We start from the raw sequence: 243,793 nt of genomic DNA on the forward strand, positions 1-243,793 counted from the left end.
GGACAGACAGAGCATTTCTGGCACAGGGCAAGCAGGCTGATTTGGAAGGACTTACTAACGGCTTCCCTATTTTTTTTTTTCCCCAGTTGTACTTAACTGATCGTTGAGTAGAAAAATGGTGTGATGCTGGACCACGTCCTTCCCTCGTGCGCCGCTGCCTCCGGATACTTGGGTGTCTCAGACGCGCTAGCCCAATAAAGGGGCTAAGCTTGAGAAGAACGCTGGATTAAGTTATGAATAAAATATCATTTTTCCAATCATAGATAATTTACTCTCACATTAAAACCCAACTTCCCAAACCGGTATAAGTTAGCTTCAGCAGGCACGCGGCTTGCTCCTTCTCTTCCTCCTGTAACTGGGCTGAATAAAGAACATTTAGTGCATTTCTGCCACCAGAAGGAATAAAAGCAGCGTGCCGTACAGAACTGGGGGAGAATCACAACAGCCTACTAACACAAATGTTCTCAACGAGGAATGTAATATGGACAGCTCTTACAGAGACAGTTTTCGTGCAATAACTTAAACAGTACAGATTACTACTTGGGGAAATAAAAGACAACATAACTTTGAAACTTGAAAAGCTCTTTCTTCGTTGTAATCAATTGCAATAATCCATGTCAGTGATTTAGATGAAGATCAACTTTACCTTTCTTTGCTGATGACACAAAACGAAGAGCAATAAAAAAAAAAAAAAAAAAAAAAAGACTTAAGTGCATTTGCGCACAACTAATGGATTGGATGTGGCATGTGCCAATGGAAGTCGGTATGTATAATGCAGCGTACACTGGATGCCAAATTAATGGGATCATTTGGGCGTTCTGGAACACTTGTGGCATCAAGCTTAAGTCATTTAAGGAGCCTGGCAAGGGTTGATGACCTTCCATTTTCAAAAGGCTGAAGAAGCCCAGCAATACTGTAGGCAAAACATGACAATGAATTTTATCCCCTCCATCCAGCTGCTATTTAGTCCAAAGCTGAAAGACGATAAAACCAAAACAATGAGACCGTGCTTGGTGTCCTTAATAAAAATACACATAAAAATACAGAGTCGCCAGGGCAGGGAGCTGGAGGTTCAGGCACAGAGGCCACGATCGGACACCGCCAGTTGCACGCGCGCGGTCCGACCTTCCTGCCAAGCTTGAGGACCTACACCGGGCTGTGGGGCTCACACCGATTTTCCATGGTGTCTGCTTCCTACCTGAATTAGTCCCCGAAGGACGCCAGTCATAGCACGGAGGGAAACGCCTCTCACTGCCAACATAGAACATACGGATTTACCTGAAGAGGTGCAGAAATTCGTTCAAGCAGCTCAGAAGAGTGGCAGAGCTGGAGACACAGCAATTTTCTCCCACAGCTCCGTTCCCCTTCTGTGCCCGCTGCTCCCAACGGGCCCAAACTAGGACGAGGCACAGGCACGAGCACAGGCACGAGCACAGGCAGAGCTTTGCAGGGCTGGCTGGGTGGAAAATGCTGGGTCTCACCCCTGTGGTCCTGCCACGGGGCAGAGCAGCGGCGAAGGAGCCAGCAAACACCACGTGCTGGTGATAACGAGGGTCGTGCTCCCACTGACTCTTACGTGTAAGAGTGTGTGGTGCTCCAGAGTGAAGCAGAAACGCTCGGTTGGACTCCCAGGAGGTAACTACTTGCAGGCTCAGGTTAGAAAGTTCACCAAGGATCGACACGGTACCCCTGATATCTGTATCGATATTCCAGGTGTTCCCGGGAGATCCACTGTGGGAGTCCACAATCCAGAGGCAGATTTCACTTTTATTTTATAGTTTATAATGTATTTGGAAGAATGGCCTAAGGTCTGCATTTGTGGGGGGGTTTAGAGCCTGCTCAGCTCAGCACCCTGGCAAGCTCAGGGTGCCATTCAGTGGAGCACAGCCCCTGGACTCAGACCCGGCGATTCACTGGGCTCAGACCACCCAGCGCAGAGCACAGCAACACAGCGCTCCCGCAGAAGTGCCGAAACATTCCCCTGTGCTGCCTAAAGAGCATGAGACCCATCTCAAAACACCTCTGCTCCACACTCCCCAGCATTTCCAGCTCTGGGCACATCCCAGAAAGGATGTGCGGACATTTCCGAATGCACGATGCGGAGATGCCTTTAGGCAGCTATCTCCCATTTTCCACAATGACCCGGAAAGCATATTTTATCTTTTACCCTTAAACTAAATTCACAGGAGTAAATTATCTAAATGCCATTACTGCTCTAACCTGAACAGCAGATTTTTTTAAGAGAAATGCAGAGATATTCCCCCCCCCCCCCAAAAAAAAAAGGGGGGGGAAAGCACATAGGTGCCAAACTGCCACCAAGAGCCCTGCCCATCCAAGCTAACTGGCTGCCCCCAGAAGGCAAACTCAGATCCTCAGAAATAACTGGATACCAAGTAGAAATATTTATTCCACTGCTGTGAGTCAGGAAAAAAGCGAGGAGCTTAGTGAACTCAAGAGAGCGGGGAAGGGAAACACACAGCACTGAAGGGAAATGCCCCAAACAGCTTAAAGCAAATGGTGTATATACCCCCTCTCCCAAAAATGCCCACCTGCATGGAAGGCAAATACCTTCCTACACCTGGTCCAACTTGCTCAGGCACCACATGAGGAGGGATTTACCAAGCGAGGAGGAGCAGCTATATGAGCAAGCGCTCACCTGGGTGAGTCACGACCCTCAAATTGTTCGTCGCCAGCGGTGGGGATGGTCATGGTGCAGAAATATGTGCTTCAAGGAAAAATCATAGGCGTGAGGTGTAAATCGCAGTATTATTTATGTTAGCTATAACTGAGCTAAATTATGACCTAGCTGAGCAAAACACTTTTGTAAGCCAAGGCTTTGAATATTGTGTAGTTTGCATGTTTAACAGGACCGGGCTTTCATCACAGAGTGGAGAAGCAGAGCTAATAACCCATTGATTTTAAGGCCCATTTAGGAAAAGAATTGCCTATACAGATCTGATCACCATGCATTACTTCGTAACATCTAATACCCTGGGCACAAAATAATGCTGAGAGATGCAAATTATGGAGCCATTTTTATCCTGCGAGGGGTTGTGCCTGCGCATGCGAGAGTGGTACGGGGGCTGCTTTGGGTTTGGCCTTCAAGCAAAGTCAGGAGGGACCCCGAGGAAATGCTCGATGTTCCTCCACGTGGCTCTAGCTACCCCGAGCTCTGCCTCGTGCATCCACCCACTCAGCTGCGCAGCCCTACGCAGGGTATCGCTTACACACATGATTAAGCAAAGTTCAGAAAGTGATCTGCCCAAAGCTAAGTCCTACTGATAATTCAATAATCCTTAACTCTCATTGCCTTTTTCCATCCTTGTTCAGCAAACACGAGTTTTCCTGGGGTTAAAACTTCCAAACAGGAGGGAATGTGAGTACGCAGCGTGGGCGTTCCAGAGCACACACCCATGGAGACGGTTCACTTGTGGATTTAAGACTGCTTCAGAAAGATCATCCAAATGCTGAGAATTATCAATTTCATAGCAGCATTAAGCATCAACATATTAAAACGCAGCTTGATGCGCTGTGCGGCATCTTCGGCACTCTCTGACCACATCTCTAGCGCCAGGCTTACACTGCCCACGCTCAAATGACTCCCCTTGAACTAGCCGTGCTGCAATTCAGTGGCAGGAGCTGCTGCTGCTGCCCTCACCCTGCCTGCACACCACTGGTCTTTATCCTCTGTTAAGTGAAGTGTTTTAAGAAGTCTCCCGTGGATGCAGAGGAGCATTTAGTAACGAGTGTGAGGGTGGGGGATAAACTGTGCTTCCCCGCAACCAGCCAGAGCCCACGCTGCAAGAAGGCCGTTTCAGAAATTGGGAAGTGAAACTGCTGCCCGCACACAACAGCCCGACTCACGTTGTCCACCACGCAGCCCAAGTGCAAAACGTGGACAGGACAATCAACAGGATCAGGACAACAGCCAGCCCACCTCCAACAGGTGCCGTCTTCTCCATGGGGCACCCACGTCCCCCAGGATTACGTTCCTTGGGATGGAGAGGCTCAAGCTGGTCGGGTCTAAAGTCCATGCAAAGCCTCCGTGGGCGGCTTTCTCTGTTGGCGGACCTTCAGAGATACACAGCAGGGACCGTCAGACAACCCTGTCGCACCTGAATCGGGCGAGCAGGGAACAGTGCTCTCATCCACGCAGAGGGAAATATTGTGTATTTGTTCCCACTGGTGTTTCCCTGAGGCTCCTATAAACACTGGGTTTACTGGACAGGGTAATTGGAGGTAACCCCCACTTCTGTCCCCTTCAGCACGACCACTCACATCAGTACCCCCGTACCGCCCACGCAATCTTGTCTTGCATGACGTGGATGCACGAGGCTGCCCGTCTCCCCCGTACTCAGCACATCTCAAAACCTCGAGACCAGCTTCTCCCAAACAAAGACACCGGCGGTAACTCCAGCAAGCCCGAGCGCGCAGCTCCCAGCGCATACGCCCCGCTAGTCAGATGGCCAAAGTGGAAGCGACTGGTTTCCGAAGTCCTTTGGAAAGTTGGCGCATCCCAAGGCTTGATCCTGCGGGCAGCAGCAGCGAGGGGAGCCCGGGTTCGGACCCACTCGTGTTGCTTTTAACAACGGGGCTGTAAACACTCGGTGGCTTCGCACTCGATCCTCGCCTGCCACGCAGCCGATTACTGCGGTATGCAGCAGCGTTATGCGCTCTGCAAATACACGGCTTCTGGCTTCCGGCGGTTTGGGAAAAACTGCGGGGAAATCGGGAATGGAGAAGTTTACGGTCGTGGGACGCTCGAACAGTTCAAGAACGAGGCCGTCTTGAAAACAACGCAGCTTACAGATGTTAGGGGGTACAGATATAACACCCCATACACATGCGAACAGGGGCACCCGTTTATTCCAGCCCCCTGGCATTACCCCGAGCCCGACTCTCCCCCAGCCCCGCTGGCGGGGGGTTTCTCCCGCCCGTTCCGTTCCGTTCCGCAGAGCGCGGCGGGCTCTCCCCGCTCCGCACGCCGTGCCAGGGCGGGCGCAGAGCTCGGGGCCGGGCAGGACCCGCCGCCCGTGTCCCCGCGGCCGGGCTCCCAGAGCCGGCAGCACATCGCCGCGCAGCGAAACGCGGCGGGGAAACGAACGAAACGAACGGGAAAAGGTTCTGGCCGATGCACCGCAGCAGGGCTCTGCGTGGGCACCGTGGCAGGGCCACGCACCGCAGGAGCGCGGCCTTTCCCCAGCCCCTGGAGCCGGGTGTACATTCCCCCGTTTGGGGTTGGGTTTTTTTTGGGGGGTTTTTTTTTTGTTTTGTTTTGTTTTCTCCTTCCCTAGCAGACACCTCCCCTCGATCGGTGTTTTCTAGCGCAGGCTGCATGTTCCCGGCTGGTGAACGATACCAGTCGAGCGGCTGCCCGGTCCCAGCACCATCACCCACGGTGTGACAGGATTTGGCCCTGACTTTGGACCTCCACAGCCTTCCCCCGACAAACCGAATCCCGGCTACAGCCCGAGCCCGCGCCCCGGTACCGCTGCGAAAAACACCGGCTAGGGAAATATTTTCTTAATTCCCTCACCCTGCGTGACCGCCTGCCCCTAAAATGTCCCGTGCCGTAGCCGGGCAGGGGGAACGGCCAGCCCAGGACCGGGAACGCCTCTAAACTTCTGCAGACGCGGGGTGACCGGGGCTGCAGGGCGCTCGCCCGCCGTGGGAGAGGCAGAGCCCACCTCCCCGCGGGACGCGGCCCTCGGCGCCCACGGGGTGCTCCGGGTCCTGTCCGCGGCTGGGGGAAACCCGCCTGCACCGTCGCCTGCTTTCTTAAAACGTCGTTTTTTGCAGTTGTCCTCCTTGCTGGAGGACCGGACACCCGGGCCCGTAGAACTACGGGAGTTCGTTGTTAAACCCCCCCCCCGGCCCGTACCCCGGCCGCTAAACGAGCTCCGCTGCTGGCGAGCACCGGGGGCAGCGGCACCCCGGCGGGGCACGGCCCCGGCCACACGCCGTGCTGCTGCCAAGGCGGGTGGGCGCAGCGAAGGCAGGGAAAACGAAAATCGTTGGGTGCCTGCCGGGAGGCGTTTCGGTACCGCGGCTCTGGGGTGGAAAAATTACCGGGGACCGGCGGGGCCTCGCACCGGCAACGCCGCCGGTCCCGGGAAGCGGCGGGCCCTGCACCCCGTCCCCTCGCTCGCTCCCACGCGGCGTTGCCGAGGTCGCCCCAAACCCGGGGCCGTTCCTGCCCCCCCCCCCCCCACCGGCGGAGCGACCGGCAGCGCCGCGTACAACTGCCCCGGGGTGCGCCGCCGGAGCCCCGCTCCGAGCCCGCCCGCCGCCCCCGGTCCCCTCCTCACCTCCGTCTACCGCCGAACGATCGCGGCGGCCTCCCGGTTGCTGCCCGCCCCGCAGCGACCCGGCCCCGGGCTCGGCTCTTCCGCGGCGCGGCGGCAGGCAGGGAGCGGAGAGGCGTTTTTAAAGAAAACGTTTATTTACACGTCTCGGCAAGTACAAAGTATTATACATGGTCTGTGTCAACCCCAAATCTTCTTTATTATGAAACATAAGGCGCTTTCTCTAGAGTCGGTGGCGAAAGGAGAGGGTGCGGGTGCTGTTTCGGTCGCTAAAGCTCATCGGCTGGAAAGGTGAGGACAAAACCGAGTGTGTGGTGCCTGGAAGGAGCCCTTATTACTACGGTGAATAAATTACAGATGACATTAACTTCACCTGGGACAGATGGAAGCTACCGCTTTTCAGCTTAATAGGGTTTCCTAAGCTAATGAGTCATCACCGGCTCCACTTAGTCCCCTCCGCTAAGTGATAGGTAGGTATTTTTTTCTTTAGACTATCCTCAGAACAGGAAAAAAAAAATAGCCTTTTGTTCCAAAGCCAACACAAAATACCTATGTTCAGATTTCGATATAAATAATCGAGGTTTTATATAATTCCATATTAATAGTGCCCAAAATCTCGATGCATAAATAAATTAAATTATTAACACTTCTTACAAAAAGTGACATATTTCCCTTCCTAGTGGAACATCGACACGAATATACAAGCGGAGCGCGGGGCACCGCGACGGCAGCGCCCGGCGGCTCCGCTCCGCGCCGGCCCCGGGGAAGCGCCGCGGCGGCCCCGGCCCCGGCCCCGGCTCCGGCCCCGGCTCCGGCCCCGGCCCCGGCCCGCCCCGGGCACCGGCCCCGCGGGCGCCGCTCGACGCCTCCGCGCCCGCCCCGTCTGCGGCGAGCCGCGGCCCAGGGAACGGAGGGAGCCGCCGGCCGAGCTCCGCGGGCGAGTCCGCTGCGTGCCCGGGCTACCGGGCTCAGACGAGGGAGGTGACCGGGGGGATCTTGGCGCTCTCCTCCTCCCAGGGCTGCAGGTTCTGCAGCGCGAACAGCGACGAGTTGTGCAGGCACAGCGGGTCGGGCTGGATCGACTCGTTCAGCGACTTCTGGAAGGCGTCGTGCTGCAGCTGCAGCATCAGCCGGCTCGCCTGCTGCCGCTCGGCCTCCCGCTCCTCCGCCGTCTGCCGCCTGCCGGGGGACACGCTCAGCCCGCGCCCCGGGACGCCCCGGGATGCTCCGCCCGGGGCTCCGCGGGAAGCGGCCGCTTCGGTGGCGGGCGGGCGGGGGGGGGGGGAGCGCGACCGCGGGGAATCGGGCTCCCGCCGGCCGCGGGAACAAGGCGCGGTGCGACCGGCGCATCCCCGGCGGGCAGCGGGGGCAACGCGCCGCTTCCTACCGGGGCCGGGCACCGCCGGGCGGGCCGCGGCCTCTCGGCCTGTAACGGCGGGCTTTCGGGCGGCGGGAAACGCCCGGAAACAACCCCCTCGTTTCCCAGTGATCCCCTGTTGCCGAATATTCCCCCGGTTTCCCAACATTCCCCCGGTTGTTTGGGGGGTTTTTTTTTCGAATAATTCCCCGTTTTTTTCGATTAATCCCTCGTTTTTACGAATAATTCCCCGTTTTCCGAATAGGGGACTATAAAAAAAAAAAAAAAAGAAAAAAGATAAAAATACATAACGATAACGATAATAATATTCTAATAGTAAAAATTCACCCCCCGACCGTTTCGCTGCCGGGAACCGGCGAGGGGTGCGCTGCCGGCCGGGGCTTCCCGGGGCGGGGGGGGCGGCGGCGGGACGGGGCGGCCCCGGGGGCGCGGGACTCACCGCCACTTGGTGCGCCGGTTCTGGAACCAGGTCTTCACCTGGGCGTCCGTCATCTTGAGGGACTTGGCGAGGGCAGCGCGCTCGGCCGAGGCCAGGTACTTCTGCCGGTGGAAGCGCTTCTCCAGCTCGCAGATCTGCACCCGGGAGAAGGACGTCCGCGGCTTCTTGCGCTTCGGCGGGGTCCGGTTCTGGTAGGGATGCCCGATCCGCCGCGTCACCGTGAAGGGCGTCAGGGCCGCCGCCGCTGCCCGGGTGGGAAGCACAGGGGTCAGCCCCGCGCCCGCACGGTACCGGCCGCCGCCCCCCCCCCCCCCGGGGCCGCGGCTCTGCCCGACGGCCGCCCGCCGACCCCCGAAGGGACCGCGTCTCCCCGAGGTCCCGCTTCCGCGGTTCGCCGAAGGGATGCGGAGGCGAGCGGGGCCCGGCAGCTCCCCCCCCGCCTTCCTCCTCCTCCGCGGGGCTCCAGGCCGCCAGCCCCGGGGCCGCCGCGCTCTCCACACCGGGAGGAGAGCGATTTTTCGGATCGCTGCGAGCGCGGGGGAGGGAAACATCCAGCGGGCCGCCTCCGCTTTTATTCTTATTCTTATTACTATTGTTATTTCGTTTTCTATTTTCTATTTGCCTTTCCGTTCGTTGCCCGGGGGAGGGGGGGGGGGGGGAGGCGGGGGGGAGCGGTGGGTTGCGGGGGGCTCTGCCGCTCCGCCCCGGCACCTTACCCGTGAACCTGTCCTTGACGAAGCGCCTGCTGCTCTCCATCCAGGGGAAGTTGAGGCTGCCCAGGCTGGGCACGGCGGGCATGGCCGGGATGGCGCTGGAGATGGGCGGCGGCACGGCCCCGGGGATGGGCCTGTGCGCCGGCACCCGGATCACGCCGGCCGGGGCCAGGCTGAGGTTCACACTGTAAGATCCAGAGTCCTCGAAGGGCGCGGCGATGGCCGGGAAGGGGGCCGGCAGGGCCGGGTAGGGCGCGCCGCCGCGGCCGCCGGGGCCGCCCAGGAAGGTCGCGCCGTCGGGGCCCCGGGGGGGCGGCGGGGGAGCGCTCTCCTGCTCGGGGCTGTTGAGGATCTGGTCGATGCCGAAGCTGATGGGCTCGTGCTGGTGCTGGCCCTGCGCGCCCGCCGGCGGATCCATCCTCCTCCTCCTCCTCCTCCACCGCCGCCGCCGCCTCGCGCCCCTCCGCGCCCGCTATAAAGGCGCCGCCGCTCCGCCGCGTTCCGCGGGCCCGGCCGGCCCCGGCGTGCGCCGCGCGGAAACTTTGCCGAGCGCGCGCCGCCCCGGCAGCCGCCCCGTCATCTCCTCGGGGCCGCCGCGCGCCCCGCGCCGCGTGCGCCCCCGCCGCCGCCATTGGCCGCCGCCGCCCAGCCTCTGCGCTCCCATTGGCTCCCGCCGCTCGGCACCGGCCTCGCGCCCGGGCGCGGGGGCCCGCCGCCGCCGCCGCCGCCGCCGCCGCCGCGGTGACATCACTGGGGCGCACGAACAATGGGGCCGCGCGGCGGCGGGCGGGGGCGGGGCGGCGGGGGCGCCGTCGGGGCCGGGGCGGCGGGACGGGCCGAGGGGACGGGCCGCCCGGCACGTCGGGGCCGCCGTCCCGCTCCCTGCCCGCGCCCCGCGGGGCCGGCGCAGCCGCCCGACGCCTCCCGGCCCCCGCCCGTCCGACGGCCCCGCCGCCCCCGACGGCCGCTCCGTGCCGTGCCGTGGCCGCTCCGCCGCCGCCGCCCCGCTCCGCCCGAGCGGGGCTCCGGCCCCGGCACCCCGCGGCTGCCCGGCCCCGGGCGGGGCGGCAAAGCCGCGCTGGAACGGCGAGGCCGGGCGGCCGCCCCGACGGCGGCGCGGAGCGGCGGGCCGAGGCGGTGCCCGGGGCCGGGCCGGGGTGGTGGTGGTGGGGGGTGTCCGGGGCCCCGCGGGGCGAGATTCCGTTCGGGCTGAATTCGCGCCCAGGCAGCGGGAGCCCGGCGCGGCCGCCGAGCGAGTTTGCAGACGGTCCCTAACGTCCCAGTTGGACTAAAGGCGGCAGCAATTAAATAACGCTCAGCCGCATTTACTTAGTTTCCCGCTTATAAAGGGAAATGAAAACAGGGAATAGAATTTCCCTGTTAATAGAATGTAATGGCATTTGATCAGCACCTGGCAGGGCGATCCCGGGATGCCGGAGCGGTGACAGCAGGGACGCGACTCGGTGTTAGCCCTTCGCATTCGGTTACCGGATCGTTCCAACGAACGCGGACCGACCCGCCGAGCTGCCCCGTCCCCCCCCCCCGCCGCTCCCCCGCCGCTCCCCCGCCGCCTCGGCCCCACGGTAAAGGCGGATCCGGGGGCGCCTCTCCCGCTCCCCCCCCCCCCAGCCCCGCCCGGGGCGCCGGGTGCTGCCGGGCCCCGGCCCCGACGGGCCCCGACGGCCGCTGCGGAGCCGCCGGCTGAAGTTTCCCGGCGCGGAGCGGGGAGCGCCGGCCCCGACGGAGGCGCGTCCCTACCGGCGGCCGTCGGGGGAGGCGGGGGGGGGCTTCCCCGGCTTACCGCACGGAGGGACCCCCCCGCCCCGCCCGGCGGGCATCACCACGGCTATTAAACACACCCACCCCCCGCCCCGGTCCCCCGGGGGCACCTCCCGGTGCCACCCCCGGGCCCGGGCAGCTTAATCGGATTGTCCCCGCTCGGTGCGGCGGGTGCGAGCGATGCCGCCATCAACCGCCGGTCCCCCGGAGCGGAGCTAATCGGATTGACACGATCCCGGCAAGATGGTGCGGGGCCGCCCAGCGCCACCGGGAACGACCGCGGGCGCCCAGCCCCCGGGGCCCCGCTCCGGCCGGGCCGGCGGGGAGGGCGGGGGCAACGAGAGGAAAACGGGGGGGGGGGAGAGGGAAGGAAAGGAAAGGAAAGGAAAAAAAGAAAAAAGAAAAAAAAAAAAAAGGCAACCGGGGGAGGATAAATAAATAAATAAAGTGACACCCAGTCCTGAATCAGGGCAGGCTTTGTTAGAGAAAATTGCAGCTTGATCTGCATAATGGGAACTCGGGCTGCCCAAGGCTATCTTTTTATTGCATGTGTGTCTGCTGTTATCAATTTTGTGAACGATTTCACAGGGAGCCTGGCAGACTTGAGCTGGAATAATATGCAAAGATGAGCTTTGAATAATGAATGATGTGCTTTTAAACCAATTCCAAAGTGTCTGTGATAGTACAATATGAAAAGGGGTGGTAAGTAATAGTATATTTAAAAGGCGCTAGTATGTTTTTATTACTATATTTAAAAAGATATCTATATTATTTTTGTGAAATGGATAATATATCACAGAGTCTTTGATAATCAGCTAAACAATACATTTTTCTTTGGGAAAACTCTCCTGGTTTTACACAGTTAAATATAGAGTATCAGCGTACAGCTTTGTAACGCTCGGCTACCTTATTAAATATTAACTCTATTTTAATATTAGCTTTTAAATTTAATATGTTGACGTTCTGCAGTTTTACTTTAATTACGTTTTATAATTAATAACCCGGGACGTATGGTATCCTTAAATGCAGCTCTCCCGCAGCCGCCTCCTCTCGCCCCTCCGCGGGCTGGGGGAGCGCAACCCCGCGCAGCCCCGCGCAACCCCGCGCAACCCCGCGCAGCCCCGCGCAGCCCCGCGCAGCTCCGCGGCAGCGCTGCGGACCCGGAACCCGCCTCCGCTTCGCCAAGTGCCGCGGTTCGTTGGGGCCGGCCCGGGCCGCGCTGCCGAGCTCCGCTCCCGGCCCCCCCCGGCCCCTCCCCGCGGCGCGGAGCAGGAGGAGCTGCGGCCCCGACGGCGCGGCCCGGGCCGGAGCCGGGTCCCCCCGGGACGGCGAACGGTGCTGCGACCCCCAGCAGCGCCCGGGGCCGGGCGGGTACCTGCTGCAGTGACCCGAACCCGGGCTGCTCCGCGCCATCCGGGAGCCGGACCCGGCTCAGGGCTGGCCCCGCCGGGCAGGGGGAGGCAGCGGGACCCCCCGGGCAGGTGTGGGGCACCTGCGGCGTGTCCCCAGCGCCTTGCGCCGAGGCAGCTCCCCCAGCACAGGGGCACAGCTGAGGCAAACAGCCGCGCACCCGGTAGGGCTCTGGCCAGGCCGCGGGCACGGCACGGCACGGTACCGCACGGCGTAGTCTTGGCACGGCACGGCACGGTACCGCATGGCGTAGTCTTGGCACGGCACGGCACGGCGTTTGCGTGGTACAGCACAGCGTGGCGTGAGGACAGGCTGCAAGTGCCCAGCTGCAGGGTCACCTCTAACCCCGGCACAGGGGGGCTGAGCGCGTGCAGCACCAACAGGACCGCATCCAGCTGGGCAGGGGCGCACAGCCGGCACCCCACGGCCAGGCAGCCCCACAGCACCAGCGGGACAACCGCCGGAGCCAGGCGGGCAGGGAGAGGCCGGGAAGGGAGAGCTCCAGGGGGGATGCGTGGGGAGGCCTCTGTGGAGCAAGAGGTGAACCATCGTGGTTCCCTGTAAAACTCCGACAGCACGTTGTGTAAGTATTAACGGAGATGTGGTGCCAAGCGCCTGGTGCCGGCAGAAAGAAGCACGGCGCGGCCCCGCTGCGGCACGGCTCCCTTGGCTCTGGCGGGGAGCGTGGCTGGGCCTGCTCTGCTGGGCTGGAGCAGCAGCGTGGGACCGGAGAGCGCTGCACCCAGCCACGGGCAGAGGCACGGGGACGTAGGTAAGAGGGGGAAAAAAAATAAGGAATGTGGTGTAAGAGGAGTGGCCACCCCCCCAGCAGCACTGAGCAAAAGGGACCCCTGCCCAGTTTGTCACCCGGAGTCGCAGGGGGCAGAAAGCCAGCTGGACACCTCACCCATCCCCCAAACCCCGAGCTGCTCCCAGGCTGCGCTGCCCTGGGGGGGACACGGAGAGGGACGTGCCACAGCCCGCCACGGTCACTGGGTTTGGTTACCGGGTGCATGCGCTCCCTGGCCCCGGGAACATCTTTGGGCTCAAAACACAGAGCCCCAAAGGACCCCCAAGTGCCTGGCAGCGGCTAATGCCACTGTTCGGCTTTTAAAGTGCTTCCTGTAGGCTGAAATAATAAAAACATGTGATGAAATACACACTGACCCAACCCCAAATGCTTCTGCCTTTGAAGAGCGAGGTAGCCCCAGCACCCCTCTTCCACCGTGGCACCAGACATTTCTGTACCTGCGGTGACCCCCGCTGTGCCGCCGGCGCGTGCTCCTGCACGCCGCGGGCACCCACGTGTGCCACGTCCACGTCCGGGCCCCTGGGCTGTGCCACAACGGGAAAGACACAGGGCTGCGGTGCCGGTAGCCACAGCAGAGGAGTGACGCCGATGGTCCCTCGCACATCCCAGCGCCATGGAAGATGAAACGCCCATCCGGATGTGGTCAGCAGTGCCAGGACGTTATTTAGTGCCCAGGAGCGGTGGAGGGGCTGGTGGGTAACAGCGTGCAGAGGGACTTCAGCTCCTTCCCACAAGGGGCCCTGGAGGTTCCCTGGGGATGAGCGCACTACATGGAGCAGGGACAAGCGGTCCCTGTTAGGGCCAGCCCCAGCCCCGAGCACTGGGGAGCGAACAGAGAAGGACCGGTCCCCACAGCGGCCTCTATCCACCCTCCCACCGCCTTGGGGCCAAGGACAGATGGCACCAGGGACCCAGAGCAGCCCACAGATGTAAATCTGGCTGCACCCCGAGAGGGTCCCGTGCCACCCGTGCCAACCCCGGCACAGAACAGAGCACCCCCCAGGATGGGCTCAGCGCCCCGGGCCGGGGAGCACGCGCAGCCCCAGCCAGCAGACGCGGCATCCCTCCACACAGCTCGGCCGCTCTGCTGAAAAGTATCCTCGGTTAAATGTTTACTGTCAAAATTTAGCGTGGGCCAAATGATCCATTACAACCTTTTTTTTTTTTTTTCTCCATGTTTACCATTAATTATCTTTAAAATGAGGCGTTTTGTTCCTAAGGTGAGAGGGACAGGTCTCTGGGCACGAGACCAAGAGAAACCACTGCGGGGCTCCTCCAGCCCTTTCAAACCAGTAGGCAGTGCTTTATAATAACGGGCCGTTAATTGATGGCGCATCACTGCGCAGTTCCTACCCAGCTGCCTGGCGCAGCCGCCCGAGAGCAGAGGGCCGCAGCGTGATTGATGCTCTCGCAGGAAACCCAGGGGCAGGGCAGCCCCTTCGGACGCTTGGTCGGGCTGGCGCAGCCGCTGGGAGGCTGTGCGGAGGCCGGGGGGGCTGCTAATGACCCGCCGGGGAGGAGAAACCACCCCAGAGCTGGGGACCCTGGCGCCCCACAGCCTTTAAACAGCCATGCAGCCTGCAACCGCGGTGTATACGATGTGGCTGTAGGGATAGAGGTGCAAGCGCTGTGGGCGCACCCGATGCGTCGTGGTGGTCCCTGGGAAGTGCCTCCACCGTGCCCCAGGGTGCCCAGCAGCGCCCACATTGCTCATCCCGGGAGACGGCAGCAGCGAATTCGCCTCTGACAAAGCTCTGAAAATACAGGCCCGGGGTGTTCAGCAAGCCCGGGCAGTTAAGGGGTTGGATCACACTCGGAACCGCTGAGCATGTGCTTCAACTGCTGCTTCGCTGCTGCGCTGGGGCTTTGGTCCAGCCAAGCACCGGACCTCGTACTGCCTCGAGGAGCTCCACAGAGCATTAGCCAGCCCCCTGCATCCGTTCAGCCGTATTTCTCACATCGCCCCAGCCCCGATCCTCCGGCTGTGCAGGTCCTGGGTTGCCCCCTGCCACGCTGTCCTGCATATCCAGGTGCCCAGAAGCTCAGATTTCTCCGAAGGCGCCTTCATCTGGGGCCTGGGACGGGCGATGGCCGCAGGGACCCTCGCCCGACGTGCTGCCTGCCAGCTGGAAACCCATGCTTAGAGGAAGAGGAGTTTGACCAGTGTCTGACCTGCAGCTCTGGTCTTCAGTGGCATCTTCACGCTGCCCCACTGGCTGTCACACTGCCACAAATAAATGTTTTTTCTTTAAAGGACACCAAAGAACGTGTCGTCCCTCACGGATCCAACTCCTCTTGTCCTCAGACCCTCCTTTAACACGCAGGAAGCCACAGGCTGGGAGCTGGTCTCTACCCCAGCGGCTGGGAAGCCTCAGGGGCCCGAGAGCGGCTGCTGCTGCCAGGACCCAGCGCGGGGCTGCAGGAGGCACCGGCGGCTGCGGGGACGTGCCATCCCCTAAAGGCAGCGCCCGTTGCTTCAGGTTTTGTCTCTTCCCACGGGGTGACAGGGAAGGGCGGTATCTCGCTGCACGAGAAAGCGGCAGCAGATGCTGAGATGGTTTTGCTGCAGCTCCTGGCTTTGGCAGCGGATCTCGGAGCGGGCAGGGACAGTCCTGTTCTGCACAGCCTTTTCGAGATGGATAGTGCTGCCTGCGCCCACCGCGTTTCTGAGCGGTTAGCACATCACCGATTACGTACCAGTCATGCGGAAGTCAGCACGACAGAGGCCGCACAGAGGCTGTTCTGCAGCTGTAGCCCTGGAAGTAGCATCCTTGCGGGGCCGGCAAGGTGATGCCGGTGTTCAGGCTGGAGAAGGACACGGGTACTCTGCGTCCTGGCCTGGCACGCGCGAGGAGGAGGGGACGCGCGAAGGCAGCTTACCTGCACCATGCAGCTGCCTGAGCCTGCTGCCTGTACCCAGCTGCAGGGGTTGAGGGGCGCACGCAGGAGGGTGATGCGGTCCTGTCCCTCGTACCTTCTCCTGCAGGGCCCTGTGAGACACCGTGGGTCCTCCCCTTCAAGGCTGAGCCCCCCTGGGTGCGGGCCACCGTGGCCAGCAAGGCCCCAGGGCAACGCACCGGCCTCGTGGCCACGTCCCAGCGGTGGAAAGGGACCCCGGGGCGTCAGGCCTGTGGCCGCGCTCTGGCGGGGAGGCAGCTCGCTCCCCCGGGGAGCGACGCCGGGGTCGGGCACTCAGCTCTCGGCACTCAGCAGAGCAGAGCAGTGGTTCTGTCGGCCCGCGAGGGTTAAATCAGCTGCTCTTTGGTGCTGCGGAGTCTGAAGGTCGTTCCCCTCCGCCCCCTCCCCTCGGGAGGGCTGCACCCCTCCATGGCTGGGGAGAGCTTCACCCCGCAGGCAGAAGGGCAGGGTGGAGGGGACTGAGGTCCACGTCCGCCCTCCTCAGCCCTTCCCCATCAGCCAGGGTAAATCCCCTCTGCCCCTCCACCAGGGAGCCCGAGGCACCAGCCCCGCGAGCGGAGGGTGAGCGGCTGAACACGGACACCGACAAACCTCCTTGTCCTCCGCGTCCCGGCACGCGGAAACGGTTATACCCCACTCACGGAGCAAAGGGTTAAAGCTGCCTCGCAGCCTCTGACGGTCCAACGCGCCTTAGCGGTTTCAATTCACATCTCGAGGCACATCTTTACGGGCTTGCTAACCTTAACCGCTCCATTAAAAAAGCCAAAACTTTGCTTTAGTTCAGAATCTATGTGTCGGTCCAGGAACGCCTGAGACCAGGTGGGACAGGGAGGGTACGAAGGAACTGCCGCCGAAAGGGAAGAGAGCACAGAGGATGACGGCAGATGGGGCTCAATTTCTTTCTGCCATCTCTGGTAAAAATCAGGCTGTAGCGAAGCTGATGGGGAACGTCCCGGTGCCGGAGACAAACGCTGAAAGTTGGGAAGACAACGGCTCTCCCCAAGCAGCAGCGCCAGCCCCAGGCGAAGGAGAAGGCTGGAAGGTATCGCGGGTCTGTGCATAAACCCGGGAAAGCAGCCGGTGTTTCAACGTGGCTTCCCTCTCTCTTTTATTCTTATTTTATATTCCAACAAGCAGCCGTTGCCAGATTTTTCTACTAAATATGACTTTTGTTGGGCAAATTACATTAGGATGGATGCCGCAGGTATCCATTAACGTTTATTTATCGTGATAGCGTTTGGATCTCACGCTTATAAATAACTTATGTTATGGCTTTTGTTTGTAGAAATGTAACTTACATATTTTATTATGCTTTCTGTAAACCTCAAAAAGAATGTTGTCAAAGAAGCGCCTCTTAACAGCAACCTAAACTATGGTACATAAAACCTACGCTAACATTATTTTTTAATACAGCAAGGAAGCGCGTTATCCCCTCTACGGTTTGAAAGGTTTGCTGTCATCATAAACTCGTACTACAATAAAACATTAACAGGTCTAAGGAGTTATTTTGTAAGGTGTTGCATATACTGGTGGCTGAGTTTCTCCAAAGCCTCCTTATGCAAGCAGGGCGAGCTCTTAAAACTTGGTGTTTTCCCCGGAAAGCTGCCCTCGCCTGCGCTAGCAAGCGGAGCCGGACTCGTGGAAGGCCGCTCGAGGGATGCTTCGCTCTCCCTCGCAGAGGGGCAGATGCTTACCTCAGATTCAGCAGTCGGTGCTTTTCACTGTGGCGATATAAAACGTATTTGGGGGAGAATCAGACCTATTTTACAGTCCCGAGTTGTTCGCATCGTCGGACGGGCTCGCATCGGTTTCTTGCAATGGAATCGCTCAGGGTCTGAGTGGTGTCTCCTTTCCAATGTTCCCCATTCCGTTGTTTCCACTTCTTTTTAAAGGAGAAAAAAAATTCCAACCCCCTCGAGGCAGTTACGTCTGTTAAAAACCCCGTGTAAGGCGTTACACCTGCTTTGTAAACACGGGAGGAAATTCCGAGCTGTACCAGCTTTGAGGGTGCCCTTTTAAAAAGCTGAGGGTAAAGACTCTCAACAAAGCGTCTGGAGTCATAAACCACGCTATTCGCTATGCTATCCATTTCCTAACCTAAAAGCAAGCGTACTTACTCGACCAGCTACTCTAAATAAGTTCCCGTTGTCAACTGTTAACCAAGGCTGAGACGCTGTTCGAATACGTGTCTCGAGTCCGCCCCGTTTCGAAGACACTCTTTAGAGTCTCGCTCATGAGTTCTAACAAGGGATGCGTTAGAAGGGACATTTCAGAACCGTACTGCTCCGGGGAGCGAGTAGCCGTGTATTAAAGCAAGCCCTAAAGTCTGAGCACCGAGTTACGGCACACACGTCCTCTCCTTTTCGACACGCCACAGCCCAGCTCGCGGCAGAGCGGCTAATTTAACCGGTGAACGGGCTGGTTTGCGAGCACGCCCGATGGTAAGCAGCCACCGGTTACTTCCACCGTACGACAAAGAAAAGGGAGTCGCAGAACCCATGAGCTTTCATCTGAGCCTTCACCGCCAACGCAGGGAGCTGCACGGCTGCGGAAGGGATTACACAGCCGGGAAGGAGGCACCGAGCTCTGCGCCCATCGGCAAGGCGACGCGGAGGAACCAAGCTCTCCCCGAGGCCCAGCCCCACGCAGACCCGCACGCGCATCCGCGAGTTCAGGTTTGCACCTTTTAAAATGCGACTTAGCAGCACAGATTCCGGTTTCCTGCAAGGACCAACGTGGCAAGTTAACGACCGTACTGATTTGCAGGTGTCCGATGGGTCGATAATGAACATAGACTTTCCGCAAAGTTTTCAAACCTCACGTGTGGCAACACCCCAAACCTGCAGCTCTTCAGGAACCACAATCGATGACTTTCTCGGGTGCTCAGCACTCCTGGAAATCAGAGCCTTTGGCTGCACATTAAACACTTCCTCCAGCTGAACTTAAAAGTAAACAGAAAACTGCTTAATAAAATTACTTCCCTTCAGATTTAGTTCCTGCAATTTAAAAATGTGCAGAAGAGTAACAGTTGCAAAGAAAAAAAATCCGGAAAGAAAGCTTTAAGAAATACGGGTATGAACTTTTCCTCCCTGTTGGACACAATTAGAAATTCCCATCCTTATCTCAACAGTGGTGAAATATTACTAAATACGCAGATGTAAGCAAGCCTGAAAAACACACGAAATCAATTATTTACTTAAGGGGAAAAAAAAAAGAAAAACCCAACCCAATTCAAACCCAATACCAATATTTTGTAATTGCACGTAATAGCTTTTCGACATTATAAACTAATTGGCTTATTGCTTAAATAGTTTTAATTTTTGTTAGATCTTGCTTCAATTCATTTGTGTGTTTCCTCCGCCCACGCGGTACGCTATTAATTGTTCCCCACAAAACCAAGCGGGAGCTTCGGACCGGAGGAGGGATTTTGTTCTGGTACACACCGAACTCTTTACCAGCTCCGAGAAGTGAAGACAAATCTGCTGAATTTGCTCTTTCAGACGCACGCGTTCATCTTCATTGTGCCACACGCCGTTTAAATATGGGCCATAAGTCTTTGTAACTATCTGCTTGCTTTTTTGTAGTGGTGGATAGATTGTATTCTTTTTAAGCAGTGTTTTAACAACTTTATTTTTTTCTCTGTTTTTTTTTTTCAATTTCCAAAGACCTGGAAAATGTGTACTTGTGAAATTAAAATATTATCAGTGCTTCATTAAGGCTTGCTCCATCATCTCGTATTTTGTATGTGCAACATTCTCCATTTTCTCGCTATACTTAGGGCCCAAAATGCTCATTTTCAGTCTTCTACTTTGTTGTCCACTTTGTCATTAACCGACAGTGCTGAAAAGAAATATATGACATTTTGTAGAAAAATAGTAATTTTATTATTTCAAAAAGATGTCACATAACAGTTGTACTGGCTTTCATCTCATTTTCAAACAAATAGGACCTCAGAGTGAGCTTGGGGTTTTGAACTGATGAGATATTATTTATTGTTTTGTGTAGGACTGAGAAACATTAGCTGATACGAGTTTAAAAGGAATGCATATTTATTTTGTTCTTTGGTTAAGTACTGTTTCTACACCGTTTTGTAAAGATAAAATAACAGGATAATAAATTTTGATAAGAAAGGCTGAAAACGTTCTTCAAACTAAGGCTGATTTCCCATTGTTCTCGCTATTATAAATCCTTACAATTTAGGCCAGAGATATAAAAAGGCAGAAGATATCTTAAAAAAATAGTTTTCACAAGGGTCAAAAATCTGTCTAACAATATAAGAGGGTCCCAAAACGTTCCGAGTTGGTTTCGTAGTCAGTGCTCTGTTTCCAAAGTCATTGTCAACTCATCATATCTAAACTGCCGGGATCTGAGGCCCCTTCGCTGCGCAGAGCTTCAGCCACGTCTCTCCGAAAGACCGACATATTCTGAGTGAACCTGGGAAAAAGGAAAACCAGATGTTTGGTTGAAGGAGACCTGATACCGAGAGATGCGTTTCAAGAGTCGGTAAAAAGAATAACTATAACGTCAATTTTAAACTGGAAGAAAAAACAGAGGAAAATTCGTAACGACATCGCTAGGTGCCCTCGAAAACCAGGCCTGTCAAATAACAACGAGCGCATAAACATGTACGGGCAGCATTATAAACTCAGGCTACCGACAGCGTGGAACATTTTAAAAGTCAGCCGGGCAATGAACGCAACGAGAAACCTTTCCATCTCGTGTGACTCCAAACACGTCCCCTCTCCCAAAGCTCCGGCAAAGGGCTCTCTGGGACGCGTGCAGATGGCCGCCGCGGCCAGGCTCGCCCAGAGCCACCTTCCTCCCTCAGGGCCGGTGTCAGAGTTCAGCCTGTCTCTCAGCGAAACGCGGTACCGTCGCCCATCTGGCACGGAATGAATCCACACAAATATTCCCCAACAGTTCTCTGCTGGCAGGTGTAGGACGTCAAGTCCGTCCGGTGGCATCACACCTGAGACTGAACGACAACTCTGACTCAGCTTCTGTGACAGCCCAAAGCTGATCTACTCCCCTGGTCTATCCTTACCCGGAACAAAGAGTTTAATTGCCATTTATCACATCTCATGAATGTATTAAAAAAACCCCCAGCCAAACCCCAAAATGATTTTGAATGTCAGAAACATATACTGCACCCTGCATTTTCAAATTTCTTTTGTTTGTTGCCTCAACGCTCTTCGCTTTGATTGCGTCCAACTTCACAGGCTCACTATAGCAAAGCTAATAAAGTTTCCCGAAGAACGGCTCCTTAGGGCTCCTTCCTGCAAAGGACTGTGCGGACAGGTGCGTGCAAAACTGACGGGAGCTCAGCAAAGGTCTCTTTGCAGGACCAGGGGTAATAATCCTTCCTGCCTGCCTCCGCTGTACGGCACTTTACGGGTACGTCTAGCAGCAGTGTGGTAAACTGGGGCTCGCTGCGTGTGGAAATACAGGATGCAGTTAGGAGTTTATTCTTTATTCTATTCATATTTTTAAGTTTGTGCTTATTTCCTTACTAATGGAAATTGATTTCTGCTCAATTTTAAACAATCGCAGTTAAAAGAAGCCTCCTGTTCCACAGAATAAATCTGAGAAGGGTTACAAATCAAGAGCTGAAAACAGAAAAGCCATCGTACTAACTCACGCTGCTTGTTGGGGAAGTGATGGCTTAAAAGTCTTCCCAAGTTAGACAGGCGGATGCTACTGAGACAGACGAGCTGCTCGTTCGACCGAATTATCTCTATCCTCTCACACCTGCACCCATCCCTCCCCGCCTGCACTTCCACAACAGCTCTCCGACAGCTTCCACCACCACTGCCTACCTGAGAGTACTCCACAGCGTTTCCGGATGAAAATCCCATTTAAATCCACGGATATTTAAATCTAGCATTTGCCAAATCTACTGTTTGCTGGCAGCCCAAGCGATGGAAGCCTCCGTCGTGCCCTGAACGGGGTGAGCGCAGCCGGCGGAGAGCTGGATTCCCCACGCTGCCCAGCTACCGTCCCTCCTGCCCGGGCTGGATCACCCAGCCGTCCCCTTTCTGTCCTTCAGGTCTGGATTTCCCAAAATAAGGCAGCTCAGAGAAAACGCGCAGCAGAACATGTTTTTCTCAGAAAACTGTTATCTGAAGGACTTCTTGTCTTTAAGAAATATAAATAGATATGGAACTAAGAAACTATCTAGTTATAAGAACGAGTTTTACTCAGTTTTTCATTTTCTCCTTTTTTTTTAAATCCTGAAGGACTGTTGAGTCAAATGAATCCCCTCGGCATTTACACCTCCACGGTCAGACTACATAACTACATCCTACAGCCCGTCACTGTCAGCTCAGTTTTTCTTTGTTTTAACAGGCATTCTGCTCCTCCTCGGTGGCTCTCAGCCTTTTCCCAAGGTTTTCTGCCGATTCATGATACAAGTTACGCAGAAAGTCTGATTGATTGATTCATCAGTGCCATGGATGTGATCTCCGTGCTCCTCCAGGTTTGCTTCCAATTCCCCTGTCTCTGGCTATCACCCACAGCCAGGCGATAAGGAACTTACACCTTTCGTACCAGAATTTAATAGGAAAATTACACAAAATTGTGGAGACCATATTTAAACACAAAACTATGTGAGAATTAAACAAGTTCAACACAATTTTCATACCAACAAACGGAGAAGTAGTCAGAGAAATAAAATCACCAAATCGTTTTAGCCATCGCTTCTCTCCAAGCCCCTTTCCAGCTTGTTTCAAGCTTTCCAGGAAGTTTCAGAGTCTGGACTTGGACTGTGTCTCTGTATTTTCAAGGTTTGCTTTGGTTGAATAATGCACGTGGAAGAGAAAACGCAGCTAGCTAGTAACAAAACGTTAGTGTGAAGAGTAAATGCAGACAAACTCGCCATTTCTCTTGCGAAGGCTTCTATTCTATTTTTCCACTGAGGGCAAGATTGCATGAATTTGTGATTCACGTTAAAAAAAAAAATACATCCTTGCCTTGTTTATCTACAACGTGTGAGTGGCCCCACTGGATCCCTTCGCATTCTGGCATTTCAGAAGCAGTTGCGTGACCTCCCCATCAGCAAGAACAAGCTCTGTCAGAGCAACGGCACCGCTGGAGGCTGAAGCAAGTGCTTTATCAGAGAGGTTTAAGGGGGGGAAAAAGGAAGCTCCGAGGCTCACCTGCTGAAATGAGGCAGTTCTTCCCAAATGAAAAAGCAGCATCTGCAGCCTGGCAAACTTTGACTTTGGGATTAAATCAGGAAATACGTTTCTGACCAAGAAAACACGTAATTATCAGAGGTTCAGGCTCTAACTGTTAAGTCTAGGGATGAATTCCTGGACAGGACACTATCTTCCTCTCCAAAGGAACTGCAGTTTAAGCCTACCTGCAATACTTCCAATGTTGTATTTTTTTCCAGCTAAAGTTTCCATTTGTCTTTTATTCTTTCAGTTTACTTATGTCTTACGAACTTACCTGTCTCTGTTCTTTACCAAAAGGTTTTGCTCGACTCCTTCCATAAGATTCCTGAAGCACTGGTCAAGGACTTCACGCTTGTTGTCCGGCTGGCTGGTTATCAAGGTTGCCCTTAGTTCACCGAAGTACTAGAACAGCAAAAGCAGAGAATATTAAAAATGAGGTTTGGAAATTTAAACCCAGAGTTACCTACGCCTGGAGCACTCTTGAGCAAGTGATTCGCGCAGTGCCCTCTGGGAGAGGAGTCTGCCAAACGGCACGCGGAGCTCTATCTGAATCGGGGGTCAGCTGCTGCCTTCCCCATCTGCACCAGTTGTGCATCATGACTGAAGTTCAGTGGTACTGGGTGACGTGCCACTTCACCAGTGGGTGTTGGCCACCTAACTAGTTCCAGTACAGAAAGCCACCTAAGAGCGGTGGCAGAAACATCCCTGACTACTTTTCAAGTCTTTTCAGAATGGTGCACATTTGTGCACTTTGCAGTGGGCTCTAACGACTTCAGTGCTGTGACGAGACACTCACCTTCGTTTCTTTAGAAGCTAAGTAACCTACATGATTTATTACTATTCCCATTATATTCTGGCGGATCTACAGACTAGTCAAAAAAGAACTTTTTATCACCTTAGGGAAATTTTGGTTTAGTTCAGTTTAGAACAGGAGGGGACCTCTAGTGTCATCCACTACCCTACTCCTACAGCCAAGCAAGTCATATAATCCTGTTTAGTCTTTATTATATTGGCTGTGTCAGTCAAAGTCTTATGGCCTTGGGCGTATGCACATCCATGGTGTAAGCACTGATACAGACAGTTATTCAGAGGAGAATGAACCGTTCTGATAAACCTGTGCCCAAGTACCTGGCAAAGTTTCTGAGCAGTCTGTTATTGCAGTCAAGAGGAATATTGGCGGCATTCCCCAAATTTGACGTGTACAACAAGATAACTTGTTAAAGCTAAGCTGAAAACCAGTTTTTAGTATGCAAAATCTAGTGGACTTTTGAAGTTAATGTAACTTGTAGGGTGTCATGCAGAGTGTCAGAAGGCAGAAAAGTCCAGGATTTTCTTTGCCAGATGTTTTTTAAAACCTTTAACAGGTTTAAATCTTAAACAAATCTCAAATTCAACACACATCTTTTCCATCAAAATTACAGCTCTCTTGTATATGGGATAACAAAAATAAAATGGAGTAAAACTGTAACACTAACTCTAAGCACTGACAACTTAACAGGATTATAGGAAGCGTTTGCTTTGATGTCTGCTGGGTAAATCACTTGCCCTCAATCCAGCTCCCCTCGAACCTCTGCTGACCACTGCAGCAGTACTGATAGTGGAGGCAGCAGCTGATCAAATAGCTGGGTCCTAAACCACTTAGGAACTCAAAACTGAGAATCACTTGGGAGGTGCTGTAAAGGATGAACTACCCGCCTGCCCCAAACACCTTCCCAGAAGCCCCGTCTCAAAGTGACAAACGTAGAGCTCAATGGAGAGAAGGCCACAACCCCGAGATCTTGTCCAGCATCCACAAGTTGTTTTTAGAAAAGAGGCATGCCAAGAACAACTTCAGTCAACCCTGTAATGGAAAGTATTAACAGCACCCTCAAGTAACAGGAAGGACTAACATCTCTGCCTGTCATTAATGAGTAGGGCATCCCATGGCATCACCGCTTCAACGCTACGGGGCTGTTCCGCGCCCTGACGTTTCTAAGGCTTCTCTGTAATAACTCCACTTTTGCCTGTACACTCGAATGTCTGTGTTCTTCGGCTGAAGGACAACGGCGAGGAGGAGACACAGTCGCTGCATTGTCAGGATGCAGAGGGCTTTTCCTGCCAACCTCTCGCCCTGAAGATTTAAACTTGCTGCTGCACTTCAATATGGAAACAATGTCAGGAGCTGCGCGCATTCATCCCGTTTCATGTTGTCTCCAAAGATTTAGCGGTTTTTTTAGGGTGGACTCTGAGTATGATTCCCATTTTGGCACAATTACCCCTATGGATGCAAGCATGTGTAAATCCCAATTTTTCGGAGTCCCAAAGTAAACCTGATGCCTTCCCTTTGAGATGAGTTATGGGCAAAGAAGATCTCATTAAAACAAAAGAAGAGGAGAAGCAGCAGTAAAACATGGGAAATGTGTGCTTGCTATCTCAGGAACTGTAGAGACAGAGGCCCTACCTGAAATAAAGGAACTCATTTCCTTTATAATATAATAAATAAACCAGCAGTGCACTGAAATGAGCCAAGAAAAGATGACTTTCACAGCCACATATAAGTACCTGTCCCACTTTTTCTGAACACGAAGTAAATAACCTTGATGCAAAAGGGACAATACAAATATTGTAAATTCTATTTCCCATTCTCCACCCTTCCAAAAGAAATATAAGACTTGTTCGTAAGTAAAGGTGCTTGTACATATCCATGTCTGCTAAGCAAAACACATAATCATTAGAACTAGTCTAATTTCGGCAAAAAGAACATTCTGCCAGTCACAAATTTATTCCTTATGATTTACAGCTCCACAGTTTTATCTTCAAGTGAAATATTTAATTTCTTCTTATACTGAAGCATCAAAAGCACATAATTAATATGTAGTCAGGCTAATACTTAAACGCTATAAATCAGAAGCATTATATAAACAAAAGTGTCGTCTTGAACAAGATTGGGAATGCACAAAACTACTTATTTCCCACTTTTATAATGATGCAGTGACTCAGAGCAGATAGAAAATGATTAGTTTTCCTTCCAAAGTAGGAAATATTGCTTCCATCTGTAAAGTATAATATTGTGATGTCATAAAGTTTTCCTAAACACTGAATTTGCCCTTATTCCCTCTCAATCATTTTAAAAGAACTGCTCTCTCTTATAGAGCTTGGATTTAAATCACAATAACACACCAAGAAGATGAATGACAGTGCTATTGGATATGGCTAAAATTGGATCCTTCAGCACAGGTGAATGATGAGACAGCGCTTCTCTTCTTGATATATTTTCTTCTTCTATTAGTTTCCCTCCATAGCTGGGATTTCAGTTTGAATTTTAATGTATGCGGTTGCTGCTAATCTTAGTGTCTTATTTTTTTGCAGCACCCTCTTATTGTATAGACAATTCATTCTCCAAAGCAGTAATACACTGAGGCTTGTGAGTGCCCAAGAGATAAAGCAATTCAGAATAAAGTTAGAGCTAGCTCAGAAGTGTGGCGAATACAACAGGTCACTATCTTCAGAAACAATGCCTCGCCATACAAAAAATGCACCCATTTAGATCAGCTTGCATTCATTTACTCAGATGGTTTCCATTTCAGACAATATTGTCTCTATTAAGTCACCAGGGAAACATGATGGGTATATCCAAATTCATAGTTTCAGATTTTATTGAAAGGGCAAATTGCAGAGTATTTCCTGGTTTACAGAACCTGCCACAGATGCACACAATCCAAATTGCAATCAATGCGAGTGCTTAAGTGTAAGCGCTCAGATAATACTCCCCAAAGCTAGCTGTTCCTGTGAAACCTTTCAGAAAAAGAAATTGGTTAACTATTTTTCTAGGAAGCATTTTTTCTGATGTGATTTCCCCAGCATTCTTGTTTCGTATTTCTATCTAAAAGCCAGATGAACTTGCATAACTTCTATTCCTGCTTAATTCTGGAAAAGCAAAGACATACAATTTATTAAAAAAAGAGCTTAATTCTATACTTGTATTATCTAAGTTTGGGTATAAAAGCTGAGGTAAAGCTTTGAGAGGGCTCTTCATCAAAAGGAAGTCACTCAGCCTCTGTGAACTAATCTGTAAAATATCTTCACAGTACGAGCTGAACCGTTGTCTCTACTCCTACTGTGAGCAGAAGGAACAAGGTCCCAAGGGAAGAGATGGAGATCTGCAAGGGCAACAGGCCGGTTGAAATAATTACTTCAACTCCTTGGGCACATGAAGAGTGGAATGTCTTAAATACTCACTTTCTCATTGAGAAGTATAAGTCCGAGTAGCGGTCTTGACACAGACCATTGGTTTCTGCAGTCTTCAAAAATGATGGTGTTCATTAGGATTGACATCATCTGAAAGAAAAGTCAGGCAGTTTAGATGAGTATGGATATTGTTGTTGTACCATGTGATGTGGTGAGACGGAAAACTGAATGAAACCTTTACTAACCATGCCCAAATCACTGAAATTTCACGTATGAGCATGGTATTACAGAAGTCATTCTTCAAAATAAACGCTTCCATAACCAAAACTACCAGGTGAAGGAAGTTAAAAGAAAATGAATGTCAAAGCTGGACTCCAAAGAAAAAGAAGTCAAAGCAAATATGAATTGAGGTTTAGAGTCGTGTTAATTTAAGGTACAGACTTTGACTTTACTACAGGGATCTGCCCCGTTGTCACACTGCTTCTAGGACACTAATACACGTGTGACGAGTAATCTGTATTAGTTTCAGATTAATCCCTAGCTGCTCTTCAAGAGTCTCATTTTCTCACATCCACCTTTCTTCGTGTGTGACACTGCAAGGTATCTGAAGGGAACACTCCCTACTTCGATGAAGGCAATCCTGATTACAGCAAGAAGTCTACAAATCTATGCCATTTCCATCACAGTCGCAAACCCAGCCTCTGATTTTAGACATTTTACTTTACTTCTGTGACTTTACGGAGCTCTACAGCAGGGACAAAGCCACTTCATCAACTTTATAAAGGACCAAGATCTATCAACTCATGTAATTAAGTTCTATTGGCAGCCAAACAGAAGCCACATAATTTGCTTTGCTCGTTGGCTGCCATGTAACCACAGCCTTCAGCTAATGCCACGTGGAGTATTCTCCCTTGGAGGCCTCTTCTGGTCTTGCTGTGCTTCTACACCTCTGGTGTGTCTTGCTAGGAAGAGTAGGACTTATTTTAGGGATCGGCACAATTTTTGTAAAAAGAAATTACAAAATAACTATAGAATCCGTTTAAAGATAAAATGCTCTAAGATATCCTTGAGATAGGTTACTCTGAAACGCCAAAGGCCACAACACATACGAACCTAAAAACATTACTCAGAGATTAAACAGAGTGAAAATTTGTAAAATGTCACCAGTAAATAGTTTGACTCAGATTTATAAAATATCTACACCCTAAAACCAAACATAGAGGAAGTAGAAAATCATTAAATCCTTTCTTCTAGGCCAATGAGTAGCTGTGCGCAGGGTCTCCAGAGAGCTGCCACACTGCAAACTAGCCTGTAATAACTGACCAAGGCGAAGTCAAACAGCATGTTTCACTAAATGAAAAAGATGAATCCTAGCACTACAAATCACCTGGAACGGAGTTATCCACAAATTATTTGAACTTTCCAGTTAGGAACATGCGGTCTGGCGTGAGAAAGGCCAATTCTTCACCTGACTTCATAGTTTATATATCAGGCAAAGGATTTTTCATGACTCATAGCACAAACCCAGTTCTATACTGCTTTGGAACTAATGCAAGTAATTCAAAACCTCTGCACAAGCACTAATAGGGGCTTGTTTTCCACACACGAACAATGACGACGTCTTATAATTCATTCATCCCCAGGTTTTCATCTCCGTAGCTCGCAACAAAGCCAACTGCTAGGACAGTAGCATTTTTTTAAGTAATTAAACAAACTCGCTCAAGCTGTGATTTAGTCAGAGCCCCACTACTGACATACCCATATTTCTTAGAAAAAGTGCTATGCATGTAGAAGACTTTCAATGTGATGTTTAATCTAAAAAGGGCGTGCTTGGAGACCAGGTCACAACCAACACGGAGGGAGAAGCGCCACCTCTTCAAACTCCAGCTTTCTCAAGCAAGTCCTGAGGATGCCTTGAAGGTCTGTAGCCCAGAATTGCTACGAAATTGCAAAGAAACTGCAAAGCAAAGATTTTCGTAAAGTTTCTGGCCTGAGTATGGAAGAAGACTAAAATGTCCAAAGTTCACCAGGGAAACACTTAGTCGTGTCTGTGCGTAAGTAGTACAGACGTTACTGAACTAAGCAAGGCATATGATGAATGTTACAATCCATAAACCCAAAGTCAACACAAAGCAATCTACATAACAGCAACTATTAATTGTATGTTTAGATATTGGCCAACCAGGACATGAAACCGTGAAAGCCTCCCTCCCGCTTCCAAGCTTTTCCTCTGACAAGATCCTACTGTCAAACATTTTTAATTCCACTTCTGACTCTAAGGATTAATGAGACAGAACCCTTTTAGAAATCATTACCTGCACAGGGAACCACACTGCATTCAGGACTTAGCTAGGGCTCGTACCCAGACACGCGTATGTATGTTTTCTTCATGGGTCAACCCATTCCTTTCAATTAAACTAGACGGTTACACCACCGCCAAGCACTAATGCTTTCACACAAAGTTGTCGGTTTAAAGGAACTGCTGGGACTCTGGTACCGCTGCACTAATATGAACAAGGTTGTAACATCTGCCCCGGGCTCTCGGGAACAGTGATTAATGCCTCTCATGAAGTTATGTAAGTTTATTACCTGCAGAGGTGGACAATTTGGAATCCTATCATATTGTCTGTGCAGATGTCTTAGACATCCCACTCCTTGCAAAGATTAAAAAAAAAAAAAAAAGCATCAAAGTGTACGGCTTGGCATGAAGAGTTGCATGCATAAAATTGGGGCGCACCTATCATATCAAGACCTCTGTCGGAGGTTGTCAGGAGTGCATTACGGCACAGGCAGAAGACAATCAGCAATTATGAGCCTAATTCCACCAAGATGAAGGGCACCAAAATCCATGATAACAACCTTAAACTTCCTTTTCCTGTTTTCCATGTTTCTCTATCACAATTATAGCTGCTGCTTTGTTTTGCTGTGTAGCTTTGGTTCCCTGTGCTACTTCTGCATGAGCCTACAGCAAGCTGTTTACATTCCAGCTCCTTCGTTTTGCAGTGCTGCTGGCACACTCCAAGAGAGACGGCACCCGCAAACAAGTGCCAGGAGACCACCCCTGCCGGAAAGGACCTCTGTCGAAGGAGGGAGCCTGCACACATCCATCTGCAAGGCAACAGAGCTCGGCTTAGACGAGGCTCATGCTACTTTATAATGAAGCTTTGCCTGAGCAAACAGCACATTTACTGGTGACGTACCAGACTTTAACTCTTTGTTGGGCAGAGGTATCAGACTCTCATTTAATTTTGCCAATTCTCCCTCTCCCACCTCTCTATTTTCACATTATGTAGAACAGCTTCTTCCTACATTGACAAGTGACATCCTCAGCCTCCTCCTTCAGACCTCATGTGATCAGTGATTTGACTGCTGTGATCAGGAGAAACAGGTCAACCCATGCAGGAAAAAAATTCTAGATACTTGACACACAGCTCTCTATATATTTATGTCCATTTTTGTTGCTCCCCTGAGTTTTTCAGGTCATGAAGGAACCGAAACTCTTTAAGCTTCTGAAGAAGGCTCTGAAATTATGTGTTGCTTTCTTCATTTTTCATTTACTGACACATTTACATATATTTGTATTTATGATGGCAACATGTACAGGAACGATAAATGCAGTTTTCTAAAGACGAGGTCTTGCCCAATGACATCTACAAACGAGGAGATGAACGCAGTTACGTGGCCAGCATCGCTGCCCCAGAGCGGCCCAGCTCGCTCCCAGGCCGTCAGCTGGACCCAGGCACAGGAGCGGGCGCCCAGCAGACAGCAGCAACAGCACTGTCTGCATTTTTATTTCGCTACTTTGGAGAACTGCAGAGCATTTGCCACATGTTAGTTAGCTTCAAAGCTACATCAGCATTACCATCACATTTTACAGAGGGGCTGATTGAGGAACAAAGGCTGTATGCAAAGCCACAGTGATGCAGACAGAGCCTGGGGCACCCCCTCGACTTCCTCAGCGCCTTCCAGCCATCACCCAATGTTGGTCACGCTGCTGCTAGAGACCTGCAAGTCCCTCTTACCGGGCAGCAGAAGCAGCTGGCGGGGTTCAGGCAGATGTGCATGTATTCAGCGTGCAGGTGTCGGAGGGAAACTCATGCTACGGTACACCCTCCTTGCTCCACCTTTGCCAAAAGTCTCATCATTTAATTGGAGATCATGAAGCAACTCAATGGCAAAATAAAGCACAGAGCACAGAAGCAGAACTGATCAAACATATGGATTTTTGGTTTTCTAGATAGAAAATACCCTGTTGGTAGAAACGGAAACATTTTCTTTCAGGAAAGTGACTTTGCAGATCCTGCCGCAGACCCTCTGCAGCGCAGTGGCTGTCCAGAGCCGGGACAGCTGCCTGCGGCGTTGGGCAGGCTCAAGTCCTCACGCTGACTCAGGCACAAGACAAGGTCTCAAGGTGGGGAGACAGACATCAGAAAGGAAGAGGGTGGGGGAACAGATAATCTATTTTCTACTTCAAAACAGCAACCTTGCCTCTGTTCTCTTACCTTAAACACAGGGCATCACTTTATCTGGTTCAATAAAGTTTCTCCTGATACATTTGTTCTTTACAAAAGGAACTATTGACAGGCAAGAATAAAGAACTGTTCTTCCAATAAATTAATTCTTCAGATCCTCTCTTCCTTAAGAGCCTCTTTCTTTCTTGGGTGGAAGAAGAAAATGTTGGTCAAGATAACCCTCATAATGAAAACTTTTTTAACTGGGGCTGGAAAAGAAGCTGTCTTTCCATTATAAAGGCTTTTATTGCTCCTCCATATTATCAATAGAGAGCACTGGCATCATAGCAGGTCCTGGAACTTATTTCTCTCTCCCATATGTCGAGATGAATATTTTATTTTCATGTTTTAACATAAAGAACATTACGTCAACACCAGAGACAGCAGTTACGTATTCATTGACAAAAGATTTAGAATTGCCTAAGAACATATGCAGCTTTTAACCAACCACTTAGCTGGTAAGAACACTCGTTTTTTCCCATGCAGATCTGAAAAAGATTCAGATTTCCATTGTTTAGCATACAAAACTTAGTAGGTTTTTATAGCTCTAGCTTCAGACAGTTCACTCTTAATTTAGGAGCTGTGATTACTAATTTAAACATCCTTCGGAGTTCTCAGTTCTTTCATCATCAATTCTTCCTATATCAATAAATGGATCATCATTTACTAATAATATTAGGAAGATTTAAATGCTCCAAGATTATGAAATATCTTAAATTTTAATCTGTTGTTTTAAAATATTTATTTTACTAGAAAGCCTAACTTTCAGAGTGATATTTTCCATGTTCAAAGCTAAAACTTCCAGATGAAATAAGAAAACTAAAGGCTTTATTTATTATGAAAGTGAGAACCAGCCCATTCCTCCTGAACTAAAAATATTTAACTGTCAGAAACAGCAAATCAGTTGAGATTTGCAATATATAAGAGTTTAAGAATCACGTGTCCTGTCCCGCTGCATTAGGAAATGACATAAGACCAACGAAGAGCTTTAAAGAAGTTGTTCCGGAGCAGCAGAAGCACGGCAGGCTCGTGCTGCGGCCGACAGGGGCAGCCTCGACCTCCGGCTCCGAATAATGGGCCTGAGTTACGTTACAGCAGCTTTCCTTCTGGACACCCTCTTACCTCGCTCCGTCTTGTTGCTAATTTTCATTGCATATATAGGAAGAGGGGAGGAGATGTGGAAGGAGGGAAGGAGAGAAAGAAGAGGACATCAGGCAAATCACAGGGCCATGAAATCAGGCTAAGGCAACCACAGAGCTCTTTTCAACAGCCCTTCTGCTCCAGCCTTCTCAGCTACCCTCAGACCAAGCTTTTCCTCCAGCCTATATAGGCTAGATTTCTCCAGATTTCCGTTCACAGAATATAGCGGTTCACCCTATTTATACAGACTTCCAATATATATTTGTGCAAAGAAGCTGTGGATGCCCCATGCCTGGAAGTGTTTAAGACCAGGTTGGATGGGGCTTTGGGCAACCTGGGCTAGTGGAGGGTGTCCCTGCTCATGGCAGGGGGTGGGACTAGATGGGCTTTGAGGTCCCTTCCAACCCCAAACCAGTCGGGGATTCTATGATTTTTTTTTTTTTAATATATCTCTCTCTCTGTAAATAAACATTAATAACTAAAATTTCATGATTCAACAGCTGAAGCGTGAAGAAGCTGCAGCAATTACCAAGACTTAATAAAATTGTGAGACTCCCCAATCTTGTATGCCAAGTTGGAATAGTTCAATTGGGTCTGGCCTTTTTGTTTCCTTTTATGAAAAAATTAAGGCATAAATGGCTGAAAAAACCCCAATCCAGATGCTGGGACAAAGCATCTGGGTGACACACTGCATACCATGAACTAGGATATGCCCGCATACGATTTAAGTGTCCGTATCTTTGACAGGATACTCCTATCAGTTATATGCTATGTCCTGCCAGGAAAGTCTCTTCTCCCAGTGTTCAGAAGGGATGGAAAAGCTGGCTGTAGATGTGAAAAAGGAACCGTTACGGGGAGCGTGGAGCTTGGCATTTCCCTGGATAGGTCTTTAGAACTGGCCAAAGGGCCAGGAGCATGGGAGACTTCACTTGAAGTAGGTCCAAATCATGAGCTGGCAGAAATAATAATAAAATAAGATTGTACTAACTTACGTCAAACCTGACTTTGTATCTGAAAGAGAAACACGAGCACAGACTCCAAAGGATACATTTTGGATGATATCTTAACGCTAATGACAAGCACCTGCAACGTGCCCATTGAATTTACTACACCAGATCCATCGCAGTTTCTATTTTTTTACTGTTAAAATAAACTTTCATATGTTAACAGCACAATAACACAGACCAGTAGTGCAAAGCGGACTTTTCAAAGCTAGGCTTTACTTTCATCATCTACCTTGAGCCAGTGAACTGCCTTTCAGGCAGTCGACAGGATGACAAAGCAGATGTTGGTGCTACGCTAGTGAGTCACTGCAACACAGCTGGAACACGGGCAGGAGCCACATCCTGCTCACGAGCTGTTCGGTTCGCAGCGAAAGATTTTGCCCTATACTAGCATGTTTTCAACCAGTAATTTTAGTATCTCCCCTCTAATTTGAGGGCATATTCCAACACAACAGAACACCTTCTTTTCAAATTACAGTTGCATCTGAATTTTCACAGTGAAGGACTGTAATACTCGGGTCCAGCCTTGCCTGTCAGAACTGGGTCCATCTATCCTACGGGAGACCATGCTCCTGGGGGAGCAGGCACCCATCAGGGATGGAGAAGAGACGCCAGCTGGCTGCTATAGACTCACCTACAGCAAAGCAGTAAGTCTCACGAGATGGAGCAGTTTTGCCTAGTCTAAGGGTTGGCTCCATTAAGCTCTGGAAGCGGAACAGTTAACTGCAGCAACACTGGAGATGAATGAAATACCTCCTCCCTCTGCAGGGAGGAGGGGATATGTTTCATTAATTATTACCTTCCAGGGTGTGCTGACTTGCTTCTGTGCTGAATTTCATGTAAACCCTCTGTTGAATGTCACATACTCATACGCTGCCTGAAGTGCTAGATTTTGTATTTGGATATCTGGTGTAGCTGACAGATGTTTACAAACTCGTGTATCTGCACAGCTTCTTTTTGCTTATCCATCTGTGCTCCCTGATAGACAGCAAATTATTCCACCTCAGGCTGGAATAATTTAAGATTGTGACATCAACCCTTAATCTGCATTCTTGAGCTGGTAGCATTCAGAGATTTCCAGTTACAGATACTGGAGTGTCATTTTAAATTAACCTAAGCTGTTTGTTTTAGATTCAGCCATTTCCAAACAACCGGCCATAACTATACAGCGTTACAGCTGTTTTTAAAGATGACAGCACTATGAATAACTGGGACCTTTGGAACGCACAACCTGCCACACTTCGTAACACAAACTTCAGGCTGGTTTGGTGTAGGAGAAAGCTGAGCTCTTTCAAAACCTTATAAAAAATTAATACACATTTTCCTCTGCTTTTAGCAGTCTACGAAGAAGCAGCTAGGTTCAGGTCTTTGGAAACCCTGTTAGTTTTATCTCCAGAGAAGATCCTTAAGCATTTTTTCCGGTCCACATTGTGAGAGCCTCTCCCTTTCTTGCACCTCCAGCACTCTTATCTGAGAGGTGACACAGAATGAAGTCGGTGCCTACTACCAGCATCTCTGACCAAATGACTAGTTACAGATTATTTAATTCTCTTGGGAGAAGGGAACAGCAGCTTCACCTACACCAACGCCTTCCCGCAAAAGTCTATCTTCAGGAATGTTAATGGTCCTATGTCTAAATCTTTCAGTCTTCCCCTTAACTGACACTAGGACTTACAGCGTGCATCATCTTTAAATCCCTCAAATGTGAGCTGTCACCCTTCTCTTCTCCAGCTCCTGAGAAATTCATCGGTGCCTTCCTTTGCATCAAGTGCTGGGAGTTGATGCACAAAAGCATCTTGGGATTTTCATCGTCGCATCAGGATTTCAGCATAGGAATTGGGATCTTTGCCTGCTGGATCGGTAGTTTTCTGAAATCTCTATTACAGGAAGGCCTTCCAAAATGCCAGTCAAGTGGGGAGGGAAGACAAGGTCAGAAAATGCTACTCCTGGAAAAATAAAATCATTTAGTTTAAAATCAATTTGAGGCTAATCTCAAACTTAATCCACAGAAATGTTCCAGAAATGTAAAAAGCTGCATAACGGAGGGAAAGGCTGAGCATATGATCAGCTTTAAATCCTTTGTCCAAGGAACTTCAAGGTATCTCACCCTGAGCGTGTGTTTATCCCTGAATCTGAACTAGACTCACGCCGACACTGAGTGGAAGCGTGCTCAGTGCAACCCTCAGGGACGCAAGCCCCACACGCCAAGGAGCAGTCCTTAAGCTGGGCTTAAACTTGCACTCACCGTCAAGTTCAGCCTAGCATCTATCACATAATCCACCTGGCCTTGCAGCAACACGAAGAGATCTGTAGATCTCTTCCAAGACCCTGATGCAGCTTGCCACGGGGCAGCGGGGCTTTGCAGGCAGCCTGAGCCTAAGGCTCAAACCCCGTGGACGTCTGCCAGCAGCAGACCCAGAGGCACCCCCCCCGCCCCGGCAACAGTAACCAGTACCACAGAGAAAATTAGAACCAGGGTAATTACTTTACTCATATTTACCTTAGTTTAGCACCGATACAGAGATAATCAGCAGGGTCAGGGAGGCAGGCTGGGCTTTTAAACCAGACCTTGAAGGAAATCAAGAGTATAACAAACCCAGAAGCTTGGCTCTAACCGCTGTTCAAGGACCTTGCGTAAAGCAAAGTGACCTACTCTGCTCTGCTGGAGCAGAGCGGTGTACTAGCACAGAACCTAAAAAGCCCAATCCAAGTATTAATTACCAATTGCCTAACAGATTTCAAGCCTCGTCTGTTTTCAAACTGTTCATAAATTGATTCTAATTTCTTCTGTGGAGCAATTAAAAGTATTTTTGTTATCCTGATGAGCTGAACTGTAACCAAAGCTATTGCAAATAAACATAAAAGACAGATGATAAAGATGGCAATAAGCATATTGCTACTGTGTCCTGAATAGTCACCAACACTTCTCAGTGAATATCATCTTTCACAACAACAACAAAGGATAAGAGCACAAGGCTCTTTCATGCAGTCATCAAAACAAAATGCACTGAATATTATATTTCATACTAAATACATTACCCTGGCAGTTTGACACTCAACATTTCAATAGATATTGCGTCTCTCTAACATTCTCCCTGAATTTCTGCAGATGGACTTTTAAGTATCAATGGAAGATTACTTTACTTGTCACGCTAAAAAGATTTTAAAGAATGGTTGCACACACTTCATTTTTAATTTTTTTTTATTTCTTTTTTTTTTTTTTAAAGGGAAACAAATCATGAATTCAGAAACACGGTTATACTGAAAGGTCAAATCCCGTGTTGTGTACTAGTCCTTTGTGTGTAGTGCTCTTTCAAACAGCTAAACTGCCTCTTCTCTGATGTGCCCAGCAAAGCATTGGGAGGATTTGCTCAAGTTAAACGAAGCCAACCTAAACTATGCTAAGCCAAGCTGACATAAAAGAACAGGTTTGCCAAATCTCATCAATCTGTTGCGATGTTGGGATTTTTAAAAAATGAATTTTATTTTTAAACTGTGCAGGTTCCTGGAGGCACGTAAATACACAAGAATCTCAATTTTCAGTAAAAAACCCCACAACAAACACATAAGTAAACATCAGGGAAAAAACCCAACAAACTCAGTTTCTGGATCTCATGATTTCAGAAGACACCCCGAGCACACAAATATCTCTCAGGATCACAAAGACGACAGCAATTTATGAGCTTAGGAAAAGCCTGGATTTTTGGGGCACAACTCCACCAGAGTCCCAAAAATCGAAAATCTGCTGAGCTTAAGTGGGACACGTATTTTGTGTGTGACAGTCACTGGGAAGTTTTCGGCGACGAAAGAGCCCTTTTTACCTGACGCACACCTTTCCATTTGCTCAAAACAAGCACTGACCTGGTCAGAACACTGTGGCAATCGCCTCATCGGGCACCGGATCTCTGCGCAAGCATCATCTCATTTGCTATAAGCTTCGACGGGCCACTTATCATATCTAACGGCAATTAAGCATCTTTGTAAGTCGCTCCTATTCTAGAATTTTCAATTTGATTTTTTTTTTTCTTTTTTAAATGGGGGAAAGGGAGGGTGTTTGTTCACCGAGAGCGAGTTTCATTACTCACATGGCAAATCTGCCAGTAGCAGATCATGGAATGGATTGTTACCTTTCCCTATCCATTTTGTAAAGATATTGCTTTCTTTCCAGACTGCAAGCAGCACTTCTAACCGGATTTTGAATTATAATGTGAACTTTACAAAATTATTGGTGCTATTCATATCACTAGTTAGATTCTACAGAATGGCAATTTTTTTTTTTTTTTTTGCCCTTCCCCAAACCAGCACCTCTTAGTATTTTATATAAAACGACCAGGGCCAGCAGAAATCAAACATTTCCAAGTAATGTAAAGTATTACATTGTGCTGAGTAAACAAGGAATAAAACATTTTTATACTTCCCCTTAAACTTATTTGCTTTTTGAAAATATTTATGCAGCATAGGAGACAGGAGGTTATTGAGAAATACAGCCAGTTCCTCCTCTTTAATTGAAACATTTATGCTTTTTGTTCTGCTAGCAAAAAGCAATGAACAGTAATAATGCAAGATAAATACACAAGAAACTTACAGATATGATTGTAAAACAACATCATCCTAATGTTTTCATTTAATTACCCTGAAATGTATTCTATTTAATATTCATTACTCAAAAGCCAATTTAAAAGAGAAAGAGGTGAAGGGACTTATTCAGAAAGACGGACTGTCATTCAGTGCAATAGTTATCTAATATACAGAAGTTAATAAAGCAGATTAATCTACAAGTCCCTTTAAGCCATCACTGAGTTTAGAACAACTGCCTCTTTGACCTCTAACCCTCCCGCTGTGCACCAGTAGCAGGTGCCAGCTGCACTAAAATTATGGCTGAGGCGTTTTAAGGCAAAGTCTTTTCTTACTTTGCTTCTGACCAGCAGCTGACCCTGTAGGAACGATTGTTTCATGTGCTGGCCTAAAGGCTACATAAACCAGTAACCGATAAACAAAAGCATACATACACCAGCTGCCTAGCCCGAGGGTGCACATCCAACACTGACACCTCTAGCGGTTTGCGCTGCAAGCCGAGTCGCCGCTTTTTTTTTTTTGGTTTTGTTTTGTTTTTGTTTCCATACATGAATTCTGTACAATACTTGTTACTTCGCGGAACTAAACTTCTCTCTGGCCCCCAAAACTGGTTGTGTCAACTCTAGCGCAGCTCGGATGATTAAGAGGAGCTTCCCAATTTGATTTAGCGCCGTTATTAAGAGCGTGAAATCTTCAGATACATCACTAATGATGATGTATTTTAACATTAAAAGTCTTAAAATTAAATTACTCGATTCACATGACAACGAATCACAACAAGGCTTTAAACAAAGCAGAATTAGAAAAGACACTAAGCTCATTAATTTTTTTGATTTCTTAATTGACAGCACTCACGTAGGGAGAGCTATACATTTAGCAATATGCTGGAGACTGAGCCAGCCGCTGCCTTTATACATGTGCAGTAAGAAGTAAGTATAAAAGAGAAGTAACCGTATTTTTCATTAAGATAAGATGGCTTTGACGTAGTTATTTTGCTGATACAAATTACACAACCACAAAAACAATCAGAGTAATGATTAAATGCAGTTATGTACATGGGAGACTACTAGTGCAAATGTTAACATATTTAAATGGGTTCCCTTCATTAAAAAAATTATATATGATATTAAACCATCAATCAAATTGAAACACTAGAGTCTAAACGTATTGTCACTGGTTAAAATAAATGACTTTGAGACTGAATTTTGGCTCACTCAATATGGTGCCTTTTCTGTTGCTTAGCCACCCAAGTCTCTACTGGCTTGGGCTACAGCTGGTATATCTCCATCCCTTTCAATTAATAAAGAAAGTTATGATAGTATTGGGTAACATTTTTAAATTGTGCTAAGAGGCTGAAAACAGATGTCCCAATGAAAATCCCTCTCGCTGCTCTATCAAACCAGTCAAGGCTCAAGCTGGCAAAAGCTGAGCGCTCTGGTGCCGATCCTTTAAACGCATTCATTTTAAGCGCAGGAACAATCGCACCTGTGGGTTTGTTCTGCTCTCGAAATGAAGCATATGCTCACATATGTGGCTCAGGGTGCTCAGGTACTCCACACCTCGCACAACTGCCCCCCGTCAGTACAATTCAGATTTCTTTTTGTGACGTGCTTATATGCAAGTGCTTCTGCACAGGCCGTGAAGCATGCATTATAAACACATCTCCTCTTTGAGTTTTTATTTCAATTACTGTGCATCACTCCACCGAGCTGTATATGGCACTAAGGTTTACCTGAAAAATAAAAACATCGCTGATTTTACAGCATAACATGGAAAAAAGGAAAGTAGCAATTTATAATACGTTTTTATTTTAGCAATGCCACTTGATTTTTCATTCTAACTGGCATCTTTACTTTCTGTTTTACGTTTGCTACGCAGTGCTGCTGTGCGGCTTCATTTAGTGCATCTTTGTCACTCGGTGAAGTTCTAAGTCACAAGCGCTCAGCTCCAATGAGCAGCCTGGTGAGGTTTTCCCCATCGCCGCTAAGCCAGACATCTTCCTGTCACCGCATCCTCGTTCCCTTTTCCAGTGCTACCGCACTCACCCTCACCCCTGCCCTCCAAGTTCTTTGTTCACACACATACCTTCTACCTACTAACACTCCTTCCCTAGAGATGCCTCTCCAGCCCATGTACTCCACCACGTTCCCCTACGGCGATAAACGCCGGATCTTCCCCCATCCATGCTGCTTCTTCCCTACTGCCGCTCGCCACCCGTCGCCCCCAGAAATGCCGACCCCTCAGAAGGGCCACCCAGCCCTAAAACAACTGTCCGCCAGAACCGTCCCCTGCCGTGGGCCCGCCTGGGCTGAGAAGCAGCCAGCCAGCCGGCCTGACCGCCGGCCAGGAGGCATGTTCCTTCTGGTTCCCGACTGGCCATGCCACGGAGGCACGCAGCGCCGTTCCACCTCTGGGAACGCCAAACCGCTCACCGCCACTCCCGCGCCAGCAAGGAAGAGATTGCTTTGGCTGCACGCTGGGTCTTGGAGCAGGCACTGTGCAGATCTAATCCAAACGTTGGTACAACGCTCAAACTCACCAAAAGAATCCTCCTTATTCTTATCCATGCGATCCTCCTGGAAACGATGCGCGGAAGTGTAATCACCGTGCGATACCCTCCCTCGTTCGTTACCCCTATACCTAACGCACCTCTCCAAGAAACGCCCAGGAAAGGAGGTGAACACTGAAATGTCCCTGAAATCCTATTTCTATTCAACCAACCAACCGTTTATCCCCTTCCACATCCCGCGCGGAGTCATTACAATGATGGCTACGCAAACAGAGCTCTTTACCTATCACGCACAGCTCTTAGGAACGTTTGTCAGAACTATGAGTGAAAAACACTACAAAACTGATTGATTTTTGGAAAGAACTAAACATGAACAGTACTTTAACATACCCAAATTGAACTAACTGTCAAATTCAGCAAGATAAGCATTAACAGAGTATAAAGGTAGCATCTTAAAACCAAAAATTACACTTTTATTTATAAAGTGAAGCAAACACCGGCTTCACTCGACAATTCTGGACTAGCAGCATAGAAAAGTTGAAAATTATTTAGTGGAGTGCTTAAAACACAACATAATATAACAGCAATAGCTGAATGTAATAAACTTAATACCGCTTTCCATCCATGTATCTCAAATTACTTTACACATGTTAATTCAGTTTAGTCGTAAGACACCATCACGAAGCAGTTGTTTGCAGATTAAGCTCAGACTAAGTAGCCTGCCCAAGGGAACAAAGCCCCTGGCACAGCAAAAAGTAGGGCCAAAGCCAAGAGCCGCTGCTGGACTTTCAAGGGATGCTGTGACTTGCTCCTAAACACGAAGAAGTTGTTTCACTTCCATGTTTGCTATTGCTCCTGTCTTTGTACAGTCACATCAGTCTATTAAAAAACCCAGAACTGCTATGGGACATACGTAAGCAAATAAAATAAGAATTAACAGGGTTTAATTCTACACGTCTGCTACTCCAGAGGCTAAAGAAGACGAAAGCCCCGGTCATGGACATATACGCCTATTTACTGAACTGCATTCAGATGCGGAATCGCCTCGTTTAACAGCGGAGGAGTGCTCGGCTGTAAGCGTAGGCACAGAAAAGCAATGGAACCGTCCTGTTGCCGTTTCGGGTACCGTTATCACCCACAGCGTGCCTGCCGGGCGGGCCAGCCCCACACACCCTCCGGGAGGCGGCGGTTCCGCCCCGGGCAGCCTCGGCAGGAGGGACCCGGGCCGCTTCTCCCGCGGGTCACCCTGCCCGGCCGCCCCGGACACCGCCCGGCCCCGCCGCCGACCCGCCGGCAGAGGGCAGCGGTCCCGCCCCGCTCCGCTCCCCCCGGGCCGTCCCGCCGCCCGCACCTACCGCCCGCCGCTTTCTCCTCAGGCCCGCTCGGCACCGGCCTCCCCCTGCCGTGGCGCTGCGCGGGCGGAGCCGCTCGGGTGCCGCGGAGGCGGCTGTCCCCGCCTCGGGCCCGGGAGGGCGGGAAGCGGCGGGCGCCGGAGCAGCGGGGCCGGGCGGGGGCTGCTCCCGCGGCACTGGCAGCTCGTCCGGGGCCGCTGCCCGTCGCGGCGGGCTGGGGACCGGCCGGGGGAGAGTCCGCACCCCCCTCCCTCGCCCGGCAGAAGAGCCCCGAGAGATCTCCGTGGCTAGAGGAGAGGGACCACGGCAGGTCGGGCCGTGGGGTAGCTCCCCGGTGAGCGGTCCGACCTGAGGCGGCTGTTCCTCAAGCGCTGGTGGAACTGTTAATTACCCGGCTACTTCCAGAGATCCAACTTGGAAGAAATGTTCTAACTAGTAAATAATTGCAGTTATCGGTGCATCAGTTTAGTTTAAAGAGCTGACAAACCTCTCTAAACTCAAAGCACAATTAGTCATTAGGGTCTAGTTTTTCAGCACTGTCAAGCAATTTGTAACCCATTCCTTTTAATAGGGTTATGCATTACTTAACCGACACAGATGTCTTGAAAACTGAAACCGCTGGTTATGAAGCAGCAACCTTGTTCATTAGCTTCCGTGATAGTCAAATCATCTATAAAACCAGCGTTTAATGGCCAGCCGATGAATAATCAATGTCTCACTTTTCATCCGAGTGTGAAAGTGAGAATAATCTAATACACCGTCCCCCTGGTAAAACGCGAGGCCTTGGGTTCCGTTTCTATTCAGGGCTGATTTATAACCCAATGGAAACCTGATGTAAACATATGATCAATGAGTCCCATCATTGCTGATAATAACCCCCAACCGGCCCACTCCCTCATCTCAAAAGCCATCCCTTTAGGCTATTAGTTTCGTCCAGCTAATCCTCTCTACTATTTCTGCCTGCTGCTTTTACCTTGGCCATCCGTTCAGTCCAGCAGACTCAGAAGTAATTTTATACGCAGCAGAGAGCGGGTGGAATTGATTTTTCACTCAGTGCTCAGTTCCCATCTGAATAATTATCAATTTTACTGCCTCATAAAGGGAAGAGTCAAAATTTCAAATCAATTCAAAAGAGCTTCTGAGACTACAGAAACTGTGCATGAGAATAAAGGTCAAAGTTGTCAGTGACCTCGGGAGATGATGTCAGATATTAGTACACTGAGTAGTTGACATCAGAGGCACTCAATATGATATGACTAGTGCTAATGCAAATCATATTTATGCTGACTACTGGAGACCAGCCATTAATATTTAAAAGAGTATGTGAAAGCCTGCATTCAAAATAAATATAACGCATTCCGCAGAATCTGAAGTTAATAAAGACAGATCACCGCCTAGTCATACGCTATGAAGTGAAAGATTACTGCATATTAACAGCCAAAGTATTACATCAAGATTGCCACAAATGCAGGAAAGTCCAGCGCCCAGGTTGCTGTTCTGTCCTTCACGTTCGAAGCGTTGCACGCACGGTACGATGCTGAGCATCTGACATACCCCACTGCTGACTTCAGTGCTAGCTTCCCCCATTAGGCAAGTAAAACGTAAGAACCTGTAACGCGACAGGGGAATCATCCTATTCTGATAATGATGTCAATAATAAACATCGTTAATATTCTCACAATATGCTTTATACTGCCAGGAATATATCAGCTACCATTAGTTACTTTTCACCTTCAATTAGAACAGTAAACAAATGACAACAATAACTGAGGTGACTGTATGCCAGGCTTTTTCCAAATGACAGCATACCTATCAGGGAAACACAAAGACGACCACACCAGTCATTTGCATTTTGTTAATAACTTCCGTTGGCATTAAAAGCCTCCAGATCCCCGAAACGCCTCTCCTGAAACGGCATCTTTGCAACCGCATTAGGAATCCAGAGATTCTTCTAAATATGCATTTTCAAATAGTTTAATGAGATTTTAAGGGAACGTGGCACAGAGCAAATGCAGAGATAGGTAGCTACGAACATCCTGATGTCTCTGTAATGTACTTGGGCTGTGATAAACCTGGGAAGGGGAAATCTCTCCTAAGGACTGCAGCAGCCACTTCCTTTTCAGAAGCACGAGATTTAATTTCTATTGTATTTACCTTTAACAGGAAAAGAATCCCATTGAGTCACCTACTTCAAAATAAAGTACTCGAACTCAATAGCATACGGCCATTCAATTTACACATTTCATTACCAAAATGTGTGGTTCAATGCCAGAATTTGTTTTTCTTCCTCTTAAAATACTTCAGTGAGCTTTCCTTCCCGTTTGTCTATAGAAACGTACTGATGATCTTACAGACCTCCTTTTAAGGAACAAAAATGAAACACCAAGTTTTAAGATACTGTACAGCCAGAGTACCTACGCTTTCCAGCATGACAAAAAATATCTTCAACCTTTGGTTGTCATGAGAACACGGCTGAAGCTACGCCAGGTTGCATACCAACACAGGGAGGTTTGTTCTGTTAGTAAACAGCCAATGCTACCCCGGCGTTCAGTACCACAAAAAGTCAGGAAAATTCAGAAATGTAGTAATACCCCACAGAAAAGACTGCTAATTCACCTGCTGTAGAACTTCTGGGTTCTGCTGCATGAAATGAAGCAATCTCTGTCCATCCTGTGAAATCTCTCTACATCTTAGAGTCTTCTTGCCTTCTTTAGCGAGGTGCTTGAAGAGGTAGGTGACGATGTAGTCTAAACTAGCGCAACAGCTGGAGGAGACAATTGTATCTGCGTAAAAAATGAAACAGATTTGAAATTGTTTCCATAAAAGAGTAATTAATAATGACATCTTATAGTACTCGGAGAGCTCAACTTTAATAATCTCTTTGACATTAGGCTAATCGATACATCGACAAGTCTATTTTTGATACATGAGTTGACTAGCTTTGAAGACTGCTTTTATTAACACATAGCGGTATTAAACCTTTGCTTTTGAGTAAGTGGATAGCTCCATGCACTAAAAATCATGAACTCCAGTGAACTTCATTGACTCCTGCATGAACGCTGCTGCTCCTCTGTGTACTGGGAAGTGCAGGACGAGGGTGGAAATTTTACTGGTATTTGGTTTCACATTCAGAAGGCTCCAGATTCTTGGACACTAAAATTCTGGTTTGATCTGCTTATTGAGAAGGCAAGGTTGAATCAAGCAGAGCTGTTGTCCAGGTTTTTCTCAAGTAGAATTTCACAGTGTTTCTCTGCCCCAAAGAGCTTACAATCAATGTCAGGTGGCAAACAACAAACAAGGGCCACTAAAGGTAGTAAAAGGCTGATCACAGAACAGCCAGTTAGCCATTTTGCTTAAAACCTAAAAATTCAAGTAGGTTAAAGTACCTTAAATATGGCTGGCAACAACACAACAGCAGTCACTAGCAAATACTTCATAAATGTCCCCAAAACTGAAAGTCACGACAGCAAAGGAGGATACTGTTGAAAAGCAGAAGCAAAAGCCACTTCAGATCTTTACTTACTGTTTCTATAAGTAAGGAAGATTAAAAGCTTAAACCTATTTGCAGAGTAAATATGTCTGTCTGATTTATGTAAGTTATTTTGTTGCTAGGTGTTGCCTGCTGTGCCGCTGCTGCGAGAGAGGATTCTGCTCACTCCTGTGCATCAGCACGATGGCAACAGCGTACTGGTCCTTGGTTCTCAGGCACGCTCCTCTCCTCTTCCTCCTGAAAACAGTGGTGCGCCCAGCTGCCGTCTCCTTCTGGCCGGACATCCGAGATGCTCCTTGGCCCCAAGACCAGTGGCCGTGACTTAAACCATTTCCAACTGTGCCGCCTCGCAGCTCCGGTCCTGACCGGCGACACGTGTTTAAACAACCGCCGGCTCCTCGCCGTACCAACGCCAGCTGAAGCTCCTTGTATCCGTGCGGTGGTTTAACCTGCTGGGTGCAAGGTTCAGCCCTAGCTGATACTCTCTGCAATTTCCAGCATCAGCTCCAACTGAGTGGCGCATTTAGGACTCCATCCTGTTGCCGCTGGCTTCAGCTAGGCCTTGTCTAGGCCTTTTATAGTTCATAGTATTTATTTTAGATGGGCCACTGGAGTAAGGGATGTGTGGGGGTTGCAAAAGGAATTAAACTGTTAAAATGCTCATTCTGAGGGAAAAGGGATTAGAAGGATCCAATTAAATGTACCTTGAATTCTTTAAACTATGCTAATTTGGAGGCCTGCCAACCTTGCAGTGTTCATTTAAACACATCCCTCTGGACACTGAAGTATTTTGATCTGTGTCTGGTTAACTCCTTAAGCTCTGTGCTGACACGATTAACCCTTCGCCATCTAAAAACTAATTGTATTTTGCTAAGAGTGTTTAGAAATAAGCACTGAAGGAACGTTTACAGGCAAAGGAGATACAAATGGTCTCCTAAGACTTGATCTTCCAAAGCAACCAGCTGACTTAGCAGCTGAGAGCGATCTAACAGCTCCCAGAAACGAGCTGGAGCATCTCCACTCTGGCTTCACTGGACCAAGGGGCTTCCTAGGACCGAATTCAACAGGGCAGGGCGTTAAGCCACATTGCCGGAACAAAGCCGAGTTCAAAGTTAGGAGTCTTGCCAAAGTAAAGACCACAGAATCTGGCACTCAACGTGTTCTCAACCAAAACGGTCCTGCATATAAACTAGAAATGCAATTCATGGTGGAATTGAATCACCATCAATAACAACAAGTGAGACATTTGAAAATACATATTTCATAGGAGGGCTCTGCTGTATTTCTAAACCAGTGCTTAACTCTATTTCTTTTTAAATTGAATAATACAAAGTAAATCACTATCATCAGTTTACAAAACAGCAGTAGTTCTAAACATGCTGATACTGTACAAGTAGATATTTTACATTCGACAGTAAGTGATTTTAGCAGGACAGCAGACAGGTCTATGCTATCATTTGCTCATGAGAATCTGATATGAGTGTTAAGAGCTTCTTAAATTTGCCCATAACTATATATCAAATGTGCTTCCCTATGCTCATTTTTTTTTTTTTTTCTTTTGATTGCAAGGATATAACAGACAGGAAGCGTCAAGCAAACTCCCTTGAATGACTCTTCTGGGCACATGGAACCTTCTGTTGGAGCAGAATAGTGTTCTCACTAAATCTTAGCAAGACAAGCCAGCCAACCGAATCCATAGAACAAACAAGGGCAACAAGGAGCTACCAAATCTGGGCTATGGACAGAAGAAATGGATGGAGAGGACAGAATAAAGATAGAATAATAAAAGAAACTGAGATAAAAGCTTGGGATAACCAGGAAAAATGCAGTGAAACTACATTTCTCATTTCGGGTCAACTCAGCTCCATCATCTGTGAACTAATCATTTGGATGACGAAGCCAGCAGGCCATGGTTACAGAGAATGCCAAAACCAGCTCCACGCGTGTCACCACGGATCCAGGAACAGTTCAGTAGTTTGGTCAAATACTTGCTGGCAAAGTAGGGGCTGGTGGTGGGCAAGGGACAAGGATGACACCAGCCACCATGACATTCAACCAGCTCTTCTGGTTGTGTTTCTTCTTTGCCAATACGCATGCACTTCATGTTTGGGAGCTAACTTTACATGCATTTTTTTATTATCTGTGTGGTTTTGCCTATTGTTGGCGATTTCAATCGGCCATTAGCTCAAGTAACTGGAAGTTGAGCATGTATGTTAGAATGGGTTATATTATTTTAAAAAGCCAACAGAAGCCCCAGACAACTTGAAGATGCCTTTTGGTCTCAACAATATGACAGCAGCACGTTGAAGGGGAATTACTTTTCAACAGTTTAACAACATTGCTGAATCTCTGCAAATCAGAAGATTTTGGTTTGTTTTTCACATAAAGGCAAGGAGAGGGAGTTAAGTGGTATTTTCCCTGTCCATCAATTGCTTACAGTTCAATACTGGCGTTATTTGCCTTTGAGACTAAACCTGGAAAGCAAATGGATTTAGCAATTTAACATCTAAATTAGGCAGCAAGACAGAAAAAATGTTTTACTTTTTCCTCAATGAATAGCATACTATACTATTAATCATATAAGAATTAGAAAAGCTTTGCAGAGATTAGTGACATGCCAGGCAGACTACATTAAAAGGCTCTGATCCACTGAGTCAGCTGTGAAAAAGCCAGGTAAACACTTTAGAAGAGAACTACTGGAGTGTTTATCCTTGCAATAAAAGCTTAGATGAGGGCTTCCATTATAGCTGATTTACAGCTAGGTGCTTCTGAAGGAATACATATTCTTTCACCGTGTTTATAAAGCGTGGAATCAAGCAAGGTATTTACTCAGCAACAGAATGAACACTCCTCAGAAATGAGGACTTGGGGAATGTTTATCCTACAGCTGACAACAACGTGAGTCTCACAGGTTTCATGTACGTAAAGGGAGCAAAGTCAGATACTTTTTTTCTGTGAAAGAGAAGTGATCTCCTGGTATTTAATTTTTAAAATAAAAAGACAGCTACTTCATTTTTATAAACATTTCTGAAAATGACTTGTATGTTCTAATCAGTTTAAAGCACAGTTCCCCCTCAGATGGCTTATAGCCCTGAGCCCTACTATTCTGAGATGTTCTTGTGGCACTGATGTAATTCAGTGCAAAAGGCAACGCTTGGATCTACTTACCCATTTTCCAAGGGCAGAAGGATGCATGTGACCAAGTAACGCATAAGAAATAAATTTTGTATTTTACTGTCTGACAATTGGTAATGCCCCAAATACCAAAATATTAAAAGGGATAAAACATTTAGAGGAATGACTCTTAAGAAAATGCAGTGACAGGTAACTAACTCTTGAGATGATTAAAAATAAATTAAGAGTTATAAACTGACCAAAGAGTAGTTCATCTGAGCATGTCGTCATAAGAGTATGGAAAATTATTCAGCTGACTACAAAAATAAACCTTCTTGAACACAAATGAGGAATTTAAATGCTGACATCAATATCAATACATGCAGTATTAAGAAGCACGATATTAAGGAAAAATAATCATTTTATCACTTCAACATGAAAGGTTAAAAACAAACAAACAAAAAAGCACTTTCCAGCTGACTAATCATGGAAAATAAGTATTACTTTTACTGTGCAAGAGAGATGAGGGGCTGCACAGGCATTTGGACAGAATAAAAAATTGGTTTGGAATGCTGGAGAATGCAAGTGGAAAATGTAGGAAAAATATCAGTGGCAGAACCCAAATGGGACCAACCTCCAGCCCAAACCAGGGTCAACATCAGGTCCCTTAGGGCCTCGTCCAGTGGCTGGGAGCATCTCCAGGGATGGAGATTACACGTCCTCTCTGGGCAATACGGAAGCAGCCAGGTCTCACCGACTGACACACAGATTTGGCAAGTTTCAAAGACTGAAAAACTACTTGAGTTTGGAGGAATCGGAGTAAACGAGGAAAAAAATGAATCTGAAAGTGAGCATAATAGCTTTTGGTGGACTGCATCAAGCCTTCAGTGAAGTCAGGTGAAGTTTAAAATTCCTGCACACTTTGTTTGAGTCTTGTACATTTGTATTTATTCTACGCACTTTAAGGACCTTAAGAAGAACTGAAGGAAAGCATTGGCTAAGCAAATCTATGGTTTATGAAATGTGGGGGAAAAAAAAAAGTGAGCTGTTAAAATTTTTGTTGATACTTTTCTCAGCTGAATATCAGCAATTCCACCAAATGAAAGTTTTCTAAGAAAACATCTACGTTCCTAAAAATTAATAATTCTTCACAATTAAACTCCCAGATACTCAATTTACATCCTTTTCTTACTCCTCCTCCCCACCTTGAGTGAGAGCGCAATACTTTTTGAGAGGGGGAAAATAAATGTAACACATGAAAGCTGAAGCTTATATAGCTTCTACATTTTCTTCCTTCTCTTTTACATGAATTCAAATTAGGTAAAGTAGGTGTGCTAGTGACCTATCAAAATGAATATAACCAATATTTCAAAAGGAAGAGACGTAACGTGGAGCGATAATGGAGGTCGGGAACAGGGTTTGCTAAACTGGTAGCTGTCAGTCCAGCTAACGCCGAGTCCAACAGATCCATTTGCAAAGCATCACCAGCAGACTCCCAGAACCAGCCTACAGGCAGAAAGTGCTGCACCATCACTACAGGTGACAACGGACTCCAAATATCGGGGAGAAGATGGATTTCAGCATTATATAATAAAATGACCTGAACACTACTTTACTACTGTTGCTTAGTTATTCACTACTCATTTTCTAAGAGTAGTTTCCCTCTTGCAGCAAAAACTGCTGAATGTGTTTAACATCGCAAATGCTTTGTGAGTCTTGGTGCATTCATACATTCCTGTGGGGCTTGACTGACACTTGGCAGTAATGAGAAACACCAGCTATTATAGAGTAACATCTATACACACTAATGTTGTAAGTTCTTCCCCCCCGCCCCCTTAATAACCACCCTAATCAATAAATACTACTGTAAGGCTTGAACAGGCACTCAGTCAAAATCTATATAAATGCACGGCATTCCTAGGTGATTGTAATGCAACTGCATGATTTATTTTTTCTTCCCCCAAATTTCCAATCTCCTCCTCCATATTCCAAATGACTTCAGGCTACCAGCCCTCCCCTCCTCCTCCATAAATCTCAAATGTTTGGACAGTCATCTGGTTAAAAAGCATAAATTAAACCATGCAAGAGAATAAAATGAACTGCAATCAGACTGCTGTATTTTTATCGTTACTCCAAGTATGCTTCTGTTACACTGATTCTCCTCTAAAGTATATTCAGGAAGTACTGAATAACTAGTTTCTATTTTCCATGGATAAAGCTACCTTTAAATTTCTCAAATCATATCACAGCTGTGCAGAACAAGCATTATTTATACAACAGCTATGTTGATCAAATAAAAACAAAGCCCCACAGATTCCCGTACACATTTTAATACATTTTACTTCTGAATAACAAATGCATGAATTTTCAGTACAATCCTAGTGGAGGCACATTAGAAATTTTAACAATTCTGGCTTGTAAGAAAAGACAATTTAAAAATACTATCTGTAAAAACCTACAGGTTCGATGTTTAAAAAAGAACTTAACTCCATTAACCAAAATAGTCACATTCTTAAAACGTTCATAAGCCAGCATCTTCTATTGTCACTTGGTATTTATTTTTTAAGATACAAATGAATGTGCTACTTTAAAAATCCTAGACACCTAAACACTTGAATTCTTTCTTTAGCCGAGCGTAAGTAATTCTTACCTACTGCAGTAAGTCCTTCAGATATTGAGGTAAGAATATAGATTAGGACGCGAGGTTCTAAGCTGGTAATGAAACTCATATGGTCTTGGGTCAGACATTCCAAAAGCGGGTAGTAAGACTGGCTTAGTTTTCGATATTGCTGAAAAAAAAGAGTACACGTTCATAGTAAATACAGATATTACCATCAACTAATATTAACAACATTAACAGATGACAGAGGAACGATCTTATAGTTTTTATGTGATAAATTCTATTTTAGCCATTAAAATCAAAATATTTATAGAGACAAAATATTTTCTTGTCTTTGGTAGATTGCAACTTTTCAAATTTACCATAGGATATAAACTTGCTATTAGTATAAAATAAGCTCAGGATAATACAGTAACGCTACCGTGCTTCGACATTCTACACAGCTATCAGTCTAGTAAAAGCAGCACAGCGTTCTGCCCAGGCTGTCCGTCTGACAGGATTACGGCCCGTATCTTACCTTCTGCAGGAAATCTTATTGGGATTTATCACAGATTTCCCCAAATCGTCTCAGAGACGGACTTTTTTGGCGCTTAAGGGAGGTGCTGTAACAGGCTCTGTGCAGGTTCTTGCTTGAACTCATTGGCCCCATCAGCATCGTACGCTTAAGGACTTTTATTTCGGGCATTTATTGTGCGATGGCTACGAGTGTGCCAAATGTGCACACTTCACTATACAACCAATACACCAATTTTAATCGAGAGCAACTTTTCAATTCCAAGGACTTTATTTATGCGGCAGGCAGAAATCTGGGTATTAGCCGTCTTTAACTATCCTGAATTTGTCCCTTCCTGCAATAAAATGACGGTTCTGAACTAACGTGTCATGAAGAAAATGTCACAGTTCAAATTTAGGCTGATACTGCGCAAGATCTGTTGTCTTCCCACAGAGAAGTGGGAACATGGTGTACTTTAAAATTAAAGTTTTCAATTTTATGGGGAATACACAGTGACAATTTACAGATTGAAACTAATTGCAGAATGGCTGAATCTGTGAGGATGTTCTACAGTGCACGCAGGCAACTTAAATGGGTTTGCAAGTACAGATAAGAAAAAAATTTTGCATTTCTCTCTCTCACGACGAGCCTAGTGAAAATTCTAGAAAAGCTCCCGTTTCACACGGCAGGTTCGTCATACCTGTATTGTAGATGTTACTATATAAACAAATTCAAGGAACTGAACTGAAAACTGCATTTGAGCTGTTCGAGATCCCTCTGTCTCATTATAACAATACAAAGCCTGTGGTGGTGTTATTTCATATTTCACGTAAAGACTCCCAAGATGAGTAATTGCTTACTAGCAAGTCACTGTGGGATACTGAAAGCAGCATTTTGACAAAGGCCTGAAGTACATTGTCAAAGTGGTTGTCCCCGTACAACTTGAAGACGCCAAAGCTGACATAATTTCCACATAAGGCAGATTTGAGTGCAGAGTAACAGATGGAAATGCCCTTGAGTTTCAACGGATAAACCTGATCTTTTGACAAAGTCCCAAGAGAGAGGATCTGATTACCTGTTTTCATAAAAAGAAAGAAAGAAAGAAAGAAACTTATATAAGCAGCTGCAAATCTAAAATATTTTTGATGGCACTATCTAAACTTTTTTTTTTGCTCTTTATTTACATTACTATTTGGAAGAAAATTTATTTCTGCATTTGATGTCAAAGATCTGTTAAGTAAGCGTGACTAGAACTTAAAAGCCACCAAGGAATTAGTACGCAAAATTTAAGACACAAGCTATGGAATTCCCTTTGTTGATGAACAGCCAGACCACGACTGGGTCTATCAGCATGAACTCCTTAATCCGAACGGAGTTGCAACACATGGTTTTATAGTTTCTCATGCTGTAACAAAGCCTGGTTTTGATCCATTACCATGACGGTCTCTTGGGAGGGCTGCTCATGTATATACACACTAAATATATCCCTCAGAAAACAAATACATCCATTACAAAAGCCTCTATTTTACCAGTCACAGATGGGAATGACTTTTTAATTAAAATCCATGTTAATAATGTAAAAATAACAGCTAACTGTAAATATTTACTATTGCTATTAACAGGCAATAGTGACTTTTGGATCCGCTGTGCAGCAGCGCAGTCGATCCCGTTGCAATCCTCTGTACAAATCTAATTATTCACAAGGCCTCATTACCAAGTTTTCTAAGTATCTTGTCATAATTTAATGCTCGTCTTCACAGCACCCCAAAGTTAGTCTGTCTTCATGACAAATTTTTTTTTAATCTGAAGTAATTAACGAAAGTGAGCTAAACCAGCAGAATGAACACAGCAAAGATGAAGCCCTTCAGTCCCACCATGAAGTAGCCTCACTAGGTTGACCCCATCTGACAATGACCTTGGCAAGCTTGGCCTGCACAAAACTGCCAGGTCTTCGCTCTGTTACTACTCATCATTCTTGGTAATTTTAGCTAGAGGAAAATAAGAGAAAACTGTACGTTTTAAGAGTATTCCTACAGATAAAAGGGCCATAGTCTCAGACGCGTGGCTCTTTGCTTTCAGTGTCTCACCTAGTTGTCATGGCTATGATGACAACTTGGAGCAAGGAGCAAACTCTACATTAACTATTCACCATGCCAGACGCTGCCAGTTGAGAGAGGTAGTTACGACAACTCTGTTTGGCTTTTTATAACAGGCAATTAAAAAATGCCCCACAAAACTTGCCTGAGATGAGACAGATCTCATAAATCGCATAGTATTTAATACATATTGAAGCTTAATATTAAACTGGGTCTGTCCCCATGCAGCTCTCCTTTCTACCCATGCAAATTTCCACCTGAAAATCATATACCTGCCTTACTTTTAATCCTTTCTCTTCATGTTACTGATTACTGACAACAAGGAATTTACATCACGTCATTAGAAAAACGAGGGGGGGAAACTTTGTTTCTAAACACCCAATGCGTCACCCATTTGGTATTGTTCAATGCAAAGAGGGAAAGGCATAAGGTACTGTTTAAAACATTAATGTTGTTCACCAGTTCTAGCAAGTACAAGGCAATTTATCCATCAGGTTGTAAAGGAAAAGTAGCTTTACAAAGACAGACTGTGAGTATGATCAGGGATTGCTTAGTTGTAGTAACTGGGGTCTGTAAAAAAGCAGGAATGGTGTGGTAGGAGAAGAATCAAACATTTGGTGAGGAAAGATGATCACGTATAACTAAAATCAAGTCCTCCTAATTAAAAAAAAAATTAAGAATGAAAATACAGAATGGTTTTGATACTGTAACTGGTCATATGAGCAAAGGCTGTAGTCATGAAGACAGTGTACCTGGGGAAGAGGGTACAATTCCAGTCACTGCTACTGCATAGAAGTTCACTGCAAATGGTGTTAAATTGCTGTTTTACTAAAAATAACCGGTATCCAAAAGATCCCGTTGAAAAGTAAAATAGAGCAGAAAAGGAAGAATGTCTTCTAGTGTACCTGGATATTCATTTATTGTAATACTTAACATTAATTTTATGTAAATGTAATTTCTCAGTAAACTCCTTGAGCTTCCTACAGTGCCTCATTTAAGACATCCCAGCCAGGTCATCTTAATTAGCATTAATCTTTTTGACAAGACCTAGTCTAGTTACTGAGAAGATTGCTGCATTTCGAATTCTGTGGAAAAAAAAGAAAATGAAATATAAAATTCTGTCTGTGAGATAAAGTGGGAAGATGCACGCTATTTTCGAAAGCCACTATGCCAACAAAGTACAATTCTCAGGGCAAAACCAAGACAGAAAGGTAAGTGTGCTGGAAACGAACCTTATCTGGTCTTCTCCACTATTAAATTCTCTGCTAAAAATCTCTATGTTAATAAAACAAATAGATGTTAGCTTCAGAAATAAGCAAAGACAAAGTTCTGGATCCAAGAAAGTAAAACAGCCTTGAGTTTATAGCTGAGCTGTCCAAGCATGACGTTGTGCAACCCCAGGTTCTTGAAGTACTCGGTGTAATACGCAACAACAGATGGAAAGAGCTTAGTAGTTGTCAACAAGGCAATTATGTACTTAATATGGAAATTAATTGGAAGTCGGTGGAAAAAACGGATGATGAGGAAAAAAGCTGAAAAACCCTAGGAAATGAATTCTAGGCGGTGTCCACGACTGCTGCTCTTCTATCATTTTTATTACTTCACAAAAAAAAAATCACCCTCCAAGTAGAACTTTAACTCCATTACCCAGCACAAAGCGTTCACAGCATGGGAAGGCGGAAGCCCCGCTCCCTCGCACTGCCTCACGCTGGGCAGGCACGGCAGAGGAGAATTCGGTGCCCATCCCTTCCAATGAAAAGACAGAAGAATCCGGGTCCAGCGCAAGATTAAAAGCTGCTTTTTGCAAGTGGGCAGAGTCCACAGAGAACTGTTCTGCGTTCATGGACTCATTTTAAAAGGGCCTAAGAGTGGGAAGAGCTGATTTCAAATTAGCAGCAGAGGTGAAAGACCACGCGGTGCCTGTTGCCAATGCCCCGAGCCATCCGCCTATGATTCAAGGGACACAGTGCTAGAACAAAGACTAGTGTTTTAGCATTAGTTATTGCAAAAAATATGAAATACGGTGCTATGCCCGACTAGATAAAAAAAGAATGATCTACTTGTAACATTTAGCAAGAGCTTCAGGGGAATATTTTTACACACCATGGATACTACTGAACATAAACTAATTTACTGAGGTACTTGGAATCAGGTCAAGAACAACTCCTCAGCTACTGAGGATATGCTTACATTTATAATCCCTGTAGTGGAGAACCAAAATACAATTTTATAAACTCCTACTGTTAAAAGAAACAATTTAAAGAAATTAAATCAACATAAAAGTGACCTTTGACATGCTGAATTTAAAAATTGTGTTTGAAATTCATAGCTCCTGTCAAAATCAAAACTATGTAGAGACGAATCAGTGAAGTTTCAGTGTTACTACTGAGTTAAAAATCAAATGAAAAAAAAAATCCAACTTGCCCCCACTTCTTCTTAACATGGGAGAAATTGTATCACATGATCTTAAAATATACTGACTTTCAAAATTCTCAATAATTTCCTTTAACACGACTTTTTGCCCTGCATTTGACAGCAACGTCACTCACAAAAATTCTAAACTCTCTGAGCCTCAGAGGTGATACAAAATTCTGACAGGAATAAGCAAAGGATTGTTGAAGGTACTGGGTGAAACTGCTAGATAGGAAATAAGGGCTTGAATCTGGCTGCATTCAAGCATTTCATTACCGAAAGACTACTTAGTACATAAACAAAGGAGCTGGAAGGGGAAAAAAAAAAAAAAAAAAAGCACGTATGCAGAAGGGGAATACAAAGCCGGCAAGAAACCAAACTGGGATGCTCTGACCAAAGATAACATCACCATGCCTCAGAATCCCCGAGGCAATATGCACCGGAGCTCTTTGCACAGCTCATTCCCTCACTCCCTCCTAGATGCGGGAGCATGTCAGGACAGGCAGCTTCCCTTTCGGTTCTCCTCCTTAATTGCTTTTACAGTAGAAGCCATAATATAAAAATTATTTCCTTATGGCTGAGTTTCATTTATGCAGGGCTTGTTCTAGAATTCAGTCCAATAAGCGCTATGTATAATAATACAACTAAATCATCTTGTAACATGTGTGAATTAGATGAAGATAAAAAAAAGACTTTGGTGAGATTAAACAAAGGTTGTGAAAATTTATCACGTTTATAGAGAAAAAGTGGGGTTTGCCTCTTCCCCTTTCCTATTTTTATTATTCACCGCTGCCCCATAAAGATGGGTTTGAATGTATGCTTTCCAGGCATTCAGAATGCTAGGGCAGTATAAAGAACTGGCCATGTATAGAAAATGAAAGGAAAATATGAATCATAAGGGCGAGATCAAGCTTCACAAACTAATTTTTTTAAAGCTTCCGCAACAACAAAGCATGCGTAAAACCTCTCAAATCTGCACAAGGAGCACGCATAGCGCCACGATAAATTTGCTAAAAGAAACCGATTATGAAATCTGAGTCGGTAATGAAGAGCAATATATTCTGGAACCGCTACTGCAAAAGAGAGGCGAGCAGACCAACGGCAACCGAGACCCGCGAACACTCCACTTTTAAGCTAAGCTGCTGATTAAAAATACCTGTTCTACAGCAAGAATCACTTGAACCAAAATTTTGAAGAAGAACTGTTATCTTATGAAGTTGCTGGCACTGAATGGATTACCACACTAAGTTTTGAAATACATGTTCTAGAAGCAATTTAAAGCTCATTAGAAATAATTGTGTCTGGCTACTGGAAAATGTGGTAAAATTTAATCCACATCCAAATGCTACCTGGGCTGTGAGAACAGGAAATTGTTTTGTGCTACTGTGGCTAACCTCATCGCTGACCTTGAGCAGTAACTGCTACAACAGCTGAAAGCTGAAGCAAAATTAAAAACTTACATCAAAGTATATCATGACAGAATGTAGATAAATAAAAACAGCATATTGAAAGTATTATTTTTATGTCAGTCTCCTATAATGAAAGGGAAGAGGTTTACTAAAATGTAAAGAAACCACAAAACAAAAAACAGACGGTCCCAAGATGCACCGAAACATCATTCCTACACAACCGGGAGTTCAAAAACACGTAGTAAGGAGACTTGTACATCCAGAATTAAAAGTGAAATATATTGGGGATGAAGAATGGCGGACTACACTATTCCAAGTCCTTTCAATTTTCTCCTCTCGGTTGTTTATTTTAAATCACTCTATCACTCAGTCAGACTGGCTCTAGCCATAATGGACAAGACACAACACCCCTTGCCAAGCAGCTGCAGAGTCCTAACAAGGATAATTGACTGTCTAAGTGCTTTTTGCATCCCACGCCAGGCTTTACATCTTTTGAACATATAGCATTTGTAAAGACATCTTACAATTGTCTTCAGCACTGCATCAGTGATAAATGAGCAGGACAGGACACAACAGAGTAGTACTACCCTGATCGCAAAGCTGGATCTGTTAAGCAGAATTAAACACTCGCTGAGGTGCTAATTTTCAAAACTACAAACAATTCACATTTTATATTTTATTCACTGGCAACTGAAGATGCTTAGCATATCTTAAAAATAGGCGTTTTGCACTTTTTTCTGCTTTGCACTCAAACATATGAAATCAGTCTAGAGGAGAAAAAGTGTATATGCTTTAAGTCTAGAATTCAAGAGATTTCAGCATCCATACTCACAAACGTCCACATACATTCACAGCCCAGAAACACAGCTCTACCCTTTTCTTCCCCCTTCTATTTTTCGCCCAAGCACAGATCTTGCAGTACATATAGACAGTAAACGGAGGTACCGTTCGGACATAAACGGACATCACAAACTTTGGCAAAACTGCAGACAGAATGAAAGCGACCTGCTGGGTTACCAAACGTTTCTTTCAAAGTTCTTCCCATGTAAACAACAGTACCGGGTTTACACAAAACAAATCCACATATAAATCCTAGATCATTTTCATCACCTGAAAAAGGCCATATTTGCAAAGTGTCCATGTGTTACTCAAAACTGCTTTGATCTGTGCAGTCCAGACTTGGGAAAAATCAACATTACGGCAATAATGACCAGCGCACTGCGCGCTGACGTTGGTGAGAAGAATCACCCGATGGTATCTCGCTTCAGTTACTAATTCCTTGTCAAAGCGTTGACGGGACAGAGACATATTTCAGATCACGTTTTTACATACCTATAGGTTTATATAGCAATAAGACTCCCAGTGGACCTAAGTCTTAACTGGAAATTTGCACATTTACTTTGGTGCAGGTGAAATTTCTGAAAAGAATACTTTTACTAGCATTTTTTGTACATCATTAATTGTGAGAGAGAAGAAGGAAAAGTCCTGTTCTGAAACAAATTTAAATGTCACTTGCCAATGGAAGTACAATACGATTAAACCATATTTTCATTTATTGTATGTTTTTCTAAGAAAGAGGAGCAACCATGCTACACTGTCTGCAGGAGAGGGACCAAGTCTTTCCCTGAAGAGCTGCTGAGCTACGGGAAGGAAACTCTCACTGTCAAGGGCACGGCGAGGAGAGGTGAGAGTTGGAAGCTTGGTGTTCAGACAGGGATTGCCAAGAGGAGGAAACACAGCCAGGTCCCCCGGCGATGGAAAGAAGAACTTCTCAGGGATGAGAGGAGGCTGGGCAGAGTTCATGGCAATCCACTCGGTCAATGGATTAACTGCAACTGAGCCTGAAAGGAAGGATCTTCCCACAAGGACAGTGTGCTGAAAGCAAGAGATGGTTGCTTCTATTTTTCCCCCCTCTGTCTCACATCAACACTTTGTGTTTCTCTCAAGTTTAAAAAGGCAATTATTACAGTATGGATTTCAATCAAATCTATCTTGAGTGTCAAGTGTCTTTGTCCTCAGCTTTGAGGAGCTCACCAGAAGCTGGAGGCACATACAAGAGGTTTGGCTGACCTGGTAAGATGAATGAGCACATACTGTCTGTTGTCACCTCTTGACATTTACTGTGTGTCTTCTATTTTTTTCTCTAATGCTTCAGCCATAAAAATAATGCTGAATATCAGAATCTCAATTATTTTCAGAATTTTAAGTTACTTGCAGTAATGGCACAACAGAAAACTTGAAAACTGAACCCAAGGATTAGAAGGCATATACGTATTCATTCTTTTAACTGAATCACACAATTTTTCAGAATGTGGGGCTGGAAACATTGCTCAAGAACACCAAAGTGAATTTTATGATCATTACTTGCTTTACTTGTTTATTTTTCCCCAGACATCTGCCAAGATTACATATGCTTAAAAGACAAATACACTTAAAAAGAAGTCATAGAATATTATGGATTAAAGTTTTCCTTAAAAGCACAATTATGAAGTATTACAATTTTCAGGCAGGCATTTGAAATTAATGCAAAATCCCTTAATATCAATATTTTTATAGGAATTTGTATGTTCAAAAGATCATACATAACTAAAGTAATGAATCCTTACAACACATTTCCAGAAGAGTTATATCTTTCTGTACACCGGAATGGAAATCTCATAAACTAGCAATTAGCGATAAAAGCTAAAAATGTTAACAGCAATCATTCAAACCTGATTAATTGCAGTATCTCAAAATGCTTATAGTGGGCAGTAAAACCTTCCCAGACTGTAAGCCAGTGACCACTTCAGAAACAGCTGTAGCAGTCTGAAACAGCACTAACCTTGGATGTTTATTTAATAGAGCGCCCACAGCTGAGCCACGGCGATGGCCAGGCCAGTGCCGCCCATCCGTGCCAGTGCAGAGCCAGCTGGATTATCTGAAATCTCTGCTCCCAGTGGCCAGTTCAGCCGCCTGCACTGGGAGGTCTTTCATGTGGACTTTGCAGCGAGTCCAGTCCCAGAATAAATACTGGTAATCACACACAGAAAAGAAAAGATGAACGATTCCTCTAAATGGCACACCTAAGTAGTAGAAAGATCACTGATGGGATCCTTTCAGATGTGATGATAATATGAATGTGTTTTAAAAGCAAAACAGAAAAAAACCTAAACAAACCATACATTGAGTGGAGGCTTCCTCTCACCTCTAAATCTTTCCTCCACTTGTAGTTGATAGGTGATTTTAAATTTTCCTTTTGGAGGACATTAAGGACAGTTCTCCTCTTAAACCTGTGTTGACTAAAATATCATCCTTACATAGGAAAACAGTTATGCAAGACAAGAAAGAGAAGCATGAGAGAAAGCTCTTGTGGTCATTTCACTTCTTTCTACGGCACACATCTCCAGATAGATGCCAAACATCCTTAAGTATCTTCCACAGAATTTAACAAAGAGGGTAACGGGTGTTTGGACACGGGCTCTGTGGCTCTACGGCTTAGTTTTAAATCTTCAGTCTGCACTGTCCTGAAATTTCCTTTTACGCTGCGTAATTAAATTCTAGCATGAGCCAGGAAATGTCGTCTGGTCCTTATGTAGAAGAGCTACCAATACTTTAGGGCTGAGGATTTTATGAATTTTACTCACACACCATAAAAGCTGCAATTGAAAGCAAAAGGTTTCTTTACAAAGTGTTTTTTAGGTAGGAATTAGGAAAGCAGCAGGTTGAAACCAACTAGTGTGGTTTACTCAGCAAGGTTTAGAAACTTGATGCCAACAACCGAGATGAATGGATGCCCAACAATATGATATGTTTTTCATAAGTGGATGAATAAAGGCTGATGGAAATAAAAAAAAAATAAATAAAAAGGGAAATATAACTGCAATGGGATCAGGTACCATCAGACAAGTAGGGCTGAAGCATCATCATGACCACACTCTTTTTTTTTTTTTTAAATCATCAAAAGAAAGCTTACAGCAATTAAGTACAACAGCTAACAGAAATTGAGTAGTAAAATCTAAAAGTTTACCTTTTCTCTTTTCATACATGGAAAACCTTATTTTTATTTTGCTTAATTCTTCTAAAAAATTTATTTAAGAACATAGCTGAAAAAATGTGCTAGCTTACTACATTGTAAGAAATAGAAAAATGATTTTGCAAGGAGAGTTACTTGGGCGTAATTTTTTCCTGTCATAAGTAAATGCTGTATGCATTCCGCATATACTGTTTCCGTGCCCTACAGATTGCAAAATTACATTTGAAGTTCTTTTATACAGGCAGCAATCTAACACACAGTTTCCAGACCCAAAAAGCAACCTGAATGCAGTAAAAGCAAACCCTGTGCACCAATTATCTCTCTTTAAAAGAAACAGGACACTTATGGCTCCTCCTGTTTACGCAAACTACGAATGAGGTTGCTCTACAAAAACTTGGTAATGTTCCTTTCAAAATATTTAGAAAGCAAAACTGTAAGCTACAAAGTTAGTTGGAGCGTAATATAAACTGCTAGTGTCAAAGACCTGTTGCAGTTGCGTGCATGAGTGGGAGTAGTAAAATGGAGCAACTTATTATAAACACTTTTAACAGCGCTCTAGGGTAAAGCTGTTATGGTTCTATTATGTTTTGGAACTGCTGGAATATAATTTGAATACATAAAATCAACCCACACCTATCAATCAGCAGCCTGGATCCAACACCTCATGAGTATTTGTGTCTTCACTGAAACACATTTACAGCTGCAAGACGACAGGCACTGGAGTTAAAAAAGCGACACAGGCAACAACGCGACATGAATGAACCCTGACCGAGGAAAGGAGACGCGCTCCAAAGGGCTGCCACGTCAGCTCGGCACTTTACAAAGGGACGGTACTGGCTGGAGCACATTACGGTCCTGCTACGCATTCCACAAACCCATTAGCGTTCGGCAATCTGAACTAACAGGATTTTTATATCACAGGACAGGCAAAGAATTACACTGCAGAGGAAACATTAATGAATACCTACCATACGTACAAATCATTTTACTAGCTTCTCTGAAGAGAAGAATTCCATTTGGAGATGATACATCAAAATTTAAACGTTGCGATCTAAAAAAATAACAGCAAAAAAATTCAGATGGTCATCGAAGCAGAAAACTGCAATGGATTCATTCCTAAAACAAAAGAAACATTTGCTGATTACAAAGTACAATTATTTGATAAACTAATTCTAGCTTTCAGTCCAATTATATGCACTCTAGCTATCTCTGTATGTTCCCAAAGAAACAATCCTGTGACAAAAGACAAAACAATTTTAACCAGAAAAGGAGGCCAGACAAGACATACACAGCTTTCGGTGACCGACGAACATTTTGTGCCCACCTGCAGTTCAGAAGAATGCTGCAAAGGTTCCATAATCCAAGCTGTTAGGCTAACTTTGACCCTGCTTCTGCATCTGTATCGCTTTCGAAAATAAACTAAGCCCCACAGGTTATTCTGCTACATAACATCTGCGGCAATCACAAGCCGGTTCTCTGAGCGTCAACTGTAACACACGCTTTTTATGAACATTCAGACCTGGAGAAGATCGCACCCTGTTGTCTTCCCTGATGCGCAGGTACTACCAAAGCCAACGAGAACCACTTTGTTCCCAACCTGGAAACGCAACAGAGCCCTTGCCCAAGTCCCCGTTGCATCTTTCCAATTTGTCTTTGTGATAAAGAAGCCTAACTCCTAGTTCAGGCCTAAAAGCTAAATTCAAATATCGGTCTTAACCTCCTAAGTAACTTTACCAAAACTCACCCTCAGTGTTTATTTGGCCTGAAAGGGAAAGGAGTCATCACTGAGTGACGCAACCCAGAGCATGCCCCGGCTGATCTATCTGGTAGCCGTCCACTTTTGATCAAGCGTGGATTCCTCATATCACCCCTACCACCGAGACAGCCATAGGGAGCTTGCTTTGCCGCAAGTCCAATTTTTTTTGTTGCCTGAGTGCCTACTTGCAGGGCCCTTTGCTGCAAACTCTGGAGGAAATCTGGGTGTTTATAAATGAATAAAACGTGCCTTGTATAAAACATTTGTGTATTCCATATGCTCAAAATTATAATGGCTGGCAGAGGCAAAAAACCCCCAAAACCAGCAAGTCATCTCAATATCAGAGTGGCATAATGCACAATCTGATACGCTGTAACATATTTTAACCATGTCACAGTATATTGTATAACGCATTCCAAGCTGTAAAAGCTAATGCAGTACACAACTCGTGAAAAAAAACCCATCCCAGATGATGTTTTCTGAAGGGAACAAGACAGATTTTCTGAATACCAATAGGTAGAGGAGTAACATGAATATGGAAAGTAGCTTGAAGAGCTGTCTTTTGCATAAGATTTATTGTTCCAGTTCCTCTTCGCTTTTGTTTACTGTTATTAGAGCTCTGTGTTCATGCTTTAACGATCTCCTCCTTGAAATAAGTTGCAGCGCTGTTAGAGTACACTGCTTGTGCATTGCGTCATAATAAGGACAGGGTAAACTCTTCCAGCAATTTATTATACTACTACGGGGATAAAAAACATAATTAGCCCACACAAACCAAAGAGGGAGTCATGGCAAGCGAGTCAACACGCCCGAGAAACCGGGAACTCAGCCCTAAGGTCTGTGTAGCCGCGCAGGGATGAGGTGCAGACCATACCCGCCGGCGTCTGGCTGGGAGCCAGGCTGGAACGTCAAGGCATCAATTTCCTGTCACTAGATTAAACAAAGTTTTGGGTTTTTTTTTTCAAATTTCAAATATACTTTTTTCTTTGTAAGTTTGATTTGCAAGGCAAAATGAGAAATGATGAGAACACATTTTTCTTTGCTGAAAACTCTTAATTACTTTGGTCACGAAGGTACCCAGCACAGAGACTTTAACTATCTATTTTTCATTTAAAAATCTCTTTTTTCCTTTGGGCAGTACACTATATATTTCCAAGCGTAATGATAATTTCCCAAAATAAATCGTTCTGTTACTTGTGGCAAAACAGGAATTTCATTCTATCACCTGCAATGTCAAGTATTGAAATAACCTCCCAGAATCATTCTGAGGCCTTTTTGGTTAGCCCAGAGAGATTTTAGATGTGGGAGAACTTACCTACACGCTGATTATAAATATTGCTGTATTAGATGCCTGGCTGGATTAGATTTTTTGGCTGGAAGAGCTGAGTTGCAAAAGAAACTGTAAAGGGAGTTGTGGATTTACAGGCACGTATGTATGCAGCGTGGCTTAAGGCAAAAATTCAGCCTGCAGCAAATCTTGACAATTTTCCCATATTTAGAGTCAGTCCTTAGCCCTGGTTAAAGCATACAATTCCACTAACGCTGAATATAAAACCACAGTAGTCTCTTATCTATATTCCTGTAATTAATTCTTACCAGCTGATTTTGTAACATCTACCATTTTGGCAAAACACCACAATGCCACTGAAAGCTCAGCTCCGCTTGCCAATTTTGTTCCAAAATACGAAAGTAGCAGTCTTGAAGTCAAAGCCAGGCATCACAAGGATAAGCAAAATACAGAAAGCTGGAACAGAGAATGCATAGCATCACAGTACTCGTCACTTAGCTAATTTTCACGTCCTTCTTACCTGTTTTGCATGAATTCTGCCATCAGCTTCAAGATAGGGGTTGTACACGCAGGTTCACGGTACCACAGTTCGATTGCTCTTTGCAGAACAGAGATGTAGGCAGGGTATCTTCATCAAACTGAGTTAAAGAGTACACCGACAAAATTACACCTTGCGGAACACCTTTCCCTAAAACTGTACCACCCCGTTAGATGGGTGGGCCAGACGTAGACCTTGGCAGCTCATTCTGACAGAGGGACTGCCAGAACCTATACATTTAAGCACATCTCTGCTTAGAAGACTAAATCCTTTGGAAACATTAATGGTTAAGTGGGAAACAGTTAATATACCACGGCTGGAATGAAGGAAAACAGTTTGTATATGTGAAGCTAACCTGTAAGGACGTATATAAAATGAGCTTGGATTTTTAATGAATGGCGTAAGTCACAAATGGCATTTTAATTTAAAAACACCAGAAATTTACACATTAGCAAATTCTGGGCCCCGGATTTCAGTGCCACCTCATCTATTTGCTATATAAATGGTTGGGAACAATCTGATTGAATGAAGTTGTTTTCAGAGTGTTCAAGAAAAGAATTCAGCCAAACTGCGTGGGGGAGACCAGCAAAGTTAGATCTCTAAGAACTCCTTGAGGAGAGTGGTTTGCTCATCAGCACCCAAGAGATATCTGTTCTTTTAAAGCAGGATTTAAAGGAGCGCAATACAGAAAAGAGTAAGTTTAGTAGACTCTGCAATGTAACTTAAAGACAACTTACTGACTGTATCAAAATATTTCATGCAATGATTTGATACAAAGCTGATCCCTAGTTTTCTCAACATGCTGAAAAAAAGAGTTTATTTGGATAAGAATGCAGACTGGTAAATGGAAATGAGGCAGCACAGCTTGACCTGCAAAGAATTAAACAAGTTTTTTAATATTGAAGCAAAAGATTTTAACTATTCAATTTGCTATTAAAACATGATCCAGCCAATCTAGTCAATGGTTTTGTTTAATAATAAACTTATTTTTCATTTTTAACTTTGTTTCACGTCATATAATTCTGCTTTATTTAACCACGAGAAATAGTGGCTATTCTTAGGAAAACGCTGTTGCCTATTCAGATAATAAAGGTAACTATTGTGCATCTTACAAAGCAGAATACAGCACGCAGCATGGGATACTGAAATAAAGGTCTGAAATACGTAAAGGTTTACGCACTTCTAGGCTGCATAGACACAGTCATGTCTCAGTTCGCTACAGCTCTTCTGGTGGAGGCCAAAGCCGTCAGAGAGAGCACTGCTGATGAATGGCAGCGCCGTGTAGACAGATGGAAGGCGTTCTGGCTACTGCTGGCTGGCTGGCTGGGGCATCTCAAGACTTGGGCATGTCTGCTGCCAGCTGCTCGAGGCACTGCAGGCGTAAACTATATACAGCGGAAGAGGCTGACATGTGAAATATACTCTTAGACCTTGTTTCTCTCTCCTTTATGAGGTTCTTCACATTTTAAATCAGACACACTAGACTTAAACATACCATGGAGAGTTATCCAGTAATAAACTGGGATTTAAATTCAAATCCTACTTGCCTACAATGTCCTGAAAGGCCAGAGATGATCCATGCCACCACACACCTTTAAAAATTCACTAGTGCCAGTTCCATTTTCTCTGAGGTGGACTTCCAATCCAGCTCACTCTCAGCAGAGGATGGTCAATATACTCAAAATGCCGCAGACGCCGTGTAAGGTCCAGAACTGAACTATGCTATTAATTCTCCTAAGTGATGCTCTTCCTCAGCCTTCTAGTAGCCTCAGGTACACAAAGAGAGATGGCGCAATGCTGCAAAGCCCCGCTGAGGAATTTTTGCGGGGTAGAAAACAATTATTTCCTTTTCAGATTTCATGGCGAAGAGAGTAACTTGACAGCTAAACTTTACAACCAAAATGTAAGTCAGCAGTATAGCCAAGATGATTAGCTACCCTAATTCAAAAACTCCAGCATTGAGTCTACATTCGTTGACAAGGAAAGACTGGAGACTATACTCAAATTTTATAAAAGCTAGGGTCAACAGAAAGGCTTCAGCAATTTATTATGTTTTTAATAAATTCAATAAAGTGGAATAACTTGGTTTTAAATAGAATATTATTTTTAAGTGTTTTTAACCACAAGCTCAAGGAATCTGGCTAAGTCATGAACTTAACCTGACCACTCGGTTCGAGCTCCAAGGAATGCAAACTACAAAAACCGATACTGAGGTTTGAATCAATGCAACTGGCAATAACAGCTTAACAGCTATCACAGATTACAGATCAGGTAGCCTTGTTTCACAAGAAAATGCGTTCACCTCTTCTTTGTGATTAGGAAACTTCAATCCCTACAGCTCTTTGTTGAGCTCTTTCAGGTTTGTACCTAATCCTGAATCCTTAAAACATATAAACTTAAAAATTTAGTTCTTCCGAAGCAGAATCAATTTGAACAAGCCATCTTATTGCTGCACGTGGTTTTATTTTGTTAAGAAATATGATACGAATTTGGATAAATACATAACATGGCAGTTTTGTGACGAGATTGTTGTGCTTGTTCTAGTGATCCACATCTGAGGTAGCATCCGAATATCTAGGTCAACTGGAACTTTTAAATGACCACTAGATAAAACATCTCAAAGGCAGACCACTTGTCTATAAACTTAGTGCCTATGTATCTATACACGGATAGTTTTATATAGGCAGCCAATTTCATGCACTCACGCATATACCTTGTGTGCTATCTAGCTGTCTGCAACTCTGAGCCAACCTAATAATTTAATTCTTGCAACCCATTTTCTTATTGCAACCTTCTTTTACAGACAACAGAAGTCATTAAATACTGAGAATCAGCTGGGAGGAACACAGGAAAAATTGCCTATGGGTTACCACCTAACTGTAAGAAACACTAAATGAAAGTAACAAAAAAGTGGATATTACCCTCAACTCACAACTGAATCTCCACGGACGTATCTGACTGCGAGACCAAGGACCTTAGACTACAGTCTGATATTAGTATGGAAGAGAACAGATTAAACATTCAACATCTTATCCAGGCAGTCTTGAAGTAACTAGCAGAATGAAATAGTACGGAATTTTAAGAAAAACGGGGTTTGATTCTACCCAAATTGGTATACGGGTTTTTTCAGGCCACACCTACACGTTCAGGACTGACCTACAAATTACAGAGACCACACGTTATGAATACAAAAGGCAAATAAACTTTCCAAAGCTGTGGCACTGGAATCGTCATTGACAGCTTGACATATCAATATTTCAGGAAGAATAAATGACTTTCATATCCAGGGTTTGGGGTTTTTTGTTTTGTTTTGTTTGTTTGTGTGATGTTTTTCTTCATCTTTCATTACCGGATACTTTGGGAAGATGCTATACTTAACACCTGAAGCTGCTTAAAATATTTGGAAATATTTTAATGAAGTCTTTCGAGAGATCACCTAATACAACTTTAAAACAAATTTTACTATTATTATAAGTATTTTCTCTTCATCCCTTGCCAGAGGAAAACTATAAATCTTGTCTCGGCTGAATGAACATCATTTATCATATTCATTTTCTTGTCAATACAATTATGAAAAGCCTTTGGCCTTTTTCCAAGGAGCCTGATTTGCTAGAGAAACTCAATTAGTATAAGCAAGCCTGCTACAAAACAGCCCTATCTGGCAATCTAGCGCAGCTTCAGCATACCTGACGACTCACCTCTAAACCACAATCCTAATAACTCCCATCAGAATGGTAAAATACAAGATACAACGGTGTCCCCCGTGCCTCCCCCCATCCCCTCCCCTCCCCGGACCGAAAGGACTTAAAAGAAATTATTTCTGCTCGGTTTTGCCATCTACTGGACAAAACTTAAATCCTAAACATAGCGATCAGAAAAAAAAGAGAAGCATCTCTCAGGTGAGAGATTACCGACCGTAATTTGTTTTGTTAGGACGGGGCTTAGACCCAAAATATTTCCTGCAATCACTTGAGAAGTTTATCAACACATTCTTCTACCAGGGATTTACAAGTCACTATTTCTGATAGTCTTCAATACAGAACCAACATCCTCTTACGGCATATTAAAAGCTTAGCCTTTTATCCCTTTATGCCTCTCTGTATTGTTTATTTATTGAACAAATGCAAGTAAATCGGATTTATTTTGGCTACTGTTCTGTATTTGCCATTTTCAGTATTGAAATACTAGGACTTCAAACATAACAGAATAAAATCTGTTTGAAAAGTAGCTTTTCTTTGCTATTAAAACAATTTTCTGATGACAGATTTGAAACTACAAAAGAAATATGTTAATCAAAGCATACTTAAACTTTGTATGACAAAATTGGCATCTGACCCTCCCTTCTCCTCCCATTTATCTTTCTGTCTTTAGATACAGTAAATAAGAGTTGTTATAATAGCACCTTATTCTGCAATAATGCTTTGGATCGATACTTGGATGAAGCTGGACTCAGCCAAATGAGGTGAAATCCACTGAACAGAAGCACGGACTTACCCTTTATAGCCAAAGGTGAGGAGGAAAAAAAAAATTTTGAAAATTTTGAAGGGAAAAAAAACCCGTGAGAAAGTCTGAGCTTTGAATTCCACGCAAAGCTACATTTTGATCTATTTTTATTGTTAATACAGACTAATGAAATCCAAAAGTTGGAGGCTGTTTTGATTTATTTGAAATAAACTTAATTCCTAAACTGGAAAGAATAAATTAATTAAAAAAAAAAAAAATCTTCAGGAAAGGGTCCTGAGGATTACACATTCTGGATTCCTGTATAAAAAACCACCTCCATGGATAAATCCATTTCATTCAACCGGAGAGGAGGTAAGTCTCTTGTTATCCCTCCTCCTCCAACCGGAGATTTGCAGTTCTGCACAGGAGCAGAGCATGATGCTCATGCTGTACCAGGAAAAACAAAGTAAAAAGAATTTGAAATGGAAGCAGCACTGATCTGCTTTTACACATCTTCCTGATTTTATTATTAAGTTTTAGGGTAACACCAGCACAAACAGTACTAACGAAGTTAAATGGACCCAATGGTGCCCACTAGAAAATGAGATGCTAATTCACAGTCTGGCTTCAGTAGGGTGGTAGCGTGTGTTTGTTTTTTTCCTCTCCAGTCCTCTAAAACTGAAATTAAGGGATGCTTTCCACTGATTTTAAGAGAAATAAAGATTACGCTGCTTTATGTTTTGGACGTATTTTCTGCAAGCTGAGCCTGCACATCGACAGAATCACTGCAGGCTTGCGCAGGACTTAAATAGGGCTCATGTGAATGGTCCTCAGGATCCTGCTACCCACCACACAGGACGGCAATCAGATCGTACCAGGCTCTGCTGTACAGCCTTTCAGTCCTTAAAGGCTAATTTCCTAGTTGCAATTCTATATCGATGCGTTCCTCTCTCTTAACCAGGAAGATTAGTAGCAAACAGTAGTTGGGTTTCATTTTTTACTTAAAATAAAAGCTTGATTTCTAGTAAAGCACGTAATTGTACCTGAATGTTATTTTTTCTGTCCATAAAATAAACAACTACATAATTAACTTCCATTGCTTTGTGAGATCTAAATTATAAAACAAATATTTTCATAGTTACCTCACTATGTATTTCAGCAGTTTGTTACCAATACAACTGTGTACCTGAAGAGAGAATTACAGCTACTGTATTTCTAAAAATACAAACCATTTCTCTATAGCATTAAGAAAATACCCATGAGTATTACTGTATTTGATAGCATAGAAACGTACACAATATTTAAAGTAAATAGAGCTCCATTATCATTACTTACTGAAGAAAGCTACAATCTAAAGATTTTGATTTTGTTTTCAGATGTCCATTTTCTTCTGGATCAAGAAGACTGCAGGTGTTGTGATATTAATAGAGGCGACATAAATAGAAAGTAACTGACTAAATTAAAGACATGATTCATACCAGAGAGAGAAATCTCCCCAGATAGCACTTGTATAGTATTTTTTAAGCACTTTTGATGTTAAAACAAATGTAGGTACATTGTGTTTGGAGTTAGAGACACAGCTTTTTTTTTTTTTTTTTTATGAAAACATTACAGATTTACGAAGGGAAGAAACCCACTTGGGTATGTTTTCTAGATTAGTAGTGTGACACAACAAAAAAGTGACCTCTCTGTGGTCCTTCCCAGTTAACTGCATGGTTGCCATTGTGCTGTAATTTTAGCTGATTACACATTAGTTCATTTAGCTTTGTTTCCTCTTCCCCACTGTGCCATACTATTAAACTAATGCAAGGGGCCTGGTATCCCTCTGTGCACAGAGCTGGTATTGTCATCGTGTAATAAGGATACATCCAGTCAAACAGCATGGTGTAGCTGGTCTTTGTGTTCAGTGCAAAGGCAATCCCTCGAAGATCCCTTGCCAGCCCGATCAACATACGCTGTCAGTGGGAAAGAGACACAGTAATTGATTTTCACGTTAGCACAGAGCAGATGGAGTAATAATCAGCCAATAATGACCGCATATCTGATTTTGATTCATTAGTTTAAATGTCTCGCTCAAATCTTTTTTTTTTTTTGGGGGGGATAGAAAACACAAAGATTCTTTTAACAAACAAGATTTCCACAGGTTTTATAGTGGTAACACTAGCAAAATGCTTAGGAAATGCTTTTGATTATTCGATATGCTATCCTAATGAATAATGCAAATTAAAACAAAATATAGGAATACTTTGTATTAAAGTTTAAAAGTGCTTCCTGTATTAATATATTTAAATTAACAATAACAATAAAATGTTAATTTAAGCTTGTAATATTTTGAATGAGGTGTAAGACTAACTGATACTCATAACAAGCTACAATTAAGGTTGCACTGAGATTCTCATTGTACTGTTATTTTAACATATCTTTTGGTTTGGTTTTGTTTTTTTTAAAGTAATTTTCCAAGTCAGGTTTCTTCAGCAAGCGACTTTTTTTGTTTACAGAGAACCATGCAAATCTCTTTCAACACTAGTTCCGTGATGAATTTTTTTTTCCCTTTAATGACTGAAGTGTGGCTTCAGAATCCTTCCAGCACAAACGCAGACCATGTTTTATGCATAGATAATTAGCCTCTACTAAAGGGATGTTTTCAGGGTAATTAATAGGCATCAATAAGCAACACTAGTGAATGAAAAATATTTTAACAATATAAACAAAGTTTTCAATTTACTGGAATGTATTATTTTTTGATAATTAAGTAGTTTTAATAAATTTTATCCATGTGCTGCAGGTGGGATTTGTATTTTTTTTTTTCCCCCCATAATAAAAGACCACAATACTGCAGAGTCTGGTAAAAAAAAAAATCACGAAACATGACAAAAAAAACCTCAGCAAGGAGTTCTCTCTCTAAAAGCAGAGTTTTCAGTAATGTGCCACTTGGTGCTAACACTGTAATATTTATAGTGCTGAGAAATACAAAAGGTAAGATTCACATATTAATTTTAATTGATCACATAAAGAGCAAATTATGGCTGATGCCTTGTTAAACTGCTAAATGTAATCTTACACAAGGGCTAATTTCTACTTTTCATATACAGAGCCATTAGTCCAACTGACTTGGATGGCACGCACATAGATTCATCCAAGGATAAATTGAGTTCTCTACAAAACACTGGTGAGGTTGCTAGGAGTATTTTAATATTTGCATTTCCTTTCTGTTGTGCACTGAAACGGCCTGAACTTGCAAGATGCTGAGAGGTCTCAACTCTCATTAACTTTAATGGGACTCTGAAATCACTAGAGAGGAAGTGTTCAATACCAAGAAGATGCAATATAAAATTCTAACTTTATATTCATCTGTATTTTCATACTTTGCGTGCTGTTTTGTCCACGCAGAAAATAACTGTTTAGCACACGTGGTGATCGAACCATACACAATTAAAAGAACTCGGCAGCAACACTTTGTCCTTCTTTCCGAAGGGATACACAGGTGCAACAATATTTACAGGGAAGTGGAAATCTTCCAGATTGATTGTGGTTCCTTTGCCCATTCTAGCCACAAAAAAAGGAGACAAGCAAGACTGCACAAAGGAAAGGCTGGAGCGGGGAAGAAGGGGAGCGACAGCCCCTGGCAAGACACGAACTTGCCTTTGTTTGAGGATACGCTCGGAGAGAAAGAGCTCACCATCTCACAGTGGTCTCTAGAACATGGATTAGAAAAAGACAACCAGCCAAACCCAGATTCCTCTAACATGCTTATTCTGTCTTTACAAAAAAGCCTGGTTGTAAGAAAACATTCTTTTGCAAATATTTTTAAGGAACAGTTTGGTTGTGAGACTTTAAAAACTATTAATAAAAGTAGATGTGCAACTTTCTTCAAACTATGGTCCCAGATTTCTGTGAACCTATGCAAACACCAGGGAATTTCAGACATCATTTGACTCTGAATTCTAAAGAAAGGAGAACTACTACTGCATAAACTACATTTCTTGGTTTTCTATTCTTTAAACTCAGGTATTTTCATTAAAAAGCCCATACCATTAACCACACTATTCTTAATAAATCACCTCAATTTACAAGGCACCATAATATTCTTGTCTTGTAAAATCCCAGTAAACTCTGATTTAGATATTAGCCATCGGAACTCAACTTTATAACGTAACACTTCTGAAAGCTGGCAACATCTGAACAGCCTCCGTAATAGCCTACAGAATCCTGAGATAAATCCTGATCCGTTTAAGTCACTGGTAAAAACACCTTTAAACTCTACCAGAAGCAAAAATCACCCCAGATTCCATGCTCGCTTATGTCACATTTAGCAAGACCCTCCCTCCAAATCCCCCAAATCCCCAAACAGTCTAGTTTTAGCCCATTATGAATTTTCAAAATAACGTAGGTACATAAAAACCTATCAATGACAAACAACGTTATACCCTTATACATCTACTTTTGTCTGGCATGCTGCGGGATTCGACGTGCTTTGCAAACTTAACAGAGTCATTTGAAGAATACACGAAGCCACCGCTTCATTCGCGGCCGAACACCAGCCATTTCTGGGGCAAAGTGACAGTTAATACCACCACCAGCAACTGCAGAACGAGTAAGCTGAGGAGCGAAGAACAGCAAATACAAGAAACACAGCAAGAGGAGCATGCCAGTCGTAGGTGGGTTTATACATCGCCTTTCTTGCTAACGAAACAATTCTGTTGAAATTTCGGTTTCCAAATATTCTTCCCTGAATGTCAGCGATAGGTTTACTGAAGATTAATGAAAACCAAGCAATTTTTAAACCAAATTCAAATATTTTGTTTCAAAGTCCCGAAGAAGATTTTTCAAGGGATTTGTTCCAAGGAAAGGAGCTGAGGATTTAAATATTCACAGAAAACCCCCTCTGACTTGCCAACATGTGCCAAGCGTCTGACTAACGCAATTTAAAACAGACGAGACTACTCACGCCACCCACCCCCAAACCGGGGCTTGTAATGGAAAGTCTGACAGACCCTTAAGTATAGTGGCACTACTGGGTGCAGCTATAATATTACCCTCATAATTCTACTATATAATAACAACAAAGGAAAAAAAAGGTGAAGGGTCATTGCGCTTTGTCTTTAGAATTAAGATGGCTGTCTTCATCCTTACAGCATACTCTTAATTCTGGAGACACGTCTTAATAACCTCTAAATAGTTCCAACAAAAGAGCCGTGTCAGAGGAATGAGCAGGCCCCAAGGTGTTTCAACTGGAGTGTTTTCATCTGCCTTTATTGCTCTATCCCTCTCCAGAATTAAGGCAATAACCTGTGATAAATTATTCAGGAACTGCTACAGGGATCAAAGCAAAATCATTCTGTTAAAGTGCTGTTTGCAACATTTGGCACTTAGTGTGAAAACTTTTAATGTGTGCAAGCTGAAAATCAAGGATTTTAAATAATTTAACAGCATGGAGTTTCTACAAACCAGCTAAAGATAGCATGTTGCTATTTAACTGCTTTTTCCTCAGATCCTTTTTTTTTTTCATGTGTTTCTAGCAAATCTGATGATGTCACAACTATAAACAAAGTACTACTGAGATTCCGGCTACCCAGTCGATAGATTACTGAACTGGATTGTCGAGAAAAACCTGGACATTCTTAGGAGAAAATTAGCCACCGTTTTAATACTGGACATTTTTCCTATTAATATAAATATGTGAAGAAGGAAGCAGAAAAGAAGAAGGAAAAAAACCACAAGATGAAGAAAAAAAGGAAAGCAAAGCATGTAATTACTTAAGCCTTCTTCAATTATATCTGATCTCCCTGGAAAAAAACCTAAACATATGTTTTGTATGCAGATTTAATGATTACAAATGTATTTTAAAAAGAGCGAGCTCCCTTGTTGTGACTGTTTTTCAACGGTGTATTTCAGAAATACTAAAAAAACCTAAAAATCCCTAGCCAGTTAGAAAGTCCTAGTAAAAACCACAAATTAAATGAATTTGGCAGTCCTGGACCATTTTCATAGTGATATTTTAACAGTGTCATCTCCCTGTGGATCGGAATACTAAGCATTTTATTGTAGAACTGAACTGTTTTTGTTTTCAGTACTTGCAAAATGAAGTACCTGAAAGCACTTTTGCATGTATTATTTATTCATCGTGATAGAAAAATAGCTTTAACCTAATAAATTACGTTTAAGAGAATTTAGAGCAAAAGTTTTGTTTATGATAAAGCAACAGATTTAGTTCTTTATCAGTAGCTTAAAGCACCAAGTTTTCTTTATACAAATTAGACAGATGGTGCTTACAGTAGAATTTACTAAAGGTCTGTCACAACAAATGCAGCCAAGCTGCATATTTAATCACTGCAGAACCTTGTCTACCTGCAGCTGCCAACTGCTAATCCAATTTCCCTGATAAATGTGGCAAGAGACACGATCAGCAATAAAGAGCATCTAACTCCATTTTCCTGCAGGGCGTCTTTTGATGAACATTTAGGACGGAAGCACGGAGTGCACTGTGTGGCCCTGGCTTGTGGCAGCTGCATGCATTTTGAAGACACAGTTCTCAGGTTACTCACTTAATTCTGCCACTATCATTATGTTGCTATTGATCTCAGTAGCTCTTGTCTACACAGCATTACTCTAGATGAAGCTGAATCAGGCAGTTATCATGCATCAAACTTGCTCAAAAGCCTGGAGATTTCCCCTTAATTACTTGTGATTTTATTTGCAAATACCGTTAAAGTGTAATCAAGCAGTCACTTTCCAGGGTCGTTAAGAACTTGCTAGTTTAGGAATATATCACTGGCACTCCATTAAAATTTCTCTGCTAAGATGGTTTCAAGCAAACCAGACCGGACAATGGCAAAATTATTTTAATAAACTCAATCCTCACATGAGATAAATACAGTTTCCTACAGAAAGAGTAATGCTATCAAATGACCTCCGTTCTGATTTTTAGGATTTATAACTTGAAGATATGAGAGGTTAATCCAAGACAGATGAACTACATATTTAAGAAATGAAAAGTTACTAAAATTAAATACAGAAAGCAACAACAGAGGAAACTAGAATTAAGTAATTGTTGAAATTACACTGTTGAACAACACTGTGAATTACAGTGTTGAACACTGTTTTTTAAAAAATATTAGCTTAATTCAAGCGATTATTTTGAACCATACATCTTCGGGTAATGTCAGTGATGTACTGCAGACAAATTATTTACTAAATATTTCTAGCATATCTGTTTATTTTCTTATGAAAGGAAGTGGGTAAAATATGATGATGCAGTATTTAAGTTTCCATCGTATTTTAAAAGAGCGACTTAAAAACTACTGTTAGGGTTTCTTCATAATCACCCTGCGTGGCTGAAGCGAGCGCTCCGGTGTGCATTGTTAACTATTTATTCCGTGACAGGAGGAGGGGATCTCTTTAATGCAATAGCGCTCTAATATATTATCATTCCTGATGATGCAGCTTGCATCTAGCAAGTCTTTTTCTTCCCTAAAAATATACAGTTGTTTTGACACAAACAGCTTGCTACACTTAAGGATTTTACTAATAAAACATAATGTTGTGTTAGATATTATGACTGTTGCCACAGCTGAACTGACTTGTCAAATCAATCCTAATATGGCTCCCACAGGCACATAAAAACCTTATTTAGCTATCAGTTATCCTAATCACTTTGTTCAGTTTAAGGGTGCAATACTTCAAGACCAGTTCCTATTTATACATATATGCCCAGCCATTTAATAAAGTCTTGATTTATATAATAAATTCTTGTTTGAAAAAATACTTTAAAGCAGCAGTGTTTTATCAAGTGTGCTACAACATGTCTCCTCATACCCCCAAATAAATATGTTAATGTACACAAACAGGATGCTTGCATGGCAAAGGGGAATAGTACATATGAGAGAGAGAAGCTATCACTGAAGACAAATTTGTCCCTTTGATTATAAATGGGGATCAAGTGGGGTCACTCGATCTGCAAAGCCCTGAAAAATCCCAAGGCCTTTGTAAAATCCTTGTACAAAGTTTATTTAGGACAGTCATTTGCAGCCTTTGTATCTCTACTGTCTATGTGCCTAATTATATATGTATATTTATACCTGTACACATCTATAAGTATACCGGCATGTACAGAGAGACAGACAGAAGAGATGACAAGCTTGTTGCTAAACGCTTGCCTCACTATTAGTTTTTCCCATCAACAACTTCTTTCCCCACAACTGAAATAAACCTACCTTTGCTTCTTCTTGTTCAAAACTACTGCTGAATATCTGAGTCACACTTTCAAATGAAACTGTGAGGGGGAGCATGAAATTCTCAAATTCATCCTCGTCTTCACCTACAGGAAAAGAAACCAAACCAAAACAGCAAAACCATCACCATCATATTCACACTGCTGCTCTGAAGGGTCGCTATCTTAGGCTTTTATAGAAAAAGCTCGCTGACATCATGGGAACTTTCATATGACCTACAGGAACAAAAATCTGAGCTTTGACATATTTTTACTGAGCTATAAGCAAAGACGACAAATTGTTGATCGCCAACAACTTGTATCCGAGACTGGCATGTCTCTGCATTTAACAGCTTTCTCTTTTTCATATTTCTGTTTTCTCTGTTAATCCCACAGCATTTGTTCAGTACCCTGGAAGAATATCCACCTAAGAAAAGCAAGACTCAACAGTTAGAAAATGTTACATATAAAACTGCAACAATAAATTAGACCCTTTCACACGTGTACTTTGTAGTATGATGTTTAAATCACAGTCTTTTATGACCGTGTGCTATTTTTTTCTACCTCCTACCTGTTTACTATAGGGAATGAAGCTGCTGTGGAAATAAATCTGGATTGCGTTGGGGTTGTTTGTGTGACGCAATTGCCTCATTTGTTTCAGAAGGTGTAAATTTAGAGTAAAAGAAACAAGATGATGTGGGTAGGGAAAAAAAAGGAGATTGTCTTGGTTAGACAGTTGAAAGAACCTGGAAATCTGGATTAGTTTTGTTTTGTCATGATGCTGAACAAAAAAATATAAACAACTTTTTAGAAATGGCAATTTGCATGAGGATTGGTGCTGACGCTACTTATCTTTAGGCCCTTAACGAGGGTAGCTTGCCTCTCGCATGCAGATTCCCCTGGAGAGTAATTCAGAGTAGGAATTTAATTTATGTTCTTTAAAGAGCTCTTTGCTATAGGGCTTTGCTCTCTTCCCTCTTCATTGGCAAAGTCTGGCAAACTAAGCTGCAACTGAAGTTAGGAGGAGTCTTTTGTGTGTCAAATTGGTTGTGCAAAGTTAGCGTAAGCTTTACAGTTTCTACACTTCATATACCCATCTGTAAAATGGACCTAATTCCAGCCTCTTATCTCTAGGGATACTGCGGAGACCAAAATACTCGCTCCAGTACACCAGTAAGAATGACAGAAAAGGCCAAGAAGAAAAAAAGGCCAGGAAGAATAAAACAGTCACAACAGAAAGCAAAGCGCGGACTAACACATAATTCCAGAGGTCAACACAGAAAAAAATAAAAATCAAAATAGTAGCTTCTTATTAAGCTAGGATGACACAACTGAACTGAAAGAGGCAAATATCCTCTGACAGAAATAATCGTGATCCTGCAATAAAAACTGCCTCATAACAACGTAAATATTTACAATGGAGAGGAAAGGAAAGTTGCAGAGACAATCCCAGTTACGGTATTTCCTCAGTTCTGAATACCTGGCTTTGTGACCTGAACTGCTTCCCTCTAACACACGGTATTTGTGCCCAGTTTTCCAGAATTTTTTTAAAAGCAGAGCAAATGCTGTCAATAACTTACTGCTGTTGCACTGGTCAGCCACAGTTACGGAGCCTTCAAATCGCAATCTATGCTCAAGGACTTTGTTAAACTAGCCAAGTCCCTGACCCAGTCTGTGACCTGCACCTGCTGCAGAACCAAAGTGGGTGAGATGCTGTGTGCTGTACTTCAAACCACTGCTGGCAGCAACAGGAGCTGGTGGACTTTGGGAAAATCCAATCCTGTCCATCTTTGCCTGCCTCCTCTGCCATCTTCTCTCTGCTCCTTTCAACCAGAGTCAGTCTTTTTATTTGTCATTTCTGGACCCCTGTGTCCTCTTCCGATTACTCACAGTAACCCCAGACTATTCATCCAGCTTTTTGTTTCTATCTCCTTTCCTTTGCCAACTCCAGCTCCTCAGGCAGTTCCAATACAGTATTAGTTTCTGTGCTTGACCAGCATCAACTTCCTCTTACTCTCCTAGGAGCTAAACTATTTCTATATGCATTGCATAGCCAGATGCTTTTCTCCTTTTAATTGCTTATCAGATTTTCCTCAGAGCAAAAAAAAAAATTAATAAATAAAGACCACTCATTTAGAAAGAGTCCCATGCTGGTGTTGTCCCACACCAGCACACGGACCAACAGAAGTCACTTGGATACAGCTCTACTGCCATTTATAGAGTTCAGGGCCCAACTGCCACATATAGAATTCTTGGGAGAAACCTGAAGTACCACAACATACTAAAAGTAATACTCCTTCTCATCCAGGGTGTTGCATATCATTAGAAGACAACCCATGAAGATGCTATGCACACATCCAAATTCAAGATGAACCCTTCCTGAAGGCAGAATCTCAAGCATACTTTGTTAAAAAAGTTGATAAGACCAAAGAACTACCAGAACATCCAGCACTGATCGGGACCAACGCTTCAATGACAAACTGGCTAGTTCTGGAAATGCGGTAAGGGAAAATCTTATGTGCTATTTCAGTTTTAATTTCAGTGTAGGCAGTCAAGAAAGAATATACAATTAGAATTCTACGTAGTATTGCCCTATTAATTAAATAATTTGTAACTTTTAGAAAAGCAACACAAATTATTACCTATACATTTCTTTTGCATTCCTGTGCAAGCCAGGAACAGTACAGTACAGTATTAATAAGGAAAGGAAAAAACTGTCCTGAACAAACCTACCACGGTAAATTGTTCATTTTCTATAATTCAAACTACACATACACATCCTTATTACATCCTTTGAAAGAAAAGAGATGCCTCACTTGTAACTTATAGTACATCTGTATGTGGCTTACAGCAATAGTGTTGGAAACCTGCTTCACTCGGAGAGGTTTGGCACTGAGCATCACTGCCCGTACCTGGAAGTGCAGGACGCCGACAAACCATGCTGAACAGCTCCTGAAGGTATTAGCTACAGCTTAGTTCTACTCCTATTGGTAGTGCAGAAGAAAAAGTGACTAAGATATATTAATCCTAGTAAAAACTTTTATTTAAACATAACTTTTACTGGTGGTGTTCTATCAGTTTTGGTTCCTATATACTTCACACAAATATTCAGTTTACTTTAGAAATCTTGGACTAAGAATCTCGGACAAAATGGTGCAATTCTAAATGCCAATAAAATTCTTAAAAACCCAACCTGGGGCACATAAGGAATTCAAAGTCTAATTATATGCATATGAAGCTAAAGTAATTCAACAGAAACAAATACCAATTAATATATTAAGTGTTCTTTCCTGCAATTAAATTTTGCCAGTCACTCCAACAGCACATTGTTTAAAATGTAAATATTCTGAATTTACTGTATTCAACTCATCTCCAAAAATATTTCTACATCAAACAATTACTTAAAACAACCCTCACCAATAAAAATTCATCTTGATTTTAGTTTCCACGTAAATTTTTTATCATTCATATAAAAAATTTTATATAAAGCTCGTTTAATTTGGAAAAAACTCAAGAGAAGACAACGGGTACCATGCTTTTTTGTCTAAACATGCCAGTTTGCACAGTTTGAAAATATCTTTTGATTCACAAGATAAGAATACTGCCATTTAACGCTGGCACAAAAACACATAGAAAGGACAGTTTGTGTACATTATACTTATTAAATTTGGATCCTAAACCACAACTTGTACCTGTTTGTGTCTCTAGATGTGCTTTTCTATCAGTTCAACCCCAAACAAATTTATTCCAGTAGGAACACAAACCACAACAGCCACAAGACTGATGTATGCTTCTTCCAGATATTCCTAACCATTTCAGATCTTGTAGAGCTGTTAATCCAGCAGAATCATGATGACCTCTATCAGCTAGTAACCAGTCATAAATGTCTGCATTTTGTCTGACAAAGATACACAACTCTACTTTGAGATGTAATTTTTAACACTTGTGATTTTGTTTTTACCAAATCTCCCCCCCCGCCCCGTAGGAAAAGTTACTGAAACTGCATATGTAACCCATTTTATATTAGAAAATGTACCTATTGCTTATGCTATAGGACACTGAGCCAGTACCGAATGCAGTTTAACTGCAAGTAAATGCAGGTCCAGCTCACAGTTGCCATTAAGGAAAAGCTGATAAACGTGGTTTGGTCTTGCCCAAAGTTAACTGTTTTCAGCACTGTTCAGGCACTGATAATCAGCAAGGGGAGTAACAACTACAGCTGGCTTATGACTGTCTGTGTCAATCTTTTCTTTGCACATGTGGTCTAGTTAAGATCTTGTATGAGGGTTGGAAATGAGCACACAGAAAACTTGCCGTCTTATTTTCTGAAGGCGCCCATCAGCGGTCCCAAGGACAGTGCCCGGATTCAAAGCTGGCCGAGTCCTGTATCACATCCAGCTATTAATGCATGCACTGGGTTTTACGCACATCTAACCTCCCTAATTTCCAAAGGACAACTCGAAAGGTAACCCCAAGTGCATGTTTTAAGTATTTCTGGCTGAGCTGCACAACTCTTGTCAATATTTTTATTAAAGTTTGGACAATCTTGTATATTGGGAACTTGCATGAGGAAGTAAAATAAAAAAAACTTCCTTCTACTAGAAGCTGGAAGGTTCTGGCATTATCAGTATGTCATCTGGAAACTCAAAGTACTTAAGCTCTTAATGTTGTAAATCCTCATATTTAATACAAGGAATTCTTCTGTGCAAAAAATAACTTTTGTTTATTTCTCCAATACAAGACAACAAACAAATACAGAGTTATTGCTTCATGCCATACATCTCAAAAGCTGATGGGCAGTGATTTAAATACCAACTATAACATATTTACTGTACAATTAAACTGCTGTTTGATTAATTTAATAACCTTAAAATTTCATAGTATTACACAAGACATGACCTCAGGGACATGGAGGAGGACCTTACCTAAATCTACCATGAGAAGACGAGTGAGAGCAGTGTAGAACACTGTCCGGCACCTAAGGTCACTGAGGCTGTAATTATCGCTGACACCCAAGAAAGGGAAGTGCTTACTCTGTTGAAACATAAGCGTATGAAAAGTTAAGTGTTCTACAAAATTTACTACACACAATGGTTTTTAACATAGTAAGGAAACTTACTGTGTGATTCTGAAGCATGAATTTCACAGCCTCTATTTTCACAAGCTTTTTCAGGAGACTATAAGTAGCAGGTGTTAAGGAAAAATCAGCCTCGCAGCATTATGATTATGTTATCAGGTTGTACAAACTGCCAGCAATTTTTGGTAAGAAAAAAAATCCTAACTGAAACAACAACAAATGTACATTAAAAAATACCTGAATTTCATCTAGAAATACATGTCATGGAGATACTCTTTAGAACATTAAAGACTATAATCTATTATTAATTAAAGCAATTACTTTTCATGGCATATATTCTAGTCACAAAAGAGACGAATGAACTAAATGACTTTTATAATTAAACGGAGAGTTTCTGGTAATAAATGGTGCTGGGTTTTCCCCAGATAGACCCATGGTATCAGCATGTTAAAAAAAAAAAAAAAAAAAAGTGTTTTTGCCACTGCCTGCGTTGAAGATGACTGGCACTTGGCAACAGGACTGGCAGCAGCCCTAAGCAGCTCTGAAGTAATAGCCTCAAAATCACAGAGGTGATCTTCCAGACCTGTCAAAAGTCACACGTAATTTGTTTCAGTTACTACAGATAAAACTGCATCTTACACTTAACCAAAGTATTTTCAGATGTACAAGAACTGAATGGAAATTTCTTAAGAACATACAAGGTCTCAGAGTCCCTAACAAGGTGGTACAGCTGGGAAGTTTGGATCCATCTAGGGATACTTCCACAGGAACCCCGGTTTCTTCAACTTTATAGAATACAAAGCCAATCTGACTGACTAACTCTAAGCATGAATCTCCCCCCACTCCACCAACTGGCTAAATTCACGCCAGTGCCAGTCCAGATGGCAGGTCACAACAGTAGTACAGCCTCGGCCGCAGGCACCACGCTCGATGCAGGGCCATGCGGAAGGTCTTCTGCTCTGCTCAGCTCTACGCATTGCGCTAGCAAAGCTACGCGACTCCGGAGCTGAAGCTCCTGGCCCAGCAGGATAAGCTCGAGTCCGCACCTGCAAAGGCTCCCAGGGAGATGCACACTAAATGACGCAGAAGCAATATATTTCCTGGACTGTATATATTCTACAGATCACATGTTCTAGCATCACTTACTAAGCAGTTATACTTGATGAAGTGTAATAAATAAAAGCATGAGAAGTCACATGAAATCAAAAGTTGAGTTTGCAAAAACTACATTATAGAAGCCCTTAAAGTTCAGATGGTTAAGACTTGTTTCACGACTTGAATCCTACCCTATCTGCATGAGTTATGAACATCTTTAACAGCGTGAGGACACGCTAATTCCCTGTCTCAGATGATTCAAACATGTGGGGTTGGGCAAAGGAGATAACACTGCGTATTCCAAGAAGAGCTACGCTGACATCTTTGTGAGCTTTTGTACAGAGGTAGCCGCTGCCGTGAGGGATGTTTGCAAACAAGGAGCGAGAGAGTGGCCAAAGCAACGGCCTGGACTTTCTGACTCCTGCTTCTCCTTCATTTGAGATAAAACTGCTGTATGACTCTTAGCAAGTCAGTCAAATTCCACAGTCTCAGTTCAGCATCTGTGAAATGGGGATAGAAAAGGCTTTGTGATACCCTCGTATATTAATACGCTTTTTCAGGAATGACATGACTTATGGGCTTGTACATTCTACAATGACTATTATAAAAACAGGACTCAGTTTACTGAACACTGCCATTCCTGCACATAATTGATTGAAGAGTTTGATTACTTTTATGGGAATAAACAATTTCCCTTTTCACTTTAAATGGATTAAATTCTTTTTAAACAGTTGAAAGTGTAAGAACAGGTTTTATAGCTGCTATTGGAAAAATCTCCTCATCTAGTTTTAGGATGACGTTCCTCTGTCAATCTACGATATTTAACATAGCATTACCCGGGTTTATCTTGCAAAGCTACGTAGTTGTGGTTCCTCCCTCCCTGTTACAAGGGAGAGCCTTTCATAACATAAGGCTAACAAAGACATGGATAAAGAATTTTTGAGAGACTATAAACATTTTACCCCCAGTTATTGTACAAAATAACAATGAAACTGTAGTTATTTTGCTACAAAAAAATACAGTGGAAAAGTTAATTATTAGAAAGAACTAAACATGCATGAGGGAGCACTATGGCTTCAAAGACATAAAGGAATGACTAACATATTCCATTATGTAAATGAATTCAAAGATATTTCACGACTGATCAGCTAGGAGGGACATAATGATTTATAATTCAAATAACTGAGCTTTGAAATCAAATTGGGCTAATATATTTCGAAATATGCAAACCTGGAATAATTGTGAAAGTAATGTAAACCACGACACCAGCTCCAATCATTTGTTGCCTTTGTTGTTAATACTGTCTTATGTTCTTTCTTCTTTTTCCCGTTATATAGTTCAGTCGCTGGAATTACAGTTTGCTTTTAATTGTAGATTATTCTTTAGAAAAGGACTATTATACACATAAAAAAAGAAAAATACCAATTTCTAAGACCGTGTAGAAGCTGACTGACGTACAGGAAAGTACTAAAATTAAATAAATTATTATCTTAACCTTTCAGGCTAGCCACAATTTAATCTATATCAAATACTGAAAATTGATCCACTGGATCCAGCATCTTAACAATACGCTATTTCTTTCAAAGCAATATATACTTAATGCCTTTTAAAAAACCCCTAATATAATGTGAAAAGGCCAAAGTTTGCAATGCCAGGAAGTAGTTATAAACTACTTCATATGTTTGAAATAAAAAGTACTTCAGTATTATTATTAAAAAAAAACTATTGGTAGAGTTTTTTATAGGAAAAAAATACATATCTTTAAAAGCCAAAATGACCAGTGAAATTGGGTTGTACATCATTTTCTGGGAAAAAGGAAAAAACAGCCTCGACAGGTGTAATTTATCATTTTTCTGATTTAATACCAAAGAAATATATTAAAATAATAAAAAGAATCCTGAAATCCTCAAAATTTGTAGTGATAAATAGCCCTCCCTGTCTTTATTGCATTATGCCTACTAACAGAAATATTGCATGGTGGATTTTGCCAGACAAGGACGATTATTTTCCAATAAAAAGTTGCATATTAAATTCCAGCACAAAAGTGGGTGTCTAATACTTTTGAAATCTTTTATGGTTTGCCAGGGAACACAATTTTAAACTTAACTAATACAACATCACGGTGAAGTGAACCAGCATTAAAATCGTCTTTGTACAACCCCACCCATCTAAGCAGAAAAGCTACTGTTCTCAGAATTTTTGTTTGAAGTATTTCCATCGAAAAGTAATTGAATAAATTTTTGGTATTTATGTCTTTAGTTAATCTCTCTTTTTACTAGTCTTTAAACGTTTCACACTGAGGTTTAAGATGTGTATTTACGAAGGCAGCGCTGCTTTACATCTGAACTATGCACAGGGGTCTGAAACTGCTCTTGCAACAGTTAGCAAGTTTCTGCAAAGAAAAAAACCCACAATTTCATCACAGTTGTTCTCCTCAGGAGAACTTAGGTTATTCAATATCTGCTTTTTTCATCCTTTCTAGGTCTTTATAATATTATATCTATTTCATGAGCAGAAGCTCATTTACTGCAAATATAATTTGAGTCATTCGAAAACTACAACTATCCAGACATTTCAGCTTTGTAAAGTATTATTTGCACCAATAGTTTCTACTGAGCCTCATTTTTGAGAGCAACCATGTGAATACATGCCTTTGAAAGCCTCCAGAAGACAATATGAAATGCTAGATGCTTGTTGGCTTTAGCAGTAATACTTGCTGAAATAATAAGCCTCATAGACGTACGTAAATAAACAGGCAAGCATTTTAAGTTAGGTGCACTATGTTAAATTTCTTGGTTATTTTGAAAGTGTTTTGAACCCTACTGGCCAATAAGTATACGATATAAACAAGGAGAGAGCTCATTAGTCCCTTCATAAATCTTATTAATGAAATAAATGTCTCCCCTTCTGGTTTTGTCAAATTCTTTAATAATGTTTCACTTTCAAATCTTTTTCAGTCCTATTTCTGTGATGCCACGAGAACATAAACAGATGCATATTTAAAATATCGAGTTAGCTGCTTAATGGTATTTCAAGTAAACATACAGAAGTACACATTGTATGATTTGCATTAAACAAAATTCACTTATGGAATGTGAAAACACACACTCATCTTTCAACCCTAGGAAATATATTAAAATTCTTCTTATACGATTAGAGTTCTATGGAGAAATAAAATGATACCAATTGTCATATTCCAGGTGCCTTCTCCTCTAGAAAATGACTGAAAAGTTGTTTTTATTTTAAAATAGTGAAGGATTTCAATATTGAATGTTTTCATGAGCCCTGGTGGTTTATTATCTGTTGTATACCATTAAATATTGTGTCACATCAAAAACAGCTACTACTTTTTTTAAATCTTCTTGCCCGATTGACTGAAAATTCAAAGAGCAAACATTCTTCTCCAACTTATGATAAGTAAGTGAATATTAGAACAAGATACAAAAAGTCTGCAACAGATAGCAAGTTAGTTTCCTTGATTTGGGTAGGAATTTCACAAAAATACTTGAACCCAAACAAAAATCCACATGAAAAGTCATGGCAGCTTTATCAGTAGTAATGATGACACTGACACAGCGAGGAACTTGGAGTCAGGCAACGATAAAACATGTGAGGAGGCCTGTGTTTAAAATCTAAATCATGCTTCATCTCTTAGTTGGCTCATCCTCAAAGTAGAACCAATCCTGTTCTCAATATTGCCGAGCTCATCAATGGTACTGACTTCAAGAAGATTAGGAAGAGGACAGATGACCACAAACAACTAGTTATATGATTTTTCTTTTGTTGATAAGAAGTAGGTGGAACTAAGCACACCTTTTAAAAACTATGCATAGAAAAAGATAAACCAAAAAGAAGAAATATTAATATCCTAATTGGTTTAAAAATGTGGCATACAAACCAACAAAAGTCCCGTATTAATTTTTACCTTATTATTTTCAAATAATATGTTATGCCATAAACAATAAAAGGATATCCAACAGAAAGGTCGTTTAGAAACTGGAGAGTTCTTGAAATCACGGGCTCACATCTTCCTCGGTATTTAAGATTTGTAACACTAGAATAAAGATAACAAAAGAGTCAGATTTTATAACACATTTTCCTCTTTTTGAGAAATGCGGTGGAAAAGCTCAGAATAGCTATGAATATATTTCTGTGATACATCCTAGGATTTTCCATTTATGAGACAGAAAATGCTATAAAAACATGCCATGTCTTTTTCCTGAACAAGGGATTCAAACATTTTTGTAATATTGTAACAAATACATTCATTTTAAAAAAATCCATCATCTGTCATAATGAAATAAATTTTCTGAAGCTTACCCCTACTTGTATCTATCTTACTCACTTTTCCACACAATATCTGGCCACTTCAATTCTGTAGTATTTATCTGCCCAATTTTTCACAAGATAAAAACAAATTGCTATAAATTCCCTAGGAAAATTTCCATAGGAGAAATGGGGCACAGAAAAACTAAGGGCTGAATCACAAAGCTACTGATACGCCCAATTCCCAGTGAAACTCTACCTTGCAGTTCTTGTACTAACCCTTATTTTTCCTCTTCCCTACACCAAACACTTAACTAAAGTCAAGATACATAGGGAATGCTGCGTTTCCCTAATTGCAATCCCTCTCAGACATAAGCATTTAGGAAGCATACTCTGTTTAATGAACCAATGCATAAATTATGATATAGGATAACACAAGACCTATTATCAATCCTTGGGGAACACCACATAAAACAACTTACCATTCTTGACAGCAAACTCTTATAGTTAGCCTTTCAGTGCAATCACGCAGCTAACGCTTGCTCTGCTACCTTCCATAGGTTAAGCCTGAGTCATGGAGCACAGAGCCAGGACCCTCTGCGGATTCTTCCGCACTGTGTGCAGGTTGGTGCAGACACCCAACTGACTTGGGATGGAATTTGTCGTGTTCGTCTACTGGATTGACCAGGAGGTGAAAAGGTGGCATTTGCCTTCAGATGAAAGGGGTAAACTGAAGCCAGTGAAGTGGAATCACAGAATCGTTTTGGTTGGAAAAGACCTTTAAGATCATCAAGTCCAACTGTTAACCCAACATGGCCAAACCCACCACTAAACCATGTCCCTAAGCGCCACGTCTACACGTCTTAAATACCTCCAGGGATGGTGAATCAAGCACTTCGCTGGGCAGCCTGTTCCAGTCCTTGATGGACTTGCATGGAGGAACGCAATTTTTCTTTTCAAACGAGGAGTGGTTACAACAGTAAGTTAAGAGTCACTGATCTTGCAGTCTCTCAGTGCCTAGCTTGCTTAGGGGAATGCCAGGTAGGCCAGTGTCAACAATCGTACTGAAGTCCGACTGTCTGATACTTTCTGTTTCTGTTGCAAACTCCAGCCAGTGAGTCCAAGAAGAAATTACCCTCCCTCCCCCAAGCAGCCCAAATGCATTTATCACTTAATTATAGACTGACTACTAGTAACTTTTTCTAGAACTCCTTTGAGAATCCAAGGTAGGTTGATTGGCCTATGACAAGTTGTTTCCTCTTAGCTCCCTTTTTTGAAGGTAAGTACTGTGCCCTACTCTTCGGGAACATCCACCATCGCTCTCAATTGCTCAAAAACCCCAAAGAAAGTCAAATGCCCCCTTCCTCGAGGAAGATAATGCTGCATGGGAGATTCACAGTTGAGTTTCCGGTATTTGATTCATCTGGAGAAATAAAAGTCAGGCCATCACAAGCTTTTGAAACATAGCCCTTTGAATAAAAAGGCAGCACGACTTCCCGGCTCAGAAGCACCGCATCTATTCCTGATCACAGTATCAAATTGCTGGGGTGTATCTCAAACTGCCAGGTAATCAAGAATAAATAATTTCAAGTTTGTAAACCTCAGTTTCCTTGTCTGTAGAATATGCATAATGATTCTGACTTTAAGCTATCAGATCTATTGATGAAAGACCACGATGTAAGAGGCATAATCAGTACCAGCTTTTTACGCCATGAGGCAACAGGATTTCAACTTTGGGAATATAACTTGAAGAAGAGATGTTAAATGCCTTAAAATCAGCATTGATTATTGCTTTTACATATTCACAGGCTAAGGAATGTACTACACCACATAAACTAAATCTGTTTTTCAGGAAGTTATAAACTCAAAAATGCAGTTTAAAGCATCTAACTGTTTAGTATTATTTGCTCAGGAAAAGGCAAATAACAATGCAATTACCAAAGCTGTACTCCTCAATTTAGATTTGCAAACAAACATTGATTTACTTCATAAAATCTCTATGAAGAGCTACAGAGGTTCAGATTGCCTTAAAGAAATAGCCCATTCTAGCAAGTCCATAATTCACAGTTTATCCCTACTATGGGGAGTCCTGGAGATGTTTATAGTTGCACTAAATCCTTAACAAGTATATACCATACAAAGCAATAAAAATGAATTTGCACTACCCAGATTTGACATCAATATCAAAATCATAAAAAGGCTATTTTGCAAAAGAGCAAAATCTTTGTTCTTCAGTAGCCAGACGTAAGATGTTTAAAGAAAAACAAGAAGTCACAGTGACAGCTTGAAGAGAAAATTAAAACTGTGTAAGGAAGGCTATCCAGCCAACATTCAGGGTACTTTCGTGCACATCTGTTCTTCCAGTTCACGGTTGTATTTGGATGCTGAATGATAGAATAATGATATAAAAGCTAGAAAGTACTCATGAGTGAGCAGAGGCTGAAAAATTTCAATTATAATTGTATCAACTCCCATTTCTGTTTCTGTCTTATCAATATCAGGGAAAATGAAAGATATATAAAATGTAACATTTTAAGAAACATCTACAAAACATTAATAAGTCTCTGAGAAAATTTGTAAAGATCTAGAGAGGAATCTCATAATATAAAAAGCAGTTTTCCACTATGTAAGGAAGAGAAGTCAAGGAATGAAAGAGGAGAAAAAAATTTACAGCTCTCGGAGAAATCATGGCAAGACAGCACTTAAATCCAAGTGCTAGTGTCCTTGCCTCTTTCTCTCTCAAGTGGCTTATTGATTTAAAATATGAACTGAATGAAACAGAGTCAAAGGAACCAATCATAAAGTTTCAGACGAGTCATGGAAAATAAGAGCTTCATCAAAAGCCCCATCAATGCCAAATTCACCAAAACATCTACGGCAGATGAGCACTGAACACATTTTAAAGGCAAGTACAAAACGCGGAAATAAAAAAACAGCAGAATATTTCCAATTTTGGTAACAATACCAGTGACAAAATACTGATCTACAAACACAAAACCAAAAGAGCAACAGTAACACTGACCCATGCTGAAAAGCTATGAGAATTTAAAGAATTTCAATGAAACACCATTAAGAAGCCAGTGCTTTCAAATATTTCCTCTTAGTTTGCCTTTAGTAAGAAGACAAGAATAAAACTTTTGCTTCTCAGACCTGCACCAAAGCAGCTTCCCAGCTTTCCAACCTCCGAACCCTCCAGCTTGCTACGAGACTTTGTCTGTCACCACGACCGATTACTAATGCAGTTCCATCAGCACACCAAACAGCTCTTCCCTTAATACAGTGACTTCAAAGTATTATTTGCAGAGGCTTTGTATTTTTAACCTAAAATCTAAAAAGGAAAGGTAAACAATGATTATATACACCAATTTACAATTCTCTGGGAAAAGGGTTACCATATCATCCACAGAATAATCAAAATTCTTTGCATGTATCAAGTCATTATGATACTTGGGGCTGGGAAGGAATCAAGGCAAAGATACCCACTTCCAGCCTCTTAAATCCATTTCGTGACCTTTCTCTCCCCCACAAAACAGCATTCTACTGTCCTTGATTTCCTGTCTTCAGTTTATGATTTGGAGAAAGACCTCTTCAGATACATGGGCTGCATCACACTGCTCTTAAATGATCTGTGTGGTGCACAGCAAAGGACAACCCTTCTTACACGATGCAGCAGTTCTTAGAGCAGCAGCGGCTGGGAAATGATACTGCTGGAGCATAGGCGTGGAATGCCCAGCCAAAAAGAGAGAACTGAAAAACTCACAGGGCAATTTAAAAAGGAAAATTTTAAAGGAGACAGAATCAGGGATGCAAGGTAGAAAAGCAAAAGCAAAGCATAGTCGGGACAGAAAAGGGAGTGCTGAAGAGTGAGTATATACTGTGTGAAGAGAGAAAATCCAGTTGGTCTCACACGCATGCCAAATACTGCTTCCAGGCCGTTTGTAAGCGCCCAAAGAATTCATCCCTCCTCTTTCCGGGAGGCCTTAAACCCCTTCTCTGAAATGTAATTGGCAGGTTCCTTATCACCATAAAGCTGAGGAACTCCAGACCACCACGCTACCTGCACGTGCACAGGTTACTGTACCTCACGCGCACAGGAGAGCTGGTAAAATGACAAAGCAGCAGGTGCAAAAGTTAAGTTGCTACCAGGCAGAAGAGATGCCGACTGCTGTAAATCAGCACGTTCGGCTGTGGTGGGTTTGTGTGTTGTTTGGTTGGGGGTTTTTACTATTTGTTTTGTTTTTAAATAATTAAAGCAGAGCATGAAAACCTTTTAAGCTTACATAAGGATGACATGAATTGGAAAGCCTGGACCTTGTACAGTCTTGGACTCAAGTTAAGGATATTACAAATATACTTGCATTATAAAAATAGTAAAGATAAAAAAAAAAATCAGACATTTTAAACAAAACTTTCAAAGTTGCTTAAGTTGTGTGCTATCCAATTCCCATTACAGTGCAAGAAAACCGAGCATCTAAATCCCCTAAAAAGAGTTTGAAAATCTCTTCCTTAAGTGGTACTTAAGTTTCAGTAATAACGAAGATACCGATTTGTTGGCAAGAAAGCTTTGTACAGTCATGTTTTAATTATTTCTTGTAGATTATCATCATTTACAATGAAAGCTCTCTGTGGCTCAGTGACAGTGATTGGATATATACTTTTCATTAGAGCTGGACAAAGGTGAATAGTTAAAAAAACGCACATACTGTCGTGAATAAAAGTGCCAAGTTTTACTTTGCTATGATTCATGGAGTCATATCACTATGAGTGTTCAGAAAAATATTCAGAGATCCAGACCTTCTATACTTATGTATTACTCAAACATTGTCACATGGAAAATCTCTCTATTTATATGTATGTATATGTGCATTCAGCATAGTGAAATTACAGCAGTAAAAAGGCAAAAATAATCCAACAGCAATGTTTGGATACTCATCTTTTATTCATGTTTCAGTTATTTTATCATGACCAAAAAAACTAAATAGTTAGGTAAACATTTTGTAAGTTCACCTCGTGATAAATCACTTCCACATGAATTTGATAATTGAATAGTTGAAAGAAACCAGAAGAGGCTCACAAAGAGTAAGTGAAGAAAAGGAAAGGTGTTTGCAGCCAAAATAAATACGTTTTTAGCCAAATGCCCAGGACGGGCTCAAGGAGCAGATGGAATTAAAACTAGTCCAGTAAATATCTCCCTTCCTCTTACCTATACATGGAAGGATCAAGGCAGGTAGGCAGCTACTGCTCAAAGAGATGACCAGTGGAAGGAGAGCACTACTATTGGTTTTGGGTACAGTGCCTTACTCCTTCCCTGAAGAGTCCTGGCCTTGATCCACTTCCCAGTGGGCCAAGAGATGTAAGAATACGTGATGTGGGTGTTTGGGGAGGAAGTAGGAGCAACAAGATAGAGAACTCCATAGAGTCAGAGGAATAGTCTGTGCCTTTGAAAGTCAGTACCACGGTGCAATAGGCTGAGTAGAACAAAACCTAAGGAGACAGGCTGTGACCTTAAGTCTTAGTCCTTCTCCAAAATCTTGTCATCCACTGCAACCCTACTAGCTCCTTCACAATCCCATCTCTCCTTCTTGTCTGTCTTCACCCTCACGTAACTTCCCAGTTTATCCCTCCTTGAACCTACTGTACTGTTGCGACGATGCAGAACACAGCTGACAAGACTTAAAATGCCGTGCATATTAGAAAAATTTAGTTTGAGATTAAGTATTTTTTCAGTTGGCCTTTCCTCTTCCACACATACATCCTATAAAAGAATGGTGAAAGCAGTGGATGCTACAAGAACTATCCTATAAAACTTCTGATAAGACTGTGATGAAAATACAGCCATTAATGGCCATTCTGACTACATAAAACTCCATCCCTTCAGAAATGCTTTAACAGGAATTCAGTAAAAGGCACATTCATTAACTCCCAATGGAAAGGTGATGATAAGTCTAGGATCTGATGTGACAGTAGTACTTTAAACTACAGTCAGAAGGTCTAAAGGACACCTATTACACTGACAAATCTCAAAATATTTCTGTACATTGAAGAATATCTACTTCATACAGCCTTTAACTCATAAACTGAACAGTGGCTACTGCAGCTACTAGTAGCTATGACACAAGTATTTCAAATTGTTTTCTGTTAATGAAAGAACTCACTGAGTTTGATTAACAATCCTCCACTGCAAAGCTGCTATTAATGAATTCAAAAGGACAGATTAAAGCTACATACATGAAAGTGAACTACTGAAATCAGAGAGATCTGGGGAAAGACAGCTCAACAGAAAATGTGCTCAAAATCTCAAGAAATCAAAGCCAAATGCCATTTATCCATCTAAACATTACTGAGCTCACATCAGACTTCAGGAAACTAGAAACTCCATGTGTCAACCAGTAAGTTATCACAAAAATAGGTTACATCTCCAACAGCGGAACAAAACCATAATATGACCTGGTAGACTACAACTTGTCCGACTACCATAAATTCAATTGCTACGTTTACTCCTGACACCAAGTATAAAATGCTTCCTGCGTGCATCCTTCATTGGATTCTTTAATGGCAAAGTGGAAGGAAATAACCCGACATTGTCTTTTGATCATCCCACAATGCTAATGGCAGATTACGATAAGGTACTTTCTCCAACACGTTCTGATTTGAAAGACTGGTTGCCCTTAACCAGGCAACAATATTCTTTCAAAAATAACTCCTCTATTTCACATAATGCTTGGCATTAACAAAACAGAAACTATATAGTCTCAAACATTGTTGTGCAGTTACTATATGAGAATACCACCACTTTAACAAGAAAGTGCACACTAAAAATTCCCTTGTGTTTCCTTTTAATCTAATGTTAAGGAACAACATATGACAAATTTCACCTACTTAAAGAAAAAAAAAGGATCTGTAGGGTAGGACAGAACAGTAGACTGCTGGCTTTCTAAAACAGCAGTGTGGTTAAAAATACTGACTACAACCACACGAGAAAAAGGTGAATGGTCTCACAGTCACGTATCTTGCTCGCTGCTGTTCCAGATGTGCTCGGATTATTCTCAGTAACAGAGCATCAGAAATGCTGCCAGACTGGATTGACCCATCGGGCCATAGTTTTGGGATTATATATCGGTATATCATGGATTCACACCCAGATTTTCCAATTGGCATGCTATGACTGGGGAGAAGCTTGTTTATTTTAATTGACACAAACATGAATGTGTTTATACAGTGGTTTCACGGCTAACTCTTAAAGCTACTGACTGAAGCGTGCATTTCAAGCTGTAACATCCATTCTGTAAAATGAAATTGATCTTCAATCAATGAACAATTCATGTTTTTAGGAAAATACAGTAAGCCATGAGGAAAGAGAAAGTAAGAATATAAAGTGTGTAATCTAAAAAGCAGCACTGATTTTTGCTTTTCATATACCTAGTTTTCTTTTTAAATCTTCCATATAACATTAAAACCCTAACTATGTTTTTTTCTTAATTTACAGTACTTGTGTAAATACAGCCCTGTCCAATCTAAACCCATGTAGTACTTATCCAACTTGTTAAATGATAGGTTATTTCCTCAACTAGCAAAGGCAACAGAGATTTCCTTTCAACTGCAACGACAAGTAGAAAAAGAGAAGTGAACCAATGCACCCAGTCTCCAAACAACAGTCCTCTTTCCCCCCCTTTTCCTCAGTTGTTCAAGTTTCACTGTAGTTTGAAACAACAAAATGAAGCCTAGCCATCTAATACCATGACATGGACTGCTTCCAGAAACCGTACAATAAGTTTGCATCAATATTCTTCCATTCATCACCCTCCATTTACCTGTCTTCAAAGCATACTCCAGATAAACATCAAGCTTTGATGGGTACTATTGTTATCCTAAGGCAAGATATAACACTCAGGTTCTGGTTTCGAGGACGGAAAGCATTTATGCCTTGTTTTCCACAGAAAAGTTAAGTCATATTAGAAAATGACCTTGTCTTAATTACTACTGTTTCTCAAGGTTGGTAGTCATGGTAGCAAAGGACAAGTCATGTTTAATACTGTCCGAACAGGTCACGGCTAACCTGGCAACACCAGTAGAGATGTTTCTCTAGCAGGTCAAAGTCTACTGAAAGGATTTAAAGGTCTTGCAAGTCAGATTTAGAGGACATGAAGTAAATGACAGGAGGTAGCATCTTCCTCACTGTAGAACAAAGAGGTAAGGTACTTGTTTCTCTTTCTCCAGGCACACACAGAACTCATCGTCTCCTGGGGACTCCTGGATTTTTTTTAGTGGATATTCACAATTTTTCAGAGGGACTATTTTGTTTTGCTTCAAGAGCAAAACTGATTTTAGATTAAACTCTTTTTGAGTCAGGAGAAACTATCACATCTCATGAAGGACATAAGTAATAAAAGACAAAATCCTGGTAGTTTTGCTGGCACCCAAGAAAAGTGGCTGCAGCAGAGACATGAGAAAAAGATAGCTTCTCCAGAGTAATTTTCTAGGATTATTCTTAAGACAAAGTATTGCAACACTTATATGCCAGCAAAACACACCATCTTATTGTGCCAAATGCCAGAGATGAGAAGACATCTGATAGTAATGCCCTTTGTCTCCTTCAGCAGGAGAGCTTAAAATCATCCTCTGTGAATCCATATTTTTAAGAGAGCAAATTTTGCCCAATCTTGCCAAAAAGCAATCCAAAAGAGCCTCCTCAAAACAAAGAAAGATTAGTTTACCTTGGTCAGTTCCCCACCGTAAATTACCACGAAGCTTTACAGGCTTGAGGGGTGGGCCCGTGCAAACTACATGAAGTTCAACAAGGCCAAGTGCAAGGTCCTGCACATGGGTTGGGGCAATCCCAATCACAGCTACAGGCTGGGTGGAGAATGGATTGAGAGCAACCTGAGGAGAAGGACTTGGGGGTGTTGGTGGACAAGAAGCTCAACATGACCCAGCAACGAGCACTGACAGCCTAGAAAGCCAACCGCGTCCTGGCCTGCATGAAAAGAGGCATGGCGAGCAGGTTGAGGGAGGTGATTCTTCCCCTCTACTCTGCTCTTGTGAGACCCCACCTGGAGTACTGCGTCCAGCTCTGGGGGCCCCAGTACAGGAGAGACATGGAGCTGTTGGAGAGAGTCCAGAGGAGGCCACGAAGCTGATCAGAGGGCTGAAGCACCTCTCCTATGAGGACAGGCTGAGAGAGTTGGGGTTGTTCAGCCTGGAGAAGAGAAGGCTCCGGGGAGAACTAATGGCAGCCTTCCAGTACCTAAAGGGGCCTACAAGAAAGCTGGAGAGGGACTGTTTACAAGGGCATGGAGCGACAGGACAAAGGGTAATAGGTTTAAAATAAAAGAGGGGAGATTTAGATTAGATGTTAGGAAGAAATTCTTGACTGTGAGAGTGGTGAGGGCCTGGCACAGGTTTCCCAGAGAAGCTGTGGCTGCCCCTGGCTCCCTGGAACTGTTCAAGGCCAGGCTGGATGGGGATTTGAGCAACCTGGGCTAGTGAAGGGTGTCCCTGCCCATGGCAGGCGGGTTGGAACGAGATGGTTTTTGAGGTCCCTTCCAACCCAAACCATTTCATGGTTCTATGATTTACAGGCAATTCCGCTGACATCTGAGGGTGCAGGAATGAGAAGTGGGGAGGGATGGGCGCTGCTTACACCAGGCTGTCACTGAACAAAAGACTATGAAATCTCAGCTCTATTCTTCCAATTAAGCTATTTTGAGAAGGGATCCAGGCACTGTGGAGGATATATCTATGTAAGTGTTTATTTAGGGGCCTGCAGTACCTTCAGAAAATAAGATATGGGTGCTTCTGAAAATGGTTATGCTTTACTTCGAATATTTAAAACTTATGGAAAACATTTTTCTAGCAAAGAGCAAACTTAACAACAAAATAAAACTTGGATTTAGTGAAAACATTAAAGACAAAACAAAATACATACAGAATAGAACACAAGCACAAACTCACATTTTTGTCATAAATGTTTCCAGAACATGGTTGTCGTCTGTGATTCCTAAGACTTCTGACATTCGAGCATACACCTGGAAATAAACATTTGAACAGTAACATATTATAGATATTTGCAAGTACCAACATTGTCAGTTATTCTAAAACCGTCCCTATTTTGATTTTGCATGAGAAAAGTACAGGCACAAATGCCTGTCCATCCAGCCTAGCTGAAGCATTTGCAAGAGACGGCTTATACATGCCCTGATGGGGTTCCATGACTTTGGGACCGATAGGCTTTTACTTGCCCTTGTACACATTTCCTTCCCACAAAGGAGATGTACATTCTCCACATTAAACTCACTTTGATGTTCACAGAACAACACAGTCTCTATTCAAAAAGCCTGTTTTATTATCAAAAAATTGCAAGGAGATGGAGAAAAGAGTCTTCTGTTGGTCTCTGTCCTCAGTGGGATGTGATTCAACGCTGTCCTTTAGCTTGCATTTGCAAGTTCTTGCACTGCTAGTCATAAAATCTGGTAAGTTAGGTACTCTTCAGACATTCAGTTTTGTGTTCTCGAAGGGAGAACAAAGGCTTTGGCAGCCAAGTAACTTGTAGTTGTATATTTTTCCCCTTCATTTCCGATCCATGACATATATTACCAGCCAAGTTTTCCCAGCACCCTGCCTATCAGATCAAACTGCTGTTATGATGAAGTAACAAACACACATGACACATCAAATACTTTTTTTTCCTTACTGTGTAATCTTCATAAAATTTTCTGGTAGTTTTAGTAGCATAACACTTAGTTTGAATAAAAACATTCAGCTGGGTTAAATTAACTTGAGAAACAGAAGGGAGACGCGTACTGCAAAATTCCTTTACAATCCTCCGCCAACTCACTTCACCCTGAGCTCAAGTAACTCTGCTATTTGCTTACAACCGGGCTAAAGACAGATCTACCAGTCAGTACATTTCATTGCAGTCATTTTAATCTTTAGTGACACTAAAACAAATATTATGGGTTATACGTAATTCTTCCATATGATGTGATCAAGTCAAGTATCACTAAGGCCTGAAATGAGAGCACCAGGCTGAGCGCTCGCAGCCCCCGCTACCCAGCGGTGAAAGCCTGGTGCCATCTAGCTGTCAATTTTGTTCGCTGACGTTACATATTCCACACAAATACCAATGGACTTTAGCTAACTCAATACTTCCGTTAACTGTACCTACGCTTGCTTGTACCAACTTCCTTTCTTGCTGGTGATGTAATCCGATGACTTTGCTCAAAACCCAAACCTGCAGTATTCTACCTCTGAGGAAATCAATACTACTACTGTTATTAAATAACAAGACAATAAAATTGTATTTTCATGTCCTGAAGACTTTAGTTTTAAATCCAAGCATAATAAAGGCATGAGTAAATAAACTTGCAGCTCTAACCAGGAATTGCACCAAAATCAAGGATAACTTGTAAGCTAACTTATCCTTTTATAATTGTATGAATGTAATTTATTGTGACAAAATCACTAGTGAAAGGACAATCAAAATATGAAAAAACTGTAATATACAATATAATCCTCCTTCAAACGTTGCAAAATATTATGTTCATACTATAAATGTGAAGTTATCATTTACAGTAATTAAACATAGCCACAATAACATATACAAATATAAAAAGAATACCTTCTAATTTTAAAAAAAATCATCTCTGTAAATAGCGCACTGCTGGAATGCTATAGCAGCTGCAATTTTAGCAAAGCTTAAGAATTTCTGTACTTGATATGAGAAAAAGAGATAGCGAGGAATGTCAACATAGGAGCAAAGAGCCATTTCTGGTGAGAGCTTTGCTTTCTGCCATGGGAAAGGGGTGGGAGAAGGGGAGCGTGAGTGAGTAGCACCGCGCTCTGTTGTCAAACTAGGCTCTCCCCACATCAGAGTTTAACAAATAAAACACTGAAACAGCAGTCAGTGTTGACAAAGAGCAGTGCTTTAATCCACAGTTATCCTTGTAACTCTTACTACTCCTTTTATCATCCATTAGCTTTGATTCCCATTATCCCATCAAGAACTGTGTCAACGCTTTTGTCCCTGGGGATTTCCCACAACTACTAGGATCTGACAGCCAAGCTTGAGTGCTAAGCAGGATCATTACCTCTTAAATCCACTTATCTGATCCACTGAATAGTAAATTGAAAAGCTCATTAACAGCAACAATCTGATTTGTTTTCACATGTGACAGGGTCATTTCAAGTCAGCGTGAATACAGTGCTTGTAATAAAAACTACTACCCGTTCTGTAATGTGACAAATTGTAAGCTAAAATAAATGTGATATTTTAAACACCTTCTTCAAAATCATTTTCAGAACCAGCACACACTCTCAGAATGTAAAAATAGAAAAGCAAACAACCCCCAACCACAACAATGAAACGCCCTTAGACTTTTAAGCACTATAAAAAATTAATGATAAAGCATTTTGGACGTATAATAATAAAACACACTTCAACAACAAAGACCGTGCTACATATTCAAAAGGCAGAGTAAAACACTGTTGAAAGGGGTTCAAAGGGATGTGGAATCACAAGTGGAAGTGATCTCATCTTCAGCTTGGTTCCCATCGCGGAGGTAAAGGCAGTGCTGGGGGCTGCGGGACCCGCACAGCCACACACCCGTGGGGTCTTCTCCCGTTGAGATCTCCCCTGCCTCCTACCAGCAAGGAAAAACCCAAGGCTTATGTTTTCACTTCTCTCCAGACACTTCGAGTAAGGAGCAGGATAATTAACTTTCAGTAGGAAACAACCACTTCAAGAATTCTGGAAAACCTTTACACAATCATTCCCAAATCCCAACAAACGCAGGATTTATAACTTCCAAAAGAAATCCTGCATCAACACACAGCGTTATGCGATCATGTCATGATATCACCAAAAATGTAAGACTGACAGTAAAATATCCCACCATCACCATCTCATTCTTACAACAGTTATGAGTGTAAGTGAAAGATCCCCAGAAGTGATGTAACATTAGGTTATGATGTTTGATGAGCTTCACACTTGAGGTCCTTAAAGCAAGCCTGGGCTGATACCACCACTGGAACCAGTACCCAGGTGGCATTGCTGTATTCAAAGGTGACAGCGATGGCCATGACAGAAAAAAAAAAAAAAAAAAAAAAAAAAAAGACCAGCAAAACACCTTCAATAATAATCAAGAACAATTTTCAACATATTACCTCAAGCGTGCAGGCAAGGGATCCAGGGATCCTTCTTTTTTCCTGTTTGTACCACTAAAACCACCTTGGTGGAATGAGGATGTTCAAGGAAGACCACAGGTTCACAAGCTCTGGTGCCAGGGAATTTTTTAGGATCTATCAGATTTATCAGTGGTTCAAATTACATAACTGTATACTTCCCAACTGCTTGAACTGTACCGACTGCGTTTCAAAAGGACGAGAAAATAAAAACTATGGAAGCAATGTTTTAAAAAGCAAAGCAATCGTATGTAAATACTGTCCAAGAAAACGGAGAAATAATTCAGTAATCACACTAAAACTTTATTTCCCTGCCTTCTCTACTCTTTTGCCCTGGATATGCTTAAGTTTGCTTTGTTTTTTGAGGTCTTCTCTTTTTGGTACTATCATTATAACTCTGAAGAAGCTAATTATGTCAATTCTTAAATGTGAAGCAGATTACAGAACTGGGAAGCTCAGAATATGAGTTCCTAAAGGTTGTATGGCTATATAATGACAGTCACAGAAATTCAATAACAGCACTGTATGGAATGTACTCAAACGCACCCCATGAAACAAATTAAAACAGAGCAATGAATCTCTCACACTGTGCAAATAAGAAAACACAAGAAAATGTTGGTTTCTATATGTTTCATAAGGGCTATTATAATGAATTAAGATTTTGGATAATGAATCTTCAGAAAATTACAGTAAAGTTATTACCCGTAGGCACAGCGTAAATGCTTAAGATATTATAACTTCCTTGAAGCTCTCCAGGCCTTGCTGCAGAGAACTATCACTGCAACATTAAAGTATTTTGTCATGAACACTGAGGGCAAAACCAGACCTTAACCATATTTACCCCAACCCAACAGAAGCCGAGCGGGGACAGAAAGAGACCTACAACCGAGCCGGGAGCACCCGGGCTGGAGCACCCATGGCAGGGCGAGGAGCGCACCGCTCTCCCCTTGGTCTGTTGGGAATTCACCCAACACAGGGGAGGCTGCAGCAAATTTCTGAAGCTGCCACCCCACCTCTCCAACACCCCTGTGCATCACCCACTGTAACTCCATGCGAAGCATGAGTTTCTTTCTCAGTGTGGAGTGCCACGACACGTTTAGGATTTTCCAGTGCTTTTTAAATCAAGATCAGGTACTTTAATTTTTTAGCACTTAGAAGCCCCATTATGACACAGCAGAAATCTAGTTTTCAAATGCCACAGACAACTTCTGAAAATCTGAACTGAACCCCCTAATTAGCGTATCAGGATGCTAGATCATTCGCCTCTACCTCCTGACCAAACTAAGGGTGTAAAAAGCCTTGGCTTTTCTATCCGTTCTGTAACAGAGGAAAACCTTGGTCATCTCCATTCCTGACCAGCTGCCTTAGAAAGGTAAGATCTCAAAGCTCAGAGTCTAAACCTAGCGAACGGGCTAATCTGTTGGTTTACAGTTAGCTCCCTAAATGAAAAAAATTCCAAACCAGGCCATAAGAAATTGCCTCAGTTAGTTTCAGCCAGGACCTCTGAAGATGAAGTTGGGCTTTGCACTACATAAGAAGTAGGCTGCTCTCTCATTCACCACTACGTGTGTTTGTAAGCAATCAGAAAAACTACACCGATTACATAAATGACATACTATCTACTGTCTTACCTATTAACCTAGCTTAATTAAAATATTGCACGAAGTTATCCTCAACTGAAAGAGACCTACTATAAAACACCGTTTCAAAATTAGGGCATTGTTATTCCAAGTGTTATGTTGTAGGGGAAAGGAGTAACCTGGTGTGTGGCTCAGAGTCGTCGTTACGGCTGTTCCTTTCTTCCTAGTCTGTTGAAATACTCCGTCATCACAAGTTCAGGTAGTAAGAGGCATTAACAGTTCCCACAAAGGCTGTTTTCCAGGCCCCCTTCCCCAGTCCCTTCCCCGTTAGCTCAACGGACCAAGAAATTCACAGGAGTCTGGGGTGGGGGAGTGATTAACTCCCTGCCTCCTGCTCATAGAGTGCCCATGCGACGCTGGCAATAAACCTTTTCTTACATGGGAATTGATCCCTAGTTCAATGACTTTCTCTCAGCTTTTACTTACTTCTTTCTTTCTTCCTTTCTTAATTCCTGTTTTCTGAAAATCTGCAAAGAAAGATTTACAATTCTGGTGAACTTACTATGGGAGACCTTACTATGGGAGACCTAATTGCTGTTATGTGGCATGAGAAGCATTGTCTGAAAAAAAAAAAAAAAAAAAAAAAGAAATTGGTTTATCTGCTAGGTCTTCAGTTAGCCAATTGTTAAAAAGGTGCTTAGCTTTCAAAGTCTTGTTTAGACTTTCATGTTTGTAAAGCACTGTTAGAGGTTTTTACTTCCACTCTTTTGCTCCCCTCCTGGGCTTAAAGTACAAATATTACAGTGAAAACTGAGAAATACTATTAACAGCTATTACTTTTTGACCATCATCTGAAAGATTTTTAGGTTTTGAAGCACCGTTCTGGGCTGTGCTTTCCATCAGAGCTATACACTGCACTGCAGAGATTCAGGCCCTATATGCAGTCAGTTATTTGCTTAACAAGAAGCCAAAATGCTGCTTTAAAATTCTGTAACGATGGAATCGAACCAATACTGTACACATTACAAGAGGAGATTTCTACCAGTCAGAAAACTCCACAGGATAAAGTATTACAGGTACTTCAGTACCAGTAACCAACACTCTTACTTGCCCCTGTAACTATTAAAAGTGTCCAGCTGAAATTTATTTAGTTGGTTAATTGTATCTAAATGAGTGACCCACTCAGCACACTTCTGGGCAATAAATCCCAATGCTAAAGCATCAACATTAGCTTGGCACTTAAAATCAAGTGACAAAAATCATAGCCACCTAGTATACTTCTAAAATTTCTCTATCAAAACCTATGTCATTGTACTGACTAACTTAGCTGCAGGTGTTCCGCATCTCTCAGGATCAAGCCTTAAGCATATGAAATTTAGCAGTATCACGTATTTTAAAAAGGGTTTGCACCAGAGTTGTACATGAGAGTGCTTTTGCACATTTATCCCACGGCATAAGGAGAGGTGTTACAGCCACCACAGCTAATACTAGCAATTTGAACAACCCTCTTTGGCAAGCCAGAAATAAGATAATTGTTCAACATAGGCTGGCTCTTCTGAAATACTGGAAGCATTGCCTGTAATTATAGACATCTGTCATTGCTAGCCACTCAGTAGTAACCCTGACATCAATATACAACTATAACACTAAACTGCCTGCAGGCACAGCAATGGAAGCCAGATACGAGAGGCGGGCAATCATCTGCCTCATCCAAACTATCTGTCAAAGGTTCCTAACCACAAATAGCTCTTACGTTTTGTATCCTTAGGATAATATGTTGATTTATTTTAGATCCTCTAATATTTACAGTCTAGGCCATCTACTAAAATAAAGAAACAAACCTGATGGCTAATGGAGGCAGTTACCGTTCAAAATCATCACGGAAGGTCATAGCTCACCACTCCGGTGTTAAACACCGATGGCTGTTTTGAACACGCACCTGTGTATAAACTTTCCCTCCTCCAAAATCCTACCTGCTCATTTCCAGCTACAATGCACACTGATTGCTATTCTCTCATCAGCCAACGTTTTATCAACCAACCCGAAGAAATATTTACATTTTGAACCCCCAAAATATCTTTGCAACAACGTGCACAGTAAGTTCCGTTATCCTTGAGTTCACCATGTCGGTAAAGAAGACAGAAGCGCTCTGCAGAATTATCTTCAACATGCAATTTTTTAAAAAGGAATTGCATTAATGATGTAAAGTATGCTTACAGGTTAAATACCTGGCCAGTTCTTAGCAGGAAGCTGACGTACACTCTTAACCAAGGAATAAAGTTGCTCGAAATTTGCAGATAAACATGGATAATTTCTTTTTAATTTTAAGGTGAAAGTCATGATGAAACCCTCAATCTCTACTTTTTTGTCTTCATTCGAAAATCCATCTCGGAAAGGGTCAAAAAAGATTGTCGGTTTAAACTAATTAGGAATTAACATCCTTACAATTATCATAATTTGTTATTAACAAAACTGAGATTTCTTAGTATGATTCACAACAGCCTCTGCTGAAGAGAAACTATTAATTACTAGACAGACAGTTAGCTTACAAGTGAGCTGCATTTTAAAAACCTCCTTTAAAATACAATTGCTAAATGCCTTACAGTGCTGTAATGTGAGACAGGTTCAAATCTTATTACTTCACTGAAATTAAAACCTAAGTTTTAATACTGTTCAAGTCGAACAATGATTCCACACTTTATTGCTTTTGAAATCCCTTGATGATCATAGGAAAAAATGCCCTCGAGAAAAAGAGACTCTGTTTTCGATAAACAGAAAATACAGTTTGCACTCTTAGCCTCTTTGTCATCACAAAAAAAGGATTTAATGCCAATTCTTTAAAAAAAGACTTTTTTCACAAAATGTGCACCTTGTGTGCCATTTGTAAAATCAGCTCACTTTCTTTTATTTATTACTGCAGCGCGGCAAGGCAATAAAGCAGCTACTGATAGCTAATAAATTACATGCCTTTTAAAACAATTCTCCAGCTACAAAAACTTGTAACTACAAAGGCTTACATTTACATGGTACATCGTGTGAAATGTCTATATTTATGTTCTATTTAAACACATAAATAAAATCTGACCCTTTATTAAACAGCTGAGTATGAAACAGGGGCTACATGTGAGATTAAACAAAGGGTAACTTTTTAAGGCTTTTCTACAGATTTACATAATTAAATACAAAACGTAACAAAAAAATTGGCCTCAGCAGTTCAGGGGCAAAGTATTTTTGAAATAAAACACATTTTTAAGTATGTCCTTTGAGCTACCTTCAGGAAAAGAGCGATCACCAATTTTTCAATTATTGCATGATAACAATGATTTACTCCTGAGTCGAAAAATTACATAAGGTCTTCAATAATAACTGCAGCATATTACAGTAATATAAGACAATAATTCTCCATCACATACCATGAAAAACAGGATTTGTATTTTTAATTAAACTAAATATCAGAGCTTTGGGAAAGCATTTTTGGGTTAAAACATGATTTAAAACAAAAACCCCCTGAAGTCTTATTTCATCGTGTATCTCTCCAAGAAATGCTTTAAATCTACATGTATCTATTAAACTAATTGAACTGCTCTTAAAATATTTTCTCTTCATGGCTGGCCTAGGAATCATAGCTAATCTGCAGAGAATGCTGAGGTGCATCGTCTTCTACTTTTGTACTGCATTATTTTTAGGCTGATGTGCTCAACTATTTTCATACGTTTGTTCCTTACAATTTGATGGTCTCATAAATCATTAAACCAAGCATTACATTCTTTGTAATTTTCTCTATACCATCATGCATCTAAATTTGAGATGTGTAGTTCTAGTACTAGTTTCCTCCACTCACTGTTATTTTTATAGCATCCGTGGCTTCGATTTCGCTTTGCTCATGCAACTTTTGCTCATTGCTGTAGTTCGAAAATGGCGCTTCCTTAATTGAGCATGAAAACAAACCTTAACTCCCTACTAATAAATAAAAACATTTTAAATACTGCTATTCCATGTTAAGATAACAACCCATGACACGTTAGCAAAGACGCTGCATGATTCTGAATTCCTCACCAGCACACCACCACCATGACTATCCATCATTCTGAGCGGAGATGCTGTGGGGCAGATCTTTCCGTCTGACTGAGCGTTGCTTGATGCAAAATGAGACGGGAAATAGTTTTCAGACACTTTTCTACTCCTTTAATCCCAGGGCCACCTCTCCCTATGGTAACCGAAGGTTTACTTCAGTAATATTTGTTTTCTTGTATTTTGCACATCATCAGCGCTTAAAATATTGAGACAAAGACATTCGTTATCTAAAGCAGATAAAAAGGAGGTTTAACAAACCAAGCGGCCAGGATGACAAGCAAAGCAAACCCCATGGTTTCCTAATTCAGGTTAGTCTGTCTACTTGCGGGGATGAAATATAGGTGTAATTTTAAGATGGCAGAGAATAAAGAGTGAATGGCGCCTGGTGTGTCGATACCAGGAGAGTGTCCTTTGCCTAGCAGGATGCCTAGAAAGCACTGCAAACACTGGAGAGAGAATTTAACAGGACTCTTGGAAACAACAGTTCAGTTCAAGAGGAGTTACAGATAAATTTAAATACAAAAATACATATTGATACTCAGACACTGAACATTCAGCAACTCCTAATTTCACCCGAGAATTTAAGCTAAAACACAGGATGCTGAAATCGAGCAAGAGCTGAGGAGAAAGGAGCAACATGGTCTGACCTACGAACACAGAAAGTACTTGTGAGGTGTATTTTGAAGAGAAAGTTGTCACTATCAAGCTTTTGTTGAAATTAAGCAACTATAAATGCAGCCAAAATTTGTCAGAGCATACTGTAAGTTAAGGAAATCAAAACATAAACAGGTAACACAGCAGGGAACGGAATCATAGTTACACGAGTATTTACTGAAAAGCTTACAAAAGTAATAAATCTAATGAAACTGATCCATCAAAATTGGTCAAGAATTTTGATCCATAATTATTCTCAATAACACGTAAGAAGTGTCAGACTTCAGCCTCAGATGATAAAGTCTTCTGGGGGAAAAAAAAAAAGAAAAAAAAAAAAAGAAAAAAAAGAGTGACTCCCTGAAGTTGTGCATCAGGCTATCCTTCAGGCTAAGAGGAAAAAATACAGAACAAAATTTAAAAAAGGGCAATCACATCTAATGTTGGAAGCAAAGACCACAGTGGTTCATGTTACCGAGTCAAGTATCACCAGATGACCTCACAGGCAGACATCATACACACACATCTTTGGGTCCTGCACGACTTGGAAGCGTGGCCATATCATCTACATTCTGCACGCAGTCCCTCATGTAATGTCATCTTTTTACAGCATGACTGATAGTAATGGTCTTTAATAATATACAGAGCAATATTTTGGTTCGTTCTGCTGACCTCTTAAGCAAACAAGATAATCAAATCTATGCAAACGTGACAAATAACAGAACGCTGTCAGACACGACTACTCTCTACAGTCAAAGAATCTGAAACCCTTCAGAAGCAAAGCGATCTGGAGAGGCATTCTACCAGGTGCTGACTCACCTGCTTATCTTAAGGGACAGCCAAAACTAATTTTTTAGCTCCGACAGCACATACATTTAGATAGTTACAGAAAAATCTAAATAATATTCTAAATGTTATTGCTATTCAGCAGATTAGAATGAAATTGGTTATTGAAGAAAATGCATAAACTAGACTGTACCTGTGCTGTTAAGAGCTCAAAGATGGTCTATTACACTGATGCTACTTAAACCATCAACTCCTGTATATATTCTTACAAAATCTAAAATAAGAATAACATTATTTTAAATCAACTTATAACAAAAGTTTCTATATACCTTGCAATAAGCCACATTATTGTGTAGATGATATCTACACAAATCATTTAATACTTAAATTGATATAAAAACCCTGCTTCACAAATAAAACTTTTGTTCCCAGAAGACTTCTTTCTCAATAGAGCTACATGCCTCAAGAAACAACTCGTCAGTAGTGAGAATGCTCTGGAGAAATAATATGGAACCTTCCTCATGGCCTTCCTAACTGCAGTTCTTTTGATCCAAATTGATGCCAACTACCGACTCTTCCAACAAAGGAGATACAGATGAAACCTATATGGAACAGATCACCGAAATATCGGGGTTTTTCTCCCCCCTTGCTTCAGAAGAATGGCAAATGGCAGAAGACAGACAACCGTTTGCCTTTCTATGATGTTTAACAAAAGTGTGTTCAAGTCTGAGAAGAGTATTTAAAAATATATTCCTGTATGTGAAACAGATCTATACCAGGACAACATTACTAACAATTTTCAGTTACTCTATGAGCACCCAAATGTCAGAAAAAGCTCTGAATAGTCTGATAAAAATAATTTTGGGAGGATCTGCCTACCTAACGAAATACAAAGTACAGCCCAAATGCTGTATGATCTGCAAACATGATTTCAGGATATGGAGAATGCTCATGCAGAAGGTAACAGTCACCACTGACCCAGCCCTTGCGCTGCCTGGGTGAGACAGCTATATCATCATTTGTCGCTGGTCAGCTGCATGACGATGAACTACTTGTTCTGCTTTCTACTGATCCAATTAGGTATGAAGATAACACGCTGGTACACCAGATACCAACCAAGTCTAACACAAACCTGAACCAGACGCTCTGAAGAAAATGTTTATTTGCATTTTTCTTTTCACTGAAATACACATTTTCATGTGGGGAAAGAGATGTCCCTTCCTAGTTCAAGCACTCCACGTACAAACCCAAGTCATACTGCTTTAAATATGACGGTTGTCAGAGTCTCCCATTTTTTGAACACATTATACACAAGCTAAGAAAGCTGGGTGGCTCTCCTGGGGTGGCTCTAGATACTATAAAAAGGAGCATTCAACAATTAACAATGAATTAGCTCTTGAGTTTGTCGTATGAAAGAAACGGAGCTCTGACAGCTTTAGAACATCTGTGAATAAAGGAGACAGTTGGCCGTAAGGTGTTCCACTCAGTCATCATAAAGTATGTCAGTAATACTCAGAAAATGTTTCTCCTTTCTCTCCCCCAACTTCATATTCAGTGCTTTTGGCAAAATATGTTCAAACAAGAAGAGTTTCCATACTATTATTTATTACCTATCTTCACTCATCTGTTATCAACTTGAAGACAGCTAGAGATTTTTTCCAGGGTGAAAGTGCTGCTCTGATGGGTTCTATTCCTAAGGACTGTTGAAAGAAATTTATGAAATGTCTTAATTCTGCCATTTTTGTTACAGAACTACAGATTAAAATTGAGAGGGGGCTATTTTTTCTTTTTTGGCCCCAAATAAATAAACACAGAGTCTTCTCGCCTCGCTCCCCCAATCTATTTCCAGAGCCACCCTTATATTAAAAAGGAGCCAAGACTTGACTTCTGTATGAGTAACAGCACAGTAAAACAGGCATAAATATAATTATCTCAATTCCAGCCTTATGAACTCCAAGTTTGCACCGCACTCCAAAGGCCACTAATTTACGTGTTAAACCTTTACATTAAAAATTAAGAGAGCCAGGAAAAAAAAAGCTGATTGTTAAGTTACATACAAATAAGTAAAAAGCGGGGGTTTTTTCCTCCACTTTTAAAGGTAGATTCACAAGTAGCAAGATTTTACTGGAGGATTAACCTGTGTTTTCAGCTTTCTAGCATCACCAGAACGGCACAAAGGAATTGAAGCAGTATTGCTGTATTATTTCAGAAGTCTGCGTTATCAAGAATAAAATGAAATAAAAGGTGGGGGAGGCCAGTTTTTACACAGCTAAGTTTCAGGATTCCCCCGTACACCCCTGCTTTAATTTTTCCAGCACTGTTACTGTGACTCAGGAATTGGCATCAGTCTTCCGGGTGCCAGTGCCCAAGCCAGAACGCAGGTACGAAGCTTCAAACTGCGCAGTGAAAAGACAGACTTATTAATACAACACGACACATCACCTGTCATACTACTCTCCCTCTTACTATTCAGTCTTTACAACCAACAGACCGATGGCACACAAAGTCAGGGTAAGGGAAGGAAGGTAGGTAGTTAACTCTGACACTCTAATGAAACTGTGTTTAACAGTCCTGCCTGCAGCCTATGTACACCCGAAAGCTATAGGAAATTGCTAACAGCTTAAAATCTGCTTTTGTCAGCCTAGCTTTGGTGCAAAATTTTTTCTTTTACTTCACAACAAGTGCTGTTTGTGTCTTTTAAATCTTTTAATCTTTATGCAATGTAACTTTTAATATCTGCATGGTAAGTGTTGCACCTTTCAATCTAAATATGATCAAACTGGGACAGATGGGTCCTAACAAGCCCGGTTACTGTGTACGCCAGACCCAACTACTGGAGCTGGTTAGAACTTTTACAGTTTTTCCCCTTGCAAAATGCAACTCCATCAGCATTAAAAGGTTCCTTGCAAACATCTCACTTGCCCCGAGAGCTGCAGCAGAAGCCTGGTTCCCTGCTGTCCCTGCACTGCGGGTACCAGGCTGGTCTTTTCCTTAGACTCCTTTTCGCAGGAGGTAATTCTGCTCCGCTGTTAGATCTGCTATCTAAACACGTGCACTGTTCATACACAATTAGCTACCTAAACTTCGAACACGGAGAATGCCACTAGAGGGCTCACATATTATTATAAAGACATTACATCATTTCTATGCATTACAAAAGTTTACAGAATCTGTGGTATTTCATTACTAAAATTCTTTTAATGCAGAAAAAAATAGTGTTGTCAAATATGTCATTGGGCCATGGTTTAACTGAAATAATAGACTGAAAATGGTCAACAATCAATTGTGTAGCTGGACAGTTAAGTCAGCGCAAGTACCTATTTTCCGTGACAGATAAACAGTCGCAATCCTCGCTTTCTGTGCAACACAATTCACCATTAAATGCAGGTCAGTCAGTGCCATACTATGTAATGTGATACTATAATGACGTACTATAGATAGCCTTACACACTTAATGGTGACTTAATCGTGGTTTTTCTTTTTTAAATGCAGGTTTTATGGGGATGATTCTATTCAGTAATTACAAATGTGATAGAGATGCTGTCTCTGCATCACTTCATTAAGTAAGAACCATATAGAACTCCATCCTGCAACACACCGATCACTTCCTGGGCTGTGCTGTTAGCTGCGGTAAGAGTAGATGGTATAAAGTCCCGTCAGGCCTTAATTGCCCAGCAGCATCAGTTTTCCACCGAAGAGGCCAACACCCAAAGCAACGGCAGCAGGAGAGTAACTGCCAGGATTAACGTTATACTTCTCCCACAGACAGAATAAGAGAGGAGATCTAGCTAAACAGGAGGCAACGGGAAGGGAAAGGAATATATTATGTATGCACTAGATACATACAGCACATTTTTATTCCTGTCCACATTAAACTGTGCTCCAAGACAGCAAAAACGATGGGAATGAAATATATCTATCAATTATTAAAGGAATTAAGTTGAAAATATTTTGATGCCAAGTGATAGACTCTAAAACAAGTATTTAATTTCAGAGCCAAACACCAATACTATACATTTTAGACAAAAATATTGGTTGACAATGCATCCTGTTTGACTTAAAAATCAACTAAATAAAAATTAAGATTAACACAACAGCATGAGAACAAAATTAACGGTCTATGGCAGATGAATCCTCTATTGCACCTGTCCTCCACTGTGCAAAAGAACATCAGCCTGCCACTGATTATTTCTTTTTGACATGATTTATCGCCTACTATTCTTTAAACTTGATAAAGCAAATTAATCTTTGATTGCAGGAGCCACTGGAGGTTGTCATTAGTCATGTAGTTTGGTGAGGCTGCATGTGTTTCATTTACCAGTCACAAAGAAATGAAAGCCCAGCAGCCATCACTGGCTGCTTCAACTGTTTTCCTGATCCACCCAAGAGAAAAAGATAACAGAATTCAGTACATGGGATTTTAAGCAGCTACTCTAGAACTGACCCACATAAACAGAACAGAATATTTGCTTTTCCGGAAAGAATGCTGATGCCTTAAAATTTATGGTCATAGGAAGAAAATAATGGTTAATGAACAACAATTTGATCCAATTAACATACATTTCAAGCTAGCAGTCTACTGAGTTGTAGGAATTACACAATTTTATGTATTAAAAAATGAAAAGTGAATCCTTAAGTATTGTGTACTCATCTAGAAGACATATTGCAAAAAATGGAGCAAGTCTAACTAATGTGCATAGACCAAAAAAACCCCCTTAAATTTATGAACTAATGCTGGACTGCCCACATCAGATCCGCTGGCTCTCCTGCCCCAGCATATTTTCAGTTATCTTCACAACCCCGTTCAATCTCATCAGGACTTTCTATGTCCAACTCCTCCTGCAGCCCCAAACCCACCACCTCCCTTCTCTTCAACCAGCAAGGGTGGCGGCACCTCAAAACAGGGACAAATGACAAAGCTGAGTGATTTTATTGACCGGTCTTCCCGGTATTGAGAAGAGTCATTCTGGACACAAACCAACTCTTTCGGCTTTAGCTCCACAACAGCAAAAGCAGTTTAGGTCTGAAACGGAGTGAGCCCTGGAGTGTGCAACAGCCCAAGTGCAATTTGGGGGGTTGGTTCCTGAGCTTAGGGAACCAAAATGAAACACCATACAACACTTATCTAGGGAGATCTTTCCCCAGAAAGGTTGGTAATTACTTCAGTGAAAAACATCAAGGAAGAAACAGTTGTCCAAATGAGAGGAACCAGTCCAAAACAAAATGTAATTGTGCGTTTGGTAATCCTACTTTAAAGTACAAACCCAAAAGAAACGTGCAACAAAGTGCTACTGGTTGCAGCTTCAGATTATTAAATGATGCTTGTCAAAACATGGCAGAGTTTCAGATACCATGTGGACACAGATACAATAAAGACAACGTTCCTATATTGGACAGTAACGTAGTGCAGTATCTCTGTGTTAACAATGTTCACCTCATTTATTTATATACCACTATATTTAACACAAAAATCAAACTAGGGTCTTTACTTCAGCATCTATTATAACTCCAAGTTCTACATTTTAAAGAGGTTTATTAACTGATGATAGACAAAACTTGCTACTTTTGAAACCAATTCGAATTTCAACATATAAAACCTAAACAATTACAGGGTTATCCTGCCTATCTTCTTTAAGGTACGTATTTAGGAAAAATAGTGTAATGTGCTAGGAAGTTTACAGAACCAGGAAAACAAAGGAACACGATCTAACAACACAGGGTGCTCCTGAAATTTAGTGGTGCCATTACTTATTAGCACAACTTCGTATGTTGAAGCAAAAACTCTGGAGCTTTTTTTCTATCTCCATCTGCAGCTTGAAAGTTAAATAAAGATTTACAAATTGTTGTGGGGGGCTTAATTTGATGCATTACTGTAATTTTTTGTTTTTTAAATTGAGTAATTTGGAAGTGTTTATACAAAAACTACATTCTGCTACTAGAGATGAGGTTTGTATTCTAGAATTAACAGTAACAAATACAGACAACAACTGTAGGAAAAATCCTCAAAAATATCACCACAGGATTCTCTGCAGATACTTGAGAAAGCAGAATAAATCACTTGACTGTGAATTATGAATAGCAGTTTCCCATATAAAACGCATTTTTAAAAGGTGGAAACCTCTGTGTTCAGTAGTTGTTCTGCTTTTTTCCTTAGTTGCACAGATAATTCTATGTTTATTTAACAGAAATACAAGTTCAATAACTTACTATTCATATATAAATACACACTTACTGTTTGGCTCCATTGAGAAGCTATAAATTTCATCTGTTGAACATTAGCTAAAAAATTACATGTGTTTATCATCTGGGTTATTCTCAGATTAATAGAGATAAATGACAAAACATAATCAGCACCAACTCTGCAACTTAATCATTGCATCTGAGCTATAGGAAACACTTAATTACTCTCATTTACTAGGTGCAATCTAATGAGAAGACATTAGCCAAATGAAAAGAATGCAGTACAAACAAACAAAATAGTTATACCATCATTAAAAAGAAACTCTGACAGTGCAGGTGACAGCATATGCAGGATAAATTACCATAATGTCCTAAATGCTGAGCTGTCAGCATGCTAATGCAGTGATCAGATACCCTGGGAATCTCAGCACTATAGCTGTCAGAAACAGGTATCATAAATCACCTCTCGCTACTGTACCGCTCATTATCACAGCTTTCTTATACACGTTTCTCAGCACAATTCAGTACAGACAGGAAAGAAACAGTCACCCTCAGATAACACGAGCACATCGCTGCTTTCAGCATCCTTCAGAACAGACGGAGAACGCTTTTATACGGAAGTCTACGTGCTGAAGCATCCAGTATCTACCTGCGCCTTGAGACTCAAGTTCACAATAACAGACTAACATATCTTACTGCAGATTCTCGCCTTTTGCTTAGACCAAACTAAACCCATCGAACCACAACGAAGGAAAGGATATTTTCTCTTACTTACACTGCCACTTAGTTCTTTTTACATTGAGATCATTATTTGCACATATTTATATCTTGGAATCTTTAAAGCAATACACAAATTAGGAAACAACCGTGCTAGAATCGCACACCCAAGCACACAGGTGTGTCAGTTCTGCCTGCATGTGTGCCCCACGTGTCCCAACTCCGGGAATACAGGAAATAGCATGCTCATTTTCTTACAAAATATATTTTTTCCTCCACTACATCACTGGAAATACAATGAAAGGATGAAATCAGGAAACAAAGGTTTCTGTCTCCCACAGATACCCAGCATTAAATGTAGGAGTAACACATACGTCCGCTGAAGCCATCACCCAGGCTAGGGGACAGCTAAAGAACATAAAAAGAAACCCAACGCTCACTAGAAAGAAAAAAAGAAAAAAGATACACACTGATATCTGAGCATATGTAGGTTAAAACATGCTTTAGGATCTTTTTTTCACTCAAAGAGATGAGCAAACGTAGCCTGCATAGCTCAAACTGCAGATTATGAGATGACTTTACCAGCTGGGAGGGACCGCTTGGTGCAGGAGACACGCTGGGCACGGCACTGCAGCCCACCTTTAACCTCAGACACTGGTTACGGGACACGCGGACAGAAGGCAAGAATAAGACGACTCATGGTCATCTTGTACCTGGTATCTCGTACTTCTGATAGCAGAATCAGAGTGAAAGAATTTTTAAATCCTTCTAGACAACTTTTGAAGGCATGCGTGTAACAAAAACCACTAGAAAGCAGACCTTGTGAGCAGAGGAACTTGCATATTCAGTCAAAGTGTTCTCCATGACGGGGTTTTATCTGACCTCAGGAACTAACTGAACCCTCAAATATTACTTACCATTCTACTAAGTTTTGTTTGGGTGATACTAAGTTTGTGTTCCTCTAAATGCGTGCTGAAGTCAGCCGTACTACCAGAAGGGGACAATTCACAAACAGAGAACTGCCTCTTGCCATTTTTCTACAGCTATCTTCTACAACAGAACACAATTTTTTTAACCACGCTAGTAAGTATACTTCAAGTATCTTCTAAATTATAAACTTAGGATTGAAAAGTCCATTGTGAAGGAGCAAATAAAGAAAAAAATATAGTCCAGAGTTCTCCTAAGTCAATGTGCACAAAACGCTCCCCCGTCACATTTTGTGACACAAAGAGTTGGGTGGTAGCGACCACCGATCTGAACAGTTTCTGTACAGGGTTTGTACAGTTCTCAGCACAGTAACACCCACATGAATTGCGGATGAAGCCTCTTGGCCACACTGAATCACAGGTGGTGAGTAAATTCTTAGTCACAGTATAGATGCTTGAGTATAAGGTTTGGGTTTGGTTTTTTTTTTCTTTTCTTTCCCTTTAATCAGCTAATGCCACTTTTGATAAAAGTTTGCTTCAGGTTGTTTTACAGAAGACAAAACCACAGTATCAGTAACAAATTTTTGGACACAATTTTTGGACTTTCTTTTTTTATTATTTTTTTCTTTTTTTTTCTTTTTTTTTTTTTTTTTTTCTTTTTTACCAGTAGTGGCACAGTGATGAAAATCGTTAAAACGGAGTGGAATAATACTTCTGGTTTTTATTTGACCTTTCAGAGTTGCTATGCTGAGCACAATAAGCATTCATTAAACTTTGAAAACTGTAAAGTTTCAGATACCTGTGGGTGGGTCCAATTGAGAGTTCTTATATACACACACATTCATCTTATCTCGCCTTTATTTTGAGAATCAAAGTCGTAAGTGATAGAAATGCTAGAGAAAATGCAGCAAGTTTGAAAGATGAAACTATTTGATCTATAGCACAGCAACCATAAATCACCCTCAGATTGAGGAAAGAAATGAACTTTAAGAGCCTGAAATGAGAAATCTGAGAATTAAAGAATTTCTAGGTTCCCAAATGCAAGAGAAGCTTAAGCAATCTGATTTTCAGATGTGTTAAATTCCTCCTGATTTCCATGGCATTAATAATGCTCATTGCTTCCAGAATTAGGCCAATGGGCTTTTTCATTCAGGTATCTTAAATATTGTAGCAGAAGCATGTTACAGAAAACATTGTTCAGACACGAAAGCCTGGTTAGTATTTTAAATGTTTATACCTGTGGGGAAAACTTTCCCTTTACTAATTAAAGATGGGGAGGGGGTGTAGTGTGTGTGGAAAAAGCACATTAAGGAATTCTGTTTATCCAAGATTTTGAGCTTGTGTCTGCACAAGCTAAAAAAGAAACTAGAAGGGTTTTGTTTGTATAATGCAGATATGACCTATGTGCAAATGTGTTTGAGAGGGGTAATTATTTTAACACTGCATTTTATACTATTATTCAAGCAACTCTTCATAATATCTTTTAGTAAATATATTATGAAGTCATTCATTCACCAAAAAGACAGAAGACGACAGAGAAATGAATGACAAAGAAAGAAATTCAATAGGTAATAAAGTATTTTTGAATTGGTTTCAAAATTTAGGATTGAATTTGGGTGACATTTCATGCACTGGTAATTGGTAATAGCAATCATGTGTGAATGCTTGCCTATAGCCCTGAAGAATTCTTGCTGGACTTCGAAGACCTAAACTAAAATACTCATTTTCCTCAACAGACTTCAAACCCAACAGTTGCACGAGATATATCATGTGGTCACGAGCTTCATGTTATTGCTTTAAAAAATGAAACAAACCCACCCCCTCAAACTGACCGCTGTCATCTCATTCCCAACGCGTCCCTTCGTTTGCCCAAGACATCCTGCAGTACCTTACACAAACTGTTCTTCTGCACAACAAAGAGGACAGAGCTGAAGTTGGAAAAATAACACTCAGAGTGGGCAGGGAACTTTTGTGGAGATAGCAGAGTATGAAAATGTACATCATTAAATCCTGATTGAAACCAAAGTTAAATAATTTCCTGGTGTTTTTAAAGTAAAAACTCATGTTACTTGAATTTTATAGTTCAGGTGTTTTTCCTAGGGATCAGTAACTTCTTTAAAGAGAATACAATTTCTTTTCCCCCAAATCTAACAGCTAAGGATACAGAAAGAATTTTGAATTCATGTACCATGGATGGACTACTCTTACCCAAGGTTCATACTAATTTTTAAGTAAGACACTGTTTAAATTGTGGGCTGGTAAAAAAATCAACAACAACTTTATATTTGTATAACTCTGTATTTTTCTTGTGAGGACAAACAGTCTCCTAAAGGCACCTCACTTGTTTACTGATGGACAGCCTTAATTAAAAATATGACCCAAATATCTTTAAACCAGTTAACAAATCCATACTTAGAGAAAATGAAGTAAGGAAAAAGATTTAAGGGAAGTTTAAAAAAAAAGATTGCTCATGCATGGAATATGGGTATTATTAGCAGGTAAAGACAATAATATGTGAAAGACCGAAGGTATGTTACAAGTCTTCTCAAGAAAATAACATTTATTGCCTTTCAAAGATGACATATTCTAGTAATTCTGTGTTTATTTGTTTAAGTGGGTTTTAAAATCGAATTTTCAGTACTAACAAGAGAAAAGAGCAAATAAGAATTATTGAAGTGCATGCTAAAAATCTTCTATATATTATGGACATGTAATAGGATTTTTTTCTCTATCATAAGATATTGCAGGGGTGGACAGATAAATTACTGTCTATATTCATAGAATAATAATGAAAAACTACTCTTAAAGGGAAATCCTTCCAGATCTGTAAAACAGTGGTGACAGCAGCAATCAACCTAAGAAAAAGCAGTCAGTCCTTGACTGATAGCCTCATTCATTTTTGTGATGAATGAAGTATATTATAGGGAAAACAAGTGTAAAAAGTTTCTTTAAAAATACTCTGCATATTCATACAGTACAGTGTAACAATAAAAAAATAAAATCTGACTAGGATATCATTTGCTTTGGATATAACAAAGTAAGTAGCTATAAAGCATTATCATTGAGTACTAATAGAAATAAATATATAAACTCAGTTTATCTGAGGACAGTTAATAGACTTGAAGGATAATAATCTCAAATATTGTTTTTAATTAATGATTTTGTTTAAAAGCTACAAGAAATATATGGAATATGAAGTCCCTAAAGTATGTAAAATTAGTTTTCCACAGACCAAAGGGTTAAGTATTTGCAACATGGACCAAAAGGTTTATATTAAAAAATCTCACAACATTGATAAAATTCTCTCATGTTAAAAAATGTGGATTTCTTTTTATAAAATATTTTGTAATTTAGGTTTCTAATAAATTTATTTGTGAGCCCTGTTAACGACACGCACAGCGTGTAACACACCAAAACAAGGTGATATTAAAGCTATGAATTAGACATTACTTACATTTATTACTTAATGAATCATAAGTACTTTTGTTACTTTCTGAGGAAATGAGCAAATTATAACGTCTTTCTCTTCATAAGAAACCCTCTTTGGGCAACTATCAATTGAGTGTGACTGTAATTGATAACCTAAGCTGATTTTACATTCTGTTACAAATCCAGGTTCAAAAGGTTAATTATGGCCCGGCCACAGCTCATCCGGAAACATGAAGCTGCTTGCTGTATGCCTATTTAATGAAGATGTACTGCATGTATTACAGCAGCTCGCTGACAAACGATCGGGACCTCTAACATCACTGCAACGAGCATTAACATTCACTCTGTCAGTTTAACTGTCAACGTCATAGTTTACAACCCTGTCGCTCTTTCATTCAGAAAATATATTGCTCTGTTTGTCCTTTCAGGTACCATTCGCTTCACTTTTTTTATTCTATTAAATCCAGGGATCAATAATAGCGTGTCAATCCAAAATGCGTTAGCGATTAATATCCGACAAAATTAAGAGCAGGAAGGATCGCCGTTTTGCTACTTTTTCAGTCACCTTTCTGCGTAACACTGGATTTAACCGTGCATCAAAGCGGTCTCGGTGTCTTTTAATAGTATGCACACACAAGAGCTATACATTTTAAAGACATCTGAAAATTATCACAACAAACCACTTACAAGGCAAGCAATGATATAACAAACATTACATTATAAATGAATAGGTAAATGATTTCATCCAGAAGACCAGCCAAAAATACACCACACATAAAACACAGTTCCCAGTGCAGAAGAAAGGGGCTTACAATTTAATGAAAATCTAAGACGACAGAGCAGAAAAACCACCGGACCAAACTCTTTTCCAACCTAAACGATTCAATGATCCCACTTAGCGCTACGGTAATTGTACCAAGTCTCACACTTCTACCCATATGTACAATTCCATTCCTCAAAAAAAGCACCATGCAGAAATTTACTGCAGATGCATGGTGTGCTTTTTTTAGTCCGTCTTTCCTCGCAAACTGAAGACAAGGCAATACGGTAATCTCATGGAGATCCTGAGCATCATAATTACCTGTTGGGGTGCGCTGGAGAGCAGTAATAGTATTTTAAACTTAACTTGACTTCTATTACAGAGCACAGATTAATGAAATCCTCTTTTGACCCACTATATTGTACTCCTTATGCAAAAGACAATCATTGACAGTAGCCCAGAAAGTAAAATAGGCAGTGAAGAAATAATGCCAGCCAGTTGCTTTTTCCAGCTAACTCAATGAGGATGTTCAATCTGCAGAAACACGACTAACTTCTTCAGAAGTTCTACCTTCTTTTTCTCTCCAAGTTGAAAAAAATCTCTGAGTTAGACATTATTTTCAAGTTTCTTTTTCAGATAGGAAAAGGAGACAAAAATCTTATTAGTTACAGTCTATATTCATAGTTTCAAAAGTATGAAGACAAGATTTTAAAAGGGAAATCTATAAATAACTTCTATATGATTCAATCGTGAAAGAACGGTTGAAGTCTATAAAGAGACCTAAAATATATCGAAGGGACCTTGTGGATGCAGCGTACAGTTTCTTACCAATACAGGCAACCACGTCACTTAATCCTTTTATAAATTGCTCAAATTTCATTTTAAAATCTGTTAATAATTTTCTCTCCATAATTCTCCCTCTGGGAGACTGTTCTGGAACCTCAATCTTTGGATGAGCAGAAACCATTTTTGCATTTCTAGCCAAAGGTTATTGATAGCCATATCCATTTGTTCCTGTGCCAACAGCATCCTTAGTTTAAAAAGCTCTTTTACCTCCCCGGCATTTTTAGCCCTGTCCCTTCCCCCATCAGTCTTTCTGGTGATCAATCACGTCCCAGCTCAGCACTCATTTCCAGGGCTAACCAAAGCAGCAAGACAAGGTCTCCATTTCATGTTTACAGCCTTTCTTCACATCCGGTCTATTTTGAATGAATCTCTCTCCAACAGATGTAACTGCAGTTATGACAGAATCTCTGACATTCCATACAAAGGTGGTTAATGCTCACATGAGGTTTTGGGTTTTTTACTCCACCTTTGCAAAGGGACAGAAATTCTCAGATAATAGATTGCTATACCTCAGGTGCTGAGCAATTAAGCCACTATAACACAATCTTTTGTCATCATCTCACCATGTCACTATTATAAAGACAAGCCAAATAAAAATTCTGAACCTCTGGGGCCAAAGGAGGTGAATTTTTTTAATGAAGATTGTGTTATCTTAAAAAACGGATGCAGAAAGGAAAAAAAATAAATAAATTGAGAAGCATAAAGTTTGTAACTTGCTACTGAGGCATTCGACAGTTAATCAATCCGCAGAAAGCTTATCTGTCTTTAGTAAAACTCCACGAAATCATCGAAAAAGGCTAGTAAAGCCATATTCAACATTGATATATTGCAGATATTATAATGCAAAAAAGTATATGATGCTGAAATGTTGAATAACATCAAGAGAAGTGCTTGCTATTCAGGGAAAACCTCCAAAGAAGCCCAAACTTCTGGCCCTGAAAGAGTCAAGTATCCATGCCTGCCTTCTGAAAATAATGAAAAAGAACTAAAGGCAAAACTTCAGCCTGTCGTCACAGACCAAGAATTCCCTGAATGTATAAAAATCTACTGCAAAGTAAGCAAAATTATCTATGTAACAACAGCAAATCTAGGACACGATCAGCTAAACTACTTAACATGAGCCAAATTGCTGGCACATTATATGCACGTTTCCCTTTTCTATGTTGCTTTGCTGTGTATTATTAGTTGTTAAAAATGAGCATTCATATTTAAAGACAAAGTAATCTAAAAATAAGGTTCCAGTCCTGAAATATCACTGCCATTTCTGCTAAGTTTAGAGATTAGTTTTATGTTAAGTGAAAGCAAAACTACCTACTGCCATCAAAATCCACATAGTGGGAGAGAGAGAGAGATATATATATATGAAAATGCCTATAGAGCTGTCATACGAGGAAGATTTTCCTTATCTTCCACGCACTGTTCTCAAAGCTGGGTACTGTGCGACGCGTTCGCTGGCTAATGAGACAACAGAACCACTCCTTGCACACCCACGCTCCTCACGCAGATGAAGAGTCCCACCGATTTCAGGACTACAGCTGGGCTTAAAAATAAGCACATGCTTGAGCAATTTGCTGACTGAGGTCAGATATCTCAGCACCCTGCAGAAACGATACGTTAATCAGATCCGGCTATATTACAGCTCCACCGCTACGCGATGCAAGGAAAAGCACAAAGCTAAACACAATGCGGGCAGAGACCGGCTGCTTCACAAGAAAGGAGGAGGAACTGCTTTAAATGTTTTTTGCCACTCTGTACTCAATACGGCTAATCAATTGAGATAAACTACTGAAAATATTCCATCAGCTTGTATGTAATAACTCCAGTTTAATAATCATTGAACACAGTTGTAGCCAAAGTACTGCAACCTTAAATCAAAGATCACTTCATATCAGGAGGTCTTAAGGGACGATTTTGTCTAAGAGTATATGTGGCATGCTTAGATATTAGCATAAAACTACAGTCGCTACAGTTATTTTCAATATAAAAGGTTGTCCACAAATCAAAATTAAATCCCCTTCACTTTATTCAGAGTAAATGGCTGCATAAGGATGCAAACAAATTAACTGAAAGCTTGAAAGTCAAGTTCTCAATTACTATTTAACAGCAACTTTACTATATTTGAATATAATTTACTGTATACTTAGCTGTTTTAAAATGGAATCCAATACTGTATAATAAAAACCCAAACAGCACAACAAATGATTGATGATGATGCAAATGGATGAATACTTGGGTCTGAATAGTGCTGTTTGTGGATATATTGCTAAATACTGTACCATCCTAGCGTCTAATAAATCATTCATGAAAAGCAAAACTATACAATTTGTTGTGCAACTGCTCAAAACCTGCATCATTTCTAAATGACTGCTGATGCAATGACTTTAGAGTAGCTTTTATTCGCAGTTATTAAAAGAAGTTGAGAACTCTCAGTTAAATAAAGCTGTTTCTATCGACATGGGGAAAACAGCTAAAACTGGAAAAGTTAGAAACACCAGCCATTATAATGACAGAATAAAGACACGAGTTCATCATTTTAAATATTATCAAATACACACGAAATGATTTCACTGACCTACCCCATTCATTAATTAGCAACGTTACAAAGCAGCACCACGCTTCTATGTGTTAAAATACTGAACATCTGCATTCTCATAGAGACACATATATAACATCATCTTTATAATAATGATGAAGTGTTCTATGCAGAGTGTTCTATTTGCAGTGGTGATTCATTGTGCTAGGGGAAAAAAATGCTGACACTTTGAGAAGATATTTTCCCGTAAAAGGTTGAAGTCCTTAAGCAGCAAAAAACACCAACGTCCATCATCTTTAAACTCTATTGATTTCTGGTGAAGATTTAAAAGGCTGTTTACTTATTTCCCATCATTTCTGTCAGAGCTGTAACAGTTCTCTTCCCACTGAATAAACCTCTCATGATCCTCTTGGTGATTAAGGTCAGACAAAATGTCAAACTCCTAATGCTAAGTGCTTTCACATTAAAAATTAATACCAAATCACCAAGTAAAATCCAAACAAGAAGTCAGACATGTAAACAGTACACAATAAGGGTAATACTGACCATTACAAAAAAGAGCTATAATGCATACATGAAAAAACATTTGGCAACAGGTAAGAGCACATTCTTCCACTTTTGCATCTTTAACCCCCTTTCTTATTTTAGAGTTATTGTACTATGTTTGACACAATCCTTTTAAAAACCCTTTTTCCATTAAAGCTTGCAGTCGTCTCCTCTATTTACCCCCAAATGCCATTTACTGTATGACTGAAGTATTACAAGGATTGTTTTTATTTTATTCTGAACTTCATCCAGGAAGCAAGTTTTATTTTTACAGCTGCTGCTGAATACAAAGCCAGTATACAGGTAACCAAAAGACATCCAGAGGACCCTAAAGCAAAACCAAATGAATTGCTAATTATTTATGCCATATTTTAAACTAGAAATCGTTGCATCCTTGAATATATACCTACATGAACAGAGGAATACAGGCAAGAGGCTTCCCATGGCTTTTTATCCAGATTGCTGATACTTCAGGCAACCAGACCACATTACTTCATTCATAAACTTATCAAGTTCAATCCTAAAACTAATTACTTTCTTCAACCTTTTAAACGGTTACTCGTATCCTGAGGAAAAGCATGAAACCAACATGTGTAGAGCCAAACTTCCAGGGTGATTGGAAGCCTGCAAGTAACTATATAATAAACTGTGAAGGTAAATCTTAAATAAGGTACAAAGACGGCCAAGGGTGAAAATACTAGTTTTGTGTAACTAACTGTGAGTTTATTTAAGCAGATAACTTTCAAGTTTTGGTCTGGCTTGCCAATCTAACTACAAAAGACTGCTCTAGTTCAGAATACATTAACAACATCAATCAGATATACACAGGTGTTAGGATGAGGAAAGAATCTCTTTATACTCGGTGGGTTCTAAATGACAAAACTGAAGCCACTTCTGCTTTTGTTGCGTTGTCTGTAAGTAGTAAGGGACTGTTCGGTCTTGGCTTTGAATTGACCAAGCAAGCACTTCCACAGTATTCCCAGTTTGTAGTGGAAATAACTCTATTTATTTATTTATTCTTCTTACCTATGTAACTATGCATGTATTTTGTGCACCTGCCTAGAAATTGATGAAGAAAATGAGTCTCTTGCACATGGATTTGCACAAGCAATATAGATTTACTTAAGTCTTAGAGGAGTTAGCTCACTTATCAGCAAGAACAACTGATTTAAGACCAGCTCTTGTCAGAGCTATGCTACATATACTGATAAGCTACCTAACACTGCCTGCAATTTCACTGTACTGAGAGATGATAGGAGGTACGACGGGACATCATTGTGGAGAAAAAGGATGATTCTGTGATAGAGTTTAATATCAAGCCTGGAACATTAATAAAATGCAGTCAGATTATTAAAAATTACAAAGCATAGTAAACCCAAAGTTGTTACTCTTCTAATTAATAACTGGTTAGCTTTTAAAAATCAAAATAACTACATAGGGAACTATGATTTGTTATATGCCTTTTTTTTTTTTTTGAGTTCTACCTTGCTCCCACGAGACTCTGATGTGAAAAGAGATGTCCGTGAAGGGTCACAATCCTTGACTGTAAAGTACATTACCACAAGTTGTTCACTTCATACGCTTTGTTTAGTGGACAGGAAAACAAGGACAGATTATTAGACATGCTTATGGCCCGTCAGTGGTCTAACCGAGAAAAGAGAGAATGTAGAGAACCTGTAAGATCTGCATTAGTTCTGCGATATACTTAACGTATGTTCCCATAAAATACCCTTTGGGAAGCACAATGAGCACCACAACTCTACCTAAATGCACGTTGAAACTCTGTAGCTGAAACAGAATAAAAAAAATTTAAAACCCTGAAAAAACCCCTAAAATCGCCATTACTTTTGCTATACATTATGGATGGTATGTTAACTGTAACAGCAACAGAACGTGACATTTTATACATGGTTATCTAACTACACACAGTATGGCTGGCTAAACATGTAGATTACAAATATTTAGCCTATATCACACCTAAAGAATCTGTTGGTCAATGAAGCGAAACATGCTTATTTAGAATAGTGAATCTGGTAATGAACAGAGTATAACCCGAGTTAAGCATATTACACCTATCTCTTCGTTATTACAAATTCTAAAGTCGATCTGCAAATTGTATTTACCCTTGCTTAAAGATTAAACATTGTAAAAAAGTTTAACGTAATTTTAATACAAATAATTTTCATAATTTAAGTATCTTAGATATTTCAAGATCACTTCCTATATTTATGTGTATACTGTTTAATATTTCTTAAATACTCATTTCAGATATCAACACCTAAATACTTTGAGAAAAAGCTTGCATTTCTGAGCCAATTAATTTTTTTCCATGATTTATACTTGTTCTGTTTTTTATTAAAAATCACTATCCTGAACCTTAAAAGCTTTCAAAAAGTCAAAGAATCTTTATTTCCTGCCTGTAAAGCACAAATTTGTATACAAGGTGGTTTTTTTTAAATTATTTTAAAATTGCCTGATGGAAATCATGACTTATATAGGAAAATGTTAGTTTACCAAACAGAAGAAATTATTGCTAAGAATTTTTAAAGTTACAAATAGTAGTTGGAACTGCTACAAAATCTTGCAACATTCTTTTCCTTGATGTTCTTGCCTTCCATGATTGGTTAATATCTTGGTTATCATCCCTATCTCAGGATCATTTGATTTTATTTGTAAATCAATGAGTGTTAAATATAGACACATAAATAATCTGCAGTGCAAAGATGACCTCCCTCCACTCCAAAGAAGATCACTTCCATGTACAGAGGCACTTTCTTGCTCTCCTTCCAATCCATCAATTCCCAGTTGCGTAACGGCATTGACTGAACGAGAACAAGAGGATGCTTCAACGCAGCGTAACTCGCAGTCTAGCAGCCAGGGTACCCATTTTGGAGGTAAGAGATGCACCCCTCCAAGAACTAGACAGCAGTCTTCCACTTCCTGGGGGAAGTATTCTAGCTGCTTACTGGTTATACACAAAAGGGGAGGTACAGAACAATGCTGCCAGGTTGTGGAAGAAATTCATATTACAAGGATTTCAGTCCAAAAGAAATATCTAGTAAGGATGGATCAAGGAGCCTAATTTTCAACCTTGATTTTTACACTACACACTCATCATGAAAATAAACTGCTGCCCTGTAAGACAACCTATTTCCGTTGTTTTCCTGGCCCTCGGAGTCCTTGAAGTTTGCCAGTCCTATCCTACAGTAGGATGCGAAGATTTCTCATCTTTTTGGAAAGACTCAAGCTCCTGGTCGAGTTTTCTAGTGGCCCGGCATGACAGGGCAACAAAACATGCTATTTTTAGCAGAAAGATGTTCACATAGTCAAGAATCTGACATTTGGATTTGATTCAGTGGCTATATGGTCTCTTCACTGCGCTGCTGAGTCACAGCGGGAGGTACACCAGTGCGTACAGGGAACAAAGCTTAGCGCTCCATAATGAGCAGATACTTGATGTGGATATTCTAAAGAAACCAAATTAAACCAAAATTAAAAAAAAAAAAAGTAATGGCAATTTTTTTCCAAAGACAGAGGAAGAAATTCTGTTGATCTGAGCAGAAGGGCAAGGCTTAGTTCTGGACCTCCAAAACTAGCACCGAGTTCCTGTAGTTTCTGGGACATGAGAAATTCTCCTGCCATCACAAACAAGGAGACGTGCCGTCTAACAGGAGCTCCCAAAGTCCTGAAGTGAAAACGCTGGCTAATCTTCAAGGCAGTTGTGAGACTCTCACTGACTTTAATGAGATTTAACTGATAAAGTCTGATACGTAAGTAGAGCCCAGGGACTTGCTAGACTTTACTTTCTAAGTTTATTTCCATCGATCTACAGTAGTCCAAAGACTACTAGATATTTTCAGTATCTTGCTCTCAAAAGCCTCTTTGAGTCATATTAGTGCTGAGTGTACATACAGCTGCTGCAGAACCACTCTTTAGATGGCTAGCTAATAGGAGATAAAGAAAAAGTAAAGGAGCCATGTATCAGCCAGAATTCATGAGAATACCAACGTTTTTGTTTGATACTGTTTCCGCTCCAAAGATATACCTAACTTACCATTTTGTAGCAGTTTTCTGTCACTCAAATAGATGAGACCGGACAGTCATCTTCATAGCAGAAATTTATGCACATAAATCTTTACTTTTCAAAGTCAGAAAACAAACCTGCCTTCAATGACGGTACACAGGCAAAACAAAAAAGAGAGTCCTTATTTCCTCCCTGGATTTTCAGCTCTCTGTAAAACTAAGTTCCCTATCGAAAGAAAACTGAGGTAACAGACTGTCAAAATGAAAACTTCATGCGTGAGAACGATAAAACAGATTAATTTTTGCTTTTATAAGCCCTAGATTAATCACGAAGGAATATAATTAAGAACACCGAAATTACTCTTCGCTAATACTGCTTTGCTTTCCACACATAGCTTCAGAGAACAGCCCTCTCATGTACATTTTATACTGAAGTCTTGTAAACCTTCTACAGATGTTTTGAATTTTATTTTTTTTTTATAAAGGAAAGAGGAAATTATTTAGGCTAAATTAACTGGAAGCCTTTAAGACCAACTCTTCTTAGTTTAAATGTGCAGATTTTCATCTACTAATGCAATTAAGCATATGCTTAACCTTGGAAAACAGCAGAATTTAACTGTGTTTGTGTTTTATATTATACATGGATAATCTGCTGATCTGGAACCTCAGGGAATTATGTTTAGTTTGATCCATTTCTGAGGAAAAGAAAGTGGTTTTTTTTCTTCACTTGACAAACATTCAAGAGTCTTGAACCATATTGACTTTTCTGAAATTGTCTCTCTCAGGAAAAGTTAATTCTCCCTCACATTTCCAAAATCTTTCTATGCCAAGAATTTCTTCATCATTTGAATATTTTGAAAATAGAAATGTTTTTTTTTTCAGAGAAGAGTCCATTGTGAGTATTACAAAACTGTTGAAACTGTTAAAGTTATATATTCTAATTAGTTTGGCAGAGCTAATACAAATTACGTTTACAGAGTAACAATAATAAAATTGAAGTACTAGTTAAATATCTAAAATAATTAAAGGAATCATTTTTAGCCTGGCATAATTAGCTAATTCACTTTACAAGCATTTATTAAAATGAATTCACATGTTATATTCCATAGGTAGTTACACAATAGTGTTTATACAGGAAAAATATAATGAACCAAACTCTTTGTATCCAGCCCTCCACAATTAAAACGAAGACTCCCCAAGTAATATCAATCTAGGATAGACTAATTAAGTTTGGTTTGATAACCATTCATTTCTTCTATTGCCTCTGAGCAAATTGTTTATTAGAGAAAGTTATTTTACACAAATCAAATCAAACTGGGTAAACCATTATATTTGAGAGAAACCTTAGCCATCAGTCAATTAATCCATCATTTTCTCCAGACACTTTTGTTTAACGAGCAGATCATATTATCAACAATTTAGATATCCTATGATTCAATTATGACAGAAAATTTATTGACAGCTTCTCTAATACTTTTGTTATGAATAAATATTAAATGTTCTCCACTTTTGATGAGCAAGCCAAATGCAATCATGTGTTAAATCTAATAGTCAAAACCTGAGTGATACTTCCAAATGAAATGTTTTGAAAAATATTTTAAACCAAAATAATTTAAATAATTAAAAAAACCCCAAATGTACATCGCCATTTCTAAGAAACAAACAAGTTATTTGATTTCAGCTAGCTGACTAAATGAAAACACATATATAAGAATATTATCAAATATGCACAAAGAGATTTAACCATGAAATGGCTTCATGTAGCGTTCTATAAGACAAAAGGCATTATTACGTAAAAATGGTATTACCACAATAAGAAGTTGGAGACTCTTTCTGCAACTACACGAAACAATTGCCTAAACATTAATAGAAATAGATGCTCCAAACCTAATATGAAGATATTTGCCGTTAGGAATCATGTCTATTAAAAAAAACCCACAACAATTTTGTGAGATGTTTATAATTACAGCTGTCTTAAACTCAAGAAAAGAATATTGCCTAACAAAGATTACTCCCAGAATATTCAAACCTCTTGACAGACATCTCTCTTCGAAGAAATAAGATACTGACTCACTCACAAACGAGCTAACCAATTCATGATGAAAGGACCACAGGACAATGGAAAAGGTCTATCTAAACTAATGTCCATTAAAGAGATAATGGAATTACGCAAACTTCTATCAATATATTAGTACATCCTTATTACTTCAAAGTATTTTTTCCTTGAGACAAGGAAGTTGCTTTTATAATGAGGGGGACTGTAAGTAGGTGTACAGCTGTAAAGGAAAAGTACTGCAGCTGAATATCAGAGAGCTAAGGATCCACATAATGAAAACAGAGCACACACTTATTGTCTGTCAGCCTCTGAACAGTAAAAACCACTTAACAGTGAATAAAAGAGGCGTTCACATGAACCTCAGACAAAAGCTCTTCTTCAGGTTTTCCAGGTCTAACACATGCTATTTATAAGAAGCAAACACGTTTTTGAATATAGATTCCATATCAGCAATATCTTGTGACCATTTCTTAACGTGGATTGCTCTTACTGTACATATCCTAGTTAAAAATACCTTAAACACATGTTTATGGTTGAACATCTATGAAACACAACAAACCCACCATTTCCTACCCTATCCTTACCTCCTTCAATTTGGACTGGTATATAATAACTTATTGTGCTTTACAGATGTTACCTCTACTTCTTTATGAACTGAAATGACATTGTGAATTTACGCCAAATGGAAGCAAAAGAAAAGGTCACATGTACTTTATAAAAAAGCACATATTTCCAAAAACCCTGGCAAAAGCAATGTCACATCAAGTCACTTGCTGCCTCTCCGTACTTGCATACTCTTCACTGGAACCTATTGAAAAGCCCAGAAGCTATAATGCAGAAATATGGACCATTACTATTATTTTGTTCTAAAACTCAAATTATCAGGTACATCGCAGCACATTAACTTATAGTAAATACACTGCTTTACAGAACTCAACAGGACTCTTCATGTACTTAAAGGCTTTTACTTCCATATAAATACAGAAGTCCTGATGCATTACTGCTGTTGCACACTTTATAGAAAAAGGGCATCTCAAGAATTTTTTTGTGGCAATAGCTGCTCAGCTGTTATGCATTCAACAGGAAGAACTGCGTAAGTTCTTTCAATATAACTCCCGAAGTAAGATCTGTTGCTTTAACTGGAAACCTGTAATTAAAGTTACAAAGAAAGTTACAAAATGAGTGAATGTATTTTAAAAATTCCTTTCTGACAGCTGCACATATGCCTGAGCATAGTAGTCCAATATAGTAACGAAGAATGATTACTCAACATGTTTTTTCTCAAGACTGCTTGCTAGCAAGACAGTCACATCTATGGTGGCTCCCACTTGCTTTCTCACACGGACACTAGCCATTATGCAGTCAGGGCCAAAAGCCAATCCTAAAAAGAAGAAACAGTAATAACTATGCAGCCATACAAACAGCAGTGACAATGCAAGACAGAAAAAAGGGCAGAATTACCTTTTCAGCAGTAGAGTGGTTTTATATCAACTTAAATGGACCATGAAACCGTACTGTCAAACTTCATTAAGTGTGATCCCTGGAGCTGTGACATCTACATCGATTCCCCTTCCAACAGATCCTATTTCTACCGTACATGCATTTCAAACACAAAATGAGCTTTTTAGTCAAATGAGACCACTTACCAGTACCCAGAACTCCCTGCAGTGTAAGGTCCACTTATGTGTCTCACTGCAATTGTAAATATAGCCTATTACTTAAGGACAGGGGTTTTTTCCCTTTGGTAAATATATTGTATCTGCAAGATAAAACTTAAATCCTGCCTGCTGCATGCATGACAAGACTATTTAATGCAAAGTATGTCCAGCACCATTTCACTGAGTGAGCTTAGAAAGGGAAGACACACAGAAAGGAAAAATGTATTTGGACTATGCATCTCAAAAATTCCTTTTACTGGTAAGTAATTCTTCTTTTTTTTTTTTTAAGTAACAATTCAGATGGATATTCATACTCTGAGAAAACCCAAGTAATAACACAGAGATTCATATTTATGTTATTGAAAGCTCCAGGTAGCTGCTCAGCAGATGAAAAGAATGAAGAAACTTTTCTGTGTGGACACAAATGCAGATTTATTTCTGGAAGAAAACATTGGGATAAATGGACAAGGCTTCATTTTGATAGCCTCTGAGAAGTTTTAACACAGCCTGTTACTTTTTTCAGCAATCTCTGCATGGAGATAACCCCCCTAAGGAGTCTGCTCTCCCAACGCCTCAGCATCCAAATGCTTACTAAAATTCAGCTACTCCTAACTTCCAGAAGCAACATGTTTCTACCTTCCTAAAATGAGAAAAAGTTATCACGTTTTGCTGTAGTAGTCTAAAAAGTTTAGAAGAGAAGAACTGAACAGTGATGAAAGATGGCATAGACTATAGCACAAATTTAGAAGGGTGTGAAGATTTGGATCTTTCCGAGGAGGCTAGTAAAAAGGATGTTACAACATCGCTGAAGGATGTTGACACCTTCTTGTCACCATAACAGACTTAACATCTTTTTTCTCTTTCAGAACCTATGTTTGAAACCTCATGGCAACAAGTAAGGAGTATAAAGAGAAACTTCCCTCTCTGAATGTCTCATGGCCAGCAGGCCTAAGTACCGGTCGGTCACAAGTACAGAAGGAGGACTGAAATTTATTTTGCTTTTTGACCTTGTCACGCCAAGCCAGACAGGTGAAAACTTATCCATCTCCATCCTAAAACACCCAGTACAATCAATACTGCCCAAACTGGCCTTGTCAGGGCTTTGCTACCAACTATCCCTGATGTGAGTTTTCAGGAAAAGCAGCAGGATACTTGAAACTTCAGGCCCCAGATGGCAAAACTTGTCTGCTTAAACACAGGGGAGAGAATTTTTTTGCTGTAACCTGCCATCTGAGAGAGCAACCAAAGGAATGTGAGTTCAAGACCTGGATGTCCATGCCTCAAGTGTTATAAACGAGCACACATGTGGACAGAGATTTCGAGAGTGGACAACCACATCCATGTTGCAGTTAGGACAGCGATGAATACAATTCCTTCATTGTAGTTGTGATGGGGAAGGATTCTCCTAGAAAATAGCCAGGTCTTTCAACAGTCATTATTGTGTAAGCAGATTAACAATCATTTGAGCTTACCAGAAAGTACAGAGCTAATCTCAATTTTTTCACTTATCTACAGTAAAGTATATCAACACTTTTCTAAGAAGAGAATCCCAAAGATTCTCTTCCTGTTCACAGCAAGAATATGGTGTAATGGACATGCAGATCTTAAAAGTGGAAAGAAAATGCACTTACATATCAAAGGATATATGCCTCCCACAGAACAGGCAGACAAAAACTGCCTCCAGTTGGGTTGTCAGTTCAAGAGAGGTGATCGAGCTGGAACGCTTTAATGACATGGAAGGCTCAGAGGTGGAATTGAAAGAATACACGAAGAAAAGCTTTGTTATAAAATGAGATCTTAAATAGAGCTGAGAGTATTTTACCTTTACACTCATACTCATGCAGTGGGGATGACAGAGAACAGGGTGTGAGAACACATACACCGATGTTCTACCTCTGTGGCTGTAACAGCAGAGGTTGGGTCATAAACTGGTCTGGTGGGAATATACTCTTTGTTTACGGGATAGCAACCCATGCAGAAATGCAACAAGTTAAAAGGCTATTTATACTTTCCCTCTTTAACAACAAACATTCATAACTAAAATGTTGTAACATCTGTCAGGTCACTTACATGTAAATACATTCACAAGAACTATACAAGAACTTCCCATTATTGGGGAAAAAAACCCCAAAACCCCAAAGAAAACATTTACTTCTGTAAAAGACTTGCTTAGACAGTTGAAGCCTTATTCACACTTGCTAAATCTAACTTTTAATAAATGGGTCATGAGTCATGATTAAGTGATTGACAGGTTAAGTGTTATTTTATTTAAAAGAAGCTCAGCTGAAAAACCTTAAGAATTCAAGTTCACCAGACAGACATACCACAGAAGGAATTAATTGCGAAAGAAGCAGGAGAAAGTGAGGGTGAGCAAGTGGGGAGAGAAAGGCGTGAGCAAGAACGTGGGAACAGACGTGGGAGAGAGCGAGTACACCAGTGGGCTTGAGGTATCACCAGAGGACAAGACAAAACTTCTTTTGGAGCTGCAGAGCTCCGTCTCCATTGAGATTTAACACTGGGATTAACACTGGGTTACTCACTCCAGAACTCAGAAAACTAAGGAATTGAATTTTCTAGAACACAAGCTTTTCTCATAGCTGGAGAAAGTAACACCTTGAGCGTACCCTGGGAGTCCTGCTGCTGTAAAGCCTCCAGCTCTGTCACAAGAGATGGTTAAATTCCCCAAGTCCAAATTCAGCGTGTTTTCTCCTCTTCTGAGATCAAGATATCATGAATTCTTCCACCACAGCTTCTAAAATTCCTAATGTATACTTTGCCTCTGTCTGTTTGGAGAACTTAATCGCTTCTTAACAGCTGACGTCTGTTGATGCAGTTGATCTTCTACGTTTCTTTTCAGCACAATACAACGGTGCATCACCACGGATGCCCTATCGCCCACCTCACCACCTCCACAACCACGTCAGTACTTCAAAAGCTGTCAATCTGTCTCTGGAGTTGAACGTTACAGTGCAGTTCCCAGGTTTTAAATGCTTAAATATAAAAGGCCTATTTGAAATATAAAAAGGGTATGATTCATGAAATAAGGAAACAGTAACTTGATCATAACAAATATATTTGACCTTTAAAGTAGTAACAACAAACATTAAAAACACTCAAGTTCTCCTTTGCTGCCAAGTTTATTTTCCTCATAAGTTGTGCCCCATTATGCTACAATAATCCTTCATTATTCCAGTACAATAATGCACAGTCTATCGTCTACCTATAGTTGTCTGGTGTCTATTTAGTTTTATAGCAAGCAAGCAATTTGAGAATATGGTAATAAAGCCTCAATCACAGTAATGATGTATGATGGGCTGTAATTTCTGTGTGCTAATGGGTTACAAACAGTATCACAATGATGACGGGAATCTCATTGATTCATTATATGAGTGCAATAATATCAAAATGACTTAATATAGATCACTATTTACTCATGCACATACTGATAACAACCTCTATATATTTCTATATACAGATATATAGAAATAAAATTAGTATTAGTCTTTCCACATAAAAGTTCACACGGCACAAAACATTTTGTGTTGAGTTTCCTAAATCAATGTTTAAAGTTGAAATTACTGCATTGAACGGGTTCTTTGAAAAGCAACCCATTGATTTTAATCTGCTTGAAGCAATCAATTACTCCCTGTCCTCTTTATTCCAAACTGTAATGAAAACTAAACTGCGTTGTCTTGAAAACTAAATGTGAAGATGATCATAAACAGAATTTAAACTCCATGGATTATTCATATCTACCCATTTAGATTTGCCATTTCCATTATGAGTACATTTGCCATGAGCATTTAATGGACATCTAAAAGGGAATTCATTAAAGCAGGAGCTGTTGGCAGCACTTATGGGCTTCAGACTGCTTTATGTTTGCCTTTAATAGCTCACTATTATAAAAGTGATATATTGTGTTCATCCCATTAGTAGTTTGCAGAAAGGTCTGTAAGACATAACAAATCCTTTTGAGTATTGTCAGAATCAAAACTAAATCACAGGGTATTTTTTTTTTTTCAAGCAGCATATTACGACCCCAACAATGTACCATTTTAGGTCATCTAAACTTTGATGATCTTAGCCAAGTAAGAATTTAATGACCCTACCAGCAGTTTGTTCTTTTTTAATGAAACATACATGAATTATTAATACTGTCTCAAATGCACAGATTTTTAAAAACTTGTCATAACTATTAAGGTTAAGCATGCTTAAAAATGAAACATGTTTTCTCAAAAGTATTTTCTCACTTGTTTTGGGCCAAAGCAGCGTCAAGGCAAGTAGGAAGCTTAATGTCACCAACCTGTAGGTGCAGACACCAAAGAGCAAGCAGCCTCTGCCCACATGCTTCCTTTCCCCTGGCCCTTCAGAGATGGGCAGAAGGGATTTATGTGCACAAGGTACTCGCTTATTGGCAAAGGAAGAAAGCAAAAGGCAAACTAGGACAAAGTCAAATTGCCTTATAGTCAACTGCTAAGAGTACTCCAAGGGTCATGACAGAAACACCCCTACAAATAAATCATAGCTCAGTTCTACCTGACAGTGTTATTTCTAGAGGCATATAGAACTACACACCATCTAAGTGTATTCAAGCTGGTAGTATGAAAATGTCACTGTGATTAAATCTTTATAGAATACAAAACAAACAAGTATTTGATTATTCACTGCTTGTTCACTGGAACCATTCCCACCACCAGTCCACCACACTGAACACAATTCTGTTTGTTAACTTGTGCTCCCTCTGCTGACTTTCTAGTTGTAAGACATAGTACATCTTTCCCAACAGATGCCGTTTATTTATTTATTTGTAAAGAAAATGGTGGATTTCACAACATGTACAATTACAACTCTCTATTTTTAAAAGGATTACTACAAGTACTAATAAATATGAATCATAAAGTGTCTCTGATTCTAGATATCTACTTTGCAAAATATGAACTTCATTTAAATCCCAGTTATTTAGGAGAACACCTTTTCTCCTTAGCTTCAAAGGCAGCTTTACAAAGCAGTCCTGGTACTGTACGAAATATAGCCACAGTACCACGACACTCAGAAATCACTTATACAGAAGGGCTGTATAAAGTAAAGTCAGTTGCAAAGCCTGGGCAGTTAGAACAATTTTCTTGTATGACAGAGACCATCTCCGTACTTTCAACAAGCAACTTCTCCAAAAGAGGATCATGTTGAGGAAATAAACATTTATCACCTACCAATTAATTTCAAAACTGATTGATCCAGACCAAATGACTTTACCATGTTCGGAAATTCCTGATTGGCATGAGAAGAATTAAATCATCAGTATTAGGAGAGAATCCAGAGAAGCAACTGGCCATTCTCACTTTACTGCATTTGAGTTTCTAACGACCGCAATTTACAATAATTTGAAGGATGGTAAGTTAATACATCTCTCTCTGTTTGAAAAAACCTACTGTGGTGGGTTGACCCCAGCTGGAGGCCAGGTGCCCCCCAAAGCCGCTCTGTCACCCCCCTCCTCAGCTGGGCTGGGGAGAGAAAATATAACGAGAGGCTTGTGGGTCGAGAGAAGGACAGGGAGGGATCACTCACCAGTTACTGTCACGGACAGAACAGACTCGACTTGAGAAAATCAGTTTAATTTATCACCAATCAAATCAGAGTAGAGGAATGAGAAATAAACCCAAATCTTAAAACACCTCCCCCCACCTCTCCCTTCTTCCTGGACCCAACTTCCCGCCCCATTTCTCTCCCTCCTCCTCCTCCCCCCCAGCAGGACATGCAGTATCTCTCTCAAACTTTCACAACAAGATCCCTAACACAGAAACTTCAGATAATACTGGTTGCCTTAGTTTCTGAACTCACTAGGTTGACTGAATAGAAAATAAGTCCTTAAATAATAACTCACAGAAAGTTGACCAAATTTCTCAGAATTGCTAAAATTCTTCCTACCTATTTGTAAGGAAATATATTTGCTGAAGAAAAGATAACTCCTGAGCACATACTTAAGTATCTTCTGAAAAAGAAATAGTTCTGTTCTAATGAATACTCACTCCACACATTTTCTACACTCAAAATTATCTCATCACTAAGAAAACAATCAGACTTAAGAATGATTCAACATCTTCCTTTCACCCCCATTTTTACGACAGTTAAGGCTATGGAAAAAACCAAAACCAAACCCATCCATTATCCTACTTTCTTGGTGAACGACTCTGCTGTTGAACCTCAGTAAATACTTCCAGTGAGCACTGAAGCAAGAACAACTCTAAAAAGGATGAGAAAAATAGGTTTAAAATACCTAATTAAAATTCAGATATCTCACAATTTCTCTGCAGCGATCTCTGCTTTTCTTTTCCTCATCATTTCATTGATTAGTTCTAATGACAGGAACAGAAGAAATTCAGTTTCTGATCTCCCTGGGTTGACTACAGAAAAAGTAAAGCTTAAAATAGTTACGAAGAAGAAACTCACCAAAGCAACTGACTTAAATGAAAGATCCCACTAGCGTATTGAAAGAACCTGCACTTAATTGATGCTTGGATAGACATTTTGAACTGCTGGTTCCATGTGTTCTTAGCCCAAGAAGTCCATTCTCGCAGAAAAGCAGGTTTTAGGGATTTCGTATGTCCACCATGTAATCAAAAGAAAGAATAAGTGCAGTAGCCAGAAAAATTAAAATTAAGTTAAACCTTTCTGCACCAGAGATTCTCCAATGATAGCACAAACCTTTAAATCTCAACTGAGAAAGGGAAATTCCCCTGCACAGAATTACTGATCATCTGACCACCAACTATCAAACAAGTTCATTTATTGCCTCATACTCGGAATTAACAACTATTGTCTCTTCAATGTCCTTATATCTCTTGGATCAACTTGAAGTGTAAGACTGTCTATTGTAGTTATGCAGGCCAGAACAAAAATATTCTCAACATTCTGGGAAATTTGAAAGTGCTGAAAGACTGCACTGAGTAACATTAAAGGTTGAGCAAACATCCACCTGACAGCTGACGACTACTAAGTCCTCAAGACTGAAAGGCCACGGCTGACCTGCTCATAACCATGAAGCAATGCTGCTGAAAGCATTTGGAAACACAGATGTAAATTCTGAACCTCACTGTCTGAAGTTTGATTTGACATAACAGTATACACAAGGCAGGCAGATAATAAGTGATAAAGAAAAAAATTGGACTGTGCATATTTACACTAATGGAATATGGGAGGAGCAAGCTAAAACCTCCTAACATCAACAGCAGAGATGTCACGAAATACCTCATGGTTCAACTCTTTCTTCTATACCCATAACTTGCTGAAAGCACTGGGAAAAGAGAGTGTAGGCATTATCAAAATGTTTGGATGAGCCCTGAACTCAAATAGGAACAGCAGTGCATGCTGGAAGCCCTTTCCTTGACTGAGTAAAACGCAGTTTCTGCAGAGATGTCTGTGCAAACCTTTCTTGGTAAAGCTATTTTCATACAGATGCAAAAGGAAAGACATAGGTACAAGATCTCATCTGTCTCAGAGGAAACCTTTCACTTAATTCCTCATGAAGCATTTTACAATGATGTGGATGTTTTATTTACTATGCTAATCTCAGACAGTGTATCAGGCCATTTACATAAGGCACGTGAAGCCCAAGGCCAGTCCAAATCAAAAAAAAAACAAAAAAACACAAACCCCAAACAATGTGATTCAGAAATCTGATTACTTCATCAACCTGGAAAGTTTCCAGATCAAAGGAACTGCAAAATAGAGGAAGCAGCTGAAGCCTCATTTATATCTCAAACCTCAAAAGGTTTCTTATACTGTATTCTGGATATGACTGCTGCTGCTCTGCAGGAAATAGCAATTCAGTTCCACTGACTTTATCTCTTCTAGAGTGGAAGTGATGTATTGCTGGTTAGGGTGGATGGTTAGGTGGCAACAGCTTGATGAAAAGAGGCAGAGTTTTCTGTACATGCTGCTCCGCAAACACCTGTTGTCTTCATTTCTAAAGGATCAGGTCAACACTGATCATTCAATACAAATACTTCTAAATAAGTCTAAAAAGTGTGGAAAAAATATGAATAAACCACCACAAACTATTCAGTTCTCTTCAATTAAAAACCCCAAAACAACAGGAGTAGTGATACGAGAGGAAAAGGTAAAAGGAGAATGAGAATGTTCTTTGCAATTCTGGATTATTGCAGAACTTGTGTCTGTAACAAAGTAAGCAGAAAATACTCCAAGAGACAGACAGTTTATGTGCAACGTTTAACGTAGGTCAGAAACTGCACTTTTTTGTAAGGTAAAAAACCACTGAACTTGAGGTCACAAAGAGTGAAATTATGTTCTTTATCTACTCAATTATCATGTTTATTTGACATGTAAGAATAGAAAATGTCAGTGCATAAAGCTACCTGGAGAGATTATTATTTGGGTTAAATATTTTCTCAGGGGAAAAAAAAAAAAATCTTTAAAATTAACTTACATTAGAGCTCTAGAACTATTTAAGAACACTGCTATACAAATACATATTCCCCATATAAATCTAAAATGGCCACACTATTCTAGAGGAAAATTTAGAGGATCATCTAGAAGACTGTTTTAGTAATATACTAGTCACTGGTAACTAAATTAAGTTCATAAGTAATTTTGAAGGAGATGCTAAACAACTGATCAGCTAAAATCAAACAAAACACCTTTAGCATTGCTGACCAGTGCAAACTATGAACAAAGTACCTAAACACAAAGATGAATAAATTCAACCAGTATCAACAAGAGTAATCTAACCTCCCAGGATTTTACTGTTTTGTTCTTTTTTTGACAGATGTACTTATGTTTTATTTTGCATATTTTTCCTCTCTGAATTACACAAATATGCAATATGAAATTTCATAATTAAGTTTAACTTGAGTCATAAAAATTGCCATAGTCCAATATTAAAGAATTATTCACTCTGCTCTGAACTCTGATGGTTAATTTACTTACTGCAAGGTCTGGGAAATTAATTCATTAGGCTACTTAAATAATGAGGATATGAGGCCAACATACAGCAACAAACCCAATATATTTTAGAGGAGGCAGTCACAAGATAGCCTGGCATTTTCTTCCCTAAAATGCCCTATCTGTTGTTTATTCCTTCTTGCTAAGTTGGTACGGGATATACAGCACAAGTGGAAAGGTCCAGCAGTTTAGAAGTTACTCAGAAAAGAGAATCTGCTTGAGGTGAAATGATAACTGAATTATTAAACAAAGAACATAATCAATATAATAAATACAATGTAATACATACAAAGTAGTATTTAGTGACACGGACAGAAAACATAAGTAGTGTCATTACAACCGAGTCCAATCATCAATGAGAAAGCAGATGCAGGTAAGTCAAAAAGCAGATGTACGTGAAGGCAAAATGTGAAACTACTTCTGTAAAATAGAAAAAGGAATTGTATTAGGCTATGTCAGATAAAAATGACTGAGCAATGTAATGGTTCCTCTGTGTTAGAAAAAATTTTAAATACACTTGCATTCAAAATCAGACGAAAAATGCTGAAAGACTGATTCTCTTTAACATGTATCCTCCCCATCAGCATTCCCTAAATCTCAATTTCTGAGACACGTAAGCAAATTAAACAGACTATTGGCTATCACTCACATACCAAGGGAACAGAACAGAAAATTAATTGACGCAAATACTTAAAAGTCAACTAGTACGCCTATTTTGCATATAAAAACAAAATGTAAAAAAAAGGGCATTTCATTATAGCTACAAACATCTCCACATGTGTGGAATTACCTACAGGTGACTTAGCCTAGTATTGCAAATGAACTACCCACCTAACTTCACAGGAAATTTCAGGTTCTCCTGTTAGCATATATACTCAAAATTTTCAAAAAGCAAATCAATGAACAAACTCAATGTCATTCCTCTTTAAAACATGCTTGTAACATTATTAGGAAAGCCTTTTCCTTATTCTCTTCTTAGTATGCAACAGGGTTTTTTTGTAGTTAACTCGCTAGACTAAATTGTCCAAAATGTAACTCTACTACAAGAAAAATTACTCAGGTTTGCAGCGTTCTGTGGCACACTGTACCACTGTTTTATCAGCACTTTGCTGTACCACAACTTCTCTCTTCTCCTGCCACCAGTTCAATTTGTTCTGGGATCTTGCTATTAGAAAAATAGTAGCCTCCCTCAAATCACATATTATACTCACATCCAAATAACTCAATAATATATTTGCCAAACACTTAAAAAGTCAATAATTTGGAGTGGAAGTAGGATTAGTTTTTAAGTCCGCAAGTGATGGTACCAATTCTGAAACGTTTAAATATTAGTTTACAAATATGGCTTATAGCTTAATAGCATCATAGACGTAACTTCACAAAGATATTGGCTCTAGACAGTAATTATATCCTCAGCCTAATGTTGCAGTTAATGGACATACACATTTCAATGATAATTGCAATGCCTGAACATGATAATGTGCCTTTATTAGCAGCTACAAAATAAAGCTCACTTACAGCCAAGTGCAGAACTGAACTGCGCTAATTATTTATTTTTAAGATTGCCTGATTTGTGTTATAAAATTCTAAAATAAAATAGCACAGCACTTAAACCAGTGCTTTAATTGCAAACATGTGATTAAATAATATCTCTATAAAGATTCATGCAGGTTTTAGTTGTCATGAGCAATGAGCAACTTAGTAAGATAAAGGTGTAGGTAACTGAACAGCAAATACACTGCACTTAAGAGGAAAAAAAAAAGGAGATTTTAAGGATTTAAAGATTTTAAATAGCATTGCACGAAAAGGAGGAAGACTATATAATATAGAGTAGGAAGACTATATAATGTAAAATTTGGATAAAAAGAAAGCAATCAAAAATTCCCCAAGCAAACTCCAAGAGGAAAAACATATCAATTCCTGAATAAAACAGCCAGAAAAAAAAAATGACAGAATTGAGGATATGTAAAATGAAGAACACTTTACATCTCGACCTGATGAGGAAACTAACATTTATGACTCTGCAAAGTTCTTTGTGTTTCTCTTTATGTTCTGATAGGTTTTTTGCTGTACAGAATTTCCAAGTAATGGAGAAATTCAATAAAGAAATTTTGAAAAGTAGTTAAAGAACAGGAACAGTGTATTGCGATTTAAAGTTTGCCAGGGCATTGTAAGTAAGAACTGCTGTCTAGTCCCAGGAATTAAAAGGTCACAGGTTCTATCTAGCTTGCTTGGTTTCTTGTTGTTTTTTAAACTTAAAAATAGAAAAGCAAAAAATTCTGCACTAAGTACTTAAAAAATCCTTCAAAGTATTAGATTTCTTCAAAGGAAACCCAATTATTTTTCACATGAAGCACAACACTTGTCAGTGCAAGCCACAATCCAAAATTCAAAATAACTATACATTTTTATAAGCAATGACACAATTAACTTAGCTTGTCCAATCTTTAGGCAATTAAGTAAGTTCAAATATTAGTTCAGGAATATTTGCTGAAAGTTCTAACTACTTACAGCAGGATAGGAACCATGACAGAAAACATGAAAGGAGATCTGCCTCAGTAACATTTACTTGAGTAAATCTAAACTTGCTAGAAATTGCTAAGTCAGTCAAGAAGTGAGAACTTCAAAGAGGAGAGAACCAAAGTAATTCACATACATAGAAAGCAACTTCTTTTTCTGAGGACTAGAATAAAAAAAATCCACACCACATTGCCAATTCTTTTGTCCAAAACCGTGATGAATTCTGAACACTGAGCTGCTGCAAGCCAAAATCCCACAAAAAGATCCTACACTTAAAAGTCAGTCTGAGATTTGACTAGTTTTGTGGTTGTCACCATGCTGGAAGACAGACATTTAGTTCAAGAAACATTAAATGTTCTCATAATTTTTGCTTTTTAAAGCTTTGGAAACAAGATTTTTCTTTAAAGGTACGACTAAAATCACCAGGAAATTACTTGTCAAATAATACAACTGGTTTTGTCCATTTCAGTCTTGTTTTTCCCAGCATTTTGACCATACTGAATGCTGAGCATATGCAAAAGGCTCGAAATCCTTTCAAATTTAAGTTGGTACCTTGTGACCTCTTAAGGTCTGTAAGCATAATATCTTACTTGCTCTATTTTAAAGCTAAAAGTGTTTAGAAGAAAAAGTTTACAAAAAAGTCATTAATAAGATTTTTTAGGATGTTTGTATCAGTTCTACAGATTCAGAAAAATCATGCAATACTTTCATCACCCATCACAGTAATATCTACTTATTTTGATTTCTGTAGTAGCAATTATATTGTTTAATTCACCATAGACTGTTACATGAATTTGGAGGCTTTTATGACCAGCACTATGTAGTGTTTCCCTCCCATCATTTATCTGGAACAAAACACATACCTGTTGTCTTTGATAAAACAAACCCAGCTCTGCTTGTGACACTCCCTTCCTGCACATATAAGCACACAGAGAAGGCTACATGCTGCCTCAAAAGGAAAAGAACTTTGCCACAGCTGTTGAAGCTTTGCATCAGTTCCAGATGGATCCAAGCCCCACTGAAGTCAACCCCTACTTTTTTTTTTCCTATATGGACTGGATGAGAACAGTGTGGTAGCTATGAAACAGAATAAATACGAGATTTGGCCCAGTGAAGTGAAAAAAAACCCAGTGACATTTTTCTTCTGAAACAACCATTCTTTATTCTTCCTAGAATGTGCCATAGAAATAAGTTGTACCCAGTTCTCACTATGATGCTTCCTTAACAAACTCTAAATGTTAAACTTAAATGAGAGGCATTTCATGCAATCCGAAAAATATTCAGTTCAATTAAAAATAATTGATGCATGGTGAAATAATTCTTCCCAAAGCTGCTGTAAAATCTTCAAAAAATAAAGCTACTTAATAATTTTCATCTCCTACAGGCTAGAGAGAAGCATTATTGCATATTAAAAATTGGAGTGTGGTTTTCCCAGAGGTAAAAGAAAGTTATTAAAACAACCTATTTATTGTTGATATAACTATCCATTTGTGCTACACAAAAAGTAACAATTTCAGTACATTAAAAGAAAAGCTAATTAAGGCATAATTAGTATTTTCTATGTTTTGATAATTAAGGGTTAGTTGGCTATTTCTTTTCAAATTTCTATTTGATGTACCCCAACAATGCCTTTAATGAGCAGCTAACACTATTGAATCCCTGATGGCTGAGGAGTTTAGTGACCACTACTACATTACTTTCATTTATCACTGCCTCTTTACCTATAAATTAAAGTAGCCCTGTAGCTATGTTGATCTACTTTATATCAATTTCTTCATCCATATCAGCTGAATATGTATGGCATTAACCTCATTTACTAGTTTGGAAAAGCTGAATTAAAATGAGATCTAATTTCTAGTGCACAGAACAATTTCAAAACTGCCTGCTAATTTCCAGCACCTGTCAGTGTTATGATCTTCACCTCGGTGTAATGAAATAAAACAGTATATATATTTTACAGCTCAGAAAAGGATAATCATTCATAAGCGTTAAGATATCATTAATCACGAAGACGGTAGGACCCAGAATCTTTGATGAGACGCACACAGATCAACAGCTTTACTTGCAAAGATCCCCACTAAAGTCAGTGGGACTGCTGCAGATCTCCGGCTCTTAAATTGTGCAGGTTGAATAGTAGCCACATTCTGCACAACTATGCTTTTTTATTATTATATTTTTTATTTTTGCTAGGTCATGGCTCTGCAGGCAATGTAATGAAAGAAATATACATATACTGAAGAAATAGCAAAATAACGTAAGTCAAGAGAACACACATTACACATTAGAAGACAAACCTGTGTTCAGTGGTTAGATGATACCTGGTTACACGTGTTTTTTGCTTTCAGCTACTGCCAACAACATATAGCAAGGAAATTATATTTTTTCCTCCCCTCTAAACACACTGTAGTCTAAATTCTAAACCCTCCAGGTATTTTTTTTATCGTAATGTAGATCAACCTTATATGTCAAGTCTATCATTTAAAAGCTTCAAAAAACACAGATAGATGCAATCCTAAATGTTAACACAGTAACTTCTTTATATTGACCACATAAGCAAATAAAATATGTCCAGGATACAGTAGGAAAACCCATTTGCATCCCCCCCTCCTTTATAATTATGCTTCAACTTGTATTTGTAAAGGCTCTTTATGAGACATTAATCCCTACTCCTCTGTCCTCCTTCACTCTCACCTGCCCTAGACTGAAAACCAGGCCTATTTCCCAGATGACCCAACTGATGCACCTAAAGGTGATAGCTGTATCTCTTCATTTGCACATGGGGCTCTTTCCCAGGAACACAAAGAGTCTGAATTCTAACTCCTACTTTTCCACCTCGAGTCCTTATCGCTTTTAGTTCAGGCTGGGCTATCTATAACCGGGCTCTGCTAAAAAGCAGAGCTCAGTCTCAAACACTTGCTATTACTAATGTTGTTTTCACCATGCTACCCTTATCTAACACGTGAACAGGTTCCAGTTTTGACCTCCCTGTTTCAGAAATGGCACTAGTAAACTAAAGGGATAACTCTAGTTAAATAGCGCCACATGCTGTAGAAAGTGAACATGACAAGTGCAAAATTAAGATAAAATCCTTAATCTCAGTCAGAATGCCACAAAACAAAAAAAAAGTGTGTAAATAAGTGACGTGACAGACAGTTCTATACCCTAATTCTAAACCCTGTGTCCTGGTTTCAGCTGAGAGGGTTAATTGTCTTCATAGTAGCTAGTATGGGGCTATGTTTTGGATTTGTGCTGGAAACAGTATTGATAATATAGAGCTGGTTTTGTTATATATTAGTGTGTTAACACACTAATTACATTAATATTTTACTGTAATATCTTTCTCACTGGAATTGTCAACTAAATACCTCTATTTTCAATCACAAAATATTTAACAACTGAAACCATTCCCCCCAAAAACTGAAAAAGCAAAGAACTAACAATAAAAAGAACCTTATTTCTGTAGGCATACACTTTTCAAGAGTATACTATTAGAATAACTCTTAATTGTACCTCAAGAGAAAAGTCTTCAACCCAAACCATCTTTTTCTTAATAAAACCATTAAGCTGTACATATATGAAAAACTGAACACTATTTAAAGTGTCAAGACTTCAGATTATGAAGACACCTTAGTATTAAACTTGTTTCAAGTTAAAGATACAATTCTAAGTTAACATTAAGAAATTTTAGTTATTAACTTAGCTAAGCTGCATTTCCTACAATATATTAATTGACAAAACTCATCCAACAAGTTACATGTTGAGTTACTCTTGGCAAACTACCAATTAGAGACAGTCGGAGAGCCAAATATGCCTGCCCATGCCATCAGGGGCTGCTCCAGCCCCTGCCCCAGCCGGGCATTTGGAATAGATAGAGTTTGCTACCGAGCCCTCCTCTGGCTTTCTTCCCCTCCCAAGGACAAATCTCTGATGTGTTTGGAAGCAGAAAAAAGATCCTGGCTAACAAGCCTTGCCTTTTTATCCTTGTTTAGCCTAAATTAGTGTCCCAAGTGAAAAAATGTTGAACTATATTATCTGTGTTAACAAATACACTCTGCAAAAACTCGAGATCTGGTCTACCTGCCACAGCGAGGTAAGAACTCACACATAACTCACGAAGAACCTTCTCATTAAGTGACAACTCTGCTCTAATCCACAACAAAAAAGGCAGCTAAAATACATTCTTAGCACCCCCAACTTATTTTTTTGCACTTGCCAGGGAAGTTACACAACTTAGCACAGATGTCTCTCTAAATTGCAGGCCATCCAGTGAATGTCCTGCCTGTGGTTGGATAACTGAGATCTTCCTCAGCATGAATAAATGAGGAGTAACTCATGTTTTCAGCTGAAGAAAGGAGTCAGTCTCCTCTGCCAACTCCCCACGTTCAAAGACACTGTAATTCAAGTCACTCTTAGTACTCATACTCTTTTTCGTTCTAAAATGGCTATAATGAGTTACTTGAAACACATCAGGCTAAAATAAAATCCTGAAATAACAAAAAAATTACTTATTGCTGGTTGACCAATGTAACACACAACACCAACAGGAGGGCTCATCTCCCCTCTAAGCGTGCTTTTCACTGGCTAAGCCACAGCAACCAACCATGACCACTTATAATAGTCTTATTAGAAAGCATGAGATTAGACCAGCAGGACTTCTGGTGTATTCTGTACTTTATGGAATAAAGAATTAAGTGTACCTGGACATAAATCAAAAGCCCCCATAGCATCTTGGGTAGTATGCACCAGTACTCCCTTACTGACATAGCTAAAAAGCTTTCCCTAAGTCTTTGTTGCTACTAATTAAGCCAATTACAGCCTTCCCTTGAAGGTGATCACCAACTTTTCTAAAACAACTCTTGACATCCTTGATTGTTGTCCCACTCCAATATTCTATTTGCTGAACTAAACCAAAGCACTATCTTCCGCATCTTATTTGTGGTTTTGTACTCTTCCATTTACCTACAGTTTTCTCAAAAGCGTGGTGCCCAAAATTGGACATAGTATTCCAGCTGAGGCCCAGTCAGAACCAAATACTCAGAACTGAGTAAGAAATTCCAGCACCTGACACAGTATTTCTACTACTACATCCACAATTACGTTGCATTTTTCTTGTGTGCAAAACCAGCGTGTACTGTTGAGCTAACCCTGCTTGCAACACTCTCCTCTCCGCAGCATTTTCTGAAATTACGCTGCCTGGTCAGAGATTTCCCATCGGTAGATGTAAGTGGGAATTTTCATTCGTAAGTGTGGTGTTTCACCAGTATTTTAGACTTCCAGGTTATCTCTCCAGCTTATGAAGATCTTTCTGAATTAACACCCTGTCCTTCGTGATCACATTTCCTCCCAGTCTAGTGTCACTTGGAAATATAAATAAATAATGGGATAGTTGTTGATACGTTAAAAATATTGCAAAGGAAAAGTCTCATTCAAAACAGCGATGTTTTCTCTAATAAATAACATGTGTTTGATGTCAGGAATCAGATTTCAATGCAATCTTACACTACTTACAGCAGTGGAACAGCCGCACACTACAGTAATGCTACAGCTACCACAGATAGCAGCTGAGACTACAATTGCAGTAAAGCAGAGCACAGTGCTTTTCCAGCCAACTTATTTTCTACTACCCTGCCAGCATCCAAATCAGCAATATGCCACAAAAAGATGACTCTATGAAGGCTAAGTCATATTAGCATTACAACAAATTATGTATTGATAGAGAAATAGATATTAATATTGCTGTACAGTAGCAAAGAATCCAGTCTAGTGTTCAACAGAAATATAATATATATATTCATTCAAAGATCTATCTGATCCAAAAGACAGTATCTTGATTTATTGTTTTTGTACTGGAAAGGTAATGGTACTAAAAGTATATTACAGTATCAAGGAAGATATCTCCAAAGTTTTGCTATTCTTCCTTAGACAGCAAGTCCCAGTGGACTGTTTAATAAGAATGCATTAATTTACCTAGCCAATTTTCTTTTTCTATAATGAGTTTACTTTTATTATATGCACATACTTAAGAATATGAGTTAATGAACAAAATTTGTCTATTTATATAGAAGACAACTTCTACAATTCCGTTAGACTATTCAGCATTCTCTAACCATTGTCTGGTTTTCTGTATGCAAGCATATGATCAAATAGAGAAATATTCTCCAAAATTATTTCAACATGGCTGAAGCATGCAGAATTGCCATTATCCATTCTGTAAATAAAACAATCCAAGCAATCCTGAATATTTATATAAATGTGTATTAACTTAGTCATTTGATATATGTCTGATTTTTCTGCTTCCAAGTGTGAGCCTTTTTATTGCATATTTGTAGATAGCTGCCAGCAAGATACAGTATCAGAGGATTTACAACTGTGAGGGTAGAATGCCATCTGCTGCTATACTTGCTGCTACAGCAGGATAAAACACAAGAATCATACAAGTGCTGCCTTCTGCCTTTCTCTTCACTGTAAAATGTATACAAACATCTCATTTTGTTTTATTAAAAATTAAGAAAACCACCCAAACTGGGAGCTCAGATGCCTTTCCACACAGCTTTTGTTATAAGATCTGGTAAAATAATGTGATATGGACCACAGGATTCTGCAAATGCAAATGAGAGGCTGTTGTATCAGACCTACTAGAACAAAACGAAAAGAAAGTGTAATTTGACTGCAGGCTAAATTATACCAGTAGATAATGTAGATAAACCATAAAAATAAAGCACACTCTGAAAATGTATTTGCAATGAACTATGGAGTTGCTGGACTGGAGCTAGAATTTAGAAACACCCCTCAAACTGTTAGGCACCATGAAAGCCTTGTAAAATTCCCAGTTTCCCAGCCTGGCTACATACAAGACACCCGTCAGAAGCAAAGGCAGTATACGGAATATATTACCAGTTTGATTCACGTTTACTTATTGGCGTGGGGGGAAAAAACAAAACAATAAACCAAAACAACACAAAACTGTTTTCTTAAATTCATCCTACAGTTTTCCCCCACGTCCTTTTAGTTAAAGTTAATTCCTTCCGTTCAAAGCGTTCTTCAATAAATCAAACAAACATTAGCCAGCTTTTACTCACCAATTAACTATTTCACCTTCCACACACAATGCAATTGCAGTGGCACTCTTACGGTTACTCAAAACACATTGCTGAGCTGGATAAATTCATATGTATTGAATTCTGGTGTAGCGCGCAAACGCTAAAGTTTTACATTTTTTTCTACTGACAACACAGCTCCAGGTGATTAAGTATAAATGTTGCACTTCAGGGTTTTTTGCCCGCTGCTTCACCCACATACAAATGCTTCTTCCAGCTTTCTATAAGGATGGACACAAAAACCTTGGGTATACAAGCTCCTCTAACCATCTGTTATAGTGTACTTATACATTGACAGGGCTCCTCCACACAGTTACACCTCAATTAGTCAGAGGATAACATGAAATCGAAATCCTCAAAATCAGAGAGAAAGAAAAAATTATCTGGGAGTTACAACTACTGTACAGCCATGTTGCCTTTGATTTGCCATCAACAGGAGTTTTGCTAATGAAAATACCAGGAGCATGAGTACATTTTTACCGTGTACCTTGTTACTTAGCATTAGAGCAGTGCACCATATAAAAACAACAAATCAGCTCTGACAATTGAAAGGAACACATTGCTTCCATGAAAAAGTAATTCAGTATAGCGTAAAACTTCATTTTTAATATTAAGTGAGGAACCATTCAATAAAGTTGAAGTACAGTTCAAACCTGAAGGGATAAAAGAATCCTTGAGATTGGGACCGTTCACCAGAAAGCAAGGATAGAGTACTACACAAGTAAAACCAAATCTCAGTCACTGTCACAATTCTTGCTAAAGATTTGCTTGGGGCTCCAACAGAATTCTTTCAGTCTTTCTCAAGATCAATTGATCTCATCTTACTGACATTCTCTTTATAACATCTATATTATGACTGTCCCCTACAGTTAAGGTGAATTAACTGCTGCTTCTTCAAAAATGCATCTTACTTTTCCCTCTTCCCTATTTAAAATGCAGAAAAGCCAAGTAATGTGAGAAATACAGTGGAAACCACATAAATGAGTAACTGTCAAAAGAACAAAACTATTAAAAGAATAAATCTTGTGTACCCAGCTGTGAAATATAACACAATATAGCAGAACCCAGCTAAATGTTTGAAATAAAAAATTGAAATGCAAAGTAACCTAAAATTGTTTAATGAACATAGCTGTTAAAATATTAACTCCTTGCACGCCAAAACTCAAGAGCATACATGGTAGGAAGCCCACTCAGATGAACAACACATTAATAAGTTATCTTTTTATCTCTCCATGTATCTCTTCATTTAGCCACTCGGCCACCAGCTAAGCCCAAGAGCTTTTATGCGTCAGATATATTGGCAGGTCAATTTTTACACAGGCTTTATTATTTCCAATGTTGCAGTTTACAGCAAATATTTACCTTTGAGGTGTGCTGAAGCTGGTCTCCCACATATGTTTTACGGAACTGATCCAAGAACCACAGAATTGCCAGTTCTACTTTTTCATTACTGGACTGTGGTAACTGGGCATCCATCAGAGATATCAGCTGAAAAACTCTTAATGACAGAAAAAAAAACCACTTTCAGGAACAATTCTTAAATTAACTTATATTGTCACAGCTAATTTCTTTAGGAACCCATCAACCATTTTTTGTTTGCCTAAGTTTCTTCACAGACTCATCGACTGGTTTGGGCTAGAAGGGACCTCAAAGCCCATCCAGTCCCACCCCCCTGCCATGGGCAGGGGCACCCTCCACTAGCCTGGGTTGCCCAAAGCCCCATCCAACCTGGCCTTGAACAGTGCCAGGTTTTTTATTTAGATGTTAATTACGTTAACTGACCACTAATAAACATAACCATCAACACAATGCTTTTCTAATTACTTTGTCACTTGAAATTTTCTCAGATATGTATGTTGTAATGTGGTGAGTTTGTAAAATTTTTTTTTTTTCTTTCTTAGACCATCAACTCCATGATGAAAGAAACAAAGAAATGTGAGAAGTATGGGTCTCAAACTGCAAGTGCAAGATAAGAGCTGCCCAAGTTCCCTGGAAATGGAAACTATTAGAAATAAGTTTACATATGCAATATATAATGCACTGTCTGCCTTGCTGCTTCGCACTTCTCTCTCGTCTAAAACATCTGAACAAACATCTATTTTGTGACCTAAATTCTTAGTTGGTATATATATCTCCATACTACCAGGACGGATTTCAAAGAATCAATTTCAACCTATATCAACTAAGAAAACTTAATACCTTTTTTTTTTTTAAAAGGAATATTCCATTATTTAATTTTCCATGTTCTTCTGCTATCTATTCCTTAAAATCTTAATTCTCTAGCAATTCAAAAAATTATTCTCACCTTTTGCCAATTCTGAAATATAGTCACTGGATTAGAAGTCAGTAGCTACCTCATCTGTAAGCCTGTATATTAAAACCTCTCACTTTTAATAAAAACATAGTGGAAGACTACTAACACCATAGAGCCCCAGGGTAGATTAGGAAGGCAAGAAACAAAGGAGAAAATGTAAAGCTTTTTATCCAATTCTACGTTGTATGCCCCTTTTTCATGTGTTAGGTAGTGGATGTAAATAACAGAATCAAATATACATACCTTTTTTTAACATACTTGTGAGTGAAAACAAGGATTAAGGAAATGTCTGCCACATACTTTGTGTTTGCCAGCAGGAATACGTCATTCACAATAATCCTTAGCTCACCCCTTGCCCTAAACTTGCAGAAAGAAGACTCTAGCACACACATTTTTAAATCTAGAGCCTTCTTTTTTATTCCAAGTTCTAGTCTAAAATTGAGTCTGAATTTTCAAAATTGACCAGTAGTTCCTCTGCGTTTCTTCACTTGCAATAATTAATGTAAAGGAAGTAGTGCAAAAAATAATAGCCATAACTCACAACTTAACACCTGTATACAACGCACAAACGAAAACAGGTAGCTCCATGGGCATATCTAAACATTGCTTATAGTAAGAGATATATTTGCCTTTAATCCTCTTCCCTTCCTCTGAAACAGAGTTTTGAAATGATAGCCTTAATGACTCCTTCACTGCTCAGGATGATGAATTGGGAAAGATCAAAGCCAGTGGAACAGTCTCAAGCCACAGAAAGTCAGTACAGTAACTTGAGCACCCACCATCCAAGAACTGGACAAAAATTGAGACATTTAAATTCAAAATATCTGCTGATACTAAACATCATTTAAAAAAAATCAAAATAAAGAATTCAAAATAAGCAATACTTACCGACAGGATAATTCTCCATCCATGGCATCATGTTCATCAGTACTAGTGTATGTTAAACGTCCTCCCACAAAAGTACCCACAAAATAGACAAGCCATGCCAGACGTCCTAACATTAAAAGGAAAGAAGAAGAGTTAAGGATTACAAATCTTTATGCTAGTACAATACACTTCCAGAAGGTATCAGCAGTTCTGTAAGGCATAAGACTGTGGAACGCTGTCAAGAGAATGGTTAGGTTTCTCCCTCTAACCAGACTTAAAACCTTCCCAGACAAATCAATTAACAAAAAATTCTGAGCAGAACTGACAGATAAACTAGAACGGCCTATTAACCTGGACATCCTTGTAAATAAAACACAAATGAATTAATCTAAAATACAAACTTAGCAAACTCAGCCTGGTATGATTGGATATACAATAATTTAGTATCCTCACTTGCCTGCCACAAGTTACTTCAAGGCATGGTAGAGAGGCATGAGAGAGTTGGGCTTGTTCAGCCTGGAGAAAAGGCAGCTCTGGGGAGATCTCATTGCGGCTTACCAGTACTTGAAGGGGCCTACAGGAAAGCTGGTGAGGGACTGTTTATCAGGGAGTGTAGTGACAGGACAAGGGGTAATGGGTTTAAGCTGAAGGAGGGTCGATTTAGATTAGATGTTAGAAAGAAATTCTTTACTGTTAGAGTGGTGAGGTACTGGAACAGGTTGCCCTGAGAGGTTGTGGAGGCCCCATCCCTGGCAGTGTTCAAGGCCAGGTTGGATGAGGCTTTGGGCAACCTGGGCTAGTGGAGGGTGTCCCTGCCCATGGCAGGAGGGCTGGAACCAGATGATCTTTAAGGTCCCTTCCAACCCAAACCATTCTGTGATTCTATGAAACAATTTTATCTACGGTGGGGCTGTTACATCTACTTATTATAGCATTAGGAAGTGATTGAGACTCACTATAACCTACTTGTTTCGTAATTCTATTTTGAATAAAGAATTCTTTGTAAAACTAAATTACTATCTAAAGTGATTTGCATGTGAGAAAGTATGTGACAAGTCAGGCATATTCTTCCAGAAAAAGAGTTTGTGAACTACCACACAGTTTTGAAAGACTCTGTGAGCTGTTTTGTAAAAGGGTTTGAAAGACAGAGCTCATCCATTTGAAGCCATGCTGTCGTGCCTTCCAATATTCCAGATTATTCAGCTGTCAGTTTCCACTAAAGCACTTACAGAATACACCAAAGTCCTTATCAAGTAAAGTACAATGTAAGGATCATAATTTCTGTAAAGCTAAAGTTCCATAAATAACTCCCTGAGTTTGTGTAGGCAGTGTATGTTGTACAGACTTTCGAATACTGAAATCCTGCTTTATAAATACAGAACTCTTAAGTCTACAAACACTGAACTCAGGGGAATTTTTTTGCCTTTCTCTGCTGAAAAATCATTGCTACGTTGCAAAACCCTGATTATTTTAATCTCTCTGGCACATTAAGGTGGAATATCTTTAAATTTGACCTACTGATACCTACTCAAGCCACAAAGATTCCTACTTCACCTTTTTAAGCTGTGAATCCAGTAACTAACAGTATCCTCTCTCAGGAAAGATGCAGTATTTTTCCCTAATGTAAGATCAAAACTAAGACCTGAATAACAAAGAAACATGTAGACCTGTTAAAACTCCAGGATACCACCAAAGGTTTCTTCCTCAACTGAAATGCACTGAGACTATAGAACAGTAAAGCTACTTTTAGACTCCATCTTCATTTGGCAAAATATACTTTGTAATAAATTAAAATGGATTGCTTGAAAATAACACCACAGTGAAGACAACTTGAAAGAGTTTCCACATAAGTTAAATCAGGTTACAAACAAGGCTTCTCAGTGAGATATTTACATAAACTAGGAGGTATCTTGCCCTCATTACTAGGATTTTACTAAGTGATGACAACATAACTTACAAGATTGAAGACAAAACCCTGATGAATAAAGTGTCTTCCGAACACATTTTGAAGTTTAACATAAAGGATAAACTACAGATAAATAATGAAGTCACTGTTATGACTGTAAAACAGTATTTTATTTTGGCTGTTTCTAGGTACCTATCAGGACGTGCACAGTAGCTACCAAAAGTCTTGAGGTTTTCTCTCATGTTTGTTTCAAATCTCTGATAAACTAGTCTTCATTTACATAAAATTAAACTTCACTTAATTTCCCTCATGTTTTGCACTGTTGTATTTTGAAAAACCCAGAACTGAGATAGCCCTGAATGCTCTACTTCCTCAGCTCCTTCAACCAGGAATGATTAATAGTTCTGAGGCATTCCAGTACCCTTATGGTCTGAATCGTAAGTAATTCTGTTTCAGTCAGAGGTAGATACTACAGTGTGTTCTACACATAAAAAAAAAAAAAAAGATGCTGAGATCAAATATACATGAAAGATAATGCAGATTATGGAATAACATGCCAATGATTTCAATACAAGTACGGGAAAGCATTCAGGTTCATCTTAACTCTCAGCCTTATTTGTGTGGTGTTTTTTTTTTAAATTTGTAAAACAGCCTGAGATCTGTAACAGAAAACACCCTGTGACAGGGAACAAGCGTTGACTTTTGAGACGAGACAAGATATATGAGGAAGACTTCCAAATACCTTCTTGTACTGTTCTGGAAGGACAGTATCAACTGGTCTACAACCAACATATTTCCCTGTTTCCAGACCTGTGCTTCTTCACAAACATGACATTTCCAAGGAAAACCCGATCAGACACACTAGACATTGCAGTACAACCAGCTGTTAATTTAGGAAACTAAGAGATTGCACCATCATTAGCAAAACACCAAGGAGCTGAAGCGTCTGGGAGAGCAGACATTGCTCAAAGGAATTTAGCATTAACAGCTAGTACAGAATGGCCACTTGAAGATGGCATCAAAAAGCAACTGCAAAGTGGTGCTAGCTCTTTCAAAGAGCAGAGCCATCACTTTGGCCAATAATCTTTTTTTCAAATAAAAACCTATCTTCCTTCTTACAAATTGCAGTAGGTAATTTTTAAGTACGTAGTTATTTTTCTGATGATAGCCCTCTTCTCTTAGCACACCACCAATTAATAGGTATGACTTCTTCTTTCCCTCTTTTATACCTTCACTATTTAAAATTTTCAGCGCATTTGCTTTTGCAATTACTGAGGCAGACAACATCTTTTCTTTTAGAAAATAATTATTGCTGTAATAATCTGTAATTATGGTTTATAACAGCAATAATCCCAAAGAAATCAGTCATTACCATAGATCACAAGTAATCATTAACTACTGTTAATGACCCATTTCTTGGGGATTATTGTTTTAGTAAAGCGTGACTGCATCACTATTGATACAGAGAGCAAGACAGTATAATAAAATGAGATCTTAATATTACATTAACTTATTTTGTAACATTAAAAGCCATTAAACATCTAAATTTAACTATGTATATCTAGGGGATATAACAGTTATTGTTCAATATGAGCACAAATGTTTAGTTTGCAGAAAAGAAACTCAATATTTAAACCACATCAAATGTTTTCTACTGGATAACGGCAATCCCCAGAGCACTGACACTCAAAGACTCCAGCTGATTGTTTCCCTTTGGGCCCCTTGACTGGGGAATGGAGTATAAATTCAGACTGCAGCTGGTCAATGACATCAGGTCGTTAATGAAAGTTCTCCCAAATAAAAGTCAAGAGGTGCATGGAAGAAAGTGTAATTAATAAAAAAAAAGGTAAGTAAAAGGTCTTATATAAATTAGCTGAAAAATGGCTCCTACATAGAAGAAAATCAGCATATTCAAACTGACAACAAAAGAACAGCAAAATAAATCACAAACATTTAATATCATGCAAAGAAACAGCAGTATTATGCAGTAACCTGTCTCACCTTTTCAAAACAACACCATTTATCCATGTAAAGATGCAACAGCCATAAGATAACTATATTAGGAAAGAGCCAGTAGTTATAAAGACAATTTAAGTGAGACACAGAAAGGACCAAAACAGGTATATGAAAAAAAAAAGTACTTATATTTTTACAACTTACACTACAATAAATGAGTTTCTTGAAAATTAGGTGATTCATCTTAACAGAGCTGTATAAAATAAATTAAGGTTTTTAATGTTACATTAATTTTTACAGACAGATAAATAAAAAAAGAACGAAAGTGAACATCTTCATTTTCAAAAAATGTTCATCAAGTTATGGCTGGTTCCCATGAAGGCACCTGAGGCACCGAAATGTTGATTTTCAGAAATTAAAAGTTTTTACAGCTCTGAAGCCTATATTCTAAAGATGTACCAAGATGTTAAAACAAACACATCAACTGCCAATGGACCCTATTCAATACAAAGACAACTAGTGAAAGTGTGGTGCAAGGCGACTCAGATCGTTAATTCCTAGTGTGAGAAAAGGTCTAAGTAGATCTGCCATAAGATCACCATTCTTTTTCATATGCAAGTATATGATTATTGGCACATAAAACACAGTCTAAAAATTAAATTAAATACTAACCTTCCTGAACTGTGATTTCTAATGGATTCCTACTAGAAGAGTGCAATAGTTTTTGGTAGTTTTGTGCATTTTGGTCAAACACCTGTACAAGAAGTGTACAGGTCTTTTCGTATTCACACCTGCTAACTGTGCACAGTTGCTCCAGCTGCTGAAAAACTGTAGCTGTATCATCCAGTGGATCTTCTAAGCCATCTCTGGAATAGAGATAAAAAGTAACCATTTAGCCACTATTGCTTAAAAAAGCTGATGCTGTTTTCCCATCCAGATCTTGAAGCACTGTCACTGAACTGCTGAACTACAAAAGCCTTAGCAGCTGGTGAATACAACAGACAGACATAAGATCTCATTTTATTTACAGACATACCCATACACATCCACACAAACACAGAACAGTATTCTATTTGTGCCTTCCTCGTAACACATATTTTAAAAAGCAAAGAGAGGACATGAGGTTGGCAGTATGAACACAGAAAAGTAAATCCTGAAGAGCTAAGGTCCAATATATGCCTGAAGAGAATATTATCAAGCAGCATCTTTCTCAGAGGATGATGGGAGGAAAGAATGGAACACTTCGTAGAAATGGATTTTGCATATTCATCAAATTAAGCACAAGACCATGATACCAAAGCCAACAAGTAAGCTTTGGTAAAATCCCATACAACTGCTTTATAAATCTTCATTTTATCCTGCTGTAAATAAACTGTGACCCTATGGAATGCCTACAACAAAGAGATCAATAGCTCTTGCCATAAAGTGTAACTATACTCATTACACAAATCACACAGGAAAGGTTTATTCACCAGAAGGTTACCCTTTTGCTGCACAGGCAACAAACAATCTACAGGTAAAGATAAAATCCAAACTGTTAACAAAGCTAACAGTGCTAACATCCAAACTTTGAAAGATACACAGGAGCTGAAAATCCTGATGTTCAAGATGGGCTGAACTAGAACTCTTCTCAGATATTTACAAATATTTGAACTAAAAGTTCTCCTTCTAGTTTGTAGAAGCATCCTCTTGTAGGCCCTTTGTAGAAGAAGCATTAGTTTCTTACTCACCCTTATTCAAAAGGGAGAACAGCTATTCAATACCCCAAAAGAGCAAAAGTGACTTTCCTGTCATTGTTCCAAGTTACTTCTTTCCCCGTCTGAAGGACCAGCTGGAGAGCTCCTGAAGAGGGTGATGTTATCAACTATAGCGGTTTGTAAGGAAATATGGTCATTCCAGAAAACAGGATTTGTTTGCAAAGATATCAGTTAATCTCCTTGGAGCAAACAGAAGAAGACTTATCAAATCAGCTCCCAGGCATACCATATTTCTGAAGAATGTTCTGGTCGTTTGATATTAAAGTCTACATTTGATTTTGCTGTCTACAGAAATACCACAACTGAGGATCTTCATCACATAAGAGAATACAACAATACCACAGTGGTATACAAATCACATAGAGCTAGGAAGGGATACACGCCCACAGCATTACCAATGCTGTCTAAAGAATGATACATACTGGTAGAAGATCAGTACTTCCCTCATCTTCTCCCTGTTGGCTTTTCTCACAGATTAGAAAGCCTACTCCTCTACAACATAACAAGGACATCCAGAAGAATCTCTCATCAGTGCCAAAGCAGCCAAATTTTCCCTGCTGATGGTGATCCTAACGAAGACAACAGCACATTTCAGTGGAGCTGGTCATGTCAGACGGTTTGATCCAGAAGCTCAGCCCTATTCAGTGCTTCAGGTCTGGAAGCTGATATAGAATGTACCACTCAGTAGAACAGAAAGCTGAGACATGAAGGTTCAACCCTGAGATTCCATTACACAAAAGCTGAACAGAGAAGATAACTTAAAAATGCCAGAAGAAGTGCAGGCTGGCTGAGAGAAGGCCCAGGAAATCTGACTGCACCTGCGATCAGCTGCTTGTCCTTCCCTGTCCTAGCACTGGAACACTGGAAGCTCCCGTGGGTACTGTTAATTCTTGTTCCTCAGACAAAGACACACGATTCTGAACCATTAGGAAGTCAGCCTTTCACATACCTATGATGATAACATAAGGCAAGTAACACCAACTAAAGCTTAGTCACTAAAAAGTAAGATCACAGATGATATCATTTGCAGACATGAGATTTTGGCTAAGCTGAGACGAAAGGACAACAATGGCGAAGCTGAATGCAGTTCCTCACACAAACTGAACAAGTGATGTAAAACTGAAAAGGAAAACCAGATGTAGCTTGTTCTGCAGTCCCAATTCATAAAAGCCCCTGGAGAAAATAAATCCTTGCAACAATCTAAACACTTATAGTGTGGACTATAAGGTCATTTACTCAAACTATTAAAAAGGAGATTGGAACTAAAATTTTTAAATGGCCAATTTCAACCTTGCCACTCTCTAGCTTGTTCTATTCAGTCTCACCCTTTCTTGTGAGTGGGGTTACTCTACCCTCCCTAGCCCTAGAAAGTGACTCACCCAGAAAACATGTCACAGCTGAACAAAACAGTTACTTTAGATAGTCTTACAAAAAGGGGGGTGGGAATAGGCTTTTTTCAAAACACAAAGGCCCATGAGAGGAAAAACAACAAGAATTTACATTTGATTTTGGCCTGGATTTAATAAGCAAAAGGAGTACAATGACATCAGTCAATTAAGGTAATCTAAAGAAATCGCCATGTTAATCAGAACCAGCGTAAACATAACCAAAATATAATATGCCAACAAATCAGAAAATTAAACATTCCGTATTACAGTTTTAAAGTTGCAATTACAAGTTTACCTTATAACTACAGGAACACATTCCAGTCTAGAAGTAATATAAGCTTTTGTTATCTCAGGTGCATATGTATCTAAGAGGTGGGGTTCTGCCGTTTTCACAAAAGGTACAGATGCTACCATTCTTTGCCACAGAGTTAGCAAATAATGAACACTATTTGGAGCGAACTCCCAGTGCTATAAGAAAACAAAACATACTTCTGTTAAAGCATCCCAGTGTGAAATTTTAGTTGCGAAACATGATGCTTTTATCTTAAGTAGTCTTACTCATTCACATAACTACTGAAGGACCCAGTCAGAACTGAGACATACTATGGCACACATTATAAAGTAGATCAGGAATTACTTGTAGGCACTCTCGCCTTCTCCAGGTGAAATCCATGATTCAGAGCGAGGCCTGGATTCTTCACAGTGCATGGTGAGATTTAAGTGCTATAAAAGGACTATTCAAAAACCCTAAATGTGGAGTGGGAAACTGTCTAGAGCCACCTAATAGGAAATGTGAAGAACAGAAAAACATCTCAACTTTCTTTTGTCTTCCAAGCTTATGGAGCTGCCATTGGCAACTCAGGAATTCAAAGGTCAAAACCTTCTCCTAAAGGTCACAATCTTCAGTTGTTATTCTGAAGACCAGAGACAGACTCTGGAGGAAATGCTAAAATAACAATTGTATTACTCAAACAGTGTACATGCCTTTATCTTGGTGTGTTTCAAAAAAGAAATCTATAAAAATTTTAATAGGGAGAATCTTGAACCTGTGACCTGCGTCCTCCTCATACAGATGTGGGTCCCTCAAAAATTTAGACATTATTCCATGTAGTTTCTGAATCCAGCTCATATGGGAACTTTGCACCCAGCATACAGGCAACTGTGTGTATGTATACATATATATACACATATATGAACAAAAGCAGAACTCGACCCTAGTCAGTGCAGGCACTTCAAAATGTACATGGGAGCACAGGTGTAAGTATTTTAGGGTTGGATAAAGGGTTCAGTGTGTTGGATTTTTTTTTTTTTTGAGGGTGAGGACTAAGGCTGGAGGATTAACATCCATCTATCTCCTGCTTCAGTTGTCATTTTTTTCTATAAATCTGTTCCCATTACAAAACTTCATAGGAAGAGTGGGAACTAGTTCTAGAGAATTCAGAAATCTGAGTTACATCACTAACAAAATTTATTTTTACGTGAAGACAAGCCTCACCACCTCCTCGAAAAACACCAACACAGAGAACTGGGATCAGTCCTCTTTGTCATTCAAGAGTTGAAGAAAAGAGAATATTTCTGTATATATTCTTACCTGTAGGCTAGTAATAGTAAAATTTGCTATAAGTTGGATGACCTCTGGGTAATCTTTCACCATTACTAGCTCTCCTAGTTGATAGTTTGTCTTTAGCCGAGCCAAAAATCGACAGAATTCATGGTAATTACCTGGATCAGATAAACCCTAAATTTGAAGAAGCAAAGTTTTAAAAGTTAACAGCTTAATCTAATAGCAATTTTATGAGCACTATTGCTAATTGGGTGACAATTTTATTTGCATAGGGGTTTTGCTTTGTTTTGAATAGAAAATCAAAGCAAACAGATGTCTGGCTGGAAGTGGTTTTGATAGATTCAGTAAATTAATGAAGACTGTAACTAGAAAAACAAATCCACAGCTGTTTTAGCATTTCAAATAAATAAAATAAAAAAGAAAAAGATACCTGTGGATTTTCAAGTATTTGTTTCACTCCTTTGATTAGATTACCAAGATATTTGGCACGTTCTGGGTTGCTGAATAAAGATCTCCTTGTAGAAGCAAACTGAACTAAACAAGAAAGTGCCTGAAGAATAAAAAAATTACTGTAAGATTAAAAAAAAAAATTAAGCTTTCAGAATAATCATCTCAATGTTTGGAGCAATCCAAGCTATTGCTGTCTGTAGTACATTCTCTGGGTGAAGATGATTTTTGCAGCAATGTCTATACGATCATTGAACACAAATATGGCTCAATTAATTCCCTTTTACAACAGCTTCTGACTTCATCAAAATAATTAGGTGGATGTTTTCTACATGGCTGAGTAGTGCTGAATTGGGGAAGGAAGGATTTGAATGTGTTCACACTCAGAAATGAAAACTGTGACTGAAGTTCAAAGAAAAGACATCGTGACTGGGCACTGAGCCAGGGGACTCATAACATGCTAATGCACAGAATAAAGCAGGGTCTTTTGGACAAAGCATAGAGGTAAGAAGACTATTTTCCGTAATTACTTGAGTGTAAGCCATGCGTGTCACTTACTAACTGAGACAGCATTGGTGGAAGGGAATGATACAAATCAAAAAACAGGTCCAAGGTCTCTGGCTCCAGGAAAACTATGGAAGAAGATAAGTCGGTTTTACCACTCTCTACAAGCAATAATTAAGTATCTTTTTTAACAGAAACATCATCTTTTTAACAAAAATAAGAGATACCACTGTAGTTGAGCATAAACTATGAATAGATGCATTAATTAGCTCATTGTACAATACTAAACAAAGCACTATTCTCTTTTTAATCACATTTAATCTATCCTATAGCTCAAAGAATACTTCCCTTGAACTACAGATGATGCAATACTTTGTCAGTTGCTCACAGAACGCTGTCCTGTAATAGATGTAGGTAAACTGGTTTCTTCAGGTTACTACAGTAGTACACTAAGACAAGACAGGTTCCAGATACTACAGATTAGTTTAGTCTGTATTTAAACAAAGGCAAGTTTTAAACAAAAATTCCACAGACTATCCTGAAGTCTACAGATTGATAAACAGAAAAAAAACCCAACCTTTAAACACTCAGTTACCAATTCACTGTGGAATCACATCAAATGAACTATAACATTACCCTATTTTATGAAGGCATAACAACAGGGTAGTAAAAGTTCACCAATAACTCATAATTAAATAATCCCACAAATTAAGTCAGTATTTCAAAGATGTTCCATTTACAAGCATTATTTTATATGAAGACCTGTGTAAAATAAAGCATCACATAACAAAGGTTAATTTTCTTCGGTACTCTTTCTGTTTAATGACTAAAGGAAGATCTGTCTGTGGACAATTTAAAGTATCTAAACTAAAATCTTGGGAAAATCTATCCCCTTCTCCTTCCTAGGGGTCTTGGGAAAATACTGCCACTTGCCCAAATTCAGCCTTCTGTCAGTATTCCCCTCTTGCCATATGTTATTGCTCTTCATTCTTCACACTGTGATTAGAGGCTACTGTACATTAATAGAGAAGGAATGGAGTTACGCATGGAAGCTTATGAAGAATAGTATCACTGACATAAGGAGGAATATCAAACATTACAGAGCACGATGCTATACAGGTGAGCAAAATTTAAACCTCCCATCTTGGGTATGGGAAACTGTATAGCTGCTTTAGCTAGACGTAACAGACTTCCAATCAGGCCCATTTATTTTGCCAAAGAGCAGGATAAATTAGCCTACAAGGAGCTCCATGCTGCTAGTGCTAAACTGCGTCCAATACCCAAAGTAATTTCATTAAAGCTAAGCTTGGACATATTTATACTAGACTGCCATCTGCACTGTATAAGCTCAGGAAGTCAAACCTCTAGAGTCTTAAGAGCCAAGATGCAACCCTTCTGCTGCCTTCATTAACAAGCTCACATACTAGAGCAAACATGCACGCTAAAAAAAAAATAAAATTTCACACAGTTTTCTTCTCAGGAAGAAGATAAGAGAAAATGGACATGCTACAAATGCTGTACATCTTCAAGGTGTTCATATGCCAGGGATGAGAATAGTATTCACTGTCTAATTAGAATAATTTGATTGACTGTAAATATCTGTTATAGACATTATTTTTGCCTGTAAAAATAACAATAGGAAAAGTGCGAAATAGCAGAAGAGGTTTACCAATAACTCACCAGCAAAAAAACTCTACTCCACATTAAAAATTATTTTATATTTGCAAGTATTGTGACAAAAGAAGTTACACAATCCACTGGGTATAGACTTTAGACTACTAACATTTATGATGCTTTCTTACTTGTTCTCCAGTTTGTTGGAATCTGCACAGTGCATAGATCATCTGCAGATTCATCAGCTGAATTTCCAATGAAATCAAAATTAAGACAGTTTAGTACAAGCTTCAAAAGTTGCATTGCTAGACTTTGTTGCCGTTGGTCCTGAAGGGTTAAAGGTTTTGCCAAGAGCTAAGGAGAAAAAGAAATTTTGTTAGGTTACCTGCACATAAAATGCTCTGAAAAAAATTTTGAAAAGGAAAATGTTTGGATGTAAAACTGCAAAGTTCAGAGCAAGAGAACACTTACTAAGAGAAAAATAAATCCTTCAACAATAAAAGGTATAATCTTTCCTAAAGGCAAGGAGAAAATCATTATTACCACCTGAGAGACATCTTCCACATTGAGCTAAAGCTCCCAGTCTTATAAATAATTTTTAAAAGCCTGGTGAAATAATCCTTTTGCATAAAATACTTATAGGTAAAACAGCATGTCACGGATACTGTCTGTTAAAACAGTGCTAATGTTCACTGCACAAATTCACTGTAAGGTTTCATGGTTTTCTCTTTCAGTTACTCTAGACCAGCATGGAGTATACATCACATACATACATACATCATATGGGTAAAAAACATCTCAACAATTGGTTATTTTTCAGTTTGATGTCCAAGCTGCTAAGCAGCATGAGCTTCACAGTATGCCTACTCAAAGACACTTCCTTTGGTAAGTCTAGAAAAACCTGGAATTAAAAAAACAATGAAAAGAACAGTCTGTAGTCCGAATGTAGCTATTTACAACACCTGTATAAATACAGCTGTCAGTGTCTCTACTGCTTTATAACCCCTGTAGTGTCAGAATAAAAAGGTACTTTGTAAGCAAAACAAGCTGATGGGATTTGGAAGTCTATACTCAGCATACTGTGTGTACATGTTTGTCAATCTCGTTTTGTAATTACAATAATTTAAATAACATTTTATCTTAAAGAAATTACTACCTGAAGAGTACACACACACACAATACGAAGGTACTAAAAAAAAAAGCTCAAATTCATTACTCACTGATGCAGATCATGAACATTAAAAAGAAAACTGACATAATTTTGTCTAGAAAAACAATGAAATAAATGGAAATGCAATAACTTTATCTAGTTCATCTGCTCCTTATTTAGATTCAAAGTCACATCTCTCAAGTTTATTAACGAAAAGTTTTTAAATTCAGATGATAGGAATTAAAATCAACTGTTAGATGCCTCATTAACTTGGTAACTGTTGCACCACACTAGAATTGACACTAAATTATGAATTTGGCTTTGAAATCAACATTGAATTTCTGCATGTCTTGTATAAACATAACCCATTTTGCCACCAATCTTCTCTGTAACTTTGAAACTCTTGGTATTATTTTAGTGATTCCACATTCGTCAGTTGAGTGTATTTTTCAGTGTATTATAGACACTGAACTATTTCTAAACCCAGCTTCCTATACTAAAGCTGGCATTATAAAGATACTAATTATAATTTTCCTGTATTTTTCTCTGGAAAGCTGTGTGATGCTGCTCAGACAAACCTTTCAACATATGAGAGATTAAAAAAGCATGTGCAGACCAGCTGAACTTGAACAAAGCTAGGAAGTGGCTGCCACAGCGTACAGGTTCTTATACATACATTTATTGTTTTGATGTGTAATGGGGTTTACCCTAAGAAGATTCCATAAAAAAAAATCCAATTCTTTTAAATTATACACTTCTCCACTAATATGCAATTCCAACACTGATTTAAAATGTCCTGTGTACATTAGCAGAGCATTCCCTCTTCAGAGGTGAAGGTTTACACATTTTTTAATTGCTTTATATATTAAAAAACAATACACTGCCTCTCAGAGCATGGGTAGCTGACCATGTGTGCCCTTTAAACTTACTGCAAATGTGAAGTAAAACATGCTAGTTAGACTAAAAACATACTGTGAAAGAAATTGGGGCTGCAGCCCCAATTACCCCAAAATGTTACACAGAGGATAAGAGAACTAGTGAAGGAGAAAAACACCTTGGCCAGATTCAACTGCGCCACCATACCACAAGACAGAGAATTTGTGTGTTGTCTTGGTTGCTCCTAGTTTAATAAATAATTCTTTTAGCAAATACTGAGATACAATTAAATTAAGAAAAACATCAAAAAAGACAAGCTCAGAATTTAGATAGTTCATCCTTTACAGCAAGATATACAAAGAGAGATGGCACAGAGGGAAAGACTGAGAGAGCAAGAGAGACATGGAGGGATGAAGATTGGCATTTTTGTCTTTGAATGTTTTTCGGTCACTTGAGCTTAATTAGGTGTCATGTAATCCATTTAAGTACAGAATTCATCAACTCAGAAAACATTAAGGACTCAAACTGGGATGATTATGATGTTAACGATTTAGGTTCAATTATAAAAAGCCTCACCTCCTTCAAAAGAGAGCACGCAAGCATCAGTATGTCCTTTAGAGAGGTGTCACGGAATGAGGTAGCTATTTTACGATGTTTTGCTGAAGGTCTTGAATAATCAACCTAAGAAAAGTTAGGACATAATAAACAATGCTCCCTTCTTTGCTAAAACCAGATAATAGGTATATCTGGCAGATTAATTATTTGACACTAGAAATGACAATTATTATCCAGCACTAAACATACACCTTGACAGATCCCTGAAGTGCCTCTTCTTTTCACTTCAAGGTTGTCTCTCTTTCTGGATGGAAAGCTCTGAGGCACTTCCTCAGGTTAAGATGTAGGCAAAAGAAAACCATTGGCAGAAATACAATTGAAAAAGTCACTCATTCACTTTGCTTTACTAATTCTAGTGACTGTGGTGAGAGAAACTTTACCCCATATCAGACATGGTATATATCTGGTACAGATAGAGTCCCTGCTCTAAGAATTCCTTGTCTATATATTTTGGTGGGGAGAGGAAGGTGTGTTAATCCCTTCATGTCTAAGAAATGTTTCTCCAACCATTTTTATGAAGGGCAGAAACATTTAACACACTGCTTTATCAGCAATATATACATCCCTTGCAGAAGATAAAAAAAACAACAACCAAACGTGCTTACTAGATTCATTTCCTGAGTCAGTTCTGAGAGAATCATTACTCCTATTATATAATGGTCCACAGTGCCCTACAGAAAAAAAAACAGATAGGGTTGCTCAAACATTACAGCTTGTATTTAGTATTTTCCAACATTTCTAGAATCAGATTGTATTTAATATTTTGCAACATTTGTAGAATCCAGAGGAATTTTTAGGCTGAGATATCCTAAGCTGTTTAGAAGGCTTGCATGCCTAATTCTATCACATTAATGGAACTAGACCTTCAAACTCCCTAATTAGCTCAGAAAAAAATCATCATAAATTTTAAGAATTATGTGATAACAAAAACCCATCTGAAAATAGACTTTAAGAAACCATGATCTGGAAATTCACTATTACCCATTTCTCAAAGCTCTGTTCAGTATTCTAGAACTGGTAAGGCAAGCTGCATGAAATTCAAACCATTAAAAAAATTAAACCATGCATGAATGAAAAAGATCACAGGGTACTCAGAGGGAAAAAAAAGTTTTTAAATGCTACCTATCAAAAAACCCTAATTCTCTTCCCTCCATAGTAGTATACAATGCATTGGTATGAACTGAATGACATATTCCATGTCTGAGAACTTGTCTGTAAAAAGTGAGGCAGTAGGTATCAAATATTTGCATCTGAGGGTGCGATCTGATCACCAGTATCAAGTTCCTTGGAACGTTTCAAAATTCAGATACAATGCAGAATTTTGCATCTAATTAATAAAATTTAGCTGTCTCTGCTGAGCTACTACAAAGCATTTATAGAAAAATTAAATCTGCATTGTTAAACCCAATTAAAATCAACTGCAATTAGGCCTTGCCATTGAGTCAGGGGGAAGATCTCTGTGTCTACTTTCACAGCTGCAGTCTGCAGCCTCAGCTCCCCGGTGTTCAAAAAGCAATGTCACCCTTGCCAAATTTTCCTGATATTTCTCACAACCACACTCATTTTCACAACTCTGAAGATCAACCAAAGTTCAACTGGCTCTTTACCAAGAGGCCTAACTTTTCACTGCCATCTAGTTTGTATTATCACTTGCACCAACGCAAATGTGAAAATTTCAGACAACTCTCCGGCAATATTTATATTGTTGCCCTATCTGCATTCAGTAAGACTGAACATCTTATACTGCAATCTGAATGCAACTTTCTTTTACATTTCAAATTCTTAAAATAGTCTATATGAACGTTCCTTAGATCACACAACTCTGCAAGAATGGAAAATGCAACCTCCCCCTTTTCACAGGTGTGACAAGCTGTGCCGTGAATTCTGAAGGAGTTGGGAACAGAACTGCACACTTAGCTGCTATTCTCTTTTTCTATATTAAATCACACTCAAATTCACACTGGATGAACTTCAATCTGGAATGCTAATGCATATGTATTTGAAACTACCATATGCTAATTATTAGCATATATCAGTATTGTTTAGGAATTATTTTTTCAATTTTTATCTAAAATTTAATTCACTAGTAGATCTATGGTTTAATTTTCTTTTCTACAGGAATTCTTAATTTAACTAAAGAAATCTCTTAAGAAGCTAAATTTTGTATTTAAATCTCTATTTTTAATGAGCTACACACTGAAGACTCACACTGCAATCATTTTAATAATAAATGCAAAATCCAATTACAGTACATTCATAAAAATAACTGCAAAATGGTGGAGAAGTATACTTGAGTTTGTTTTTAATAAACAGAACATTGCAACTTATCTTTTATTAGACATTCCCAATGTAACTCAAAAAGCACATTAACTTGAACAGCACTATAAACAAAATAAGATCAAAAATCAAATGAGAAACTCATTGGCAAGAAACATAAACTGTTAACTTCATATTTTCCTGTTGAGTTGCCAGGATCACCAACATATACACACATAATGGATCATTTTGGAAGTAAATCTCCAAATAGCTTATATTTTCTGATTTATTTTTTTTTTTCAAAATAAGTACTAGGCTTTACGCTCACACATACACTCAGAAAGATTAATCTGTATTAACTTTTTAAGCAGATTAGCCATCTCCCAGAAAACATTTTAAGAACCTTTTTATACATGTCAAATGTATGAAATAAGCAAGTCTGGCTAATAACCCATGACATGCAATCACTTTCTCCAATCTTAGTTCACTGAAGATGCTGTATATCCTGTATCTTTAGCCACTGTGTCTGACAGTATTACTCTAGATTTGACATGTAAATTTGCATAGTGAACAGTCCATAGCGAATGACAGCACTCTGACATTAGGAGAAATTATTTCCAATTTTCAAATACTATGTACCAAGATCACCTCTCTATGCTGTAACGCATCTTCTTTATAACAGTGACCACTGCAGTGAGGGAAAAGGAAGTAATGTGGAAGGAAAGGTAAAACAAGAACATTCCTGCCTCATCCAATTACTAGAGAGGGAAGAGGAGTGATCTTTCCTCCCAGACTTCCCCATATCCCCACCTAGAATGCATAATTTTTGGTGATAAGTTAGATTTAAATACATATGCTAAGATGGGTAAAGTTATAAAAACGCTCTAAATTTATTATTTATCTCCCTATATTGTAAACCATAATCCTAAGAGAGAGAGAGAATGTCTTTTTTTTCTTTCACTCCTCTTTACATATATGGAGAGAAAACATACATATATGCAGGTATCTAAGTGCCCATGCACACAAATATGAATCACCAATTTCTCAGAAAGTGAAAAATGAATGGGGCAAACAAGGACCACAACCATGTAACACATATATAAAGTGTCTTGCAATTTTGTGTACCACAGTTTTATCTTTACACAAGCTTTCCTCAATAACTTCAGAAGCAGGGGTATCAAGTGATTTCTGCTACAAATTAAAGTGCAAGTGAAGTCCCACTACTTATACAGAATAGCAACAATATAAGACCGTAACAGTGAACACTCCAACAAATAGTTTATAAAGGTATCTTTTTGAGCAACCCTCCATGACAGGCACTTGAAAAAAGACATGTGAACTAGTTCTAGACCTGAACAGTTTGGCACAATTTTAGCAGTCATTAGTGCTAGTATCAGACCCATGCTTTAAATCATTTGACAGTCTTACTCTTCAGGTGGTGCAGTACCAGTGTTTCTAACCAGGTAACTGGAGCTAATGCTACCAGAAATATACCTCCACATCAGTTGAAAAAAAATTAAGACATTAAATAGAATAGCTTAACAACAGGGCCTGATGTTTTACAACCACACTATGAAAAAGTGCTTTGGAAAAAGAAAACCAAACAAAAAACATGACAGCACGATGAATAGTGTAAGGCATCACAACCCACAACCTTGCACAAGTATCAAACCCACCCCGGTTCTTCATTGTAGAGCAATCTTCTGTTTTAAGCAATGCTCTTCACACTTTTTCCACCCGAGCGTCTAACAACTACGTGCCATAACATGCCAATCACTGAACACGAAGAGGTCCAAACAGAAAAAAACGGCAGAAGTGAATGATTGTTCCCTACCTGCAAAAATTTTTTTACATCAGCAATAATGTCTCTGAAGATAAGCTGATCTTTTAGTACCTCAAACCATCCTAATTTTGTAATTTTAGCAATGACTTGAACAAGAGCTTGGATGACAAAAGGAGCCAGTTTGGGTTGAGATGCTACATAGTTCAGAATGTAATTTCCTGCAAAGAAGAATTTTAAAATCAGCAACACAAGTCTTCTGTTAAAAAAAATAAATAATTAAATGGTTCTAATAGAAACTTAAGGTATGATTTTTTTTTAAAAAACCTGCTATATTCTTATGGTTACTACAGTAACTGTAAGTTATGTTAAATCATTAAAAACAGGTAGACATTTAGTAACACAAAGCACATTACATACACGATCATTATTCTAGGACACATACGACAACAGTTTGTGAATTCAGAGAACGCTGGCAGGTAGAGTAATTTTTCAATACGATCCCATATATCAGGCACTGATTATTTCACTACGCAACAGCAGCACTCACAGCCAATTCAAGATACACAGAAGTTTTTTCAGACAAGAGTCCCTACTGAATGGTCTCAATTCAATCTAGACCATCCCTCTGGGTAATGCACACTGCAGCTGCAGAAGTTCTAACTAGAAGAAAGTTAACTTGTTTCAAAAGCTGTTGAAATGCGTAAAATTAAAGTTGATTAAAGATAATTTTTACCTAAAAGAACATTGAAATCTTTTATCAGAAGAAGTGGATTCTCAACCATGCATTTCAAAATCCTACTATCCACAGAACTGATAAAACAGTGCAGCTTTTCTAAAAATCCAAATCAAATCACATGCTCCTCGTACAAAGCCTTTCACTATTAAAGACCTAACACATACTTGCTTACTCTTTTAGGATATAGCAATGACTTCGACATGGACCCTAAAAAGTAAGGAAAATTTTGTAGGATCTTAATCCTGCAAGTAAGAACCTGCCTTGGCATGAATTTTACACGTTAAGAGTAATGTTACATGCAAGTGACTGGCGGGTGTGCTAGCAATACCTGCAACTTTTATCGTTTACAAACATCAACTAAATCTCTTCAGCATCTTGTAGGATAAATACAAACACTATATTGAAAAATAAGTACTTTTTTAAAAATATGAAGTAATCTGAGCTAACATATTTATTTTAATATTGAAACTAGAAGTGTTATTTGTGAGCTAATTGCAGAGAAAAGATGAAAGACCTCACGATCACATTTATGTTCACTCTCTCACAATGACTAGCTTATGAATAACAGGCTTGGTAAATGGAGAGAACTGAAGAAAAAACAGACAATCCACTGAATGGTTACTGTGCTAAAAAGAAGTTTCAGATTCAACTAATATAATAAAATTTTAACCACAAATGTTACTTACGAATGTCAATCCTTTGTTCGACAGGTAATGGAGATGCCCTGGTTACAAGCTTAGACAGGCACGTTGCTGCTAGAAGCTGAGCATAGGACGTCTACAAAAACACATCAAAAGATATTATTCAAGAATAGGCTAATTAAAGGCAGGGACAATAAGTCAAAACCTGATAAATAATCAATAAAACAGACCGGTTATCAGATTTTGGTTATGTTTGTTAAGTGTACCAAAAATTTGTAAAATATGTATTTTAGTAATATCTTTGTTTCATTATAAACATAAATTACAAAACACTAATAAAATAGTGGAGACCTAAAAATATCATCCCTTTTGATGGAAACCATTAATGTAAAAGTAATTGCACTATTCAGTGGAGTTCTTGAGTTTTGAAACGTGTTTTTAAATCACTTGATAATTTAGAACCATGAGATGTTTACCATGGGTCCAGCCCTCGATTAAATATATTTTCAAATGTGTTTCCTCTTTTTCTTTCTCTCTCTTTTTGAACAATTTGAAAAACACAGCAAGAATTACACTGGACTTAGCTTGGACTATCAAATCAAGAGTCAACTCCCCTACCACTTTATCTAGAGTTAACCATGAAATTAAATACCAGAAATGAACCTGAGTGATAAGAGAATAGTTTAAACTAACAGACAACAGATAAGCAGTTTAAGGATTTTCTTAATGCAATTTTGTTTTTTGTTGTCACTAATAGCTAGAAACAAGAACGAGGTGATGTTCAAACCCCAGGTTATACCACACCATGTCTCGACACTGCTCTAGAGACGACACAACCCTTCTGAAAGTACTGAAAGCTAAGATGCTTTCCCTTTTTGTCCCTGACATCTCTAACGCAAGGTATTGTCACTTCTACAAAGACCACCTTTGAAAATGAAAAAAAGTCTAGAATCATTTACGAAACAGAGTATGTGTAAAAGAGGGAAAAGCATTTTGCCTTTATTGTACTGACACGGTTATGTCCCATGACTGAGAAACCTAAGGGAGCTTCCATGAGCATAATTACGTTAATGGATAACACATCTTTCAGATGCTTACCGTTCCTTGTTCTAACAGAAGTTGGCATTGGCTAAGACATTCTGGGCTATCAATAAGTTCCAAGAGTACCTTCTCAGCTTGCATTCGCTGCGCTAGATCAGTTCCTTCATATAGGTGGTTACATAGTACTTCTAGTTCCGCCAGACTCTGTTAGGAAAGAACACAATTGAAACTTCCATGAAGACTTTTCAACTATGTAAGATTTCTTTAAGTGTTGATAAACCTAGATACCATACTGGTAACACGAGCTGTTACCTATGCTAAACCTTCCAGTTGATTCACATTTAAATTACCAAAAAATAAGACACTTTTTGTGGCAAGTCGTCAAAAATAACTCTGAAAATTAAGTTGCCATTTCTTATTCTCTCAGCTACCAAAGTATTTTTTAAATATGGTTCAAACCATCTGGTTTTCTGAGCCTTCAGATGGGAAGTCCATAGCTTTTCCAAAGAGAAATGAAAAGATAGAGAACAGTGAACAGTTTGAGCTACACTACTTGGAAAACTTCCCAGCAAATTTCATTTTAAAAGTTGTAATTACTCATCAAATTACTACACCTGCAAAAAATTAGCATTGTCTACATCTGTTGATGCAAATAGCAGTGAAAGATGGGACAATTCAGAAGCTATAGTAGCGACAGAAGAGCTAAAATTCCTCTCCACTTAGAAGCTGAAAAATGTTCTCTTTGGTAAAGAAAGTGCGTAGGGGGGACACTATCTCTCTCCTATGTGAGGGATACGATTTGTACCTACTAGTCCCTGTCTCACAGCAGAGCACATTTCGGAATCGTTACACAAACAGAAGTTTTAGCATCCATCAGGTTCCCAAAGCCTATGGAACTCGCATCAAGAAGCAGCCACGTCATTAGAAAGTACCCAGTAAATGTTTCATGACTTGAGCGTGGCCTAGAGAAGAGTAGAAGAGAATATGTAGTATTTGACCGGTCTCATTTAAAAGTTTTGAGTCAAAATCCTGTTCACCAGCCCTTCCAAAAAGATGTTTTGTACTTGAAATAAAAGATTTGGTTCATCACAATCTAGCATCGCTTTTACCATAGCTCAAATGCCTTTTAGAAATCCAAAACAGTAATAGTGTCTTTGGCAAGCAAAGTACATTTGGTTTTGTCAATCAAAGTACATAATTTCCTACAGACACACTTCTTATCATTAAAAAAAAAAAAAAAGTCACGCTCTTTTTCCCATTTTGTTGTTGTTATGCATATGGAGTCCCTGGCTTTGATCAGCTCTTTCTGAATTTCAGTAATAATGACATTTTAAGAGTCCCAGATTTTCAGTCAAAAAGTAGCCATGCACTTGTTCCTTTGGAGAAATTTTAAGAAATACCACATTTGCTTCTGGAATGAACAGATCAAATACCTCAAAGACGGAGCTCAACAGAGACCTGCTTTGTTTTTGTTTCCCCTCCCTCCCCGTGTTCAGAGAGAGCAGAAGAAAAATAACGAACAGGTAACAATCCCAGTAACACAGTTTTAAATGAAGCAAGATCCATGCATATTAAAGTGAAAATTAAGACTCATAAAATACAAGCATACACATTAGGGAAAATATAATACAACACACAAACATAAAATGGATAAAACATGGGAATAAGGACATCTAGCAAAGATAGTCTTTAGACATAAATCACAATGCATCTTTCCATAATGGAACAATTCCAATACAATCTGAGAAGCATGAACTAAATTATCACGTCATAACCAGCAAAAGCTAAATACCCTCCTATATTTGATCTGAAATTAGACTTTCAAGTCTGGACAAACTGGGCAACTAGTTTAATAAAGTCCAGAATAAAACTGGGATATCAGCCCAGTCACCAAGGTCTAAATCATCTTTATACTAATTGGCATTAAAATAGCAAATCATTTATAACCTGGCTTATACACAAGAAATTGATAGTGGATTTCAAGAACTTAGCACTTTAATACGCTGTTAATATGTTAAGGTTACACCAAAATCTAGAAATTTAGGCTAAGGATCAGAATTAGCTTCTTGTTGACCAGTTAAAACTGTGAAGCATTTTATCTGAAGATCAGTGAGGGAATTTTTAAAGTAAGCCAGAACAAAAACTAGATAATGATCTTCAAAGAAAAAATTGGTTTATTGGATATTGAGACCGATGATCTTCAGCACTTTGAAATGCTTTATGCGGACATGTTTGGTCTCAGGAGAACGTTACGACAAAGCTTCTTATTGGTAGGCTGGAGGTATGGCCAGAAATCAGTGAGAATTCTCAGACTGCCAAAGAACTTGTTAGATGTTCTCTGGGTTATATTTTATGTGTAGTACCAAGGAAACATGCTGATTTGCCTTGCTTCAGACAGTGAAACAGAAAATACAACTTGAAATCAGCAACTACAACCATCTTGTGTAGAATGGCAACTCAGCTGAGCAATAGAGAAATTATTCAACTTTATTAAGAAAAAAAATACTTGGAGAAACCAATAAGAAGTCAAAAACTAGCTCTCTATATTAGCTATATATTTTCTTCAAGAAAACAGAAGACTCTCACAATCCCTTTTTTCCTGTGAGACAAAACATGTGAAAACTGATGCCTTCAGATACCTCCTTTACTCAAATCCTTATCAATAGCTGAAAGGTGATTCCTAAGAAAACAACAGTGTCAATGAAGAGGATCTAGCAGTTAGATGCTGGCTGCTTTAAGTGAGCCAGGAGTAGAAACAGACCTGTACGAAAAGTGGCATTTTCCATCACAAAGAAGTGTAACTTTTTCCAAGAAACCAATTCACATCCTAATGAAAAAGGTTAGACACTGTGATTCCCCCCCCCCGCCCCGCTTGCCGCACTTTCATAATATTCAAAAATAAACTAAATAAAGTTCTCCAGATACTTCTGGTCCCACCTCTCCAGCCCTCAGAAGTCCCTGGCAGCTCTCCTACTAGGCTGTGAAAGAGCCAAGGGCCAGAAATGCTGGGGGCCCGGCTCCACAGCAACCCACCAGGCAGGCGGCCAAGGAGCCAAGCAAACTGGCAGGAAACCAGGTAGGTTCCTGATTAAAGTTTTGCTGACACTGACAAATTCCCACAGCCGTTTCGATTTTAATCAGAGTTTTCTGACTGAAAATATTCTATTAAGAAAGTTCCACCAGCTCTATACAGGAGCAACAGGATGGGCATAACTGCTGAAATGCCACAGTTTAAAAAGAAAAAAAAAAAGAAGAAAGCTATTTGGGTATGAGGTAATAATAAGAGATATTTAGCGGTCCTTTTATGTAGCATGCCTGGCACCCAAGTACATTTAAATAACTGCCTAAAATGGCCTCTCTAAGACTGTCAAAGCCTGCTGCCACCAATGCAGTGAAACCGCCGGGACTCTGGATGAACGCTGAACACCTCAGCGAGTGCCTTCAGGGGCATTTTTCCCGCCCCCCCCTTCTTCCTCCGTGTCTGATGTGGGTGATGTTCACGGCGAGGGGCTGTCCCTGGCTCTGAGGGAAGAAGCACGGAGCCCGCCAACGCCTTCAGTTAAAGGTGGCAACAGGGGAGCAGGTGCGGCTAGCTCACACAAGCGTGCCGTAGCCACAAACTGAACGTCCCAAGCATGAAAAACCACCCACCCCAGGCCAGCCGCCCGTCACCACCGCCCAGCCCAGCGGACACGGGCACCGCACGCCACGGACGCTGTGACACTACCGCCCCAACTTCCACAGCGGGGCCAGCATCACCCGTGTCCCAGCCCTGCGGTCCCACACCAACCCCGCGCACGCCCCCCTCCCGCCTGACAACAGCCCACCCGAGACCGCGACCTTGGTTCGGCACTCACTCCGACGGAGCCCGCCAGCTGGCCTCATCACCGCCCGCAGCTCCCGGGCACCTTTCGAACCTCCGCACCCCAGGGCCCCCTGCTCCGCTGACCCCACACCACCCCGAGGGCTCCACCGCGCACCTCAGCACCTCCATCCCTATGCACTCCCGAGCTCCCGGCCCGCCACCGCCCCCCCCGACAGCCCCATCGCGGCCTCGGCCCCGCGCCGCCCGTGGCGCCCCAACAGCCAGGCCAGGTCCCAACGGCCCCCGCCGCTCCGCCTGCCATGCCGCTGCGGGTGCACTGACCTGGACGCGCAGCGCCATCTTCCCGAGCGGCGCCGGGAGCGGGCCAGGGGAGGGGCGGCGGGCCCGGCCGGGGATAGGGGGCAGTGCCGAGCCGAGCCGAGCCGCGGCCGACCGGGTGTGAGGGGCGGGCCGGGACCGGGCCGGGGCGGCCGTTAGGGCGGGGCGAGGCCGCCGTAGGGGCGGCCGTTGGCACGCGCGGGCGGGCGGTGGCGGGGTGGGCGGGGCCGCCTCGCGTGGGCGGTGCGCGGCAGCAGCCCCGCCTGGGCCGGGGCCAAGGGCCGCCTCGCGCGGGGGCGCCATTTTGTCGGTGGTGTCCCCACACAGCGGCCGCGGGCCGGAGTGCCTTCCTCTCACGGTGCCGGCGGCCAAGCAGAGGAAGCTCTCCTGACTGAAAAGGCCGTGGTTTTCAGTAGTTAAGTGTAGCTGTAAATCTGCGTTTTGTTTTGCACAATCAGATCGAGGTAGGATTGCCGAAGAATTTACTCTCGGATCCTGACGGCACCAGCAAAAGTAAAGCTTTCCTCAGTGAACGTGGGAGCTTCAGGTCACACAGTCCATGCGTGGTTGTAAGAATTTTCCCATTTTACAGCCAGAGCTTCACAAGTTGTGTGGATGTAATTCAATGTAGCATTAATTTTGTGTAAGTCAATAGTCAAACATGGGCCAAGCTGGCATGATTCTGCCCTTCCTGTGCTTCTTAAAAGATCCAAACTAAAGCCTGTGGTGCTGAGGTGGTTTTCAGACCAGGGCAGCAGCTGGGAGTTCATTCTGCTCTGGAAAGTGCCAGAAGGTTGCTGAGAGAGGAAAAAAACCCAAGAATGCTGCTTCAATCCAGAAGGCCCAAGAGATAGTGCTCAGGTGGTTACAGCTGCATCCGAAGGGACAGATTGCTCAGTTAGCCCTGAAAGGGGGGAATCCCCCTCTGCAGGTGCCTATAAAGGATTGAAGAAATTAAATTTAGAGTATAGAGTTGTCTCAGTCTGCAGTTGGATGAGATGAAGCCCATTGTTGCTAACCACTGGTACAGGTAACAGGTGGAGTCTGCGACAGCAAACAGTTAAATTAACATTTTACTTCTTAAGTACTGCATTCTAGAGGTAAAGAAATAATTCAGGGTTAGTGAGGAAAACTCGCCATGTCAGTTGAGACAGAAGATGGTTGATACAAAGATTGTCCAAGTTAAGGACATCAAGTGACTGGAACAATGTCTACAACTATCTGCAAGGGAAAAACCTGTTTCAATGCAGCTTCTTAACCAGAGGAAAAGGTGTAATTGATTCTAACCACTATAAACTGAAGCTGAACAAATTCAGAACAGAAACAAGCAATACTGGCAATCATCCACTAGGATAACACGCACCAAAGGATAGTACATTCCCTGTCGCTAGATCGAGAGTGGTCTTTTTCCTAAAAAGTGACGCTGTAAGTATGTGAGCTGCTGTCTTGGGCAGAAACGGGTGAAGTTGTATGGTGTAGGTGACAGAGCCTGTCACAGACCACGTGCACATACAACATTGCATCGTATGCGACCAGAGAGCAACAAGCTTTTGTCACTAATGAAGAAATTTAAGAAAGGCCAAAGCAAGAGAAGCATCTCTGTATTCCTTGTCCTGCTAAAGGTACCAGTGGTACTGTACAGCATGGAGCCAAACTGAGCCCAGGGTGAAACGCAGCAACGTGAATTAGTTTAGGCTTCACGAGACACTTCTGGAGTCTGGCACAGGGAGGAAGAAGGACTGAGGAACAACAAAGTGTGATAGAGGGGAGGCAGCAAGGACTGCTGCTGTAGCCAACTGACAGCATTTATGAATATTGCTCCCAAAAAGCTTGACATTTTTGCTGGGCACGCTGCTGTTGGATGTTTTAAGACGGAAGAATTTTTGCCTTGTCCTCCTCTGCTCTGAATGCCACAATTGGATGTGGTGATTTTTAATCTGGTTAACAGGGTCTGAGCATTTTGTGTAGAATTATTCATGTTTCCCCACTGCTCCATCATCCACATTGCAAAAATTCCCATGTGAAGCCTGGTAGCCCCGAAGAAAATGTGGAATGAGGAACAGGGAATGAATCAGTGACTTGAGGGTAAGAAAAGTCAGCCATAAATTATGATGTGGAAACTGTGGGAGACTTCCTGGTGCAATGCAAGTATAAACTGTTTGAAGAGCCGGAAGCGGCTGGTCAATACAGGTCAAAAAAGGTAAGAAGAAGCTCTCGCATATCCTTCAAAGACCTTGACCCTGTGAGGAAAGCATCAGCTAAGCAATGACTGTATGCGGCTCCAGGTGATGGGCCATTGCTTAGGCTGTGCCGCTAAGCTATGCAGAGACATGCAGAAATCAGGTTAATGAGTGAAGAAGTGGAATGTTGAAGAACTGAGCATAATCTATGACAGCATAGGTAGCTAAGCATGAGCTTAGCCAGGAACAGCCTCTCCCTTCTGGCCTGGGTCTCCTTTCTGTGTCAACAGATGAGCATGGACCGAAGTTGAGAGCGCAGAGCTTGTACCAGGAGGTGAGCGGGGAGCACAGGCTCTGCTGTATGCTCAGCTGCACAGCACAGCCATGTGACTATTTGTATCTTCTTTAATCATCAATTGAATCATTTAATCTCGCAGATGCAGGCAATCGCATTTCTGTATCCGATTTCTGTCAACTATAGCCTGCTTATTTTAAGGGGAAGAAAGTTGGTCTAGCTAAAGAATTAACGGATTCCTAGACTAATACCTGCCAAAAGTCCTGACATGTAACACAGCAAGTAAGACTGTTAGATTGTGAAACTGCCCCAGACTATGTCAGAGTCCTAGCCCAAAGGACAAAGCCACATTGAGGAGTGTAATTTATTTCAGGAATTTTATACAATTCCTTTATGTTTACATGTCCCAAATAACACGGTGAAGATGCTCGTGTGACGGGCACCGACAGGAGGAAATTGTGCTGTAAAATACAGACTTGCTTCCATGAAAGGCAACAACAAATTCCTTGCGGTGTTCAGTGGAAGCTGAATTAAAGAAGTGTTTTAGGTCTGCCTCACAAAATACAGTGCTGAGACCTCCCCGCAATATTAACATACAGTTTCCAGCTCAAGTCTATCTCATTTTCTGCTAAACCAGCTTTCTGAATTTGCTGTTACTTTGGATTATGTGAATAGATCTGTTGCTACAGGCAATGCATTCACAATTAGATCCATCCATTTGCCATGCTGCTTAGAGAGGGCCGAATCTTTCCCATGCTTTTTTTTAATTTAATTTTAAGTGACTTGATTAAAGTATATAAATAAACCCAGCCATTTCAGTCCCCCCCAAAAAAAAGAACTAGCAAGTGTTCAGGGTATCAGCATTCCTTCTTTTTTTGCACATTAGGATTTTTCCTAGCATGCAGTTTTCTTACTAAAAGGAATGGCTGATAATTTACAACAAATTGTTAAATATCTATTAAAAAATACATAACAGAAACAAGTGCAATACATTTAATGTAGAATCCTTTGTTCTGGGAAGGTTAGCTTTTTTAAATAGACATAGTCCATCAGGCCAAACAGTCACAGTCTGGTATTTGATATGGTTCTGCTAAACATTTTCTCATTCAAACATTCTTCTCTTTCTGTTTTTCATTTTACATTAACAACAGCAAAGGGCTCTGAAGAATTCTGCTTTATTTCTATGGCTAATGATTTCAAGATTATTTTCTGCGCCACGTACTAGTCTGCCAGTATGTATTGCCACAATTATGTGATCGGTTTAGTAATCTAATTCATTCATTTGCAATGCAGATCACAATTGATCTTGAATAAGAAATACCCATTTAAAAGAAAATTTCAGTGATTTCTACCAGACAATTTAATGTTTGAATTTATATATAGTGGATAAGCAAAAAAAATGCTAGACGTATCACTAAGAAGACTAGGAAGAGCCCATAACAACATCAGTAGTTAAATATGAAGCTATTTGATACTCCTAATTAAAACTAATTAATCTTTTCAATGACATAGTGGCATGCTTTCTACTTATAAATTGACAATACTCCAGGAAGTCTGAAACAAAATAAATTATTCTTTGCTTGTTTGCTACCTGGACAAAGATCAATAATACCTCAGGGCAAACACAGTCTATAGCCAATCTCTTAATGTAATTCAAATTGAAAGGAAAAATCTGCCTAATGGCAAAAAAAGCACAAAACAGCACAACATTAAAGGAGGAGTTTGCGATGCACTGTATATATGTTAAAAAATCTACATAGTACAGTAAGATTACCCTTAAAACTTCCTTAACACCATTAATTTAAAGTTACATCAGTGTGTGCAGTAATCACTACATGTTTTCGAGCATTGGATAAGGACGACTGCAAATAGTGAGACTTTACATTCAGATGCGTAAACTCTTGCTTTCTTAGTCTTTAATGTCGTTCGGTAATTTACTGCTATTCATCTGTCCTCAGCCAATGGGAACCAATAGGTGTAACTGCCTCCCAAAAGTGATTTTCATAGTTTCGTATCTTCCATCACCCATTAATTCAGACCCAGCCTTCATTGTAATTAGTTAACAAAAGCAACTGGAGAAATTTTTCGAGTGATCAGTATACACTTGGAGGTCTTGTGGTTTTGAATTGCATTTTGTTTGCTGTCTGGTTCATACTGATCAAGAAGTGGTGGGGACAGTTTGAAAAATGTGCATGTGTTTTGGTGGTTTTCAGAAAGAAAATGATGCCTGCTTTTCCGTCTGCCATTTCAGAAGTGTGGCAATGCTGAATGCACCTTAGGTGGGCATAGTATAGGTGGGTCACATATAGGAGCAAGTCTTGGACAATCCAAGACAAAGGACAAATCCTGGCTCCATTGTACAGTTCTCTGTGTGTTTGAAGGGTAGGCACTGAGCTACAGAACAGCCACCACCTTTAAACTGCAGTAGTTCGCACCAAACATGATGCTGTTCAGAGTGAAAATAACGATCCCAAATCTTGCACCATTGGGAATGAGCCAAGACTGTCGGGAATAGTGTAAGAACTGTTATAAAAAGAAGTCAAAAGGTGTGGTCATGTGTTTGAATGCACAAGAAATCTTTTCCTGGTTGGGTGGTGTTTTGGGGATTTTTTTGAGTATTGCTAGTAAAACAGCACTTACTTGCTTTAGACTGTGATTGCTTCATGTATCTATTAAAAGTAAACAACCCCCTAAAAGACAGATAATTTGCCCTTGATGAGACTAACCATGGAAAATTTCAAATGAGAAGGAAAATCTTGCTGAAACTTATGAGAAAATATGAACTAAGGAGATTAAAGACTCTTTTGCAACCTTCATACTTAGGCTTGTTGCCATGTGAACAATCTCTTGGTATTTCTTAGTACATTATAGAAAAAAGGAAATTGATACAAGGTACAAATTTTGTTTAACTATGGACATTTTTGGTAGACAAATTAGAATGAAAGAAATTATAATTTACATTTTAAAAATTAATATCAAATTTGATCCCTTCAGTATACTTACTAGAAAGGTGCATGTTTAAGAATTTTATTTAACAGACTAAATGTATGAATTTACAACTGTTCTTATTTCTGGTAAGTAGCATGATATACTTCAGCCAAAGTTGAATTTCAGGAAGGTGGATACACAAGTGAATATGTGTGTTTTCAGAGGAGCCGTTTACAGCATAGAGACTACTAGTAAATATAACAGTGTGAAAGGTATTGGACAACAAATATATACAAATTATTATTCAGAGTTGTTTCAATTTTCATAGTCCCCAGATTCATATTCTTCATCATCTTCATCATCAGAATGGTCATAATAGTCCCCATATTCAATGCTGTAGCTTGCACTTCTACTGCCAGCAGTAAATGCAAATGCAGGAGATGAGCCTGCAAGACATAATTGAATCCAGATTAAATTAGTTGTAGATAGGAATGAAGAGGAAAGTATGGGTTTGGATCTGTACAGCAAGCTCAGTGTTTCTGAATCCTTGTTAAGTCATCTATTAAAAGGGGGGGGCTTTTATCCAATGACTTGACCTCATACCATCAAAGCTCATAGTGTATGAGCAAATTTATGTCTCATTCACATTTTAAGGTGTTGAAAATACATTTAATTCCCAATACTAGTGGACTATGCGTTCAGTCCTCTGCAGATCCTATGCACCTGAAAATATGACCAGAGCCAATAAAGCTTTGAAAACCACTTGCTGAGACAAGGTCAGTGACAGACTAGATCAGTGACAAACTCCACTAGACCAGGAGGGAAATACAAGACAATGCATCTTTATCCTGCATTTGCCCGGAAACACAGTTCTCCTTGGAGGAAGAAGGATGTTATTCTGCAGGACTGGGCCCAATGCAAAACAATAGTAAAGCTATTTCTTAGATCTTTCCAAACACTCTCATTAAGGAGCAACAACTGTTTCCTTCCCAACTTTTTGAAAAATAAACAGCTAAGCAGAACTGCTGTGGTTCAAAGATTCCCTCAGCTACAGCAGCTGTTGTTCTGGGTGCAGAGCTCCTACAAACATCAAAGGACTTCTGTAGGATAAGGATAGTGAAATAATATGGGTCTCAGCTGTATGGCTATAATCCACATCTTTCTGTTTTCTGGAAGCTGGTGTAATTTGCAGCAAAACATTACAATATTAACATAAAAGTATTTTTTTCCCCAGAATTCATAAGCACTTCCGACTTTTAAATACCTAGGACCTAATCTCCTGTTAGAGGATAAAGAAAAGCATATGGAAAAGTTAAAATACGGAGATCTTTAGGTAATTTCTCACATCCTTCATTTGCATTCTTACAAACCCGCCCTTTGCAGCCTGCTTGTATGCATTTCTATATTCTTCACATCCAAATAAAAAAAAAAAAATACCATCAATGACTTTCAATCTTGCGGAGGCGTATGTTGCACCATACTTATTTTTGGTGTGGCAGATGTAAATGCCTTCATCTGATTTTTTGAGGCCTTGAATCTGCAGCCAGCCTGTAACACCATACTTCTGAGGCCCACCTCTTGCCTTTGAGAAGAGAAAGAAATAGTTGAAATTAAGTAGCTAGGAGACACTATCATATTATTGAGAATAGTTGTGGCTGGATTAAACATCGTTCCAATCTTTTGCTTTTTTGTTTATTGCCATCATGCTTTGATTTTCTTGGATTCCACTGCCTTATCTGTTAACACCCTGTTGTCTCTGTGCCTCCAAGTTCATGCTTTCCCTGCTCTGCTCTTTAAACCTCACTGCTCTTCATGGTGCTCTGGTTCCTGGTCCTTTTGATGCTTTTGCTTCCCAGCGTTCCTCCTGTCTCTTGTCCCAGCACCACTTCTTTCCGCTGCTTCAAAGCATTGCCACCTGTTCTCAAGCTCATAAATTTCTTCAGGGTGAGAGTGAAGGTCTGGGTGAGTTGTTCAGGGCCGAGGGGCCTGACCAAACTGACACTTGGCATCCAGGTTTTAGTGGATTGGTATGACATACCATTTCACACTTCCATCACAGTCAGTTTCAACTTAGTCAGGCCAGAGCCTTTTAATGGGGTGAGCTTTCTTTTACAAACAAATAACACAAAACCATTAACTAATGTTAACAGAGATGCTCTCATGCTGACTCTATTAATGAAGTAAGTTAACAGGGTTCAGTTTAGCCTCTGAGCTGGCCAGCATATGGATGTGGCTCCTGACACCATTTTTTCTGGGCAGCTTTTAAGTCTGCTAATCTCACTTGTGTTTATGCTGTCTCTGGAAACATTTCTAAATAACTTAGACTCTTCAGTACTTTTGGTACTTCAGATAGTTTTATCTGTCTACCTTTTTATTCAGGTTATGCCCCATGTCCATCGGATCTTCTCATTTTTGGATTGTGTATCCAGAAAACTAGATTTTTCCATGTATTTTTCTGTATAGTCTCTGTTCATATTCTTTATCCATTGGAGAAGGCATATGGATGCAGGCTTCAGCCTTACTGCAGTCTGCCTGTACATCTGGCTTCGTTAGCTCACGTCCCCAAAATGTTATTTCCATTTAAAAGAATAAGCATTTTGATTTATTTAACTTTAGCTCAAACTTTCAGGCTGTTTCTAGATTTGCTTCAAGACTATACTAATGCCATTCTAGTCTTTCTCCTCAGATTAAAACACAGTGTCCTCCATAAAATGAGTAAGTTTCTTTGCTTTTCTTTGAAAGCCTCAGGGATTGAACCCAAATGGCAAGTATCCAGAAACAGCATCTTGCAAAGGAGAATTTTAGATACCTACTAGAATTGTGCTTCTGCATCATGAGTAGAAAAATAGTTGCCAGCAGCCATCCTTCCCAGAATGCACCTTCTTTTAGGTAGTAGGCTAAATGGTTCCATTTATATGTTCATTCGTTTTTTCCAGAATCATACCTACATAAGGAGATCTTCCATCTTTTCTTTCCCTGAAGCGGGACAGCTGATACCCTCCCAGTTATTTCTTGTGCTTGGGCTGTCATAATAGTGATCCTTGTACTGACTGAAATCAGAATTCTTTATGTAGTTAGAGGGCCCCTATTGGAAATCTATTTATTGCAACAGTATTGTATCCTGTAGGAGGAATTCACTGATTAATCCCCCTACACCTCATCCCAAACAGTACGATGTGGAAGACTCAAGTTTTACCTGTACTGAGATGTGGGCATCATCTCCTGGCAGAAACATTTTATTCCCCTTTTTTTTCCATTCAAGGTGTGGCATAGGATAGGCTGACACCTCACAGCCAAAAATGACATCATTGCCTGTGAAATTCTGGACATCCTGAGGTGGCATAGAAATAACAGGAGCTGCAAAGAACCAACATAACGGTGTTTTAGAAGACAGTGAGCAAAAGGCAACACAAACATATATAACATTAATTCCTATTTTACATGATAAAATCATGTAAAAAAAACCTGAGAACACCTTGTGTCTCATTAAAAGGTGAATAGGCTTTTTAAAAACACTTATTTGAAAGGATCTGCCTGTCCTTCCCCTTGCACATGATCATGAAACTTAAGCTGAAATTAAAAGTTTAATTTGTGTCCTATGAGCTATAATTTTGGACTAGACTCAAGGCCCACCAGTCTAGCCCGCAGTACTCGACCTTCAGAGGAAAATAGAAGAAATTCTGTAAGACAGTCACAGAGTAACTTGATTGTACATGACAGTTCTTAATTTGTTACATTTTGCTTAGCTTAAAAGCTAAAATATTGAGATTGTTAGCTTGTCAAAATGTGTTTTCCGAGTACATCGTTGCCTTGAACTTGCTGAAATCTCGTCCCCCTGTGTTGCCCATGGAACTCATTGCAACAAGTTACAGAGTAACAGCATTAATACTTTTCACATTTATCCTCTGAAAATCCTCCGTAACTGAAATCTAGTTATTTTTATAAGGTTATGTTTATTATAATTATTAGATTCCCACTTACTTGTTTCCTATTAGTCTCTTACCCTCATCCCCCTCCATTGGTTATTTATTGCCTCTGAATTATGCTCTCCCACTTTTTCCCAAAAAAAGCTGATGTTAACCACGAGAGGGAGCCAGTCCAGGGATTTGAAGACATTAAAAAATAAACTATCACCTGATGCATTCGTACGTGATTTAAATACATATCCCTCTGTAAGCATGAATGAACATACAAAGTGTTAACAGGAGATGATTATATGTAGAAGCAGAGAGCAAAATAACATTTACTCTTATCACGGCTTTCCTATTTTGGAGATCTCTACCTTTTTCCTTATCTATTTGTCCTCAGCAAGAAATGTTTTCCCTGCTAAAGTCTGTTTTCTTTCTATTTCCATACCAGTGTTTAAAAATGAATGCATTTTCTGGGCCATTAGACTTGTATTTAATTATCCCAGATACTTGGAAATAGAAACTTACAGTAAATAATATATTTTTACTTGCAATATTTGAATCAGTATGTAGGTACACCATTTATGTTTCAGTATTTGAAATTGTTACAGCCTGTTCCAGATTTTCAAGCAAAGTTGCTAATATATTTGTTGGGTTTTCAGGATTTATATCTGTGCAGAAAATATCAGATGCGTACTGATTAAAATTAATTGCAAATAAATTATACAGCAAAGTATCAATTTCCCCATTTGTGAATGCCTCATTAAACAATCCTGGTACTCTCCAAAAGTAAGATTTTCAAACTATGATACTTAAACCCTTAAATGCTTTTTCTTTCGTGAGAACTGTACATTCAGAACCTGTATATTATTTCAAAAATCTTGTATTCAAATCAGCATTAACTGAATATCTTGGATGAGAAATTTTTTGCCTATAAACTTATCACACAGGGTCTGATATTAAAACATTGAAATATTAAAACTCCAACCACACTCCTTTAATGATACATCCGCTGTAGTTAAGCTTAAAGTGTAAAAAAGAAACCAAATGTCTACGTTGACTCACATGAATTCTTTATTTCTATGCAGAGACAGCATGAAAAACTTTTAAAATAGGCCTATGTTGACTGGTTAGTACTTTTGTTCTGGTGCTAACACAGGTGTCCTCCGGATACACTGACAACACTCAAGTAGTGCCAAGAAGCAAGTCCCGCTTATGTGACTGCACACAGACGTGGCTCAGCCGTGCGAGGCTGAGGGCTCTGCCTTCTACTACACTAGGTAACCACATCCTTTGCCTCCAGGACAGAAGGGTCTGAATTACAAATTTACATTGTAGCTATTCACATATGAGAAATTTGTCTAGCACTGTCTACCATACACCAATACGAATTCCACACTGGAAATACGCCTTCCTCCATTAACTGTCAGGAGAATCCAGATGATAGTTCAGATAGAAATGCCTTGGATGTGGTCTGAGTCCCACCCAGCTGGTACTTTCATAGCGGCTTTGCTGGACCAGGGCTCACTAGGACTGGCATTGTGTGAGATCAAACTCATAGCAAGTAGGAAGAACCACAGTTTTGATCTAACCAAACTGCCTTTTCTGAATCTCAACACACAATAAATACTTGCATTATCTACTCAAACTTGAAGTGCCTCCAGAAATATAATACGTGTCTCACAACACCATTTTGCTGTATCTTACAGAAGAAAATTGAAGTAATGATGTAACATTTTAACAGAAGACACAGACTTCATTTTTGAGTGTTTCAGATTTTGTATTCAGCCAAGTTCTCCCATGCGTATCTGTGTATACATTTTGGCATAACTGTGTCTTTAGAAATCGGTCTTTACTGTTACGATAACCTGTCATTTTGATTCCTGGAATAGATAACTTTTTCTTGGTAGCTACAGAAAGCATTCTGATGGCTCACTGTCTGGAGGTGAATGCACAGTAGTTGATCCTTTCCTTTTACAGTCCCAGTCATGAATTACCCTGATGTGTTACAGAAGACATAAACCAGAAGCTAGGAAAAGTCAAAATACCTTTCACAATCAACATTAACCCAATATCACTCCAGACTAATGAATTAGATAACACTATTTGCCCCCCCCCCCAACACATATATATTTTTGCTAATCTATGTCTGATTTGATGGAAGTGACAGAAAATTTCATGGATTGTTTATTTGTATTTTTACTGTGAAATTTGCATTTAAAATAAATTATGTGACACAGCTAAGTATAATCACTGCTGGATTGTTCTGTTACTTTATTAAATCATCAGCAAGAGAGGTTTGAATGTGAATAGTGATAGATTAAGTGTGGAGAATCTGTTTATAATCAATGTACTTAGTAACCTTGGTAAATTATTAGATAAACTGATCAAAACTAGCTTTCAGGAAAAGAAGGGCTTTTTCAGTGTTTGTTAGGGAGCTAGGCCTTTTTCTTCCCTGTTTTCTGGTGGTAGATGAAAGATAAAAGGCTATACTGTTCTGATGAAAGGAGTTTATTGTTATTTATTTATTCATTGGTTGCTATATACAATTAATCCATTTGGCATCAATAGGAAAGAGCAGATGCTTTGAAGGAGAAATAACAAAACAAAGTACTTTGAGTTGAGTGAAGGTTATATTTATAGCATGGTACCAAAACCCCACAGTGCTCGGTGTTTGTTTCTCATGCAAATCAGAGTCAGCAGAAAGCAAGTGCTGCAGCGAGGTTGTTACACTGAGAGCCAGGCTCCCTGTTGCCTTTTGTGATCAGCTGCAGCAATGAAAAAACAGTCTAAATCACGGTGCACTTTCATATACCCACTGTGCTGCTTCAGATAACTGTCACGGCAAAGAGGGGGCTTACTGGTAGACTTTTACAGGGGACCAAAGCATGGTGCCCCTGTGGTAGCACCTCTGTGCCCGGCTGCTTGCTGAAAGGCCCAGGCTCTCTAAAACACAATCAACAAACCCAGCATGGTCAGCTGCTGCTCAGAGAGGTTGAGTAGAGGGACACTTGTGCTCCCCCTCCCCGACCAGCCCAGCACCCACCTCAGGCTCAAGTGGTCTGCTGCAGCTGGGTGCATATACACCAGCTGGGCACTTTCCTCTGCAAGAACCAAGGAGAAGGACCCTCATTTTTCTTAACTGAACTCTGCAGAGCACTGACACAGCTATGAACTTTCCCCCAGGCTTCTGTGCAATTCAGTAAACTGAGCCATTCTAGGAAATCTCTCTGCAGTCCCAGAGAGAGGGTCCAGCCTTTCTGGGGACCCAGGGAAGCCATGGGAATGCACTGAGGGTGATGCCTGCATGCAGAGCAGCTGAGCTCATTCCTCCTGCTTGATAAAGCAGTGTTATGCCCCTCAGGAGTGACTGCAAGGCCTGATGGATGACACTACCTGCAATTAAAAGTGATGGTACTTCCAAATTAAAGTATGTGGCCAGTTCTGTTTAATTAATTAGAGCGGACCATTGCTTTAAGCCTGTGTGCCTGAACAACTACCTCCGCTGCAAAGTTAACATCAGTTGCTACTTGAAGGGGTTATGTCGCAAGAACTACTGCTATTTTAATCCCAAATAAGAACACCTACCCGAGGGCTAATAGGCTTTCAGTCATACTGTAGGCTGGTACACATTGAGTTTTCTGAATGTCTCTTTGCTGACAAGCCTCATTTCCCAGCTTAATACCCTAATGGCAAATAGGGGTTCTTTAATGGATGTTTCTCTTGCAACTAGAGAAAGAGGAAAGTCTGGTATTAGCCATTCATCACTTTTCAGTATTCAATATCCAGTGTTCATTCAGTATGAAAGTACAGCATACAGTCTACATTGGAGGCAACAGATTGCTAGCAAGGAGTGAGTAAAATGTACCCGAGTTACTCTCATATAGGGACCTTTGCCAGAGATGCAATTTTGGATTCCCAGAACTGTGACCCATTTGTGACCCAGAGACCTCTTCTACTTACTTCATTTGAGAAAATATTTAATTAACTTTAAAAAAAAATATATTTCTGATTCAGAAAACAAAAGCCTGTGCTCTTTTTCCTTTTCATTTTATATTCATGTGACTTAGGTGAAAGGTGCCCAGGATTAAAGACTTGTAATAATGTGAAGAATGAGAACAGCATATGAGCAGGAGGGAGGATTCCCCCATAAAACCCAGCTAAGAATCCTTCCAGCAACAGTCATCGCAAAGAACTGTTCATGCACCGTCAGTGTCTTTAGAGAAATTATTTCAGTTTGATCTAATATTTGGATTTCTATTTCATGGCTTAGCTAGATTTTATGTTCATTACAAAATTGGATTATTGTGGACTTTTTTGTGAAAGGAACAGACCTGTTAATTAAGCCCTATCTTCTTCTATTGCCTCTACTTCACTGATGACCATATATACACACAGGAGGATACACACATGCATACACATGTATATACATACATACACATACGTGTGTGTGTATATATGTATATGAATGAGATCTGCCTTGCTATCACCACTGCAATATCAGTTCAGTCCTTATATAATCATAATTATTTGTCCAGTCCTCCCAGACTATCCTATCTGTTTACCTACTCCCAACTAGACACGTGATTTTTGTAGAAAATATCTCACACACTGCTTAATGAGAGCAGAACTAGTCTGTAGGTCTATGGCTTATTAGTCACCATGTGATTTAAATCCACCAGTTTAATATAGAGGCTTATAACATACAAGATTAAGTACCAGCTGCTGAACCACGCATTTAACACAAAGTAGCATTGTAACAAAATAATGATAACAAAAATGCAGTATTAGTTTAATAAAGTTAGACTAGAGTGTCTAGTAACACATCTGAAAACAAGAATCAGATCTTTCAGTTTGGAAGTGCATCTGTACACATTACCTGATTCACATGGTCCTTTATGTTTCATGCTGATATTTCTTTTCATAGCATAAGCCTTGTTGAATTGACAGATGTTCTTATAGGTTTTACCTTCGGGTCCGCAGATACTCTCTTGAGACTTGCATACACACTGGGGCTCGGGGACTTCCCCAAACCTTGCTTCATCAGCATCCAGCCTGCACTCGAGGTTCTCCCCACATTGCCCATAAAAATGATTGCCCTGATCCAAGTCGCAGATCTGACCTTCCACGTTTCCACATTCAGGACAGCAGCCACAACGGTCCAATACAGTCCCGGCTGGACAGTCTTTAGGCTCAGAGCAAAGTGCCAAATCACATTTTCCACAACTATCTCCTTCCCGTAACAGCCTCCACCAACCTCGGTGGTACAAGGCAGGGAAACTCTGAGAAACCTGCACCAGTACTACCAGCACTGCTGTAACCATGGGGTGCTTCATCTTGAGAATGTAATGAACAAGCAGAAAAGGTCCTTGGAGTAAAGCCAGGGGAAGAAAAAGAAAAAGAAAAACAAAAGAGCGAGCTAGTGAGAGAAAAACATCACAATCCTTTTTTTTGTTTTAGAATATAAATTCAGCTGCAAACACAGGCTTTAAGAAGAAATCAGCATCAGATTCCTAATCTGGAACTGATAATAAAAATACATACAAACCCACCGGCTTTTCTCTAATGCAGTTTGGAATGCGAGTATTGCTTGCACAGAAACCAAACTGCCCCTTCTGACAGCTGAGTTGAAGCTCTCTGAAAAGCCGTTTGCTCAGTGTCTCCTTGAGCCAAATGTGCAAAGCGTTGCTTTACTGAAACAGCATCGCATTGCAGCTATTGTAGAAAAGGGAACAGGCTAAATTAGTGTAAAATGAAGACATTAACTGCTATGAGCTTTCCCCCCCCCCCTCATCAGTTGAAAAAGACAGTCAGAAAAAGATAAACATGGGTACAAAGTAGCACCCAAGATACCAGCACCCTAGAGCTGAGCCAGTGCTCTACAGACTGGAGCAAGGTTTAACACCGAATTTCAGCCATTAATGATCACAGTGAAGGGGTTCTGAACTGACAGTTTACTTACAGGCTCTTTAAAAGCAAGGGACAATCCAAGACAGCTGGAATTGACTTTAAACTCTTGGATTTAAGATGAGAGGTGCCTAGACCCACTAAAGAACACAATGTTCTCTCCACATATAGCTTTTTTACCAGTGTTTATGGATGTCTGTGATTTGCAACCTAAAATAACACGGTCTGTGTTTAGCTCTAAGAACAAAGTGCAAAAGGTTTAGAACACAGACAAACATGACCAAGCCGCCACAGCACCTTTAGACACACCAGAAGGAGGTTCTACTGAAGTATTAGATGCATCACTCATCTTTTCATAGCACTATTCTGTCTTTGTTTCTTAAGGTGTACTTACACTGTGAGTTATGAAGGAGGATGAAACAGGTAACTGATTTCTTTTCCCAGTTTTTCTGTGTATAAATTTCTGCCAGTTTAGGGAAACGGGTTTGCAGGGTCGTTTCTTGCCAGGTGTTACACTTTTCTTTGTACATCTCAGGATTTATGCATGCTCCCTATCATCCCACCTCATAGCAGAAAACTCCCCTCCCTTGCACTGCTGAGGAGGCTTTTTGTCTATAGACCATAGGCTGCTGTTAACCACTGTTCAATCCATGTGCAGCTCAGTGGAGATGCATCTTACTGTCTATTGGGGGTAGAAATGAAGCAGAGTGAACTTAAAGGCCCTGCAAGTATGGCTCAATAGCATGGGGCAAGGATCACCGCTCCCTACAAATGAAGTATCTTTGTGTGTTTGTTAGCTTAAAATACCTGTACGTACATCACACTTTCAAGATACACATATAAGATGCTGTGAACAAGATGAAATAAAAGAGTAAGCATGCTTGTGCCTGCTTGTCCTGAAATTATCCACAAGCAGCTTTTTCTACTCTTTTTTTTTTTTTTTTTATATTCACAGTGCTTAGCTGCTTACATAAGTTCAGCAAAGGATGCGTTTTGTTGTACCTACCTTACATCCTCCAGTCGCATCCATAGAGGCAAATCTTTTGGGGACATATGTTTACTTTCCATCCTAAACATCTCCATGGTGTTTCCCAAGTTTAGCTTCATACTTTCTGCACCAGTTGAGCTTACCTCTTGCTTTGGGTGAAGTAGCAGGCTGCTTCAAAATCACTTCCTTCTCCCAAACTGCAGATAACGTAATTTCCCCCGGCCTACATTGGTGGAGCACTTAAAGCCAGCCTGGAGAGACCTACAGGGTGCTGCTTATTTCTGTGTGATGGCTGGGCTAATTCATATTATGTAACGCATGTTTTTGCTTTGAACATAGAATCAGACTGTAAAGGAGTAAATTACGCATGTAATTGATGCTTTTAACATTAAGAGTCAGAAAAAAAGTAACCGCTGAATTTAATGGGAAATTGATTTCTTGTCCCACCTTCTTAATCTGTTTAATGTGTTTTATTTCACACTTCCTCATCAAACTCTGATTGGACATTTAGTTTTGCATTATAGGGTCTACTCATCACTGTCTATTTTATTATTTGTGCCTACAGCTGCAGGGCATGAGTATCTATAGGACAAGAATTTGCTAAGGCTTATATAAAGTAAAACAGTGTTTATAGTGGTGAAATCATATATGCAAAGTGGAGCTGCAGCAGGGAGGGGCTGCAGCCAGCACTGCCCCTGTTAAGGCTGAACTTTGCCTGTCGTCTTCCAGGAAACGCGTGATTTGAGGGCTGTAAAACAGTAAGTGTACAAGGAAGCACCTCCTGTGTCCTGAGGAAACCCATCATAAATATCCTAGAAAGCATTTTTGGCATTTATCTGACTAATGTAATCTGAGTTCTTGGTGGGTTTAGCCTCTAAACTAAGAACTGGGTATGCCTGTGGTCTTGCATAGACAACTGCCACTTGGCAGGGGATCTACAGCTGAAGGTTATTTGGCCACTGATCCCTGAGCTCACCTGGAACAAACTGGGGTGGGGAGAGGTTAAAGCACTGTGGCATGACATGGTGAAATGGTCCCATAGCTAAAATGTCTTTCATTAGCAAGTCAGCTGTGACAAGCTGAGATGAGGGTTGCTGTAACTCTCCACACTGGATGGATGTGTGGCAGGGTCAGAGCAAGGGCAATAAAGGGGGAGCAAGGAAAAAGAGTGGGATGTGCAGCTGGGTTTGAAGAGGCACATCTAAAGGCATAGTCCCATCTGGTTCAGTAATAAAATAAGCATTATTTCAGTATGTCTCTAATCCCTGAAGCTTGCTTTGGTAGGTTTGGTGGAAAAAAAAGTGTTTTCATCTCAAACCTTGAATTATCTTAACCCTAAATATCTCCCAACACAAAACACAAGCAGCAGTGGATTCATGTCACTGGTGGAGCTGAAAGACAGGCACCAAAGCCTGTCTGCTTTTCAGACACCATCCCCTAAATGCTGCCTGGAGAGCTGAGGCTTCCATGACCCCTCCAATGAGAGGGGGAGGTAAGCAGCTGTACTGCACAAGGGGAGCTTTCTACCATCAGCTGTGAAATAATGTTTTGGTGAATAATTTCTTATTCAGTCAGGTTGAACAGCATTAGTGTCCCCTTGGTCTCAGCAGGCAGGGTAGTGCTGGCCATGCAGCAATGTCCCTGGCTTTTTCTGGTTATTTCCATATGGTGTGATCAGCACAAGGAGTTTCTGCCACCATCTCACGGAAGGGACAAAACCTGAGTTGGATAATGGGCAGTGAGGAGACATGGCAAAGTAGCCCAGTGCTTCCTGTACCCTCAGACTACACGTTCCACCAGAACATGGGCAATGTCTTGCAGAATGATTCCTATAAGTGAATTGTTAAGGAAATTGTATTCCTTATTCATTTCCTGCCTTTTTCTTGGGGCCCGGTGTTATGCTAAGCTGCTGACTTGTATTATTCTACTTTGCATGGTAACGGGTAAGGTACGTGGCTGATGCAATTTGAAATCCTATTGCTAGTGATTCCTGAGGTACTGCCTTTTCAGACAAAATGTGGTTCAGGTCTTTATTCTGTTTTTATTTGTGTCAATGTGACTTTTACTTCAGTACAGGTTTCTGAATCCAGCTCCTGCCAGGCTCACAGATTTGGTTCTTACACAGACACGCACAGGAGCCCTGTGAGGAATAATGGCAAAACACAAAAAATTTTTAAGTGTCTCTTGTACCTTTTCTGTCCTGCAATGGTTCCTCTCCTTGAACAGGTGAAATCAAGTTCAGAAACTACAGTGCTCTGTCTCTTAGGTTGTATTAAGTACCTAATCTTGAGGCTCCTTTAGAGAAGGTAAATCTTGGCTGACTCAATGTGTTTCCATCCAAGAAACTTTATACTTGTATTACATGCACAAAAGAAGTATTAAAGATGACTAATGGTTAGTATGTTATACTGAGTAATAGCAGACTACAGGTGGCTGTGCCTATTGGGTATATCTGGCACTATCTGATATTGTAGCAATGTCCCAGGATAATTCCCCCCCGCCCTGCCAGTATCCAGAATTGAGCTTGAGCTTCAGTTGAGGTGCTCAGCTCATCTGAAAACAGTATTTGGCTTTGGAGAAATAAGTGGCAAATGGTGGAGATTAATGATAGACAAAGCAAAAATGTTTGGATGCCCTTTGTGGGTTCCTGAACTGCTGACTGGCAGAGATACAGGCACAGGCAGTCCTGGGATCTCCAAACATTGCCTTTTTTGATGCCAATCCTATTTGCTGACACATTGCTTTCATGAATCTCACCATTAGTGCTGTAAGCACATGAAGTATAAGTTAATTCTACTGTAACATGATTATTAAATCCATTAATCAAAGGCAGGAGATCCGTAATTAACTTATTCTCCAGCATCAAGTAAATGATTCTGCTGTGAGCTTTAAGAAAGCAATTGTTCGCTAATATGCAAAATACAGTGGAGCTATTAGACCATAAGGCCGTGTAATTATATAATTAAATTATAAATTTTGTATATTTTAATAACATATATTTTAATTATTTTATTTGTAAAGTTAAAATGGAGGATCATTATATTTGGGGGGCGAGTTGTGGTTTGTTTTTTTTTTTAAGCTTTTACATGTAGTTTACAAAAGAAAAAAGGGGGGGGGGGGGGTAGTTAAGGTCTGTCTCCTGACTGAAAGTTGACTGTTTTCATATCACGCTTTTGCAACTCATCTTGGACCTGTCTCCAGCAGTGGCTGACTATAGATTCCTCTGTTTCACATTTCAGTGTCATCGCTGTTAGTGACTGTAGGCATTCAGATTTTAATTTGCAAAGACAAAAGAAGGGCCTGCTAGTATTGTTCTAGCACCAAATGCTTGGGTTTGATTTAATATGGGCTTACTGATTCCTTTTCACACAAACAAGCCTCGAAATTCCTTTTCACAAGCTAGTATTTACTTCCAAGGGGCCAGATATTTCAAGGGTTCTTTTCAAGCCTGCCTCACATCTCTGCTGTCCTTTAGACCAAACTTCTGAAAGCTTTGTAATTTTACCCAGAAACACCCAAGTCTCCTGTCCCATAACAAGAAGGTAATACTGGAAACATTTAGGGAGTCAGCAGTAGGTAATTAAGTATTTCTCTGAAGCCATTCTTCTGAGAGGTGAGAGTTATAGTGAGGAAACTTGTACAGAAAGTATCATGAAGGTATTTCCCCCATGTGTCCTGCCCACATTTCCAGCCCAGCAAACCTTAGCTGCTTATCTTAACCTTTCTCTATATGCTTTAGTCACAAATGCAATATAGAAGCAATAGCCAGCATTGTTCTCCTTCCTCTTAAAGGACTGGGCCATGAAAGTTTGTCCACCTTCTGCCTTAATGTTAGAGAGAGCTAACGGAAAAGCATCCCTGTGTTTTGTGCAGACAACAGTATTTTCAGGTGTCATGTTTTACTGCAGCAGATGCTGCAGTTTAAATGCAGAATTAAACAATTTGTGTGTCAAAGGCAGTTCCTGTCTACATCAATGGTGTCACAGTAGTGCTATCAGGTACAGCAGGGCTTCAAAGACACCAGAGCTTGGGGAAAACCTATCAAACCTCGCCACAAAAACAGGCAAAAAATTAAGAGCATAAGAAAGAGTGTCTTGCATGTGCTGCCAGCCGCAAGCAGCGGGACAGAAATGGGGCAATAGGCTGGGGGGCCTGGAGGCAGCGAGCAGGAGGGGGTGGGAGATACAGGTAAGGCCCTGGGGTCCCCAGCCTTTCCCAAGGTTGTGGGTGGCACTCAACATGGGCATGCCCATATCACCAAGGGATGGATGGTACGAGAGTGGCCAGCAATATCTGTATGTGCCCCTTGCTATTCTCAACTCTTCCTGGGTGCAACTTTCAGCAGTATGTTTGAAGACTGGACTGGTCCTTACAGCAGAGGTGCAACAAACATGCTCTAAACATTTGGAGAGGGGCTGGAAGAAAAAAAAAAACCAACAAAAAACCCCCAAACCAACATGGTTCTGTTCCTGCCAATGTTTTGAGGTGCTTCCACCTAACAAAGACTGAAAAGTAATGTTAGCTCTGGCCAGTGGCTGCTGACAGCCAGGTGTGTTTGTGTGTATCTGTCCATCCATTTCCCACCAGAAAGACAGAGGTTTAAGCCTGAAGATGACACTGGTGGTGGTACTACTTGCCTGTACCAGCAAAATTCTTAAAAAGAGCAAAACAGCATTTCCTGGGAAAGCCTAACAGAGAGGGATATCTCTGAAACTTGCAGACAATGAATATAGAGTCATTTTTCTTGGCAGCCTTAATGTTGATAGATAGGACAGTTTGCCTTGTCCAGTTTATATAAGAGCAGCTGATATAAAATGACTTCATAGGTGGATATTTATGAGAAGTTTCATTTCAAATAATACAGTTTTTGCCTCTGGCAGTGCTGCGCTTTAGCCCTGTTATTACTGGGAACTAAATCTTTAGGATATTCTAACTATAACTGCAGGGCCTGTTTGATCTACCCAGCAAAGTTGATATTTTCTAAAGCAATGGAAACTTTATAATGGAAAGTCTCATTAGTAAAAACTATCTATCTCTTAAAGAAGCCAGGAAATCAGGCACAGAGAGGAAACTTGGGGGATTTTCCTTCAGCTTCACCTGCTTTCTCTCACACAGCAATACTGAAGAAAGTAGTGTTTTCCATTACAGCCAATGTACAGATAGACTGTAACGATCCTTCTCTAGAAAAGCAACTAGAAACCAATTTCTGATCTAAAGTAAAATTCTTGTCTGTTGCAGCAGGTTGTATCTGCTACGCATGGTTCTTGCATAAAACACTCTTATCTCTTGAGGGAAATCGGATTCACCCCCAGTGCCAAACTCTCCACCCAGGCCAGCATTGCTCTGAGATTGATGCAGGAGAAGGGCTAAGGAGGAGGTACACCTACCCCCACTGACACTTCCAAGGTTGTTTTTTAAAGCGCGAGTCTTTCCTGGTTTGTGCCACAGCAGTGGTGTAAATGGGATATTCCCAAATGATTCACTCGCCCTTTGGAGCGTGCAGAGCTAAGGGCTAAAGTCAGTGAGGCCCACAGCCCATGTGGTGTTGGTAGGACCCTTCTAGTCCTGCAGCAGCCTGGAAAGGTAGAGTAGGACCTCCTGGAGCTGCCAGCTGGGCTGAAGCCCCCCTTTCCTCAGGCTAAACCATAAATCAGACTCCAACCCTTCTTCCCATATCTTCTTTAAAGACATAATTAGTTCTGATCGTTGTTACAAAGGGAAATAAGTCTGCAACAGACATAGATGCAGGCTGTGAGCTCTGGTAACACAGCTTCCAAATAAATCTTGCAAAAAGCCTATTGCCTGGACAATGGTGGTCAGATCAAAATGATCCAGCAAAGAAGGTCTAGAAGAGAGCAGGAATCTGCCTCCCACCACTGTGCTTCGCTTGGAATTGTTCCAGAATTTAACACTTCTATCAAACATTTATGTTCATCTGTGACCAGAGAGCTTGAAAAGAGATGCACTGTGCTGCTCAGTGGAGGGGACATGCAGGTTGTGTGTGGGAAGGAGAGGCTTTGCTGGCTGTAGTCTGGGACAGTTTGGGCACTCGTGAGTTACGCAGCAGTAGGAGGTGGAAGTTGAGAGAAGTCAAGAGGAAGCTTCAGAGTAAGGACAGAAAGCAACGCATGTGACAAGCTCAGAGAGGCAGCGCTTACCACTGAAAGAAGGGCTGAGTGCACAGGCGTTGCCTCTTGCAGACAAACAGGACTACATCAACGAATCCTTCAGATTGGCACCCTTGGGCTTTTGGGGTCATGCTTTTGGTCAGGAGGAGTAATCTCCAGACAAGATCATTCATCCTAAATACCTGGAGGTTAAAAAACAAACAAAGAAATCAATAGTGGATCTCTATCACTAGTGCTAAAGACCACATTGTGCCTCTGGGAAGATGAGGCTTCTCTAAAGATATCTGCTACTCCTACCTTTCATTAATGCTTACGCTTTTGGGGTCAGGGTGGGGCAGGGCTCTGGATTGGATTTGCCATTTTCTAGAAGCCCGGTGCTAGTCCTGGGCCCTCTACTGTCCCGCTGTTTCTAAGGGTCATGGTAAGATGGGTAGTTCATCTGTGATAGCTCTTAGCTTTGCATGTTTGTTCCTAATAAAAGGCATGGAAGCTGGAAACAGCATTCAAGTGAGGGAATATGAATGAAAACTATGTGAGCATGAGTTAAGAAGTGAAGGCCTGGGTCCACTTAAATCAATAGCCAGAGTCCCATTAACTTAGATGGGCTAAGGATTCCACTCTGTGCTTTTAGCTTAGCCGGCTCCTGTTTGAGTTGGCAGGGCAAATATCTTTGTCCCTGTCCAGCAGGGCGTACTTCAGGTTGTTTTCTGTCCAGGCTGATGGAACACTCTTAGAAGTCTAAGTCTATTCCAGCCGCAGCGTCACTAGCGATACCAAACACAAACATCTTGCATGCACTGAAAGTCATAATGCTTTTGTGTTAAGTGCTGACCTACTTGTTCTAAAATAGATGTCTGAAAGCACAAGCTGTCTTGAAGAGCTGGTCTGGTCTTTATATTTGTCATTACATTTCATGACAACTGACATGAATCTAAATCTGTGCTAAAGAGTCTTTCTATTAAGTGACTACCTCAGCTTATAGAAAATACCAATTAAATGCAATCCATGATGCTGCAGGAGTGGATTGCTCTTATTATCAGTAGAGTGAAAATGATACTGCTGTCTTGCTGCTCTCCTGTACCACAGCACATTGCAAAGGTAGATCCGGTCGTGTTTGTGCTTTAAAGCACAGTTGTGGACTGCAGGGAAAGAAAATGGCAAGACATCTCTGGGAAAATCTGAACTGATAGTATAAAGCCAAAATTTACTGTCTCCTTGGAGGGGGTGAGGGAGGGAAAGGAAATAATCTCTATACTTAAAACAAGGCACTGCAGGTGGGCATATGTCTCAAACTGGATAAACTTAAAATTCTGGACTGCTGAGAGGGCTTGGTCCTAGAGCAGTGATGAGAGCCATCTGCATGGTCTGACCCTACCTGTGGAGCTTTAGTTTCATGTTCTCTGAAGTTTGAGGATCTGTTTTCTGGGGGTCTTAATCCAATAAAAACATAATAGAGTACCAAATTAATAAAAATCTACATGTTTTGCAATTTAGTGGAACTAAAAAAACCATTGAAACAAATACAAGTAATTTTCATGCAGATCTCTCTTCTGGTAGAGGTTTGGGTACATGGAGGGACTCTGCAGTGAGTGTGAAAATAAAACCCCTACAACATACTGGAAAAAAACCCACCAGATGACTTCTGGATTCACAGGCTTCCAGAGAGGCAGGTTCTCAGGTCATGCCTCCAGACAGTTCAGTGCTAAGCAGATGCACCTGCCCAGCAGACCCAGCTGAAGGCCTGTCCCTGTAAAGGCAGGAGTCAGAACCTGGTACACCCTGATTCTGAAAATCTCTTCTGTTTCAAAACTGTGCCAGTATACACACATGTCTGCTCAGGATCTGGGATTTCCCTGTAGAGTACATTGACATTATACAAAAGCCTTTCTTTTTGGAAGAGAAAAAAACAGCTCTGTATCTAGAACTAAATTTGCTTCCTCAGTTCAAAATTCCTAACTCTTCTGTTCATTTAGCTTACTAGCAGGGATGATCATCCAAAATGTTAGCTCCCAAAATACGGATTTCTTGTTGGCAGTTGTAGTGGGTTGACCCTGGCTGAGGGCCAGGTGCCCCCCAGAGCCGCTCTATCACTCCCCTCCTTCTCTAGACAGGGGAGAAAAAGTATAACAAAAAGCTTGTGGGTCGAGATAAGGACAGGGAGAGATCACTCACTAATTATCATCACAAGCAAAACAGACCGAACTTAGGGAATTCATCTAATTTATTACTAGGCAAAACAGAGTAGAGGAATGAGAAATAAAATCAAATCTTAAAACACCTCCCCCCCCACCCCTCCCATCTTCCTGGGCTCAGCTTCACTCCCGGCTTCAACCTCCGCCCCCCCCAGCGGCACAGGGGGACGGGGAATGGGGGGTACAGTCAGTTCATCACACGGTGTTTCTGCTGCTGCTTCATCCTCAGGGGGAGCACTCCTCTCATCGTTCCCCTGCTCCAGCGTGGGGTCCCTCTCACGGGAGACAGTCCTTCACCAACTGCTCCAATGTGAGTCCTTCCCACAGGCTACAGTCCTTCACAAACTGCTCCAGCGTGGGTCTCTCCCATGGGGTGCAGACCTTCAGGAGCAAACTGCTCCAGCGTGGGGTCCCCCACAGGGTCACAAGTCCTGTCAGCAAACCTGCTCTGGCCTGGGCTCCTCTCTCCACGGATCCACAGGTCCTGCCAGGAGCTTGCTCCAGCGCGGGCTTCCCACAGGGTCACAGCCTCCTTCAGGTGCCTCCACCTGCTCTGGTGTGGGGTCCTCCACGGGCTGCAGGTGGAATCTCTACACCCCCTCATCCTCCCTCCATGGGCTGCAGGGGGACAGCCTGCTTCACCATGGTCTTCACCACGGGCTGCAGGGGGATCTCTGCTCCGGCGCCTGGAGCACCTCCTGCCCCTCCTTCTGCACTGACCTGGGTGTCTGCAGAGTTTCTTACATCTTCTCACTCCTCTCTCTGGCTGCAAAAGCTCTCTCTGACTGTTTTTTCCCTTCTTAAATGTGTTATCACAGAGGTGCTGATGGGCTTGGCCTTGGCCAGTGGCGGATCCATCTTGGAGCCGGCTGGCATTGGCTCTGTCAGACACAGGGGAAGCTTCTAGCAGCTTCTCACAGAAGCCACCCCTGTAGCCCCTCCGCTACCAAAACCTTGCCACGCAAAACCAACACAGCAGTCATTAGTATCTGCGCTAATCTGATGAAGAAAGTAAGGCATAACACAGATTTTCCTGCCCAACCAAAGCAGCTTGCAGTTCAGTATTGAATTCTCCTGTTGAATTGCTAAGGAAGTAAAACACAATTAAAAAGAGTTTCAAACCACAGGAACTTTGAGGAAAACTGTAGTCTGTTCAAGACACATACCTCAAAAGGGTAAGGAGAAAGAAAGAAAACCATCGAATTATTCATTACAGACTTAACACTCACCTCAGATTAACAGGAAGCCCATTGCCTGATCCCAAGTGTAACAACAGGCTGTAATTTAGAACAGCTTTTATTCATTAATGAGTAGAAAAGTTATTTTAGTGAGAATTCAGAGAAAACCTATGCCAATTACCAGCACTAAACAGTCTCTCCTTGTAAAGACATGGCTTGCTGGCTGTCGTGACACTAAATACAGTAAGCAAATGAGAGTAGTTTCTGCTACTGATTCAATCAGTAGGATTGAAATGGAATTAACCTTTAAAAAATGGAAACTATTCCTTACAGCAGATGGTAGTGTTTGCATATGCAAATACCTCTTGGAAATGATAATGTAAACCACATGCTCTGAAACAATGGAATTCCTGAGCTGAACCCTTTGTCCTCCTGAAAATGAAAAAATAACACTCTCCAAGCTCAGACTGGTGGCTGTTGCAGCAGGACCAGCTCCTGCTTATGCTGGGGTGAACTGGGCACAAGAAGAGTTAGGGGAAAAACAAGGCGGGGGGGGGGGGGGGCATAGAAGGAAGCAGGTGGATGTTGGGATGCACTAAAAGGTAGTATTTCTCTTACTGCTCGCTGCTACGCTCTTAGGCAGATATGTATTAGCTCTAGAGGAGGGCTGCAAATAGGCTGTGTTAGCCTGTTTCAGTTCTCTATAGTGCAGCTCCTTCATATTTCAAACTGGATAAATTAATCCCCAAAATGCTTTACACTGCAGTGGCTAGACTGCTTTGGTCCCTGTGCTAGCTTGGGCGACTATCTATAGCATATTATGAGGCTTTATATTCCTCTGGGTTGTACCAGATACAAGCATTTGCATCTTTTCAAAGCTCCTCATGTTACCCGCATTGCCTGACTGCTGCTCACTATCCATCGTGGTCTCCTATGCTAACACACATTCACAAGCATTTGTTCACAAAGGCTTAAAGTAAGTGCAAATGTTCTTAAAAAGAGACAAAGATTCCAGAAGCTGCAGTTTTAGGAAGCATGTGTAAGGAAAGGTTACAGCAGACCAGAACATCACTGCAAAGCAGAATCATCTCAAAAACCAAGTCAGTCTTTTCCTCTGTACATTCATGTTCTGCCAAGAACACAAACTGGCACCGTGGTGGAATAGTAAATGTTAGCGGTAACTCTGTCCTGTTGCTTGTCCAGATTCGTGGTGCCAAGTTCCCTCAGGTCTATAGGGCAGGTGTGGTTGCTGCGAGGTGAAACAGCTCCCAGCTCACGAACCATCAGCCTAGAGGCTCTAGTAGGCTGCTACTCAAACCCCTCCCGTTCCCTGTAGAGCCCATGCAAGGCTGAACCCTCAACCAAAACAGAGCTGTGTGCAGTGCTTACCTGTGGTTTTGTCCTCACCTGCAGCTTACATGTTACCTATCAGTCCTTTGTGGGAAAGGCTGATGTTCAGTCGGTGTCTGTCAAGATATCAGGGCTTATCTTTGCACACCAGTAACATGGAAGCTGCTCTGCACTCCAAACCTATCAGGATATGAAAGTCTCAGTTTTAATTCAGCAGTGCTTCTAGCTTGTGTTAGACAACACCTGAAAGAGAGAGGAAAGACTTGAGATTGTGCAGTGTATCATCCTGACCGCTCTGAAGAACGTATCGGGGTTCACAAAGCTCATCTGTCACTGCCCAGCATCACACACAGGACAACAGCAACACCAGTAATAACAGCAGGCTGCTCCAGGACATCAGTGCAGCAACGCTGACTTGCTTTGCTGTAAGATGTATTGGCAAAAATTAATTTTGGTCCCTCTGACATGCCTGATGTACCTGCAGTAGGGTAGAGGCTAGGCAGCTTGCTTACTTTGTGTCTTACCTTCCATATCTGGTCCTTGCTGAGCATCAGTTTGACCATTGAAATGTCCTTAGGACCACTCCGTGTGCTCCCCCCAAGGCAGAGTTAGTATCTTGTGTTACAACAGGGTTGTATAGGGAGACAGTCATGTCTGAGGTGTAGTAAAATGGTGAAGTCCGTCAGTAAGAGAGAAAATTGTATGTAGAAGCAAATAAAGTCCAAAGGAGTCCATACTTTCTAGATTTTAAGAGTTTCTGAAGCAAGATGTTTCCCCTGGCCAAGCCAACAGCTCTTTAAGAATATTTTCATAAAGTATCTGAAAAAACCTTCCTTCCACTACTACTTTCTGTCCCTCCCTTCCTTCCTGCAGTTACCAAAATCAACAACAAATGAAAATAGACAGAGCTGGCACTTATCAAGACAACATGCTTTTCACTAGGCCAGGTCAATAAAAAGTGTTTCGCCGTACAGAGGTATAACTTAGAACAAGTCCTGAGCAACTTGAGAGCAGCAAAGTTGTAATGAAAGCTGCATCTAATGAAAGCAAGCCTTGAGAGTGGCAGTCTACTATAATGTACAAAGAAATTCCTTTTGTTAACATTAATATTTGGCGGCTGGTGTAGAACACATATGGGCATTTTAGTTGGGTTTTAAAGAAAGAAATTGACACAGAAAGAAGGTAATGATTTTTTTAATAGAGGATCTCTCTGGGGCTTTGTGTTCATATCACAAACATTCACTTTATTACATTTTATGGAATGGACTTTAAATGCCAGTATATACAAGCCAACATTTCATTATTGGAGTTTGTGTTTATTCACTTGCCATTGTCAGTCTGTTCCCCTTTGTCTTCTTGTGCTGCTCTTTGTAAAAGCTATGATTTATGAATATGTGGTTTAGATCCTTCACAATATAGTGTAGTGAACTGGTTCGATAAAAAGTTATTAAAGTAAAAAATCAATAGTTTTGTGTGCTTTGCCCACCTTCTATAGGAAACCCCAGTAAGAGACTCTTAAACTAAGCAAACACCGTGCGCGTGATACTGTAATATAAGCTACATGCTGAGAGGCCTTATTCTGCCAAAACTCCTGCTGAATGGTAGCCACTGCAGGCAATTACCATTTTGCCTACATAACTGCAGGATTATGCCCTCAAAGTTATGAAAGTTGCATAAACCAAAAGGGGGACGGGGGGGGATCTGCCATAAAATGTTAATTTTAAAATCAGGAAATAAAGACTTCAGTAGCCTTAAGCTACGTGGTACCAAATGGCATTTGGTTCTCAAACGTAAGTGTGTGTGTGCACCACACATTTAATTTATTTCCAAAACAAAGCTCTGGGTCCTGCTGATTGCAGCATAAACAACTCTGGCAGTTTCCAGAGCCCACTTAGAATCTGAATTTCTACAGAAACATAATACTGTTTCAGCCTAAAATAGAGAGTAAAAGGCTGATTTAGATCATTGTACCTCAGCCCACACATGGTTTTTTCACCCAGCAGCACTGCTGACTTACCACAGCTGCACAGCCACATAAAAGAGGGGATGACAAATTGGCCACTCTTGCATATGGCTGGCAAGAAACAAGAGCTGCTTATAGCAGTGAAAGCTGAAGGAGGCACTCTCCAGGATGAAGAATAATATATTTGCGAGGAAGACGTGGAAGGTGGTAGAATCTGTTCAACTGCAGCACAACAGGAAGAGTAGAAGACATGGGTTACAAACAGTTCTGCTGCCTATATTTTATGTTCCCAAGTCTCTGAAAAAACACAGCTCTACAAATAAAAAGCCCTCTATCTGTCTTGGAGATGGATACCTTCAGCAAGTGAGGATTATCTCAATGAGTCTGACAGGTATTAAAAGCAACGAGGCATACCACTGTGCTGATGCCAGCACCACTGAAATCACTGGTCTGGCACCGCATCGCCCCTGGGACAAGGAAGCACCGTGCACAGGAGCCATTCCTCTCTGCGCATGGCACACTGCTGCCTTCGGGTTCTCTTGAACAGAGGAGCTATTGAGACAGCAATCACAGTCCCTCTGTTACCATTATCTCTGGCAAACAAAGAATAACAGCTATAATGCTACATCCTCTTGGAGATCTAAACTAGAAGGTTCCACCCTGCTTCAGACTACCAAGATGATTTTGCCACCTGTAGTGCTCTGGGGGCCTGCCACAAGCAGTCCTACACACCGGTCTCTGGCCAGGTGAGAGGCTGGGTGCTGGAATGAAACACAGGTGTGAGCACAAGAGCCCAGCATAGCCACTCAGCTGAACAAGCAGTTGTCCAGAGTCAATGTTGCCAGTGCTGAAGCACCAAAGCTTTGCATCTCGCATACCTCACACACTCTTCTGCTCTGTGGCTCAGGAAACACAACAGAGTGTTTTGTCCACGTTGGATTCACTGTGGTTACATATCTAGATGCCTGTTGGCAAGATTCCTCTCCTGCTGAAGTAGGAGAATGAAACGATTCATTTCTACTAAAAATATAAATAGTAAGCCCAATAGAACACATTGACCAGCATGAAAAACAAAGGGAAGAGCAATTTGGAGTAGTGGTCTACGTTGCTGGGGTTCTGAATTGTGAAATAACCAATAATCCTGTGCATTTTGTTTCTCAAGACACATTTGATTTTCTCATGAGTTTTCATGGTCAAGTCACTGCAGTTAACATTATCGCTGGAAATCTCAATGCTTGTAAAGCTGATTTTCCGTTGATAGCCGGTGATGGAGCTGTTGAGGATGTTAGTGATGTTGACACCTTCCACTTCTTTAGTGAGCTCATTTGCAGACCCCTAGGAAACAAAAGCATACAGTTAGTTTTAGGGTTTGTTTTCTCCTGCAGAGGAAAAGTGCTTTAATCAATAAGGAGACCAGAAGGATAAAAACACAGCTTCATATGCATTCATCCCAGTATTCAAACATGCCTTTCAGCTGCTGCCTATTTTTAGGAGTGCCTGAAGTCCCAGGGATGCTTGTGTTTGCACCATGGTATTTCTAGAGGTGTTTTGAGATCTTCGAGGGAGTCTCAGTCTATGTCACTGAGCAACCTGACATCCATCTCTGCACGTCTGTGCCACAGAACTCAGCAGTGAGGTGGGAAACGTCTTTTCCCTCTGATAGAATCTGGACCCTTGATGACCACTGGACTATAAATCATACCTGATTATTTATTTTCTCCCACTAAAGCAGAGCACTGAACAATTCACTGTCTCTCACAATGCCCCCAGAACGCTGTGGGACTGATGTTTGGTACTGTCTTCTGGGAAGGGAGGAAGAAGGGTTCACCTTTCCTCTAGGAGAGGAAATTACCTTCCAGAGCAGTGTCCTAATCAGAGTTATTCCACAGAAGAGTGAAGAGGTGTGTTACACTGGCTCTTCTCTGGCTGCATTTTGAAAGGAGCAGAGGTGCTTCATACTCTCACATAAGCTCAGCTCAGGGTTAGAACTGGTTCTAGTGGTAGGCCAAAGTGCCTTCCTCACTGTGGTCCTACGACTCTAACGTGACTGACAGCTAAAGCTGCTGCTCCTTCGGCTGCTGCGCAGAAGTCTGCATCAGAGACACAGCGGTCTAGTGCTGTTCATGCGTTTGTTGCACACAAAAATTTAGCTTTAGTGACAATTAGGAGAAGCACTTGTTACTGTGTCCGTAGCAGGAAGAGCATTTGTTTTAGTTAATGGAGGACTAATTACTATCAATCCAAGATAACTAGGCTTATTAAAGTAGATCAGGCCTTACCTCTTGAGGTCCTTTAGCCACACACTTTTGTGATGAGCTGTAGTGAGCCACTGCATATTCCACAAGGGCACCAAAGATGAAGCTGAAGCAGATGCCAAGGTAAACATCAATGGCCTTAATGAAGCAGTTGGTTTTCGAAAGGGAACTTCGTGAGCCAATCATCAGAGTTGTCATGGAAAGCACCGTTGTGACTCCTTGGAAAGCAGAAAAGGAAAGACCACCTCTTGTGGACACTTTGGACAAGGCTTGGCCTATCCTCCCACACACGTTGTCACTCTCTATTGCTAGCCAGATAGAGAACATCACTTTGTACCAAATCCAAATCATTCATCAACTGAAACGCTTTTGTAGCACTAGCTTACACAGGCTCTCCCTGCCTTTGACAACTTGGCTCCAATAGGCACTCGGCTCTTATTTTTCTCGCTTTCAGTAAAAAAATCCCCCCTCCTCGCCCTCTCCAAAACACATCACAAGGAATGTGTGCTCTGTCCTCTGCTCTCTGCTGTGAATCTACCGGGAGCCTTGGCCATCCACAGCTCTGCAAGTGGGCAAGCGTGCCAACCACAGCGTATCTTCCACGCTTCATACTGCTAACCCAGCTCTGCCACAAATAAAACCAGACTGTGAGTATGCTGTTTATCACTGAGCAGAGAGCTCAAGACAACTACCCCAGCCCTCAGAGGCTCCCCTGCCTGCTTAAATCTTTTCCTTTCCTCAGCCAATAACTCACCAATGCAGGTTCTTGCAGGCACTGAATCCAATGTGATCCAAAAAGAAACCCAGGACAACATGACGAGCAGAGTGGAGGGCACATAGGTCTCCAAAATGAAGTAAAGGACGTTTCTTCTCAGCTCAAACTCCAGTATCAGTCGTGGGTAACTGCCTGTTCCCAAAAGGAAGAAACACAGTGAACACAAGATTCCCAAGAACCCTTGAACCGAAATTGGGACAGCTCAGCACCAGCCCTTCGGCTGATGTACATCAGCAGAGCTGCACTGAGATCGTGGGAGATGTGTTACTTGCACAAGGTTTTTGCCTCAGAGGCCTTACTTACCTAACATACCCTACGCAAGAGGACACGTACACACAACACTGCAGGACAAGGGACATTGAAAACAATGCATAACTTGCAAAGCAGCCCCTGAACTTAATCCACAGTGGAAACATTTTATACCAGTGTCTTAGCTCGGAGTAGAGAAGGGCTGATACTTTCATCTATTCTCTCATACTCAGCACAGCACATTTTTCCCAATAAGCGCTTTGAAGGGGCATTGCCAAGTTCTGTCTTATCTGATGGCTGAGAAATAAACAAAAGATTTTTCTCTCGATTTCAGCAGGCTTTGGCTCATGTCCCAGAGCATCCCAAGTATCTTATCATCACAGGGAATTAGACCCCCTGTATTCATTAGTAATTTGTGATCTTTGATAAATGTGTCTTTTTCTGATAAAAAAAAAAAAAATCAGTCAATTTTTTAAAACCAATTTTTTCATAATATTAACATAAGGATTCTGGGGCTGGATTGCTAGTATTTGCAGGAGATATTTCTGCTGTGTAAACAATAGATCCTTTTGAAATGCAGAAACAAAACCCATGTTGTTTGCGGGCTGTGTATGCTACAGTAAACAACAAAACTGTTTTTTTTAAAACCTGGTCATTCTAAGGAAGTTTTGCTCCCTTTCGTAGAGTCTGTGATTGGAGAGGAGAGTATTTACACTGATAATGAAAAAGACATTGAATTCTGATGTACAAAGGGATGTTATTCCATCGTAACATGATAGCATTTTAAAATATACTTTGTTTGTACGTTACAAGTTAATTTTACTCCCAGTTACTGAAAACATGGCACTCTGCAGTATTTGTAGTCTGCACACCTGGGAGGAAGGGAGAGAGTTTATTCAGATATGTGTGGAGAAGGAAACAAGTGGAGAATATAAAAAAAACCCTGAAAATTCATCAAGTGACTATAGTGTATTAAAACCCCCCATCTTTCCATGGATTTCCATCTTGCAGAATATCCTGATTGCAGCTAATCGGATTTCACTCACCATCTTTCTATCTCTTTTTGTGAGATTTAAGATTTGCTAAAAACTTCTCTGGTTCAGGCTTGAGTCAAAAGGTACTGGCCCATAGACGGGAAGGGAGGTGGGACGGGAAATACTTGAGAATTTTTCTTGCTTTTCTCTTTCACTGATTTACCTGTTTCCTGCTGTGACTTCGAGACCAGGGTGTAGTAACGTTCCACTGTGTACTGAGAGAGCCGCAACTTTTCTATGCCATGGACAGAGTTATTTCCTCTCAACCACGTGAAGATGACGTCGTTTTCATCATATCCCCCTAAGGAGAACACGAAGACCCATATTAGTGTGGTTTACCCAGTAAAATCATCATAGCTTGAGTTGGAAGGAACCTTTAAAGGTCATCTAGTCCAACCTGCTGGAATGAGCAGGGACACGATCGATGCCTTGTAGGCTAGACAAAAACCCTCTTAACTGTGTCAGACTATGAGCAGATGTTGGCTGTTCTTTCGCTGCTGTATTTTCAGTCTGCTGGTTCAGATTTCAATAGGAACACACTCCACTGAGTGATGCACAACATGCAAGGCTGCTGAGAACCTATTTCAATCATTTACGTGGGGTTTTTCTATTTTAAAATATTTTAACAGTTTAAAAGATAATATGTTTCTGCCATCTGCAGTTTGAATTCATGCAGCAGGATAAAACTACTGCAGTGATTAACTCTCAAACATAGTCTCTTCAGTCACGAGAGAAGAGCAGGAGAAACACAGTGGTTAAAAAAAAGAGTACAGATCCCATTGAGCCCCTTACCAGTTAGCAGAAGCATATTTCGCTGAATCATCTATTCAAGTGCTTAAAAATACCAGAAAAGGCATTTTCAGTTAGTCAAGAGCTTGGAGCTGAGCTTGCTATGCGGTTATGAACCAGGCTCTTCTGACTGTATATGCGCTCTCCAGAAAACTTGCTCATAAAACCAGCTTTTTCTACAAATCATTCCTCCTTTACCTAAAGGCTTTAAGTTACTGAGGACAAATAAATGCATCTGACATTGAGGCAACACTGAGTCCCTGCCTCAAAACTGTGGGACAGATGAGATCAACAATTCAAGCAGATATCAGTAAACTCCATATATGCCGGCTGAGTAATTGCCTCCAGGAATGTAACATGACCTCAGGTTGGACTGAGGGATACCTCAGTCTGAGGGGTAAAGCTTGTACTGAGGCACTAGGCTGCCATTTGCTTCAAAAATTTCACTTAATTTAGGAAACAAGCCCATCAATCTCACTAATTTGATTCTTTTATTAAGTGCCCTTCTTTGAGAAAATGAGTAGGGATGCTTTGATTCTGATAATAACCTGTTCATCCTGGTGGAAGGAATAAAAAGAGCTGCAACTGCATCTTATCTAATTGTGTTTTCTTATTAGACACAAATTACCAGAGCTCGAGTGTGATGAACTCCTAAATTAGTTGTCCAGGATATGAATCCCTGAGTAGAGTCCTAAGCATGTGACTTTTCAAAGTTTCTAAGCAGTTTTATAAATTGTGGTTACTCAGGAAAATTTTATAATAAATGATAGATTGTTGTTAATTCATCTGGCGTATATTTAAATAGCATTATTTCTGGGCACTTATCCTAATGAAATCTCCAGTGGGCAATGTGCATATAATTTCATTGGAATTATACAGCAACTGAGCATGATGTAGGACCCAATCACTTTTACAACTGGCCCAAACAAGCTGTGCTTTAGCAGAAGAGGCCAATTGTTACTATTTCAGGAGCTATTCTTTGTAATAAAGTTAACCATGGTGAAATAATATGATTTTAATGTGAAAATGACATGTGCTTCCACAGGTGCTTCATCCTGCAACCCCAGAAGTTAAAATCTGGTCTTTTCAGTACTGAGATTGTAGATGTTTCTTTCTGTGACATGAAGCAGGAAATGCTTGCTTGCTGCGGAGCTTCACAGATACAGAACAGCAGCACTTCTCCTGTGAGCTCCTTTGTAAAAGCTCTGTAGTGTCCTAAATTTTCCTGCAGTCCTTCCCAGCCAGTTCTGCCATGGATAAGCTTTTAATTTAATTGACAGCAAAACTCACTCATTCCTTTTCTTGAGAATTCCAAGACACAGACTCCTGTTGAGAAGGGTGCCATCGTCTGCATCACTGTAACAGCCCTTACGGAGAAGCACATACCACAAAGCTGGGTTTGCCCTCAGTTGCAGTTCATGAGTTTGAGAGCCACATTCAACTCGTATTCCAGTAAGAACCACCTTTTACACTGTCTCGTTGCAGTGGAGGTTTGGGAGGTGCAACAGGGGGCAGATACCTGAAACTGTGAAAAGTTGTTCTCGCTGTACTCCATCCCATGAACTTTCCCCAGAAGTTCGTTTTGAAGAAGCTGCGTGTGCAAAAGGGACTGAATTTGGGAAACCAGCCATTATTACTTCATCCTTTCTGTGCAAAATTGAACTAGCTACTCTTTAACAAAAATATGATTTATTACCACTTTTTGTATAAATTGCACAGTGACAGGAGTCCTCTAAACTGTGGATTACAACACAGGCGTTTGAAGAATGATAAAGCAAAATTGTTTTCTTTTGAACATTAGTATTTGCAGGAATAAAAGCATACTCCAGAAAGCCACTGTGATGAATCCAAATATTCAAGATGCATAGTTACATATGAATAAATAAATTTTAAAAAATCACTTTTTTTCTAGAATGTTATACTTACAGCTTTCTAGCTGCAGTCTGCACGTTTGTGTGTCCATGGGATATTTTGACAGGTCCATGTTACAAGCCACAGTGGTAGTGATTCTGTAGGAGGAGAAAGAACTCCGAAAGTTGCAATAAAAGCACGTAATGAAATATCTCTGCTTTTCATAGCCAACTAGGCCGCAAGGACTCTGCTCTGCCATTTAGATAATTTTGACCTATGAAATGAATGGACTGATACAATCAGAGAGAACTCTCCTTAAGCAGACAGGCTCTCTGCAGCCACGCTGATGAAAGCATAACTGAAGGAGGAATTTTGCTTTGCTGTAGTGGGAGATTTAGTGTAGATTCACATGTTTTCCAGTGCTACAGTTTGCACATCTTAAGAAGCTGCCCCTTGTCACCTGAGGCATAGTAACTAACTGCACACATACTCTAGATTGCTCTGATGTGGAGGGTAAATGAGTTAGTTTATAGCAGCTTTACTTTGCAGTTAATGTAACTGGGACACAGTTACTGTGAGCTGAGAAGAGGTAACACCGTATGAATTGCTTACGCAAGTACAGTGCACGTTTCTGCAGTCCACGTACAAATACGCTTTTTGCTAAAAAGCGGAAATCATGGCTACATGGCACTGGATAAGCAAATAGTTTCCCACCATCTATTAAACTTTTACTGTTATGATGTCCTCCCTCCATTCCATCCCTGCCTCCAGCTGGCTCAACCGGTCCTGTTAACACCTAAACTCGTAAGCGTTGTGAGCGTTGCTGTGCTCAGGACACACGGCACATATCACCGTGGGGAATCCTGATCCTGGACTGGCATTCCCAGGTGGCCAGAACAGGGGGCAAGAGCATGGTCACAGTTGGCGTGTTGACCCCAAACTCATTACCCATGACAGATGGTATCTGTTGCTGTCCTGCATAATTCTGGAAATCTATTCTGAACCATCATCATCAAAGCCAAAGGCTGATCTACCTTAAGGCATACAAGATAGTGCCGTTAGAGAACAATCTTATGAGGCGGTTCCCCACAGTGACATCGTGCAGGAAGGACCTTTTTGACTCCACAATGTAGGTGTCTGGTACCCAGAGCAATTCCACTAGACGAGCATCTAACGTAAAGCTCTTGTTGCCGTGAAAGACCAACCGAGGGTCTGTCCAGCGCTGCCGCAAATATATAGTAGCTGTGTAATCCTGGGAAAGAGAGGAAAACCTGTGAGGATGCACGTGCAGAACACCTGCAGAGCACAGCTGTGGCTACGCCATGTGCGACAGGAGGCAGAACACACATTTGTTCAACCTATGAAAGCCAACCTTCAAAGGCATGCAGTAAATCTGATAGATTTTCATCATAGTTTTATTTATGGTATTATATTTCTCATGTACTTACCTTCTAAGGTATAGAGTTGAAGGACTAAAAATATATACTCATAGAATTTTTTTTTTAATTAGCTATTATTGTAATTGATATTTTTGTGTCCATTTTGCAGGTAAGAAAACAGATGGAAGTGCACACTTGAGGCCACTCAGCAAGTCACTGACATTAAAAATCAGTCGTTGTCTAGAGTTGGAAAATTACACACGTACTATAAACATGATCATGAAAGAGACATCAGCACTTTGGAGAAAAAAGGTAAGCAAACCCATCATTATTTCACCAAGGACTTAAAAAAACCCAAACAAATGAAAAAAAACTTGTAGCATCTTTTTTAATAGGAGTTCTGAATCTGAGGACACTAAGATTAACGTGAGTTTAGCCTGCCAAAACCCACTTGCAGTGCCCCATCATAAAATAATAATCAGTACTCAGCTCTAAAGATAATTCTTTACTGAGCCTTCTGGACAGACACAGGGCACTGTTGTACTATTTCACTTCCTCATCCATGAAGTAACTGCAACCACTAATGCCTTTTGTTTTCAAAACATCTCTGTCACAGACACATCGATACTGGTGATTCTAACAGCGTGAAGTCACTATGTTTTACCACAGAGACGCTGCCTATCTGTGCAGGATGAAGCAGTTCTGTTTCATTTGATTTGCAATTTATAAAATGCTTTAAGAGAAAAAGTGTAAGAAAATACTAGGTATCAACAGTTAGCATTTGCAACTTTTAAAATTTTACTCTCAGCCTGTGACAGGAAAAAACATGTCAATGCACTGTTACAGCTTTCAATACACTGAGTTACACAGTAACAAAAGTGAAGAACGCTGGTTGATTTCCAGCTTTGATCGAGGCACAGAGTAAGCCTCTGCAATGTTTTCTATGTGGTCAGAGCAATTTAGATGGATCATCAAGAAGAAAAACTCCAGAACAGGCTATTTTACAAGGCCCTTTAAGTTCAAAGTCTGTGAATAATTGATTTTGTTGGTTCTGCCCCTTCCCCAAAATGAATAGCTTTATCAAAGTTACAATACTGTATTTAGTGAACTTGTTTAATTTGTTGGGGGAGACAAAAAGTAAGTAAGTGCTGTCCTTGCAAATGCTGAAATTAAGTGTTGAAATTGTTCCTGACTGAACTTCAGACTGAACTGAAACTATTTGCTGAATTTACCCAAGTTGCCCATAGTTTGGGTCAACCTGAAACAGGAGTTTTCAGCAGTGTTTGAAATCCAGCTGTTATCAGAAGTGCAGGGAACCAGTGGTGGGAAGATGTTGTCTGTATATTTGAAAATTGTTATTATTTGGGGGAGAGGGGGATGACCAGTCCTTTGAGCCTCAGACCGTGTTGCAGCTCAAAACCTCACTTCTCCTTGTGAAGAAACCCCGTCTCTGTCTTCATTCAGCGCCAGCACGACCAACAGAGACCACCCCTGCCGCAGCTACACAGAGGGAAGGTAAGGGAGAGAGAACGCCACACAGGATTGATTTTTTCCATTTCAAAGGGCCCTGATTTCCAGGAGGTGCTGAGGTTTTGGGCAGTAAGACCTTTGGAGCCATCTGTTTACTTACAAGCCCACAGTACTACGGCACCTCCATAGTCTGCGGTGATAAATGAGCCCTGTTCTCATCACAGCTCTGAAAGTGGTCAACAGAGAAAAGCAAAGCAGCTTGAATATAACAGTTTCTGTGCTGAACATACAGGAATATATGACACGTCTCTCAGGCAGATCCTACTCTTATCTCTTATAAAATAAAAATTCTTTCACTTACCATGTCACTCTCAGATATACTAGAAATACTTGCAATGTCCAGACTCATTGCAATTTGAACAGGCTCTCCTGTGGAGGGAAAAGAAAAGCTTAAGCAGAGAGAAGGGACAGGTGAAAGGCACAATAAAACCACTCGGGATGCTGTGTGGCGTGGGCTCTGCTCACAGCATCCCACGCACACAACGCTGTCCCTAAAACCACAGAAGCCCAAAGGGGTGGACAGTTTCAGAGCATCGTGATCCATAATAAAGTTGTCACTGTTTGGGAGCTGGAGGTCTGTATCTGGTGATGGTAGCAGAGAGCAAATACCCATCGGCACTAGCTCTGAGGATGAGCAGTTTATACAGGCAGCGTTTCAGTGGCATTTGCCGACAGGCAGCCAGGGCTAGTTCATCTCTTGTTACCCAGTCCACAGCACCCACACAGCGGCAAGAACGGTAAACTTTGTACAAAGTAGTTCTCACACGCAGCTCCCCGAGGACTCTCCACAAGCAGGTAGCCATTGGCAGCCCTGTTTTTCAGAGAGGAAAAACTAAGAGGCAGAGAAATTCAGTCATTCCTGAGACTATGCACTGGGTTACAAACCAGAAGTGCAACAGCCTTTGCCTCTTTTTATTTATTATATTACTGTTCTGTTTACAAGCAAATTTTCAGCTTTCAAGCCCTGAATCTTGGTAGTCCCCCATTTTCTACCACTACCGCCTCAAATCCACCGCGAGAGGGCAGCCCCTTCCCAGGGAATGTCAGCGCTGGGGCCGGAGAGGGCTCACCACCTCCTGCGGCCGAGGGGACAGCTGGCTCGGCAGAGGGTCATTGCTACGCCAGCAGAAAGACGCAGGCTTTCCCTTAGGCTGCGCCTGGTTGTCTGAGCCCCAGTATGAATTTAGGGCTCTGAGTAGGGCTTGGCACTTTTCAAGAGAGCCTAGGTGACAACACAGCAACGCCCTTCCTCCTGAGACTTGCTGAAACTCCTTTTCATCATCTAAATGCCGTTTAGGCAAGTCCAAGAGACACAGTTTCTAAATCTCCTTCCAGGTGCTTTTGCCTTTTTTGTTTTAAACTGTTCCAAATTCCAAAATATATTTCATTTGCAAAAGATGCGTATTTTTTAAAGTAGCTGTCATTCACATCCTCCATCTTTGTTTTTAGGTATTTAGACACCTGAAACCCACTCAAATTAATGACCAGAGGGTAGATCTGCAAGGACCCAGGGCCTCTGGAGAAGATCAAACCAGAGTCCTGACCATTTGTGTTTAACATTTGTGGGTCTGGTGGCGTAGGCTGGTGTAGATGCAGTTAATCTCCATTACGTAATTCAGAAGCATCTGTTCAGTGATGTGACAGGATCTAGAGGAGCTTTTCTATTCCTGCAAGAGATTGGACATTCAAGGCCTAACAAGCTGGTATATTCTGTATTGTCCCAGAAATTTGTCACTATGGTCAGAAAAAGCAAGAAGCTCAAAGCTGCCAGTAGCAGAAGGTCAGTCTGCAGGCGCTACAAAGGGAAACATCCATGTCCTGGTGAAAGCTGATGGGAATTTTTCTGTTGAGCACAGTTTCATTAATTTCTGGCAGAAAAGCAGTTTTCATAGCTGTTTTTTAAACTTTCATCGATATTTTTCGTTACAGTACTCACCTGGAAGGTGGGAGACCTGAACACCCAAATTGGACTATGGCCTCAGGTAAGTTCCTAAATACCTGACTGTCCTTCAGGTGCTCCCTACTCCTCCCTCAAGTTTCATGAGGGTTTAAAGCAGGTTTAGTTTGTGTCTCAGTGCAAAGTGAAAGCCTGTGTCAAAAGTCAGTATTTCCAGCAAGGAGAATGGCTTCATTCTGTATAGCCACAATCTACTATATAGATATACATGAACAAAAATAAAGCAGAAAATCACAAGGGTCAGAGTCTAAACAAAAGCACGTACAATTAGAGCAGAATTTAGTTACTCTGTCAAGTCTTTCATAGAGGTATCGAAGTTTATGAATTCCCTGTTCTTAACCCCGTAGGTGGACATGTTCTCATGCCCCACACGTGCATGCACAGTCTACTCAAGACAACAGTGGCTGCACAGAAAGGAGGGCAGTCTTGCATCCTAAAGAAAGCTTAAAGCTTGCTCTCCCCGCCCCACAAGGCTTACAGACCGTTCTGCGAACGGTCAAATGCACAGAGCCAACATACCACCAAAGTAGGGCCTGAGGTATTTGTTGTATCCCATGGTGAGGTTCTCAAAGCCAGGCAGGGATGTCGTGTCACTGCCGCGCAGGTCGGATATATGACCCAGGGAGCACCTCCTGGGGACACAAATCATACTGTTACGTGTGGCCGGGTATGCTGGGCACATCCAGTGTGCAGCTGCAGCTGTGCTTCCAGCTTGTGCCCAAACTGTGTAAAATGCTTATTAAAAATAAGTACATCACTGAAATCACAAGCACTTCCTCATGTTGCTTATCTTGGCTGAATAATTTGCACCTTGAAGAGGTGTAGCTGATAGCTACAAGTTTGCACGCACAGCAGCTTAAGGATGTTCTTAAAACATCCCAGACAAGTCAAGCAAGGCCTATGGATCACAAGTCTTAGTAATAACCCGCAGTCTCCCCATTCCCACTCCTCCTCATACAGTCTTTATAAGGAACATGCATTTCTTTTTTCCTCCTGCTTTATGACAGCCTGAGACAAATCTTACTGACCAACAGCTCCTCCTCCTTCATCACTAGTTCCCTAAAGAGGCTTTCATCCTCATACATTAGTGTCAGGCGGCATCCCTACAGCTACCGTCAGGAGTAAAACCTCAGAGTACACCAGAAGGGGAAAGGTAAAGCAGTGAGCACTCCCTCAGCTGCTCCTCATCAGACTTGTGCTTCAGACCCATCACCACTTTGTTGCCCTTCTCTGGACACGCTCCGGCACCTCAATGTCCTTCTTGTGGTGAGGGTCCCAAAACTGAACGGAGTACTTGAGGTGCAGCCTCACCAGTGCCGAGTACAGGGGCACGATCACTGCCATGGTCCTGCTGGCCACACTATTTCTGATACAAGCCAGGATGCTGTTGGCCTTCTTGGCCACCTGGGCATACAGCTGGCTCACATTCAGCTGGCTGTTGACCAACAGCCCCAGGTCCTTTTCCACCAGGGAGCTTTCCAGCCTGTAGCGTTGCCTGGGGTTGTTGTGACCCGAGTCCAGGACCCAGCACTGAGCCTTGTTAAACTTCATACAGTTGCCTCGGCCCATCGATCCAGGCTGTCCAGATCCCTCTGTAGAGCCTTCCTGCCCTCCAGCAGATCAACACTCCCACCCAACATGGTGGTGTCTGCGAACTGGCTGAGGGAGCACTTGATCCCCTCATCCAGTTCACTGATAAGGAGGTAGAAGGCAGTGCCTCTGTCTCCCCCCCGAGTCCCAGGACCACTGGTCTGTGCAGTGAGAAACTTAGCAATGTAGTTACTCAAAGCTCTGATGATTTTTTTTTTCTTCTGTTCCCTTTAAAGCTGAGTTAATAGTCCTTAGAGCTTTGCTGCAGGTTTTAGACCAAAAAGGTCCTTACAGCAGAACTGAACCAGTTAGTACACAGCATAAACATAAAACATTCCAGAAGCTTAGGACTTGTAGTTCCAGGGATGTTATTAACACAGCTAGGAGTCCTGGTGGGAGGGGGCATTTCCAGTGAAAACTGCAAACTGTTCTGGTCCTGAACAGGAGATAAGGGATCGTGCTGTTAACGTACACATCGTGTTGCAGGGACCTATGGAGGTTGCTCTCTTCTATGCCACATCCCTCACCGCACCCAGCTTTCTTTGGATGGGCTGGATAATTGGAAGGATAGTTTCTTTTCACCCATATTATTTATATGAAACATAATTCAGACATTCCCTGTACAACAAAACAAACTCCACTTACCTTTGGGTTGGAAGGAGAAGACACAGACTGAGGAAGCAAAAATATCTGCAGAACATCTCTGGAGATTATTTCTGTATTTGCTCTGTTTATCTATGAAGCAGAAAAAAAAGACAAAGTTTTGTGGTTTAAGAAAAACTATTTTAAGGGAAAGGGACAGGGAAAAGAAGTCCTGCAGAGTCAGAACCACACACTGTGTGATGTTTAACATTCCCAACACATAGCGGCTCCTACCCTTTTTTCTAGCTTCTGTCATTTTTCAGCACCGTGCTATCTTAACACTTTCCACATAGAAGACACTAGTGATAACTCAGGTCCTGAAGTCCTTGACAGGGTCACCAAATTTTAGCTGCCACTTTGGTTTAGACACGGCTTTCCTTCCTTCAGCATGGGATGTTGAAAATGGCACCATGGGAAGGGATTTATTAAACAGAAACATGTTTAGGCCGTTCCTGAAGGCAGTCAGACTCTGAAGCCAAGTGAGACCCTGTCCACCCACATATGACAGATTCAGCATCTTTTAGTCCAGGGCTCCGCTAATCAGCTACGCAGAAGTGCAGTAGCTCTGCGCTCCATTAGCTTGTACCTGGGACAATCCCATGCTATTAATAGTAATGTTGGCAAATCACTCAGCATACAGAACAGGATGAAATCATTCCACTTCAAATGGGTTTCGTTGACTTTTCTGGGAGTGGAACCAAATCTTGGCTTCTAGCCCGAGACTCCCACGGGCTCGTGCTGGCCTTGGAGCAGGCGCCACGAAGGGCAACTCTTACCTGCGCTCTGCTCCACTCTGCGTTTTTGCTCCCTGCCTGAAAGCTGCATCAATTGCACACCTTTTCCCGAGCATACGGATGGTGCTCTGCCACACACCTAACACGTACTGCCACAGAAAGGTGCTGCAGGATGGGCTGGTGGGTACAACACTGCTGCAGCTGCCAAGGGGCGGTTGTTACTCAGTCATTGTTAGTTTGACTTGGAAACACAATACTGCTCGACCTGCTCCGCTACACTATTTGAAGCGTACCCCGTGTGTCAGAGTTTTCCTGCAGATACTGGCAAGGCAACGTCATTCCTGGATAGATATGAGTCTTCCTTTTCATTATACTGTTACCAACTGGGAATGACTACACAAGTCTTTAAGCCCCCGTCCCCTTGGCACCAGCGAGAGCAAGATCCCAGCTTCAGATTCGGTGCCTTTCTCATCACGTACAGCCGTTAGGGCTTCAACTGCAAACCTGGCCATTCCATAGCAACCCAAATATCAGGACTTTTCTGCTTGGGTTACATTCATAGAATCACAGAATGGTTTGGGTTGGAAGGGACCTTAAAGCCCATCTAGTTCCAACCCCCTGCCATGGGCAGGGACACCCTCCACTAGCCCAGGTTGCCCAAAGCCCCATCCAACCTGGTCTTAAACACTTCCAGGGATGGGGCATCCACAGCCTCTCTGGGCAACCTGTGCCAGTGCCTCACCACTCTAACAGTAAGAATTTCTTTCTAACATCTAATCTTAACAGGTCATCTAATCTAATCCATCTAAATTGACCCTCCTTCAGCTTAAACCCATTACCCCTCATCCTGTCACTGCAGCCCAGAGGACGCTCTGCCTTCTTGGCTAGTTGTACAGCTCTGGTGCTGTGCCATGGGACTGTAAGGCTCCAGGCAAGGAGAACATCTTTGCCCATACAGGGCCGGTAAAACCACCTCAACATTCAAGCACCACAAATGCAGGACATCCTACTGGAGAAAGGCTGTTTTTCAAAGTAAAACATGCTCTAATATCTGTCCAGCATCTCAATTCCTAACGAGGCTTTGCACTTCTAGCCCTTTCTCTGAACATGGTGTTCAGCTGTTACCAGAGGTTATCAAGCGCTCCTCGCTATATGTGATCATGCAGGGCTACAGAGAGAATCATTTACCCACTCACAGCAATGTTAGACCACAATTTAGATAGGACAAAAAAGGATTAGTGGAGGTAGTTTAAGAATAACTTCTAGGAAGGAAGGATAATTCTACAAATTAGCATTTAGTTAAAGTATGAAAATTCAGGAACTTCAGCTGAGGAACCCCTCATGAGCATCTGTTTGACATGGGGCTGTGGTTGCTAGCAGTTTTGTGCATCACTAAATTCCTAAACAGTTTTATTCTATCTGATCCTAGTTACTAAGACCTTATTTTGAAAAAAAAAGCAAGCCAAGTGCCGTTTATTTTGATGACTGACTAATGGATGGAGACCTCTTATGTAGGAAAAAGCCTTCCTGGGACCCTGTTGTGTCTTCAGTTAACGTAAGAGAAGTGTGCACTGCAGGCGTGCTACTGCTATCTAGCGAACACAGTTGAAACAAACCAACTCAGATAAATTTATAGCTGCTGCTGCCACAGACTTGAGTGAACTACAGAGTTTCAATTTCTCTGTGAACCTGCTAATTCTTTGCAAAACAGGGAAAATCTTGTTTTCCTCCTTCAGACGATGGCTGTGAAGATAATAAATACATCAAAGACTGCTAGGCAGTGAAAGGGGGATCTGTAAGTACCTATGAGAGCGAGAAACTAGGCATAGCAAGAAAAAGGGGGCACCAGTGCCCGGAGCTGAGCATAACCAAAGCTTTGTTTTACTATTCAATGTATCAGTGTTAATACAATTGCAATTTTACATTTATAGTGCAGGAGCTTTCATCAGAGGTTACCAACTTCATTATTAAACTATCCTGGGAAGAAATTATTATAAGATTGTGTATTCTTTGTCCAGTACAGGATTTCGGTTTACTCTTACAGAAAAAAACCCAAACCCAACAACCCAACCTTTAAACACTGTTTAATCTGTGGAATTAGGCAGTGCAAGCACGGCACAGGCAACACCAAAACAGCAGTAGTCATGAAGGCAGTAATAGTACGACTGGTGGAGAGATTGCTTCCAATGCCAAAGTTACATAAAAATCATTCATTATGTAGACTCAGAGATAATGAAAACCTTGAGAATAAAATAGCTTGCTCACCCAGCTCTGTTCTCCCTACTGGCTGTGAAAACTATACAAAGATGCAAGTATTAGAGTAAAATAGATCCAGCTAGAGCCCTCTGTGGAAGCCTGTGTCTGCTTCCAGATAATTTCATGAAATGTTGTTTCTTTACACCGAGCAACAACAGCAGCATGCATCTCCACTACGGCCCAGTCTACGCTTCCTTAATTCTGCTTTATTCCTCTGTCTTTGAAGGGGTGGTAAGAGTGAAAACACAAAGGAGAGAAAATCACCGGCAGCTTCAATAATCCTGTGTATAGGGAACGGGGTGCAAGGTAAGAGATGTACGCTGTGATGAACGGTCAGGGAAGCCAGCAGGACCCACTGCAGTCCTGTGTTACCTCCCGTTTCACATCTGCACTGCCTGTGTCTCACTGCACAGAGCCGATTACCATATTCTCTGCCGGCTCTTGACATCCCAATGCCAGGCAGTACGAGCAATTCCGAGAATGTAAAAAGCCACCCAGAGGACCAAACCCACTTGACCAGTTTACTAAGCTTAAGGTAATAATTCACAAGGTCAAGTTTTACTAGAACCAAATTGCTATGACTGCAGAACACGCTACGCAGGCACGCGTGACTCTCACAATAAAACCTGGCTAGGGAAGATAGAGAAAAGAAAAGAAAACAAATGCTGAAATAAAAGCAGATTGCATTTAATTTGCCCGTTTAAGTGTTGCCTCTATTTATTACACAAACTTAAGATTTTCATGATGAACTCAGGCATAATTTGTCTGTTCTATTTCCCTTGCACTGTAAGGGAAAGCTCTGCAGGGAACACCATGGGCTGCTTGTCCTGCGGGCAGGGGTGGTTCACAAGCGGTCCAAGAGCAGCCTGCATCCCACACGCCTGGTCCTCACCCAGGCCCCACACCACCTGGGACACCCTCACACCTGAAACCTCAGCCTGCCTGCACCCAGCACAAGTGAGACTGTATCTGAAAATCTTAGGCAACCATTTTCACTGGGGTGTTTTCCTCTGATTCCCAGGAGAACGTCTAACAGACCTTGTCACGTGAGGACGCTCACTTTCACCTCAGACTGGGAAAGACGAGGATCATTTGGCTTTGCCGTGGCTTAGCTCTGCTGGAGGACCAGCGCAGCCCTGGCAGCTCTTTCACCACCCTTCCTCTGCCCAGGTGTGTTGCTCATTCATGGTCAACACGACCAGCACACAGAATAGCACTACAAGAGAGAGGGGGGACAGAGTCAGAGACCCCCCCTTTCGCTCCCTGTATTCCCTCCTGCAGAGCAGCTTGCCAGCAGAAAGCATCACTACACCATTGCCAGGAGCTTCCAGGTTCACAACCTCGTGGCTGCACCATTCTGTGCAGAGCTTTCTTTGGCCACTGACATGAACGCAATAGTTGCCAAATGCAATTACAAAAAGATGAGAAAGGCAAAAAGCATCACACCCCCTGGGATCAGACTTCGCTGGCTTTGCCAAAATGTCACTTCAAGGTCAACATATTTGTTTATCTAGAAGAGGTTTTGAGTGATTTAAGACAGATACAATCTGTCTTCCCTTTTTAAATGTTTCTTTTTTCCCTGCCCAGCCTGAACTGTGAGCAGTTGTCTGATCTTGAAAGACAACTGCTTTGGGCATGTGCGTAGGCAGGGGATTTTGTAACGGAAGGTTCATGGCATGACAGCTGCCTGGAAAGAGTTGGGTGTTCTGATGATTTATGGTAAGAGCTGTTCAAATTTTAACTTACTAACCAAAGAAATCAATAAGGCTTTCATTTTCAGCTGATCTAAAATGATTTGCCTCTCAATTTTCTCATCTTTAAAGCTTGTTCTTCCCAGAAAGAAAAAAAAAATTGCTATCTTTTTTAATTTTTGAATGTTGAAAATCTATTTTGGCAGGCCAGGAGAAAATCTGAAGCAACTGCAAGGAAGAGAATGGAGTTAACAACAGAGAAACATTTTTGTACAACAGTTTTATGCAAGCCAGTCTTACTGAAAACCATACTTATTTATTTGACACTAAAATCAGTTTATACAGAACGAATCTCATTATTACAGAACTAAAGAGCCAGTGGGATCCTGTCACATGTTAACAGATAGGGCAGCTCACTCCTCGCCTGGTCAGGACAAAAAGGGACACGAGAGGCTGATGGAGATAAAGGGAGTGAGAGAACCTGGAAGCAGCGCCTGTACCAGCAGGTGGGCAATACCAAAATTAATTCTTTCTAATCTTTTAGCTTCAAAAAAAATCTCTTTTCTTGCTTATATTTTCTGGCTAAAACAAGAAATTGAGAAAAGACTTCAAGTGTGTTAAATTAGAGAAGGTAAAACAAAGCACATAACTTTGGGTTGAAAGGAATGTCTCATATTGACTTACGTCTTTCACATTTCAAAACCTCAGAAAGTTTCTGTTTTGGTTGGAACTGAACCTTTTTCTGTCCTGCTGGTTTCCCTGTTTGAGAAAATGTGAATTCAACCAGGTAGTTTAACAACTCGACCAAGTCTAGAAGGTCGTTGTTGGCCCAGTTTTTGCCTGGAAGAGCAGGAGGTGCTGGCTGTGGTGGGGTGTGTGACACGCAGCTGACTACTCAGCGACAGGCACCAACTGCTTTACTCTGCTTTTCAGGGTTGTGTTTTTTTTTGTTGGTTGGGGTTTTTTTTCAGTTGCCTTGAGTGGTTATCTGGAATCATGGACAGCTGAACAGGTGACCATATGGTGCTTGAAGAAATCCTTCAAGAATTTCTGTGAACTCTGCTCTTGGTGAAAAATAAATTCTTTCCATCCACATCACTGTCATTACATCACATGAAAAATTACCTCTCCATTCCAGAAACAGCAGGCACTGCTGAGGTGACCCTTGCTCGAGGCAACCCTCGCTGTGTCTCAGCACACGGCTGTCCCTCAGCGCAGTGTACAGACCAGCCCCCACGTCTCCCACGGCGGGTGACGCAGCAGCACCCTGCACCCACAGGTCCAGAGCAAGTCCCAGGCTGCACGGGACAAGCCAACACCAGGTAACTTAAAATACAGAGCCTGCTCCTCACTTCGTATGTGCTGGTACCATGAGTGGCACATACGTTTCTATACGTAGACTTGATACAGAGTAGTACTCTTAGTATGAGAGAGAGAGGAACCAGGCCTATTATTTATACAACACCCCATAAACTGCAGGCCTAATTCCTGGGCTATTCCAACGAGAGTCAGAGGCAACTCCAAGATACAAGAAGGGTTTACATAGAATTAGATTCAGTCCTTATGTAAGAGCATTAAAGCCATGTCTGAGTAAGGCATTTATGTTTTTAAGATGTAAACACTCATCCTCGAAGCTGCTTCTGGGAAGTGGCAGCTTATGCTTGCATCTGCCCACCCAGCATGGTACACAGGTCTGCCTGCAGCTGGCGGGACCGAGTTCTCTACATACATACAGAAGTCTTAAATTATATCAAAATGAAGGTTTCTGAGATTTACTTACGTGAAATAAATTCTTCCTCCAACATGTCAAGTTTGGCTTCTGTTTGGTCAATTAATTTACTCTGAGCAAATACAACGTACATACCATTTACAAACAACGACAGTTTGAGACAGAAACGTGGCACGCTTCAGGCAGCTCTTTCTCCTGCACCAGATACCTTAACTCTAGCTCTCATCTAAACTTGCCTGTAATTGTCAATCTCCTGCGGCTGCAGATCCGTGAGCTCACAGCTGTCTGCTCAGTTACATTGGGCAATCACTTCAGGTTTCATTCACTGGCAGACCTGCCCCTCACTGCCGGCAGGGATCCAGGGCTGGGTGCAGAAAGTTCATCTTCCCTCCCCTAGCAGGCAGACTGCTCACAAGCCCGGCAGTGTCGCTTTCTATGATTTTGCTCTCTACTTGCCAGCCCTGTAATTGTAACCCTATATATATGGTCCCTCCCACCTCAGCAGTTCTGCTCGCTAAAGTCTCCTCCATTGTGTCTGTGCAGGTATTTTATGAGACGTAATTATTCTTGTTCCTATCAGCTGAGACAAGCATGCACAAGATTAACTCCCTCACAGGATGCAAAATGGTGCACCCCGAGTATCTTCCGAGTACCTGTACATGTAAAGAGGAGTCTAATGACTGCAGGTACTTGTTAACATTAACAGTAAATAAAGCAAAGGTGGTTACTGAGGAGCTTTACTGAGTGCTCTGCTCAGAGGCCCTGGGTGTGCTAGAGGAGGGAATAGGAAATAAGAGGTAATTAGTATGGAAAGATTCTCATGTGAGCAGAATTTGGAAAGAATGAGAGCGTGTCATTTAGACAGAAAGGAATTGGAGGGACACAAAGATAAAATAAAGGAACACAGAGAAAATACATCAGACTTTTTAGGTTTGATTATTCTCGGATTGTATCAGACCAAGGGTGTGGGTGATACGCCAAAAGGCTGCAGCAGAAAAACAGCCACAAAGTTCATGGTGAACATTTTTTCTTCCAAGCCTCCAGGTAACAGTAAAAGAAGAAACCTGTAGATGCGCTGGGTGATTTTGGATTGCTTTCCTTGGTCGTCTTTGATGGCCATGACAAATGACGCTGTGCTGGCTAGTCTCCATTGCGGTTTTCTGTGCCATCTCCTGAGGTGTGCGTGGCAGGCAGACCGTAGGGCTGTTAAGTGATGAATGTGATTTAGTCGAGCAGTTGCTACGTGCCCTGGCCCACCCCTCCAGGAGGAAAAGCAGGAGGGACTCGGTGACCGCTCGGAGGAGGAAAGGCGTGATGGACAGAAGTGCTTTATTTTGTCTTCACCCTCGCTGAGCACCTGCCTCCTTGGAGCAGATAGGTGTCGTGGTGTGCTAACCCCAGCAGCACCTTGCCGGGGGGGGAGTAAGGATGAACAGAGCTGCCTCAATTACTCGTTCATTGAGGGCTTGACAACACACTGACAAATGAGCATGTAAGAAAAAAAATACACGATGGGGCCCCAAGGAGCACAGTTCAGACGTAATCATTCATCTTACACATACATTAGTCTGAATTTCTGTAGGGCGGTGAAACACTCCTCACCGCAGTAAGTTTTAGGGGAAAACCAGCCACACGTAATGTCTTGAATGCCTGCACAGCCCACTTTTCCCCAACACATTTATTTTGCTTTTGCAGGCAGCACAGTCAAAGCTACACTGCAGCTGCATGTCCTTCCACACCAGCATTTGTTTTTCCTCAAGAGATACTCAATATCCAGAATAAAGCCATGCATATGGATAGACAAAAGTGCCAGCATTTGACTCGGAGCAGAATTTATCTTTCAGTAGATAAATGCTTTTACCTATTGCATTAAGAGTGATAATTTATACATGAATAAATAAAACCTTAAAGCCAGTGAACACACCCACAACAGGCCACTGCAGCTTAGTATGAACAACTCCGCTTTCTTTAGAACGCTTTGAAAGCTGTCACAACGCTTTGGCATGGCAGGATTACGTGGCTGCCATGACTGGCAGGCCGGTCCCCATGTGCCTGTTAACTGTGTAACCTTGCAGCCACAAAGAGCTTATTACATGGAAAAAGCCACCTCTGAACAATAACTGGAAGCAGACGTGGTACTGAAAAAGCATGACTGACTTGCCCACAGTAGCTGCCACTAAGAAAACTGCATTTAAACGCCGTGCCCGCAGGCTGTTTGCCTTTGGCTTGCTCCACGAAGCAAAGGAGATGTGTGCCAGGGTGCCAGGAGCAGAGCTGTGGCCTGACACACAGCCACATTCAGATGCTGTAAATTTTTCTCAAGTCCTTGCATTTAATGCTTCCCACCAACTAGGTGCCTCTGTGAGTTAGAAGAAAACGTACAAGCTAGTCTACCCAAAATACCAGACACGAGGTGACAGACTTTGCAGACAACTCTGTATCCCTTCAGGTTTGGCCGCAGCTCTGCACCACTTGCTCATGTTGTCCCCCTTCCCAGGCCACTGCATTGGGTACCCTCAGCCTGGGCTGGGAGGGTTTGAACACGCTCCATCAAATTCTGCCCGTCCTCAGTGGTCCTGTCATCCCTTCCCTGAGACAGGCTTTACCTAAGGGTATTTAATCTGGATTTGTTGTTGTGTTACCTTCTTTTTAAAGACTGTTCAGCACCATGTAATGTAGTGCAACATGCCTTTTAATATAGCAGTAAAACAAAGGGGTTTTTATTTGGACATTTCTTGGTTTTTTTAAACGACTCAAGAAATAGCGTAAGTGTGCCCTGTTTCTAAGAACAGAGAAATTAAGGTACTCAGAAGTTACTCGTCTCAATAACAGTCAGACTACCTGCCAAGATGAACAAGCCTCCTGCAGAACCTGTTCCAACACCTCCTCACTCAGCTCAGTACCCAGATTCACGTCTCTTCAGGAAATCCTGACTGGCAGCAAGGCTGCCTGCCGTACACACAAAGGCATCGCGGGCTTTCCCCATGCTGCCCTGCGAGCCTGGGGTTGTGGGAGCAGCAGCCACCCTGCAGATTTGCACTGCGTTTTTTCCTCCTCGTTTCATTTGTACCCATTTACCCAGACCCTGAACCCCCTCCCAGGAGCGTGGCGATGCAGCCCCGTGGCAGGCATCAGTCTGCGGAGCACCAGCTTTAAAGATAATCCTTCATATGAGCGATCATCAGTAACTGCTAACCTACTCCCTAAAAGACACAGATCAACTGACAGAGTATTATAACCCCTTAAAATATTAATGCCTTATCAGGGAGACAATTTCACTGGGCCTAGAGACTCTTCCATTATTAGAAATTATGCCCCAGCCTTAAATAAATTAACTCAATAAATGTCTTACCATGAATACAAATTCCTGCTTAGGGCTTGCAAATAAAATGATTTAGAGCTGTTCTCTGAGGAAAAATGAGGTGTTTACACTTGCAAAAGAGGAAGGGCTACCATATTCATTAGTCTTTTGTTTTAAATGGACTTCTTTTTTAAACTGAAGGCATCCCTTCTGGATGGGAGTGGGAAATCTTCAGAAAATTAAGTTGTTACATTTTCTTACACCGGGCCACATGGTTTCATTTCAGCAAATACACCGATCTCCGCTCAACTCCAAAGGCAGCCCTGGGGCCACACGAGCCTCGGGCAGGGGCTGCTCGGTGCCATCAGCACCACATCCCTGCAGGGGGGCACAGCAGAGGACATGAGGAGCGGGCTGGTGTCCCTGGCCAGCAGCGCTGCATTGCTGCCTGCTCGCATCGGTGCTGGCAGAACACAGAGCATGCCAGCAGCCCTGAGCAGGCCACCGGCCCTGAGAAACTTCATCTGGATCCTCGAGGCCGGAGGGAGCCATTCTGCCATTGCCCCGAGGCTGAACTTGGCAAAAAGCAGCTCTTTTACTCCCTTCCTGCGGCCGTGACCGCAGCCTGCCGGCACTGGGAGGGCACCCGGATCCCCAAACAGTGGAAGCTGAGCCAGAACTGCCCACAAGCAGCGCAGCAGCTGCTAACATGGAGTGCAAAACTTACTTTGCAAAGAAATGCAACGCAGTGCTGTCTGCGCTGGGGAGAAGCCGTGAGCTGCTCTCAGGGCACAGAGTGCAGCAGCAGCCTTTCAAACCTGAAAAACTGCTTTTATGTTAGAGCTAGCTCAGTTTGCTGTAGTATTCAGGGTTAGATAACATGAGCCACCTTTAGTGTAACTTTTCCTCTAATACGCCCTTAATGCTGAGAATAGATGCCAGGCTGGACTGCCGTGCTATCGTTTTCTCCCCTGGCCTCAGGTCACCTAAGCTTCAGCCAAGGCCGTACCACATAGAAACTGCGAGGCCTGACACGGCACTGGCCCATTCAGCAGGAGTCATTCACCTGCAACCCATCCTCCACTTACATATGCCCAGAGACCCCACAGTTCATAGGGTGTCCGTTAATAAAGCGTCAGCCTTAGCAGGTGTTTTGTAATTTCAACAAAACATACAACATGTGCAAGCCCATTAATCATCCCCAGCCTCCTGTCAAAGCATTTGCCTTCTTCATATTGATGAATCGACTGTAGCAACATGAAAGCCATACCATCCCATTTAATTGGAGTTGTATTTCACACCAAAGGCCCTGATGTTTCAAGAGGAGTATTACAGCTCTGCATCCTTTTATGAATCTCTGAGCTGGCAAGACTAATCCAGAGCATCAGCAGAGTAACACCTTGACTATCCATTGTGCAGACTCCCACCATTTGTATTTTTGGCCACAGTTTTTTGGAGAAGTTACACATACACACACACACACACACACTGCCCTTTCTGTGCACTGCTGTACTGCTACCAGTGCATCACCTGAGAAACGGATTTCCTCAGGTGAGCGCAGCCTGTTTTGCTCTATCTGGGCTGTCCTTAAGGACAGGACAGCCCTGGACAGGTACTCTGCAACATCAGGAGATGTGTAGGTAGCACCCCATGGCTTGGTTATCTGCCTGTCACAGCTGCCAGATGTCACTGCCTGCCTAGGGGGTGTACAGAGCCACGTCCATAGAGCAGAGAGCGAGGCATGCCTAGATCTGTGCTGCAGGAAAAGACAAGCACAACAACGTTTCCCCAAAGGATATGCCTTAGCTCAAAATACCATGTAGAGATATACGCATTCCTAAGAGAGTGCAGGTCAACGGATGCCTTCTGCAGATAATAATCAACAGGAATACCATGGGGAAAGTAAAGTCTCTGTCTTTTCTTTGTGCTCAGGTATTGATTTGATGAGATTTTGATTTTTGATAACCAAAGCACTGTTGTTTGCTGGTTAAGACTTTCTCGGTCATGGCTTAAGAAGATCAGAGCATGCCTTGAAAATGGATGCAATGTTTCCAGTTCTTACTTTTTGATACATACATACGCAAACAGTTCAGCCCCAAACCGCAAGATAAACGTAAAAGACAGAAGTCAGGATGAAAAAACAGCCATACTGATTCTGCTGGACTGAATCAGAAAGGTTTGTAAATAGATTCAACTTACTTGTTTTGCCTTAGAGAGAAATTCCATCAAAAGCCACCACAGAGACACTTAAACACAGGGAATTTTACAAGCAGATCAGGGAGATTGCCTTGGCAGCAGCCTTCTCCTCGGTGTCTCCTCTTGGTTGCATTGACTTTGCACTTGGACCTGTTGCATTCCCAACTGATGCACCTGTGAGCTGTTCGGCTGCTGACATAAAATGGTTTCCAGCAGGAATGCTTGCTTATGTGCTGTAGCTTTTAACTACAGCATCTGAATTTGCTTGCTTAGCAGCCTTGAGGGATGGGATAAATACAATCCCAACTTACACAAGTGAGAAATTGAGAGAAAGGGAGTGCGCAGGCAGGGAGAGGGAGTGCAGCCTGCTCAGGGGTGGGGGGGAGAGGAAAGCAAGCAGAGGAAAGAGCAGCTCCCCCTCTCCCCTCCTCCCACCCTCACCGAGCCCCTGCATCCCCAGGGCTGGGAGGCCTTTGCTGTGCCTGTGATACCACAAGGCCTTCGGGCACCCACCGACACCTGTGGGCACCACTTCCCACCTGCTGCTCCCAGGTCGGAAACATCCCATCTGCCTCAGTTTCTCCACAGACCTCACATTTAGCAGTCGTACACAATGACCTGCCGCAGCTGCCCCCAACATGAGATGCCCCACTGCCAACCCTCATCCATGGACAGCATCAACAACCAGCACTGGGCTGTCATACATTTAGGGCCACTAAGCTCTTAAGGTAACAGGAAAGTGTATCTTTGCAGTAATAATAAGTTTCAAAGCAATTTGGCCAAAGTAAGTTTAGAGCAGTGGCTTCCCAGCTCTGTGCAGCAGGTCGCAGCCTCGTGGCTTCTTGGGAGTGTGGCAGGTGGGTGGCCGCCCCCTCCGAGCCCCTACTGCCACCTCCCTCCTGTCCCCGGCACCTGTGGCTTCCCGCTCTGTCTCCGGCCGCCAGCCAGGCTCTGCTCTGCTGCAGTGCAGCCAGCGATGATCCTCGCTGAGGCTGGCTGATGCTTTGGGAGATTATTCCTTAATAGGCTGATCTGTGCTAGCAAAGGGCCGAGGAAGGGAGGAATACATTATCAGCTCTGATCTGGCATTACAGCGTGCTTGCTGCTTTGGTTCTGCCTCCCAAAAGTAGAATTAATTGCTGGGCTAGAAAATGCAGATAAATCAATCAGCTCATACCACATTTATTTTCTGTAGCTATGCATTGGGCTCCTGGCAGCTTAAAACAGCAGCAACACCCACTCTTGCTACAAAGAGAGGTAAAGGTTGGACACTTGCCAAAGGCTACCTGCAGAAAGGAGTGGTTGCCCAGCATACAGGCAGGGCAAGGTGGTGGCACAGCTACAGCAGCGACCTGGAGCCAAACACTATCACACCAGCAGTATTTCTGCCCCATTTCAGCATTTAAGGTGACTGTCAATCCAGACCCAGTGCATAACTTATCTTTCTAGCTTTTCTAAAATAAATGCCTGAAAGACAGGCTAGAAAGAGGAGGCAGAAAAGTGATATTGTGAGAAAAGAAATATTTTATACTATAGACTTATTTACAGCAAACTCTGTGACTTGACGACGGTGTCTACAGCAACAAAGAAAATAAAACAGTCGTTACCAGTATGCTCTTTTTGGGTGAAATAATAACGCAAACACAAACCTCAAGCAGACTCCTCAACCCGCACAGGAACCACTTCTGGTCTGTGCTTTCCCACCCAGGGTTCCGGTCCCTGGCTGTGCTCCCCAGCCCTGGCTGCAACGCAGGTCAGCCACGACCATCGGCCGAGGCCTTTTGCCAGGGAACGCGTACATCCAGGCAGTAAGCCCTTCCCCCACTTTCTTTCACTTCACCGTGTGTCTGATGTGAGCAGAGCAGGACAGACCAACACTCTCAGCACCCTGCTCCTGTCCCTACATCACCTCTGCTCTGCAGTTTCCTCCTGCACTAGGAAAGGGACTTTAATGTAGAAGGTGCCTACCACAGCTCAGAAAACCAAAAGTCTGAGAGATGTAATTAGCATGGCTGTACTTCTTCCTATTAATTACATGGCAGATCCAACAATGCAATCCTTTCCCCCTACCTTTCAATGTGTTTTTAATTCATTAACTGGAAAACAAGCAAAGAGCCAGCCCTTTTCTCCCTATGCCTCAAATGCAACTCTCACTGATGAGGACGGCAGGAGCAGCGGCTGGCCAGGCTGATCTGACACAGCTATCTGCCACAGGGTCTGCCCTCCCAGGGCGCCCGTTCCCCTGCCCTGGGCCTCGCAGCACCGTGCCCCTGCAGTGCCGTACCCTCTGCGCCTCCCAGCCCATCCCATCGCAGCACCCTGCCGAGAGGTGCACACTGCACCCCTGCGCATCGTGGGACAGAGAGATCCTCCAGGAAAAGAACAGGCTAAAAGAGGGACGTCAGCTGCTGAGCAACGTCAGGGGTTAGGAGCAAGCCTCTGTGTTTGACAGATTCTGTCACTGCTCCGTGCCTTAGCTACCCATGTGAAAAATGGAGATAATAGCTGTTCACACCGTCTCCTAGTGACTTCTAAAGACAAAGATTCACGGAAATGTGCTTTTCTGTTGATCTTCTCTTATTTTGAGCCCCAATCACCAGGATTTGTTGTTGTTTTCTCTGGCAAACTGAAGGATCGGGTAAGCCAGATGCCCCATCCAGCCTTGGTGTGAGTCCAGGCTGCCCACAGACGCTACCCCCAGCAGCATGGCGTCCTACTCCAAAACAGAATTTATGCGTCACAGAAGTAATAGGTGACATCTTACCTTTTATCCAGTATTTAAAACCCTTGTAATGTGTGAACGCTTTAAGAACTGCCAATGAATGGAGACACAGCACCGTTTCCTCACCTGATGTGTCTGCAAAAGCGGCCAAACACCCTTGGGCAGCCCTGAGCCAAGCTCACAGCAGCTTGGTGTCCAGCACTCTGCAAAACCTTACCCAATGCTGTACATCACTCATGGCTCAGCAGGTATTTACTAGAAAACACATTGCAGATTCCAGCTGCTCTTTGAAAAACAAGCAATGCTAACAACAAATTCTCTGTCACCAATACTGGCTTGTTCTTAACAGGTCTAATGTGCCAATACTTCTGATACTTAAACTAAAAACCGTTTCAGTAGGAACAAAAGTTCTGGACTGGTACCAGGCATGTTTTTTTCCAACCCAAAACCCCATTTAATTATTTCCATTATGACATTGCCCGTAACAACCTGAAAACGTTATTTTATCTACGTGCACATCAGCACCCAATGTTCATGCCTGGATTCCTGTACAGCTTTCTGACTTCGCTTTAAAGAATACACTTTAAAAGTAAAAAAAGGTCGGTGTAACCTCTTGTCAGATACAAGAATGAGTTTGGGAACAGACAATTAATTGGATACTCAGTTTCACACGCACAACATTTTGTTATTATCTCACATAAATGCACAGTTGTAGTTTAATCTTTGGCCAAAACTCTTACCTGATATGATGTCATTCCTTTCTACTCTCTAACTTATTCAACATATTTCATGCATATAAGTGACTTCAACTGTCAAAAACTGGGCAGATATTTTAATTGGCACTAGATTAGGATCTACTGGAAAGTATTGCTTATTTTTATGTTAATAGGATAAAAAACAGCAGATCAGATCAAGATGTACTTATCAGACAAGCTGTAGGAAGTACTAATGTATGGTTTGCATGTTCATGAGAAGGAAAGTTATCTCTATTAGTAGTTCATTTTTTTTTGGAACTGTTCAAAACACCATAAACATAAAATAAGCTTAATTAAAAGACTTTTTTTTTTTTTAAATTAAGAACTTTTCCCCCAAAGGACCTAGGCCTATATTGTTATATTGTTTTCTTTCAGGGCAGGGGGGAATATTTTCAAGAAATTAAATGCCAGAATACTGGGATGAACACTTTCAATTACGACATGAATGCTTAATGCTTCTGTCAAAATGAGGCAGCACTTACCGGTGGGATTGATCCCCTCTGCGGCACAGCAGTGTCTCCACTGGAGCAGCCATAACGCCTCAGGGAGGTGCCGATGCAGCAGACACCCCCCAGCACCTCTACGCCTCCCAATTCACAATCTTTTGGGTTTTCATTTAGTCCCAGTCATGGAGAGCTGATATGGACACACTCCAGTGTTTTGCTTCTGAAGTGGCTGGATGTCGGTTATAAAAAGACACTTTATATTATTATTTTTAGTATTCAAGAATAATAATTCTTGCTTTATGTTCTTTTTGAGCTGAGGAGTCCTGGTTAGTGGAAGACATTAGATTCATGTTATCTACGTGGGATATGAAAGTAGCAGTGTGCACTACCAGTGGACGAGTAAAAGAGAGCAGATAAATGTCTTAGCTGAAGCTATCGCTCTCCGTTACATGCCAAATCCCAGTCCCACAGCCGCTCATCCGAGAGGAGCTCCAGCACAGTGGGAACGGGAACTGCTCCTGGGTGAAAAGTCATTCAGGTTCACACTTGTGAGCCGCACAGCTGTGCCCACGTTCGGTACCTCCCTTGGAAAGGACATCTCTGAAAAGCTTACTCATAGAGCACTTAAGTAACTTCTGACATTAATTTCCAAGGAACAAGCATTTTCTGCTTTTGGGTGAAACAAAATGAGGTGGGAAAAATCACCTTGAGGTTCGCATGGGTTTATATTTATATTTAGCTTATAAAATAGCAGCAGCAGGTTTGCCACCCAAAAGACAGTTCTCATCACCTTAGAATAGGTTGAGGCTTAGCAGTCTTAAAAATGCCTCAGCAATGGGCAATGCAGTACAGAAACGTACTTTGTGTTTAAAAACAGCCTCAACTGTTGTTAGAAGGGATTAAGCAATGTTTTTTCCTTTAGCAGCACAACATAGCAGTGCAAAGTAGAAGGGTAACTGTTGTTACTCTGTGAATGAGGAAATACTGTTTAATCTAATTTACTGCAGCCCAAGGTGAAACATTAACTTAGCTTTGAATTATGATAGGATGTAAAATAGCCTGAACAAAAACATTGCTGGGCTTTCTTTTGAGGGCTTACTTGAACTTACAGGTCTTCAAAACTGAGTCTGAATGGTATCACAACAAACACCTTTCATCTTAGTGAAATATTCACTGAAATGTTTACCTTTGGAGTATATTATTTTGAGCACTGTGGAAACAAGGAAAAGGAGAGAAATTTTATATGATGGAGGTTTCCCAAAGGACTAGGAAAATATTTTAAAGGGATAAAAAGAAGTAATTGCAGACTTACCTTCAGTTTTGCATTTCAAAACATAAAGAAAAGGTCTTAACAGCATTTACATAGTTCAGTACATGCTACCTGCAGAGTTCCTGCACCTTCTGTGTGTGATGGAGCTGGCGTCAGCTTCCCACACACTCTGGGTCAGAGCTAGATTGATGCTCCTTGTGCGTCTGGGATAAAGCAGATTTCAGGCCACTCCTTCTCAGGGTCATTCTTGATTTAAAATGCGTCAGGGACATATACCTGTCTGCTAGGGAATGTGCACACCAAACAAAAGGAAAAAAAAAAACCACAAAAGGGAGGAAAAAATTTGACATTTTCGCTCATGTGTTTATTTACAGTTTATGTTCGTTACAGTATAAAGTACCTCCAGCCCTGGCACAAATGAAATAACAAGTTCCCATTACCAAAAATCACTGAAACACTTGTGAGCTAATGGAGAACATGACCTTTGGTATGACACGGATAACTATCTGACAGAGAGAAAATGTCTGGTGTCCTTAAAGGCCCTATAGCTTATTTACTGCTACATCTACGGTCACGTCAGATCATCACACACCCCTGAAAGAGTTATGTGGCATCTGGAAAAGTACTGACCAGTATGTCCCCACGGGACCATTGGTACCCAGGTGTCCTGGCTGAGCCCCACTGCAATTGTCAGAGGGAATTTGCTTATGCTGGGGCTGTATATCTGCCTGCCAGTGAATGTATGCACTATACCAAAAGGAAGATTGCTTAGAGGAGGAATAAAACTGACATTGTCACTCATGCAATTATTTACAATTTATTTCTGTTGCCACATTAAACTAGTTACCACTCAAATAAAAATGGCTAATGAGAGAAGCTATGCCACCACCCCAAAACACGCCGTGCAGTTTTCGTTTCAGCCTGGCAACCCTAGAGAATTGTAACCGTGGTTCAGAGCTGCTGGATTGCATTACATGCTATGAACGACAGAGTGACAGCGGTGTCCCCAGTGGCTCCCACCAGTGCTCAGGTGCCACCCTGGCTCGGGTTAGCTGGCTCTCTGTGAGCCTGTCTCATCTGCTAAAAGCGCTTCGGGGAAATGAATAGCTACTTAGGGAACGCTGCGCACTCTTCCCTGTAATGTCCCGCAAAGCACACTCTTGAGACAGAAACCTGATGGCATGTCACATTTGCAAGGGAAAATTTAACTCTAATAAAGATTAATACATGGGGACTCACCACCACATTTTTTCTAATTGCCTTTCATTAACATTCTCAGCAACCTTGAACAAACATCACGGCCTTTTGTTTTTGTTTGCCAGGCAGGGACTGCATGAGGCATTAGTCAGCTCTTGCTCTGTAGGAGCAAAACATTTTCACTATAGACTCCTGTATTGAGGTACTCTAAAACTCTTTGATCTCCAAATGTCCTGTAACAGCCTCTGCTTAGAGGAAAAATCTGCTTTGCAAAGTTGAAGCAATGCAGTGTGAATAATTTGTGGGTGAAACAGGAAGAAAAATTATCCTTTCTCCTCTGTGAACACCCTCCCACACCGGGGCCCATCTGCACAGCAGTCCGGGAGCTGCTGCCTGGGACTTGGCACCAGGGTCAGCCTTGTTCTTCGTAAGCACGGCATCTTGCCTGGCTGCTCCCCGGCCAACTCAGCTCACTGCAGTTTCACTGAGACCCCCCGAAAATATTTTTCAGGATGTGGGACTTCCTCAGGGAACAGGCAGAGGGTATAGTGCATTTGTGACAAAGAAAATAATAGTACATAGAAAGGAAGGAACTTGTGAGAGACCAGATGGACTTACAGTCCGATTCTCATGTAGTTAAATCAGTCCTCTACAATCTTCCAGCAAAATTCTTATAATTTCTTCTTATACTGGTTTGCTTTAGCTCTTCAAATCCTCCCTCATTTGTTGCTCTAAAAGTTAAAATACTTTTTCATAACAGCTTAAGAGCCCTTATTCATGGCCAAATACACACACCATGCACTAGCATGCCTGTTCCTTCACCAGACTATCGAACACCAATAATATCCCAAAGTATCCCTGAATGTTGGGCAACTCAGCTGCAGATACCAGATCGCTGTTCCTGTAAACTCAAGAGAAGCGGTGCAAGTAAAGGAGCCTTTGAAAGCTGTTTTATTTTAATGAATGACATTTTGGCGTTAAGAAAAAACACATTGTAGTGGGAAATTCAGACTATACTGACATGTGGTGATATTTTCTGCACAATGTTGGTGACTAAAATCTATCATGTCATCACAATAATGGCAATACTGGATGTCTCGCCCAGCTCCAGGCAGGGAGTAGGGGAGCACTCAGAGGTGCCTCAAGTCGTGGGATGAGTACAGTCTATTCACCACGGAGATCTCACACCATTTGCTAGTTTCTGTGCCAGTACCCCAATATCCAAATGCCAGCTGTCTTCTGGGTTAATTCCCAGCTCTTCATGTGCTGTGGGTGGAAGCTGAGGGTTTGGGAGAGCTGCAGTGCTGCCTCTCATTGAAAACAAGGAAGAAACCCACACAGCCAGGGCCCAGGTGCCCATATATCAGTGCACCAAAAATACCTCGAGAGCGAAACCCAGAAGACCAGCCAAACAACATCTGTTTCTCCTCTCTTTGCCAAGTGCTAAAAAAAAAGCCAAAGGAGAAAAATCCCAGCACGGGGAACAGGTTTGACCAGCTTCGTCACATTTTTGTGCTCTCTCTGCTCTCTAACACAGACCCAGGCAGGGTTTTGTCTATCCCTTCCAGACTTTGTCAGAAGCGTGAGGCACCTCCAGCCCCTTCCCCAAGGGAGCTCTAGCCCAGTGCTGTTAACCTTCTCCAGACCCCTACAACTGGGCATCTTCTTACTCCATGGACTTATCCTGGGAGGGAAGGAATAGCTAACACACAGGGATTCATCTAGTATGTGAAAGACTGGTTTAGTTCCCCGCTCTGTCAAAACTACCTCCACAGTCATATGTCTTTTCTCAGCTCCTGCACGAGTGTGGGCACAAGGCAGCACCTTGTGCTAGGGTAAAGGAACAGTACGTCTCTCCTTGTCTATTAAATTTCTGAATATGGCTTTTACTGTATCTAAAATTACCTACAGGTCTCTGCAATGTCACACTGATTTCCGCAATGACCTTTGTCGGCCCTGCTGAGCAGGGCTGCTCGAGCCCTGGAATATCGTCTTCAGGGGCTGTAGGGGGATTTCTGTTCCAAACAAGGATTAAATGTGCTCTCAGAAAAGTGAATTTTCAAGTGTTGAAATTTTGCTTTTGGACTTTGAAACTGCCAAAATCTACACCATATTTTCCTGGGTTTTATTTATGGTATGCACTGAATATTCACTGCTGCAGTAAGACATCAACTAAAGCCTGAAATATTCCGTTAATTTTATTTCATTGCTAAAATCACTGCATTGCTCTGATTGAAATCTCTTACCTTCTTTTCATTTCAAAGTGTCTCATTTGCTTGTGTCCAGCTGCTTCATTTGAATACAGAAGGAATCTGATCTACAGAACAGTTCAATAACTTGTTTGTTGCAAGATGTCCTTAAAGATTTAAGCATTACAATGTCACAGGTTAGTGCAAAATAAAAAAATAAGGCAAATGAACTACTGTAAGATAAATTTAAAAAATATGAAACAAAAATTGAGAACAGCTTAGAAGAATTCTTGCCACTCTGTCATAGAAACAGATAGGTTTTTCTGAAGAGTTTTACTAATTATAAATTATAGCACAGACAGATCTTGTCTCCCACCAGTGTAATGCTCACCCACTAAAATTAATATTATTTTTCTTACATGAGACTGGTTGGTAACATAATGGCAAATGGTTTTCCACAACAGCTCATGGCGCGTGAAGGAAACGTCTCTTGTACTACTTATTTTTCTGAGTTCTCTAAAATTTAGAGCGTCTGTTCAGACAGAAAACATTGTGTTGACTTTCCTTTTATACTTACGTTGTTATGTATTTTCAATTTATATTGATTTATAAGTAAATCAATAAGATAATTAGAACAAAAAGGTTGGATAAGTTTCTGTGAAAACGTCAGCAAAGTCAATCTAACCCTGGGATTGTAAAATCAATCTTTGATTTTTTTAAATCAACACTTTCCAATAACTTACTATCCTTCTGGAAAGTTCTGGATCAGCACTAACTTTTCACAGACATTTTAACAACAGAGATGACTGTACGTTACTAACAGTGGCCCTTTCACCTTCATCCTTTGCAACATCAGCGTACATGGTCCTTGGCTTTCCCTGTGAATATAAAGAGTACATACATCTAAAAAACTAGGCAAGTGGCAGCCTGGCTTTATCATTCTTACACCCCCTTCAGTCACAGGCAGAGGAACCCGAGCTGTGGCTTGGGTTTTGGAGACAGTGGGAACATGGTCCTGAGAAAACCTGTGGCATAGGGAAGGAAGGTCACGGGTTTTGTGAGGAGCATTCAGGCTAACCAGAATGGCCTCATTCTTACATTTTTTTATCTGGATTCCTGCCCCTGGGTGAGGGCAGTAACCATCCAGGCTGATTTTCTTCTGCAGCTAGACTTCAGATCACAACTAATTCCTGCAAGCAAAACGTGTTTTGTTGTGCTGAAACTCTGTCCCCGTTCTCCATTTCATGGCAGCTGGCTGTGGTTGCAAATCCCAACAACAAACAACTTTAACAATGTTCCAGGTTTTTAAAGGAAGTACTCCCCTCTCCCCACTACCAGAAGCACTGCTAGCCTCTTGCAGAAGAGGGCCACGTCCTGAATTAGGAGTGCAGATTACCGTGGTACCACCCTGGCTCTTCCACAGGCCTCTGTTATGCAGCATGAGGCGCGGCCTACACTGGCCAAACGCAACCTCAGGAACAGGACGGCAGATGAGTTCCCAGGGGAATTTCACAATCAGTATGGCAACGTGTTCTGTGCTGCTTCCTTCCATGGGGGTTTCCAGCCAGAGCCCCTACAATAACAGGCAGAAAAAGACACACTTTCCTTTTGCAAGACAGAAAGGAAAGTTTAAACAAAACAGGCTGGAAATAACCA

At 41.4% G+C, this 243,793-nt stretch overlaps 4 protein-coding genes across 12 annotated transcripts; all 4 read right to left on the minus strand.

Annotated features, from left to right (window-relative positions):
- Window positions 1-7,273: 7,273 nt before the first annotated feature.
- Window positions 7,274-9,253, minus strand: TLX3 (T cell leukemia homeobox 3). The gene is made up of 3 exons (XM_075766565.1): window positions 8,839-9,253; window positions 8,123-8,366; window positions 7,274-7,484 (listed from the first exon to the last, which is right to left on the minus strand). The coding sequence occupies exons 1-3, from the start codon at window positions 9,251-9,253 to the stop codon at window positions 7,274-7,276; spliced, it is 870 nt and encodes a 289-aa protein (XP_075622680.1).
- Window positions 9,254-19,661: 10,408 nt separating this feature from the next.
- Window positions 19,662-178,684, minus strand: RANBP17 (RAN binding protein 17). Of its 3 annotated transcripts, none has more exons than XM_075766415.1 (28): window positions 178,587-178,684; window positions 174,497-174,643; window positions 173,444-173,534; window positions 172,073-172,239; window positions 168,588-168,653; window positions 167,944-168,048; window positions 165,530-165,695; window positions 163,782-163,855; window positions 163,207-163,326; window positions 162,804-162,950; window positions 161,508-161,680; window positions 158,740-158,933; window positions 154,227-154,332; window positions 152,387-152,522; window positions 98,457-98,530; window positions 88,220-88,293; window positions 83,187-83,257; window positions 82,993-83,101; window positions 78,072-78,175; window positions 71,725-71,813; window positions 65,398-65,505; window positions 62,802-62,884; window positions 52,765-52,979; window positions 51,442-51,580; window positions 44,804-44,970; window positions 27,148-27,246; window positions 23,204-23,331; window positions 19,662-20,188 (listed from the first exon to the last, which is right to left on the minus strand). In XM_075766415.1, exons 1-28 carry the CDS (start codon window positions 178,602-178,604, stop codon window positions 20,092-20,094), a joined length of 3,267 nt encoding a protein of 1,088 aa, XP_075622530.1. In that variant the 5' UTR covers window positions 178,605-178,684; the 3' UTR covers window positions 19,662-20,091. The 3 variants fall into 3 exon arrangements, with proteins under 3 accessions (XP_075622530.1, XP_075622529.1, XP_075622532.1); XM_075766414.1 differs by having other exon boundaries at window positions 83,187-83,250; window positions 88,213-88,293; XM_075766417.1 differs by lacking the exons at window positions 52,765-52,979; window positions 62,802-62,884; window positions 65,398-65,505; window positions 71,725-71,813.
- Window positions 178,685-182,035: 3,351 nt separating this feature from the next.
- Window positions 182,036-193,557, minus strand: LOC104641777 (kazal-type serine protease inhibitor domain-containing protein 1). Its single transcript, XM_010310524.2, has 4 exons — window positions 192,774-193,557; window positions 187,183-187,343; window positions 185,424-185,568; window positions 182,036-184,432 (listed from the first exon to the last, which is right to left on the minus strand). Exons 1-4 carry the CDS (start codon window positions 193,228-193,230, stop codon window positions 184,302-184,304), a joined length of 894 nt encoding a protein of 297 aa, XP_010308826.2. The 5' UTR covers window positions 193,231-193,557; the 3' UTR covers window positions 182,036-184,301.
- Window positions 193,558-206,815: 13,258 nt separating this feature from the next.
- GABRP (gamma-aminobutyric acid type A receptor subunit pi) lies at window positions 206,816-237,816 on the minus strand. Of its 7 annotated transcripts, XM_075766439.1 has the most exons (11): window positions 234,471-234,818; window positions 228,113-228,173; window positions 221,655-221,744; window positions 219,939-220,051; window positions 217,764-217,831; window positions 215,588-215,805; window positions 214,629-214,711; window positions 212,077-212,214; window positions 210,610-210,762; window positions 209,880-210,073; window positions 206,816-208,935 (listed from the first exon to the last, which is right to left on the minus strand). In XM_075766439.1, exons 3-11 carry the CDS (start codon window positions 221,708-221,710, stop codon window positions 208,621-208,623), a joined length of 1,338 nt encoding a protein of 445 aa, XP_075622554.1. In that variant the 5' UTR covers window positions 221,711-221,744; window positions 228,113-228,173; window positions 234,471-234,818; the 3' UTR covers window positions 206,816-208,620. The 7 variants fall into 7 exon arrangements, with proteins under 7 accessions (XP_075622554.1, XP_075622551.1, XP_075622550.1 ...); XM_075766436.1 differs by lacking the exons at window positions 228,113-228,173; window positions 234,471-234,818 and adding an exon at window positions 237,518-237,816; XM_075766435.1 differs by lacking the exon at window positions 228,113-228,173.
- Window positions 237,817-243,793: the final 5,977 nt, after the last annotated feature.

This window comes from Balearica regulorum, chromosome 14 (assembly GCF_011004875.1).
Source record: "Balearica regulorum gibbericeps isolate bBalReg1 chromosome 14, bBalReg1.pri, whole genome shotgun sequence".
In the NCBI taxonomy this organism is placed as follows: Eukaryota; Metazoa; Chordata; class Aves; order Gruiformes; family Gruidae; genus Balearica; species Balearica regulorum.

Excerpts from the sequence above, each read along its gene's own strand:
- TLX3 (XM_075766565.1), bottom strand. The coding sequence starts at position 9,253 with ATGGATCCGCCGGCGGGCGCGCAGGGCCAGCACCAGCACGAGCCCATC. Across the intron at positions 8,367-8,838 it reads CGTCAAGGACAGGTTCACGG|CGGCGGCGGCCCTGACGCCC; the intron begins GTAAGGTGCCGG and ends CCACCCGGGCAG. Across the intron at positions 7,485-8,122 it reads AACCGGCGCACCAAGTGGCG|GCGGCAGACGGCGGAGGAGC; the intron begins GTGAGTCCCGCG and ends GTCCCCCGGCAG.
- RANBP17 (XM_075766415.1), bottom strand. Across the intron at positions 98,531-152,386 it reads AGCTTCAGCACACCTCAAAG|GTGTATGCTCGAATGTCAGA; the intron begins GTAAATATTTGC and ends GTTTATTTCCAG. Across the intron at positions 27,247-44,803 it reads ACCCAGAAGTTCTACAGCAG|ATGATGTCAATCCTAATGAA; the intron begins GTGAATTAGCAG and ends CTTTTCTTTCAG.
- LOC104641777 (XM_010310524.2), bottom strand. The coding sequence starts at position 193,230 with ATGAAGCACCCCATGGTTACAGCAGTGCTGGTAGTACTGGTGCAGGTT. Across the intron at positions 185,569-187,182 it reads ATGCCCACATCTCAGTACAG|GCAAGAGGTGGGCCTCAGAA; the intron begins GTAAAACTTGAG and ends CTCTTCTCAAAG. Across the intron at positions 184,433-185,423 it reads AAGATTGAAAGTCATTGATG|GCTCATCTCCTGCATTTGCA; the intron begins GTATTTTTTTTT and ends TATGTCTTGCAG.
- GABRP (XM_075766434.1), bottom strand. The coding sequence starts at position 218,075 with ATGGGTATTTGCTCTCTGCTACCATCACCAGATACAGACCTCCAGCTC. Across the intron at positions 212,215-214,628 it reads CAGACTGCAGCTAGAAAGCT|GGGGATATGATGAAAACGAC; the intron begins GTAAGTATAACA and ends TGTTCTCCTTAG. Across the intron at positions 210,763-212,076 it reads GAAGTCACAGCAGGAAACAG|GCAGTTACCCACGACTGATA; the intron begins GTAAATCAGTGA and ends TTTTGGGAACAG.